The sequence below is a fragment of the Eucalyptus grandis genome, chromosome 7, assembly GCF_016545825.1.
Source record: "Eucalyptus grandis isolate ANBG69807.140 chromosome 7, ASM1654582v1, whole genome shotgun sequence".
NCBI classification, from domain to species: Eukaryota; Viridiplantae; Streptophyta; class Magnoliopsida; order Myrtales; family Myrtaceae; genus Eucalyptus; species Eucalyptus grandis.
The window spans coordinates 48,046,453-48,307,118 of record NC_052618.1 but is presented as its reverse complement, the minus strand read 5'-3'; the positions used below and the strand labels follow the sequence as shown (position 1 = coordinate 48,307,118).

The 260,666-nt window shown below is 41.4% G+C and overlaps 29 protein-coding genes, 1 long non-coding RNA gene and 1 pseudogene across 42 annotated transcripts; 16 read left to right on the top strand and 15 right to left on the bottom strand.

Annotated features, from left to right (window-relative positions):
• The first annotated feature begins 10,558 nt into the window (after nt 1-10,558).
• On the top strand, nt 10,559-11,694 carry LOC104431276 (casparian strip membrane protein 3-like). The gene is made up of 3 exons (XM_010043935.3): nt 10,559-10,881; nt 10,977-11,100; nt 11,234-11,694. Exons 1-3 carry the CDS (start codon nt 10,661-10,663, stop codon nt 11,447-11,449), a joined length of 561 nt encoding a protein of 186 aa, XP_010042237.2. The 5' UTR covers nt 10,559-10,660; the 3' UTR covers nt 11,450-11,694.
• Nucleotides 11,695-11,881: 187 nt separating this feature from the next.
• Nucleotides 11,882-13,064, bottom strand: LOC104431277 (photosynthetic NDH subunit of lumenal location 2, chloroplastic). Its single transcript, XM_010043937.3, has 2 exons — nt 12,503-13,064; nt 11,882-12,238 (listed from the first exon to the last, which is right to left on the bottom strand). Exons 1-2 carry the CDS (start codon nt 13,001-13,003, stop codon nt 12,140-12,142), a joined length of 600 nt encoding a protein of 199 aa, XP_010042239.1. The 5' UTR covers nt 13,004-13,064; the 3' UTR covers nt 11,882-12,139.
• Nucleotides 13,065-19,856: 6,792 nt separating this feature from the next.
• Nucleotides 19,857-22,727, top strand: LOC104453935 (2-hydroxy-palmitic acid dioxygenase mpo1). 2 transcript variants are annotated; one of them, XM_010068595.3, is made up of 4 exons: nt 19,857-20,484; nt 22,110-22,172; nt 22,251-22,322; nt 22,426-22,727. In XM_010068595.3, the coding sequence occupies exons 1-4, from the start codon at nt 20,128-20,130 to the stop codon at nt 22,540-22,542; spliced, it is 609 nt and encodes a 202-aa protein (XP_010066897.1). In that variant the 5' UTR covers nt 19,857-20,127; the 3' UTR covers nt 22,543-22,727. The 2 variants fall into 2 exon arrangements, with proteins under 2 accessions (XP_010066897.1, XP_039172199.1); XM_039316265.1 differs by lacking the exons at nt 22,110-22,172; nt 22,251-22,322; nt 22,426-22,727 and adding an exon at nt 20,623-21,217.
• A 1,384-nt stretch (nt 22,728-24,111) lies between these two features.
• On the bottom strand, nt 24,112-25,675 carry LOC104453934 (NAC domain-containing protein 1). Its single transcript, XM_010068593.3, has 3 exons — nt 25,263-25,675; nt 24,849-25,129; nt 24,112-24,757 (listed from the first exon to the last, which is right to left on the bottom strand). The coding sequence occupies exons 1-3, from the start codon at nt 25,435-25,437 to the stop codon at nt 24,365-24,367; spliced, it is 849 nt and encodes a 282-aa protein (XP_010066895.2). The 5' UTR covers nt 25,438-25,675; the 3' UTR covers nt 24,112-24,364.
• A 7,067-nt stretch (nt 25,676-32,742) lies between these two features.
• Nucleotides 32,743-46,313, top strand: LOC104453932 (protein SHORT ROOT IN SALT MEDIUM 1). Of its 2 annotated transcripts, none has more exons than XM_010068590.3 (21): nt 32,743-33,128; nt 33,756-33,959; nt 35,642-35,932; nt 36,136-36,236; nt 36,479-37,189; nt 37,295-37,340; nt 38,291-38,383; nt 38,472-38,527; nt 38,754-38,871; nt 40,733-40,944; nt 41,042-41,105; nt 41,593-41,766; nt 43,005-43,032; nt 43,118-44,262; nt 44,367-44,441; nt 44,592-44,666; nt 44,775-45,110; nt 45,281-45,523; nt 45,614-45,655; nt 45,732-45,794; nt 45,890-46,313. In XM_010068590.3, exons 1-21 carry the CDS (start codon nt 33,057-33,059, stop codon nt 45,977-45,979), a joined length of 4,239 nt encoding a protein of 1,412 aa, XP_010066892.2. In that variant the 5' UTR covers nt 32,743-33,056; the 3' UTR covers nt 45,980-46,313. The 2 variants fall into 2 exon arrangements, with proteins under 2 accessions (XP_010066892.2, XP_010066890.2); XM_010068588.3 differs by having other exon boundaries at nt 43,002-43,032.
• A 2,355-nt stretch (nt 46,314-48,668) lies between these two features.
• On the top strand, nt 48,669-49,810 carry LOC104453931. The gene is made up of 2 exons (XR_001979838.2): nt 48,669-48,816; nt 48,904-49,810. It is a non-coding gene; the product is annotated as an uncharacterized LOC104453931 (long non-coding RNA).
• A 3,965-nt stretch (nt 49,811-53,775) lies between these two features.
• On the bottom strand, nt 53,776-55,714 carry LOC104453930. The gene has a single exon (XM_010068587.3). It carries the CDS (start codon nt 55,403-55,405, stop codon nt 53,927-53,929), a length of 1,479 nt encoding a protein of 492 aa, XP_010066889.1. The 5' UTR covers nt 55,406-55,714; the 3' UTR covers nt 53,776-53,926.
• A 10,471-nt stretch (nt 55,715-66,185) lies between these two features.
• Nucleotides 66,186-69,001, top strand: LOC104453929 (peptidyl-prolyl cis-trans isomerase NIMA-interacting 4). 2 transcript variants are annotated; one of them, XM_010068585.3, is made up of 5 exons: nt 66,186-66,274; nt 66,820-66,970; nt 67,395-67,504; nt 67,995-68,137; nt 68,677-69,001. In XM_010068585.3, exons 2-5 carry the CDS (start codon nt 66,838-66,840, stop codon nt 68,717-68,719), a joined length of 429 nt encoding a protein of 142 aa, XP_010066887.1. In that variant the 5' UTR covers nt 66,186-66,274; nt 66,820-66,837; the 3' UTR covers nt 68,720-69,001. The 2 variants fall into 2 exon arrangements, with proteins under 2 accessions (XP_010066887.1, XP_010066888.1); XM_010068586.2 differs by having other exon boundaries at nt 66,243-66,274; nt 66,826-66,970.
• A 1,853-nt stretch (nt 69,002-70,854) lies between these two features.
• On the top strand, nt 70,855-71,854 carry LOC104453928. The gene is made up of 2 exons (XM_010068584.3): nt 70,855-71,519; nt 71,649-71,854. Exon 1 carries the CDS (start codon nt 70,985-70,987, stop codon nt 71,483-71,485), a length of 501 nt encoding a protein of 166 aa, XP_010066886.1. The 5' UTR covers nt 70,855-70,984; the 3' UTR covers nt 71,486-71,519; nt 71,649-71,854.
• A 1,538-nt stretch (nt 71,855-73,392) lies between these two features.
• Nucleotides 73,393-77,908, top strand: LOC104453927 (fructose-bisphosphate aldolase-lysine N-methyltransferase, chloroplastic). Its single transcript, XM_010068583.3, has 6 exons — nt 73,393-73,925; nt 74,073-74,101; nt 74,983-75,194; nt 76,014-76,136; nt 76,411-76,815; nt 77,162-77,908. The coding sequence occupies exons 1-6, from the start codon at nt 73,426-73,428 to the stop codon at nt 77,372-77,374; spliced, it is 1,482 nt and encodes a 493-aa protein (XP_010066885.2). The 5' UTR covers nt 73,393-73,425; the 3' UTR covers nt 77,375-77,908.
• A 640-nt stretch (nt 77,909-78,548) lies between these two features.
• LOC104453926 (ribulose-1,5 bisphosphate carboxylase/oxygenase large subunit N-methyltransferase, chloroplastic) lies at nt 78,549-81,530 on the top strand. Its single transcript, XM_010068582.3, has 6 exons — nt 78,549-79,121; nt 79,244-79,272; nt 79,384-79,592; nt 79,706-79,831; nt 80,118-80,522; nt 81,041-81,530. Exons 1-6 carry the CDS (start codon nt 78,619-78,621, stop codon nt 81,272-81,274), a joined length of 1,506 nt encoding a protein of 501 aa, XP_010066884.2. The 5' UTR covers nt 78,549-78,618; the 3' UTR covers nt 81,275-81,530.
• A 382-nt stretch (nt 81,531-81,912) lies between these two features.
• Nucleotides 81,913-88,113, bottom strand: LOC104453925 (rhamnogalacturonan I rhamnosyltransferase 1). Its single transcript, XM_010068581.3, is given in 10 exon segments — nt 81,913-82,627; nt 82,747-82,904; nt 83,226-83,430; nt 84,872-85,007; nt 85,010-85,160; nt 85,836-85,998; nt 86,084-86,172; nt 86,239-86,306; nt 87,145-87,675; nt 87,821-88,113. Coding segments are annotated over 9 exon segments (1,557 nt in total). The 5' UTR covers nt 87,449-87,675; nt 87,821-88,113; the 3' UTR covers nt 81,913-82,344.
• Nucleotides 88,114-93,288: 5,175 nt separating this feature from the next.
• LOC104453924 (transmembrane emp24 domain-containing protein p24delta9) lies at nt 93,289-97,219 on the top strand. Its single transcript, XM_010068579.3, has 4 exons — nt 93,289-93,659; nt 93,777-93,986; nt 96,596-96,672; nt 96,780-97,219. Exons 1-4 carry the CDS (start codon nt 93,453-93,455, stop codon nt 96,922-96,924), a joined length of 639 nt encoding a protein of 212 aa, XP_010066881.1. The 5' UTR covers nt 93,289-93,452; the 3' UTR covers nt 96,925-97,219.
• Nucleotides 97,220-100,969: 3,750 nt separating this feature from the next.
• Nucleotides 100,970-105,176, top strand: LOC104453923 (protein argonaute 7). The gene is made up of 3 exons (XM_010068578.3): nt 100,970-101,660; nt 102,097-103,306; nt 103,438-105,176. The coding sequence occupies exons 1-3, from the start codon at nt 101,279-101,281 to the stop codon at nt 104,894-104,896; spliced, it is 3,051 nt and encodes a 1,016-aa protein (XP_010066880.1). The 5' UTR covers nt 100,970-101,278; the 3' UTR covers nt 104,897-105,176.
• Nucleotides 105,177-111,349: 6,173 nt separating this feature from the next.
• LOC104453920 (protein UXT homolog) lies at nt 111,350-117,721 on the bottom strand. 2 transcript variants are annotated; one of them, XM_010068573.3, is made up of 9 exons: nt 117,430-117,721; nt 117,069-117,135; nt 114,166-114,310; nt 113,473-113,502; nt 113,157-113,258; nt 112,609-112,716; nt 112,448-112,502; nt 111,875-111,964; nt 111,350-111,737 (listed from the first exon to the last, which is right to left on the bottom strand). In XM_010068573.3, exons 3-8 carry the CDS (start codon nt 114,255-114,257, stop codon nt 111,896-111,898), a joined length of 456 nt encoding a protein of 151 aa, XP_010066875.2. In that variant the 5' UTR covers nt 114,258-114,310; nt 117,069-117,135; nt 117,430-117,721; the 3' UTR covers nt 111,350-111,737; nt 111,875-111,895. The 2 variants fall into 2 exon arrangements, with proteins under 2 accessions (XP_010066875.2, XP_039173973.1); XM_039318039.1 differs by lacking the exons at nt 117,069-117,135; nt 117,430-117,721 and having other exon boundaries at nt 113,473-113,836; nt 114,166-114,308.
• Nucleotides 117,722-120,489: 2,768 nt separating this feature from the next.
• On the top strand, nt 120,490-121,557 carry LOC104453921. The gene has a single exon (XM_010068576.3). It carries the CDS (start codon nt 120,490-120,492, stop codon nt 121,555-121,557), a length of 1,068 nt encoding a protein of 355 aa, XP_010066878.2.
• A 3,723-nt stretch (nt 121,558-125,280) lies between these two features.
• On the bottom strand, nt 125,281-127,594 carry LOC104455745 (annotated as a pseudogene).
• Nucleotides 127,595-128,095: 501 nt separating this feature from the next.
• On the top strand, nt 128,096-129,528 carry LOC104453922. Its single transcript, XM_010068577.3, has one exon. It carries the CDS (start codon nt 128,164-128,166, stop codon nt 129,265-129,267), a length of 1,104 nt encoding a protein of 367 aa, XP_010066879.1. The 5' UTR covers nt 128,096-128,163; the 3' UTR covers nt 129,268-129,528.
• A 6,246-nt stretch (nt 129,529-135,774) lies between these two features.
• LOC104453919 (cytokinin hydroxylase) lies at nt 135,775-138,560 on the top strand. The gene is made up of 5 exons (XM_010068571.2): nt 135,775-136,060; nt 136,223-136,449; nt 136,579-136,820; nt 136,978-137,359; nt 138,141-138,560. Exons 1-5 carry the CDS (start codon nt 135,775-135,777, stop codon nt 138,558-138,560), a joined length of 1,557 nt encoding a protein of 518 aa, XP_010066873.1.
• Nucleotides 138,561-147,619: 9,059 nt separating this feature from the next.
• LOC104453918 lies at nt 147,620-148,987 on the top strand. The gene has a single exon (XM_010068570.3). It carries the CDS (start codon nt 147,676-147,678, stop codon nt 148,735-148,737), a length of 1,062 nt encoding a protein of 353 aa, XP_010066872.2. The 5' UTR covers nt 147,620-147,675; the 3' UTR covers nt 148,738-148,987.
• A 2,696-nt stretch (nt 148,988-151,683) lies between these two features.
• On the top strand, nt 151,684-153,638 carry LOC120296185. The gene is made up of 2 exons (XM_039317871.1): nt 151,684-151,752; nt 152,568-153,638. Exons 1-2 carry the CDS (start codon nt 151,684-151,686, stop codon nt 153,636-153,638), a joined length of 1,140 nt encoding a protein of 379 aa, XP_039173805.1.
• Nucleotides 153,639-155,268: 1,630 nt separating this feature from the next.
• Nucleotides 155,269-161,223, bottom strand: LOC104453917 (probable protein S-acyltransferase 22). 2 transcript variants are annotated; one of them, XM_010068569.3, is made up of 9 exons: nt 160,447-161,221; nt 160,232-160,345; nt 158,828-159,226; nt 158,521-158,589; nt 158,347-158,418; nt 157,711-157,839; nt 157,473-157,553; nt 156,758-156,943; nt 155,269-156,445 (listed from the first exon to the last, which is right to left on the bottom strand). In XM_010068569.3, exons 1-9 carry the CDS (start codon nt 160,486-160,488, stop codon nt 155,663-155,665), a joined length of 1,875 nt encoding a protein of 624 aa, XP_010066871.1. In that variant the 5' UTR covers nt 160,489-161,221; the 3' UTR covers nt 155,269-155,662. The 2 variants fall into 2 exon arrangements, with proteins under 2 accessions (XP_010066871.1, XP_039174195.1); XM_039318261.1 differs by lacking the exon at nt 160,232-160,345 and having other exon boundaries at nt 160,447-161,223.
• Nucleotides 161,224-167,113: 5,890 nt separating this feature from the next.
• On the bottom strand, nt 167,114-170,702 carry LOC104453915 (probable WRKY transcription factor 3). The gene is made up of 4 exons (XM_010068568.3): nt 169,936-170,702; nt 168,938-169,614; nt 168,681-168,839; nt 167,114-167,805 (listed from the first exon to the last, which is right to left on the bottom strand). Exons 1-4 carry the CDS (start codon nt 170,245-170,247, stop codon nt 167,532-167,534), a joined length of 1,422 nt encoding a protein of 473 aa, XP_010066870.2. The 5' UTR covers nt 170,248-170,702; the 3' UTR covers nt 167,114-167,531.
• A 2,548-nt stretch (nt 170,703-173,250) lies between these two features.
• On the bottom strand, nt 173,251-180,824 carry LOC104455744 (mitotic checkpoint protein BUB3.3). Its single transcript, XM_039317870.1, has 14 exons — nt 180,667-180,824; nt 180,425-180,555; nt 179,608-179,690; nt 178,676-178,927; nt 178,487-178,559; nt 177,949-178,029; nt 177,795-177,876; nt 177,278-177,378; nt 176,839-176,932; nt 175,480-175,728; nt 174,331-174,453; nt 174,183-174,239; nt 174,025-174,099; nt 173,251-173,666 (listed from the first exon to the last, which is right to left on the bottom strand). Exons 1-14 carry the CDS (start codon nt 180,769-180,771, stop codon nt 173,565-173,567), a joined length of 1,608 nt encoding a protein of 535 aa, XP_039173804.1. The 5' UTR covers nt 180,772-180,824; the 3' UTR covers nt 173,251-173,564.
• Nucleotides 180,825-181,732: 908 nt separating this feature from the next.
• Nucleotides 181,733-184,041, bottom strand: LOC104455743 (alpha-1,3-arabinosyltransferase XAT3). The gene is made up of 2 exons (XM_018877294.2): nt 183,936-184,041; nt 181,733-182,973 (listed from the first exon to the last, which is right to left on the bottom strand). Exons 1-2 carry the CDS (start codon nt 184,039-184,041, stop codon nt 181,733-181,735), a joined length of 1,347 nt encoding a protein of 448 aa, XP_018732839.2.
• A 14,363-nt stretch (nt 184,042-198,404) lies between these two features.
• On the top strand, nt 198,405-206,147 carry LOC104453914. Its single transcript, XM_010068567.3, has 5 exons — nt 198,405-198,821; nt 198,977-199,091; nt 201,049-201,284; nt 201,660-202,458; nt 202,993-206,147. Exons 3-5 carry the CDS (start codon nt 201,051-201,053, stop codon nt 205,077-205,079), a joined length of 3,120 nt encoding a protein of 1,039 aa, XP_010066869.2. The 5' UTR covers nt 198,405-198,821; nt 198,977-199,091; nt 201,049-201,050; the 3' UTR covers nt 205,080-206,147.
• A 1,767-nt stretch (nt 206,148-207,914) lies between these two features.
• On the bottom strand, nt 207,915-212,528 carry LOC104453913 (clp protease adapter protein ClpF, chloroplastic). 3 transcript variants are annotated; one of them, XM_010068564.3, is made up of 10 exons: nt 212,372-212,528; nt 211,350-211,749; nt 210,796-210,855; nt 210,494-210,588; nt 210,217-210,389; nt 209,779-209,891; nt 208,741-208,786; nt 208,573-208,613; nt 208,290-208,497; nt 207,915-208,196 (listed from the first exon to the last, which is right to left on the bottom strand). In XM_010068564.3, the coding sequence occupies exons 2-9, from the start codon at nt 211,677-211,679 to the stop codon at nt 208,342-208,344; spliced, it is 1,014 nt and encodes a 337-aa protein (XP_010066866.2). In that variant the 5' UTR covers nt 211,680-211,749; nt 212,372-212,528; the 3' UTR covers nt 207,915-208,196; nt 208,290-208,341. The 3 variants fall into 3 exon arrangements, with proteins under 3 accessions (XP_010066866.2, XP_010066865.2, XP_010066867.2); XM_010068563.3 differs by having other exon boundaries at nt 211,350-211,742; nt 212,372-212,527; XM_010068565.3 differs by lacking the exon at nt 207,915-208,196 and having other exon boundaries at nt 208,355-208,497; nt 208,712-208,786; nt 211,350-211,742.
• A 980-nt stretch (nt 212,529-213,508) lies between these two features.
• On the bottom strand, nt 213,509-222,355 carry LOC104453912 (protein GDAP2 homolog). Of its 5 annotated transcripts, none has more exons than XM_010068562.3 (15): nt 222,171-222,312; nt 221,497-221,970; nt 220,867-220,944; nt 220,549-220,604; nt 220,282-220,401; nt 220,101-220,171; nt 219,276-219,369; nt 218,936-219,139; nt 217,746-217,997; nt 217,174-217,282; nt 215,492-215,559; nt 214,571-214,640; nt 214,418-214,492; nt 214,231-214,313; nt 213,509-213,966 (listed from the first exon to the last, which is right to left on the bottom strand). In XM_010068562.3, exons 2-15 carry the CDS (start codon nt 221,767-221,769, stop codon nt 213,891-213,893), a joined length of 1,629 nt encoding a protein of 542 aa, XP_010066864.2. In that variant the 5' UTR covers nt 221,770-221,970; nt 222,171-222,312; the 3' UTR covers nt 213,509-213,890. The 5 variants fall into 5 exon arrangements, 3 of the variants coding, with proteins under 3 accessions (XP_010066864.2, XP_010066863.2, XP_010066862.2); XM_010068561.3 differs by having other exon boundaries at nt 213,515-213,966; nt 214,231-214,322; nt 222,310-222,355; XM_010068560.3 differs by having other exon boundaries at nt 213,515-213,966; nt 214,231-214,322.
• Nucleotides 222,356-226,586: 4,231 nt separating this feature from the next.
• Nucleotides 226,587-228,828, bottom strand: LOC104453911 (hypothetical protein). The gene is made up of 4 exons (XM_010068557.3): nt 228,498-228,828; nt 227,678-227,767; nt 227,491-227,587; nt 226,587-226,993 (listed from the first exon to the last, which is right to left on the bottom strand). Exons 1-4 carry the CDS (start codon nt 228,745-228,747, stop codon nt 226,855-226,857), a joined length of 576 nt encoding a protein of 191 aa, XP_010066859.2. The 5' UTR covers nt 228,748-228,828; the 3' UTR covers nt 226,587-226,854.
• A 473-nt stretch (nt 228,829-229,301) lies between these two features.
• LOC104453910 (26S proteasome non-ATPase regulatory subunit 10) lies at nt 229,302-232,761 on the bottom strand. Of its 2 annotated transcripts, none has more exons than XM_010068556.3 (5): nt 232,387-232,758; nt 231,358-231,490; nt 230,381-230,505; nt 230,125-230,271; nt 229,302-229,694 (listed from the first exon to the last, which is right to left on the bottom strand). In XM_010068556.3, the coding sequence occupies exons 1-5, from the start codon at nt 232,588-232,590 to the stop codon at nt 229,560-229,562; spliced, it is 744 nt and encodes a 247-aa protein (XP_010066858.1). In that variant the 5' UTR covers nt 232,591-232,758; the 3' UTR covers nt 229,302-229,559. The 2 variants fall into 2 exon arrangements, 1 of the variants encoding a protein (XP_010066858.1); XR_005552609.1 differs by having other exon boundaries at nt 229,556-229,694; nt 229,771-230,271; nt 232,387-232,761.
• A 981-nt stretch (nt 232,762-233,742) lies between these two features.
• Nucleotides 233,743-236,716, bottom strand: LOC104455742 (heparanase-like protein 1). Its single transcript, XM_010070480.3, has 9 exons — nt 236,507-236,716; nt 236,286-236,322; nt 235,684-235,873; nt 235,413-235,567; nt 235,089-235,322; nt 234,804-234,993; nt 234,589-234,714; nt 234,369-234,468; nt 233,743-234,247 (listed from the first exon to the last, which is right to left on the bottom strand). The coding sequence occupies exons 1-9, from the start codon at nt 236,714-236,716 to the stop codon at nt 233,924-233,926; spliced, it is 1,566 nt and encodes a 521-aa protein (XP_010068782.2). The 3' UTR covers nt 233,743-233,923.
• Between the last annotated feature and the right edge of the window lie 23,950 nt (nt 236,717-260,666).

Here is a 260,666-nt window from a genome sequence, read left to right as displayed (position 1 = left end):
ACGGCTCGAGCGTAGACGCCTTGCTTATCTTATGGGCCCTTAGAATATACGGCGAGGCTCGGGTATCCATTAAACCTAGACCCTCGATCTCTATAGATGGCCTCGATGCAGACAGTGAGTAAGCAGGATTTGAATAAATGATCTCCAATTTTTTAACTGGGCTAAATTCTATTGAGTGTGAGAAAAAAACCTGTGTGTACTTGAGTTTTACGACGAACGAACTTCGACATTTTTCTTTTTTCAATTTTAGACACACAAAAAACTTTTGCGACATTCATTCAAATCTGGACACGTAAGTCCCCGATGTTGTTTTGGGATATCCAATTGGGACATTATCCCATACTACCCCTCATTTGCCTATAAATGGCTTGTGAGAAGAAGTCCTCCCGAGATATCTAATTCAGGAGGAAGTAATTTAAGGACCTACTAAGATCCAAAAGAGGTAGATGTTAATGTTATGTCAAAATTTCGGACGAAAAAGGGTAAAACTTAATTCAGAAGGAACAGGCACGATCAGAGCAGGATCTTTGCGGGCCCCCACATGCACATGCAGGGAGACACAAAAAGATTTCGTGACCAACTAACCAACTTGCCGTTAAGACCGGTCCGAATCTTCCCATCGTCCAAAAACAAAAATAAAAATTTTAAAAAAAGGGGAAAAATCACCGAAGTTATTTGTCTGCATAACTTTTGAAGCCAACTGGGCCGGGCCGGCCGGCTAAATCTTGTCAGCGACCGAACTAGGATTTTATTTTATCTCCTTTTTTCTATTTTTTGGATTTATTAATGTTCTTTTTCGCCGTGGGCCGCTGCGTTTAGTCGCCTGTCCAAATTCTGGGATTTAATGCTCTACAGCTACGAGTCAAAATAAGACGCTAACTCACGTCGACATCATCCTCGTCCTCCTCGTTTCTCTTAGATTGACTGATAAAAGTTCCGTGATTTCGCGCTTCTATGCGTTGTTGATCTACGATTAGTTCGACTAATCATCATCTTTTCGGCCTCTGTCACGACCTGGCTTGATGTCGAACGTCTCTTTTTGTTAGGACAGCAGGCTGTACTCACGATTGAATCCAAGGTGGGGAAGGAAATGGCTCCATCACTGAGATACAGGATCGAGATTTTCTCTCTTTTAATTTCTGGAAATGATCAGAACTCCATGCATCGAGCTTTTCGCATTAATAAGGTAATTACTCCGAGCCGTCGAAAGTAAAATTTAAATTGAAAAAAACCCACTTGATTGAGTCCGCTCTTTTTCTTCTTCTTTTTTTTCTATTGAGTCACACCCCCAATAGGTTTCGATAGTTTTCTATCTCGAGAATATCTTTTCATAAAGAATCTCGATCGTCTTTAGCTGGCTAGAGTAATTCTTTATTTGCGCGCTGGCTCCGTATACCCTAATTGGAAAAAGAGGAACGAAAGAAAAATCAAAGTAGGTTTGCGACGAGGGCAGGGTGATTTTCCATAAATGACTGTTGTTTGGATTTATACGGAACATGAAAATGAGATAGCCTCAAATATCGTCAAGAATTTTTTATTTTATAAAAAAATAAAGGGTTAATACCTTAAAAAACTCCAAACTGTTACACTTGTGACAAATTTACCCAAAATTATTTTTTTGACCATGAAAAACCCCAAACTGGTACACCTGTGACAAATTTACCCCGACTAACTATAAAAAAACCCTAAACTGGTACATTTATGACAAATTTACCCCAAATTAACTTATTTGATCACAAAAAACCCCAAATTGGTAAATTTGTGACTAATATACCCTCCGAAAAATTAGATTAATACCACAAAAAAATCACAAAAATTATAAACTATGACAAACAGTGTAAAATCTCAAATTGATATACCCCACAATTGTCACGTGTTATTTAACTTTATAATTTAACAATAAAATTTAACTAAAACTAATAGAGGGTAAATTTGTCACAAGTGTACCAGTTTAGGATAAATTTGTCAAAGGTATACAAGTTTTGGGTTTTTGGTGGTCAAAAAAATAGTTTTGGGTAAATTTGTCACAAATATACCAGTTTGGAATTTTTCAAGGTATTAACCCAAAAAGAAAAAGGTTAAGTGTCCCCATACTTGACTATTGCAGCGTTGACACAACACATCCGACAGCATGTGGTGCGGCATCATTGGGTTGCGGTTCGTGGGTTAAAGCGGTCATCATGTGCTTAATCACATCTCCAAGCCATGCATCAAATCTTCCAATAAAGTAAAAAGACAATAAAGTCCCTCCCTCTCTCTCTCTCTCTCTCTAGATGGGACAAAAAGGAAAAGGGGGATTAAAGAAGGGAGCTGAGAGGAACGTAACGAAGGGCAGTTTAGCTTCCAGAAAAAGTAATAAGGTCGTGATTAAGAGCTGGCACTACAACTAACGGCCGCCTCCTAAATTCCACGTAAAGCTATAATCGCAATGAGTAGACCTTTATCTTTGTCATTAGTTTTGTCGGTCGGAGCTGTGCTCATCTTGCAATAACCAAGCTGGGGTCGAGGGGGTTAAAAGCACATGCGGCTTGCCACGCCAGGACGAGTTTGGAGTTTTAATCTCCCACGATCTGTGTACCCGTCAGTCTTTCATCTCATATTTAGTTGGAGAGATAAACAAAGTCTGGAAAAATTCAAGCTCCGGACCTTTGGCTTTATAATTATGTGAGAATTTGTAGAACTAAAGTAAAAATATCAGATTAAATGTGAGGTGATGTGTTAAAATACTTATATAATAAAATTATACTTCCATTTGATAGTTTAAATTTTTAGAATGATCGACTATGATTTTTGAAAATCTAACAAGTTATGATGAGCATTATGTGATCGTGTGGTCGTTTTGTTAACTAATTGAGATTTTTGGTGAAAACGGGTTTGTTTAACAAAATTTGACTTTTCAAACTCATTCTCACATTGGATTGTTTTTTTTTTTTTGCAATATTGTGAGAGAGAGAGAGGAGGGTACTCATGAAAGAAGTTATTTTCGAACGGTAACTGAATGAATTCTTACCTTAGCAATTTTACTTACATGAGTTAATATCTTCACAAAGTATATCAAATCTAGAAGAATAACCTTGTGAATTGTTCGAAGGCAAATCACAATATAATCACGAACAAACCTTATCCCACGTCAGAGGTACAAATTCTACACCCTTCTTGTGATCTCGAGCCCCCACTAATATGATCTAATTGCTATGCTCAATTCAAATGGCTGGCGCCGACAAGACATTTGATCCAACGGTTGACAACACACATAATCGAATGATCAACATTCGAACATTAGAGCACCGTAAAATTGCCGCGCTGCCGCAACCTCGTGGAAACGGCATTGTCTTTTCGGGCCTAGCTGGATCCAGGCGGGTCGGGTGTTATATCTACCAACGAATGTTCCCTCGAGACGAAAAGTGGAAGATGAAAAGATCAGCCCGCAATTAGGGGGAGGATTGCCTAGAAAAGATGGAACTCACTCGTCTGAGTGGATTCACGCTGCCTTTGCTTTTAACTATGCCTTTGGTAGCTCGAAGCTATCCGCCATTCAACGGCGCACTTTGAACGTGGAAAGTACCAAAAGGAAATCCAAAATCTGAGAAAAAATCATGACACGTACTCATTTGAAGCTCGAGCCTATCTTGCTTATTTAATTTTTCATGAATAATTTATTTTCGCCGGAACACACCAATTTCGTAAATGTTTGCTGAGAATTGCCTCGATAACATGATTTCCATTTGTGGCTACGGAAATTATTTTGGCACACATACCATGAGAAAAAGGACATTGACATGTCACAACAAGAGACGTTGAATATATTACAATTTTAGATTTTTCGATAGTGTTTTTTTGACAAAATCACTTCACGAATAACCTGAAGAGGAAAATACGCCGTGGAATCAAAAATAAAAATAAAAATTCCCCTTCTCTTCGTAATCACAAAAATTTCTCAAATTTCCAGAATTGTCTTCCCACGAGTAAAAGGAGCACAATCAGATGGCGCAACCGTCCGATTGAACCCACGACGACGACCCCGGCCGGCCTCCTCTCTTTTCACAGCTTTTCACGAACGTGTGGAGGCAACTGGAAACACGACGGCGACTAAAGGGCCAAAAACCGAAGAAGAAGATAACGTGGGATTTTATTTATTTTTAAATGCTAAATGATGAAAGTAATCTAATCGATCGAGATTTTTCATGCTTTAGAAAGGGGAAAATTCAATTTCACCCTATCTACGATATCGGGTCCACGAATCGGGTTGAGAAGAACTTACGAAAAAGCTCCGGTATGGAGAAAATGATGCGCATGAGGGGGATGTATCGTGCTCGGTTGCGTAACTGTCACGTATTTCGATTTTTCGATTCTCATTTGAAACCGTTTAGGGACTTTAGGATGTGACACGATAAGTGTGGTATGATGGACTCTCGATTTGATTACTTAGCTCCGGTGAATTTTGACTTTCGACTCAATCTCTTTTTTCATTGAGTCATTTATCTTCGACGACGCGATCGCTAACGACATTTGTTTGTGCCAGAAAAGCTTTTCAAATCCTAAGACTCCAACCGTATACTTCTTACCAAATCTAACGTCGCCTTCGAAGAATCTATGTATCCCCCACGTATCGTCTCCGAGCTAGGCACGCCCCACGATTCTAATCTTAGCTTGAAACGAGTCGATTGGATTAGTTGTGATGACTTGTCGAGTAGACTCGATGACCATTCCAGCAAGGATTGGATTCATGGATCCTTTGGGCTATTAATTAATCAAAATTTTCAGCTCAGATCAGCAAAATTGCACACGCGATTCAGGAACTTTCATCATTTCTTCATTTATGATCCTTGAACTTGTGATTTATTTAAGGGATAAATACGTTGAAATCTCGAAACTTGTTACAAAAGTGTAATTTAAGTTTTAAAACTTTTAAAATGTGCAATTAAGTCAATTTAACAAGTTTTATGACTTGATTTGTGACTTAATTACACTTTTTCAAAATTTTAGGAATTTGATTATACTCTTTGAAAATATCGTGACTTAGTTGCATTTTTATAATAAGTTGTATAACTTCTAGTACACTTATCCTTTTGTTTAATTAAATCTCTTGACTTGTATATTTTTTTTTTTTTTATTCGAATCAATCCACCGCCAACCGGCGTATAGAAGCCTGCGCACATAATTTATTCGATACACAAATTGTCGGAGCGTACCTATTCCGTCGAAAAGCTTGAGCGACAGAGCAAGCAGAGAGCCGAAATTCGATGGGGTCGTCTCGAGATTTCGTCGGTACCCTTAAAAACTCAACCCGCATCGACCATACTTCTCCGACAGTACTGGGGATCGTTTCGCGTCGAGGGCGACCCATCGAACGGGTGGTCTTCCTGTTGCTACTTCTCGCAAGGGCAGCCATACGACATGCGGACCGCAACTTGGGGATACGTCCCTAGCGCATGTGCCCATATGACAGTTTTGTCCACGGGGTGGCGGTCGCCATTGAAGAGTTTTGCGCGCATTTATAGCGACAATCGACCATCCACCACGGCCGTGACGGTGGAAAAACGGAAAAATCGATAATGGACGGACCGTTGGGACTTTAGAGATTGGAATTTGAACGAGGCGACGAGAGCCCTTGGAGTGTCATCCCATGTGCACTCGATCCAGGCCCGGGAGCTCATGGACCGACTAGTGGATGGGCCAGTTCTCGATTAGGTGGTCCCCCCGTATTAAATTTCCACCGATTTTTCTTTTCTAAATAAAAAAAGAAAAGAAAAGAATAATTCGATGTTGGGAGCTCTTCAAGCACGTGACTAATTTAAGCATCAATAATTACAAGAGCATACAAATCCCGTACCGCCTGTATTGGTTTTGGCATCTATGTTTCGATGGAGAAAGAGGAACGTAGGGTTTTATTATTATTATTATTATTATTATTTCAACGACCTTTGTGAGGGGTTGTTGTTATCATTCATTAGGTTAGCGATGGATCATGAATATGGCACGTGTTATTTGATTTGGAGGATTGCTATAGTAAATAAAGTTAGGTGATCGAGGCAAACCCCACTTTTCATAAGCCCCTTCGTTGATCGATTTCTATTCGGCAATTCTGTTTTCAGATTTTCCACAGTCGAGAATCCTGCTCGCCTCTCTCGCTCTTTCTCCACGAACAGCCATAACCTGCCGTCTTCTAGGCGCATTATGGCGCCGTCGCCTACCCTTCTCATCTGCCCTAACCCTTCCTAGTTACAAATACAAGCAAATGAAACCGCAATTTCAACTTTTCCACCTCACCAAAATATACATTTTGAATCGATGTTTTCTTGGCCTCATGGATGGATCTTTGACATTCTCATTTGAAATCCAGCTTGCCATTCAATACAAATTCATCAAACATATGTCCATCCATTTGTGGGGTTCTAGCTATAAAAAAATAACGAAAGAAATGATTGTCATGTTAACGGAATACGAAACTTTGCCATAAAGCAACTCCACTTCTTTGAGTTGACCCAATAATTATCCCCTAATCACTCTTTAGCTGGGTCTTGCCATCTTTTTGCATATTTTGATTAGTAATAAGTAAACAAGGGCGGGAAGAGGACGAGCATGCCGACGATTCATTTTGAGTTTTTTCCACCAGAATTTCACACCTATAATGGATTATTCAATTTGAGCCAATGCTACTATTAATTTCAAGCAAGTCCGTTGCTGTCGTGCCCCCATAATGCTAATTAGTGAGACCCAAGGTTATATTGCGTCCCGATACGATGCCAAACCTATTTAGTAGACGAATCAAGGTTTCTTGGGATCGAGGAGCGATCGGAGAATTCGTGCTTATGATAAGAGAGATTTCAAGCTGTTCGAGAGTAAATTGTACCTTACTAGATCAATTACCTCAGTGATCATATACTTAATCACACGAATCAAAAAGATAAAAAGATAAAAAAAAGAAAAATTGAGTCCACGAAAGAGGCTTGGGTTTGACTGGCGATGGCGAAGCGACCGTGGGCGGAGGGACAACCTCACATGCAAAAGGAGCCAACATGTTCGATTTTCCCTTTTTTTTTCCAGGATCATGTTCTGTTCGACCGATCCTTCTGCGTTTCTTCAGCACGAAAACAGCAGTCGCAAATGGACCCTCCATCACATGAAAATCACGTGGCGTGGTCGCAGGAGGACGTCTAGCCCAGTCTTCTCTGGGTACGAATCTCCCCTCATCATCATTAAAGCGCGAGAACCGAGAGCAGAGAGAGAGAGGCGGAGCAAGGGCTTCGCTGTTCAAGGACTTAGTGCATTTTTAGGATGTGAATGAGACCGGTTGTGGTGATGTTTCGGGGACGAAGTGACAGAACCTGGTTTCCCCACCTAACTGCATGTGAGCTTTAGTTAAGAACTTCGATGAATGCTCTTTGATTTTGTCTCGAAAGGGGACTGGTTTGTCTGCAATTCTTTCTCCTTTTTCCCCCCAACTTTTTGCCATCTTCTAGCAGGAGGAAATCTAAGTTCTTCACGACAGGTGAGTTATATTCAATAATCTTTACTTTGCAAGCTAAAATATGTGATGTATGATGGTGTGAGAATGGGATAAAAACCGCCCACGAGCTCTATAATTTCAGATTGGTCTCTTGAACGGAAAAAGACGAAGTGAGTTTGACTGCTCAATCCTTTGATTTTAGGCGGTTTGCAAGACTAAACGACTCGCATATCCCATTCCCAACCCATAATTTTTTGTGTGGATTTTAGGTTACCCTAGATTGATGGTTGTTTTGGATTTGACCAACGTGCCATGCATATATGATTAATATTAAGATTTGTACTTTCATGGTTTTACTTTTGAAGATGTTGCAAGAGGCCAACGTTGCTTGTCTCTTGGGAAAATGTTACTGGTTTGATTCTCTCTTTGGATATTCGAGTTGTTTAAATTGATTAATTACATTGGATCTATGTGAATCGCCCCGATCATGTGGATTAGATATGGCTTAACTATTAAGATAGCTAGTGTGACTTCAAATTTACTCTTAACGAGAAACGTGATTTAAACAAAGAAATTTCCGCATCTCAAACCAATACTTAATTCCTCACCCAACCCTTGGAAAAGTTAACCAGTTTGCCACTTTCCTCTAAAACTGGTGACTGTTTTTCTCCCGGGTCGTCTTCATCACCGTCTTATCTTCGGCAAATTGGTGGAAAATTGGCGGAAAATGACCGGGCGCTTGAACGTCTTAGTGGGTTGAATTGCCATGTACTGATGGTCCATCTGGGCCCAAGTGCAATCACCAATGCTTGCCCCCGTGTACTGGGCCAAGAATTCACAAAGCGCAGAGAGAATTCACAGAAGATGTGGTTCAGGAAGAGAGAGAGAGAGAGGAGGCGGTCCTACTGCGCCTTAAAGTGTTTTCTTTTCTCTTTTTTTCCCCTGTTTTCCACTGGGCTTCCATAAATTTTGAGTAGGCTTGACTTCGCAATCGAAAGGTGGGGGGCAGAAGTTGGCCCATAAGACTGTTAAGGACATTGATGGGGGGAAGCCCTTGTCTGGAAACATAGGGCATGTGCATGGGTCGCTTGCCCTCCTGTCCTGCACCAACGTGGGGAGGACCAGTTCACGACAGTGACCAAGAGTCCTTTCTGTCTGAGGTAGGGCCTGTGGCTGTGGCATCTTTTCTAACTTTTGTTGTGGTGGGGAAGATATGCACGTCTGATCTACGATGCCTCAGCTTGTAATACTGCAATCGAGCTCTTGAACTTGTAGGATTGGCCTCTTGTTTCGGGCATATCGAAGGCTGCGTAACATTAAAGCCGACCAAAAGGCCGATGCAAGAATCGATGACTTGTCGATTAGTTTGTTTTAGCTGGATTGTGAGTACAACATACCCTAACCCTGCTAAACAGATCCTCAACGAGTCTTTGTTCGATAGTGGCACCAATTATTTCCATATTGAACTTGCGAGGGTTACCAATCAACAAGTCACTTCAATTCGTTGGAACATGAGATGCACAAACTCAAATGGAGAATATACAACAAGTTGGAGGACTTAATTGTATGAATTTCAAGTTCAAGGTCCCCAGTGGAAAAAGTTTAAGTTGGGAATGTATTTGTTCTATTTTCCAACAAGGAGGTAACAATAAGGGCTTATTCAATAAACATTCAATTTCCGAAAATAATTTCTGCTTAGAATTAAAAAAAAAATTATTGTGCTTCTTGATGAGTTTTTAAGCATTCAAAAATATTTGGCAATTACACAAAATTTATATTCAAAAATAGAAATTTGTTTGATACGACTTTCAAAAATTTTTGCGATTTAGAATTTTGTTTAATTTTTTAATGATTTTATTATAATTTACTTCTTCTTCTTGGGCTAGTTGTTGGCGACCTCATCGACCCTCGATAGCCTCACCCAACTAAGGCAAGGTTAAGCCTTGCCTAGCCACAACAAGGCTCGTGCAAGGTCACTTGCTTTTGCTAGGCTAGTCACTGGCCATCGTTGAGGTCAGCGACCAACTAGAGAAAGAAGAATGAAAGGAAAAGAAGAAGAAGAAGAAGAAGAAAATTGCTTGATTCTTGAGTTATTCCTTGGAACTAAGAAGTAATTTTTTATTATATTTTTAATTCCGTTCCAAATCTATTTCCTAATAAAAACATAGCGATGTTATCAAATAAATTTCTATTTTATTTTTTTTTTTGTTATGGAGAACAAAAGAACAAAAATAATCATTGTTTGATCGAGCTATCAAATCGGGCCTAAGTAGGCCTAATAAAGAAAAGTAGGTAACTTGGTTGTAGCCTTAGCGCTTTTATTTGCGAATCCCTCGCAAGGGATTTGTGAGAGAGCCCATATGGTTTGAGCCGGGCCGGTGCAAACACGAGCAGTCTATCAAGCCCATTGGACTTTTGAACAGAGCCCTCTTCACATGCTCAAAGACCCCCCAGTGCCACTTGTAGCTCATCACCCTTTCCCTCTTTTTGGGAGGCTTATGGAGATAGCCTTGATCCATTAGTTCTACACTTTGTACCAAATCGCAGAGACAAAAATTGATACGACTCTCGGACCCCGAATTCCCTCTCGGGTCAAAACAATCTTGGAGGTTCGGAAGAATTCAAAGACAAAAGTCAAATCTGGTTTTTCCTCTCCCCTCTCTTTCTCTGGTCAAAGGATGGAGTCGCTGACAGAGCTCGGTTAACTTTTCGCGAGCAAAGCTTGGGATCGTACCGAACTACGTGCAGGAACAAAACCACCAGCATCCGTAAGTTGAATTCAAGAATCAACAAAGCGAAAGAGTTAGGCCAAACTGACTTCAAGGAAAGGGCCATGTCCGCGACATCCGGTGTCTACTGGTCACGGTACCGTCCTCGTCGGAGAGTCGGATACAGTCCCACCATCGTGTTGGTTCAAAACCCAGAACGATCCTGATGGCGACGAGCCCTATCCAACAGTGACGTTTGGGTCAAGGACAGGAGCAAAACCCCAAGCAGGTTGACATGGGCAGTACCTAATTCCCACTTAGCTTCGCTTTGATAGGCGCATGCCCATGACGGACGATTTAGCTTCGCTAATCACCTCCCCTATAAATACGCACTCTTCCTCTAACCCGTTTCAGGCAATCTCAGCTGTATCAAACTGAAGCATTCACTGGAAAATCCTAGAAAAGAGAGTCACTTTTACCGGGGTTTTTGCAACAGGACAACATGAAGGCAGCGCAGCTTGAAGCCGCTGAAGCTGTGGACGCGAACCCGCCGGCTCAAGGGCTGAAGAAATGGATGTCGATGGTCGACTTCGCTCTTCGTATCGTCGCGGCCATCGGGACGCTGGGTAGCGCCATAGCCATGGCGACGACTAACCAAACGCTGCCTTTCTTCACTCAGTTCTTACAGTTCAGGGCCCAGTACAACGATCTGCCGTCTTTCATGTGAGCTGATTCGATTGAAGCTTTCTGTATTCGTTCTTTTTGTTTGTTTTGCCGGGTCGAGCGAATAGATGATGTTTGATGCGTGTGTGGAGCAGGTTCTTTGTCATAGCGAACGGCATGGTCTGCGGCTATCTCGTTCTTTCGATCCCATTGTCCATCTTCCACATCAAGCGGCCCGAGTTGACAATCACAAGGATCATCTTGATCATCTTCGACACGGTAAAGAGCGAAACTCTCCATATAAATTACTAGAAAACGTACTATTATCATGCAAAGAAGTGAGACTTCTTTTACACGCATCGTCATAAAAATTTCACTAATCTGACGAAGCGCATCTTTGAACTTTTTGAAGGCGATGATGGCTCTTCTCACTGCCGGAGGATCTGCTGCTGCCGCCATCGTCTACTTAGCCCACAACGGCAACAGCAGTGCAAACTGGTTCGCCATCTGCCAACAGTTCGGCTCGTTCTGCGAGCGAATCACAGGATCTTTGATCGGCTCTTTCGCAGCAATGCTCGCCATGATATTGCTGATCATTCTCTCTGCCGTGGTCATTTCTCGACACTAATGCGTTCACTGCTGGCCAGGGCATCACAGTACTCTGTGTCTCCGGGCGTTTGGGTCTGTCGGTTAAAATTTTCTTCCTTTGAATCAGTTCGTATGTGTAAAATGCGCACAAGCATGTGCATAGTGCAACTTTACTTCTGTTAGTGTACTCTAGGATTCCATTGATTGAGCGCCTAAGGATTTCAAATGTAAAACCGAAGTGTTCTTTGTCTTGTTAATGAAAATAAATGTGACATGACCAGTTCAGTCTCCAGTCAAAACAGAACATAACCTAAATACACCTGCAGTTCATGAACAATGTACTTCGAGAAGGACGACGTGGTTAACGGAATACGTCGGTCAAAAAAACGATGTTCCAAAGTCATCGGATTAACACGAGAACATTCGGTTTCTGAGAAATTAAAAGTCAAGATCAACACTTGCAAAGGGACAGTTTAAGGAATCAGGCTCTGTATAAATATCAGCTTCATTCACACATCACGATTATGTACTTTGAGATTGTTCTGATCTTCATGCTAATGTAGAGCAGCCATGAGTTCAAAAGCAAGAAAGACTTTCCTTACTTGGAAAAGAATGTAGCCAAAAAATCACACAAGATTCAGCAAACACCTTCAACACGAAGCCGAGCCACGCCTTGGAACTGCGCCGCGAATTAGGTCATGATCGCTGAGCACGCCTCCTGCTCCCGCTCCTATGCTAACATCTCCACAAGGTCGTCGATGGATTTCAACGTCTTCTCGTAGAAAAGGTAGGACTCGTACACCTTGGGAGTGCGGACGTAGTAATCGAACTGAAAAGAAAATGGTCACGGCTCAAACACATTGTAATCGGACCTAAACACGCACGCGGCATCAATTCAATCAAACTCCCTACGTGAAATCGCACATAAATAATTACTATAGGCTACTCCAATTTCTAATTCAAGATTTTCATGTGTCTTTTGATAATTCGAAAACCAATTAGAGATGTAATTACCATGAGCTACATTTTATACTAATCACTAGCTTATCCGAACTCTATAACACGAGAGCTTGAGAGCGAGGCCCGCACGTACCTCGGCCATGTTATCCACCAGCTCGTTCGCCTTGCTCACGTAAGCCCTCCGGCGACCCTCCGGCAGCGTCGAGGCCACGTTCTTCAGGTCCTGGGATAGGTAGGCCGACTTCAGGCGGATGTAGAAGATGACGTACCTCCACGACATCGTGTCGAGCATGTGTCGGAGGTCGTGCAGCCCCTCCGCCGTCTGCCGGATCCTCGCCGCCGCGTCCTCCGGCGAGAGCCCCGGCTGGAAGAACCGCTCGATCAGGAACGACCGCGTGCCCCAGCTCTCCGCCCGCGCGGCCCCCGCCGCGGTGAGGAGCCCGAGCGCGAGGGTGGAGGCGACGGCACCGCGGCGGGAGGCGACGGGCTCTCCGCCGGAGAGGGACGAGCGGACGACGGGAAGAGAGGGCCGGAGGCAGAGGCGGAGGCGGTGGGGACGGTCGTGGGTGAGGCGGGGCTTGGTGGTGGCTTGCGAGTGGAGCGGCGGAGATGTAGATTGAGTGAAGGCGTTCATGGTATGCTGCTGCTGCTTCTTCTTTCCGGATAAAATCGTTTGAAGCCTTCCGTTTCCGCAGCTTCGAAGGTGATGAAGGAGCTCGGTCAGTGCTGACAAGCTTCCAATGAGGTTTCGCCACTTGTCATCGCTGCCGCACGTGACGTTTCTCCCACGTGCGGTCCCCAGTATGATATGAAGCTGCCACTATTTTTAAAATTTAAAATAATACCCAAATTTCAAAAGAAAAAATTATAAGAATAGCAGATGTCGATTTATTTATTAACATTCGAATCCTGTAAAAGGGTCAAGGATTTCGGATTTAAAAGAACTCAAAAGCATAAATCGCAAAATGAAAAAGTCAAAAAAAAAAAGAAGACAACCTAAATAGGCATGCTGCAATTAGTGTTGACTATGTAATTGCTATATATAAGATTTTCGAGACACATTAGTATATTTACTTTTGCCATTTTTACAATCCTAACACCTCCTTTTTTTTGTTTAGCAATCTATTACAACATGACGTCATAAAACGTCATGACGTGTTATAGTGGCTTTTATACTTTATCACAAAGAGTTTGTGCTCTTATACATTGTTTGTACTTCATCATATTAGGCTAATCTTTGAGAAGAAATTGAGATGAGATGGTTGATGAACACAATGTTTTTTTTTTTTTTTTGAGCAAGATGAACACAGTGTTTAGCAAATGGGTTTTTGTACTTCATCATATTAGGCTGATCGCATTCTCACACGCTCGGTAAAAATCGCACTTTTCATTCTCGTTTTTCCTCACTCTTTGCGACTTCTGCTCTGCTCACTCTCTTCCACGAAGTGCCTCTCTGCTTCTGAACCATTACGCCGATGCTGCCACCTCTGCTCCGCTATCGCCTCCTCGAGCTTGTCGTCACGTATTCCCCTCACTCTTTGCGACCTCCGCTTTGCTCTCTCTCTCTCTCTCTTTCTCTCTGAGCTTTTTGCTGTTGAACCGTGACTTCGAGCCTCGCCGTCGCGTATTTCCCTCACTCTTCGCGACCTTCGCTTTGCTCTCTCCTTTGGAGCTCTTTGCTCGTGAACCACAATGTCGTCGCCTCCGCTGGTTGCCTTCCCAAGCCCCGCGTTGTGTTTTTCCCTCACTCTCACGACCTCAGCTCTGCTCTCTTTGGGAAAGGTGATTTAATATATTTGTTATGTTCAACGGGCTTAAGCAATTTTTCCCAAGATGATTTGCCTGTTGTGGTTGTTGAAATCGTGCATTGCACTTATAATTCTTTGCTCTGGCAGATTTTTGGCATGGTAGAGAAGGAGATGGAATAACGGATGGAACTTTTTAACAAGTAGGTCCTCTTATCTATAATTCAATTGCTAATTTCACCCAAGCAATAATCTTTTCTTTGTCCATATGGAGCAGATTATGGATCATTGATATGGACCAGATTATTAGTACATCTAGTGTCCTTTCTTATAGTTTATTTTATATATGTAGACATGTTTTTCATCTTGGGCTTGAAGAGCATGCCTTCAGTTCCTGTATCAATACGTTGTCATTGGTACTTTCCTAAGGAAGATGAGTCAATGATGAATGTGCTTTTGTAGCTTATGGACCATCAATAAAATGCTGTTTCTAACTTGCAGTTCCGTGTCCCTCTTGCTTGGATCATATTACTCATAATTCTAGTGGTGAGATCAAGAGTAGCATGGGATACGATTTTGCCACAAGCATCCTTGTCGGTGTCAGTGGCATCGAAAATGTTTGGCAGAGGAACTTCAAAGATTTAAAACCCTAGTGGAATAAATTTTCATAAAACTTGTGATCTAAGTGCCAATTTATAGATAGGTATTTTGATTCTTCTCCCGAACATAACCAGGATATCTTTATACGTACTAGTATAACAGCCCCGAGGGCAATCATTTGCTTTTAGTATGGTTTGAAGGAAGCTTTATGGTGCATATGTAGGCTTTATTTACTGATAAACTCTTGGGGTTTGTAGTCAAAACGCGAGGAAGTATTAATGTAAGTATTTGAAGTAGGGTTTGAAGAGAGTTCTCTGATGCATGATTGATGCTCACTGATGACCTTTCTAGTTAGAATTTTGTGATCGTACAAGTTGTGAGAATCAACTAAAGACAAATGATTGCTTGGGGGCTATTATGCTAGTACTTATAAAGATCTTCCAAATATATTTAGGAGAAAAATTCAAAATATATATCTATAAATTGGCTTTTAGATCATGGGTTTTATGAAAATTCATTCCACTAGACTTTTAAATTTTTAAAAAGTTCCTCCACTGAACATTTTCAATGCCATTGACATAAAAGAAGTTTGAGTCAAAATCGTGTCCCATGCGACTCGTGATCTCACCACCAGAATCATAAGCAATATGATATGAGCAAGAGTGACATTGAATCGTATGTTAAAAATAACCTATTATTGATGGTCATAAATTACAAAAGTACAAAAGCACATTTATCCTTGATTCATCTTCCCCATTAAGGAAAATACTAGTGACAACGCATTGGCACAAGAACTGAAGACATACTCTTTAAGCTTGAGATGAAAAATGTGTGTGCATATATAAAATAAACAGCAAAAAAACACTTGAAGTGTTAAACTTGATACAAGGAAAGAGTTAAGTGTCAAAAATTACGAATATGACACTTAGGGTGTGCATGGAAACGTTTCTAAGAAACGTTTCGGAACACTTGTACGGATTTTGTTCCCGGAACAAAAAAAGAACAGAAAAGCGTTTGGTTACGTTTTTCTTTTTTTTTTTGTTTCCGAACGAAATAAGAACAAAAAAAAAACAACAATTTGTTGTTTCTTGCTCCAAAAACAAAACGAAGGAAACGTTTCTTCTCTCTCTCTTCTTCTTTCTTCTTTTCTTCTTCTTTTTTTCTTCTTTTTTCTTTCGCCGGTCACCGGCCTCGGCCATGGCCGGTGACCGGCCATCGAGGCTCGGCCTCACCCGGATCCGGCGAGGCGGCGTAGCCGCCCCTCGGCGAGGCTCGGCCTCGCCGGGGATCAGGGCGAGCCGAGCTCGCCCGGCCAAGGCGAGGCCGAGCGTCGCCCAACCATGGCGAGGCTCGGCCTCGCCGAGGGCGGCGAGCCTCGCCATGGGCTGGGCGAGGCTGCCGAAAAAAGAAAAATAAAAAGAAAGGAAAAATGAAAAATAAAATAAAAATGTTTAAAAAATTAAATGAAAAAAAAAGAATAAAATTTACCAAACGTGTTTTGTTCATTTTTATTCCCGGACCAAACGTTACCAAACGCGTTCTTTTGTTAAAAATTGTTCCCGAACGAAACATTTTTTTTTTTTTTGTTCCCTGAACAAAAAAAAGAAACAAATTACTATTCGCACCCTTAAAAACTATTTCTTTTAAAAATGTGATATCTAAGTGCCAAGTTCGGCGAAGGTGGCTGAAAATCTTAAATAGCAATTTTTAATAATATAACTCGCTTACATGGCACGCTAGAGAGTTAAGTCAGAACAAAGAACCAAAACCACGTTGTTTTGTCTTTTTTTTTTTTTGTGAATTTTAATATAAATATGAATTAAATTCAATATAAAACTAATTTTTAAAAAAATATTTTAAAAAAGAAGATGAAGATGAAGATTGCTAGTGGCATGGGTTGAGCCCTCGCCTTCTGCCTCCTCCTTCTTTTCCTTTTTTAAAAATAAAGATGAAGATGAAAATTGCTGGTGGTAAGGGCTGAGCCCTACCTCCTCCTTCTCCTCCTTTAAAAAAAAAATGAAAAAAATATTTTTATTTAATTAATATTTTTATTAATTATTTAGTCATGTTAGCAAAACGACGTCATTTTGTTACCCGTTTTGCCGAAAAATCATTACGTCAGTATTTTAGCAGGATTTTCTTGTTGTTGACGCTTAATTAATCCATTTTACTCTAATTTTGACACTTAAATGTTACTTTCCTAACTTTTAGCGCTTAAATGTCCTATTGTGCCAAATCACTTGGCACGAACTTAGCACGGTTCAGGTGTTTAAAATAAACTATAAGAAAGGACACTGGATATACCAATAATCTGGCTCCATATCAATGATCCATAAATTACACCATATAAATAAAGAAAAGATTATTGCTTTGGCGAAATTAGCAATTAGGGTTATAGATAAGAGGACCAACTCGTTAAAAAGTTCCACCCGTTATTCTATCTCGTTCTCTACCGTGCCAAAAATCTACTAGAGCAAGGACTCATAAGTGCAATGCATGATTTCAACGACCAAGCAAATCGTCTCAGGAAAAATTGCTTAGGTCCATTGAACATAACAAAGACATCAAATCACCTTCCCCGAAGAGAGTAGAGCGGAGGTCACCAAGTGAGGGAAAAACGCGATGGTCGGGTTCAAGGAGGAGATGGTAGGGCAACTAGTAGAGATGGTGGCATCATGGTTCACAAGTAGAGAGCTCTACAAGAGAGAGAGCAAAGAGAAGATCGCGAAGAGTGAGGGCTTGGGGAGGTGACAATGGAGGCAACCGGTGTCATGGTTCACGAGCAGAGAGCTTCGAAAGAGAGAGAGCAAAGCGGAGGTTGCAAAGAGTGAGGAAAAATAGCGATGGCGGGATTTCCAGAGGCCAGAGCGGTGGCATCGGTGTTGGCATTGTGGTTTACAAGTAGAGAGGTGCTTCACGGAAGAGAGAGAGAGCAGAGTGGAGGTCACAAAGAATTAGGAAAAACGAGAGTAAAAGGTGTGATTTTTACCGAGCCTGAGAGAGCCATTTTTTTCCTCTGTAACAAAATAGAGAGATTTCTAACAAGTGCAGTAAAGGGTTTTTGACAAAGAGACGTAGGAGAGCAGATTATTTTGAATATTTTCCATGGGAGGTCAGACGTCACGTGTTCATCGCTATACGGTTTTCCATATGGCCTACATAAAGTATTCCACTCACCTAATACTTTCCCATTTGAACATGAAACGATCTAGTTACTTAGCTTGTGCTTTTGCAATTTTTAATGATCCAATGCTAACATCATAAAATAGCTGAAAATTGTTGAATGACAACAACGTTTATCTCTTAGTAGATAAATATTGTAATAGTAGGAGTCATGCGATTGATAAGAGAAGAAAAGACCTAATGTTACATTATGAGCTACGGAAACATATGGACCTAAGCATGTCCTCAAAAGACTTTATTTAGGTGGCTTCTGAACCTTGGGATCATTGAGAAGTAAAGTACATAGAGGTATTGGTTAAATTTGGGCAAGAAAAAGATACAAAATCAAATGAGGGATAGATAACGTGTGAGCAAAGAACACATTCAAATAAGCCCACTAGAATGGTGGAGAGGCACTGGAGGCTCATGTAAGGAAGAAACTCTAGCAAATGAATAAAAGAAAAAAAAAAGAAATATGATAACAATAAACTAATATTTGTATTGACTTTAATTTATTCACCGAGCTAAAATAAGTTACGTTTTAGGATATGAAAAAATTAACTCATTACTATTTTTTTTGTCAGTTTTCTTTTGAATTTCACTTACTTTTAAATTTTCCTTTATTTGACAAATGCTATATTCAATTATACCCATTTAGGGTGATCGGTTTTTAGTTCGGTTTGGTTCTAATATGGAACTAGAAACAAGATCAATTCCCAGAATTAGGAACCAGGGATCGGACCGATGTCCGATTCGATCTAATGGAACCAATTAGTTGATTTTCCCACCATATGTTATGAAGAAATAAAGAGAAAAGTTAAGTCTTTTTTTATTTTTTGAATAAATTTTTTTGTCAATCAGGTTCAAGTCAATTTAAGTAGTTTATGGTTTAGACATCTCCAATAAAATGATTCTTGCACTTTAGCTCAATTATATAATGTAGTCCTGAACTTCATTTCAATATGTAATGTAGTTCCTAGATTTTAAATTTATTCAATGTGATCCCTAAAATTTTAGTTTTAATTATATTTGGTAGATAAATTTATTAAGAGAAATTTAAACTCACATATATTTAATTTTTGGGAAAATTTCAAATAAGGATCCGAAGTAAATCTATTTTCTCAAATAAAGACTTAAAGTAAACTTTGTGTCATATAAGGACCCGAAGTGGACCCATTGTTTTAAATAAGAATCCAAAGTGAATTTTGTGTCAAATAAGGACCTGAAGTGATCAAGTTAATCTCTATTGAGGACCTTAGCTTCCTGATAAACATTTTCCGACAATTAAAATAGGGGCAATTTTGTTAGAAATCTGTAATTGGAAAAAAAAAAAAAAGAAAATTTCTATATTAATTAAGTTTAGGTTATCTATTTAGATGTTTACGTTTTTTTCTTTCTTCTCCTCGCTGCTCCTCACCTTGCTCGACCAATAGAGAATTTGGGTCTCCGCAAAAAAAAAAAAAAAACATTTGGTTTTCTTCTTATTTTTGAATTCGTGCCTCAAACGATGGAGAATTTGAGTCTTCGACTTTGCGGAGGATGGGTACAAGGAATGGGGAGACCGTAGAAAACCTAGGTTTTTTTTTTCCCTATGTTTTTTTTTTGGACAAAATTGTCCAAACTCCAGTCGTCAGAAATGTCACTAGCCGACAAATATTTGGTTGACCAGTAAATTTAGGTTCTTATTTGGAATTGAGGTCCTTATTTGAGACAATTGATCCACTTTAGGTCTTTATTTGACACAAAGTTTATTTCGAATCATTATTTGAGAAAATTGGTTAACTTCAGGTCCTTATTTGAGACGATGAGTCCACTTTTTAAGTCTTTATTTGATACTAAGTTTATTTCGGGTCTTTATTTGAAAAATTGATCAACTTCTGGTTCTTATTTGGAATTTTCTCTTAATTTTTTTATCAAAAGAGTTGTAATGAAATTGAGGAAATATCTTTGGGAGGATGACAAGAAATTATTGATTGTGAAATGAATAATTTGACCTTGACTCGTCAACCGATCACAGCTTCCAGAAGGAAAGAATCAAACCAACCGTATTCCAAATCCCAGCGACGGCCGTCCTCCGCCATCATCCCAGGCTTCCCATCGGCTCTCGCCTCCCCCGACCCGCAGCCGCCGCCGCATCCGCCCTCGAAATCCTCCTCGCCGGGCTCGGACCCGCGAAAAACCTGACCGACCCGCCAACCGTTTCCGGGGGAGGGGGGGAAAAGATCGAGGGCTTTTGCCGGATTCGACGGAGATGGCGAAGCCGGGATTGCTCGACCTGGAGAAGCACTTCGCCTTCTACGGCGCGTACCACAGCAACCCGGTCAACGTGGCCATCCACATGGTGTTCGTGTGGCCCATCCTCTTCACCGCCCTGCTCCTCCTCTGCTACGCCCCGCCCCTCTTCGGCCTCCCCCCGATCGAGCTGTCCCTGTTCGGGCACGGCCTGGCGTTGTTCCTGAACGTCGGGTGCCTGCTGGCCCTCGTCTACGCCGCGTTCTACGTGTTCCTCGACCCGAGGGCCGGCTCCCTGGCCGCTCTGCTCTGCCTGATGTGTTGGGTCGCCGCCAGTTTCGTCGCGGGCAGGCTCGGGTTCTCTCTCGCTTGGAAGGTGATTTTCTTGAAAGCTCCCCCCCCCGCCGACTTTGTTATCTGCTTGCTCGTTTTGGTGGGTTCATTTCAGTGGAATAGCCTGCTTTCTTTTTTATTCAGTTTTGCTTATGAGTTTCCAATTGAGTCCTTTCTTCAGCTGTGCCCTCATCCCCGAAATGTTGGGAATGCAAGAGCTGTTAGGCTACACATAGGCAGATGGTCAGAAAAACGGCTATACATAGGTAGTGTTGTTTCATTGAGCCGTATTGGATCGTTTTTCTGGTGTTGTATACGTCATTCTTGCACTTTCGTGTTTGGTGTGCTAGCATTCGACGATGGGGGCGCGATATTGGTTGTTGCTCGGTCGGTCGTAGTGGTGAGGTTCTAAGTAGAATGTTTAGCTTGGGAGCTTTTGGCTCTCTATCCTTTGAGCTCCGGCTGTGAATTATCTTCAGAACTACAAAAGGAGACTGGCGCGGTTGCTCCCCTATTATTGGCCGGGTAGTGCTGTCTGTGAGGATTGGTGATCTTCAAATTCAGAACTGAGGATAGCATGTGGACTCACACTGTCCATATTCATCTTGAAGGCGCATCATTGTTTCATGTTCACTGAAATAGCGATCACAGTACTCTTCACGACTTCTATTTTATTATGTTGGCTCTCATTTTTCACTTATATGGTTTCTCCAGAGACTTATGTTTCTTTTTTATTATCATCAGAGTTTCAAAGATGCAGTGCAAATTTGGATCAATTAGCATTGTCATATATGTATGTGGTGCCAGCTGAGAGAATAGTTTTTACTGGCAAGTTCCATTTGCCGTGGAAAGAGTTGAGGCTGGTCAAGATTATTAGGCCTAAGTTACTATGAGGGGCCTATGCAGTGTCGAATGTCGATGCTGTTTTGCTGTTTTATTGATAACATTATTAGCTACTCATGTAGGGTTCAGGTAAAAAAATGAAACCAAAGCACACACATACATGCACAGAGTACTTTATTCTGACAAATGGAACTGATGTTTATTAGGTTTCTATATCCTCCTCTTGCAAAGATTGCGAGCAATTTCTTCTCACTACTCTTTTCTTTTCCTTTTTCTGCTTAACGGTTTGCTACATTCAACATAATGAAAGGGGTGATGGCACATGATTATCCTGTGATGGAAAAGGATGTGGCTTTCTTTCAGTGCTGTGGAAGTTTTAAGATTCGTGGGATTAATAATTTACTAGTTGTATATGTGCATGAATTTCCATGATAGTTCCTGAAAATCATATTCTTCGAGCCATCTCGTTTGTTGGGATAAGGAGGTTGCTGGCATTCATAGGATTTTGCAATCTTGGTGTTGGTTTATATCTTAAACAGATTTAGTAGCATTTGCTAATTCCAGCAAAGAACAAAAAGTTGTCATTCATTAATTTTTGTTCTCTCGTTCCCTTCATGGCACTCCATGAATGCTGTTTTCTTCTGAGAGATTAAACTTTAGAGTTATTGGGGAAACTGCAGAGTGCTCTGGTGCCATCATTTTGTCCAGGCGATGTTCCAAATAAACCCGTTTTCCCTGGGCACCAATCGACTAGTTTTCTTCTTGGTGAATGATAAAATTGAATGAGGATTACTCACTTCGACCATTTAACATCTTCTTGAACAGGTTGTTCTTGTGGCTCAGATAGTGTGTTGGACTGGGCAGTTCATTGGCCATGGTGTCTTTGAGGTAGGCGAATACTTCCCTTGAAAAAGCTTTAGGAATTGGCAACCATATCTGCAGCTGATCATGAATTAATTTGTACAGAAAAGAGCCCCAGCTCTTCTGGACAACCTCGTTCAAGCCTTCTTGATGGCTCCCTTCTTTGTGTTGCTGGAGGTGATTTCTCTAAAGCATTTGCCTAGTGTCCTTCCATGCACAATCTCTTCCATTTAAACATGTTCCTGATATTCTCCAGTTCTTTTTTTTTACAATTTTTCAGGCCCTTCAGACGTTCTTTGGATACGAGCCTTACCCTGGATTTCGTGCGACGGTGGAAGCAAAAATCGATGCGCAAGTTAGTGAATGGAAAGACAAGCAAGAGAAACTCATTACTTAAGTCTGTTCAAAGATTTCTGTGCGCCTACCAGGCGTCATTTACACCTCCAAATTCTGTGAATGTGGGCTTTGACTTGCTGAAGTCGGGCCTCTGTGCATAGTCCTTATACCTAACATTCGCACTGATGCCAAGATATATACGCGCGCGCGCACAAATGCAATGAAAAGTCTTGTTTGTTTCATTCATGTCAATTCCTTCATTTTCGCTTAGTTCAATTGAGTTGGCTTCCAAGTGCAAAAGCATGGAGGACTCCAGGCAAGTTTCAGCATGGAGTAGTTGGCATTTTCCCTGTGATGGGGTCACAGGATGTGGTGGGTGAGCCACGTCTAGGGGCCCTCTCTGGTTTGATCTACAAATTAATTGGATCAAGTCGTAGTTACTAAATAGTGATGGTTGATGAGGACTTCCATTGTAGGGTCGGTTATCGTGGTGGTCTGACCTATCTTTTGGCTCCTTTTGAGTTCGGATTATTCTCCCTCGCTTTTTCTTTGAAAACGCACAAGCTCGATTGGAACGCATGATTTTAGATGCACACCTCAGCACTTGAGAGAAAGCACTTGCTTAGATGACACGAATATGACTCATCCAGCGCTTGCTTGATTAGGACTTCCATTGTAAGGTCGGTTCGATTTATCGTCGTCATTTGACTGATCTTTTGGCTCCTTTCGAGTTCAGATTATTCTCCCTCGCTTTTTCTTTGAAAACCCACGAGCTCAATTGGAACACATGGTTCTAGATGCATACCTCAGCACCCGAGAGAGAGCGCTTGCTTAGATGACAGGAATATGACACGAATAGGACTAATCCGGTGCTTGCTTAGATGACACGAATAGGACTAATCCAGTGCTCAAAGAGAACTTCACAAAACGCTAAAAGAGTGTCGAAACGAAACCGAGCTGAACAGACAATCGTCTACGCTACTGCGTACACGTGAACTTGGCAAATACAGTGCTCTGGTTTGGTTAACGTATGTGTGAAAGGACACAAACCCGCGATCGACGAAGAAAGCCGAGATCCTAGTCCCAGTGTTTAAGCAAACGAAATGGAAGGAAACTTACTTGTAATGGAAGTTAAGAGCACTAGAGTCCCGCCAAAGGAGGACAAGTATCTTTCGCACTCGAAGAGGTTTCCCTCCGGCGCACGCTTGGGATCTCTCTCGTTTCTCGAACGGTATATTCCTCAGAATCTCGAAAAGTATCTCCTCTGTGCGGTCGAATGCAATTCAATCCGTCTTAATACGTGACGAAATCACGAGATGAAAACACGCGCACGGCACACGATTGCTGCCCGATTCCTGCCAGTTGGCAGGGCGATAGAAGAGAATTGATTCGAGACGCTAGGTCAAAAAAGATAACTTAAGCCTTAAGAGTTATATATCATGGTCCGGTCTTATCCGCAGATGACGATAATTATTGCCATAGATTAAGGAAGATGAACAGCCATTTTTGGCATCGACCGATTACATCACGACAAAAGAAAACTGACCCCCCCTGAGCTTTGCCATCATCGTCCATAATTTTCTATGGAAAGAGACTACTACTGTTTTCGTCGTCACAGCAGCCTGGGAAAGAGACTCGCAAGAAAGGACTGAAATTACGTAAAAATTTTCACAGATTCATTCTATAATTTTATATATATATATAATTATATATATATATATAAAACCCTTGCAAACAAATTACAGAATTTTTTCGGTTCTTGAGTTGCTGGTGTCCTGCCAATCCTCAATTCTTCACATAATCAAATTTCAAGTCTCCTTTCTATTTAAAAGCCATGAATTTTTTTTCTCTTTTTTTCCATTTTTTGGGGTCCCCCCCAGGAATCACTGGAGGTCAAAGATGGGGTTGATGATCATGTTCTGGTTCAAGGCACTGTTCTGAACTGCCACGTGGTGGGGAAAATGTCCCCCGTGTGGTTTCTGATCAGCAGAGTCATTTGCAGAGTTGTTGCTGCTTATGGTGTTTTGATAATCAAAGATTGCGCTGTAGGGATTGTCAGATAGGATGTGCGAGAATGGGGCCAAGTAGTCCATTTCCAGCAGATGGGTCAGGGAGAATGTCCTCGGGAATTTCAGCATTGTCGGGTCGGTTGCATCGAGATTGGCATAGGCCTTGTCGGTCGCCTGGACATTATGGTTGGATTCTTCGATCCTGGGCTCCAATGTCTTGCCGGTTGCCCTCTTCTTGTAGATCCTGCACAGCACCCAATCATCCAGCTGAAATAGATGCAGCCAAGGCTAGGCAGAGTCAGATGACATCGTTTCACATAAGCAGCCCCGGAATCAAAACTTTCAATAACTGACTTACTCTCATCGACCCGCTCCGTTTCTTGGCTTGTCCTTTCACTTCGGTCATCCGGTACTCGTGCATGATCCAGTCGGTCTTGATCCCCTTGGGCGGGCGGCCCTCGTAGAACACGAGGGCCTTCTTGACCCCGACGTACTTGGACGCGCTGTAGATCGCCTTGTCCGTGCCTGTGGCCTTCCAGTACCCGGACACGGTCGCCCGGTTGGGGCGCACCCCGTTCGGGTACTTCCGGTCCCGCGGCGTGAAGAAGTACCACTCGTTCTCCCAGAACTCCGCTTTGTCTACAAACGCAAGAAAGCAAACCCAATTTCATTAATCACCACACCACATAACACGATCAAATTAAATTACACACAAACTGCCATGGAGTTCAATCTCTTCTTTCGTGATGGGGATTCTAGAGTTAGGACCAACCAGGTAATTGCCAGGGATCGAATTTGTAGATATCCACTTCCGGGATGATGTTCACCGGGCACGGCCTAGACGTGGCCTGGTTCCTTAGGTAATGCATGATGAGTTCCTCATCAGTGGGGTGGAATCTAAACCCGGGAGGAAGGCCAGAGCCAGAAGAAACAGACAGGCCCTTCATTTCAGCGGGGAGCAACAGCTGAACACGAAGAGCTCAAAGACAAATTGAGGAGTACAACGGTCGGTGATTGGCGAGAGTAGAGTTCCCACCACACTCGATAAACTATTCTTTAGCTGAGGATGGTGATGATGACGATGATGAGAGAGAGAGAGAGAGAGAGAGAGAGGGACTCGAGAGGCCAACCTCCAGAGCAAAGGAAGGCTGGGAAGAGAAACTAGGTTTTTGAAATATTGGAATGGAGAGGCCTCTGCCTTTTATTCTTGCTGGATTTTGTCGTCTTGCGGGAGGGGGAGGGAGGGACTGCATGGATTTGATTGGCGAATGCTTTGACTTGAATTCCCCCTTGAAAATCATGTACGAAGGGGGGGTGCTTTCTATCTTATCCACAACCTGCTGAAGTAAGAGATTTTGTCATCTCCCTATCCCTTTGGTTTTTCCCTTCCACATTAATATATAGTTCGTGCTGTACTGTAAGAACCTCGCCATAGATAAAAGGGAAATATCGCAGTCCCCCAAGTTGTACACGTCTTGTTATATTCGGGCATTTAAAAAATTTATAACCAGGTCTTCCAAGCGCAGAAGGAACGCCTCAATGGATATCCCTCTCCCTCGCTACGGTCCAAACCCGTCCGGTGTGTTTTACTTGACCGAGGCCGGAAGGAAAGACGGAGAGTTTGACCTGCCAGAGGATAAATCTCTCGAGCTTATCCGCTCAGAGCTCGAGCGGTTTCCTTTCTTTCCATCCCTAGGTGGATATTCGATTATGCGCTTGTCTATCTGTTAGTTTTGGTAAAACGTATTTTTCAACCGGGAACTGCAGCTGGCGTGAATGACGGGATTCCATAAAATATCGAGGAGTCTTCTCGATATATAAAAGGCTCGAAATCGCACGTGGGTCCGAATAAATTAAGTGAAGGATCTGTCGCCGGCTGTTCACACTTAGAATAGTTGAAAGCTGGATTCGTGTGGGTTCGAGGTTCAAGAGGTCTTCGAAACCTTGTGGAGTGAAATCGCGTTTATGTTTTTCTTGTTTGGATCGTGCTGGAACCGGGAGTGTTCGGTGATTAGCATGATGGTTCATGGCCCTCCATGACAATATTGAGGAATCTATATAAAATATCAAGGAGTCGATAGAAAAAGCCAAATAGAACGTGGGTCCAAATGACGCCTTCGAAATCTCGTGGTGCAAAATCGCATTTAATTTTTTCTTGTTTGGATCATGCTGAAACCGGGGATGTTTGGTAATTAGCATGATGGTTCATGGCCCTCTAGGATAATATTGAGGAATCGACATAAAAATCGAGGAGTCTATGTGAAAAGCTAAATATCGCATGTGGGTCCAAATAGATTGAGTGAGGGATCCGTCGCCGATTGTTCGCGCTTGAATAGTCGGAAACTTGATTTGTGTGGGCTTGAGGTTCAAGACGTCTTTGAAACCTCGTGGTGTATTTTTTTTCCTTATTCGGATTGTGCTGGAATCTGGGATGTTCGGTGATCAACGTGATGGTTTATGGCCCTCCAAGACACACTCGGATCGGTCGTGTGTCTTACTTGAATTCGCACAGGCTGATTCGCTGAGGATGATAGCGAAGCCACGTACCGATAGTGAATTTGAGTTCCATGAATAAAGCGTTGACGAATGATGTTAGGACACGAACTTACATGTGCAACCGGCACTTTTGACCGCTGCTCTTCGTGGAAATAGAATATGTTATCTAGATAAGGAGGGTTGGAAGGCCAAAAGTATCTGTGCGCTTTTATCATAACCGAGCGTGATGATCTTTTTAAAGTACGAGCTGATGGGAAATCAGGTGCTTCAATTGGCGGGGGATCGTTGTTGAGGTAAAGGAGCTTGTTCTGAGCACAAAAGAGAGCTTTGATTGGGAGGAAACTTCATGGGATTTGGAGGTTTTGAGGTGACATTATGGTCATAATTTCAAGTTCTCGTCAGATCTTGAGCGGGTGACTACTGGCCATTTCCTCAAGAACGTGGGAAGTGGCACCGGTGTTTGCGTGTCCAAACCCTTGTCCTGCTCAACTGGACTATTCTCAATCCAACCAAAAAAGAAAGCTCAGACCAATAATTCATGTCCTAAAAAGGGCATGATCAAGCCTTGCCAATGCCATCTTCGGCCCCCATAAGATAACCCTGACCACTTTTAGCATGTTTCATCATGTGCTTAGTGGGACTGAAGTCATAAGCATTTGAATTTGTATCGATCACATTGGTTTTTCTAAAAATAGGATAGCCACCACGGCTTTTCAAAGTTAAGCTGAGAATCGTATGACATGTTTCATTGGACGCTTGATAGTACTAAAGTGGTAAGCCTTTGAATTTATATCACACTAGTACTTTTAGATACAGGGCAAACGCGAGGGTTTTTTGAAATCGAGTTAAGGATCATGTGGCATGTGTTCACTAAGCGTTTAATCGGACTAAAGTAACAAGCATTTAAATTTGTATTGATAGCATCGATTTTTTTAGAAACAAGGCAGTCATAAGGATTTTTTGAAGTCGAGTAGAGCATCAAATTGGATACTTTGCAATTCAATCAAAAAAGATAAGTCGATCAAGAATGGATACACACGTCCAGTCTACACCGGATGGATCGACCAGTCATATTTGATTTTCAGGATATCATTAAATTTTCTGCGCTCGTGCCGCAAAATGACAGCCCAAAAGTGATAATTAAAAAAAAAATTCCTCGATGCATTGTCAAGCAAACCCCCGCCAAAGTCGTGGAAGAAGCCAATGGTCATCGCATCTCCGGCCGGGGCGGGGGCGAAGTCAAGCCGTGTCAAGAAAGGAGAGAACGGCGGAACTGAAACGCCTCTTTTCGGCGGGCGCCAAGCGTCGCTTTCGGTCCCCCCCTCTCCCTCCACGCGCGCGACACGTTTCCGCGACGGCATTGACCGGATAAGCACGAGGCGCAGGACGATCGTCGTCTTCCCCTTTCGGAACTCGGTGGCCCTCGTCTTGCCACCTCACCGCGCGGGTCCCGCCCGGTGGAGATCGGCCCGTCCGAATACTATATACCTCGTTTTCTTTTTTCTGGTCACGTGTGGGTTTTGAAGGTCCTCTGCATCGAGACGAGGGTTTCGATTTTTTTAAACTGCGCTGCGGTTAGCGATACTCTAGCTAAGCTCGGATTTGATTAGCCTATTAGATCTAAGCCAAACCTCGTTTACCAAACCCGCCATCTCGCTCGGGATTAGAAGACTTCCTGCAACCTATCTATTGGATGATGCTCATGCTGAGGTCAGGTACTGCTAGTTTTAAAAGCTATGATATTTCAAATCATGGACAAGATATGAGCTGTTATTTAAAAGTAAGAAAAACGCCGAATTCATCACCCTTTTAAAAGCTCGACCCACGTGATCTGACTAGATTCCATCAAATTGTAAGGAAACCCTCCTTGTATTTGTACTAGTCGCCTGTGGACGAACTGGACTTATATTTGATTCGACGACAGTGATTAATTGTCGTGATAAAAACGTTAAGGTGAGGCATGACTTTAGAAAACTTCTAGGATAGGGAAGAGGGGAAGGGATGGGTTGAGCAACATTTCAAATACCAAACATCGTTGACTAGTTCAGACCAAACTTGACGAGCACATCATTTGTTTGAGAAGGGAAAGTTGAGATGGCCCACGTCCCAAATTGGATTAATAAGGCCTGATGGTAAAACAAGATCCGATCGTCGATTATCACCACCTTATATACCTATTCGGAGCACAATTTTGAGATCTGGCTCGTGCAAATCGGGCCAAAAAGAGATACGATGATTTCTGGACGAACGACCGAACTCTTTGAGCGCTCGGTTTCTGGTCTGAAAGCAATTCACGCGGTCTTCACCATCCGTACGTCCGATGCGAACGAAACTTCATTGACATCGTCGACCCAGGGACAGTTTCGCGACGCCGGAACCGCACCGATGACTTCGAATTTGCTTAACTACGTGTCAATCCGCAACTCGAAGTGGGAGAACGACGCGGAGAGAATATGCTCTCGAGGAGCGAGAAGCCAAAAGCGCCAACTCCGATTGGACCGCCCCCACCAACTCCCCTTTGGCTATGCCCTACCTTTACAGATCCCTTCGAAAGCTTCCAAACGAGGGATCCCCACCTCGGGTATCATCCCCGACTCTCGAGGGTGAAACATGGGGTCAAACCGGGGATTTGCTTAGAGAACTGGTTCCAAGTTCTCGAAATTGATCCGGAAATCGGATCGCTCTATTTTGAAATTGATTTCTAAATCAGTTTTATTAAATTAAAAAAAATCAAAATCCCAATTTCTTTTTATCTTAGATTCTAACCTTTGTCATTTGTTATTTCTCAGTAGTCACCATCAATTTTTTCTTTTTTTATAAATTTTTATCCATAAATGGGGAATAAAGTTTTATAATTTATGTTTTATGTTATGTGTTTGAATTTTTTATTGTTTATAATTGTACGCGACTTCATCTTATGTTATTGTCTTTGGCATATAGAGATTTATGTCATTCGTCTTTTACTTTGAATTATTTTGTTATCTATAGTCTCATTTGATTTTGCTATATATAAAAAAAAAACCAAAAAAGAAGAAAACAAGTTATTGAGTAGACCCTAGAATTGATTAGAAAAATAGAGTAGGTTTTAGAATCGATTCCAAGTAATATGGTAGGTTTTAGGGTCTAAAAACTAGGATTCTATCATAACAATGAAAGTTTCAGATTTCAATTATGGGATCGACCCACTCTATAATTGATTACCCTTACCTAGTGAAACCAGGCGGGCCTCAACACAACCTAGGGTTGTTTTATACCTCTTTTTCTCGAATTGATCGAAATTGAAATGGTATTTGGTCCTGATGGGGACCTGATGTAGGAAACCACTGTGCAAGATCGTGTCGACCGCAGGGTTCTTTGCTGCGAGCACCCGGATCGATTGTCTTTGCAATGGCCCGATTGCTGCGTTTTCTATCGGGCGGCTTGTGGTTGGGCCGCGATGGAGTTGGATTTACCTAATCCCTCTGAAAATCCCACGGGGAAAGATTTCCGATTGCCCCCGCCGGCAATGTTCGAGTTTATCCATTGGCAAGTCAAACTGAAGTTGCACGCTCGGGTGGGTTCTTTTGGTTCCTTGCGCACGTCGTATCCTAACATCGCTTCGGCAGATTTGTTGGAGGTGGTACTGTCGGTCCAAAAGGCATTTAGCTCGTTCCGTGTCGGGGGCAATTGGCTGTGGGAATCGACGACTATAGGTGTTGGGATATTCGATGACACGACGATGAATTCGACGGCGGCGACAAAGGAGGCACCCCGGCAAGAGGGCACAGCAGCGCTGGTGTTTTCTTCGTGTTGGTGACGAGGGTATTGAACATTAGATTAAAGTTTGGATTATAGGTCAGGTCATGCGTGCTGCTAACGGTTCTTTTTATTCTTTTTTATGGACGTGGGGGAGAGGGGGCTTTCTGTCTTGTTTTGGGATAAACATTGTTTTGATCTCTCCTGTGCATTGTTTAATGGAGTGATTGAATTGGCGTTTGATCCTATGGAAAACGAAGCTTCGAGGGTTGTGCAGGTGTTACTCGATAGCGCCTCGCGTGAGGTGTGATGTTGGAAGGTTGGTGGAATAGTTTTCATTGAGATCTACGTTCCCGTGCTCGAAAGTACCAAGATCCCACGGTATAACTGATGTGGTTGTTATCACGGGAGATGTCGAGCCATCTATTTAATCGATCTCCGCCCTCTTCGAACCTTACACATGGCATGACAAAAGTAAATTCCATAGAAAAATGCATGCATATAATAAACTCATGATTGGCGAGTCCTTGACGTATTTTGACGTACGAATGACCTCCGAGCATTTCGAGTGGTTTTATTATTAGTGCAAGCGAAATTTGATTAAGAATAACTTCAGACTGATCAAACAAACCACGTGTTTGAATGGATAATTTGATATCTTTTTCATTCGTGTATGGTGGATAATTAATTAATTAACATTTGTTCTTTAAAATAGAAATGATATGAAGAGCATTGGTGATGTATCATATGTGGTCCTGGATTTTGGTTGCTATGTGAAATATTATGAAGAGCCTTGGTGATGTATCATATGTGGTCCTGGGTTTTGGTTGTGATGTCACGAGTCCAACTCCCGAAGGTTAGGATCCTATGGGGTTCGGCTCCAAGAGTTGGGGTCCGAGGTTTAGGTTCTATTTGTTTATGTTCTTTTTTTTGTTTTTCGGAAGACAAGTTTTATTCTTTTGTTTCGAGGACAAAAAAAGAATGTAAACACATTTGTTATACTTTTATTCCGATAACAAATTTGGAACAGAAACAAGAAAAAATTATTTATTGTTTCCTAAACACTTTTGAAGAAACAAAAGAACAAAAACACAAAACTTATTTATTTTTTTTTCTCCTTTTTCTTTTTCTTTTTTCTTTGGCCTGCGACCTTGCCGGAGCGTTGCCGGCCTTCAACGAGGCCGACCTTGTGCCACTTGGGTTAGCCGAGCCTCGCCGGGATGTCGCCCGGTGGTTTGCCGGCCACAGCGGTGGTTGGCGACCAGCCAAAGAGAAAAAGAAAAGGAAAAAAGAAAAAAATGAAAAATAAAATAAAAATATTAAAAAATTAAAAGAAACAAAAAAATTATACAAATTTACCAAATATGTTTTGTTTCTTTTTCTATTTTAGAAATATAAATTTTGTACAATTACCAAATGCGTTATTCTATTAAAAAATTATTCCCTGGAACGAAATGATTTTTATTATTTTTTATTTCAGTTCGCTTGAAATAATTTTTGAACAGAAACGTTATCAAACACACCCTTACAGTTCAACCACCAAAATCTAGGGTCTTTATCGATGATGATGGTCATGGCGATGGAAGTAAAATTGTACGCAGATAAACAAATTGCAGTTTCCAAAAGCATAAATCATTTTTCAGGATATAAGCATAATTATATGGTTATCATGAAAACCATCCCTAAACGCTCGTTCACAATATCAATCAGAACAAAAATAATCGAAAACGAGCAGACCTCAGCTGAAACAGCACGCTTCATCAGTATTCAGTTCTAATCCGATATGTGAACCGCTGGAGATGGGCCGGATGGCCCATAATTGAGCCCGGCCCTATTTAGGCCCTCCCAGCCCATACGCTCGAGTTCGAGCTGCAGTCCCGGGCCCATGAAGCTACCTGTCCCGGCCCATACTCACTCCTCGAGCCCGATAAATCCTTGGCCCGGATTTTTCGTTTTCTTTTTCCTTTTCCTTTTCCTTTTTCTTTCTTCTTTTTCACGTCGACTGCACAAAGGAAAAAAAAAAAAGAGGAAAAGAAAAGGAAAAAAAGGCGAAACAGTTTCGTAATCTTCGTCTTCCTCCTGCTGCACCACCTGCGTTTCCTAGGGTTTTGGCCATTACCGGCTGAGCAAATTGTTCCTCTGCAAGTCCGCGCCGGCGCGCCTCCGGATTTCCGGCGAATTCGCTCCCGCGGGGCGCCTCTGTCGGCGCGAATTCCGGCAATACGAAGGATGGTTATCTTGTTCCAGTGACTTGCGGCGCTGCTAGAATCGTTCGTCGGCTTATCTTTCTCGTTCGGCGCGGAGTGGGATTAGCAATTTGTTGCCGGGAGAGAGCATGTATTCCTCTAGAGGGAGCAGTGCGTACGGGCAACAGTCGTATTCTGGCCAATCCGGATATGGTCAGAAGGTGAGTTCCGCGGGTCCTCTCGTTTCAAATTCTGCATTTTTCTTTGTTTATATTGGTACCGTCTCTCCGTATCGTATCGTCTCGGCGTTCTCTTTAATTTATAACTTCGTTATGTTGCTTCTGGGATGTTCTTTTCCGTCGGTCGTTAATGGCATGTTGGGTAATGATGTTTCGGCCCTTGACTAATGGATTGGGCAATTATGCACGAGCCGAACTACAGGATTTAAAGGAAATACAAGTTTAGTTTCTGGGAATTTCGATCACAGAATTCCGTCGGGATAATCTGTACAGCGCAGGTTTGAATGGCAAAGAATGGCGCTTGTCAGATTCTGATGTTTTCTGAAGAGGAGCGCCCGATTCAGAGGCTCAAAAATCGGTTTTTTACTAGATTCTGTAACTGGGAATGGGACCTTTGTGATGATTTTACTGTTGTTGTCACTTTCAATATGGAATTTTGATTGGTCCGAAAGTCATAGAATCACCTTGTTGTTTTGTTCACGATATTTTCCTATGCTTGAGTTTCCTTGAATTAGAACTGCTTGTCGAAGGATATGTTAATCCAAGGGACTTTAAACTTGTGTAACATGAAGTTCTGTTGGGTCTAGTCTTATCATCTATAGTTTTCAGATGGGACCTGCATATTCGGGAGGCTCTGCTGGTGGACCTGATGGGGGCTCTCAATTTTCTTTGGCCTCTCAGCATTCATCAATCCATGGTGCCTTGCAGGAAGCTGATGTTGGTGGATATAGGGCTCATCCTTCAGCTGCAGCTCATTACGGAGGACAGTATAGTTCTGTGTATGGCTCAGCTGGTTTGAGTGGATCTCAGCAGGTCAGTGTGAATTGCATGCGTATCTATTGTTGCTGATCTTCTCAACGATCTTAAGCTTCAGTTGTGCTTCCTTTTTGTTAGAATTTATTTAATGTTCATGCTCCACTGGACACCAGGGTGCAATTCCTCCCGTTGCATTTCCTTGATTGCTGTATGAATTCATTGGGCCAAATCCTGAATATCTCTTTTTTTGACGTTGGACATTCAATTTAATTGTCTGGCGTGTGTGATGAGAATCTCTGACTGCTAAATTATTTTTTTCAAATATCAAATTAACCTGTGCATTGACGTGTCTGATAAAATGCTCTTGGGTAAAAGGTTTGAACTATTTAATTATTTCATTTCTTTTGTTGTTGTGGATGTATTTTGTCCTTTCCTTAATCTTAGTGTCAATTTTCCTTTCCTTTTATGATCTTCCTAAATATTGATGTCTTGTTGAACTCTGTGAATTGTGTGAAAGTAGGATATTCTACATTTGGGGTCCAAGAATTTAATAAAATGTTTCTGGTGGAAAAAAATGTGAATGAAAGATCCTACTGAATTGAATTGGGTTTTCATGAATCTTAGAAATGGCGAGAAATTTTTGATCTCTCTCAATACCTTTCACAGTTTGGAAATTTTTCTTGATTTTGAAAGGTAGTCTTGTATTTGAAACTGAACTTATAATGTTTTAACCTACCTATTTGAACAGTCTTAAATAACATGTCATTTTTCATAATTGTTCTTAATTTGTTTAAAGAAGGAGATAATCATTTGTTGATACATTTATTAGAAGATTGATATAATTCTATTGTTCTATATTATGAATTTTCTGATAGATTGTTTTTCAAAGATTTCTCATTTCATTTTTTGTATTCCTTTTTTCCATTTTAAGATTAAAGTTGACTCTGTCTTCTTCTTAGATTTAATTTCCTTTGCTTTTTTTGTTATTCATCATGGAAATTTCTCAATTTTGTTGAGTTGGTATTGTGTTTTCTTGTGTCAATGATACCAGAGAAGAAACATTTTTATTTTTATTTTTTTGGTAAAAAGAGAAGAAACATTTTTTATGCTTAACAGAATGAAGAAACTTATGATGTCTTAGCTAAATCTTGTTTACACAATGAAGAAAATCTCCATTTATTTTCATGATTGCTTCTGGCCCTGTTAGAAAAAGAGATAATCATTTATTGATGCATTTATTAGAAGAGCAATATGAATCTATTGTCCTATACTATGCCTTCTGTGAAGGAATTTGTCACTGTAAAGCAAAACAATTTCAAAGGGGAAGCATCCCATTTACAAAAATCATGAACAGACGACTGTTTCTATCAGTTCCTGCATACCATAAGCGTAAAAGTTACTTTTTTTTTTTTTTTCTGGTGGAATACTTAAAATACTGTAAATGAATTTTCTTTGTTTCTTGTTTCCTTCTTTTTAGGATTCTTAAAGAAAGCATCACCGTAGAAGAGTATTATGAGGGGACATAGTAAGATTGAATCAATTTTATATTGTAGATGTATCTCTAGAGAATTTAATCCTTTTCACCATTTTTTTCGTGAAGTTTTCTTTTGTCTTTAAATGTTGAGGCAGTTGGTCCTTTGAATGTTCAGCTTAATTAGCATTGAAGGTGTTGAATCCACCATGCTTTATGATACTGATAGTGCTTGATTTATAATTTACTTATAATCTTCTTGTTATAGCTTCCGGCACTCAGTAATAAAGGGGCTGGGCAGTCTGTTTTAGAAGGTCGCAGCAACTACACCTCATCTATATCAGCTTCTCCTAAATTTACATCCAGTGAATATGTCTCCTCATCCAACCATGGTTATGGTCGAAAAAATGAGGGATTATTTGCAGAAAAAGTTCCTGATTATCCTTCTTTAGAAAGGCGACAGTATGCTGAAAGACAAGGTGCCTATATCAGGAGAGATGTGCAGACAGAGCCAACCGGAAGATTCACTGATTCTGCTGGTTTTGGTCATCAACGTCAGGTGTCTTATTATCGTTTCCAATTCTTACTGGATCAAATGATTTTCTGGTTGTGTTGAAATTCAATTTAGTCTCTTGTTGGATTATTATTGTAGGGACTTTTTTGTTGTTATTGCTTCCTTTTTAGATGATGAAATTTAAACTCGTCTCTTGCTAGACAAACGATCTTTGGAGGTTTAGTCTTTGCTTCTTTTTGTCTTGACAGTCTGAGATGTATGATCGCATGGATCAGACATCTTTACTTCGACAAGAACACTTGCTGAAAACTCAATCACGTCATTCCACTGCACTCGATGGAAGCTCCAGGTAATTCTGCGTTAGGCATCTTGCATCCACTTAGAGGAAATTTCCTTCTTGGTACTTGCTGTTCAATATGCTATTTGTTTTCTTTTCATTTCTTGGGTCTACTACCCAAGTTCACCTTACTTGCCCATCGACTGAGGCAGTGGTCCATGGTCTGCTTCAAAGATTGTTAAGTATGTTGGAATAAACTTAATAAAATGGTGGAATATTTCTTACGCCACTAAGTAGCAACACATTTCTGGCAGACAAAATGAATATCTTGCAGCAAGAGTTCCTGCAAACCGACATCTGGACCAAGATCTCGTGTCTTATGGACGTAGAATGGATGCCGATCCTCAAAGCTTGTCGATGCTTGGTGCTCCCTCTTATGGTGGACCAAAAGCAACGTCAATATTAGGGGCAGGCCCAAGAAGAAATGCGGACGATCACATTTATGGGCAAAGTTCTTTGAATCCTGGTTATGGAGTGAGCTTGCCTCCTGGGAGGGACTATACTACTGGAAAAGGGCTTCACGGTAGCGAGTCCGATTACTCGAGTAGCATACTATCACGTGGTAGTCATCCTCGGATTGAAGAACACAACGATGACAGGGCTAGTTATCTTCAAGAATTTGAATTAAGAGAGGAAGAGCGTCACAGGGAGCGGCTGAGAGAGAGAGAGAGAGAAAGAGAAAGGGAGAAGGAACACCAACGCGAACGAGAACGCGAACGGGAGAGGGTACGTGAATGGGAGCGCGAACGAGAACGAGAACGCGAACGCGAACGTGAAAGAGCTCGAGAAAGGGAACGCTTGTTGGAGAAACGAGACAAGGAAAAAGAACGAGAGCGAAAACGTTTAGTAGAGACTGGACGAGAACGGACTCCTCCGAGGGCCTCGAAGGACCGACGAGGTTCTTCTTTGACAAAGGAAGGCAGATCTTTGCGACGAGATTCTCCACATCATGAAGCTTCAAATAGGTGGACCTTGATGATTTACTTTGCATCCTGCTCTAGTGTGAATATGTACCTACTCGGTTTCCTGTGCCTTCATCACTAACTTGCTCCTGTTCTGTCATTCTGAAGGCGTCCTTCACCTGTTAAACAAATAAGGAGAGAATATGTCTGCAAGGTAAAGAAAAGGGATGCAAGGATTGTTCTATTCATCATTCATTAAAGAGATTATCTTCCTCCAGAGATCTGCGACTGCTGAGGGGAAGATTGCTTCTGCTCTGGGATTCCTTATGTTACTCCTGGCCAAGTGTCTTCTCACTTTGCTTTATCTATTACTCTGACATTCTAAACTTGGAATACATCGATTGTTGAAGAATCTGAAGGCACCTCTCTTCTAAAATGCTCCATCTCTCTGCTTTCTAGTGCTACTTTGCTGTTCATCATCACTATACCTCTGTCCTCAAGTTTCTTTTTCTTCAAATCTCTTCATCGTTCACTCTGCTCAATGCTTTCCAGTCCTATCTTGCGCCTCTCCAGTCCCATAAGTCCTCTACGTGCTTTTTCGGGATGATGCCTCTCTTATGAGAATCGATCTAAAAATTGGAGCTGGCCCGTTAAGTTGAGTCTTGTTAGCCAGTAAGGAAAAACTTTGCCTTAGCTAAAAAAATAGATTGTTGACTGGAGAATTTTCTCTGCGGAGCTGCATCATTTATCACCAGCATCAATTGTATATCGAATCACTGTGGTTTGACAGCCAAGATTTCCTCATAAGATGTTCTTACATGTTAAACACATGTTCTACAATTTGGTACCATTCTTTATCGTCCCCTCTTGATCATCCCCATAAGAAAAGATACGTGCATATGCGCATGCGCGTGCATATGTATTAGTATACTTCTGTGGATATAACGCAATGGTTCTTTTGCTACTCCCGATAGAATTATAAATTTTTGCTTAAAGAGATAGCAGCAGAGACTAGTAAGCCTCGATTAAAGGTGTCTTCCTTATTGGTTTCTTGTGAAGAATGGTCTCAGAGACTAATAAGCCTTGGATAAATGTGTCTTCCTTGTTGGCTTCTGGTGCAATTTGTTGTATTTCATAATTAAGCTCTTGAATATTCTTTTGCAGGTCTACTCATCCAGTTTAGTAGCTGTAGAAAGGGATTATATGTCTCTGGATAAACGCTATCCAAGACTTCTTGTGTCTCCAGAATTTTCCAAGGTTTGCAGTTTTATTATGTCATTCTTTCGATGAGAAATTTTTTTTAAGTGATTAAATGTGCTCTTACTTCAACCCTATCGTGTTTCAGGTGGTGGTGAGTTGGCCTAAGGATTGCCTTAAGCTCTCGTTACATACCCCTGTCAGGTACCTTGTATCATCTATTCTATTCACGCTACCTTATTTTGCTTCTGGTACTTTGTACTGGAAATTGTGGAAGTAATAATCTTCCATTAGGATTGCTATGAACTATGTAAAAACATTCCTTTAGTTATGTAAAGATTTTCTCATGGCCCAAAGATGGTTGGTTGTCTCTTTATAGCGGGTGTGAATAATATTTTGATGAAATTTAGTATCTTGTTGACTGGGACAGTTTTGAGCACGACTTTTTTGAAGATGAGAGTGCAGCTGAACCAAAAGAGTCATCCACCAAACTCCTCTCCAATGACTCAGAACAACCAGTACGTCGAGATACCGTCTGGAACGCTAAGGTATGTTGTTCCTAGAGCTTTGGACTTGTAGCCAACCTGATTTTCCACTTTTTTTTTAATTTAAAATGATGATGACTGTAGCATTTGCCATACTGCAGTTAATTGAGTACATATTTATGCTGTCTCAAAAATCACTATGTTGATATACACTCCAAGCCAAGTACCAAAGTTTACTGCAGACAGGATGGGTACAAGTAAAGTGCCTAATGGCTTACTGTTAATATTAAGATTAACTTGGCTCATGAATACTGTTACATGCTTCCTTTTATATCTGTGTCGGTGAAGCCTTAAGTGTGTCAGATTTGTGTTCAAGTGCTCAGTTTGCATTTTGACTCGTAGGGATAGAATAGAAATGAGGTCTGCAGATCAGTTTGCTAGTGAAAAAGGATGAAAAGATAAAATCTATTGATCCTAATCAGCAGTAGCTCTCAGATGTTGGTTCTTGAATCAGGTCATTATCTTGTCAAGTTCAATCTTCATGTTGCTGTGATTGATATCTATTTAACTGAAATATGCTATTTAGCTGGCCATCCTTAGGACTTGATTAATGTTTGGTACTTGGAACTGCCAATGTTATGATAATTTCTTGCACATTCCTGTTTAGTAACCTCTTGTCAGGATGAATTGATGATATAGTGGACGACCTGAAGTTTTCTTGACTTTCTAGTTCATGCAAGCAAAGCAAATTTTATTGTCTGCATAAGCACAATAGTGTTATGTATAAGGACAGCCTGGTGCATCATGCTCTGGCTATGTTTGGGGTCCACCACTAATGTACACTGCCTTACCCAGAGTCACAGGGTGACAACTTTACCATTGGGCCAAGGCTCCCCTTCACAATATTATTATGTAGAAGAAATATATCTTTTTGTGATATTTATCCTCGAGTTTTTTTGTTCACCATTGTAAGTCATTTATTTGATATCTTACAGCATATAGGATCAAAACTCATGAGTTGATCTAGAGTTTCAACTCGTCAATACCCTTTTCCTACATGTTTACATATTATATTTATATTTACTTTTAAATATATATTGTAGCTGGACTTCTCTCCAGCGTATTTTAGTGTTTCCCTAAGCCACTATAAACAAGTTTGACTTGTACTGGGGAGCCACAGCAATAGTCTCTTGGATATACTCAATTTTGACATTTTACATTCATGAATATTTCTTGTGGCAGCATATGTCTTAAGTCATTGTCTTCACGAGGCACCGCTTTACATTTCCTTCCATGATTCCAACCTCAATGAAATGCCAATGAATTTACTCTTAGAGCATTTCTTTTTTTGTCCATTTTACTCTTGGAGGTTAGGTGGCGTTTTTTGCATTTTTTTCCTTGCCTTTCTTCCTTCTCCTATTTCTTTGTCTCTGAACGATTCTTTTGATCCCCCTTCTCTTCTTACGTTTTTCACCCTCTGGTCTTCAAGTTTCACTTTTGCTTCATTTGCATCCCCCTTGAATCTGCAATTGTAGGCCTCTGTCCTCAATCTACTTAAAAGGAACTCTTGTACCTTGGTCTTCATTCCTTTGACCCTAGAAGTCCTGGTAAGATGGAATTTGACCATTTGTAGCCCTCTTCATATTCAAATGGGGAGACATACCAATTTACCTTCTGTCGGATTTGATTCCATTTGAAATTGACAGGGTTTCTCATTTGCTGGGACTCATTTTTTAAATTTGAGGATCGTTTCTTTTGTATTCACAAAACTTGCTATATATCTTAGGACACAGACACAGGTCAAGTCTGTGATTCTGTTTATTTATATATTTGTGCAATTTGAGAAACTCCTTGTGGATTGAACATACTGGCCCAATTAGTGCTGCATGTTTGCCCTAAAATGCGCTGTTTGATGCTGGTGTAGGTGATTCTGATGAGTGGACTGAGCAGGAGCGCCCTGGAGAATCTATCGTCTGATAAGAGCTATGGTGATCATGTTCCCCATATTTGTAACATTTTAAGGTTTGCTGTTCTTAGGAAGGATCATTCTTTCATGGCAATTGGCGGACCGTGGAATTGTAATGATGGCAGTGATCCATCTGTTGATGATTCTTCCTTAATACAGGCAGCCCTTAGGTTCGTCTTCTCTTTCTTTTGCCTTTTTTTTTTTTTACCTTTTTGGTTTTTAAGATTACCGTGTTTGCTAAATCATTAAAATGCTGTAAATGTTCAGATATGCTAAAGATATCACTCAGCTTGACTTAAAGAATTGTCAGCATTGGAATCGTTTCCTCGAGGTAACTAGCTTTCTTTTCTTTTTTTTTTTTTTTTTGGGGGCGGGGGGGGGGGTGCTATTTTGCATCCCCCAAAAAAAAAAAAAAAAAAACCGGAGGTGGGATTTGAATATTCCAAGGTCACACGTGCTTGTAATGATGGTTAACATTGGTCATATCTCATTCTAGTTCACTGTGGGCATTCTGTCAGCCCATAGAGCATGCTTTTGTCTAATCACGTCTCTAATACTAAAGATATATGACTCTGTTTATTGCCTTGTCTGCGTGATCAAGCTTTTTTGAACTTCACTTACCTTGTCAAGCAGTGTATGTGTCCAAAGCATTTGTTTGCGCTGGTTTGTAGTGTTTGTATGTGGCTTGGTGGTTAAATGACTCTGTTCATTGATATCCTTCATCACATGCATATATGTAGGCATGCATGCATGCGGTGTATTTGTGTGCCCATGTGCTCAAAATTTGTTTCATTTCTTCTTGCATTTTGACATTACAGATACATTATGATCGAATTGGGAAGGATGGCCTCTTTAGCCATAAAGAGATCACTGTACTCTTTGTCCCTGACTTGTCGGACTGTCTTCCATTACTGGAGACATGGAGGCAGCAGTGGCTTGCTCATAAGAATGCTGTTGCTGACAGAGAACGGAGAAGAAATTTAAAAGATGAGGTTTGTATTTTTATTGATGCTGTGGTTTATTAGCAATGGCTCACATAAGACAATCACAACATGAACAGAAGTTGCTTTGCAATTGAATGTGCTGGTCTTTATGCATTGTCAATGCAAAAAATCTGGTGTTGTTGGGTGCTTACTGCATCTTGATGCCTTCTTTTAAAAGTTCTTCCACCTTAATACTCATCCACTAACCCTTGACTCTGTCATCTATTCACTTTACTGCTACTCTTATGATTTTATCTTTATAATACTTTAATATGAAGAATTTTATGTACGATTTAGGTATTATGAAAAAGTGACTGGCGTCCTTTCCTTACCAAACCTTCTGTTTTGCGCAGTTTAACTTTGACCTAGATTCTTAGTAACAGCTTACGGGTGAATGTTCCTTGATGTGGCCCAGGATATGATACTTTCTCAGTCTTTCATATCAAACTGAAGTGATCACCATGCAATGTAATGCTTTCATTGGTGGGCGAAATTAAAAGGACTATGCTATTGTATGAGTGTTCTGTCACTTCATGTTTGGACAGTGGTTTGCTGGAGATTGGTATGGTCTTAAATTTCTTGGACTCCAAGTGAGATCACATACCATGTGACTGGCAAGTCTCAAGAATGATACCTTGTTTTGGGGTATTGGAAATAAAGGTTGAACCTGACTGAGCCTAAATGGTCTTTATTATGGGGCCAAACAAGTTGCACTTTTGATCAAAACCTTAGGTTTGGATTTCATCTGCTTTGTTGATGAACTGATCTGATGTTCTGATTTTAGTATATTGAACTCGATATTAAACATCATTAAGTTCTGTCCCTGTAAAGTTTGATAGGGAAAGGAAAGAAAAATTTACAGCTTTAATTTTCTTCCTGAAGTATGAAAGTACTGTGGTCGCATTTCCATTCTAATTTAGATGTGCTGTTTGGGTCACAGTCACAGTTAATTGCATATTTGAGGAACTTAGTCCTGGTGGCGGAAGTTGTCAGTGTTGACGGGTTTTGCTCTTAGTTTGGTTTTGTCCAGTGGGCTCCATGCATTCTGTATTTGATGCCTGTTCATCTGTCCAATTGATGGTAGTTGACTTGGCATCAGTACAAAGAGGCAGTAATGATAATTGTATAATATTGCTCGTGTAGCTTGATATGTCAGTTTTTAGCGTCTTTTATTCTCCAATTATCAATGAAGTGGAACATGAGGAGTCTTTTATTGGTATTCTAAAATCACAATTTTATTGCAGAAGTCTGGAGATAGGATGGAGGGAACTGAAGGTGAGTGAAATTTGCGAGAATTCCCAATGTTTTCACCTGTTTCGCTAACATGCATGCTGTTGTTTTTCTTTTGTTTTCTTAATAGACAAGGGTTTAAATTCCTTAAAAGATTCAAAAATGGTTGGCAAATCTGAGAAAAACGACGACTCTGGAACTTCTGGAGAGAATGGGGATGGTGATCAGAAAGATAAAAATGCCGTTTTTGTCCAAGGAGGTGAAACTGAAGAAAGAAGTGGCAAAAATGAGAAGAAGGATGTGGATGAAATGGCTGAGTTTGACAAGGATGAAAAAGTAAAGGAATCAGGAGAAACAACTGGTGCTCAGGCAGCTGGCACTGTCAAGACTGGGAAGAAGAAGATTATACGGAAGATTGTAAAACAGAAGGTTGCAGACAAGAAGGCTATAATGGAGAAAATCGATGGTAAACAGAGTGACAAGCTTGATAAGGATGCTGGAGATGGTAGCACAATATCAGAGACAGCAAGTAAGCAGAATGAACCATCTACTGTTGTCAAAACTTTTATCAGGAAAAAGGTGGTAAAGAAAGTTCCTGCGGTTAAAGAAGGCGTGCAGTCTGTGGTGAAAACTGAAATGGAGACAGATTGCACCGAAGGGGAAACTAAAGAGAAAACCGATCCTGATAGTGCCATGGTCGGGCAAGATAGTGGTGCAAAGACAACCATAAAGAGGAAAATAATTAAAAAAGTACCTAAGAAGAAGGTTGTGGATGGGGAAGTCAATGTTGGGGTGGCTGATTCTAAGGAAGATGGTGGTGAACAAATTGTTGTCAAGGAAGGGCAAATGGATGAGCCTGTTGCTGACACCAAAAGTCAGGTGAGCGAAGTGAACAAACCGAAGAAGAAAGTAATTAGCAAGAAAAAGTCACAAGCATCAGTTCCTGAGATGCAGAATACTTCAAAGACCTCAGCAGCAGCAGAAAGTGTGGTCAATGAGGAGGAAAAAAAGGATGAAAAGGGAGTTGAAGAGAAAATTGGCTCCAGCACTATAGCTGAGGGCAAAGCTGAGAAGCAGAAAGGTCCCGAGCATGATGTTCATATGGATAAGAGTTTGAGAGAGGTGGAATCAAAGAATGATAAGGAGAGAAAAGATGCAAATCAGAAAGATGAATCTATGAGAAAATCAGATGAAGATACAAGGGCAAAGAGAAAGGTTGAAGAACCTCCCCGCCCAGGCCTGATTCTACAAACAAAAGGTCCCAAGGGTTCTAAAGTAGGTTTGACCCTAAGAGTTTCTTATTGTCATGACTGCTGTGTATTTGTATCAATGTCAAACATCAGCTTACTTCTGGTATTGTTGTGCTGTTAATGTTGCAGTTGCGTTCATTATCACTTTCGCTTGATTCACTCTTAGACTATTCTGACAAGGATGCCGAAGAATCAAACTTTGAGGTGAGATCCTTGGCTTCAACATGTGACTTCTATCTGATCTGCCTTTGTGTACGAGTTTGGACTGACGATGGTGTTGTATTATTATTTGTACTAGTTCCTTTTGATGCATGAGATACAACAACAATGCCAATTCTTTGTTTGTTGTTGTAGCTTTCAGTATTTGCAGAATCACTTTATGAGATGCTCCAGTATCAGATGGGATGTCGTCTCTTTAGCTTTTTGCAGGTATCTTTGGATGGGTCTTTTGTCTTTTCCACCTCATCTGAATAAAATGCTTGAGTTGACTGAATAGCTAAATGTTCTACTCCTTTCATGTGCTGATTTGAAATGAAGAAACTGCGTACAAAATTTATTAAAAAAAGAAATGAGCGCAAGAGGAGGCGAGAAGAAAATCAAGAGACAGAAAATTACAAAAAAGCACCAAAACAATCGAAGACTTTTGAACTGCCTCCAAAAAGCAAATCAGCTATCCTTGAGACAGCTGGCGTTTCTACTAAACCAGAAGATGAAAAGACTAAGGATAACAATGATTCCAATGACAATGTTGATGATGAGAAAATGAATGAAGGAGCAAATAACAATGAGGATCTTGAGGAAGATCCTGAAGAAGATCCAGAAGAGTTTGATGAAATGGAGGAAACGACATCCCAACTTGAGACTTCTAAAGAGGCAAGCAAAGCAATTCTCATTATGCTTGTTTGTTGCTTGATCTGAAATTAGATGATTGTTCCATGCAGCGGATTGTTCTGTGCGAACCAGTGCTTTGCATCTTGTTACTTCAATCTTCTTAGATATTTTTGATACGATTGTCTAATTGCTTTCTAGTTTGATTCTTGAAGGCAACTGAACAATTGGAGAATACTGATGTCAATACTGGGCCTGAAAAGGTAGGCGGGGACAAAGAGAGTGGAGCAGAGGAACCGGTGAAGGATGAGGAATCTGCAAAGGACAAATCTAGTGTGACAACTCCTGGGTCTAAGCCAGATCATGATACTAGCGCACCTGTAAAAGGAGAGGAAGTGGGAACAGGGATGAAACAAGCAGGTGTTGAGGATAGTGTGGTCAATAAGGAATTACTGCAGGCATGTTCTGCTGCCTCATATTTTTTGTCTGCTTTTTGCTTAGCTCTTCAAGTGATACTTATTCTCTGATGGTTATATTATTCTGAACAGGCTTTCAGGTTCTTTGACAGAAACCGAGTTGGATACATAAGGGTGAGTAGAAAATCTAATTTCCTGTGTTACTCTATAATTAGTCAGGGAGAGTAAAGGGTTGTCTTCCCCTTTCTAGGTTGAAGATATGAGGTTGATCATTCACAGCTTGGGAAAGTTCCTATGTCATAGAGATGTCAAGGTAAGAAATTGCATGCAATTCTTTTAGATGTAGGGATTTTTCCACCTCTTTCTCGATTTCCCTGGCACCATGTGAATCAGGTTTGACTGAATCAGGAACTGGTGGCGTGCGCGTTATGGGAGAGCAATACTGGTAGAGACAACCGCATTCTCTACGAAAAGCTTGTCAGAATGTCTGATGTTTGAGACCAAGGAAACTCCTCTTTCCATAGATTGGGAACTGTTTCAGCATTTCTTCAGGGGCGATATCATCTCGAGCTCTCGGGAGCATATGCGCCTCTTCATTTGTTAATTGCCTTTGCGGTTCTAATTTTATTTGTGGTCGAATAAAGTCGTATGGCCAATTTTTTTTTTTTTGTGTGATTTTTCATCTCTTGATTGATGGCGGGTTCAACTTATATAGTTGCGGATGTCACGAGGAATAGGTCGATTCATCCAAAATAGCCGTCTAGTGGCAAAGGTTGTAACCCTTCTTTTCCAGCCAGTCCCTATAACACGAGTTCGTCCCGGCTTTGACCTACTGTCGTCTGCACCGGACTGAAGATCTCACATGAAAAATTCGGTTTCAAAATGGTCAAAATCTCTAGTAACCGGATGGTTTGGCCGGCCGATGTGCTTTCGTGCCGAAGATGGCTTTCTTATTTCTAAAATGCAATGAGGTATTGGCTAAGTAGGACGGTCTTGTCTCAGTAAACCGTTCATTACTTAAATTTAGTTTAGGATAATTACACAAATGGTCTTTAAACATTAGCATAATATATAATATCATTCCCGACTTTTTAAATTGTTGTTCTCTTCGGCAAAAAAAAAAAAAAAAAAAAATTGTTGTTCTCTGAACTGTAGCTCAATTTATAATGTGATTTTTGAAGTTTTAATTTGTTCAATATAATGTCTAAACTTTTGGTAAAAATATATGAAAATATTTAATTTTATTGTCTCATTAATTTAAGTTCATCAAATTTGTTTTCACACAAGATATTCAATTCAAATTAGATTATGATAATTGTTTTAATTTGTTTAATTTGTAATTGAAATCTCATTCAAAGAAAAAGATATCAAATACCTAAATTTTCCCATGATTGAGAGTTTTTTTTATTGTCTTTTGCCAAATAAGAGGTGAAGCACAATTAACTTGAAGAGCCCAAAGTGACATTTATCTTAAACCTTTTTTTGTGACGTGAAAAACCATGAACTTTGCAAATCATGACACATTTATCCCAAACTTTTTTCGTGATACAAAAATCTTGAACTTTTGTTACGTGACACATTTACCTTAAATTTATAGGGTATTTTGGTTTTTTCATTTTTAATTTTTTTTTTCTTCTCTACTCCCTCCGTTGGCGTTCGGTGAGGGCCGCGCATCGGGCGAGGGTGTCCCTTTCGTCTTGTCCGTCACCGACGAGGGCCGCCCTCGCTTGCATCGAGTAAGGGTCCCTACCCTCGCCAGATTAGGTGAGGGCCATCATTGCCCGATGCTAGCGATGGCCGCCCGACGCTGGGGAGGGTCGCCCTTGCCTATGTTGAGCAAGGGTGTCCCTGCCCTCGCCCATCGCCAGTGAGGGCCGCCCTCGCCCGTCGCTGGTGAGGGCCGCCCTCACTTGTGTCGGGTGAGGGTATTCCTACCCTCACTAGATTTGGCGAGGCCGCGGCCCTCACCTGTGTCTAGCGAGGACGACCCTCGCCAAATCTAGCAAGGGGTGCCCTCGCCCGATGTCGGCGAGAGAGGCCCTCGCCTGATGCTGACTTTCCTCCGCCGACTCCGCCATGGCCAGCGGAGGGAAGAAGAAGAAAAAAAGAAAAAGGAAAAAATAGAATAAAACGACAAAAATGCTCTTAATGGAATAAATGTGTCACAGTTTGAAAATTTTGGGGTTTTTTACGTCATAAAAAATGTTTGAAATAAATGTATCACTTTGGGCAAAGTTCTGGGTTTTTTGTGGCTTTTTCCCTAACTTGAATTTGCGACAGCTATGCGAAGCCTTGATTAAAGATTGAATTTGTTATCTCATGTTTCCCATCTCTCAAGAAATAAAGTAGGCTAATTCTTAGCAAAATTGTGCTATGTGGCAATTCCACCAAGATCTTTTTATTGGGGGAAGTATTTGCTTGAATCGCATTTTTTGAGGAACATATCGAGAGAGAATTGGAATAAGAACCCAACCCCCAAATATGGTTTATAATTCATTTTTGATACATCTAATCTTGAGCTCTGTATATGGATTGAGATCTACTTGCAAGTCGGGTTGAGGTGGGTCAAGCTCTTTCTTGAGTGCCACTGTAAAATCGAGTTGAGTTGAGTTCGGTTATTCAACCAATGCCCATTTAGCCCACATTTTCTCTTGATAACACAATACTTTATCTATTTACATTTGGATTAATGTCACAAAAAATCCCAAACTCACTAAATATCCCAAATTGGCGCATTGTGATAAATTTATTCTCAATTAGTTTTCGTTAGATTTGATTAATACCACATGAAAACATAAACTAGTGTACTTGTGATAAACGGAAGATAAAATATATTCGTCAACTACCACATATAATTTAATTCAGCAGTTTAGAGGGTGAATTTGTCATATGTGTTCTAATTTGATGTCTTTGGTGATAAAAAAATTAGCGTATTATAAATTAATCATAAGTATACTAATTTGAAGTTTTTTTGTCATATTATCAAAACTTTACATTTTATTGGAATCGCTGGATTATTGGGCCGAGCAAGAAAACGCAACGAACGGAGGGGAAGAAACAAAGATGGGCCTCAGGCCCAAGTTGCTAACGAATTATTATAATTATAATTATCTTTTTTTTGGCCAAAACGAATTATTATAATTAGCAAAGAGCTTTTATCTTCCATTAATTTACTAAATGATAAACCCCCAAACTCTTAATTAATTCCACTTCAGTCCCTGTTCCTGCTCCAGCGTGCTTTCGTGCGGCGGAGCTTCACGTTCCGTGGCCGGCGACGAGCCATTGACGGCGGCTGGCCGAGAATCTTCCCCTCCGAGCTCGAGTCGCCATCTCTGGTCAGTGTTCCCTGATTGGCGCAATGGCACATTATCTATTCTTAAGTTTTTTTTTTTTTTTTTTTTTTGGTCGTGTTTTGGTTGGAGTCGAAGCGAAGCGTGGCCGGACAGGAGGCGAATTAGGCGACTTGGTTCGTGTTCTTCCTTCGTTGTATAATGTCGGAATCCTCCTTTTTGGGTATGGAATTGAAGTTTCGATGGGTATTCGTCTCGAAACCGGACTGATTCGTGCGGAGGAAGGTGTAATGTGTCCGGGATGGATGTTTTAGTGTAGAGGAAGAGAAGAAGCTGGGCGAATTGGAATGTGTTGGTCAAGTTTGTGTTTGGTATTAAGCATTCTGATGCTGTTGATGAGTGGCCTTTGACTCTGATCCATCCTGACAGTGAGAGTCATGGCACCTGCTTTTAGTGCTTGAATTGGGATCCCCGAATTGATGTCGGGCATTGTTCGCTGGCATCTTGCATCTGATTTTGGGAAGTGTTGTGGAAATTGGATTTGACTCTCGCGAGTGTTATGCGCCGGGCTACAGTTTATGGGTATTTAACTGGCATCATCTCCAATCTGAGTCCATGACATTGATTAGCTACTTAGACCCCGTTCGTTCCTTTCGCAACCTTGTTAATCCGAGGACAATTCGATCATCGTCTCTGGCTCCTTGGCGTGCTGTTCAGGAAGCTGCAGTTTACTGGAGCTGGCCTATGAGAGATACGATACTTTGTATGTTGAGGAAGCCTGTGAAGATGCGTGGACTATCTTTTCATTGACGTTCTTTGACTTACTTCTTTGTCGGGGCACTTGTTGTGCTGCTGTGGGTATTAGCAACACCTTAGGTTTTAGATGTCATGGTGATTGATGCTTAGGGTTGTATAATTGCATTTACAGGGCTGAAATTTTATTTTAATCCAAACTTAATTGCTTATGATCTTTCTTATCACTGAGAGTACCAGACTATTGATCATGATTTAGTGGAAACTGCGGTCTACAATTTTTCAAGCAAATGAGCACACGTGGAGCTGATATGCACGGGTCCTGATTCTACAAAATGAGAAAAGATTTCTAATCAAATGTCATCATACCAGCAGAGAGATTATTACTATTTACTGATTCATTTTATGTCTAATAACTGACTATTACTGGTTTTGTAGATGGCTTTGAAGGATTTTATGTTATTTCTTTAAATTTGCTGCTTTAGGAGGCATTTCATGTTGATGAGTTCAGTGGTTTATAGTTTCCTGGATATGGATTCCTTATTCTTGATTCAAATGGCCCACTTGGGTTTGTTTTTACTTTGCTTGAGCTTGTAGATGGAAAGACTCCAGCATATTGACCTGCATTTGTCATGGGCTTTTTGTTTTCTAGTTGTCTATCTCTGCAACTTTAGTCAAGATCAGGTGTAGAGAAAGATTATGGCACAGAATTGTAAGAGCATTGACGTCATCTCAGGTTATCAAGAGGACTTGGTGGCGGCGTATCTGTCTTATCGAGTAATGTTGATCACCTTGTTCAGCTCGTTTTCTTGGGAGCATACCTTTTTAAAGTTTGAAGTGACCAATCAATTTCATTGTTGGCAGTTACTGCTTTTCCTTCTGACAAGAAAGGGAAATAGAGTCTGCCTCTAGTGAGTACAAGGTTTCACAGCGTCATCTTTTGACTATTATATAGTTTGAGACATCGTCATATCTTTTCTCTTTCTGAGTTCTGTATCCAGAAAGCTCAGTTGTTCTCTTTGGTCCACTTAGGTTTGTTTGTGATGGGCATGTAAGGGCAAGAACTTTACTTAATACTATGTTTTGGAGGCCAGAGAGGAAGAAAACGGGAAGGAAGACACCTGTATTTTCTCATCTCCCTCTTTTTCCTTCTCACAAAAATTTTAAAATCTTCAAAATTTTGCACTCATATATTCGTTCTCCTTACTTTTCCAAACAAGAAAGGATCAGCCCCCTTTTCTTTTGATATTCCAGGGAGAATTGTAGCTTATCTTTTGTGCACCCATGGACATGTAGGGCGTGCATAGTTGTGTTCTTTTTTCCTGTTTATGAACAAAAATTCTGTTTTTTTGTTCCAGGAACAAGAAAAGAACAGAAACGCGTTTATTTGCGTTTTTGTTCAAAATCTGTTTTTTTCTCCTGGAACAAAATTGGAACAGAAATAAGAAACAAAAAAAAAGTTGTTTTTTTGTTCTAAAACACTTTTGAAAAACAAATTTTCTCTCTCCTTTTTTTTCTTCTCTTTTTTTTTCTTCTTTTTTCTTTGGCCGGTCGCCAACCTTGGCCATGGCCGACGACGCCGTCGAGAGCCGGCGACCTTGCTAGAGCGTTGCCGGCTCCTGGCGAGCTCCTGGCGAGGCTTGACCTTGCCTTGGCGCTCGCCTAGATTCGGTGAGGCCGAGCCTTGCCCGCACCGGTGACGCTCAGCCTCGCCGTGGCTAGGCGAGGCTGCCGGCCCCCATCGGCCGATCGTTGGCCTCGGCATGGCCGGCGACCGGCCAAAAGAAGAAAAAAAGAAAAAAGAAAATAAAAATATTAAAAATTAAAAGAAACAAAAAAGAATATAAATTTATCAAACGTGTTTCTATTCATTTTTTATTTCTGAAACAAGTTTACCAAATGCGTTTTTCTGGTAAAAAATTATTTCCTAGAACAGAAATAGTTTTTTTTATTTCTGTTCCCCGGAACAATTTTTGAATAGAAACACAAACAAACGCACCCGTAACTTTCCACTGTTCATTTTCTGAAAAGACATCCACCTTTCTTAGTGGACTTTTCCTGTAGATATGGCTGCAAAAAGATCTTCAGGGAGTTCTACGGTAGAATTTTTCTAATGCCAACTCTTTTGAAGGATGTCAACCTTCTTTAGATGAAAATTCCTTTCATTGTTTGAAGAAGTATGTGAAATTTTTCAAGAGGAAAATATTTGTACTTACACACTTAAATTAACATACCATCTCATGAACTAGTGCCTCACGCGACTTTGTGTCATTCTTTGGCTTTTGGCATTTGTCTATTCTGGAATTTAATTTGGTCCATGCTGAATTCTTGTTCTCATCCCTCACGGAATAAGAGTGGGTTCTGTCGAGATTCTTCCAGTACGTCTATTCTCTTTGTTTGTTTATGTTGTATGCATTGATCTGAATTATTTCTATAATTTAAATGCATCACATCCTCCCATTTATTTGCCACCCCAACATTGAAATGGACATGTTCCGTAATAAGTCTTGCTAGGTTTCAGCTCCCTCATGTGGAAAGCTAGGAAATTAGTCATGTATAAGTCAACTCGGTAATAAGCATAAGGGAGGTCGCCCTTTTCAATGAAGATTGTTAGGAAAAACATCTGATCTGTGCTCCTCACTCATAATTTGATTACTAGGATAAATTCTTATGACCAGATAGGTGGCATTTCTTATTGGTGAAGTGCTCCTTGCGTGCAGTGACAAGAGCAATGTTTTGCCCTTCGAGTGCTAATGGTGTATTCGTCATATATATTCTGATTTACTCGGGATAGAGTCATCTCATACCATATACTATGCTGCATGCACAATTTCGTCTCGCAATTTTACACGACTTGGTATATGTAAAGTACTTTCATCCAATACATGCAGAAATTAAATCATAAGAAGACATATCTAACGAAGCTGGAATCCGTGTGGACCATCACTCTTTTTTCCATCTGATGCAGAAAAAGTTAGAAAGTGACAAGTGAGCACGTGAAACATTAAACTCTGTTTGCATTGATGAATTAGTTAATTGCATTCAGTTCTGATAGCTTCAGCCTTTACTATGCACCTTCAAATGTTTTTTGTTTACAAACCGAATAGCTTTTAGTTTGTTAAATATGTTTTCTTACTAAAAGTTTGGCAATGGCACTCATTAAAAAATGTAGATATCTTTTTCTGCGAACTTTAAGGGCACTGTTTCTTACTTTATAAGCAGAAGATTTATGACAAGTTTCTCATCGGAATGGGTAAAATTTGTGGCTTATTTGGTGGAATTTTTCCTCCTTGTACAATGCATCTGGTGTCTCGAGATGTCTTTCTATAACATAGTTCTAATCATCATTTGTTTCCTTGTAACTTGAGTTTCCGCCTACCAGCTTTTTCTAGGTTCTTTTCTCACATTATAAATCAAGTTATTTAGTCCAAACTCACTCATTTACTCATGCCATAGGAATTTGGCCTTGTGTATGACACTGTTTGGTTGTAAGAGAATTTTGCAGGGAATTCTGATGGTGGTTGGTAAGTTCTCAACTATTTTTCAGAAAGGTGTCCTAGTTCACAAGGTCCCTGCACTGTGCGGTCTAGGGAGGGGTTCATGTACCCAGCCCTGCTCCTGGTTTCCTGGAGATAGGAAGTTCTGAAGGTATAGTAAAATATAATTGAAAATATGTATTCTCCAAAGACATGCGTCATTTCAGGCTTTTAATCATATCAAATGTCGATACTCATAGTACACACTTCATCTAATGCGTCTTTGTTGCTGATATCAATCTTTGCATTAGAGTTTTCCACCATCGTTAGAATCTTTTAGTATAGAAGTTACTGGATTATCCAACCAATGAGTTTGTATTCGGAAAATTTTTGTGTCTGCCTTTATTGCTTTCACATGTGATGTGTCGGCTCTCTGAATCTCTCTATGGCTTCAGAGGATGTTTGGGAAGCAGTCTGAAGCAGAAGCTATCAAGAGCCAATGAGAAGATAATGATGATCCTAGTAATCCCTTCAGCCTTGTAGATGACACTGTAAGCTAGATTAAAGGTAAACGCTTACATTCCCCAGGCATGTGCTATGACTGGCATAAACTACAGCCTAATTTACTGGTCTAAGAGACTTGCTGAGTTTTTTACCTTGGTTAGACAGAATCCTACCTGGAGATTCAGCATCCTCTGTTTTGTCTGAAACGTCGTGTAAAATCCTGCATACACTGCTCTCTTTAGGATTATCTTGCGGTGGAAAAGTAAAAACATATCAAAAGAAAGGCTTGTTTTTCTTTTCGCGTTACTGTAATGCCCCACCGGTCGGCCCTTATGTTATTCTATTATAATGAGTAAGAAACAACTTCGTTTGCTAAAAATGTTGCTGAAATATGTAATCACAGACCAATATGTACATCTAGTTTACAAGCAAAACCCGGCCCATCTTCTGAATGTCCTAATGTCACTGCCTCCAGACAAAGCCATTCCGATTCCTGTCCTTCCTCCTATGCCAAAGCCTCCATAATACAGTCTCCACTCATTGATGCTGTTCTCCATCTGGACTAGACATGGGGAACCCACCCCTTTATTGTCCCATCCTTCGTCCTCGGAAGGCTGCAGCACCGGGCCTTCCTGAAGCCTTTTCCAGTTCTTCAAGCCATCTTCAGAGACTGCCATTCCAATACTCCGCTTCCCATCTGCTGCAACACCCTCGTAGGCCATCAAGTAGTTTCCTGCTTTCCTGTTTCTTACCACGCAAGCATTCTTGACTCCGCACTCATCGAAGGAACCGCTTGATCCACCTCCCAGGATTTTTCCATACTTGACCCATCTGATTCCATCTCTGGACCTTGCCAGTCCAATGGAAAACTGACAATTATCTTTGTCGAAGGAGTAATAATACATCCGGAGATCATCGTTTTCGTGGACTATAACATGTGGTCCTGCGATAAACAAAGAATCCCATTCCTTCTCAGATCCCACATCAAGCAAAGCTCCGCTGTGGTGATCTCCTTCAATTCTGGCCCAGTGCCTGCCATCTTGACTGCAGGCCAAGCCGGGCAGAGATTTATGAATTTTGCCCACTGCACTCTTTCCGTTGTCATCCCCATCACCGCTATATCTTTCTGGGTTTCCAAAGGAAATGGTAGGCACTCCAGACAAATCAATTTCGTCTGAACTATATCCTGTATAGTAAAGCCAGTAAACGGCACTGTACATCGGACTGGACATTATCACCATCTCAGATGGCCTGATGCTTTCAGTGTCGAAAGCCCACCAACTGTTACGGCAGCTCATCACCATTCCTGCATCTGCACAAGATCTAACTGTGTCACCTCCCCGTGCCCAATGGATCCCGTTGCTCGAAACGGCAAGCCCGATGGACTCGGAGCTGTTGCTGCCGCCATGTCTCCCATGATACCACATGTACCATCTCTCCTCATTGTCGCCAATATACCTTTTCACCACCGGCGAACCAACATCCAGGCAATCCCAGGAATTGCTAGGACCCAAGTCAAAGACCAGACCTTGAGAAGAAGTTGATGTAGCCGGTGGATTGGCCGGCGGAGTGTCCAGGTTTGGCGCCGTCGACTTCTGATGGAGCTCGGTGGTGGGATTCTTGTTGGTTGCATTGTTTTTGTCAATGCGCGGTTTCATGGAACAGCTGATGGGAGGGACTGGACTGGATTTAGACCCGGAACAAGGATATAATCTCTTGAGGCCGTGAAATCTATTAGGGAAAGTTTTGCTGCAAGTATAAAGGGGGAGCATTTCCTTCCTGGAGGAAGAGAAAACCGGTTGAATCAAGTTTGTGGGGCTAGCCCTCCTACCGGTGGACGAAGACATGAGGACGTTGAAGGTTTTGATCCTCGAACCAGCCGATGCTGCTACTGCGTCCATGGCTAGGACTCAGTCGAGGAAAAGCAGCTGAGGGATCAAATATCACTGGCAGAAACCAATGCCAATAAAATTATTGCGTATTTATAGTGGGATGAGGGGAGAGGAGGCCTAATACCAGGGAATTTTTTTTTTTCTTTCCCACCTCTTGCTTCTTTTGTCAGTATTTATAAATGAAAATGGCTTCTGATTGCTGTGGTGTGTGTATGCAGCTTCCTCGTTATTCACTTGCAGCCCCACAAGGACAGGTGAAGTGACCCTTAACCCCTCCTTAACCTGTAAGTCCACCCTGCCAATACAAAAAATACTGTGATACTTTTTCCTAGGACCTCTTGAATCCAAATTTCAGCACTGGTTCTGCCTTAAGAGTGTTGGTTCCTCCCTCCCTCCCCTTCTCTCTCTCTCTCTCTCTGTGTGGATTTTACACTTATTTAATTCATAAATTAGGCTGACTGGTTAATAGATTTATGTGCACCATGAAGAGCATTAGATGAAGAGAGGACTTTTGATTATTTTTCACCCGGTCCTGCTATCATTGTGGGTATTGCCATTCTTATCTACTATTCTTCTCGATGACTTGAGCGGTCCGTTTAAGAACGGATATTGGGGGTTCGCTTCTACCTGTCAACCGCCAGGGACAAGCCCTTGAGGGCTCTCTGGTCTTGGTTTACTACTCCAATTCTTTTTTCCTTTTTCTTTTTATGTGTCAATTCCCCATTTGCAATCCATGGTTGACCTCTCTCTTTCCGTATTTTTTTCTTAATGAAGAGTATTACGTTCGGTTCACGTCTGGATGATGCCCCATGATAGAAGGGCTTATATTTTTGTTCTTTCGGGCGGTGGAAATTTTCCTCCGCCCGTATCTCTGATTATTGGTTGAAAGTTATGGAAACCACCATTTAATGTCCACGTTTGTAGCCCACCGGTCAAAAAACGGATGAAAGAAAATTTCCTCCAGTAAGGGATGGAGGAATTAGAAACGACCTTGACAGATATGCAATGGTGCTTGTGTATACATTAAATGTTGGATAAAAAGAACCTTCGATCTGGAGTTGATTCTTGAGCTATGTATGCGGAATTTAAAAAAAAAAAAAAAAAAGGGAATGAAAACAATTGCCCAGAAAAATGTCAAAGCGATGATATACGCGTTTCTGAAGTTTTGTTTTCTCAAACTTCGCAATTTCCGAAGGATTGGATGTGGTTTTCTACATTCGATTTTACTAATCAGGAACACAATGAGCCGTGTTAATATGGTAATTACTCTGCAGGGTTTGCAATGTTGGCAAAAGTGTTGCATCTCCAGAATTCACAGTGGATATTTTTGCACAACATGCTAATGATCCTCTTTGTTGGGGGAGAATTACCAAAAAAGTCATAAACCTATTGCAATTGTGCCAATTCAGTCTTAAACTTTTTTTTTTGGTCAATTTAGTCCTAAACCTTTTACAATTGTGCCAATTCAGTCCATCCGGCCAAAATTGGCCGGCCCGACACGACGTGGACGCCCGGTCGTCCGGTGAGCGCCGACGTGGAATTTTTTAATTTTTTTTTTTTCGATTTTTTTAATTTTTTTGGAATTTTTAATTTTTTTCGAATTTTTGAATTTTTTTTTTTTCCATCATCTTCTTCGCCTCCCGGCCGGCCGGAGGCGAGGCGGCGAGGGCCGGCAGACCGGGCGAGGGCGAGGCCCCGCCCGATCTGGCAGGTCGGCCTCGGCGCCAACCTCGGCCGCCCTTTGGCGAGGCAAGGCCCCCGCCCGGAGATCTCGGATCTGGCCGGAGGGGAGGAGTTCTGGGCAAGGGAGTTCCAGATCTGCGAAGAGGGGCCGGAGAGAGGAAGAGAAATCAGAGAAGGGGGCTAGATCCGAGCAGGAAGGAGGCGCCGTCGACGTTGCCCGAACCCCCCGACGCCGTCGCCGCACCGGATCTATGCCGCGTCGCGTCGCCCGCCGACATGGCTCCAGCGTAGCCCCGACGCCGTCCCGAGACAAATCCTCGCTGCATCATTGCCGTCGCAAAGCCCGACGCCATCCGGCCGATCGGCAACGCCGCCGTGCCGTACCCTCGCTACAAACGGGTGACAAAGCCGCCGCCGACGCGTCGTCGCCGTTGTCTTCCCCTGAAACCCTATCGGCCGCCACGTCTCGGTCACGATTGGCCGAGCGTACTCCGCGCTTACTGCAACCGCGCCGCGTGACCTGTCGCCGTCCGCTCGGTCACTTCAAACGAGAGAGAGAGAGAGGGATAGTCACCCGAAGATTCGCCGGTTGAGGAGGTCACCTTGCTGCTCGCTCGGAACCGTTCTCTCTCTCCGCCTCAATCCGTGCCTTGCGATTGCGCCTCCGGAGTGCGAGCGAGCTCGCGGCTTCCGATTGGCGCCGCATTGTGGACGGCGGGCGAGGCCCTACCGGATTTGGCGAGGGCCGAGCTCGCCGGCCCTCGCCTCCGGCCGGCGCCGGCTGGCCAGGAGGCGAAGAAGATGATGAAAAAAAAAGAAAAGAATTAAAAAATTCGAAAAAAATTAAAAAATTCCACGTCAGCGTTCACCGGACGACCCATGTCAGCGCCAGCCGGCCAATTTTGGCCGGATGGACTTAATTAGCACAATTGTAAAAGGTATAAGACTAAATTGGCCCAAAAAAAAAGTTTAGGACTGTATTGGCACAATTACAATAGGTTTAGAACTTTTTTGATAATTCTCCCTCTTTGTTGGGTATAAGGAGAGTGCACGAAAAATTGATCTTTAATGCAGAAGCACAGAAGCAAGTACTTTTTGCCCCCCTGGTCCTGTATATACAGGTCCCAGTCTTCAATGATTCGACCCAAAAAGAGAGGAAAAACCCAAGTTTTGAATGAGAAAAAACGAATAGATTCCCAACTTTTTTGGGCCGCTAGCCTGATATTTGAGACTATATGCTCTCGACCTTCTTGAAGTACCAAACGAAGTTGGATACATGCGGAACTTTGTACGATCTTCAGAAGTAAAAAACATACTTTCCGCTGACGTGGGACGCGAGTTAAATAGAGCTGCTAATGACGATTAAGTTTAAGCAGCGCTCTCATCATGACTCGACTTCATTTCTATTTTCTTCTTTTCATAGAGGGACACCGCCGTTATCACATTATTCAAATTTGTGTATATTGATTTCACTCGTCACGATTGCATAAGATCGCAAATCAATTTCACTTATCACGATCGCACATCAATTTCACTTATCATGATTGTGCAAGGCCACGTACGCATTTATGTGCTCACATTGGACGGTTGCATAGGATTGGACATTTTGATGCATCTTCACATGCGATCACATTTCACACACATCACCATCGTTTGTGTTCTTATCTTGGGTTAATTTCTTTCTTTTTCCTTTCTCAATTAATACGTACCAATGCCCATCGTTGGAGCGAATGGTCATATTAACGCTATCAAGGAAGCTAGCTTGCACACTCTTTAAGAAAATTGTCCAAAAAGTCTTATTTTATTGTTTGGCGGCTAATTTAGTTTTAAACCTTTTGATAATCTATCAATTTATCATTATGGACAATTTTAATGGGAAATCCTTGACCTAAACATTGGTAATCTAACGTGGCATGTTCGAGACATAGGATGGCTAGCATTGATATGCATAATTTTTGTAATTTTTTTAATTTTCTGAATTTTAAAAATATTTTTTATTGATTTTTATTTTCTTTTGTTTCTTTTCCTCTTCATTTTTTTTTTTTACCTTTTTTTACTGCAGGCATAGCGACCTTCAACAACCACCCGGGCCTACACAAAAAAAGAAATACAAAAAATACATAAGTCAATAAAAATAAAATAAAATATAGAGAATTTGTAGAAAATTTATAAATATTGTTTATATTAGCGTTGATCACGCCACATAGGACAACCGATGTCCATGTTAGTAATTTTTGACCAATTTTGTTAAGAATGATTAAATTGGTAAATTGTCCAAAAATTTAAGATTGAATCGGTACAATTAGCTCAGAACCGAGCTACCTGCCGTATGATTTTCGAGACAATTATTGCTACATTATTTCTCTTCTAAACTGGACCGTCTCGATCCACGGGGGGGAAGAGCCAGAACATTCGCTCTGCAAACCTTGACTTTACGTTGAGGGGCCGCCTCCTCCTCCTCCTCGTCCGTGCCGCGGGCACCTAACCTTCAAGGCGATTTGAAAGGGAAGCGAGCAGCCAACCGATTTGGAAGTCTAAGTAAAACGCTCGTGCGGCAAAAATATATCGAGAGCGGGGCCGGCCGGTTCTGACCTCGGCCCCAATAATTGTGCCCCCCTGGACTTGCCTACCTCCCATGCATCGAAGCACGTGATTCAAATTCGATTCCCTCCTCCGTTATTTTCCCCCGTTCCGCCGGCCTCTTCTTGTGGACCGTCGACGTGTACGCGAGATGATCTCTCCGCCTCGATGGCGTTTTCCGACCAGAAAAATTGTCCTTGATAAGGCCACCGCTTGTGTTCGGATCTGTGCGGCAACGTGCCCGTTGATTCACGTTTTCTTTCTTCCCTGGGACGCGATATTAGGATAAGAATTTCGGATACGCCTATTCTCGGGGCAACGTGGTGAACGTTCTTTCACGGGTAGCCCGGTCGAATTGTCGATGCGCTGTTAGCTTGACCGAGCAGGAATCGACGGCTCGTCCATTGTCGATGGAGGTTTTCCGGATGGAAGATGGTTTAAGATTTGCTCGAGAATGGATTTTTCTTTCTGGTGTATAAGCGATAATCATTTTCTTCCGGCAAGCTATTGTTTCGCATCACTCGACAAAGAGTCTTTTTAGTGTTCTTTATATTTGATATGGTTATCGATGTTATAATAATCATGTCGCCTCCCCCCCATTTATCATTTTAAAAAGTTTTGGATCGAACTATATGCCTCTTATGACCGCGACGTTAACATGTTTCAATCGCGAACATCGCCTGGGGGTGCCCCGATGAATCTCGTCTTGTTACAGTGATCTGTTCATGTACTTTTATCTTCTTCCGAGAAAGAAAAAGGTTTCTCCCAACAAGGTCAATGTGTCATCAACCATGATACGACGCTAGCAAAATCCAGAGGCCATGTTAGATCGAGTCTTCTAGAATGTTTTGCGAAGCCGGGACCATAAAGGGCTCGAAAGTTGAAAGTTAGACAAGCATATGTTATATAATATACGCACTTTTCGGCTAAATATAAACACAAATTATTGGCAATAGTGCGATAAGGTCCCACTGACACGATTTCTCCACAGGGAGAAACGGGAAAATGATTTGGAATTTGATTTTCTTCCATTTTAATATCTTTGTGGCCGAAGATTGTGAGCACGTCCAATGGGCGAATCCCATGTCGACCCCCAAAAAAGGTTCTCTCCCTCTTTTTTTTATGTAGTTTGATTTATATGCTAGAAATGAAATCCGAGCCATGCACGACAACATACGACCCCATGAAAGTTCAATAGGAAAGATATTTTGGCTTTCAAACGAAGCTTGTGGTCAAATCTATATACATAAAAGGAAAAACACCTCTATGTCAAAATTAATGGGAACGACTATATTGACGGATCATAAAAAAAGATTGTGAATAAATTAATCAGATTGAAAAGTTTAGAATTGAATTAATATCTTTACGATAAATTTAAAACTTTTTTTTGGTGATTATCTCAATAAAGTGCGTAAACTAATTTGTAATTCACTATAAAAAGAGTATGTTTCCACAGAGAATAGATACTAATTTAGTGACAAATACTAATTTAGTAACTCTTGTCGGAGTTGTGTTGGACAAAATAAGGTACCAATATAGCACCGCATTATATATGATTGAGAAATGGTAAGCGACCTATTTTTTCCCCTTAATTTTGCTTGTTAAGTGATTGAAAAATCAATAGCAGATGTCTAAACATCGCCTTGAAATTCAATAATGTAAGGAGTTGAAAGTAGAAATTCTTCAAAAGGACACTAAAGGGTTTTTTTTTTTTTTTTTTTTTTTCATTTTTGTTGAAATATTTGAAGTGTTATGAATATTCCAATTTACTGCTTCTAGCCAGAAAGTCTTTGGAACTTTACTGCTTCTGGCTAGAAAGTCTTTGGAACTATTTCTTTTGCCAATAAGTTTTTCACCATGTCGAGAATGATTTTATTTTTCCTCTCAGATACACCATTCTGTTGTGGTGTATATGCAGCAGTAAGCTCTAAAGAGAGGAGAGATGACGTTGAAACTTCATTTTTCGTACAGAACAATAAAGTCTTTTACAAAAGACAAATATATAACGTCAAAACACCATTAAAATAGGACCCATAACTACCCATGTTCTGCATAAAGCACTTACTTCACTAATACCTAAAAACTGGGACAACTAACACACGTGACTCCACTAACTTTAATAACTGAAAAACCAAATCAGCAAAACGTGCAAAAGAAAATAACTGTTATTTCAACACCTAGCGTGCATGTTTACAGCTTAGGGACACTTGTTAGCGAAATTCAATTTTAAATCCCAATTTATCAAGGAAATAAGAAGAACATGCCGGGCGACGACGATACACCACGTTAGGTTAGTCGGGTATTCCACATTACGGAGTCAAGATCTTCATGCATTTAGCTTGATGAGCAATTCTGCATGCAAGAAATGATGGTACCAAAGCCATGTAGCTTTCTAGACCTAGCCCTAGAGAGAGAGAGAGAGAGAGAGAGGTCCATTCTGTACATTCTATCAATAATAAAATGCAGACGGGGCCTTGAGGAAGCTGCGGTTCAGACCAGCCTGGATTTAGATAGAAAATTACCGGTACGAATCGAATCTATAGAAAGAAACGTTCATTATCATATCATGGCACGATGGGAAATTGCTAAACCAAGTGGGCAAGTGGGGACAGATGGAACCGCGCCATCCCTCACTATTCAATTCTCTTCCCCTTCCTCGGTCAGGAATTATAATAGCAGAAGGGAAAACGAAAATCGCCATCACTCGTCTGGTTTTTTCATTATCTTTTTTCCAAATTATGTTTGGAACATCGGATGGTCCGCGCGCGCGCGCAAGAGAGAGAGAGAGAGTTGTCGCGTTCGTGGAAGAGGAACGTGAACACCTAAAAAAAACCCTTCTCTCTTCCGCTCTTCTCGTCCATCTCTCAGTCAACATCAGTCCTTCAAAAGGAGAGCTTCGAGCTCCGAGGGGATCTCGAGGAATGGGAAGTCAGCGACCGTATGGCAACAGAGCTGAAGTTTAGTTACTTACCCGAGAAAGAGAGAGAAAGATGACAGATGGGAGAGAGAGAGAGAGAGAGAGAGAGAGAAAGGGATGACCTTGACTTGTTCCACAACGTTTGAATGGGATCTAATCAATAAGCTATCCCTATCTGTCTCTCTGCGTCGGGGTCCATGGACGGAAAAGGAAGCAGACAACCATGAGTCCTTCGATCGGTGCTCATGTTCATGGTCTTTTGGTCCTCGCACGAGGAAGTGCGCCTTTGAGGTTGCCTGTACCGCTGGAAAAACTAGTCTGCACAACTACATCATACGCGGATGCTTCTAATGTAATGTCCTCGTACTGGTCGAGCACCACGATTTCTTGTTCTTCAAACATGTTCGTTCGAGAATTTGGTATGCCGGATGCTCCATTAACTGATGTGATGATACGTCGACATGATATATGATATCGTGTTATCTTTTATCATGATATAAGTTTCACTTGAAATTTTACGGCTCGTGTATCTTTGCTTTTCGTAATCATCTCCAGCAAAACGGAAGAGAACAAGAATCAAAGTGGTTAGCGCTTTCATTTCCTTAAAAAGAGAATCTACCTTTCTTCAAACGTTTCCCAAGAAGTCAGCTACCTAACACATGCTCGAAACGAGAGAGAAAAGGGATTAAAAAAATCACGATGTCCAGCTAGCCTAGGCAAAATGAGATTAATCGTATCCGAAAGCAATCGATCGGAAAGAGATAATTATTAATTGCAGGATGGTAAGATACGCGAACTTTAGCCATATAGGCTCGTTGAAAACAATCCTCTGACAGAGACAGAATTAGGGAGCATAGTCCTGACGTTACTGCCAGTATACTTATCCTAACCATCCCATTTTGACTGGATCCTAAACAGCGAATACTTTTACAGCCCCCCTCGATTTCCATGCATCGAGAATAAATCTTTCCTTATATATGCATCCCCCATTGGGTAAAACCGCGTATAAACTTCAACCGCGTTTGCTGAAGTCGTGCCTTGAGATGCTGTAAATTATATGTTTAATCGCACATGGTTCGGTCCACGGCACTCGTGGAATCCTCCACGTGCAGGCGCGATTCATCTGCATCGATGTGGTCCAGAAAAACAAACCGCTCTGGAAGTGGCCAGGGTTTCGAAGCTACACCGGGCAGACCCCTAAACAGAAGAAGCAGGACATATGAAACACGCTATCAACTTGCGCAGAAGCCATGCAGCAGGGGAGCAGCACTGTCCCACGCCCCCATGCACATTGCACGTGCTCGTTCCAGCGGCTCGAACCCCTCTTTGATGGGATCTCTCGACCTGCTTTTCTTTCCATTCCAGTTCCGGCCAGCTCACGCGACGGGAGGATATCTCCCTTTCCAATCGAATCTTTCCTTCAACTGACACCATTATTGAATTCTCCACTTCTGCATGTGAGAGAAACCCCTTTTCTTCCTTAGCTAACTTCCAGAACGATCTCTCTTTGACCCAGGATCATTGCGTATCGGCTGCCATCCGCAATTCAATGCTTGTATCCATCGTTTCGACCGGCTTCTGGTGATCCGAACCTTCCGTTGCTGATGGATGCGAGCTTTTTGATACGTCGAGTTTTGTCGGAACGAAAACCCAATGAAGCTAAAGCGCACAGGGTGGATCACTTGGAAGTTGAGCGTACTTGGGATCTGCCGAACCGTGCCTAACGAATCTTAGTAGCTGTGTGTAATTTAAAACTATGAGGAAAAAATTTGTTGTTAGTACGTATATTTCGTAATGGCATTATTTAAAGAAGCCAATTATCATCTTCTTCAAAACTATATTTATACTTGTCCACGTTTCAAAAGTAAGTATTGATGTAGAAATAAATTGTTGTGGTGCAGGTTTTTCGGAACTAATGAACTCTTTATTTGGGAAAATTATCCAAAAAGTCATAACCATTCAGTCATAAACTTTTTAATTGTGCTAGTTGAATTTTAAACATTTTTACATAACTCCAATTGAGTTTATTCAATCAACTTTAGCCGAAATCATTAATGTGAATACCGACGTCCTATGTGGCACTGGCTGTTACTTGACATGTAGACAATTTTAGTAATATTTTAATATTTTTTTTATTTTATTTTTTTTTCCTTTCTTTTCTTCTTCTTCTTCTTCTTCTTCTTTTTTCTTTTTTTTTTAACGACTCTAGCTTGCAACCTTGCTAGCCACCCATCCTTGGCCACAAGCAAGGGCGTTAGGGCCATCGCTAGACCAAGCACGTGTGTTGCAGCCCTTACCTAGATTTGGGCAAGGGCGTGGAGGCCCTCGCTTGCATCCAACAGTGGTTAGCCAAGTGAGAGTTGGAAAAAAAGAACAAAAGAAATAAAATAATAAATAAATAAATAATTTAAAATATTATTGAAAATCATTTATGTTAGCACCAGCCATCTCGACCATACCACATAAGACGATTGACATTTATGTCAACGATTTTTAGCTAAAATTGGTTGAATTGATTTAATTGGTAAAACGTGAAAAATATTTTTTGACTCAATTGACATGATTAAAAGGTTTAGGATTAAAATGATAAAAGTGTAATAGATTTATGATCTTTTTTGAATAAATTTCCTCTTTTTAGTTTCTTGGGTGGGAAAGGTTATTCTAGTTTGATGCTGAAACATACTTTTCGAGCGTAGGCAATAAAAATGATCTGGGCTCGGCCTTAGGGACTTGTCTCGGTCCCGGCCTACGATGTACTCGCTAGAAGGTACCTATGTTTCCCTCCAGTGCTTGTGGTTTGGTAATACACTTTAGGTCCCCAAACCATATGATCTATTTTTAGTATGTTGTTCAATTCGACAAAGCGAAAATGACATTGCACTGGATTGAATTGTTTCGTGTGAGCTATGTCGACGTTGAGTCACATCTTGAATCGATTTTCTGTCATATTATGTCATAGCGACCTATTTGGTATGGCTCGAAAGCAAAATGATCTAGGGCTTGGTTGTAATCAATGTTTCTTGATTAATTGATAATGCGAGGGCGCACGTGTACGAATCCTTGAGTTACGAGTATCTATTGCCTTCACGATTCCTTAGTGTATGTTGACTCAAGCCAGGTTCGTGCCAGAAAAAGAATGTAGCGAATTTGATTTTTTTCTTTTAAGAAGCCGAAGAAAGGGCGAAACCTAAGAGCTACTAAGAGGGAGAATTGGGTTATGGGTTATGGGTTATGGGTTTTTTTCTCGAAGTACTTGGCCGATATTTGATGGATAGCGATCAAGTCTAATCATCGATCCGACATTCGTACCATTCGCTCAAATCTACGGAAAAAACGTTTATTGGTTCCTCTGAATCGATGGCACGAGCTATCTATCATGACACGAGCTATCTATCATTCCTTGGAGAACATAAGAGCTTGACCTATTGAGATTTTGGCAATTCCAGCTCCCAATTGGGCTATCGATATCTTCATCAAATTTTCGACCGCAAATCCAAAATCCCTAATTTGAAGGCAAAACCGGGCCATGATTTTAGGGCCTCAACCGTGTATTTGGGCCGGTCCGGGCCGGGACGGTACGTGGGCTTCGACAGTCCCGCCGGTTCAGTCGACAGGACCGGAACAAAAGCGCGAGGCGATTGCGATGCCGCGTGTCTCCGCGCGTCGACTGCCTCCTCTTCTCCCTCGTCGATCGATCGGTAAGGTTTCGCCTCTGCCCTCTCTTTAAGTTCTTCATCGTCTCGCGTGATTCGCCGGCCGTGTCTTCGTTCCTCGGATGGCGCGAAACGACTTCTTCGGTCGGTCGATCCCGGAGCTGATTGATTCGATGATGCGCTCTGTCTGGTGCCGTCGTTCGTTTTGGGATTCGGTTGATTGGTTGAATTGATAGGTGCCGTCTGGTCGCTCTCGTCACGTGGAGACTGTTATTTGGCTACTTGCTCGGTTGATTTCGATCGTGGTGATTTCCTCCGTGGATTTCTGGGTGAAAGTCTAGCTTCAGGCTGCGCTTTTGAGTTTTTTTTTTTTTTAATTAAATTTTTTCTGAGCTTAGTGTTCAGTGATCGAAGTTACTAGAAGAACAATGCTTCTCGAGTGTTGTGATGTGATTTTTGTTGGGGTTTGGAGATTTTTCTTTTTGTTTTCGTCTTGGTGCTCTTTTGCCAGCGGCTAGTTTTATGTTTCCATCAAGATTATGTTGAGAATTCCTGTTTAGGCATTGAGAATTTGCTCATCCGTGTTATAGAATCAGGGGTTTGCGCTAATGGGGAAGGACGCGAAGGCGGGAGGAAAGGGGAAGGGGAAGCAAGCAGGGGGTGGGAGCGATGAGGCTGGTTCCAAGGGGAAAGGTAAGGCCAGCAAGTCAGATGGGCTAGGCACTTGCACTTATGTCAAAGGTTGGTTCCTCTCTTTTTCTTTTTCTTTTCCCCTTAAAGAGTCAGGTTCTTCAAGTCTTTCTCTGTTTATATTGAGTATGTGGTAAGTAGTTGTTGAGGTATAGGGTATTTTTGCATTTGACATGTGAATGCTCCTCTTTTGGACAACTTTGCATAAATATACAGGACCGAGGTTTTTTTTCTCTTTCCCTTTGGTACTCATTCAGTCACAACTTGCGACTACTTTTGGGTGTAGCTAGCCCACGGAATCCTCATAACTTTCAGGAGTTAGCATATTAACCATGCTTGAGTATGCACTTGTTTTCAGTACTGTGAAATCTACTCTCAGTTATTTGCAAAATTTAGCTAGTGGAAGCTGACGGTGTTTCACTTTCACCTCGTAGTAACTTCAAGCTTCTTAATTTGGTTCTCCAATATTGTTCAGCTAGGCATATACTGTGTGAAAAGCAAGGCAAAATCAATGAAGCATACAAGAAACTGCAAGATGGCTGGCTAGGCAATGGTGACAAGGTCCCTCCAGCTGAATTTGCAAAGGTAATCATGCTCTGTGCATGTCCCAACAAGACTTTAGGGCAACATCTTTTACCTCTTTTGATCCCTCAGGGATTTTTATAAATTTCTTCCTATTCTTTTGTTTGAGACTGAAGGAAATGTATGTCTGGATCATGTATGCAACTTTGCAACTAGCCCTCCTCTCTATATTTGTTCCAATTCCTAGGAAACCTAGGCATGGTCATTTCTGCAGAGCAGAGTGAGAGAGAAAATGTTTTCCTTCCATATGAGGACCTAAAAAATTAAATTTTTGCGGGTGCGATCATCCTTATAGAAAATGATGACATCCAAGGAAATTTAAGCTGTATTTAACTCCTGTTGAGTGCTTAATTGCTCTAACACATACATGCATTAAGGTTTAACATACAGCAAAATGTGCCTGAACTCTTAGAGCAACTCGAGTGGCTGCTGGTTGGCTATTCTGCCTCTTCATGGTTTTGTGACGTATGTTTCTGTTCGTTTTAATTGACAGTTAGCTGCAGAGTACTCGGAGTGCCCATCTGGTAAGAAGGGCGGTGATTTAGGATGGTTTCCTCGAGGAAAGATGGCTGGTCCATTTCAAGAAGTTGCATTCAGTACCCCTATTGGAGCTACAAGTGCAGCATTTAAATCAACGTATGTATCTACATATTCTACCTCACTTCTCAATGAGTTGTTCGTTTTTTCCTTTCACTTCTATAATGCAAATACTTAATATGAAACTATATGAGGGGCGGATTGACTGCTATTACTAACGTATCCATCTGATATGCTTTCATCACGAAGTTTGCATGAAGTTGAGGTAATTAATCGCCGAAGACAGCCCTTTTTGAAATTCTATGTGGTGCTCCAATATGGCAAACAGGAAATGGGGTGAACTGTATAATGATGAGCATAATATCTCTCTTGAAGTGGGCAGATGAGATGAATATGTTAATAAAATGAGAAAATGATTGTTGTCCTGTTTGTGAGATATATTGCCACTTTGCCGTACAACGATGGTTTTGTATGTCTAAATTCCATTGGAAGGCCGTTTCATTTATATTTGATGCTTACTCCATACTTTCACTGATGGTACAAGACCAATCTTGCTCCAAGATTTCTTGCTTTTGGAAGTTTTAGGTGATGAATGAATATGATTTTCTTCTGACTTCGTACTTTTGGGAAATGTTCAGGCATGGCTACCACATTATCCTGTGTGAAGGGAGAAAGAATTGATGAATGCTGCTTCTATGGGGACCTTTTTTTTGCCTGTGTCTATTTGAACGATGGATATTTTTGTGTATGGCCACTGTGTTTCGTTGGGTGCAAGGTGCTTGTTCCATGGGTGTTCAATGAATGTATGACAAACTTCTCCTTAAAATGCGTTAGTGCTTTTTGATTACTTTTCATTGGAGACATCTTGATGGGTCAAGATCTGAAATCTAGTAATTGTCCGTGTGACAAACAAAAGGAACTTTTGGATATGGAATAAAAGATGGCGGACAAAATTTACCGACACGAACAGGTCTTGTGCCACCTCAGTTAAATGCTAACGTGCATTCTCATCATGATCGAACTTTGAGTTCGGGGGGCGTGCTTGGGATGCCACTTAGTAGGAGGAATCTTCGTGAATCTTTAACAGCTGCAGCTGGAGATGATGCATCTAATCGATGCCAAGGACTTCTGGGAAAGGGAGCATGACATGAGTATGGTCCAGATGGCTGCTTGGAGCGAGATGATCTTATCACTTGACGAATTGGCTTATGTTCTTGTCAAGCGGACGAAGGACATGCATGTGATGAATATACGAGATAAGCTGCTATTGCTCTTCCCATATTTCGCAGGAACTTTTGTATCTACAAGCATTCCTTTTTTGTGTAGTCTATATCTATTACGGTAAAATCAGAGAGATGGGTCATAGAGCTGCGACATTGATTTATTTTGCGGTAACGAGGTAGAGGCAGATTTCTAAGCTAAAGCAACGACTTCAATTTTCACACGTATGTTGAGGTGTCAACTCCGAGGGGCATTGTAAGATGTCCCGCTTAGAGTTTGTTTGGGGCATTTTCGCACGGCTGTGAAAATGGATATTGCGACTTTTCGGAAGCTCTTTGCTCAATTTTACGTTACTATCTTTTTAATACATGTATCCAAAGGTGCAAGTTGTAGCATCATTGCAGCACGATTAATTAGCTATTTGATATATATATAGAGAGAGACTTGGTTCGGCCATGGTTTATTATCTCAAGATACACCCCAATACAAATAATAGCATTTCAAATCAAATTTAGTGCGAAGGATTTTGAATGTTGCACAGATAAAAATACTAGCTTGAAATCAGCACGACTGGGCATGCCTATGAAAAAAATGAAATAATTAGTTTTTTAGTTTCAGAAAAGAGGTATACATCTTGCGACAAGTTGATTTCAACCTTGATTTAGGGTCCATTTGGTTCAGTTTTTGGGGAATGAATTTGCAAAAATATAAATACCTTTGGGAGAATGAGATTTTCCGAAATGCAAATAACGCTTAGTAAAATTTGCATTAAGAAACAACTTTGGCCAGAATAATTTGTATTTGTAAATAACTTTTATTAAATTAAAAAAATAATTTGAAGTCCGCCACCGAATCGTCGGGTCTAGTGGCCGGACTACTGATCTGGCAATGGCGGATGGTGATTTGGCTCCCAGTTGGTTGCCTGGGTTGCGGGATCCAGGCGTCACTTGAGGTCCAACGACGGTCACCGGGGTCGGGCAACCCTCAGGCGGCGGTCAGCGGCGCCTCGCCAATGCACATGATCCGTTGGCCAGCGATCATCGGCCTCCGATCAGCTTCTTCATGCGGTGGTGTGCAGTGGCTTTGGAGAAGATGAACAATACTAGGGACTTGACCACCGACCGCGGTGGCGTGGATGATAGGGCCTTGGACCTCCCCGGTGGAGGCCAAGGTTCGAATGCGGGGATGAGAAACGCTTAGCTTTTGGCTTATATGGTTTAAGCGTGACGTCGGGGTGGTGGTTTCCCGCAAGCGTCACCAGGAGGTTTACTGGCCTTGACTGTCGGTGCAGTTCTAACTCTTCTCGAAAAAAAAAAAAAAAAAAAAAAAAAATACTAGGGACTTGCATTCCCAAGATGCAACTTCTCAAAGTACCTCCGGATTTGCATTAGATTAGCCCCTAAAGGTCTTTAGAGTCATTTGGAGATGCAATTGCATCTTGTTAAAATCATTCAAAAAAACGAATCAAATGCGTTTACATTTGGCCAAGAAATTTTAGAATCCCAAAGTGCCTTCCAATTCAAATGCCCAACCAAACAGAGCGTTAACTTGGTACTTGGAGTTTTTGAGGGATTTTATTTTTTTCTCATTTCCAAGGTTGTTGGAGATGGACGAGAATCCAACGTCAAAAGGAGGTTCTAAGCGGCAGGGTTTGAGCGGCCATGGAAAAGTCTCCTGTCCCTCCTTTTTGCACCGCCACCTACCCAAACCCTAGCAACCACCGCCATGTCCTCTCCCCATCCGCAGCCCTCCGAATCTCCCTCCGCAACCGACCCGGAAGTCCTCGGGAGCGACATTCCTGGCGAAGCTTCGGATCATCCGGAGCGAAGTGGAGAAGAAGGCGCGGAGGAAGGAGATGAGGGAGGAGAAGAAAAAGAAGGGGAAGGGGAGTGCGCGTTCTGCTTGTTCATGAAAGGCGGCGGGTGCAGGGGCGAGTTCGTCGCGTGGGAGACGTGCATCCGGGACGCGGAGAGGAAGGAGGAGGACGTCATGGACAAGTGCTTCGACGCGACGGTGGCGCTGAGGAGGTGCATGGAGGCTCACTCCGATTACTACGAGCCCATCCTGCGCGCCGAGAAGGAGGCGGAGGAAGAGGTGGCGAGGGAATTGGAGGAGGAGGAGGAGAAGGAATCGGGGGCGAATTCTGTCGCCGGATCGGATGGTTCGGCGGGGGGTATCGGGCGTTCTGAGGATTCGAGGGAGCGAGATGGGTCGGGAGAGAGATGACGGCGCAGGCACGACTCCTCAATCAAGTCTAGTGGTAGAAAAAAGAGAAATCTTGGCCTTGTTTGTACTGCAATTTCTTTTCTTTTTTTTTCCAATGCTTAGCCATGATTGTGGAACTGGAGGTCATTTTTGATGTTGAGGTTATTCTTCCTATTTGTTTTAGGAGAATTTGATGGGGAGATTGGGAAGAGATGAAAATCAAATACAATTGTTCATGTCTTATGGGCTACTGGAATGAGATCTTCCATGCATAAATGAAGATTTGAGTTGCCAAGACTCATCGTATTTCTCGACATATTATCTATGACTGCATTGTATTACTTTGGATTCGTATTTTGCTAAGGCCATTTGGGTGCTGTTCTTGTTTTCCATGCGTCGAACAGTGACGATGTCTCGGTAGTTGATGATGCCTACAGGTTGTTGTTACAGCAGAGAATTAGGCTGTGGTTTGATGGATCGTCAATCTCATTGCCTGGATGAAGGTCTGGATAGGAACTCAATAAAGCATTCGACAATGTCATTGATTTTTCTACTGAATATGCAGATTTGCTTATGATGAACTATCACGCTCGAGCTATAACTCGTCACGACATTGCCAAAACTTCATTTAGTTGTCACCCTGCACGGAATGCTTGGTGATTTTTTAGTTATTTTTTGACGTATGCTCTCACAATCACAATCTGGTAATCACAACATTCTGCACAAGGGGCTATGTTCAACGTAATGAAAGGTGGTCTATATTTTCATCAGATTGTAGCTTTGCCTGCCCTGCTGTTGTTTGCTTTGCTGGTCTTATGCCAGATTCTTAATACTCAAATCTTCTTTCAGTTGGCCACACCTTCTGTGTCAAAAGGATGGCTGACTTGGGGAAGATAAAGATTCCTAACTGGGCTGGAATCCAAAATGATTTCTTGCTGAAAGATAGGCAGCAGAAATTGGTGGCTGCCCTCGGTCAACTTCAGGCCATGAGTGCTTCTGGCAGTAGTAGCAAGTTGGTTTCAAGCATAGTCCTTCGCTTCCAACCATTATCGCTGCAGCTCATTTCACTTTGATGGGGCTTGTGATTTCTGCATCGGGATGTCTGCATTTTCACCTCATCAAACTAATCATCGCAGGAGCTATCACCTAATTAAAATCGAAAAGGGAAGTCAGTATATCAGCATTTAGCAGTCGAGTGCAACATACAATGTCCACAGCGAGCTGGTTCAACTCACTAGGCATAAGTACAGCAAGAGCTGGATTTCAGATTCATAGGCAATGGCAGCATCGGTCCCGTGTGCTCTCTTTCTAAACTCGTGCACTTGGACCCCTCTGATTACCTCCCGTGTATCATTTCCTTCTGCAGATTTACCAATTGTTCAATGGTGTCTTTGGTGCATGATCATGACAGTAAGGACCTGAGCCTCTTGGGTGCTTGTTCCTTCTCAATCTTGCGGATCGTTGCCAGGCATCGGCACGAATCCAAACCTGATAAAAGGAGACATTTCCTATTCTCATCGCATATTACACTTCACAACACAAAATTCATTTTAGAACATTTTATGTAATGATCGAATAAAATGCGAAACATAATTTCAATCCCCCAAAAGAATTAGAACTACATTTCAGTTTAAATCAGAAATAACGTTTTAATTGAATAAAAACTATTAGTGACCTTTGCTTTTAATTTATTTTATTTTTTTGAAATTTTGGTGGGGAAGAAGTAGGAGTAAACGAGTGAAGCAGGAAAATTCAATGGCAACAATTCACATAAAGTGAAAATAGAAAGGACTAAAAATGAGAAACTTCAAATTTCTCTATCCGAAGAAGAGAAGAAAGAAAACAGAGAAGAAGCTCCCCCCTTATCTTCTTCCTTTTGCCAACGTCTTCTCCTTCCCCTGCCGAAGCTCCATCATCGAGCTGCCAAGAAACCCGCCTAGAGAGAGAGAGAGAGAGAGAAGATGGACAGATACAAGCTCTTCTCTCTCTCCTCATCCTCCCCTTCTCTCTCCACTTTCCTCCCCTCGCCCCACCGCCCTCCCCCATCTCCCTCGCTCCCCTGCAAACGGTCCTCCGTCTCGGCCTCCCTCCTCCGCTCCCAGCAACCGCCGCCGGCGCGGGCCCCGGCGCCGCCCCCCGCCGTGGAGGCCTTCTGGGAGTGGCTCCGCCGCGAGGGCGTCGTCTCCGCCAAGACCCCGGCGAAGCCCGCGGTCGTCCCGGAGGGCCTGGGCCTCGTCGCCCAGAGAGACATTGCCCGGAACGAGGTCGTCCTGGAGGTGCCCAAGAGGCTGTGGATAAACCCGGAGGCGGTGGCCGGGTCGGAGATCGGGCGGGTGTGCGAGGGGCTGAAGCCGTGGATGTCCGTGGCTCTGTTCTTGATCAGGGAGAAGCTGAGGGACGACTCGCCGTGGCGGGTCTACCTCGATGTCCTCCCGGAGTCCACCGATTCTACTGTGTTTTGGTGGGTTTGGCTTCATTTTTTCCGCCGTGCTTGTTTCGTATATTAGTTCTTTGTTCTCCGTGTATATATGTTGATGGTGACATGGAGCCTGTTTGAGTTTGAGATTTTGGAGGGTGATTGGTTTTAGTTTTGCTGGTTCCAGCGCAGGTCAGAAGAGGAGCTGGCTGAGCTGCAAGGTTTGTGCAATGTGTTTTCCGTTTTGCCTTCTTCCCACCGCTTCTTTATGAGACGTTTCTTTGGAATTTAGTTGCCTTATACTTTGAACAGTGAGTGGATGTGTGTTTTTCCCTTTACTGTGTAAGAATTACGTAATGAAAGACTAAGGCTAGTGCATATGAGAATGCATGTCATGTGAGCTGCAGCAAGGAGTTACTAGAGATGGTCGAGGTGATAAATATGTCCTGCCAAATATAACTTGGTTTGCCATAAGTTGCGCGTTGGATTCTTCCTATTTGACAGCTTTGAAAAAAAAATCCTCTCATACTCCCACGCCACTTCGTGTGTTTATGAAAGGAAATTCTACACCACAAAAGACCAAAAGCTGCAACCAAAAGCCTGAGTCACTGCAAACTATCCCTAAGTTCCTAACCAGAGCTTCCTATCATTTATTTGATCATACCAAACAGAAAGGTTGTCAGTGTTTGATTTTGGTGTCAGTGTCCTTAGTTGTTTAACGCAGCGAACCAAGCTTGACTTTAAAACTACTTTGCTATTAGATGTTCACGACAGTTTGGCAACCAAAAGCTGGGGCAATGAGCCACCCCAGCCACTGGATAAGATTGTACTCATTCATGTTTGGGGATGACTTAGACCCTTTGACAGCGTCGTTATAACTTCTCATGAACGTGTTTATCAACACTGAAATCATCGTGGATGGAGTTCCAACTTTTCTCCCTGCATTTATACATTATGACATCTAGATTTTTTCGGTGTCCCAGCTTCGATAGTAGGTGGACATTTCTAAGTTATGACTGAAGGATGATATGTTTTTCATGCTTTGTAATTACTAGGCATGATCCTAAGCCAATTTTATGTGAAGTGTATCTCATTATTGTAGGATCCCAGCTATTGAGAACAACATTAGGTGTGAAAGAGTATGTGGAGAGTGAATTCCGGAAATTGGAACAAGAGATTATATTACCTAACAGGCAGCTCTTCCCTTCTCATATAACATTCGATGACTTCCTCTGGGCATTTGGCATTCTTAGATCAAGGGCATTTTCAAGACTTCGTGGCCAAAACCTTGTGTTGATCCCCCTTGCAGACCTGGTAAGTATTGTTAACTTCTTCACATTAATTAAATTCTATCAGCTGGGTTTGTTCCTTATCTTAACTCAGGTGGCTGGAGAATATCACTCTGGTCACCAGGCATGACATGGAACTTGTGTCGTATTAACTTATAATTTTTTGTGTAGCATGAAAAGGAAGGAAATTGCTTGGAGTCTTATTGACCGAGGCTCATAAGCATTTATTAGGAAAAATAAAGCATGAATTTATATGAGCAAATAACACAACAAAGAAATACTTTGATACGCCTTTTGTCTGGTTGGCCTGTGTTCATGCAGGATGACATCAATACACCTTAAAAATCCAACTACGCTGTGTTTTCTTCTGGAGAACACTTAACATTGCTAACTATTCTAGTTAGCATTAAACAAGTACATCTAGCAGTGCGTTCATTGTAAGAACTTGTGAGAACAGAAAAATTAAGTGGTACTTGTTATCCATGTCTATGAGTAATAGCCTGCTAAATGGGATAGGTCACACATGCTTTGATTGATTTCCTATGCAAATGGTGGCTCCACAAATGATGTGGTAAATCATTGGCCACTGTTGAAGAAACTATGGTGGGAAACGGCTATAAGGACATGGGGTTAACTAATCCTCTAGCAAGCTTCTTGGACGTTCAGTTTTGATTATTATCTACTATTAGATGTTTTATTACCCATGTAAGGATTTGTTCTGCTACAAACAGCTAATTTTAGCGTCCAATAAACATGTCAGTTCGCTTCATCCTATTTCTCCTCTTAAATGAGAATTCGCCTCTTGTTGGTGATTTTAACTTCTATTAACCTGAAACCCTCTCAGATTAATCACAGTCCCAGTATTACCACAGAAGATTATGCATATGAAATCAAAGGTGGTGGTCTTTTCTCAAGAGAGCTGTTATTTTCTTTGAGGAGCCCTGTTTCTGTCAAAGCTGGTGAACAGGTAAATTTTGTGATCTTGGTCTTTCTGGTGTTCTTGGACTTGAAAGATACTTAATTTTAACAAACAAATACTTTGCAATGGTGAATCTTTGATCTACATTTCCCTTTTTGTATAAAGAGGATCTAGCATTTTGTTGTAGCACCTAACTATTGCGAAGTAAAATTCTTGTGAATCCAGATGTAATTGTATTGGCATTGAATCAGGCATAACATGAGCCATAAATTGTTCAAATGCTTAATTTACTCTTTTCTGATGCTAAGAAATTTGTGAACAGGTTCTGATTCAGTATGATTTGAATAAGAGCAATGCTGAATTGGCTCTGGATTATGGGTTCATAGAATCAAAGTCAGAGCGTAACTCATATAGGTTAACACTGGAAATATCTGAGTCGGATCAATTTTTTGGAGACAAGCTGGATATAGCCGAGTCAGATGGTCTGGGTGAGACTGCATATTTCGATATAGTTTTGGGTCAACCTCTTCCACCAACAATGCTTCCGTATTTGCGGCTAGTAGCTCTAGGAGGAACAGATGCTTTCCTTTTGGAATCCCTTTTCAGGAACAAAATATGGGGCCACCTGCAATTGCCTGTAAGTCGGGCCAATGAGGAGCTAATATGTCGTGTTGTTCGAGATGCTTGCAGATCTGCACTTTCTGGTTATCGTACCACAATTGAAGAGGTAAAATTCCGTTATATCTTGTACATCGTTTAAATCCAACTTTTTATCTGGCGAACCAAAGTAAGAATTAGAGTACTTTTTGGCATCTGTGGTTTCATCATATAGAAACAGAAGTCAGATTCTATGCCTAGGTTTTTAATTGAGATTATGTAGCAAATGGATGTCATATACGTTTTAAACAGAACGAATTGATAGAATTATCTGATAGGTGACATCTCCATCCTCATCTTTTCTTGCCTTCATTTGGCCCTGGGTTTTCCCTAGCATTGAAAGTTTCAGCACTCCAAATATTTTAATATTGCAAATACTTGTGAAAAAGGTTCAATAGTAAGATGTCATCTTGCAGGATGAGAAGCTTGCAGAAAAAGGGAATCTCACCCGTAGGCTGGAGATTGCAGTCGGTGTTAGAGCTGGGGAGAAGAGGGTGCTGCAGCAAATTGACAATGCATTCAAGGATAGAGAAATGGAATTAGATGAGTTGGAATACTACCAAGAAAGGAGGCTTAGAGATCTTGGTCTTGTTGGCGAGCAAGGTGACATTATCTTTTGGGAGAAGTAAAACTTTATGTGCACTCCCATGGGATCCTCGTCTAATATGACAGAAAGCAAGAGAGCAATGTTGTTCGCTGCGTGTGGCTTTCCCTACTCTCCAAACCAAATTTGGATACTGACAGAGAAAGCACAACCAGAAACGTGATATTCCTTGCTTCATTTACTTGCAACAGCTATGTTAAGAAGACTTTACTCTGCATGGCTTTTGCTCCGTAATCCTTCTGCCATATTGTCTACCCCGACCAACTTCCACCTGCCTGGGCTCTGTTAATTGTGCAAGGTCAACTTGAATGAGGCTCTATGTATTCTTAGTTAACATGCAGATGATTATAGAAACTTTGCAGCCATGTTTAATGTTTGTTGCTGTATTTATATCGCTTCAATGACCATTTGATATAGCTGTTTGTAGGTGCAGTCCTGGTGCTATATTACCCGTCTGTATTTTACTGGACTCTGGGTTTGATAAAGATCTGCTTGATATATTCGTTCTATTTGTATAAGCCAACACGAAGATATAACATAAAAGGGTCTTCTTTCTTTCTGATGTTAATCCAGAAGAACCGACATTTTGCGTGCCCGGTGTAAATACGTGATTTCATATTATCTTCTTCCTCTGCCAATTAGAACGCTTCGTGGACTGACTTTGTAAAGCGGAGGTGCATAAAAAACCTGCTGCTTTACTTAGAGATATAGAGGTCAGTTCTGGAGTTGCCCTGTGGGAAAGGACATTGATTCACTACACCTTTATTTTGGTGAGGAACATCAACCACCTCTTAGTCTATAAGATTTTGTGAGCATTTAATGAACTAATGGAGTTGAAGCTTGAAAGGCTGTTTCACCAATTGACATTTCGCTGCTCAAGCTTTTATATGTTTCCGACCAAATTTAAAAAAAACAAAAACACAAAACCAAACTCTAGCATGTTTACTTGAATTTGATCAGACCTGATGAAAACGAACTCAGATAACCATTCATTTCAAGTGACTCATGGGCGAATATTTATTAGGTAATCGATCACTTGAATATCCTAAACGTCGTATTGATTTAGCTTAGTCAAGAATGCCTATCTTCCTGTTGATGCCCTGTTCATTGATCTAGTGCCTCTCTCTCTCTCCCCTCCCCCCACCCTTTCTATCCACTTTTTGCGCCTTACCTCATCTGGAAAGATAACTGAAAACAAACACCTTATCCACTGACTGCGCAGCTCACGCCACATTATCCAAGAAAACAGACACATTCCACAACACAAAAATGTCCACTCTCTTCTTTTCCGTCTCTCCACCCTCTCCTTCATTCCCTCCTCAATCCCATTTCAAATCCTTCAAACACTTGTCTCCCCTCAAGACCACCCTCAAAAGACCACTCTTTTCCACAACTACTCGTTCCTCGCTCCATGTTGACCCCCTCGAGTCCGACCCGCCATTGCCACCTTCCGTCCGGACCTTCTGGAAGTGGCTCGCCGAGGAGGGCGTGGTCTCTTCAACATGCCCAGTTCGCCCGGCTTACGTTCCCGAAGGCCTCGGCCTTGTGGCTCGGCGAGACATTGCTCAAGATGAAGTTGTCGTGAAGGTCCCCAGGAGGTTGTGGATCAACCCGGACACCGTTGCTGCTTCAGAGATTGGCTATCTCTGCACCGATTTGAAGCCCTGGGTGGCTGTCTCTCTCTTCTTGGTAAGGGAGAAGATGAGGGGCAACTCGCCATGGCGGTTCTATATGGATATATTGCCGGAGCGAACCGACTCAACATTGTACTGGTGGGTTTCATGTTTGCTTTGCGAATCCTATAAAAAATTTAAGGCTTGTTATTAATTCTATTGGATGGTCTAAGATTGTGGGGTGGTTAGTTGTGTGCTTCTGTTTTCTGGTTCCAGTGCAGGTCAGAAGAAGAGCTTGCAGAGATAAAAGGTCCGCGTGGTTTCTCCATCGCAGACGTCCCTTTCTCTATGTGCCTTTGTTTAATTGCCTTGTCTCTGGATATCAATGAATGAACTTTTTTTTTTTTGCGGAATCATCCAGGAACCTTACTATTGCGGATGACCAGGGAGATGAAAGAGCATGTAGAGAGTCAATACGATAAAGTAAAAGAAGAAATCATATCACAGCACGAGCAGCTGTTTCCATCTTCTATTACGCTGGATGGGTTTCTTTGGGCATTTAGCATGCTGAGATCGCGGGCATTCTCACACCTTAGGGGCCAACTTGTTATGCTTCCACTTGTGGATTTAGTAAGTCAATCGATCTTTCTATTGTAAATTGATAATGAACTTGTCTGCATTTCTTTCGGGCTTAATCAGTCTGCCAGAAAATTTATGAATTCCATATTATTTACGTGCATCAGATTAACCACAGCGCTAGCATAACAAGAGAAGATAATGCAGAGGAGATTAATGGACCAGCAGGTCTTTTTTCTTGGGACCTCCTTTTCTGTTTGAAGTCAACAATGCCTGTCAAAGAGGGTGAGCAGGTATACCTCTAAAGCCTATTGAACTTATTTAGCAATTGATGATCCACTTGACATATTACAAATATGATATCGCTCTCAACACAGCACATATCTTTTCCCGTCAGTCACAGAGAAATGAATCTTGACCTAATTGAATTGTAGTAATTAACATGTTGATTACCCATCGAGAAATCCTCAGAGATCGAGAAAGTTTCATTTGATTACCCAGAAATGGTATTACACAAGCCTCTTCCAGTAGGGCGGTGATTTGTGACCATTCATTGTGACTAACAGAATCCTGGGACAGGTTTTCATCCAGTATGGATTAAAGAAGAGCAATGCTGACTTGGCTCTTTATTATGGGTTTGTGGAACCAAATGTCAATCGTGACTCGTATACATTTACATTCAACATATCTGAGTCGGACCCCTTCCATCGGGAGAAGCTTGATATTGCAGCAGCCAATGATTTGGGTGAAACAGCATACTTCGATACTTTTATGGACCGTCCTCTTCCGCCAGCAATTCTTCCATATCTGCGGCTTGTGGCACTTCAAGAAACAGATGCAGTCCTCCTGGAACCTGTCTACAGGAAATCTATCTGGAAAACTCTCGAATCATCAGTTAGTCATGTGAACGAGGAGCTGGTATGCAAGATGGTCATAGATGCCTGTGAATCAGCTCTTTCAGGCTACTACACCACAGTTGAACAGGTACATGTAACATTCTGATTTCCACTTGGGTAATTTTGTTAGGATGGTTTCTCCTGGGGAATTGGTTCGGTTGGACTTCGCTGAACCATACAGGGTTAAAATGGCCTAGTTGAGAATTCTTTAGCATGTCGTCTCTATCCGGAAATCAATCATGATAGTAAACATTTTTGGTAGCTGAGAGTATGATAATCTCGTGTTTGTTAGCCTCGACGCCAAATGTGGCAAAATGTTTAGATTGTCAGAATTAGCCAAGTCATTTAATGGTTCTAGTGATTGCAGAGCGTTGATATTTCCTGATCTAAGTCCAATGAAACTAAATATGGGGAAGTCTAAGAAAATGATGCGCTAAAACCTCTGTCAATGATCACATTTGTACAGAACTATGCATCTTTTTGTCTCTGCTGCATAAAGTTTGGCGACTCTTAGATCAGGTTATTTTGTTTTCTCCTGAAAGCTGTAGAAGCAAATCCCACCTAATTGCTCTATGCTTTCCCCCATTCAAATGCAATGACTTGCAGGACAAGAAGCTAATTCAGGAAGGAAACCTTGGTTACAAACTTGAGATAGCCGTGAGGGTTAGACTAGGTGAGAAGCGGGTGTTGCAGCAAATTGGAGGTATTTTCAAGGAAAAGGAAGCTCAATTGGATAAGCTCGAGTACTACCATGAGAGGAGATTGAAGGAGCTTGGTCTGGTTGGCGAGGAAGGCGAAACTTATTGCCAGCCTAAGAAAGATTCTTTACCCACCTTATAGACCCAGTACGCAAGTTTAATCTTGCCGTTGCCTTGAGGTTGTTTTTAAAATTAAGGAACAAACTGTAGAAACTTTTTCCTACTTCCGGCAAGGGATGGTAAGCAAAATAATCAGTGTATTCATCTGTCGTATCAAGGCTTAAACATTACAGACTCGGCTTAGATGGATTGACAATTTGTGTACCGTACTCTGGCGAGCGAGTTCCAATTTGGATGAAGTTCTGAGGGAACAAAAGAAACTACAGGGATTTGCATAAGTTCTGCCAATTTTCACTGAGTAGGCAAAGAACCAAACGTCCTCAGTTCTGTTTGTATCATGGTTCATGGCACTGCTTTGCCAGAAGAAACGATCACTAGTTCGGTACGTAAATCGACTAAGTTTCTTTGAAGAACACATTAAGTTGCATCACACTGTGTCCCTACAAATTTGTAATCGCAGGGTGCGCTCTCTTACTTCCATGTAACGGTCAAAAAGTGAAGCTCGAAGAAATGCTGCTTCGCCGAACATTCCGACCTCCATATAAATTTAGGTTTGGCTACAGTTGACTTCGTTTACTATCTTGCTCAAAACATCACTAATGACGTTAGGGAAATAAAATTGAAATGAACTTGCAGATGTCTCTCGAGTCATCATCTCAATGGATCCTTAACCAACCAAAATTATAGATATGAACCAAATAAGCTTTCATTCTGTGTTATCACAAAAAGGGCAAAATGTACACTCTCACTTTCAGGGACTTCTCAACAGATTACAATCGTTAACTATGGACAAGAAAAAATGATGAATTTGCCTTTGTAGTTGCCCTAGAAGGAAACAAGAATTCTTTGCTGGCTGCTGCTTGTTAGGCTCTCGGGCATTTGCTTATCATGGTCAAACCAAAAACCATTCACGATGATGAAAGCAGAGCAGCTCGCGCAACAAACTCAGAGTGTCTTCATATCTAATTGTAAGGAAAACTAATGCAGCTATGCCGCGCACTGCAACTTTTGTAGAGATCAACTTGAATCCCAAGCCCGTGAACATACTGTACGGAACATGTTCAGATGAAAATAGTTGATCATCGCCGGCAATCAACTAGAGACTTCACTGGAGTTCCTCTTGCCCGGGCCTAGCAAATCATCACAGTCACGTTGCTCGCAAAGGCACTCCAGAGGATTTGCATAGAAGTAATCCTCCTCCTTGGGCTTATCGACAATAACTCTACGATGACTTGGCTGTCCCATCTTCTTCTCATGTGCCAGACGTACAGCAAGTTCAAAATCATTCTGTGAAAGTGTCTCATTCTGATACAAATCCAGTAACACCACAAGCTTTTTACGATCTAAGAGAACAGTTCTCTTAAATCCAAGATATCTGCAGAAAAATGTCAGTTTGAACACAGCCTTTTGAAAGAAAATGGGATAGGCCTAATTTATTTGTCTTGTTCTTCCAAGGGAAATAATGGAAGAACATCAATCAAGTCGACAGCTTACCTGCGGTGACCTTCCACAAGTTTTGCCATATTTCCATCATATGTGGGGATGAAAGTATTGCTGGCTATTGATACCATAAAATCTAGAGCCGCCATTTGTGACGAGTGATTATGGAACTGCTGCAACTCCTTTGGATCCAGCAGCATCTCCTTTTTAACCTGACATAAAAGTAAAATCTGTGAAAAAAGATAGAAGAACTAAGTGTCAGATTACATGGAGATGGACTCATCGCAGTGCCAATTGCAAAGCCTCAATGGATGTTCTAATACACGCTCCAAGCATTAGCAACTGTTAAAGCATCCTTTTATATACACTGTCTACCGTTATTGGATCATTTTTACATACGCCCTCAAGGTGAAGATGGAACTTTTTAACAGTCTCCTTACAATTTTCACCTTCAGAGAGTTCAACACTGCTAGCATCAGAAGATGTTGGTCACTGAATTAGAAATATAACAGCACGTTAATATGTTAACTCACAATCCGTGGAAATGCAGCCCTTAATGCGGCTAATCTCCGTTCGCTGCCATAGATTTCTCCAGATGCGATGTAAATCTGCGTGTCTTTGTCAAAACCTAGTGCCTGTAAAACTAATGATGCCTCTTCCGGAGTCAGAGGACACAGACCTTGTGATCTCCTTTCCTGAGATACAATCTCTTTCTCCCTCCACCAGGGGAATGCATACCTGAATGAAAAGCACAATTCATGTGGCCACACATTTTACATATGAGAAACAAGAAAAACAGATAAATTGATGAAATAAAAGGATGAAATACATCTAATGCCACATTCCTCGAATTCAATCAAGCTTACTTTTGCCCAGGTGCGACACCTAGAGCTTCAGAGCTAAAGCATAAGCCACGGAATATTATAGAGTTCCATCTCAGGGCAAAGTCACATGAACTTAAAGACTTAAAAAACATATCCCTTCCTAGAGTGAAATATCAGATAAGTACGTATAGAGAAATATACAAAAACGTCATTGACTTTCCCTTAAATACAATATGCATCTCTAGTTAATCTACATTTTACACCTTTGTTCAAGAACCTATAATTTGCACCTTGAGGTTTCAAAGGTTCGTGATTTCTCCTTGAGGCATAAGTAGCACAACATCAGGTGATGAAGGCTTCGTTCGTTTCGCGGAAAATAATTTCCGGAAAACATTTTCCGGATTTTCCGGCGTTCGTTTCACGGAAAATGAATTCTTTGGGGAAAATGTTTTCCATGAAAGGAAAAAAGTCTTCCAAATTAGAGGAAAATGTTTTCCATTTTTTAAAAGGGAAAAATATTTTCTTCACTTGATCTCTCTTATCTTACACCTCTACAAATCTTCACTTCCTCCTCCCCTTTCTTCTTCTTCTTTTCTTTCTTTATTCGAATTATTTTTTAATTTTCTTTTTCTTTTTTAATTCAAATTATTTTTCTTTTTTTCTTTTTCTTTTCTTTCCTTTTTTTTTTTTTCTTTTCTTTTCTTTGTTTCCCATCCTCTTCTTTCTTAGCTAGTCGTTAGCCATTGCTAAGCAAACCTCGAGCTCGTCGATGTCAAGCTCACGCTCTGCACTCTTGCTTATCATTTTCTTTATTTACTCTACCCAGCCTGCAGTTGTACATTGCTCAAGTAAAGGGCTCTATATGCTTTGCTTTTTTTTTTTTTTTGTTTATTAGAACACAAAAACGCGGGGAGAGAACAGGCCACTCAACTGAAAAATTCTCATTAGCGCTATACATGCTTTGCTTCTTTTCTCTTTTGCTTCTTTTTAAAATCTATATGAACATTTTTTAGAGTAAATGAACGTTTGGTGACAATGAGGAAATAAAGAAATAAAACAAGTTTGCTCGGATTTAAAGATGGGTTCATATTTGATAGATTTATAGGACGGTAAGTGATGCATACCTAAGCGGTAAAGTCTTAGAAAATTTGTTCCTTACCGAACATCGGAAAATATTTTCCGAAACATTTTCAGGTTTTAGCCGAATATCAGAAAATATTGTCATTTTCCTGAAAAATGACTTATAGGAAAATATTTTCCGGAAATGGCCTATTTTCTGCGAAACGAACGGACCCTAAGTTAAATGAAAATTATTCCAATGGCAAACAATAAAGCAAGCACATGTCAAGACAAACCTCATTCGCTTGAGCTCTTCAGCTTCTTCTGCTGTACAACCTTGGGTGCATCCAGAGAAAGCCAACATATCCATCTCGTATCTCAGATGCAAAGCCATGAAAGGCCCCTTATCTCGAAGAAGGTGGACTAATTTGTTCCCAGAGCCTCGATCTGAGGAGTAAATTTTAAAGCCTGAAAGTTGACTCGACATCTGAGCCTCTGAAGATCTAGTGAAATTCCATTGTTTGCCAAACGAGCATCTGTCTTATTGAAATGTACCACCTTATGCTTGCTAAATAGTGGCAAAATCTGCATGGCATAGGCAAAGATATTACCCAGGGAACATATATGTAAATGGTATAAAACTACATTAAAGCACTACAACTGCCAAGTTCTCTGTATGCAGAACGGATGCCATGCAGGGCAAATATCTCAGATTTAAATTGTGATCAATGGCTAAATCACAACCAGACAAAAAGGCCAGATATATGGCCAAGTGAATCTCCATCAGCATAAAGCTAAGTGGAAAAAAGTCCAATATAAGCATGCTATCATTACATTACAATCTAAAGCAACCAAATTTAAAGAAGGAGAAAAGGATGCAGGCCATCAGGAAACAGAGATGCAAATGCAAAACCAATTGAAGGCCATGCCCTGCCCAGATGAAGACTTACACAAATGGCCAACTGATTCACGCACTTAGGTAGCACCTTGCCCTACCTGAGGCCTTTTCTAATGGGTCAAAAGACGATGCATATGCACAAGCACAGGCAAAGGAGATAGAATTGAGACATGTACAGAAAAACATGGTTGGATTCGACTGAAAGTGGATCCAAGTTTCAACTATGACAGCATATACCAATTACCAATCATCAGATTACTGAATGCATGTCCAATTTCATTTATCGGCTAGACCCACGAGACCTCTACTAGAGACATACTTCAATCTTTTTATCTGTAACAAGCAGATAAATATTGCCAAACCTGTTCCAAATAATACTTTTCGTTTGACCAGCTAACAGGGGGCATCTGCAAGGGTTGGTAACCATACTTCTGTTGATATCGCTTTGGCAGCCTTCTTACAATCCGAACTTCATCTCTTAGGGAATCAATGAAATGTCTCACGTCAAAGATATCCTCAAAATTACTGCAGCAATATCACAAAATTACACACCTTGAACCAGCTGCATAAAAGCACACTGAACAAAAGCTATTCCAAAGACAGAATATACCTAGGGTCAGCCCAAAAAGATGTTTTATCGAGCTCCGGCACTACCAGAGTGAGATTCAAAAGGCGAGCAATAGTCACCATGTCACAGATCTGAAATTGCATGTTAAATCAGTGACTTCATGCTACTGAAGAAAAACAAGTCATAGATGTGCTTACCGCAGCTCGCATTTGATTTAGACCCCCATTGCAAGACACTTTCAGAAAACCATTGCTTGTATAGTTCCCTAGAAGTTGAAAGTGTCAACTACTTGCATTCAATAAGAAGAAGAAAGATAAATGGGAGGAAACAGGCAAATTAAAAGACCTATCACCACTGACGTTGGAAAATGATAACATTGACATAATCACAAAAGAACTACTAGCATTGCTTATTTTTCAAGAAAAGAACTATAAATGCTCAGAATTTTAGCCAGAACCATTTAAAACACAATTTTTTATATTACTGATTTTCTGTAATAGAAAGAACTCACAAAACAGATAGTGATACTAAATAGCCAAGTTGACTTGTAAGAAGCCAGAAATCTGACTTCACTTCACCGGTTCTACCAAAAACTGTAGAAAAGTCACATTAAAATCTCTCTCATAAGTTCCTTCATTGAGACTCAAGAAAAATTATTTGTCCCTCTGGGAGAAGTATCACTGCCCTATGTGATCTACCCGTCCCCCTCTCAAGCAACATTTTACCCTTCCGAACATAAAAGAGTTTATTACACTAATTGCTTGATTATTTGCATTAATGGACTTTGTAAAGCTGTGTTCTAGAGCTCTCTTTAGCACCCGTTACTTTTCCCTTCAGCTGAAGCATATGCTCTAGTAGTTCCATGACAGAACTAATCAAGACATGGAAAGAGCTTTCAAAATCACTAGTAGGATTATGAAATAATTCAACATAACCAGCACCCAAAACTAAAGAACTTAATCCATCATGCACAATACACGACAAGATGTATGAATCACAACTCCTACCGAGAAAAAAAGGACTTGGAGTACGCGAGAACCCCAGAACCACTCGAGCTACATTCCGCACAATCCAACAGTCATAGCATCTAGAAAAGAACTCACTTGCGGGAAGCAAAGGCGGCGGCGGCGGCGGCAGGGACGGTGGTGGCGGCGGCGGCGGCGGCAACTGAGCCGTCTGTTCAATGACAAGCGGCAGAGGATTAGAATGCGACAGCCGATTCGATATCCTCTCGAAGAAATGCGGCCGCCACAGCTCCCCGACCGTGATCAGCTGGACCAAACAGGTCCACAGCAAGATGCTGGAGCACACCCATATGAACCAAACCTGCAACCTCGTCCTCGGGATCACCGGGGCCGGTAGCTTGTCGCACCTCACCTGAATCCCGCCCTCCGATCTAACCTCCATTCCTCTCCCGCACACCTCATCGCCAACTCATCGATCACCGGGGAAAAAAAAAAAAAAAAACTGCTCTCGAAACGCAGTTTTTCAAATCGCGAACGGACCCAGCAACGCGCCGCGCATTGCCCGATCGAAAGGACCTCGAAACCTCGACACGCGACGCCCTAGCCAGCACACGGCACCGCGACAGCTCTCCTCCCCCGTCGCCAATCGGAATCAGAACGAGCTCTCGCCTGAAAGGACAAAAGGCGAGGACTTTAAGGTAATTCCAACGGAGATCGACCGAGAGAAGAGAGAGAGAGACGGGGACAGGGACAGCAAAAGTAACGGAAATCACGAGCGAAGGACGGGAACCGAAAGTGGTTACTGGTTACCCACCGAAGACACGAACAACCGCCGAACACATGCTCGAGCTTCTCATGATCTTCTCTCCATCACGAGACCCAGAAACGATCCGAACATTCCTCGGTCCTCGAACGCAATGCCCAATGCTCGATCGACCTCCGATGCTGCTCGTGAGCCGACTGACCCAAGAATAAAAATCAGAGCTTTTTCACCTGGGTTGGGTTGGGAATGGCAAGTTTCAATCTTTTCTCCGTAGAGGAAGAGATGGGGGCGAGCTCATTGATGCCGTGATTTACCCGCTCTGACAGGTCGGTCCTCCTTCCTATATTGATAACAATTTGCCATTTTCCTCAAACCTATAAATAAATTGATCTTTTTTTCTTGATTTCAGGCATGATTAATAGACTGCTTAATTTAATACTTGATTTAATTGAGTGGGGCAGCATGTGCATTGTTTACATTAACAGGGAATTCTCTCTGCCCCTCTTTGTTTAATCTTTTTGGGGTCAGTGAGAATATTATGGGGAGTAAATTACAGCTTCAGTTTGAATGGAAAGTGTTTAATCGGCATGTAGACAATGATTAAGAATGGAGTTTTTGAAATGCAAGAAGAAATGGGTTCGCTCATTCAGACAGTAATCAGGGTGTCAATGTAGTTGAAGTTAGTGGAGCTATTTAGGGAAAACACCGACAGTCAAAATAATGAATAGAGATCTTGAAACTCTACCCCAAAGTAAAGAGGGAGGAGCCATATTAGAACAAATGTGGTTAGAAATGGAGAAGAAGATTGTGAGTAAATTGGATTATTTATGGTGGGTTCTTTAATTACTTAGGAGGGAAATGAGAAAGCAAAGTTTACATGTTCATGCATGAATGTTTGTGGAGCCTTATTCAATGAACTTATGTAATATATGCGCATCTTTTGATACCAATCAAAATAACAATTGCAAGGGTAACTGGCATAATTACTTCCTTCCGAATACTATCACAAGGCCTTCACATATGTTATAGAATACTCAATTTAAGCCATTACCACTCATTCCACTGGTACATGCATGAGCCCATCACACCGGGTTGTCCTCTAAACAGAATAGCAAATATCCAAAACACAAGCTTGCTAAATATTTGATCATATTATGGTTTGAATCTATGACCTCATGAAATATGACTCATTTGTCACTAGACTGTTATGCTCGATATGGCTTGGATATATCACAAAAGAATTGGAGACGATGAAATTATAAACTGATGAATGAAGGATAAGAAATTATTAAATACATAATCGGTGGAATTAATATAATTGGATGGGATTTCCAATTCATGAACTAAAAGTCATATACTTGAATCATTTCAAATCGTGTGCAAACTATTCTAGGCCAATGTTACTTGCATAGGCTAAAAGTCTCTAGATTTTAATCAGTTCATAAGCTTGTAAGGTATTTTAATAGATTTTCAAGTAATTAGGTCTCCACATCAGTACTTTGACATTTGTGGAAAAAACTATAAAATACAATCTTGATAATCTTTTCCAATCCATATTTTTATTATTTATGCAGTGCCCTGGCATGTGATGGAAGAATGTATTCCAATCCCCTAATCTATGAATTAATTACAGTATCATCCAAACTCTCCTGCATTAACTGCTCTGCTCTGCATTTTTTAATGTGGTCTGCTTCTTTGACCGAGCTCATATATTGAATTCATCTCGCAGCTTGGTCCGACTAAATTAATCAGAAAATCTCGAGATGCTCGAAATATTAACAAATTCTGAGAAAATAATCAAAGCAATCAATGTCGTGTCTATAATATAATAATTAATAAAGAGTAATTTACAAGATATTACATGTTCTCCTGTCACGCCTCTACGCCCTTGAGTCCTCAGCTATAGAGTCGCTGTCGGATAAGGAATTATCAGGGTAACTCGTTCAAAATATCCTTTTAATAGTAAAGAAAAATGCTAAAAAGAGAAAACCTTCTACTTACTGGTTAAGAAAAAAAATCACCCATGCGACAAAAAGGGAAAAAGATTTGAAGGATCCATACACTAAATATGGACGATAAAAGTTCTTCTTCTGTGTAAAGTCGGAGATTCGTATGTTGACCATGACCAGATCTCAAACTCTCCAAACCCTTTACATGGATCGCATATCTAATGGGAAAAAAATGTAATAGTTCTTGAATGAATTGAATACGAGATAATAGAGAAAGGTTTCAGATTTATCTGGACATCACTGCAATAAAAACAGCCATCACTGCATGATTTCCATGGTCTGGTGACTACCATTGTGGTGATTGCTTACACTAAGGGTCTCCACCACAACAGTAAAGGTCCGCCGGCGCTTAATTGATTGTTTTATTTAATTTTTTCTCCAATCCCAATTTTGGGTATTTTAAATTTCTGAGTTGCTTATGTGATAAAAATATGTTTGTATTTGACTTTCATGTAAAGTCGATCTCTATGGATGATCGGCTATAAAAATACTTTCACGATCTCTTATTTAATTCCATCCCACTTTACCTTAGTCCTCGTCCCGACAATTAAATACAGCCTTAGGGTTATAATATCGAATGGCTGGTTAGCAAAAGAAGGCTTTTGATCAAGCCCAGGATTTTGACTCTTTGAGCATCACTTTTGGTGGTCCTCTTTCTCTCCGTCAACCTTTTCCATAACCAAAACGCAAGTCTGAGAAAATCCAAAGCTTTCCTTTGAAGTGAAGCAAGCCAGCCTCATGCTTGCCACTTGCGAGCATTTTGCATTATATAGCACGAGACTCGAGTGGTGGTAGTGGTACCCAAAAGACAAGCATGTGATCAATAAGTAGTAGCATAAAGATAAAGAGACTTTTTTTTTTTATCTTCCATTGAACTTTAGTCCATGCACGCATGTAATGTCCTCATTCTATTTTTGTTCAAGACACATACCCTTCACATTATACGCGCGAAAACTCAAACCAATTAAGGTTAAGTAGGTAGAATTTTTCTATTGCGGCCTGAATAAATCAAGCTTTTTGAACCAGACAAATCTTAATTGATTCGATGATGATATGCATTGTCATTTTTGGTCTATGATGAATTGAGTCCACGCAAGGAGTTCCAGCATCAAAAAGTCCAGGCTGACTTAAAAATACTTAAAAAAGAGTTTCGTTAATACGTGATCTCAAGACATTTTTAATTATACTTAATAAATAATACTATATTTTCTATATATCGATAGACACATGACACGAGAAAAACAGTGCATTCAAAATCACACTGCATTTTCTTCATTGAAATGGGCTGTCAGCCGTGTTTGATTCTGAGTTGTTTTTGGAAAGTTGGTCATAAGCTATAGACTCTTTTTTAGTACTCGGCATTAATTTTAGTGACTATAGACGCATCGCTGAGATTTGCACTTTCAAAATGAAGGTCGAGTGAGCCTACAAGAAGGCCTAGCCAAGCAGGCTGAATCCAGAAAGAAAGAACTCTTAACTCGAATCCCCTCATTTGCATTTCAAAGCAAAGCGGCTCGCCGCCGAGCTTGAGAACCTTCGTTCAATCTCGCCCGGGATGAAGAAAAAGAATTGACGTTACCATGCAAGAGCAGGTTTGGACTCGATGGGCCTAGCTCGATGGGCTAGGCTAAAAAGGAAACAGCTCGCTCAAACCCGCCCTTTTGCATTTTGGTCCCTAGTACGCGACCAAGCCCATCGTCACACGAACGCATCGCTCGGTCCGGACGGCAACGCACGCAATCTTTTAGGCAATGGGGCTTCCGACCGCGTCGCTCGCTCTGTCGCTCGTGTTTCCGATCCCCTCTCCTCTCGTGTCTCGCTTTTTACGCAAGACAATCGTGTCCGCGCCGCCTCACTCGACCGAGAAGGACCTTGCGCACTCACCCGAAAGAGTAGCTCTCCAAGATCACCCTTCCCTTGCGCACGAGTTTGGGAGAAAGGAATACTGCGCTGATCAAAGAATTCAAAGATCCAAAGGATAAATTACAAATGACTCTAGTGAGCCTATTTCCAGTGTCACTGCTGTTCTTAGTACATGAATGCTACAACTATATACATAACCCTCTAGATGCTTCAAAATATGCTGCATTACATCTAATAAGGTTCATCATCGTCCTAACACACTTTGGCTTATGCTAATACATGAACCAGCCGCCAACTACAACTTGATCTTTTCACATTCATGTCTAGTGTTACGGGCCGACAGTTTTTAGGCCGAGAAATTAGCCCGCGTGGTGCTTGATAAGCAAGAACACCACACCCCATATTACTCGAGCATATAGTCTCTCAGGTGAGACACATACGGATTAATTTAATACAACAAATGGTTTTAACAAATGGTGCTTGATGAGCAAGAACACCACACCCCATATTACTCGAGCATATAGTCCCTCAGGTGAGACACATACGGATTAATTTAATACAACAAATGGTTTTAACATGCGATGACCTTATCAAAAGAACGGCTTTAGTTCTCAACTAGTTTACGCATGGGAAGTCAAAATACCACAGAGAATATCTTAAGTAATATAGTATTTGTTCCACTAAAGGATTCCTAATGCAAACGTCATGACACCATTCTCACAAGCATTCTATATCATCATTTCTACATCGATCACTTTAAATCCCATCACTAAGCTCCACTTTTTCGTGTAGGGATGTTCGAGAGAATTCGGACCATCACACTAACCTGTACATTGCACTTGTACGTGCATGCGCATCCCGAGTGCACCCCATGCACATAGCCCTTGGTCAGGGCGTACCAAGCTCATAGTAGCTGTGGGTGTGTTTAGTAACATTTTTATTATTGGAACAATTTATTTTCAAAAATAGTTTTCTTCTATTTCTATTATTCAAAATAGTTTTTGAGTAACACAACACATTTAGTAATTATACAAAATTTTATTCGCGAAATAGAAAAAGAACATAAATGCGTTTAGTATGGCCCACAATATTTTTTTTTTATAATGTAAAATTTCTTTTAATTTTTAATAATTCTTTTGAGATTTTTCTTTTTCTTTTTTTTTTTTCCTCTCTTTTTCTTTCTCTTCTAGTCGGTCGCCGAGTGGCAAGGGGCGGCGGGCGGCTGGCGACAAGCGGTGGAGGGCAACGGTAGAGGATGGGGGCGAGCGACGAGAAAGAAGAAGAAAAAGAAAAAGAAAAAAAGAACTTATTTTTATAAATTATTTCAAAAAACAAGAAATTACTTTTTTTCATTTCTTATTTTTGTTTCAATTCTATTATCTTCTCACTTTTTTTTTATTTCGGAGAGTAGGAAAATTAATTGATATTACTAAACGCATATCTATACTTTTAAAAATAGAGAAATAGGAAAATGACCGGTCTGTGTTACCGTGCTGATTTATGGCTCCGTTCTTTTCCGGCAGCGAGGAAGAATCCCGCTTACGTGCTAGAACAAATCAGCGCTCGCCACGTCACGCAAACTAGACAGGCCGTGCCTCCCATCTGCCACGTCACCTTTCCGGGCTTAAAAGCGCATCAGTGTATTTTTATCCCCCTTTAGCGGACGACCGGTTTCAGTTTCAAAGCGAGGTCCAAAGCTTTAACCAAAACCTTTGACTTCGATCCGGGCCAACCTCCGAGGAGCCGAGAACCGATCGATCCCATCGTCCGCAACGATCCTCTTCCTCGTCTTCCCCACCACCACCGCCGCAATGATCGGATCGCGTGCGCTCCTGCTTCCGATCTTGTTGCTGTCCCTCGCGGCCACGTGCCGATCGATCCGGTTCGAGCTGCAATCGGGCCACACCAAGTGCATCACCGAGGACATCAAGAGCAATTCCATGACCGTCGGCAAGTACAGCGTCGTCAACCCTAACGAAGGCCATCCCATGCCCGAGTCCCACAAGCTCACCGCCAGGGTAACGCCCCCAACGCATGCTCGATCGCGTTCCGAATCCGGTTATTGGGTTTTGGGTTCGCGGCGTCTTGATGAATTTTTTTTTTTTTTTTTTTTTTTTTGGGGTGCTTTGGTGCAGGTGACGTCGACTTACGGGAACAATTACCACTACGCGGACCATGTGGAGTCGGGCCAGTTCGCGTTCACGGCCGCGGAGGCTGGGGATTACATGGCCTGCTTCTGGACCCCGGATCACCAGCCGCCGACCACGGTGACCGTCGAGTTTGATTGGAGGACCGGTGTGGCGTCTAAGGATTGGGGCAGTGTCGCCAAGAAAGGCCAAGTTGATGTGAGCTTACTTCACAGATCTTTTACCGTGTGATTTCGATGAGATGCTTTTATTGGCCAATGTTAAGTTTGGGTTTTGGGGGCCCTTTAATGGTTACTTGATATTTCACGGCGAAATTTGATGGAATGGGGAAAGTAATGGCTTGGTCAAGGTAATGTCTTGTTTCGGGGGAAGGGGGAGTGGGGGGTGGGCTGTCTAATGCGTTATGGAGTTGGGAATCTATGAAGTTAATCGCAAGTTGGTAGATGTAGTTGAGTGCCGTAATGCTAATTCCTCTGTTTAAAGTAGCACCGGGGGAACGGGGCACACTGTGCACCTTGTCAAATGAGACACCCATATCTTCAACATAGGTCAATGGCTGTTCATTACGAGCACCAAAGATTTATGTGGTTTTAGGTGTTGTTATCTTACAAAAGTTTCTTGGGTTTATACGTTTCTCTGAGAAAGTTTCTTTCTTTGGGAAGAGATAATGGCTATACTCAATTGCATGTCAGCTTGCTTGTCCTGATTGATTTACATATGCTCCTGAGCTAGGAAGAAGCAGTTGAGTGTCACCTATGGGATAATGCAACCCGTTTGTCATTTGGGATGAAGTAGTGTTTTTCTGCTTATAAGGATTCATGTAGCCTGGAGATTAGATTTCTGGCCAATCAAATTTTCTATGATTTTAGATTTTTCAAATGTCTTGTCATCAAACCACTGGCTCTACGTTGCACTAGACGCCTAATTAGAAGATCAAGAAGTTGTAGCTTCAAGTGAGATCTTGGACGTGGTGGAGTTTGAACTGGCCTTTTGAAGTGAAATGTGGCAAGAACAATAGTTTATATGTGTCACTCAAAGTTTTCGACTAGAAATAGGGAACAATTGTGGGGGATTGGAAATTCAAAATTGCTTTGGACTTTCCGTATTTTATGATTTAAACTACTCTACAGGATAAAATCAGATTCTAAGTTGACGGAAGAAGAGATAAGATTTGAACACAGAGTAAGCCAACTCTTTCTGAAGGTTGCTGGACCGTCCTAGTTGATAGCATAAGGATCATGAAGTAATCTGAAATGAATGCATTGAAAGAGAAGCCAGCTGATTCTTCCTGCCTGAACTCGAACTTTGCATGCTTCCCTCTTTCAAGAAGCAATGATAACGCATGGCATGGGTTTAGCATGAAAATAGTAGATGGATGTGTTGTAAATACCTTAGTTACTGTTGTTGAAGTGCTGAATAGGGATAGGAGTTTGAATGGCTATCAATGTTAGTAAAGTCATAAGGGAAAAGCAAGAGTCTTACGTCTATTGGAAGAACATATTTCCTATTATCTGGAAACAGAATCTACATTGAAACACCTCCTATCAACCTGCACCACATAAGAAAGTTCTATTGACATTGTGTTAGTACCATTTTTTCTACCATGCCTTAAGCAGAAAATTGCCAATTCTTTTTTTGTCTTTACCAGTCACCAAGAATACTTAACAATTTCAAAGAAACCATCATGTTAGGGTTATCGTAATTCACTTACGATATTGCACTTCTAGCTTAAACACTGTTTTAATTTGTTTATGTGGAAAAGAGCCAATAACCATAACCATTGCCTTGTTCCAGCAGATGAGAAAAGTACTGGCATTAAGATTGATTAAAAAAAAAAAGAACACCAACATCTGTGTGTATGGGAGGATTACTATTGAAAGAACGGCCAAAAAGTTCTTAAGCATAACTCATATCCTTCCTTCTGCATCATGTTTTGTTTTGCCTGTCTTTCTGCAGTAATTTAATCCCCTGGAAGTCTCAATGTAGTGTGGGAATTCTTCCTGAATGGAGACCATTTCGTTGCCCTAAAATTTTCTGTGGTCCTATCTCTTTTATTCTTTCCTTATCGACTTCAAAAATTACATAGGCCGGTACGCTGAAAGTTATATTCTGGATGATACCATCTGAGTAGTAATTTAAGAAGGTATAGAAAGCTAAATAATTGGGCATTGATGAACGGGTTTGTTGTGGTATATAAATTTTTTCACTCAAATGGATCAAATAGCGAGAGGAGAGGGTTTAATTATGATTCAGACCCAGGCAACTGTTTACCTCCCATTTTGGGGAACGTACAGGGCGAAAGTCATTGAATGGGCATAGCTATCTTTGGGTGCAAAGAGGATTGCTTAACCTTAGCAATAGTGCTGAAATGCAGTGAGGCACAGATGCACGCCCCATAGAAAACTGTCTACCCTATGTGTGATAATTTGGTCAATACAGTGAGGTTCCCTGCTTATGCTTTATATCTTCATAAAGGTGCCTTACAATTTTTGCCCACTGAAATTCAAGGGTGCGTTTTCAAGGCAGAAGGTATTTTAAAAGGATATTGTCTCCTAGTTTGCAATGGACTATTTATTGGAATTCAAGAAATCTTCTTTTTTTGCTTAAAGAATGGACAATAATACATTATCAGAAGGAGTTAGCAAGGTTGAGGAAAATAATTTTTTATCTGATATGAATAGTTATTGTCTATTCTTGTTCATACACTATCTATTTTTGGCAATCATTGTCCATTTCTTCATCTTAAGTTATCTGTTGACATACTCATCCAAGTTACACCCATCCTTTCTTTATCTTTTGAATATCAGCTGATGGAACTGGAGCTGAAGAAGTTGCAGGACACGATCAACTCCATTCATGAGGAGATGTTCTATCTTCGCGACAGGTGGGATACCTTTGTTTGCACTTCCAATTTTAAAGTAGCATCTAAGATTTCTTTTGGAGTCCCTTCTTGAAGATGTCAACTTTATGTTTCTTTACTTAATTCTTCAGGGAAGAAGAAATGCAGGAACTCAACCGAGCGACCAACTCCAAAATGGCGTGGCTGAGCTGCCTTTCACTTTTTGTTTGCTTGTCTGTGGCTGGCTTGCAACTATGGCACCTCAAGACATTTTTCGAGAAAAAGAAGCTCATCTAGATATCAGGATGACATTTAGCATTTTTTTTTTTTTTTTTTAATCTTTGTATCATACGTGGAGTTAGACAGTATGTTGAAAAGGACCAAACAGGAGATTACACTGCAAAATCCATTTGGAATTCCTAGATAACTTCAACTGGCATCATACCACAAGGGGACTTCATTGCGCCATCCTGTATAATTGCATTCCCAGGTTGGTATTGATGAAAATATTGCCTCTTGTCCTTCAGTTTGCTGGTATGAACTTTGCTGAACAAGAATGCCGCCTCCAGTTTCACGGCACCTATTTCTTTTTTCCTGGTCAGACTTCAGTTTTGCTACTACTATCATTAGAGTGTCCCCTAGCAGAAGCCAAGGGCTACTGTATCTAGCAACGGAGCTGTGGCGATGAGTGACATACTTCCTGTGCATTGAATAAATTGAGCGCTACTCGGTTGGATACAGTCAAAATCCAATTATCTTGTAGACTACTATAACGTTAATGTTTGCTTACTCAGTGCACTTCAGTTCGGATGTTGAGAGAGAGAAGTTGCAAATGCATGATAATAACCGTGTCTACAAAAAATAGTGCTTATCCCGGTGTAAGTGTGAGCTATGCGGCAAGAATTCCAGCCCGTGGTGAGGCTGAAGCCGTCCCTGTTCTCTTTTTGATACTAGGTATCAATTGACGCAACTATCAGATGCACTCGTTCACTGTGTTATCTCCTAGTTGCAACTATCAGATGCACTCGTTCACTGTGTTATCTCCTGGTTGCATCTGTTAGAACGCAGACCAAAGTATTGTGAGATTCCCAATTCTCCTCCAGCTCGACCCTCTTACTCGACTCTACTTTTTATCACTCTGACAAGCTTAGTTCAACAAAAGCTCAGAGCTCAACATTGCTGCTGAGGTTTCCTCTCTACACAAGGGAGCAATATCTCAAGAATGTTTGGTTTAGAACCTGTACATGGGGAAGTGCCGCGTTTTCCTCGCCTTCTGCGAGAGGGAGCGGGATAAAGGCAGGTGTTATTGCCGTTGGCCATATGTAACTCAGGAAGATCATTCAAGTGAGAAGGTTAGGATTTTGTCCCAAATAGAATGAGTGAATGGCTTCTGATCAGAGGTCTCCGCAAGTTTAAAATGTTTGCGAATCCCCAATCCGGATTAAGCCAAAAATGTTGCTACATCTCAGGAAATGAAACTATTGGCATTTTTTTTCTTTTTGCTCTTAACTCAATGTAGTGTTAGCTGAGATTCTAGACTGTCTTTATAGATATAAGACTGACTGTAATGAGATGACTTGTCACTGTCGCATTGCAAAGAAGGATAGACCATTTGAGAAAAGGCACCCAAACCTCGGTCAGAAGCACTAGGTGAAGTGACTCCTGACACCCTAAACCTTAAACAAATCATTCAAATGTCAAGTGCAGCAAAATCCATGTCCTAATCTTGAGATTTGGTCATAAATACTATTTTATCCGCGAATCATTATCAATGTCCCCCTCTTCAATTCTTATTAAAATGTCTTTGAATTTAATAATGGCGGGGGAATTAAAAACAACCCAGAAAAAATCACTGTCTTACTCCATTGGGTGTGATCTGATGGCATCCAGAATCTATTTGAAGCCGCCTCAGCATGCACTTATTTTCCTTTCCTCCAACATATAGACAAACCAAGATTTGCGTTCCCTTCATTCCAGATTTTCATTATGGTTTTCCTCCGTCTTTCTTGAATTGTCTGAATATTATATATAAGCAAACGCAACAAGATTACGGTGGCCTAGGCTATCTTGTTAGATATAGGGTTCTGAATGAATTCATCATCCACTTGTCCCTCAAGTGAGAGATAAGTGGGGAATTCACGTCATGAGTAGAGTATCATATCAATTTTGCTTCATCGTTTGCTACTGAGCAAGAGCCACTGTAAAGGACATTAGAAAGTCAATTTTTGAAGCAGTAAACAAATGAGCAGAAGGTTTGGTAAAAATCATCGGTTTAACTAAAGAAACAAAAGCTCTAGTCAATCCGTGGAGAAGGAGAGAGATGACTTCTTCCATCATAATTGTAAACTGTTACATAGAAAACCCTTGAAAAGAGTTGTCCTGCCTAGACTTTTTAAATTTATCATTTAATCGGATGCGCTGTTATTTCGCTAATACAAACAAAAAGGAGCGTCCAAAAAGTGCCCACGAGACTTTTTGACTATGCAATTATCGTGAAACCGAAAGCTACTAAATATCACTAAGTTACTCATCATTTGTTTAATAGATAAAACCAATCACAGAACTAGGAATTAAAAATAAAGGTGTGATTTTTCTTGCATATCTCTTTATAGGATTTTTCAGGATAATTCCACCTGGATCGCCGTGACGCCTTCCCTAGGGGCATGGTATAAGGAAATGAAGGATGTTTACTTTTACTACATGAAATTTTCAGTTAGTAAGTACATGTGGCAGGTATCTTTTGCTAAGTAGGCAGAAAACACTATCCCTCTTTATTCCCCAACTAGGACACATCAAATCATCCTTTGGGGGGAAAACAGTCTCATATCTCCGCGCAAAGCTCTGTTTTTTAGCCTTTCCATTCAGCATGATAATGAGTGCAATTGGAGAAAAAGAGCAAGGCTAGCAAAGGTATAGACCCCATCATCGAGATTCAAAGATATGGGCTATCTCTTAAACCCCTCCCTCCTCATTTTTACCCAGTTGCATCGGAGGCTAAACAATAATTTTATTTTTATTTTTTTTTACAAGCTGCTCTTAATGATGGCTATGGAAACTGGAGGGGGGTAAAATAATAGCCTAGCTCGAGCCACGTGTCAAGCTGCTGTCGAGTCTTGGGAACTGTTTAGGGGTCTGCTCAATCCGATGTATCGGTCCATCCGCTGGAAAATGTTCTCTATATGGAAAAAAGGGACAGGCGGACCTCAATCTGATGGGGTAACTGATGTGGTCCAGAATCCTAACTAGGAGTTGAATAGTGTGTTTTCTCCGTCGGCTCCACTCCTAATCATGGTGTCCCCATCACCGCATTCCAACACCATGTTTCATATCCGATGGAAAATTCTCTTTTAAGAAGGACCCCATGTTCGCAGCCACTTCCACTAATCATGTTGTAGAAAGATGAGGCAAAAGGGAGGCTAAAAGTAATACTGGATAGACCAATGTTCGAGAGGGAGAGAAGGATGGTTTTTCATTGGAATTTTACCCGAGTGAGAAAAGGAGTGGGTCAAAGAGGTGGCCTAGCGAGCTAGAAAGTTTAGCATAAAATAATCGCAAGGAATTAATAGGAGAGTCAATGAGGAAACTCTTGAGTCATCCTCAGCTTAGGGAGGACCCATCACCCCTATAGTTTTTAGGTAGCAGCTTCATAGAAAATATGAAAATAGAAGAAGATTCTTAGTTCCTGATGCCCGCTGTTGTCTTCTTTCGTTCAAACTACAGGCATGAAGAAGGGCTTAAGACTTTCGAACGACTGGCTGGCTCTTCTTCATTGAGATGGAAACTGGATTAGGACGAGAACCGAGAATTGACTTTTGTCGTTTAGCGGCGTTCAATGATCTTTCCCCGTCCCACCAAAGCACCAGCGGGGGTCTCTCCTCTCCAGATGGATCCACTGAAGAGTCCCTGGTTCCGTGAAATCAAGAATAGGGTCATACGAGATTAGGACAAAGATGGGACCTTTATCTTCCTTTCTCTCGCACGAAACACTCGACTGGAAATATGGAGATGAGAGCGAGTGAATGTGGTGTGGACTGCAGGCTGAGCACATGGAGGTCCAATCCCTATCAGACAAATATAATTCCCACAGGTGCTGATGGCATGCTTTAAGCCTTTTCTGTACTTTTCCCCTACCCCCACCTCATTGACTTCAATAAAGTTTCTTCCTTTCTCTTATTTTTTGGACCCCCGAGGAACCAAAAACGAAAGGGCTACGTTGGCCTCACATGTTTGACATGTAGTCAGTGGCTCGATAGAGTGAAATCAGTATCTCCATTCCATACGCATCTATTATATTTGCCGACGGAATCAGGAGCTGCAATGTGAAAATCATGCAAGAAATTGTAGCTTGCCGTGAAATGCGGCCTTGTCGTGGTCCACGCGGTCTATCACTCGTATAAATTAAGTCCACGAAGTAACATTTTCACAGTATGTACTCACTTTTTAAGGTGGAGACGCCCGGTTAGGACCATCGGTCTGCTGTCGAGCTCTTGCCACAGGGTCATTCGCACCTTTCCCTTTGAAAGGAAACAAAGAAGGTCAGAGACCTCAGAAAACCGAAAGCCCATCTCTCTCTCTCTCTCTCTCTCTTACTGTATACCGCATCTGCTGCTTCTGCTCACTCTCACCACCCTGTCTCGCTGCGAATCGAGCCATGGATGAGACTGAGGAGTCGAAGGCCAACGAGAAATGCAGCACCAAGACGAGAACTTTCCGGAGCCCCATCAAGAACCATCATCACCAGCTTCGACCTCAGCTGTTGCAGCGCTCCAACAACAATCAGTTCGGCCTCGGAGGACTGTGTAGCCACCAGACCCAGTGCTACCAGGCTTACTATCCCGCTCTGCTTCCCCTGCCTCCTCCTCCTCCAACGCTTCCCCGCCTCGCTTCACCTCCGTCGCTCTCTCACGGCCGGACTCGCAGCCAGTGCTTGGGTTCGAAGGCCCTGGCGAAGAAGTCGTCGCACAAGCTCAATAGCGCTCCTCCTCTCGCCACGTCCTCCGAGACCCAGGTCCCAAATGCCACAGTCACTCCAGGTAATGCCAAAAGAAAGAGGAGAAATCGGTGACCCGCTTGTTTCATTTGCTTTTCTTGCTTTCTCGTTTCGCTCTTCTTGCATGTGTGCTCTGCTTTCAATCTTTGCTCTGCCCGCATGTTAATGCAAGTCGGTTCTTTTTTACTCACCCTTTACAAGTCCTGTTCGTGCTTCTTTGTGTTCCAACATCCATCAGTCAAAAAGGCTCTTGTGGGTACTGTTGGCTCTATCAGCAAGGCGTGTGCTTGCGGTGAAAAAAGAAGAAGGTCGAGTGTCCGAAAATTGAGCAGCTCGTCGTAGGGGTCATTAACATTATCGTGGTCAATGATTGTTTATTTCCCAATGATAGAGGCTTAGAATCTTGTTCTTGGTTATGCAAGTGGAGAAGATGAGACTTATATAACTCACTACGCTGTCTTTTCGAATGCTTGAAACAGCTCCACAGAGGGTTCAGAGGCAAACCAATGCGAAGGATGAAAATGGAAGAAGGGTACCCCCAGAAGTAGTGGCCATCGCCAGGAGACCAGATTCTGGCGGCGTGGAGGGCCCGGTTATTTCGCTTCTTGCCAACCATTTTCTAGTCCAGGTCGACCCGGCCCAGAGAATTTACCATTACAATGTTGAAATCTTGCCGAGCGCACCCAGGGAAGTTGCCCGGGCAATCAAGCGACAGCTAGTGAAGGAAAACTCGGCCATGTTTTCCGGGGCCCTTCCCGCGTTTGATGGCCGGAAGAATCTCTTCAGCCCGGTGGAATTCCAGAACGATAGGCTCGACTTCTACATCCACCTGCCGATTCCCGCGAGCAAGTCGATGCTGCCGTGCAGTAATTCGGAGGGCAAGCATCACAAGCACAGGTTGTTTCGGATAAACATGAAGCTCGTGTCGAAGCTCGACGGGAAGGGATTGAGCAGCTACTTGAGCAAGGAGGAGGATGACTGGGTTCCGCTTCCTCAGGATTACCTCCATGCACTGGACGTGGTGCTGCGGGAGAGCCCCGCAGAGAAGTGCATACCCATGGGCCGTTCGATGTACTCGAGCTCCACGGGCGGGAGCAAAGAAATCGGGGGAGGAGCTGTCGGAGTCAGGGGGTTCTTCCAGAGCCTGCGGCCGACGCAGCAAGGTCTCTCGCTCAACGTGGATTTCTCCGTGACGGCATTCCATGAAAGCATTGGAGTGATCCCCTATTTGGAGAGGCGGCTCGAGTTCCTTAGAGACCTTTCTCAGAGGAAGACCAGGAGCCTGAGCGTCGAAGAAAGGAAGGAAGTCGAGAAGGCTTTGAAGAACATCCGAATCTTCGTTTGCCATAGAGAAACCGTCCAGAGATACCGGGTCTACGGCTTGACCGAGGCGCCGACCGAAAATCTCTGGTTCGTGGACCGGGATGGCAAAAATCTGAAGCTGGTGAGTTACTTCAAGAATCAATATAACTATGAAATCGAGTTCAGGTACTTGCCGTGCCTGCAGACGAGTAGAAGCAAGCCATGTTATCTTCCGATGGAGCTATGCGTGATTTGCGAGGGCCAGAAGTTTCTTGGGAAACTTTCCGACGATCAGACGGCAAGAATACTCAAGATGGGTTGCCAAAGGCCAAAAGAGCGCAAAGCAATCATCGACGGAGTGATGCGAGGACCTGTCGGCCCAACCAGGTAAATTTTTAGATTTGTGGAGTGAACTAGTATCAATCTATGTAACCTGAAGGTTCTATTCAACTGATTTTTAATCTTCATTGACTTATGACTACATTGCTGAATCATCGAGTTGTCTGCTTAACTGACAGCGGCAACCAGGAAAGAGAGTTCAATCTCCAGATTTCAAGGGAGATGACACGAGTAAATGGTCGAATTTTGCAACCTCCGAAGCTAAAACTTGGTGAGCATGGCCATATAAGGAATCTAGTTCCGTCTCGCCCAGACCGGCAGTGGAATCTCATGGATAGCCATGTTTTTGAAGGAATTCGGATAGAAAAATGGGCCCTCATAAGCTTCGGTGGAACCCCGGATCAGAAGTCGAGCATTTCGAAGTTCATCTCGCAGCTCTCCCAGAGATGCGAACAGCTAGGCATATATCTCAGCAAGAATCCAGTTATTACCCCTCAATTCGAACCAAATTACGTCCTCAACAATGTTGTTCTTTTGGAGTCTAAGCTCAAGGAGATCCACAAAGCCGCAGATAACAACCTCCGACTACTCCTATGCATAATGGAGAAGAAACACAAAGGATATGCAGATCTAAAGAGAATTGCCGAGACAACCATCGGAGTAGTAAGCCAGTGTTGCTTGTACACCAACCTTGGAAAGTTGAATTCCCAGTTTCTCGCGAACTTGGCACTCAAGATAAATGCCAAAGTAGGAGGATGCACTGTCGCGCTTTACAATTCATTACCTTCCCAAATACCCCGGATTCTCCATCAAAATGAGCCGGTGATATTCATGGGCGCGGACGTGACTCATCCTCACCCGCTCGATGACTTCAGCCCGTCTGTTGCTGCTGTCGTAGGCAGCATGAACTGGCCAGCTGCCAACAAGTATGCATCCAGGATGAGGTCTCAAACCCATAGACAAGAAATAATTCAGGATCTTGGCGACATGGTGGGAGAACTACTAGATGATTTCCAACTCGAAGTCAAGGAGCTGCCCAGGAGAATAATCTTCTTTAGAGACGGTGTGAGCGAGACTCAGTTCCACAAAGTCCTTAAAGAGGAGTTGCTCGCCATCAAGAAAGGCTGTGCGCGATTCCCTGGCTATAGGCCAACCGTTACGTTCGTAGTCGTTCAGAAGCGGCACCACACAAGGCTGTTTCCGGAGGATGCCGATTTTTGCTCCACCAAAAGCCAGGTCTTTGACGAGAACATCCCACCCGGGACCGTGGTGGACACGGTAATAACACATCCGAAGGAGTTCGATTTCTACTTGTGTAGCCACTCAGGGGTAAAAGGGACTAGCCGGCCGGCTCACTACCACGTACTGGTGGACGAGAACGAGTTCACGTCCGACGAGCTCCAGAAGCTGGTCTACAACCTGTGCTACACGTTCGTGAGGTGCACCAAGCCGGTGTCATTGGTGCCCCCGGCTTACTACGCCCATTTGGCTGCTTACAGAGGCAGGCTATACCTCGAGCGGTCAGAGATGTCGGCCCACACGAGAAACGGGTATCAACTGTCCCGAGACGCCCCTCCGAAAACCACGCCTCTACCGAAACTCAGCGAAAATGTGAAGAAACTTATGTTCTACTGCTGATCACCGATTTCCTCCCTTCTAGGAAAGTTATTTCCGGGGCTCCCGAGTAATTAGAGTCAGTTGTCTGGATTAGCAGAGAGATGTCCAGATATAGCACCAGCTTATCACCCTAGATCATAGCTTCTTTATTTATTTCAACTGCGCTAATCAAATCATATTAAGGTTAATGTCACGGTAGCTTAGATCAATGCAAACTTGTACAAAGTCCTTGATCCGAGAAATTCTAGTTGCTGCCCATGTTCACATATTGCCTTTAAATGCTAGCTAACCTCTTCCTTCATGTATCTTGCTTCATGACAATGCTTTCCCTTTTCTTTCGCCTATTCGTTTCTTCTGCTGACTCGGTTCCCCCTAATCACCCAGTCACTGAGCATTCTAATGAATGCGGCTGAAAAGTGTAAGTAGTTAAGGGCCATTGACGGGCCATCAATGACCAGAACCGAGGGTGGCCTAGGAGCTAAATCTCCAGCTGGGAGCTGATTTCTTTTTCTTTAGTTTCACTACAACCATTCCTCGTCACGAAGAACAAGAAAAACTTTTGGGTTTGTTCAAACTTCGCATTTAATCGACTTTTTACTCTGGGCTAGTTGCTCTCTTTGAACTTTGTATATTTCACCTCATTTATTGCTCTCAGTTGACGACGGCGACAAGTCGGTTATGATGAGGCTGTAATACCGTGGAAAAGCTTTTGGAAAGAAACGATGGCGGTCCCAAGAAATTCTCTGCGGGCGTAAACATGGTACGAAGCTACGAGCCAGGAACAGAGGGGGACTATAAAGATTGAAAAGAAAGCAGAGAGAGAGAGAGAGAGAGAGAGGAAAGATTCACAAGGAAAAGTGTGTGAGCTGTACTAAAAAAGAATATGATAGATAAAGAAAAATACGTGCGAATTCTTCCATCGAATCCGATGAAATTCATCAAAATTTGATTCAGAATTCTCTTGGCTTGGCCGCACGTAATAATATCGCAAGAAAGAAAAGAAAAAAACAGAGAAGAAGGGGGCATACGTAGCCGAGTGTATGAGACCAAATTTCCATGCATGCAGTGTCAGAGGGAATGCAGAGGAGTGAAAAAAGAAAAGACACAGGCGCTACTGCAGATGTAGAGAGAGAAAGAGAGACAGACAGGCAGAGAGAGAGAGACACCAGAAGGCTGAGAGGAGGAGGACATTGAAGAGAGAAACCAGCTTTTGGGGGACCCGCCGACGCCAGTCGACAGTACGAGTGGCAGCCAAGTTACGTCGCTGGGGCGCCCCCCACTTAGTTCAGTGTGCCAACTAATTTTCGTACGCAGTTCAGAGACAGAGAGAGAGAGACACACACACACACACACACACACACACAAACACAGAGTAAAAACCAAGAGAAAGATGGGATTTTTGGCAGCAAAAGGCTCTGACTTCCCGACTTCTCCTTTTGTCTCTTCAGCTCTCTCCCTCTCTCTCTCTCCAGTCCCCAGTCCATGTACTGTCATATTCAAGAAATGACGTCATTTCAAGAGATGAACAGGTAACTACCCGAAAATTTAATAAATCATATAAATTTTACGAGTTTTACATATTCACAAATTCTTACAAGCATCCCTAACTGCCATCATGTAATTTGTAGCGTGTCTTATGGGGGCAGATCCTAAATCCTGGGGAGACTCTTTTAATTTGGGATGACAACACGGTGAATATTTGGAATTTTTTTTTAATCGTTCAATGTCATTGATTTTTCCTTTTTTTACGCAATCGAGTCATCCAACTATATGCTTTCTGCTCACCTTGATCTTTTTGTGAAAGCGCTTAACAAAGTGATGGCATTGTCGTTAAACGTCATGTCGACGCCCTACAAGGTGGCTGTAGGGCTCATGTAATGGCACTACCGGAGCCGAGTGCATAAATGTAATCACACAAGGAGGAGGTGTAGGTGGGGGCAAGGGTTGCAGCACTTGGGGCTAATGTGATGGCACTAGTGGAGCCCAACATCGAGAGGGGGAGGGGGGGACCCTGGTTGCTAATGAGGGCCGGGGCGAGAATGTTTGTCGTAGGTCTAGAATTAGGTCTCGGCCTTACCTCATATTTGTGGAAAGGGTCGACGGTCGATCGCCGCCGCGTGAAGGGCGGTGCCTAGCACTAGATGGCACCTGTGTGTCGACCCTCGAGCCTTCCACCCTCTCCCTCTCCCTCTCCCTCTCTCGTTCTATGCGTTTGTTGATGGTTAGAGATGGTGGCTGCACCCTTGGCCGCCCAGAGGGATGTTGGACCCCTCGTCGATGGATACCACCCTATCATTACATCTTTGAATTTTCATTTATTTTATTTTATTTTGTTATTAGATGACAACAATTAATTGGGAGAACTCTTGAAGTAACGTTGACGTAGATGTCACGTCAACAATTCTAGGAGGTTTGCTTCGCCCCTTGCCAACAAGGGCCATTAGCCCTCGTGGCTAATGAGGGCGAGGGCAAGGGCGACAACCTTTACCTTAGATCCCAGGATACGGTCTCGCCCTTACCTGATATTTGTGGGAAGCTTAACGGTCGTCACCACCACGTGAAGAATTAAGGCATGGCACCTCGTATGTGATGGCACGTGTGTGCCGATCCTTGAGCCTTCTGCACTCTCCCTCTCTCATTGCACGTGTCTGCCGATGGTTAGAGATGGCAGCGGCACGCTTAGCCGCCAAAGAGGGTTTGTTAGACCCTTGTTGATGGCTACTCTCCCACCACCACTTTTTTATTTCTTGATTTGTTATTATTTAACAATAATTAATCGACAAATCCTTGAAGTGATGCTAATGTAAATGTCACGTCAACAATTCAACATGGTTTGTTAATAAAACGACCAAGCAAAATATTCAATATTCACACCAAAAAAAATTTAGATTCGTATATAAAATTATTCATTACAAGCTTGTCTCGACTCAAATGAAATTCACGGGTCGACCTGGCACAAACTCATGGATTCATCAACACGGTTGTATCGTGATCTCCTTTTGCTCCATTTTGTACCCATAGTCAAGAGTATAATCATAGAAATGGCCTACACCCGCATACCACAGCCACTTGCCGACAGGGGTCATTAACCCTTGGTGCTAATGGGGGCAAAGGGCGATCAAGAATCTTGTCTCGCCCTTACCTCATATTTGTGGGAACGGTCAACGGTTGTCACCACCACATAGAAGGGTTAAGGGATGGCGCCTTGCACCAAATGGCATGTGTGTGTCGACCGTCGACCTCTCCACCTTCTCCCTCTCATTGTATGTTTGTCGATAGTTAGAGATAGCACACTTAGCCACTAAAGAGGGGTTGTTGGACCCTCGACGATGGCTACCCCCTATCACCACATCTTTGAGGTTTTATTTTTCATTTTGTTATTATATAGCAACAATTAATGAGAGAACTCTTGAAGTGACGTTGATGCAGATGAGAGGAACCCTTGAAGTGATGTTGACATAGAATTCACGTCAGCAATTCTAAGAGGTTTGCCTCGTCACTTGCTTATGAGGGCCATTAACCCTCGTTGCTAATGAGAGCGAGGGCGAGCGCGACGACCTTTGCCTTAGATCTAGGATATGGTCTCGGCCTTACCTCATAGTTGTGGTCATCACCACCACTTGAAGGGTTAAGGGATGGTGCCTTGGACGTGATGGCATGTGTGAGTCGACTCTCGAGCCTTCCACCCTCTCCCTCCCTCGTTATATGTGTTTGTTGATAGTTAGAGATGGCGGCAGCACACTTAGCCGTCAAGAGGGCTTTTAGACCCTTGTTGATGGCTAATCCCCACCGGTACATCTTCGAATTTTTATTTCGTTATTGTATAACAACAATTAATTGAGAGAACTCCTGGAGTGATGTCGATATAGGTGTAATGTAAACAATTCTCCAAGATTTGTTAATAAAAATATCGCACAAAAAATATTCAGTATTCATATTACATGATCGAATAAATTGATTGACAAAAATACATATACAAAAAAAAAATTAGGTTCATATTTAAAAATCAATTCATCGTGAGGCTGCCTCAACTCGAATAAATTGCACCAGCCGATCCGACACGAATTCCATGCATTCATGATCCCTTTTACTCCATGTTGTATCCAGGGTCGGAGAATAATCATAGAAACGGACTGCACCTGCGTACTCACATCAGTGTACCACAACCTAAGTGCCTGGTGCTATCGCACATGGACAGCGGAGCCGACGCTCCAGGATGGCTTTTTCCTCGCGCCCTCACGTGCTGTGACGCAAACATCTGCTTCATACATGCGTTCCCAACAATCAAAGACATCAAAAGTCAGGACAGGGATGATAAGATTGTTGGGATGTTGAGGCTGGGATTGGAGGTGGGATTAGAAGGTTTTTCTCCTCTCCTCAATTTTCCATCACTAATCCAGACTTCAAATCGAACTGAAAGATCACCTCACCAAGTTGAATGGGAATCTGCCTGTCAGAAGTTGACCCCACGAATATTATTATCTCAGTCCGACGTTGGTTTTCCACATGAGCAAAATTTGCTTTTTCACCGTGTGGGGGACTGGCATCAGAGAAGAGAAGAAGCTCCGCAAGGGGCGTGGTGAAGTGGACAAGAAGGAAAGGACGGGGAAAACAAAAATAAAACGCGAGACAAGACAAGGAGAGGTCCCCGTTTGTAAGCCTTCCATTTGAAAAGAGAATCGAATGTCCAAATACGATCTCTCCAATTTCATTTATTTTATGAAGGATAAATAATTTTTAAAAAATCTAAAAATAATATAAACAACGATATTTTCTCTGTTCAAGAAAACATTTAGGCTTAAATTATGGGTACTAACTAGTTATTTTAAATGATATAAGTCATTAATTTTAAAAAATAAAATATTCAAACTCAATTATTTTTCGAAAAATAAATTGAGCCTTACTTTTCCGATTCCTTGGGTCAAACATCTGTCGGGTTCTGTCTTTGTAATCACAAGGTCGATTGAAAAATTGGATAGGTGATGTGATGCATTGTGGCCTTATCGCAATTCAATGTGACCCGACACTCATTGCACTCTTGTTAAAAAGTTTTTGTGTGGTCTGCTTATGCATGATCGTGATTTAGTGCTTCGAGCCGGCACAAGATGCGGACTGGAGATTAGATGGGTTTTTTTGTTTGTATCCGCTGGTCTTGTTTCTTCTTCGCTCCTGATCCTATCTTCGGATCGCGGTCAGCAGATGACGACAAGGAAGTAATCATCTGTTCAGCTCGCGCTATCGGCTTCCTACTCGGATTCTAATTCCATCCCACTTGCCCTTAATCAACAAGCTGAACGTGTCTTACCTCGGATTTCGTGACTGCCCATGTCATAAAAGCAATTACACCTGTCGCAAGTGACGGATCGCATTCGATGTCACATGCGCAATATTGTCTATAGACATAATCATGGATGGAGGCGATCTTGGCAACGGCAAAGTTTGAACATAGAGATCATAAGCATAATTGTGTAGAAGAATGTAGAGGTGGGCAGAGACAGGTACTCAGGGCGCATGCAACAGAAATCGAATGGAAGCATATACTTCGAGTAGCAATGGCGAAGATGGCGACGGAGGCCAAGGTGGAGGTGGTAAGGTTCTTGATGGACTTCAGTGGCTTTTGTGGAGAGATGGTGAAAGAGGAGTTCCTTCTATTAATTCATGCTCATGACTCAAAAACATGATATCTTATTTCGCCTTGTTGATCATGGCTTGGCGTGAATTTTTTGTGGCGAACTCAATTTGTCACCCAATCTGATAAAAATTCGCAAGAATGAAGTTCGTAGGTGAAGCAGAGGGCCTCGGACAAAGGCGGGAACCCTAGCCCAGCACTGACCTTGCCAATCCTAAGAAAATTTTGTGCATAGAAATTCTTCTTTGTCATATTTCCTCATGTCAGTGAGATACCAAGTGCATTGGCAACAACTCTCGCATGTACTCCAAACAGGCTTTATTCGTAAATTTCTGCTCCTCCCTGTCTCTCTCTGTCTGTCTGTATGTCTGTTTGCGTGTGCGTCTCTCTCTCTCTCTCTCTCTCTCTCTCTCTCCCCAGCAAGGAAAAACCAGCAAGGAAAAACAAGTGGAGATTCCTTGTGTGTGGTGATGGAACCCCGAAAGTGACGACCCCTCATATCAACAGCATTACAATGCCATTCCATCCCCATCCCTCCCCACCCCACGACACAAACCATCCAGGAGAACGACACCCCTTTTCCTTGGAGCATCCGCCCGTCTCATCAATCCCCATCCAACCCCTCTTGTTTTTTTTCATCCCAGCCATTCATGGATTTCCACTGTTTTCGCCAGTATTTGTCTGTACAAAGCAACATCTAATAACACGCAACGTGCAATGTGTGTGGGGGTGTACTGCACCAGTGTCCCATCCTGGCTTTATCGGATTCGCTCACATAAATATCCCAAGGCCCAGCTCCTGCACAAAGCCCAGAACCTTTCTGGCCCGCACGAAAGCCCAACCAGTGAGTATGAAAATGTCTTGCTACAAGTTTACACTAATTAAAGCTACAAACGTAGTATTTATCAGATCACCATAGCTACTCAATGTATTCAAAGACGTGACCAGGAACAATAAAAGAATGCCAAAACTTTAAATTGATGCCTCATAGAATTGTGAGGCAGATTCCAAGTTCACTCGGACGCTCTTTATAGTGGTGAAGGTAGTCGGGCTGTAAAAAGGCCAGAGAACGAATATGCTGATGGCCCCAACAATCCTACACACTGGAATTTAGAGGGTAGAAGCACAAGGTATTGCTGCTCTAAAATCTTGATTTACATGTTGCGTGGAAATTCATCTCTAGTAAATTATCTGTGGCACCATTTCTTAACCACGCACGTTCTCTGTACCTAGCTGTAAAGGAAAACTGAAGTTAAGACCATTTGACAGGAAAACCAAGCCCAGAAACATAGTATCTTCCACATAAACTGCTGCCTATTTTTTCTTCCTCTCATTAGATCGAAGATATTCATAGAGAATAAGAGTGTTACCTAGACAATTTTTATTTGGCATCAAAATATGGGCTCCTGTAGGGTCGCTTCGGCAGGAAGTTGAAGCAACTCCCTGATTCCCTCGCATACCTGCACAATAACCATCTAGCTATTTCACTCCCACCAAACGAAATGACAATCATGAGGATTCCAAAAGATTTATGTACCAATCACTCTAGTGAGTGTCAATCTTGACATTATGTATGGACAAGTCTAAACTTTTAATATCGAGAAACAAACAAATCGAGTCATCATTGCAATGCATTAGTTTGGAGATGGGTGTTCCCCAAGCAGGGGAGTATAGTGTAAGGATGATAAGCCCTGCATAGCCTAAGACAGTAAGATAAGTGCCATTTTCATCTTCTTCGGCAAAAAGAAAAGGAAATGAAGTTTGCAGAGACGAGGAACCCCTAGCATTGTCTAGCCAAGACAAAAGGGTACTCCTAGCATTGTGTATTGTCCACATTTATGTACTCTAAGGGTACGGAATTTCAACTGGAAATGATGTACAAGCATATTCAATCTGTTAAACAAATATGCAAAAGCATAAGCATATTTTCTTGTAATACATACCATCTTTATCTGTGCCTTAATTGATGCAATATGATGAGTGTACTCTTCTATTTGCCTGCAAGATGAGACAGAATGAACTGTGTAAGAAAAAGGAGATAAGAAAGAGAAGTCCCTATCTCCAGAGTGGCAAACTTTGAAATCAAAGTAGTTTAAGTGCAAACCTGGCTAACTTCTCTTCCCTTAGGGATATGTAATTCAGAGCTTCAGACCATGTAAACTCCACATGAAATCCTAGTCCAACATCTACAAAAATGTGTTGCGTATCTGGCCTGCAAATGTGTGGCATTACTGATTTAAACCTCAAAAGCCACCACAAGCCAGAAAAATGAAACCAGCATCAGAAGAACAGACTCTACATCGCCTATTTTCACATAACAAGTACTCAGTTTCATGCCTTTTTCACCCACTCCAAATACAATTACATGAGAACTAAAGCTAAACAAGTTTAGTGTCCTGGTACTAATTTTAACATAATTGAAGCCTCAGCACAGCTTGCACAAGCACCCTCTATTCACATAACTGACCATCATTAACATAAACAGAAAAGAACAAGCATATCGAGTATGAATATGTCGCTGCTTGTCAAACAGTAACTTCACTAAATAGCAAGACAAGATGGACTAGCCCAAGACTTGTCTCCTACCAGCATTATGAGGTAGAATATTCAAAGGTTCCAGGGAATAATCAGAGAAAGAGAGAGAGGACTTACACCTCCGCCTGCATGTACACCTCAGAACCAAGGTTGACCAATGTCCTAAGACTAGTTACACTATTCTTCTGAAGATTCTCAATGTTCTTTCGTAAATCTGAGCTAAAAGTAATACAATGTCAAGAAAATCAAAGGACTATCAAAGCATAAAGTTGCAAATTCAAACTGGTGAATGCTCCTGAAACACTACTAAAAGAAAGGAGATAATCAAAATTGTAAGTAAATCAAGTGTGTATGGCAATGGATTATTCCAGATAATAAGTAAACAAATCCTTCCGTATAAGGATGAGGAATCTATTAGCTTAAAAAAGGATACAAAGTCTTCTGTTGTTCAAAAACCTTATCCCTGTATAAAAACAAGGGCCAAGTCAGCCACGCATCAGCTAAATAATTGCACCGATCCATTGTTCAACTTACTAGTGCATGGCACGCTTCAGCTTGATAATATACCACCATTTTGTGTTAGAAGAGACCCTCTAGACAATTTACTTATAAACCATAACCCAGATAAATCTAATAAAATTAAGCCAAAATCAACCTTCTTAGGAATCTAAAGAGGAGCTATGCAGGGATTCGATTCCAACTTCCAGATGATATATGACAACTTGACATATATGTCACAGCCATCCATGCTTATGTCACAGCCCAGAGACATAAGCTTCAGAAGCAGAGGGAATAAGCTGCAGATTGAAAAAAGGGCAAAACAAAAGGAGTTCTCAAAAAATAGAATCTTCTATTCATGAAATGAGTGAACAGACTTATATGATATGCAATGCCTAAATGTGGGGGGAGTGCTTGTTGTTTGGCCAGAATAATCAGCTTCCACCGCTTGAGAAAATATTGCCATCTATCTATTGAGTCTTTGGCATCTCACATCACTTTCCCCTCACAGTAATCATCCCTAACTTCTGGCCTCCATACTCACAGATAAACGTTCAAGATATTAAAGATACTGTTTTTCCCCCGCACTAATCAAAGAAGAAACTGTTAAGTAGAATAGAGTAGATACCGCTCGGATATGGCACGAACAAGATCTGGTTTCAGACGTCGATCAACAAACTCCTCAAATTTATGAACTTTATCTAGGCAGTAGTTGTCCATTTGAGTACTACGCAGATGCAAATGAAACGCAAGGAGAGGACGGGGAGAAGTTCCTGCAAGGAAGAGTGAGGAAATATCAATATGGCAAAACAAGAAAATGCAGATATTTCCCTCAAATATAAAAAAGATGGTACGAAGTTTTTTAATGACACTTGCTCAGATCATAATTGGTTCTATTCCCCACATAAAATTGAAGATAAAGTATGTTTTCTTTCAGATCAACATTTGAAATCTAAGTAGATAAAAAAAAATCCCACAAATTTTCATTCCTGGCCTTTTAGGTGCTATGCCTTCTCTAAAACAACAAGAAGTACTCGGTGAAAATCTAAGACCCGACCGTCATTACTCTTCCTTTGAAATTCACTCACAAATTTCATCCTCAGAAAACATGCACATCAAAACCAAACCTAAGAAGGCTATTTACTCTTCCTTTGAAATTCACTCACAAATTTCATCCTCAGAAAACATGCACAACAAAACCTAAGAAGGCTATTGATTCACCCAGGTTTAGTCCTAGGACAATCCACCGTGATATTCAGGAACCTCGTGTGCCACATAAAGTTGCTCCGAACGAATAAACCGCATTCAAATATTAGAACCCCAGTTCGCCACTTTCCTCTCTCGAGCTCCCCAACCAAACGAAATCGGCAGACGTTTCAAAGAGGCATCGGCTGACCGCGCATCTGCACATCAACCGCCACAACACTCTCATCCGAGCCAAAAGCTTCCATAGCTCCGATGTCGTATTCGAAATCCGAAAACATACTTTGATCATGGAAAAACAAGGAACTCAGGTGGCGTTCTACAGTGCACGAGGGAAGCGCGCACTCGGGCCAAGAGGAGGTAAACAGAAAACCTACGATTCAAACTAACCCCAATCCCTTCCTCCAACAAGAGGCGCTCGCGAAAACAGAACACAGTCGGCCCCAAATGCATTCCAAAAACATGTCGACTCCTATCCTACCTAGCGCGACTCCAACATTCGTCCTTCGACATCGATCGAGATGGAGAGAGAGAGATTACCGCGAAGGAGCGAATCAGTGCGCAAATCTAGGGGTGTAAACGGGGCGGGTCGGGTCGGGTCTTGATGTTACCCGACCCGGGTCTTGATGTTACCCGACCCGACCCGACCCGACCCGACCCGACCCGACCCGAAACACATTAAACTCGCATAGGAAATTCGGGTCGGGTTTCCGGGTCGTCATTTTTTTCTTCTTTTTTTCAGGTGAGAGTCGAATGGGGGCATTCATCTTCATTGTTGTTCGTGACTTCTCGCAACTGTTATACGTTATTACGAAACATTCCAAGCCTCGGCTTTGCTCTTTATTTTTTAGCATTGGATGATTTTTGTCTCTTTTTTCTTTTGGCTGGCCTCAAATGAATGTATCTTCTACAAATGAGCACAAGCATATGCATGTGGGGAAAAGAAAGAAGTTAAAATGGGGTCGGAGAGAAGTAAATGTTTAAGAAATACATTCATACAATTGGAAAAGAAGATGCTAGAGAATCGGAAATAAGAGAAGCTGCACTTCTTGCCAATGCCCACGAATTCATAAGGTATGGTGAGCTCGGTAAATATGCTGAAAAGGGTTTTACTTTCTAGAGTAAAACATGCAATCTTCTCCTTTCTTCAGAATCTGCTAGGATGATTAAAAACCTGATAGGCAACAAGCTATTATTCAACTAGGAAGATTTTATGACTTTGTATCATTGACAGCAGCAGATGTTCATTTTGGCTAATATAGCAACAAATAGAGGTTCCTCCTTGTGGCAGTGCCTACTACTCTCTGATCAAATTACAGAGTAGCAGTTCCCACTATCGCTAAAAGTAGAACACAAACAGAATGATATCTTGGATCACATCTTGTTCTTCTAAAAGATGAGCTTCATAGTAGGACTATGCCAGTTTTTGTTTCTCATGTAGTATACCCAAGGAAAATGATGTAATTATTTTGCACACATGGAGAATCGAGCTGTCTAATTTTGTAGTAACTTCTTGTGCAGCAAGAATCTCATGCTATTGCCAGAACTTCTTTGGACAAAAATGAAATCATGCATCGTGCAAGATTGGCCATTATCTGTCCTATAATTGATCTGACACACACCAAAGATACACAAAAATTAACAAAACCCTTATAGGTTAAACTTTATCAAGCAAAGCTGCTTCCACACAAGCATGGGCCAGGAGACCAAACTTGATAATAAACCCTTGCAACTGCTCACTAAGTTTCCCTTCCCCGAGCAACCCACAGGCCTTAGCAACAGTAGTTAGTTAAGGTGTAGTCAGTCAACTCCAATCCCTCCTCCATCATACTAATAAATAAATCTAGCACTTCAAAAGCTTTGCCATTTTCACAAAGTCCTGCCAAAAGGGCATTGTGTGAAACACAATTCTTCTCTGGCATTATATGAAAAATCTCCATAGCCAGATCAATCAACCCAAACTCTGCATATGCTCTGATCATCTCTGTCCAAGTGATAACATCCCTTGTGGCCATCTTCTCAAACAAGGCCTCCACATCAACTCTAAAACCAATTCTAATGGCATGAGCATGAATTTCTTTTCCTCTAATTAAACTACCAGTGTCAGTACAGGCAGTCAAAAGCACAGAAATGGTCATATGATCGACTCTAAAACCATCCCGAAACTACAGTATTCCAGGAAGCACAATCTTCCCTCTCCCCGTCACCCTGAACCTTTTCGCCGAAGCCTATCCACAGAATTCCCCATTCACACTCCAACCAACCATTCATTTTAACAAGATAAGCTCGAACAAGAAAGACCCATTAATCAATTTTAAAGAACTGTACCTCCTGTTCGTGATGTTGTTCAGAAAGCAAATACTGCTCAGCTAGCTGCTTCAACTTAACTTTTAACCTGAACCCAAAGAATTTCATAGACAACTAAATGCATCAGACAAGCAATTTCCTTAATACAAGAATCTAAAAATTCAAGCGCACAGAAACACAATAGCCGAATCAAATCGCCCCGCAACGAAGAGCAACAGACAATCATCAACAATCGCCCGAGCGGAAAGCGGTGACTTTGCGAAACGCAAAATTCCCGATCTCCACGGCCAATGTTGAGCGCCATCGAGCAGAAATTCGGGACGGCATTTGATGAGCAGCAAGAGGGGGGAAGGCGCGTGGATCTGGAGGGGGGGCTCCTCACCTGCCGGGACTTGGAAACGAGGCGAGAAGCGAGTGCCATGATCGCCGAGCGAACCCAGTCCCCGAGCTGTCGACGATGGTCGGCCACACGCGGCGGCAAGGGTTCCGGCGTTGGCGAGGCGGAGGCGAGGGGTGGCGACGGCGACGGCGAGGCGGAGGCGCGTCGATCGGAGGGCGGCAGTGAACTCCACGAGAAGGCGCACTCGTCGGAGAAGAAGGCGGAGACGACGAGGTATGTGCTTCAGTGCTTGCGTTCGACTGTTTGTGTTTGGGGCTAAAGTGTTTGTGCTTTTGGCGTGTTTGGGCTTTAGAATTAACTCGTTCGAACCCTGACCCAACCCGAAACACATTTTTTTGCTTGTTTTACATTTGTTACCCGAACACGAAACATGTATTATACATGTTTCATGTTCGGGTCGTGTTCGGGTCGTTTCGGGTCGGGTCGGGTCGGGTTTTTTTGACACCCCTACGCAGAGCAGCTGCGAGGTGCTTCATGGGTTTGCTTCTGCTGAATGCTGAGAGAGAAAGAGCGCGAACAGAGAGAGGGAGAGAAAGACTTCAATGCCCTAGCCGTCCAGAGATCACTTCCGATAGGCTTCAGCCCTTTCGGCCCCTTAGAGGATAATGGGCCAGCTAGGCCGAGTTTGTATTTCAACGGGCTTCGTCCAATTCGCTTGGGCTCAAAACCTGCCTGCAACAGTCCATTGATTCCAACGTAATCATATGTGCTTATTACTATGAATGCAAATGCTCCTACTATCTGTACGAGAATATATATATATACATACATATTAGGATCCAAGGTCGATCCTTAATTTTTTTATGTGATAAATAATTAAATAGTTTGCCAAAAATTTGAGTATTAATAAAAATGAATTATAAAATATTTTCCACCATTTGGTAGAAAACATTACCAAAATGTACAACTTTTTAATTTTTTTCCAACAACCGGCAACCAACCACAAGCAAAGGATGAGCTCCCCCAAGACTAGTGAGGTGGAGCCTCACTAGCCAAGGCAACCAATGAAAAAGAAAAGAAAGACTAAAAGTAATTAAAAATTCGATTTTTAAGAAAATATATTTTATAAAAATGAACTTTTCATTAATAAAGGGCCTGAGCTTGAGCGTCGAGAACCAGCACACAGCCTTCGTGGAGCCAGGTATAAGTGCTAGGGACTAGAGCTTGAGCATTGACGACCCCAACACTGCCTTTATGACCTAGGCTTTTGGGTGTCGAGGCATTGGGCACAAGCATTAGGGCCTTGAGCTCGACCTTGATGGACCCGAGCATGGGAGACCCGGTCTTTAATGTCAAGGACCTAAAACCAATGTTGAATTCCCATGTATAAGTACAAAGTCTCAGGTCCATGTACTAATATTTAATCATGTTTAAAAAAAATCCGCTTTTTTCAAAAAAGAAATTATTTTTCTTAATTTAAGTTTGAGTTTTCCATTGACTGAAAAAATATTTTTCATTGATTCGTTTTTTTAAACGAACCAAACGACGTTAAATTAAGAAAACATTTTCAACAAAATAAACGGAACTTAAAGTTACATTCGCTAGCCAGGATAAAAAGTCATGATATAGTTAATATTATCATATCATGTATTTAATTGCCGTCCAAGATAAGATAAGGTTCAATATAAGAGAGACATAATGTGAATAAAAAATTCTCATATGGACGTGATATAAATATGAAGAAAACATGTCTCGCGTTAATTTCTCTTCTTTGTCCCTTCAATTCACTCATGAACATCGACCACAACTCCTTCCACCCATAGCAGTCCACCTAGCTCCGTCTTCATTGCCACTGATGAGGCTCATCACTATTATAGGTTCCAGTCAATCTCAACCTCAGGCGAACTCCATGGCCACATCTAGAGTTCCTCCATGGCTGATCTTGACTCGACAAAGCTTGATCGGACCTCCACCATGTAGGAGCTTGACTTGACCTCAGCCACATGAGCAGCCACACCTTCATCTGCAACAGCTTCATCCAAACTCGACGTTGGCCATGAGGGTAAGAGTGGCAGCTACACTAGCGTTGTTGAAGATTGCGGGCCAAAAATGAAATGGAGGGACTAGTGGTTGCTAAACATCTTGCACAAAAATGATGCCCAGGCAGCTTGGACTTCTGCAATAGCTTGGAGATCTAGACAGTCGACATTCAATCCAGCATGACCGAAGAGGAGGTGGACGTGGAGGTGGAGAAAGAGAACGGTAACGAGAGTGAGGTAGGATTTGCCAATGACAATACGTAACATGCAATCAAAGAATTGTCGTTCAATTCATTTTGGATATCGCTATAACTTTCAAACATTATATAAGACATTAGAAATTTTATTTTTATTCAATGCGATCTTATCATATCCAATAAAAAGGTCTAGACAATCACAAACAATCTACCTACATCTTTGAAAAAGGTGTAGTTAAGTTTTGAACATTTTGATTCCACTACAATCAAATAAGTCTAGTCACTTATTTAATCAATTTCATACCAATATTATAACCATAAATTTATTTGTTTGTTTTAAAACACAATCTATTCCTTGAAAATGCATCCATCCTTTTTCGAAAAGAGAATATTGATTTTCAAACCGAGCTTTAATAATTTCATAACAGAGGTATCGGTACTAATATTATAACCACCAATATATTTGTCTGCTTTAAACAACAACCTATTGAAACTTCGTCGAAAATTCACCCATCCTTCCTCTAGAAGAGCCTATTTATTTTCAAACCTACCAATGTTGAACATACCTTACGATGACTTTTTCAAGTCAAATTAAGTCATCATAGGAAGAGTTCAAACCCTTTATAAGCATTATTGTGTTGCCAGTCCAATCCATCCACCGAAAATTAAAAAACAATTTTTCCTGAACTCTCCACCGTTCATGGACTTGGCCCATGCTTACCTCGTAAGAAAAATAGTTAAAAAGAGAAATGCTTTATTTATTTATTTATTTATTTTACTTGCTTAATTATTTCTATAAATAGCGATCTACATTCTCTATCCGTCTGAATCGTCATCCACGGCGACGCCAGCTGCAGCTCTCGGCCATGGCGACGGCGACACCACCACCTTCACCGCCTCCTCCGCCGCCGCCGGCTGACTTCTGGACCGTGTTATCGGAATCGCAGCGCATACTCAAAGCCCACTCCCGCCACTTCCTCGCCCTCTCCGTGCTCTTCCTCCTCCCCCTCTCCTTCTGCGTCGCCGCCTACCCCACTCTCCACCGCCTCCTCCTCAGCTCCTTCTCCTCCTCCTCCTCCTCCGACCTGTATCACGCCCAGGCCCTCCTCCGCCGCTCCCCCCTCCTCAATCAACCGGCCGAACACCACCAAAGCAGCGTCGACGCGAGCAGCGTCCTCGTCAGCGTGGGGTACAGCTGCTTCCTCACGCTCCTGTCCATCTGCGCCACGTGCTCCATCACCTACAGCGTCGTGCAGGGGTTCTACGGCCGGCCGGTCAAGCTCCCGGCGGCGATCAAGTCCATCGGGACGTCCTTCTTCCCGCTCTTGGCCACGCTCATCTGCACCCAAGCCATCACCTCCTCGATCGTGATCGGTTCCGGAATCTTAGGGTTCTTGATCCTCAAAGGGGCCGAACTCGCTATCGGACACGAAATCAGCTATTCCTCGCCTTACTTTCTCGGATTAGCTGCGGCGATCGCGGTGGCCCTGGTGCTGATGCTGGCGTATCTGCAAGTGCAGTGGGGTCTGGTGAACGTGGTCGTGGTGGCCGAATTGAGCTACGGGTTCGCTCCGCTGCGGCGGAGCGCTTATCTGGTGAAGGGGATGAGAGGCGTGGCGCTGTCGCTGACGCTGTTCTTCGGAGTTCTGTCGGGGTTTGTGGTGTGTATTGGTACTCTGTCGACTTCGGAATCGGTAATCGATGGGAACGAATGGAGGCGCTGGTACTTCGTGGCCCAGATCGTGTCGACGTCGAGCTGCCTCACGGTGCTGATGCAGCTCAGCCTGGCCGCGACCGTGGTGCTGTACATGTACTGCAAGGCTCTGCACGGAGAGCTGGCCATTGAGATCGCCGAGGAGTTCGCGAGGGAGTACGTTAGTCTGCCCTTCGATGACGAGAAGGTCTTATGTCGCGCACGCTTGATCGATCCGTGATGGTGCGACGGTGCTCTCGGTCATTGACTCAGGTAGTTGTGAGATTGCTTTGCTTTGCAACTCTAATTGATAGCAATGAAGTGTAGCTCGACATCGCCCATGTGTGTGGCCTCTACGTGTTGAATTTTGTTTGTACGATCAAAGGCATGTATACTGTACAAGCAACTATACAGTTTACATCAGTTAGAATCTGATCGAATTCGGTGTAATCACTTAATGACGCGTAATAAAGGTATTGCAATTTGATAGATGGAGATGTGCCTTTTCTTTCTTGCAGTGAGATAAGTCACCCGTGTACCGAGTGAAAACATCGCCGCATTGTATCGTGTCACCACTTTCTAAGTAGGGTGGGGAGCGATGCTATTTGGACTCATTTTTGCTGCTGTTCAGATGTTGTGGAATTGATTCTCAGCACATGTTCAAGTTGTTTGGACGTACAAAACTGCAGCGTTCTTTGGCTTTCTTCGGAACAAAGCATCATTCATCTTTTTTGGTACTCACCGAAAATCTAAGACCCGACCGTCATTACTCTTCCTTTGAAATTCACTCACAAATTTCATCCTCGGAAAACATGCACATCAAAACCTAAGAAGGCTATTGATTCACCCAGGTTTAGTCCTGGGACAATCCACCGCGATATTCAGGAACCTCGTGTGCCTCATAAAGTTGCTCCGAACGAATAAACCGTGTTCGAATATTAGAACCCCAGTTCACCACTTTCCTCTCTCGAGCTCCCCAACCAAACGAAATCGGCAGACGTTTCAAAGAGGCATCAGCCAACCTCGCATCCACACATCGACCGCCACAACACTCTCATTCGAGCCAAAAGCTTCCACAGCTCCAATGTCATAATCGAAATCCGAAACATACTTTGATCACGGAAAAAGGAGGAATGCAGGCGTTCTATAGTGCTCGAGGGAAGCGTGCAGCACGCCAAATCATCGTTGATCACACTCTTGGGCCGAGAGGAGGTAAACAGAAAACCTACAATTCAAACTAATCCCAATCCCTTCCTCCAACAAGAGGCGCTCGCGAAAACAGAAAACAGTCAGCCCCAATAGCGTCCCGAAAACATGTCGGCTCCTATCCTACCTAGCGCGAGTCTAACCCTCGTCCTTCGACATCGATCGATCGATCGATCGGGAGAGAGATTACCGAAGGAGCGAATCGGTGCGCAGAGCAGCTGCGAGGTGCTTCGTTGGTTTGTTTCTGCCGAATGCTGAGAGGAGAAAGAGCGCGAAAAGAGAGAGGGGGAGAGAGACTTCAATGCCCTTGCTGTCCAAAGATCACTTCCCGTTTCTTGAATGGGGTTTTAGCCCCTTGGAACAGAATTGCAGGGCATGACAGTGTAGACCCTCTCATAATTATCTCGGAAATACGCATTTACTACTCCCAATTTTCAGCCACTTAGAGGATAATGGGCCAGGTAGGCCGAGTTTGTATTTCAACGGGCTTCGTCCAATTCATTTAGGCTCAAAACCTACCTGCACCAGTCCATTGATTCCAACGTAATCATGTGTGCCTATATTACGTGCCTATATATAATTTTGGGGTTTGAGGTTGATCCCTAATATTTTTATGTAATGAACAATTAAATGGATAATCGAAATTTAAGTGTCAACAAAAATGAATTAGAAAATATCTTTCGCCATTTGGAATGAAAAAACCTAGGGAAGATTACCAAAATGTTCGAACTTTCTAATTTTTTTTCCTTTTCTTTTTCCCTCTTGCTCAGCTGGCTACAGTGACTAGCCACAAGCGAAGGACGAGCTCCCCCAAGACCAGTGAGGCTCCACCTCACCAGCCAAGGCGACCAACCGAAGAAGAATGAAAAGAGAAGGAAAGAAAAGGAAAGGCTAAAAATAATTATAAATTCGATTTTAAAAAAAATATAATTTATAAAAAAATGAACATTTTATTAACAAAGGGCCCGAGCTTGAGTGCCAGAATTTGCACATGGCCTTTTGGAGCCGGGTGTTAGTGCAAGGGACTAGAGCTTTAAGGACCCCAACATTGCCTTTATGACTCGGGCTCAAGTGTCAAAGCATTGGGCACGAGCATGAGGGCCTTGGGCCCGACCTCGATAGACCCCGGTGTGGGCATCAAAGGGTGATACTTTAGCCTAAGCACCAGGAACTAACGTTAGGTTCCCGTGTCCAAGCGCGAAGATTTGAGTTCAAGTGCTGATATTTAATCATATTTTGATAAATATCTTCATTTTTTTTTTCAAAAATAAAATCATTTTCCTGAATTTTAGCATAAATATTCCTTTCATTGGGAAAACATTTTTCCATTGACTAATTTTTCTAAGTAAACCAAACGCTAGAAAATGAAGAAAATATTATTTTCCACAAAACAAATAGAGCCTAAAATTACATTCACTGGCCAAGATAAAAAGTCAAGACATAATTAATACTATCATATCATATGCTTGATTTCTGTTCAAGACAAAATAAGGTAAATATAGGAGGGATAAAATAGTCTCATGTGGACGTGATATAAATGCGAATAAAACATGTCTCGCGTTCATTTCTCTTCTTTGTCCCTTCAACTCACTCATGAATGTCAACCACAGCTCCTTCCACCCATAGTCGTCCACCTAGCTCCATCGTCATTGCCACCGATGAGGCTCATCACTGTTACAAGCTCGAGTCAATCTCAACCTAGGACGAACACCATGGCCACATCTAGAGCTCCTCCATGGCTGAGCTTGACTCAACAAAGCTCGATCGGACCTTGATCACATAGGAGCTTGACTTGACCTCAGCCACATGAGTAGCCACACCTTCATCTGCAACAGCTTCATCCGAACTTGACATCGGCCACGAGGGTAAGGGTGGCAGCTACGCTAGCGTTGTTGAAGATTGCGGGTCGAAAATGAAAATGGAGGAGGGACTAGTGGTTGCTAGACATCTTGCACAACAATGATACCCAGGCAGCTTGGACATCCGTAAGAGCTTGGAGATCTAGACGGTTAGCATTCAATCCAACATGATCGAAGAGAAGGTGGAGGTGGAGGTGGAGAAAGAGAACGGTAACAAGAGCGAGGTAGGATTTGCCAATGACAATATGTAACATGCACTCAGAAGGTTGTCATTCAATTCATTTTGGGTAACGTTGTATTTTCCAAACATTATATAAGACATTAGAAATTTCATTTTTATTCGGTCCAACCTTATTGTATCCGATAAAAAGGTCTAGGCAATCACAAACAACCTACCTACGTCTTTGAAAATGTGCAATTGAGTTTTCAACATTTTGAATCCACCGCGATCAAATAAGTCCAACCACTTATTTAATCAATTTCATACCAATATTGTAACCATAAATATATCTGTCTCCTTTAAAACACAGCCTTTTAAAAATTCCTTGAAAATGCATTTATCCTTCTTCTAGAAGAGAATATTGATTTTCAAACCTAGCTCAATCAATTTCATAGCAGAGGCACCCATACCAATATTATAACCATAAATATATGAGAAAATCTCAAATAAAGACCTCAAATGCCTTCATTTTCTCAAAAGATGACATGGAATGAAGTCTGTCTCAAATAAGGATCCAAAGTGGTCATTTAGTCTCAAAGAAGGACCTCACTAGACGGCCGGTGAATAGATGCATCTCCGCTGCATATTCCGGTAGCTTAATCAGGGGTATTTTTGTCTCTCTCTTTTTTCAGTTGTCTTGTTCTTTATTATTATTATTTTTTTTTGCCTTGCTTGGCTTCTACCCCACCGTGCAAGCGAAAATTTCTGGAGTCATAGAAAAAGAAGGTCCAGAGATGAAGCTCTCTAGATGAGCCAACAACTCCTTGGCTTGGCATGATCCAAAATCAGGGTTTGCATCCTGATGGTGCCACACCAAAGCGCTCTCCTTGTACTCTATGCTCGAGCCATCAGTTGCCTCTGTGTATGATTTCATTATAGGTTCCACGATATTCTTCCAATCAAGATCAGCAGACAATGAACTGGTTTCCCACTCAGCTGCACTGTTCCACCTGCAGGAGAAAAGGAGCCAAAACCCTAATGATGGGGAAACTATATTTATAACAAGAAATACATGAGATTCTGTTTTCCGCATACCTTATAAAATACCCATGCTCAGCGGCTATTCCACGCATCTTGCACGAAGAAAGCCACTCACTTAATGATTTTCTCCAAGAAAGCCACTCACTTAATGATTTTCTCCCCCTCCCACTGATAATAAATACAGTGTTCATTGGATCATTACAGAGAGTGTTCAAAACAGAAAGGACTTCGGGCTTTGACATTTTACTGATAGAAGTTTCAGGAACAACAGTGCCATCATCATCCAGAAATATAGCTCTTCTCTTTGTCTTTCTATAAGAAGAGACTGCGTGATCAATTGATAACCTCCTAAAGCTGGGAGAAAGAGAGAGAACTCTGAATCGCAATCCCAAACCAAATGCCCAGCACCGCTTCTTGTAATGATCTCAGCATGCTCTCTCCAGATCATGTGTGAAGCTGCGTGCCCAATATGCCACATTTTGAGTACTAACATATTTGTAATGTTTCTCGTGTCTTAATTGCTTCTTAGAACTGCTCCTGTTTATTGCTAAACTTAAAGCATCAGCCATAGCATCAACGTCCCAAGGGTTGACCTTAATTGCTCCACTAAGAGAAGGCGAGCAACCAATGAACTCGGAAACGACAAGCATGCACGTGCGGGGAGCATTCTTCATTATGCCCAGTGCTTCATCCATGCTTGGAGTTCCCTGCCTGCAAACAATATACTTGTAAGGAACTAAATTCATCCCATCTCTCACGGCATTCACGATGCAGCATTTTGCTACTGCATAATAGGCATTCTTCTCATAACGTGGAATGCGACGGTCGACTAAAACCACAGGCTCATAACCGGCAGCACCATAAGCTTCATTAATCCTTTTGGCAGTTAAATATGTCTCCTTTTTTGCTTCTTCGACATCTTTGCCTGAACCTCTGGCTGGATTCACAATTTGAACCAAGACTATTTTGCCACGTAATTGCAAATGCTGCTGCAAGAGCTGCTCCAAAGCTAGTAGTTTTAGACTGATGCCTTTAAAGATATCCATGTCATCAACACCAAGAATCACTTTCATCCCCTCGAACTGTTCTTGAATTTCCTTGACTTTGGTGGATGTAGCAGGAAGATTAAGGACAGATTCAAGCCGGCCCATGTGAACGCCTACAGGCAAAATTTTGATATACACTGTCCGACCAAAATACTCCAGTCCAATATACCCTCGCTTAGATTCATAATCCAGGCCCAGCATTCTACCATAGCATGAAAGGAAATGGCGCGCGTAATCAAACATATGGAAACCTATAAGGTCACAGTTCAACAACCCCTCAAAATCTCATCCCGGACAGGCAAGTTTCTGTATATTTCTGATGAAGGAAAAGGACTGTGGAGGAAGAATCCGAGTTTGACTCAATGAAATCCCTTTCTTAGAAATGTGGGTAGGATCATAAGGTGATAATCATGAACCCAAACATAGTCATCGTCAGGACTTATGATTTCCATAACCTTGTCTGCAAAAATTTTGTTTGCAGATACATATGCTTGCCAAAATGAACGGTCAAAACGCTCCCCGTGGTCTGGACGCATGGGAAGCATGTAATGGAAAAGGGGCCATAATTGTTGTTTGTAGAATCCAAGATAGAAAAGTTGGAACACAATTGAACTCCCCGATCGACGACTTCTCCGGCTACACCTTTTGCCCTCGAGGACCTCCTTGTAGGGCCTTGATTTGGATGGCCCCCCTCCCCCATGGCCAGCAAGGGCTCGATGGCCCTCACCCGCTGCCAGCAATGGGCGTCTAGCCCTCGCTCACTGCCGGTGATGGGCGTTGAGCCCTCGCCGGCCCTTACCAACAGCTAGCGATCGCCAGCCTTTCCCCAAGTTCAGTGTTCTTGATCTGGCCAAGAAGAAGTGAACAGGGGACGAAAAAGACGATGAATAGGGAAATCAAAAATGGAAAAAAAAAAAGGACTAAAATACCCTAATTAGGCCATTGAAATATACATCGGAGATGCATTTATTCATCGGTCGGCAAGTGAGATCATTCTTTGAGACTAAATGACCACTTTTGGTCTTTCTTTGAGACAAATTTCACTTCAGGTCCTCTTTTGAGAAAATGATAGTACTTTAGATTCTTATTTAAGATTTTTTCTAAATATATCTGTATGCTTTAAAACACGACCTATTAAAAATTCGTCGAAAATTCATCCATCCTTCTTTTAGAGGAGCCTATTTATTTTCAAAACTAGCAATATTGAACATGCCTTTTTGAGTCTTCCAAATCAAATTACGTCATCATAGGAAGAGTTCAAACCCTTTATAAGCATTATTGTGTGTTACATTGCCAGTCCAATCCATCCACTGAAAATAAAAAACAATTTTTCCTGAACTCTCCACCGTTCGTATACATGGCCCATGCTTACCTTGTAAGAAAAAGAGTTAAAAAAGAGAAATGTTTTATTTATTTATTTAGTTATTTTACTTGCTTAATTATTTATATAAATAGCGTTCTCCATCCATCTACCTTATCCGTATCCGTCTGAGACTCTGAATCATCCACGACGACGCCAGCTGCAGCTCTCGGCCATGGCAACGGCGACACCACCACCACTTTCGCCGCCGCCACCGTCGCAACCGCCGCCGCGGGCGGCTGACTTCCGGACCGTGTTATCCGAATCGCGGCGCATGCTCAAAGCCCACTCCCGCCACTTCCTCGTCCTCTACGTGCTCTTCCTCCTCCCCCTCTCCCTCTGCGTCGCCGCCTACCCCATTCTCCACCGCCTCCTCCTCAGCTCCTTCTCCTCCTTCTCGGACCCGTATCACGTCCAGGCCCTCCTCCGGCGCTCCCCCCTCCTCAATCAACCGGCCGAACACCACCAAAGCAGCGTCGACCCGAGGAGCGTGCTCGTCAGCGTGGGGTACAGCTGCTTCCTCACGCTCCTGTTCATCTGCGCCACGTGCTCCATCACCTACAGCGTCGTCCAGGTGTTCTACGGCCGGCCGGTCAAGCTCCCGTCGGCGATCAAGTCCATCGGGACGTCCTTCTTCCCGCTCTTGGCCACGCTCATCTGCACCCAAGCCATCACCTCCTCGATCGTGATCGGTTCCGGAATCTTAGGGTTCTTGATCCTCAAAGGGGCCGAACTCGCTATCGGACACGAAATCAGCTATTCCTCGCCTTACTTTCTCGGATTAGCTGCGGCGATCGCGGTGGCCCTGGTGCTGGTGCTGGCGTATCTGCAAGTGCAGTGGGGTCTGGCGAACGTGGTCGTGGTGGTCGAATCGAGCTACGGGTTCGCTCCGCTGCGGCGGAGCGCTTATCTGGTGAAGGGGATGAGAGGCGTGGCGCTGTCGCTGACGCTGTACTTCGGACTTCTGTGGGGGCTTTTGTTGTGTATTGGTACTCTGTGGACTTCGGAATCGGTAATCGATGGGAACGAATGGAGGCGCCGGTCTTTCGTGGCCCAGATCGGGTGGACGTCGAGCTGCCTCACGACGTTGATGCAGCTCAGCCTGCTCACGATGCTGATGCAGCTCAGCCTGGCCGCGACCGTGGTGCTGTACATGTACTGCAAGGCTCTGCACGGAGAGCTGGCCATGAAGATCGCCGAGGAGTTCGCGAGGGAGTACGTTAGTCTGCCCTTCGATGAAGAGAAGGTCCCTCACGTGGTTTATGTCGCGCATGCTTGATCAATTCGCGATGGTGCGATGGCGCGCTCGGTCATTGACTCGGGTAGTTGTGAGATTGCTTTCCTTTGCAACTCTGTTTCATAGCAGTGTAATGTAGCTCGACATCGCCCATGTGTGTGGCCTCTAGGTGTTGAATTTTGTTTGTAAAATCAGAGGCATGTATGTTGTACGAGCAACTATACAGTTTACGTCAGTTAGAATCTGATCGGATTCGGTGTAATCACTTAATGACGCGTAATAAAGGTATTGCAATTTGATAGATGGAGATGTGCCTTGTCTTTATTGCGGTGAGATAAGTCACGCCTGTGTACCGAGTGAAAACATCGTTGTCGCGTTGTATTATGTCGCCACTTTCTAAGTAGGGTGGGGAGGGATGCTATTTGGACTCATTTTTGCTGCTGTTCAGATGTTGTGGAATTAATTCTCAGCACATGTTCAAGTTGTTTGGACATACAAAACTGCAGTGTTCTTTGGCTTTCTTCGGAACAAAGCATCATTCATCTTTTTTGGTCGGTAAGGCATCATTCATTGGAGGGCTGAAAATGCAGTATGGTGTTTAATAGGTCATGAGTAACTTACAGGTTGCAGATATAGATCAAAAGGGTCATTGAGGATTGTCGTTGGAGAATTATGAGTACGCTTTTGTTTGGTTACATATGCTGGGGAAGCAGAACGTCTTTACAGGAGTATTTTCAAGAAGAACAAACTAGGATCCCTTCAGAATGGATAAGACGGGTGAGTTTCTAACAACTGATATGTTATGTGTGCAGCCTTCCATGATTGTTTCCGTACTCTCTCTTTCTCTCGAGCACACGCGCCAAACGATGTTCGGTTTCTCGCCTCTACGACTCTATCAATATTCTTAGGCATGGATAGGTGTTGATTTGCTCGAATGCTCATTCTGTTGTCCTAATCCACTATTTCGTCTCATTCTCATTATATAACCGGAGGCATTTAGTTTGAGACTGAAGCTTAATACTTAGGAATTACTCTTCTCTTTGCCCTACACTAGCTAGTCATCTGACTGAATTACCGTGCGAATCTGCATGCTAGCTACCAGCCTTCCGCCGTACGGTTGTTATCTCACGAGGCATATCCAGCTTAACCGGTTCGCTGGAGGCGGAAGCCTCTCCGTTGGTAAACACACATTGAAGCTGCTAAATCTGCTTTAAATTTCTGCCGTTGATCGAACACATCCTGGTCCAACATCTACAAAAATGTGTTGCGTATCTGGCCCGCAAATGAGTGGCATTACTGAATTAAACCTCAAAAGCCACCACAAACCAGAAAAATGGAACCAGCATCAGAGGAACAGACTCTACATCGCCTATTTTCACATAACAAGTTATACAATTACATGAGAACTAAAGCTAAACAAGTTTAGTGTCCTGGTACTAACTTTAACATAATTGAAGCCTCAGCACAGCTTGCACAAGCACCCTCTATTCACATAACTGACCATCATTAACATAAACAGAAAAGAACAAGCATATCGAGTATGAATATGTCGCTGCTTGTCAAGCAGTAACTTCACTAAATAGCGAGACAAGATGGCATAGCCCAAGACTTGTCTCCTACCAGCATTACGAGGTAGAATATTCGAAGGTTCCAGGGAATAATTAGAGAGAGAGAGGACTTACACCTCCGCCTGCATGTATACCTCAGAACCAAGGTTGACCAATGTCCTAAGACTAGTTACACTATTCTTCTGAAGATTCTCAGTGTTCGTTCGTAAATCTGAGCTAAAAGTAATACAATGTCAAGAAAATCAAAGGACTATCAAAGCATAAAGTTGCAAATTTAAACTGGTGAATGCTCCTGAAACATAAAGGAAAGGAGATAATCAAAATTGTAAGTAAATCAAGTATGTATGACAATGGATTATTCCAGATGATAAGTAAACAAATCATTCCATATAAGGATGAGGAATCCATTAGCTTATAGTGCCACCCAGGTTTGAAACCCACTCTTTAGAAGTTTATATGCACGCATGTGTCACGGTCCGTGAATCCTCCCATACCCGTGACACTTGTGAGTGGCGCTTGGGATTATCTGGTGAAGAATGTGACACATGCATGTGTCATCACCTCATTGGTCGAAGGTTCGGGGGGTCCAACAAAAAAAATCTTCTTCTTCTTTTTTATATTTAGATCTATCTAGTTCTAAATATCCTTGAAACATCTTGAACTACCACATAAAATTTCTAGAAATTTTCAAAATTGTTTAGTTGGCGAAATGATGTCATTTTTGGTACTGTTATTGGCTAGACTACTGCTTCAGTCCAGTTTCAAAAAATTATATAGTATCATATAAGCTGAATTAGACTTTGATTCCTTCACGGAAAATGTTCCTTTGGGTCTTGTCTATCTTATGTTGAAATTTCATAATTTTTGAAAAACCATTTACCTAGACAACGTTTCAATTTCCAAAGGCATATGGAACGCCATTATAGGGCAAGTTTGGGGAATTGGAATGTAGTTCTTCTTGCAACTTGTCCGATATTGTGTAAAATTGAGTTATATTAGTCTAGTGGTTTATAAGCGAATGAATATTTGTTGGTTCTACACTTGAGTTGCCTTGACAGCAATAAGGTTAATGGCATTTTAAATTGAATTATGGAATTGCTCCATTATGGTGTGAATATGTGACTTGGGAATGCAGTCGGAATTCGGGATGACAATACCCTGAGTTGTAATAGGGATGCTTGGAGGAATAATTGGGTTCCTTTGGATACCTGGTTTCCTCGGATGTCCTCTTGATGCCGAATGGGTCCGAGATACCCTAGAGATAATGGGGTTCCTGGGAAGATGGTGGCAGCATGCATTCATATTGAATATAGTCTCAGTACTTTTAAATTCCGTTTGGGTTATTGATTACATGTTTGGAAAAGCTACTTCTCTTATTGATTTGCTGTGTTGCCTTTGAAAAAGGTTCTTAGGCAAGTAGATTTGAAAATTATTCCCTATGCTTTACATAGAGGCTTTCCTTGGCAATAGAGCGATTGGTTTATGTAATATAGACCAGTGGACTTTCTGCTTGTTGGGTTAAGACTCACTGGTTGTTGATTATCCTTTTCAGATCGGTAGTAAACATGCCAATCCTTCCAGCCTCTACCTCCATCAGTTTTGGGATATTGGTGGACCTCCTTTGGGATTTTTTTGAGTTCGTGGATCCGGATTTCTCGGACGTCACTGTCATCTGATGCATAGCGACACTATCCATTGATATAGGAGCTTCAACAAGCCTAGTACTTATGTTTTCCTAGCAGTCTACACACGCGTAGGAGGATAGGTGGTAGGATCGATCCCCCATCTAGGTGGTGATGGAGACGACAATGGTGGTAGTACGATCGACTAAGCAGGGGCAAGAAGGTGAAGCAGCATTTTTGGAATCCGGGCAATGACTTTTGGGCATACCAATATTGGAGGATAGGTGGCTAGACATGTATAGGCGGTCTCAGGGTTGGGATGGTACCATGGGTGTACATTTATGAAGTTCAAGATGACCAGTTTTTGAAATCCCTAGTATACTAACCATGTCACCTAATGTAGATAGATAAAGAAATGAAATATATTAGCCTGGTTTATATCTCCATGTGCATTTTTTAAGTGTCTTATGTTTTGAGTTATTATTGGTCTAAAAACTATCCACATGCTTAAAAAGAGGAAAGAATTAGATAACTATGACAGCTGTGACGTGCTGGGGATGTCACAACCACCAAAGCTGCAAACTGGTAGAGGGAATTAAAAAAAGAAAAAGAAAAAAGGGGACAAAAGAAAAGGAAAGAGGAAAGAATCGCAAAAATTATTCACATTAGCGCTTGCACTTTCCACTCAAATTTAGTCCAAATAACTACATTGGTAAATCATCGAAATGTTTATAGCTAAATTGATTAAATTAAAATGTTTATAACTGAATTAGTACCATATAGTGGATTTAAGACTTTTATTTTTAGTTGCTATGATGCATGTTTCTCTTGCCTATTTCAAAATTCAGTCTAAATTTTTTTAGATATACTTGTAAGTTAAAATGTAAATTATAAGTACACAAAAAGGAAATAAAGGCAAAATCACAATAGCCTTATAATTGATGACCTTGTAAATTACGACTTAGCATTAAGTTAAAACTGTTTATTTGTAGAGAAAATCAAATAAAATGCTGTATGAATACTCATGATAACACATTTCAAGTGTTGCATTATTGGTGAGACTGATGAAAATAAACCTTGCCCCTACGTATCCACTCATTTAACCATCAATCAATTAGGAAAGATTTGTTTCAAGACCTTACTTAGAAATGGTAGTGCCCGTCAGATTGTCTCTCGATCGCATGCATCAAAGTACAAAAAATTATTCGAGTCTTAGATCAGTAAGTAATGTAATATCATATTCGGTCGAGTTTATAAATACTTCAATTTTTTGAGCTAATAAATAAAAAATGCACGAATGAACAAGAAATCTGATAGATTCAGAAAATTCAGGGCAATGGAGCATATCAGCCACTGATTGACATGGTGTCTTCTTTGAAGTGTTCATAATGAAGGAAACCCCAGAATAGATATGCATTTTGATTGACCAACTGCCAAATTTCGAATTGACTTCCGTTGACGCATCAATGTACAAAAAAGTAATGTATTATTGTCCTAGTTAGGGGTGAGCAGCAGTCTAGGGTCGACCCTAGACCGACCCTAGACTGGCCCAACCCTGCTGGTCCTGGTCCGGTTCCTAAGGGGACTGGGTCGGTCCTTGGTCCTGAAATTCCAGAACCAACACTGTGCGGGTTGGTCCTCAGTCCTAAGAGTTTTGGGTCGGTCAAACCCTGGACCAACCTTGTATATTATATTATATTATATTATATTATATTATATTATTTATAATTATTTTATATATTCAAACCTAAGTAAAATGTATGTTATATTATATTATATTGAGATGTTCTATCAATAGCACTAATAGTAATTTCAATTTAAAACTTTTGTTGAGTATTAATTAAGTGTCGTTTGTTTTGTTTTAAGGTGTTTAGAAGTTCAAGTGAATTAACAAGATGTGAAGTTATATATTCATGGTTTATATTAAGTATTTTGAACTTTTTATGGTTTAATTATATTTTACTAATGAATTTCAGCTGCACTTTGCTTTTCAATTTGTGTCAAATGATAGAAGTTTTTGAAGAGTAGAGTAGTACTGCAGTTGCTACGGTAATTTGCTAGTCAAGTGGTGTGAAGCTCATTTTTTGGTTAAATGGACTCTACATGATCAAATGCAGGAAAACGCTTTTGCATATGGTGTTATGAATATTAGAGATAGATGATTACAAGAACATTCCATATTGTCCCATATTTCGATGAGCGGTTAGCAGGTACGAAATTTCTATTATTGTGTCATCTTAAATTTGCTAAATATGTATTGGTATTTATAGTTTAGTTGTACAATGTTGCATTATCGATAGATGTGTAATTTTTATTTGTAGGTTTGCTTTTTTAGGGAATATAAAAAATAAGACAAAAAAAATTATCGATCGGTCCCGGGTTGACCCTGGAACCGGACCGAACCCATTGGGTCGGTCCGGTCCTTGGTCCCAGGCTCACTAGGGTCGGTCCTCGGTCCTAAAAATTGAGGACCGACACTGTACGGGTTGGTCCTAGGGTTAGGGAGTGGCCCGGACCAACCCGGACCATGCTCACCCCTAGTCCTAGTTTTAAAAGTTTTAAAACTTATTATAAAAGTGCAATCAAATCCTAAAAATTTCAAAAAATTCAATCAACAGAATGACTTAATTAGACAAATTTGACAGGTTTTTTTACTTGATGATACTTTGTCAAAGTTTTAAGACTCAACTGCACTCGTGACAAATTTTATGACGTAATTGTACTTTGTGACAAGTTTTAGAATTCAATATCACTTTCATGACAAATTTTAGGACTTCCAATATATATATGTATTATGTGAGATAAATTCAAAGAAATGAAGTGAGCATATTAGGCAACGGTGGATGTCATGTCTACATTGAGTTTGAGATACTCATAATTAATGTCGCCCCAGAAGAGATGTGCATTTCGATTGACCAACTTGGCACTTGCTTCTCCTTTTATAGTCATTTAATTAATATTTGATTAACAAATTTCGATGAGCCTTCAATTCATGCATTAAAGTACAAAAGAATATCCAAGTCTTAGATTATTAAGCATCAGATTCGGTTAAATCTTTATGTACTTCAAATGTTTGGGCTCATAAGGAAGCAATGCATAAATTAGCAAGAAATCTGATATATTTCCTAATGCATAAATGATCAAGAAATCTGATAGATTTCCTAATGCATAAATGATCAAGAAATCTGATATATTTCCTAATGCATAAATGATCAAGAAATCTGATAGATTTCTTAATGCATAAATTCAATAAATAGCCTCCTGCATAGAGCTCTTTCTCCATTGCAACCTCTCTCTCTCTCTCTCTCTCTCTGATATTTAACAAGTGTTGCCTGATCGCCACCACCACCACCACCACCATGGCCATGGAGGTCCTAACAGCCATATCGATTTTGGTCGTACTCTTGAGTCTGCTAATTAAGGGTGCTTACAAGACCTTCTCGTGGTACTGGTGGAGGCCGAGACGCATCAAGAAAATAATGGAGAGGCAAGGAGTGAGTGGCCCAAGACCTCGCTTCCTGGTTGGCAGCATCTCGGACATGGCCTCCCTTGTCGCCAAGTCCACCTCCGACGACATGGACTCCATCAGCCATGACCTCGTTCCCCGCCTCTTGCCCCATTACGTCCTCTGGTCACAGCAATACGGTATATATGTATACCATCAGATAATCCTAACGCATACTCACAAATTCTCCTTACGATTTTCCCAGCGGGGAACCAGAGGGGTGGACCAGAGTCCCTTATGAACATGAATTGACGTTAATCAGTACTGAACCGACAATTTTTCCATGCCATTTTTCTGCGCAGGAAAACGTTTCATGTACTGGCATGGGAGTGAGCCGCGGATGTGCCTCACTGAGACTGAGCTGATCAAGGAATTCCTATCCAAATACAGCACTTTATCCGGGAAGTCGTGGCTGCAACAGCAAGGGGTGAAGCATTTCATCGGGAAGGGACTCCTGATGGCGAACGGTGACGATTGGTACCACCAACGCCACATCGTCGCCCCCGCCTTCCTGGGAGACAAGCTCAAGGTACTCATCAATGTACTGCAAAACTGATCTGATCTGCAAGCACATGCTTGGCAACGTGAAGAACTTTTATTTTGCTTTGATTCATTTGGGGACTAATAAATTAATCGTGATGCGGGTGTTTTTTATTAGAGCTGTGCGGGGTATATGGTGGAGTGCACTGACCAGATGCTCCAATCGCTAAGGAAGGCAGTGGACTCGGGCCAGACCGAGTTTGAGATCAGCGAGTACATGGTCAGGCTCACGGCGGACATCATCTCCAGGACTGAGTTCGACAGTAGCTACGAGAAGGGCAAGCAAATCTTCCACCTCCTCACCCTCCTCCAACCCCTCTGCGCCCAAGCCAGCCGCCACCTGTGCCTTCCCGGTAGCCGGTATTTGGGTCGCATAAATTTTTAAAACTTAAGTTACTTTTTCGCGAACTTCTCCCACAATAATGAAACGTTGAAAATCAGGTTGCAACCATACCTAACGCCTAGTAAAGGGAAGTAATTGGGAGTTAACAAGTGGCAATTATCGTTTGTTTATTAGGTTCTTTCCAAGCAAGTACAATAGGGAGATAAAGTCACTGAAGATGGAGGTGGAGAGGCTGCTGATGGAGATAATCCAGAGCCGGAGGGACTGCGTAGAGATCGGGCAGAGCAGCTCGCACGGGAACGACCTGCTCGGGATGCTGCTTGATGAGATGCAGAAGAAGAGATCAGGGAGAGGATTCAGCTTGAATCTCCAGCTGATCATGGACGAGTGCAAGACCTTCTTCTTCGCCGGGCACGACACCACAGCGCTGCTGCTGACGTGGACGGTGATGCTTCTCGCCAGCAACCCATCCTGGCAAGAAAGAGTGAGGGAGGAGGTCGCCCAGGTCTGCAATGGTGCCGATCCCTCAGTCGAACACCTCTCCAAGCTCACCCTGGTAAGCTTGAAATTCTGTTCCTCTTATTGGGTCTCCTTTTCTAATTGCTGACAATTTGCAAGGTCGTAACTGAGGACTTATTTCATATTATGTCATCACGTTAATGTCGGTAAATAACCAATCACGTTTCAGGTCAATGGTAAAATTGCTTAAATCGTGTGAACCATTGTAATAATTTGATTCTTTAAACAAAAATTTAGAAAAATGAGGGCAAAACGGTCAAATTGATTTTGATTTTTTTATTTTTAATAAAATGAGCCGTATTATCGGCCATGCAAATATTCATGATCCTTTCTAGCTAGAAAGTGCAGCACTCATTAGAGGATATAATTATTTGCGTTTGCGTGTGTGTGTGTTTTTTTTTCTCCTTTGTCTAATGGGGTTTGTGCTTTTGATATTGACGAGGGAAAAAAATAAAATTTTGCCGCCAATACAAGGGACTTTTTGGTGATGGACATAAAAATTGTACTTAATGTTCATAAATGGTATATGCTATGGCAGGTGGCATATTTGCTCTGAAGGAAATACAACTCACCTTCGGGAATCGTGGCAAGAGAGTCACACGATTTCATGAACAATGTGTGGTTATAGTACGCGGCCATTTTAAGTCCCTGCCATATTCTTGTCATTTTAGCCCATTTTATCAATTAACAAAATAACATCATAATCAATAATTTCATTGCCATTCCCACCCGAATAATTAATTTCTCCTCTCTATTGCTCTATCATTTCCTAGGTTACTAATCACTAAGCTTTTCTTCTTTTTCTATCTTGCCCACAGTTAAATATGGTGATTAATGAATCACTGAGGCTCTATCCACTAGCCACAGTGCTTCCCCGCACGGCGTTTGAGGACATCAAGTTAGGAGACCTCCACATTCCCAAGGGACTCTCGATTTGGATTCCGGTCCTCGCGATTCACCACAGCGAGGAGTTGTGGGGCAAAGATGCAAACGAGTTCAACCCGGAGCGATTCGCATCGAAGGCTTTTGTGCCGGGCCGGTTCTTACCCTTCGCGATGGGCCCGCGGAACTGCGTCGGTCAATCCTTCGCTCTCATGGAGGCCAAGATCATACTGGCCATGTTGATATCCCGGTTCAGCTTCACGATCTCGGACAGCTACCGCCACGCCCCCGTCATCGTGCTCACCATAAAACCCAAGTACGGGGTTCAAATATGCTTGAAGCCCTTAAACTTGTAGAAAAGAGATACAAGATGAGAATTATGGTTGGAATAATGAAGACACCAGAAAGTAAGAATTCTTCGTCAATGGACTGATATACATTATTTGTTCATAGGGTGATTCTTAGGCAATGAACAAGATAGAGCATTGTCGAATGCCAAAGTCTTCTGTTGTTCAAAAGCCTTATACCTGTATAAAAACAAGGGCCGAGTCAGCCACGCATCAGCTAAATAATTGCACTGATCCATTGTTCAGCTAACTAGTGCATGGCACGCTTCAGCTAGATAATATACCACCATTTTGTGTTAGAAGAGCCCCTCTAGACAATTTACTCATAAACCATAACCCAGATAAATCTAATAAAATTAAGCCAAAATCAACCCTCTCAGGAATCTAAAGAGGAGCTATGCAGGGATTCAATTCCAACTTCCAGATGATATATGACAACTTGACATATACGTCACAGCCATCAATGCTTATGTCACAGCCCAGAGACATGAGCTTCAGAAGCAGAGGGAATTCTAAACGATCCTGGCTTCGATAGTCAAATGCAGCCATAAGTTAATAAGCTGCAGATTGAAAAAAGGGCAAAACAAAAGGAGTCCTAAAAGAAATAGAATCTTCTATTCATGAAGACTTATATGATATGCAATGCCTAAATCTAAGGGAGTGCTTGTTGTCCAAAGATCACTTCCCGTTTCTTGAATGGGTTTTAGCCCCTTGGAACTGAATTGCAGGGCAGGGCGTGTAAACCCTTCCATAATTATCTCGGAAATACGCATTTGCTACTCCCAATTTTCAGACACTAGAGGATAATGGGCCAGCTAGGCCAAGTTTGTATTTCAACGGGCTTCGTCTAATTCACTTAGGCTCAAAACCTGCCAGTACCAGTCCATTGATTCCAATGTAATCATATGTGCTTATTACTATGAATGCAAATGCTCCTACTATCTATATGATATATATATATATATATATATATGAGGATCCAAGGTCGATCCCTAAGATAAATAACTAAATAGGTCGCCAAAATTTGAGTATTAATAAAAATGAATTATAAAATATTTTCCGCCATTTGGTAGAAAAAATTATCAAAATGTACAAACTTTTTAATTTTTTTCCAACAATCGGCGACTAACCACAAGCAAAGGATGAGCTCCCCCAAGACTAGTGAGGCTCCACCTCACTAGCCAAGGCAACCAATGAAAAAGAAAAAGAAAGACTAAAAGTAATTAAAAATTCGATTTTTTAGAAAATATATTTTATAAAAACGAACTTTTCATTAACAAAGGGCCTGAGCTTGAGCATCGAGAACCAGAACATGGCCTTCATGGAGCTAAGTGTAAGTGCTAGGGACTAGAGCTTGAGCATTGAGGACCCCAACACTACCTTTATGACCTAGGCTTGGGTGTCGAGGCATTGCGCACAAGCACTAGGGCCTTGGGCCCAACCTTGATGGACCCGAGTGTGGGAATCTACGGCCCAAGCTTTGGCCTAAGTGCTGGAGACCTAGCCTTTAATGTCAAGGACCTAGAACCAACGTTGGACTCCCATGTATAAAAGCAAAGTCTCAAGTCCAAGTATTGATATTTAATCATATTTTGAAAAAAAATTCTGATTTTTCAAAAATGAAATCATTTTTCTGAATTTAAATATGAGTTTTCTATTGGCAGAAAAATATTTTTCATTGATTCATTTTTCTAAGCAAACCAAATGATGTAAAATGAAGAAAACGTTTTCCACAAAACAAACGGAGTCTAAAGTTACATTCGCTAGCCAAGATAAAAAGTCAAGACGTAATTAATATATCAGATCATGTGTTTAATTGTTGTTTAAGATAAGATAAGACTAGATATAAGAGGGATATAACCTGGATAAAATAGTCCCATATGGACATGATATGGACGTGATATAAATGTGAATAAAACATGTCTCAGTGCCTAGACTTAGAATCAGGGAAGATGGAATCAGTTTTCTGCAGGTATGCCTTCCCACAATGGGCGAATCTCCCCCGTTCAAGACCTTCAGGGATAACCTTTTAGCATAAAACCACTATGCCCTTTAGTTTAGAGCCTAGAGACACTCAGATAGAATCAAAATGATAACATTTTTAACTATCTGAGCTGCATTTTTTAGAGAATCCTACTAGGCTGGAGAAGAAGGGAGATTTAGAAAGCCATGGAGAGTTTTCACAAAACACTCACTTTACTTCATGGGACCCTGCCCAACATATTACATCATCCTTTCCTTTTATAGGCAATAAGAGGTCACAAACAAATAAGGACCAAGCTCACGGGTCCTGAAACAAACAAAGGCGCTGGAAACTTCCAAGTAGGGAATTATTCGTACGGTATGAACAGTGACAGTAAACAGTAATTTCTCTAGCTTACTGCTACAATAAAAGTGAACAGTAATTTGCTACAGTGATTTTGTATGGACAGTGGTCTTGTACAGTTAGCGATCTCGTCCGTCGCGAGCATTGTAGTCATAGTCTGAGTCGTCCGAACTATGACTTGCCACAAGCTGTTTTTCATATTTCTGCTCAAGTCCTTCAAGGTCATCTGGTGAGAGAATTTGGTTCAGCTAATATGATGAGGATGCTTCCGCTTGATTCTGGGAGAAACTTGTAGTGTCGGCAGAAATGCTTGGCTGAGGTCAATTGAATGGCTGAGCATAGTAGGATGTGTCCATGCTTAGAGATAAGGACAAAGGTCCTTGATCATAGAGGTCTTGGGAAAGAGGACCTCCCCATTTAGCATAGGAGTCCTGAGAGGACTGTGCATTGTCATTTGTGTCTGTCATTTCATGCTCCTGTGATGATGCAGCTTGTCTGAATTCCTCAAGTACTTCCTTGGCTTCTGGTGCTAGGCTATAATGATCCCATGGAGTGGGTACATTATAATTCCATGCATATTTAGAAATAGTCTTATTTTCTTGGCACAAAATCTTTTAGAGTTCTCGGTACTAGTGTTCACAGCAACCAACAGGTCCTGGATAGGACTTGTGAATTCGAGCTTCTGCACTATGTGGTATAGGTTTATAAGATGTGGTGCCTATAATTTGGGGAGCATTGATGATGTTGCCATTATTTGTGACAAAAGCCCATGGTCTTTGGAAAAATAAAATAGTATGGACCTCAGGGTTTGGTTGTGTGGTTCTTAATTCTTTTAGCAAGAGATGTTTCTAGTAAGTGGGAGATAAAACCGGTTAAAGAAATCTAAGAGATTTTTGTTACTCTCATTTTCAATGTTTCCTCTACCGAGTCCAAATATTCTGGTGAGATTGACAAATAATCTTCTGGTCAGAATTTCAATAGCTATTAAGTACTTACTGGTTAAGTACCATAATAACCATTGAAGTTTGTCAGGAAAATCTTCTTCCTTCCAAATTAGAGGATGTATGAACGGATAGTCTGCATTTAATCCAAAATGATAAATAATCGAACTTCCATTGAGTCTGAACAGATCTGTGTGGCATTGTCACATGAGATTATCCAGATTTTTAGTGAGGCCGTCATTCTGGATTTGTTCAACGATCTCCTGGGCGTATCACTAACTTGGCTAATATTTTATCCTCTCAATCTTGTACTTTTCATTGTTATGAAGAGTATGAAAAGCATGTCGCATGATGTACATGTTGATTTCTGCTGGTGTTTTTGGTCTTGACAAAAAGTTAGCAAGCACATTCTTCTTTCCGACAATATGTTTGGTTTCAAAAGAGTATTTTGAAAATCATTCAGCTCATCGAAATAGTTGAGAATTTGGAACCTGCATCTATTTAAACTTGGTCATCTAAGGAAAATATACCATATCCAATTCTACCAGGAAGTGATGGCCAATAAGATGGAACTCGAACTTTTTTATTCCATTTTTCACCGCCAAGATTTCTTTGAAGATGGAATGATAATGCATCTTAGCTTGGGAAAACTTACCACTTTTGTAAGCACACAGATGTCTCTTACCATCAATTTATTCGAACAGGATGGCAGCCCAATATTCATTATTGGCGTCGACCTGGAGAATTCTCTTCCCTGTTGATGGAATTTGTAACGGATGAAGAGTCTGCATAATCTCCTTGAGTTTAGTAACTGCTTTAATCTGAGATTTTCCCTAAGGTGGGGGGTTCTTCAGCATTGATTGCAATGGAATCAACAATTTTGCAAGATTTGGAACAAAGTCTCTGAGATAATTAATTATCCCAAGAAATTGCTGAACTTGCTTTGTCGTAAAATTCTCTTCAGGAAATTTAAGCAATTCATGAGGAATGTGTGGCCCTAGATAGTATGTTTGTTTGTTAAGGTGCATACTAAGAAATTCAATTTATGTCTGGACGATATTCATCTTTCTTTGAAAAAGCATGATCCCATGCTTCTTCACAATTTCAGCAAACTGCTCAAGAAGTTAGCAGTGCGACTGCTCATCAGGACTGTAGAGCAAGATATAATCGATGTATACTGCTGCACTTGACAGGATTTGTTGGAAAATTCGACGCATGGCCTTTTGGAATAGGGATGGTACAACATTTAGGCCAAAAGGAACTTTCCATTGGAAATGTTGGTTCGATATACAGAACCTTTTCTTGGGTCTATCTTCAGGATGAATGCCCAATTGCGAAAATCCGGCTTTGAGATCGAATTTGGAGTAAATTTGGGCCTTGGATAGTCCAGCAAAAAAGGAGTTTCTAGAGGGTAAAGGGAATTTGTCATCTTGGAGAAAAAGGTTAAGAGGCTGATAATTAATTACCAGTCTCATTATTCCTCTGTTTTGCTCGGCACGCTTATTGACATAAAAGGCTTCACAAGCCTATTGAGAATTGAAGATTTCAATAAGCCTTGCTGTGATAGTTCTGAGCATTCCCTTTGAGCTAGAACCAGATGTTCTGAGTTCATTCCCATGTGACTCGCCTTGGTTGGATTAATATCTTCATTCTTTTTTAAATGAAGACAAACAAAGAACTCGGGGTTTTTCCATAAAAGATGGGAACACTTCTGAGCGAATTCAGAGTGAGATTTCGAACAGGATTCCAACAACTTTTGCATGATTGGATCTAACAGACTCATTTGAATGAAAAAAAGTCTTTGGATATTGACAAATTCAGAAAATTAGTCCTTATATTTAAGACATTTTCCAAGAATGATGCGGAGTTGAGAAATTTGAATCATAATATCCCAACCAATGATCAAATCTTTGTTGGGAAAACTAGAACTAAAGATTTTTATGGTTATGGAACACTATGGAAAGAACTGAATGATTACTAGGGTAGTTCTTACATTCGTAAAAAAAAAAAAAAAAAAAAGTATCTCCTGAGATAGAATTGAAATATCGAACACAAGAAGTCCAATATTCTTCAGAAAGAACTTTGGCATCCAAGATTGAAGAACTTGCTCCAGTGTTTATGAGAGCAATAACAGTGATAGGCTTGGCAAACTTTGAAGTCAAAATTTTCATAGGGAAATGGGGAAAATGAATTTAATTTGAGAATATGTCGGTGGTTTATTTTGAAAGAATGAGAGATATGTGAAAAATATCTTCAGGGTCTAAATCCAAATTAGTTTCACTTTGGGAGTTTGATAACAAGGGATGACACAAAGAATTTGTTCAAATGGTTCTTCATCAGCAGAGAATAAAGATTTGATATCATTATTTTCAAGAGAAATATCAGTTTCATTCTTTATATGATGTATCAGATGATTCTGACATTTTTTTTGTTTGGGGACAATTTTAGGCAAAATGTCTTTTTTGATTGCAAATGAAACATCAGTTTGATTTCTTGTGACCTGAGCGATCTTTCCTTTTGTATAGGTATCGTCATTTCTTCTTTCTTCGGAAGTGCTTAGAGCCATGCATGGATTTCTTTATCCAGAGCTTCTTGAAATGCTTCTTTTTTCTAGAAGATTTTCCACAAGATCCATCACAATCTTTCTTGGAGCATTTGATCTTTAGCTTCTGGCAAGAACAGGCTGTGTCAAGTTCTCTATTATCGTTGACATAAGTCTGGATCATTTGACGTTTGATGCGTAATTCTTCAAGACACAAATGGATTTCTTGTTGGAATTCTCCCAATGGAATATCCTGAATCCTCATTTGTTTGGTGAGAAAAGTTTTTTATACCTGTTGGGATAATTCTCTGGGAATGGAGGTCAGAAAGACGTGCTTCAAATTTGCATCAGCTCCAATTTGATAGAAAAGCTTAAGCATTTCTCAATAATGCTTATCAAGATGTCTATTCTGGATAGAGCAGCATCTTCTTTCGAAAAATTCTCTCCTTTTAAGCTCCACTAGGTCAGCAGATTTTCCCACAAAGAAATGATATAGGAGGGTAATGGCATGACCAAAATCAAGTGAGAGTAAAAAGTGAAGTTGATCTTGTTCTAACATAGATTGCCACCAATGTTTGAGGCTTCCTGTAAATCTTATGACAAAATCAAAAAGAACATCATACTTGTCATGATTGGTAAGAGCTTGGACATTTAGCCAAGTATAAAATTCCTCAAGTCTTTTTGGCCATTTGTGATAGGGAATATCATCAATGGTAAAAAACTGTTTTGATGCAATAGACACAGGTTGGGAGGAATTATTTGGCTGAACAACTTCTAGTTCAGAAGTGTTTGATTCCATATCTTGGTCCGGTGGATCAGTCATGAATATTGACGAAGTTACTAGCACAATAGGGAATGAATCAATGGTAGGAATTGAGTAAGACGATGAGAACGAAAGGAATACCAAATCTGATTCAGGATCAAAGATGTTTGGAAAGGCCGATTCTATTGGAAATAGAATCTAGTCTGTCGGGATGACAAGATCAGGCTGTGGATCAAGCTGTGGAGTAACAGAATGATTACCCAAATCTCGAAGAAAAGATTCTAATGGATTTGACAACATCAATTGATCTGGCATTTCCCTTATGACAAGTGAGGATTCTTCATACTTCTTCTCCTTTCCTTTTTCTTTCCTTATTCGACCCAGTTCTCTAAGATGATTTCGCATTTCTGCTACATCTGTCTTATCTTGCCTGACAGAAGCATTTGTGAGAGCAGCAAAGATAGACGTCTGAGACTGTGGAGGAGGGGGATGCTCTATTCGCAAAGTAGTCGAAAATTGATTAAGTCTTCATTCTTCAAGGATCTAGATCTGCCTTTTGAGCTTTTCTATTTCCGCCTTAGGACTTTCGAGATGATGATACCCTAAATGTTGTCCAAATTCCAAGGCATGAAACCTCTTTTGGAAGTCGGAAAGCATCTTTTTGGTGGTTTTATCATACCTTTGAAGATCTTGTTGCACATTCACAATCTTTGAATCAATTGCTTTGAACGCATTATTATGTGCTAGAAGAGTCTTCGATTACCAATTTAGGACAACTTCAACAACGGGAGTTCTTTTTTGTCTTCCATGTTCATCCACATTAGTAGGGGCAGGTATCTTAAGAACATGCCTATATTTGCCTTGTGGATTAATGAATTCTTCTAGAGTAGGGAATGAGAGTTTGGAACCTTCTCAGGCAAGAGGAGGAAAGTTTGTTTCCTAAAACATGGCTATGGAAGAACTTGGTGATGTCTCAGTTGAGGCCTCAAGTGAGTAGGAATGTTTCTTTGCCCACTTTAGGATTGGCTTATAAAATGGAAAAAGAGCTGGTTTTTTTTTAGGAGGAGATGGAGGAGGTGATGATGGTGGAGTTGGTGAGACTGAGGGATGAGCAGTATACTCTGGTGGTGGAGTTGGTGCATATGAAATCATAAACTGGAATTTGTCACACTCACCAAGAGTATCAATGGAGAGATCTCCATTCAACTCACTCATGAACGTCAACCACAACTCCTTCCACCCATAGCCGTCCACCTAGCTCCGTCTTCATTGCCACCGATGAGGCTCATCACTGTTACAAGCTCCGATCAATCTCAACCTTGGACGAACTCCATGGCCACATCTACAGCTCCTCCATGGCTGAGCTTGACTCGACAAAGCTTGATCGGACCTCGACCACATAAGAGCTTAACTTGACCTTAGCCACATGAGCAACCACACCTTCATCTGCAACAGCTTCATCCAAACTCAACGTCGGGTGGTAGCTACGCTAGCGTTGTTGAAGATTGCGAGCCAAAAATGAAAATGGAGGAGGGACTAGTGGCTGTTGAACATCTTGCACAACAAATGATGCCCAGGCAACTTGGACATCCGTAAGAGCTTGGAGATCTATACGGTCAGCATTCAATATAGCATGATCGAAGAGAAGGTGAAGGTGAAGGTGAAGGTGGAGGTGGAGGTGGCGGTGGAGGTGGAGAACGGTAACGAGAATGAGGTAGGATTTTCCAATGACAATACGTAACATGCAATCAAAGGGTTGTCATTCAATTCATTTTGGGTAACGCTGTTTCCAAACATTATATAAGACATTAGAAATTTCATTTTGATTCGATCTAACCTTGTCCTATCCGATAAAAAAGTCTAGGTAATCACAAACAACCTACCTACATCTTTAAAAATGTTTGATTGAGTTTTAAACATTTTGAATCCATCGCAATCAAATAAGTCTAGCCACTTATTTAATCAATTTCATACCAATATTATAACCATAACTATATTTGTCTGCTTTAAAACACAGCCCATTGAAAATTTCTTGAAAATGCATCCATCATTCTTCTAGAAGAAATTATTGATTTTCAAACCTAGCTCAATCAAATTCATAACAGAGGCATCCATACCAATATTATAACCACCAATATATTTGTTTGCTTTAAACAATAACCTATTGAAAATTCATCGAAAATTCATCCATCCTTCCTCTAAAAGAGTATTGATTTTCAAACCTACCAATGCTGAACATGCCTTACGATGACTCTTCCAAATCAAATTACATCATCATAGGAAAAGTTCAAACCCTTTATAATATTGTATGTTACATTGCCAGTCCAATCCATCCACCGAAAATAAAAAAACATTTTTTCCTGAACTCTCTACCGTTCGTGTACTTGGCCCATGCTTACCTTGTAAGAAAAAGAGTTAAAAATAGAAATGCTTTATTTATTTTATTTATTTTACTTACTTACTTAATTATTTCTATAAATAGCGATCTCCATCCATCTCTCTCTATCCGTCTGAATCATCATCCACGGCGACGCCAGCTGCAGCTCTCGGCCATGGCGACGGCGACGCCACCACCTTCACCGCCTCCTCCGCCGCCGCCGGCTGACTTCTGGACCGTGTTATCGGAATCGCAGCGCATACTCAAAGCCCACTCCCGCCACTTCCTCGCCCTCTCCGTGCTCTTCCTCCTCCCCCTCTCCTTCTGCGTCGCCGCCTACCCCACTCTCCACCGCCTCCTCCTCAGCTCCTTCTCCTCCTTCTCGGACCCGTATCATGCCCAGGCCCTCCTCCGGCGCTCCCCCCTCCTCAATCAACCGGCCGAATACCACCAAAGCAGCGTCGACGCGAGCAGCGTCCTCGTCAGCGTGGGGTACACCTGCTTCCTCACGCTCCTGTCCATCTGCGCCACGTGTTCCATCACCTACAGCGTCCTCCAGGGGTTCTACGGCCGGCCGGTCAAGCTCCCGTCGGCGATCAAGTCCATCGGGACGTCCTTCTTCCCGCTCTTGGCCACGCTCATCTGCACCCAAGCCATCACCTCCTCGATCGTGATCGGTTCCGGAATCTTAGGGTTCTTGATCCTCAAAGGGGCCGAACTCGCTATCGGACACGAAATCAGCTATTCCTCGCCTTACTTTCTCGGATTAGCTGCGGCGATCGCGGTGGCCCTGGTGCTGGTGCTGGCGTATCTGCAAGTGCAGTGGGGTCTGGCGAACGTGATCGTGGTGGCCGAATCGAGCTACGGGTTCGCTCCGCTGCGGCGGAGCGCTTATCTGGTGAAGGGGATGAGAGGCGTGGCGCTGTCGCTGACGCTGTTCTTCGGAGTTCTGTCGGGGTTTGTGGTGTGTATTGGTACTCTGTCGACTTCGGAATCGGTAATCGATGGGAACGAATGGAGGCGCTGGTACTTCGTGGCCCAGATCGTGTCGACGTCGAGCTGCCTCACGGTGCTGATGCAGCTCAGCCTGGCCGCGACCGTGGTGCTGTACATGTACTGCAAGGCTCTGCACGGAGAGCTGGCCATTGAGATCGCCGAGGAGTTCGCGAGGGAGTACGTTAGTCTGCCCTTCGATGACGAGAAGGTCTTATGTCGCGCACGCTTGATCGATTCGTGATGGTGCGACGGTGCTCTCGGTCATTGACTCAGGTAGTTCTGAGATTGCTTTGCTTTGCAACTCTAATTGATAGCAATGAAGTGTAGCTCGACATCACCCATGTGTGTGGCCTCTACGTGTTGAATTTTGTTTGTACGATCAAAGGCATGTATACTGTACAAGCAACTATACAGTTTACATCAGTTAGAATCTGATCGAATTCGGTGTAATCACTTAATGACGCGTAATAAAGGTATCGCAATTCAATAGATGGAGATGTGCCTTGTCTTTATTGCAGTGAGATAAGTCATGCCTGTGTACCGAGTGAAAACATTGTCGCGTATTGTGTCGCCACTTTCTAAGCACATGTTCAAGTTGTTTGGACATACAAAACTGCAGTGTTCTTTGGCTTTCTTCGGAACAAAGCATCATTCATCTTTTTTGGTACCCAGCGAAAATCTAAGACCCGACCGTAATTACTCTTCCTTTGAAATTCACTCACAAATTTCATCCTCAGAAAACATGCACATCAAAACCTAAGAAGGCTACTGATTCACCCAGATTTAGTCCTGAGACAATCCACCACGATATTCAGGAACCTCGCGTGTCTCATAAAGTTGCTCCGAACGAATTAACCGCATTCGAATATTAGAGCCCCAGTTCACCACTTTCTTCTAACGAAAGTGGCAGACGTTCAAAGAGGCATTGGCCGACCGCGCATCCGCACATCGACCGCCACAACACTCTCATTCTAGCCAAAAGCTTCCACAGCTCCAATGTCGTATTCGAAATCCGAAACATACCTTTGATCATGGAAAAACGAGGAATTCAGGCGTTCTACAGTGCACGAGGGAAGCGCGTAGCACGCCAAATCATCGTTGATCACACTCTCGGGCCGAGAGGAGGTAAACAGAAAACCTAAGATTCAAACTAATCGCAATCCCTTCCCCCGACAAGAGACGCGCGCGAAAACAGAAAACGGTCAACCCCAAACGCGTTCCGAAAACATGTTGACTCCTATCCTACCTAGCGCGAGTCCAACCTTCGTCCATCAACATCGATCGAGATGGAGAGAGAGAGATTACCGAAGGAGCGAATATCAGTGCGCAGAGCAGTTGCGATGTGCTTCGTTGGTTTGTTTCTGCCGAATGCCAAGAGGAGAAAGAGCGCGAAGAGAGAGAGACTTCAATGCCTTTGCTATACAAAGATTGCTCCCGGTTTCTTGAATGGGTTTTAGCCCCTCGGAACTGAATTGCGCGGCAGGACATGTAAACCCTTTCATAGTAATCTCGAAAATACGCATTTGCTACTCCCACTTTTCAGCCACTTAGGGGATAATGGGCTAGCTAGGCCGAGTTCATATTTCAAAGGGCTTCGTCCAATTCACTTGGGCTCAAAACCTACCTGCACCAGTCCATTGATTCCAATGTAATCATATGTGTCTATCACTAAGAATGCAAATGCTCCTATTATCTATACGAGAATACATGTATATATATATATATATTAGGATCCACGGTCGATCCCTAATTTTTTTATGTGATAAACAATTAAATAGGTCACCAAAATTTGAGTACCAATAAAAATGAATTAGAAAATATTTTCCGCCATTTGATAGAAAAATCTAGGAAAAATTACCAAAATGTACAAACTTTTTAATTTTTTTCCCAATGATCGGCAACCTGCCACAAGCGAAGGATGAGGTCGCCCAAGACCGGTGAGGCTCCACCTCACCAGCCAAGGCAACCAATGAAAAAGAAAACGAAAGACTAAAAGTAATTAAAAATTAGATTTTTTAGAAAATATATTTTATAAAAACAAACTTTTCATTAACAAATGGCCCAAGCTTGATCGTCGAGAAATTGTGCACAGCCTTCGTGGAGCCAAGTGTAAGGGCTAGGGACTAGAGCTTGAGCATTGAGGACTCCAACACTGCCTTTATGACCTAGGCTTTGGTGTTGAGGCATTAGGCACAAGCACTAGGGCCTTGGGCCTGACCTTGATGGACCCGACCGTGGGAATTTGAGGCCCAATCTCTAGCCTGAGTGCTGGAGACCTAGTCTTTAATGTCAAGGACCTAGAACAAGCGTTGGATTCCCATGTATAAGAACAAAGTCTCGAGTCCAAGTACTGATATTTAATTATATTTTGAAAAAAAAATCCTTTTTTTAAAAAAATGAAATCATTTGTCTAAATTTAAGTATGAGTTTTCCATTGACTAGAAAAATATTTTGCATTGATTCATTTTTCTAAGCGAATCAAACAACGTAAAATGAAGAAAATATTTTCCACAAAACAAACAGAGCCTAAAGTTATATTCGCTAGCCAAAATAAAAAGTCATGACGTAATTAATAATCATGACGTAATTAATATTATCATATCATGTGTTTAATTATTGTCCAAGATAAGATAAGGCTAGATATAAGAGGGATATAACTTGAATAAAATAATCCCAAATGGACGTGATATAAACGTGAATAAAACATGTCTCACATTCATTTCTCTTCTTTGTCCCTTCAACTCACACTCACGAACGTCAACCACAACTCCTTCCACTCATAGCCGTCCACCTAGCTCCATCGTCATTGTCGTCGATGAGGCTCATCACTGTTACAAGCTCGAGTTAATCTCACTCAACCTCAGATGAACTCCGTGGCCACATCTAGAGCTCCTCCATGGCTGAGCTTGACTCGACAAAGCACAATTGGACCTCGACCACATAGGAGCTTGACTTGACCTCAACCACACGAGCAGCCACACCTTCATCTACAACAGCCTCATCCGAACTCAACGTCGGCTGCGAGGGTAAGGGTGGCAGCGACGCTAGCGTTGTTGCACATTGCGGGCTAGAAATGAAAATGGAGGAGGGACTAACGGTTGTTGAACATCTTGCACAACAATGATGCCCAAGCAACTTGGACATCCGTAAGAGCTTGGAGATCTAGACAGTTAGCATTCAATCCAGCATGATCGAAGAGAAGGTGAAGGTGGAGGTGGAGGTGGAGGTGGAGAAGGAGAACAGTAATGAGAGTGAGGTAGGATTTGCCAATGACAATACGTAACACACAATCAAAGGGTTGTCATTCGATTCATTTTGGGCAACACTGTATTTTCCAAACATTATATAAGACATTAGAAAGTTCATTTTTATTCAATCCAACTTTATCCTATCCGATGAAAAGGTCTAGGCAATCACAAACAACCTATCTACATCTTTGAAATTGTGCAATTGAGTTTTAAACATTTTGAACCCACCACAATCAATTAAGTCCGGCCACTTATTTAATCAATTTCATACCAATATTACAACCATAAATATATTTGTCTACTTTAAAACACAATCTATTGAAAATTCCTTGAAAATGCGGACATCCTTCTTCTAGAAGAGAACATTGATTTTCAAACCCAGCTCAATCCATTTCATAGCAGAGGCATCCATACCAATATTATAACCACCAATATATATGCCTGCTTTAACAACAACCTATTGAAATCCTTCCTCTAGCAGAGCCTATTGATTTTCAAACCTAGCAATGCTGAACATGCCTTTCGATGACTCTTCCAAATCAAATTACGTCATCATAGGAAGAGTTCAAAGCCTTTATAAGCATTATTATATGTTACATTGCAAGTCCAATCCTCCCACCAAAAAAAATTCTGAACTCTCCACCGTTCGTGTACTTGGCCCATGCTTTTTTTTTTTTTTTTTTTTTTTGAACAAATACTTGGCCCATGCTTACCTTGTAAGAAAAAGTGATAAAAAGAAAAATGCTTTATTTTATTTTACGTGCTTAATTATTTCCATAAGTAGCGATCTCCTTCCATCACCCTCTGCCCGTCTGAATTGCAGCTCTCGGCCATGGCGACGGCGACACCAACACCTTCACCGCCTCCTCCGCCGGCGGCGGCTTACTTCTGGACCGTGTTATCGGAATCGCGGCGCATACTCAAAGCCCACTCCCGCCACTTCCTCGCCCTCTCCGTTCTCTTCCTCCTCCCCCTCTCCTTCTGCGTCGCCGCCTACCCCATTCTCCACCGCCTCCTCCTCAGCTCCTTCTCCTCCTTCTCGGACCCGTACCACGCCCAGGCCCTCCTCCGGCGCTTCCCCCTCCTCAATCAACCGCTCGAACACCACCAGAGCAGCGTCGACGCGAGCAGCGTGCTCGTCAGCGTGGGGTACACCTGCTTCCTCACGCTCCTGTCCATCTGCGCCACGTGCTCCATCACCTACAGCGTCCTCCAGGGGTTCTACGGCCGGCCGGTCAAGCTCCCGGCGGCGATCAAGTCCATCGGGACGTCCTTCTTCCCGCTCTTGGCCACGCTCATCTGCACCCAAGCCATCACCTCCTCGATCGTGATCGGTTCCGGAATCTTAGGGTTCTTGATCCTCAAAGGGGCCGAACTCGCTATCGGTCACGAGATCAGGTATTCCTCGCCTTACTTTCTCGGATTAGCTGCGGCGATCGCGGTGGCCCTGGTGCTGGTGCTGGCGTATCTGCAAGTGCAGTGGGGTCTGGCGAACGTGATCGTGGTGGCCGAATCGAGCTACGGGTTCGCTCCGCTGCGGCGGAGCGCTTATCTGGTGAAGGGGATGAGAGGCGTGGCGCTGTTCCTGACGCTGCTCTTCGGAGTTCTGTCGGGGGTTGTGGTGTGTATTGGTACTATGTCGACTTCGGAATCGGTAATCGATGGGAAAGAATGGAGGCGCTGGTATTTCGTGGCCCAGATCGTGTCGACGTCGAGCTTCCTTACGATGCTGTTGCAGCTCAGCCTGGCGGCGACCGTGGTGCTGTACATGTACTGCAAGGCTCTGCACGGAGAGCTGGCCATGGAGATTGCTGAGGAGTTCGCGAGGGAGTACGTTAGTCTGCCCTTCGATGACGAGAAGGTCCCTCACGTGGTTTATGTCGCACATGCTTGATCGATTCGCGATGCTGCGACGGCTCGCTCAGTCATTGACTCGGGTAGATTGCTTTCCTTTGCAACTCTGTTTCGTAGCAGTGTAGTGTAGCTCGACATCGCCCGTGCGTGTGGCCTCTAGGTGTTGAATTTTGTTTGTACAATCAGAGGCATGTATATTGTACAAGCAACTATACAGTTTACGTCAGTTAGAATCTTATCGGATTCGGTGTAATCACTTAATGACACGCCATAAAGATATTGCAATTCGATCGATGGAGATGTGCCTTGTCTTTCTTTCACTGAGATAAGTCACGCCTGTGTACCGAGTGAAAACATTGTCGCGTAGTATTGTGTCGCCACTTTCTAAGTAGGGTGGGGAGGGATGCTATTTGGACTCACTTTTGCTGTTCAGATGTTGTGGAATTGATTCTCAGCACATGATGTTTAAGTTGTTTGGACATAAAAAAACTGCAGTGTTCTTTGGCTTTCTTCGGAACATAGCATCATTCATCTTTTTCGGTCGGTAAAGCATCATTCATTGGAGGGCTGAAAATGCAGTATGGTGCTTAATAGGTCATGAGTAACTTACAGGTTGCAGATATAGATCAAAAGGGTCATTGAGGATTGTCGTTGGAGAATTATGAGTACGCTTTTGTTTGGTTACATATGCTGGGGAAGCAGAACGTCTTGGCAGGAGTATTTTCAAGAAGAACAAACTAGGATCCCTTCAGAATTGGTAAGACGTACTCTTCAGAGTTTCTAAAAACCGATATGTTATGTGTGCAGCCTTCCATGATTGTTTCCGTACTCTCTCTTTCTCTCAAGCACGCGTGCCAAACGATGTTCGGTTTCTCGCCTCTTCGACTCTATCAATATTCTTGAGCATGGATAGGTGTTGATTTGCTCGAATGTTCATTTCTGTTGTCCTAATACACTATTTCGTATCATTCTCATAATATAACTGGAGGCGTCTAGTTTGAGACTGAAGCTTAATACCTAGGAATTACTGTGCTCTTTGCCCTTCCCTAGCTAGTCATCTGACTGAATTACCGTGCGAATCTGCATGCTAGCTACCAGCCTTCCGCCGTACGGTTGTTGTCTCACGAGGCATATCCAGCTTAACTGTTTCGCTAGAGGCAGAAGCTTCTCCGTTGGTACACAAACATTGAAGCTGCTAAATCTGCTTTAAATTTCTGCCATCAATCGAACAGATACCGTAAAACGATAAACCAGTTTAGATTGCAGTTGGTCCTGTAGCCATATACGCTATGACACTCAATTCTGTCATCCTTATATACTTGAGATGAAACGAAAAGAGGCATACAGATTATCTTGCTTCCACTTTGTTCGCCTGTTTGTTAGCTTAGCTTGCGCATGTAAAGTGTTATACAGCCGCTATTCGCAAACTAATGCCGTCCCTACTTTCTTTTCCCATTCAAATGAAGGTATTCATGGCCTACTTGTCAATATACATTGCGGATTCTGGCCAATTCATTACGTTGGTTGGGGGAAAACTCCATGTCTAATTTTTAGTGGAAAGCCCCACTTAGGAATCCTCATGTCTAAATCTTCAGTAGAAAGTCCCACTTCCCTTCCTGATTATGGCCTTCCGATTCAAGTTTTTGACATAAACAGTTAAGAACCGAATGTAGAAATCAACATCAGCACATTAAAACACCTTCGCAAGAGAGAAAATGGTACTCGACATCAACTCCTTGCCAGGTGAAGGATTACAGAAACTTCAATCTCTAACTTGCCTTTCTGTGGGTTTAGAAGAGTGAGAACCAAAATATGCCAAGTTAAGAAGAGAGGTTTTTTCAGCCAATCCCACTTGCCAAATAGTCAATTCAAAAACTCTTTTTTACAGCTTATCGAAACTCCTTCAATCTAAGGATATCAGAGGCAATGAACAGCATTAGAATGTAAAAGCCAAGATGGGTCTATTAGTCCTCGGAAGCCCAAATAACCCTTGTCCATGAATGAAAGAATTGTGAACTCCATCGCTTCTTCATCAAATCAGTCCGAAGCAAGACTTATTACAGGTCAAAGCTTTCTGTGATCGACCTGAGAAGATGACGACGACGACGCTTTTAATCTTGCAACCCTCTGATCCTGATCGAACCCCAATAGAAGATTACTCCAGTTTGCTGACCTCTGAACAAACCTAGAAGGAACCCTGTCGCTATCTTCCCCACCTGATGCTTCATACCCATCACTGGTTGATCTCGAGAGAGGTAATCCTCTCTGTGCAGCCAAACCAGCAGGTAGTCCAGTCGGCCGCCTACCCTCTTCAGGCCCCGAGGAGGAGACTCGGAAAGGGTGGATGTCAGGAGACTCCAGGCTGCTGTCAGGGGAGGACCCCACAATTTCATTGGAGCTAGACATGGCCCGGCTTGTTTGGAAAGCACTCCGAGCCTCGAGCTGAAGAGGAGCGAAGCTTGTCGATGTCTCGGGGATACCTTTTTCTGCGCTTTTCATTGAGAGATTTGTGATTGGCTCCATGGCCAAGTCAGCTGGGAGCCTCACCCGCTTACTTGGCCGCTTCCTATTATTATCAGGCCTCGGTATCATACGTCGGCTACTGCTTCCAAAGTTCCTTTCAGCTTCTAGGCCAAAGGGGGATTCTCGTCTCACAACAGGCTGGAGTATCTTAGATCTTTTTCTAGCCTCTGCAGCAGCTTTTGAGATCTCTTCTGCATTTAAGCGAGCAAGTGTCCACGGACTGATTTTCACTGCTCCAGGGTTCTTCTTCTTTGGTGGATCCTCTCCCACCGTCTTCTTGCCCAAAGAACTAACAGATCCAGTGTCTGGAGGGACAACATCAAACTGGAGGAGGGATAAAAATAGCTTATTCATGGCACATGACATAAACATAAGCTTTGTAACTTCAGCAAATAGAGTTCATAATGCTCATAAAAGAAAATTTTGTGGAGACATCATAAGTAGTGCTGGCTAATTGCCTCAGATCTGCCAAAAAATATGCCCAGGGAGGGAGGTCTAAAATTTTTAACAAGGAATTTAAATGAGGACGATCTTGACTTTCCAGAGATAGAGATGAATTAACACACCAGAGCTGCATGATCAAATATAAGAAAATCTGCTTTGAACAATTCATACTTCCACGAGTTTAATGAGTACCTGATCTTCAAGGAACAATCGCGGCGGTGTGCACCATGCACCTCGGTGGAAAGTTGTGAAAGAGCTCGCACTGCTCATTCCAGTAAGTGAGCTGGCAGGAGACATTTGTGCACTTTGATGGCCTACTCCTTGTTGCTCTTGCTCTTGCTCCCTCAGAGCTATGATGTAATCATATGTGCTAATTCCCTGAGATTCAATTCAAGGCTATGTTACTACATGAAATATTCAGGCAAATTACTATGTAAACCAAGTTCAATTATTTTCATCACAGAAGCAAATGGCACAAGACAACCGGAAGTACAATACACTTTGTTCATGAAAAGGGAAAAACTCAATAGAACGGTAACCACAGATAATCCACAAGAAAGGTGACAATATTCGAATCAATGGCCAGCCAACCACCCATGTCCTAAAGTGAAGGTTGGAAGTGAACTAATGATACAATATCGTAACCGAGTACTACCAGTTTATGAAAGATTTTCAAGAGCAAATACTCAATTCAAAACCAAAACAAGGGCCAGAAGTGATCATATCTCAGTCCGTGCAAGAAGAGGAAGGATACATTAGAATATAAAACTTAATAAAAAGAAAAAAGAAAAATCTATTAGGCATAAGAAGGAAAACAGGAAAAAAAAAAGAAGGGAAAGGGCTAAATCTAAACAATCAAGAGAGAGGTGCTCATGTACTACTTTAGAGCAGGTCGGTGGCGAGTTACCTTCTTTACAAGAAGTATATGGAAGAAGAAAAGCTGAGCTAGAGGTAACGTGGCAATCATCGCCAGGATGGTGCACACCACCTGCAACACGATTAATTCCAGTAGCTAAGTATTCATTCAATAGTTTGTATATAACAATTAACACTGATGTAATAAGTTGTGACATGCAGATAATCTTAGTACATATACAAGCAAGTCCAAATGAATCTACTAGATTGTGAAAGAGCAACAATCTTACCACTACGATCACAAAGGGCGCTAAAGAAAAACTGCTCCCCAATTTGGCTGCAATATCCACCATAAATCGTTTCTTCTCGAGAAAACAGCATACAAGCACGAGCATACCCGTAGACCATTGCAGAATAAGCTGCAGTCTCAAGGCCAAGATGCAAAATCAAGCTATTTACAAGTCAATAATTATTTAACATGAAGGAAACAAAACAAAAGACTCCCAGGAGGTCATTTTCAAGTCATGACACAGTATGGCCAAAACGTAAACCAAATTCAAGTAAAGTTCACTTGAGGTGAGAATTATTATTGCTTTATTTTGGACGAACAGTCTAGTAAATACCGAGTAAATGATGCAGACCTAAGACAAATGGCAAACCAAACAGGAACTCCTCAGACTCTATAGATGTAAAAGAGCTAATGTAGGGCCATCCAGCTTTTATGCATATTAGAGAACTTTCAGCTCGATTTACACTTCGTAAATTGAGAAATGCATCATGATGGCAATACATATCAAGAACGCAGGAGAGTGAAGCATCCGATATACTGGAGACAATGGGAGATGGAGGATAAGAAAGCCAGGATCTCAATGACATTTTAATAAACAGGATTTACATAGAAACAATGTTTATATATTCTTGCTTACCAAGAGAAGAGCAGATACCATAAGAGTGAAAAACTGCCTGTAGTTCTTTCTACCGATACAATTATTCAGCCACTATAAAGAAAAAGAAAAAACAACAAGTGAGATGATTTGATAAGCTCTAACTTGAAAAATATTGAGTGCATGAATGTCTCAATAATTGGGATCTCGCGATACCCTGCAGTGATGATCGAATCTATCAACACATTTGTCACAAACTCTACAATGTTTGCTGTACTTGAAAACCTGCAACAGAACATCATATGAATTACATAAGTTTATAATAACTGTCAGATGCATGTGTAAACTTATGATCTTACAAACCTTCGTATGCATCTATAAACTTATGATCTAGCAAATTGACAAGTTTATGATGCAAACTCCTTAAAGGAACAGCTGTTGCATGCAGATGCTACTTTCGGGAATGATTATTGACAATGTAAGGCCATTTTGTGTCACGAAGAACAATAGTGTTCAAACGAACCTCAACTTCACACAAGCTGCAATAGAACATGCCATCTTCACTTATGTGTTTCTCAGAAGATTCGTCACTCGAGCTACAGCACTGGCACATTAAAGCGCAGGGAAATAATGCTAATGCGCAACAAGTGGTATGCTTTGACGGTGCACTGTTCCTCTCAGCTTCAGCAGTGGACTCCTTTGCTGCCGCAATCTCTGCATCCTTGTCAAGAGATTTGCCTCCAGCTGCTGCATTATTGGCATCATGTATAGATGAAGTTGATTCACCTCCTAGTTTGGAATCCTTTTGTCGGACATACTTTCCATTATCTAAAACCTTGAGATACTTTTTAGACTTAAAAACCCCTGGGTCTGCAGGATCAGCTGCGGCACACCAAATGTACAGGCCGAAAACACATGTAATCTGAAAGGCCAGAGGAGTTATTGGATCAGGTCAGAAATAGCAGACAATGCATTATATATTAAATTAAAGGCCAAGAATCATTGAAATTCAGAGTTGCAAGACTTCTAATGAGAACATGGTGGGGCATCTGCTTTCGTCATCTACGAGAAGTTACAACACAATAATTTTCATCTAATGTGCAGAGAAGCCTAATTTATGGTGATTTGTGCTGTAAGCCAGTCTGCATCTTGCTCAGCGTATATGCATCCATCTGGATAGTAGAATTTTGCTGCAATGTCAAGCAACCTTGAATCCAAGGTTTTGCCAGTCATTTACTTACAAGAGGGCATGCCACAACCCAGCAACCTCTAACTTTCAGTTGCTGATACAGAAGAGCCGGCAGTTGCTCTATAACAGTGGCGCCACACAACCCAGTTAGCCTCCTCACAAGCACCCTTCTATTTATGGTCTTTAACTTTCTCCGGGCAAAAATTGGTGGCAGCACAAAGTAATCATCTGTCTTTATTTGCCAACCTCAAAATAACGATCCCAACCAAAAGCAGTTCTAAAACAATGGAAATCTCCAACCACTTAAAGAGAGTCAAAGACAGCTTTCCAAATCTTAACTCGAGAACTGACATATTCAAATTTACAGACCACCCACCGAATGGACAAGTTAACCATAACCTGTTCAGTCTGCATAACAAGCTATCGTCAAATGAATTGGAAGGTCAATCGCATAATAAAGTTCGCGGCTTTTTGACGAGTGTGACGCCAAGCGCCACGAATTGAAGGCACACTCCAAAGGATCTAAGAAAAAATGTATACGGGAATGGAAAGAACCAAGAAAGGAAGAGGCGCATATCATGAAAAGAAAGGACTAGTATATAACACCCAGTTTAAAAAAAAAAAAAAAAAAAAAAAAAACCGCAAAAATGGTACAGATCTGGATCCCTCTTTAGCTAAACTCATTAAGCAGGCACAAATTCTTTGCCGAAAAAGAAAGAAGTGAAGTACTTCACTCACAAGAGGAGTATAGATGCCCATCGCAATGTACTGAAACATCTTCTTCCCAACAAAGGGCGCGAAGAACACATAGAAGGCAAACCCCAATGCCATAAACACAGCAACTGCCACCACCTTCACAATGCAACCAAGAAAACAGCGAAAAATCTTCAAAAATATGAAATCTTTCGCAAAAGCCACGCCTCTGGAACACAGCTAATCCAAGAGGAAGGTACCTGCAGAGGGTGGTAAGGAAGCTGCCATCCATGCTTTCTCATCTCCCCCTTCAAATGTTTGCAACACCAGGAGGAGGAAAAGCTAACAAAATGCGGAGACGAAAATGTAGGTGACCAGAAAAGAAGAAAACATAAATCACTCGGATTTGTCTCCTCCTTGATTTTGAAAGAGATTCCTTCCACTTTCCCTCATTTTCCGGGAAAAGCAAAAGGAAGATGATAAATTAAAACAAAAGCAACGATTTTTAACAGCAGGGTACGGCAAAAACGGATGCTTGCATTGGCATTTCAATCGGGTCTCATCAGACACAGAACCAAAACAACTGCGGGAATGGTTCGGGAGCCAAAAAACTAAAACTTTAGAAGAAAACAGAGATCAGAAGGAGCAGCTGGAGCTGGGTGCTCTCCACCCACAAACCCAGATTACAGCTAAACGGAAGGTGGGCGAGACGAAAGATCGAAAAGGGTCCTCTGGTTTCTTCTTCGTTTCTGTAAAAGCTCTCTCTTTTTTTTTTTTTTTTTTTTTTACTCGGGCAGAGAGAGCCTGGGGTACTGTGAGTGAACTGCCAAGAAAGAGAAAGGGAGAGATGTCTGGCTTTGGGGCTTGCAGCAATCCATGCTCGTGAACGGGGCATTATTACAGGGGGGCATGCCCCCTTTCCTCTTTTTTTTTCACCTTTTCCTTTTTCCCGGTTCCTTGTCTGTAGCTGCGCCATGTGTTGGGGGAAGGGAGGGTGGGTGAATCATTGAACGAGGCGCAGGGGAGTTGCAACCAAACGCATCCCATCCCACCGGTTAGCTCGCCGCTTGCCGGCAGGCCACACCCAAAAAAGCCTCATTTAATGCCCTTTCCCGTACTCTCGATCACGGGCAGGGCGGTCCAATGGCGGAGCCGAACCCGGTCGACGCCCGTCCTCGGTCGGCCCTACCGGATTATATTTTTGTCTAATGTATTTTTCCACGGGACAGGATCGCGGGGAGATGTCACGAGTCCGATTCGTAAGTTTGAAAATTTGGGACGCATTGCAAGTACCGTGGGGAAAGTTTTCTTTTAAGCAACAATGATGTGGGCGCTAAATCGCCACCAGCGGAAAAGTCAGGCCAGGGGTTTCGTAGGCTCTATGAAGGAAGGCCCTTTTACATCTGCTCCGTGATTTGGATCCGAAGGGATTGCTTGCAAGAAAATATGCGATCCTTGTCCAACCACTTTTGTCTTCGGACGAGGGTTTTTCTCCGACTTGAATTTGCTACTTGGGGAAAAAGACACGGCTCCGTCGTCAGAGTCAAGCTGGTCAATTCTTGAATAATATTTAGGGTGGTTGATCCAAGCCTAAATGGCGAGTGAGATGAGATCAATTCTTGTATTATATTTTTAGGGTGGTTGATCCGTACCTAATTGGAGGATGAGATGAAAGCAAGGATGGGTGTTGGGTGATTTTGGACATCTTTTACAAGACTTTCCTTTATATTTTTAAACTAATTACCGACAATTTTCACGATTGATGCACGATAACTCTGACAATCCCTTCCTCTCGCACGTTAGTCCCGGGTTGAAACGACAGCAACTTGTATTTCCCGCATGAGTGTTGGGCAGCCAATACCTTTACTCAAGATGATCATCAAGATTGAACTCAAATCCAAACTTGTCAATATACTTACCTTCATCAATATTGGGTAATCTTAAATATATTTCACCTCAAAGACTAATTAATAAATTGGCCATTAGTTTCTTTCACAACCGATATTGGATTGTCGATTAAAACATCTTATGTAAATAAGCAAATTAAGGTTAGGCGAGATGAGTGTAACGATTTACATGATTGATCTCAAAGAGACAAACAACAATGTTTTTCAAATGTTTTGAGAAATTGGTTGATGGAGATCTCATCTCATATGTGTTGTAAGCATAAATTTTCATGATAAGAGGTACTCAATTTGATATAAAGTACCCAGAGTCATTGAAATATTATGGTGTTATGCGTGGAATAAATCGATCATGCGCTTTGATATTATTATGGAATGTCGTCATTTCAAATATTAAAAAAAAACTCGAGACTGTCGACACTGTATCCAATACACGCATCATGTTTGCTGAAATCCCGTCGCTCGCCCGTAGAAGAAAATGGGTCGCCGGAGAAGAAGGAAAGACGATTGAAATCGTCAAATACTATTATCCTTTCGTGCAAGAAAAAGGGCAAATGGAAAAGGGTATTATCATATCAATAGCTACAACATTGTTTTTTTAATTATCTTTTTTATCTATTTTCCCCCAAAGAAAAAGAGAAAAGAAAAATCGCAGAGGGGGAGAGCGACTTTACGTAAGAAAAGGACGATAGAGGGTTAATGGTGCGTCGTGGGTAGTGCAGGGACGAGATTGTGTTGGGGGGCTTTTTGAAAGGCCCGATAAGATGCGTTTGGCATTTTCTTGTCGGGATTAGATGGTAAAGTTTTGAACTTCAAATAGAAAACTGACAAAATTTTCTCTTAATTATTTTGAAAAAGGAAACTATTTTCTAAAGATAATTTTTTTACTTTTCAATATTTAGATGGCGAAAAACCAATCAGCATACAAAAGAGTTTTCCATAAACTAAAAAGAAAGAGAAATTTAGATAGAGAGAAATGACTTTCTCTTGTTAAGAAATAAATCACACTCCCCAATCATTAAATATTTTCTGTCATCAAAAACTTTTTAGTTAGACAAATGCACCCTATATACCCTAAGTCGTAGAATTTGAAATATATCAAGTTATGGTATTCCTGATTCTCATTTTAACAATTTGTTGCGTTCTCGCTCAAAATGAAAATTGTGAAAAATGTTTCCTCTCTCAATCATAGTCAGACAAAAAAGGAGGTAATGATTTTCCTTATTCAAACTTGAAATAATTATTTTCTAGTGCTATTTCTCTCTCCAAATGATGTATGGAAATCAAAATAGAAAATATGACTTGTTTACTGAAGCCAGATTGGCCCGAAGCTCTCTCTGACCTAACGTTTTAATTTTTCCTCTTTTATTTTATTTTTTTAATATTTGGGACCCTTTTTCTAATAGAAGATAAGTACGTGATCCTGAGTTTTGATTTTCACGAAATCTACGGTGGACCATCCATTATTTTATTTTATTTTATTTTATTTAGTTTGCACCTTTTTTAATATTATTTGAAAAGTGAGTGGACTTTTCAAAAAGCCAACTGTATTTTACTGACACGGTACTTCGGCGGCATTAACTTCTTTGGATCACCCTCTGTCGCCGCTTGGACAGGTCTGAGAGCACACCAAAATTCCCAAAACACCCTCTGTCCGGATATAAAAATTAGAATCAAAACACCCAAAAAGAAAAAAGAAATGTGGAGTGATTGACGAATCGTTTTATTTTCTATCCCCAAAAAGTTTAATATGTTAGCAAGCATGCCATCAACGATTTTAAAGTACACCGACTCTAGCACTCCGCCCATGTATAGTCGATTATCGCATGCGAAAACGGGGGTGTCAACAAACCCGCACCCATGAGATAATTCACGGGACTAGAAAACAGACATAATCACTTGAATTGAGATGCAAAAAAATCGAAAAGGGAATGCCATGATTCAAATCTTGATCCACCCTCTTATGCCTATAGTTTAAGTTAGTTGTTGCGTATCCATTCTTAGCGTACAAGTCAAAAAGAAAAATATAATATGGGTACAAGTTTAGGAAATTTTTGTATCACAAAAAAAAAAAATTCGAGTAAATGTGTAATAATATGATTTAGAATTTTTAGTGACTTCTACTTCCTTTTTTTCTAATAGTTTTTCTTAATACAAACTTTCATAATCGCTGTCAATATTCGTTGCAAAGAAGTAGAAAATGCGGGTGTTCTTAAACAAAAGAGGGTTGGGGCCTTTCGGCACAGAACTCTCCCTCAATCAACGCAGAATTAGATTAAACAGAATCACATCCCTAATTTAAATTCTTTTTTTTGCTTTTTTGGGTTTCCAAGATAACAGATAAGCTCGGTTTTCGTTATTGAAATGACCGATGTTGTCCGGTTCGAATGGCGTTTTCACATGGAAAAATCATTTTCTTGAGCTTTTAAAAAACAGGAAGAAATTTAAAAAAGAAAAAAAATGGGTCATGCTCGTGCCTGGCATCCCAGCACCTCATCGTCCCGGTTTCATCCTACGGAAACATCTCATCGTTCGGTCCGGCACGACGGCACGCAATCCAGAAAGACACCGCGACGCTGGCGTATCGCGAAAGCAACAGCAGAGCACGAGAAGAAGAGAGAGGAGAGAAAGGGACTGGGGGGGGGGAACAGAGAATCTGCAGATCTCAGGAAAGGAGCTGAAGAGTGAAGACCAAACAAACATCAGGAGAGAGAGAGGGTTACGTTTGACCTGGGCAAGGAACCCGACGTCGTTTTAATAATAAGTACAAAAATTAAAGTTGCAGGAGCGGTGTTCTACGCCAATGGCGACGGCCCGCGTCGTCCAAACCGGATACGACGCCGCGTCCTTTTGTCCGGAACGGAGCAACTTCTTCGAACCCGTGAGCGGCCACCACCACCCCCTTGGAGCGACTCGATTGGAGGGTACCCCTCGCGAGCTATCCGTCTCCGTCTCCGTCTCCCCCACCTCTGGCGACGGCGCTACGAGCCAGCGCGGACTTGCCTGGATTTTCGTTTTCATTCCAACCAGGAAAATTAAGAGAACAAAAATGGAAAGGAGACATTTCTTCTCTCTCTCTCCTTTTGTTGTTCTTTTTGCCATATTACCCCACAACTGAGGAGTCTAAATCCAACGTTTCGCCCGGCCTCAGTATAACCCATTCTTCAAATTCATGAGCCGGGCTCCATTTGGGTGGACAAACCGGTTTGGCATCCAGCTACTGGTGGAAAATTTTCCGTTAAATCCTCTTACAAACTCGTCCGGTCACAAACTGAAAATGGCAACAACTTCCCCGATCCAACCTTTAGCCCAATCGGGAAGAGATTGGCATAAAGAGTACTGCCATCCGGGAATAGCTCTCTATGTCAGCTAGAATTTGGAACGGTATCTGGAAAGGTGGAGTTCCTGAGCGGTATGTAATGATGTTGTGGAGGACAACAGTTAATGTCTCGCATTGTGGAGCTAACTTGTTTCAATTGCTCCATATCCCGTGCCTTTCTTACCTGTCGTGTGGATCCTTGGAGGAAAATTCGGTACACTTGTCCGCAACATTACCTCTAGCCCAAATTTTGGGGAGACAAAGCTCATATGGTATCATCTCATTTGCTTGGAACTTATGGAAGAGATGGTGAATCACTTTTCTTTATCCATGAAAAATATCATAAAGAATGGAATTGGATTACAAACTCTTTACCCTCAATGCAGCAATTCTCTTTAGGGTAGTTCAGCTGGTCATACAAGATTTCATGGAAATATTTAAATATATTTCAGAAGGAGAACAAAGTTGAGCCAAGTAAGGAACCGAATTCTATTAGGGTAAGGACAAACTCTTGGATTCCTCTACGAAACCAAGAGTTAAAGTTCAATGTATGGAAGGATAACAAAATGGCCATAGGTATTACTTCGCGATTGAAAAGGGGCTTAGTTTTCAAAGTGTGGACAAGACAAGGATTCTTCTAACTTATAAAGTTACTCAGTCTCTCAGTACTCACAAAGCGGTCTTTGAAAGTGATTGCAAGGTGTTAATTGACGCTATTCAAGAAAATAGCTTGTGCCTTTAGTGTATTCATCATTTCGTCTCAAATTCTCGTTTCCTATTTAGCAACAACCCAAAATGAAGCTCAAAGTGGACCAATAGAATTAGTAACGTCATTACTCACAAGCATGCAAAATAGGCTTTTCATTAGATAGAAACCACATCTTCTTTTCTTTTTAACGATCTCCCATCTAGAGTTCAAAAATATAGTGTTGGCAAAGTTTTCCTTAATTTATCATCTTCATGTAGGCTCTAGTACCTCCTTGTGATATTTAGACTGCCACGATGGAATGGAAGGTTTGTTTTAGCAAAACAAAAAGAGAAGTCTAATCTCTCAATTTTGTAGGGCCGTCGGGTGGGAATTAAAGGCGGAAGTGATGGCAATTCTCTCATCCACTGTGAAATCGAAAGCATGGAATATTTGAGTGGGGATGACTTTCATCATTCGACTTTGGGGCAAGCATGTGACTCCATTGATGATCAAACTCCTTCCATGTAACAATTGCTATGGTCCCACGCAGTCCCATTCTCTCTCTCTCTCTCTCCTACCTGTTCTTCATCAATCTATCTACCAAACCCGAACGGGTCCCCCGCAATAAAACCAATTTAGCTTTCTCGTCAGGCCCTTGCCGTCCCTAGACGAAACAGTGACTCGAAGATGATTAAAGCGGCTCACGACGGTCGATTACTCTCTTGAAACCGACGTGTCGATCTCTGTGCACTCGCTCTCTTACCTTCTATGGTTCTTGTACCTGAGTATTAACAGTTCCATTCCATACAGTCATACAAAGAGTTCAAGAGTTTGTGTATAGGGAGATGCAGAATATTAGTGGTGGGCCTGCAGTTCAAATCGTGACCTCAAATTGGATTTCCAACTTTGGAGTTGGGTTTCTCAGCCTCTTGGGCTTACCACTTCGGGAATAGCCACGTTCTAAATGCCATGAATGAACTCTTCCACCTGGATATGATGAGTTTCAGAACAAGTTGTTGAATGAGAAAACACCAGAAATTTCACTCAAGAGTCATCTGCAACACCAAACAAATTATGTGGACAGCACTTACGTTTCCATGTACAGAAAGAATGCGCAGCCAAGTGAAACAATCTCAAATCAAGTCATGTTAAAAAAGCCTAAGGGTTCTAACCACTTAACACTACAGCACAATAGTACCCCAGAGCTCTCGGACCCAGGCGATTCGCCCTCGAAGCGGCTTTTTCCGACTTTTCTCCCAATGTATTATTCAATATGTGCAAAAATCAGAGCAATTGGCATTGACCAAAATCTGCAGCCTCCCAGTATGAAAAGGAAAATCGAGCAAAGTAAATTTAACTTTTGGTCATAGCCTCCTTCAAAAACAGATCTCTGCGCTACTTGCACCACATTCCGGGGGTCACAGACGAGGAAACCTAGGTTAGCTGTTCTTCCTTTAGACGTAAACGGGACGTCAGCTGCTGTTGCGCACTGGTTCTGAACATGGCATGCTTCTCCAGTTCTGCATTCTGTTGCTGTCTTGACTGTGAGGCGTAGCTGTTGGCGACACTGTGGCTGCTCGGTTTAGCAGCCGGAACATCGTGATTGTGTTTGCCTTCGTATGTCGTTATGACAGCTTTAGGGTCGCTTGAAGCCCTCTCGACATGCTTCCGGACATTGCATCCTGTAGTTGTGCATTTGTAGTAGCTCCTGCGTGTTAAAGAGAGAAGATTAAAAAAGTCAGTGACCATAATTAAAGCGGCAATTCATTGCAAATGCGTAGCTTGAAGTTCTAATTTTACAGCATCAAATGTATAATATGCTTATTTTACATTGCAACGCTAAAATGATCTCGCAAATTCAATTGCATTATGAATTCCACTTCATACACCCGCCTCTCCCGAAAGAGAGGAAAAAACTGGATGAGGTGGCCCCAATCATTTTCAGTGTGAACAGCCTATGGAACATATGCTGATACTTCTTTACCGTCTAAAATTTGCAGACGAGGAAGATACTGAAGGAAGTGGAACAGAAGGGTCAGGCAGGATTCAGTAGCGACAAGTTGTATACCTAAATCATCACCTGTTTACTTAATCATTTTCACCAAAATCTCGTGCAAACGGTGAATTCAAAGTTGTCAAAATCCACACTTTTAAATAGAAAATAACAGATAAAAATGGTGACCAGGGATTTAGCATGCCGTCATAGCTCATTGTTATGTAACATCAATGACGATATTCAGGCTTCAAGAAATATGCTCATGCTGCCTTATTGTCCAGCAAGGTCGGAACTGTGAATGATCCACTATGCGGCATGGAAAATATTGTTCGATAAGCGAGGGACATGGCAAGTATGATCGACGAGGACAGCGTAACCATGGTCCATGGCTGGTGAACTTTGGTAGTCTGTTAGAGTATCGGAAATTGCTGTGCAATTTGAAAATCAGTTCATAACCACACGGAAATAGTATAACGACTAGCAACAACATCTGGACTGAGGAAAAAGGAGAACAGAGGGACTATCTCGGATGGAATTTGGATTCAGCTCGAATAGACGAATGATAATTAGAGAAGTCATCATCACACCTTGGATAAGGGTTGCCTTTGACAAGTTTCTGCCCATACTTGCGCCACCTATAGCCGTCATCCAAAAGATCGACTTCACTCGTCGTTTGCACGATTATCTTCGGTTCTGTGATGGTCCTATGCACAGATCCTGCATCCGGAGCCATTACCTCCATGCTTCTGCAGCACAAAAATGAAAATGTCTTCATCAGCATCCCACAAAAACCGCTCAATCATGAAATACTAATAATACTCGTTAGTATTGTCGGTGTTAGTACCGTCGCTTTGGTTCAGGTTCATCCTCATCTCCTTCATCGGCTCCAGTATCAGCATCGCCAACTTCCTCACTGTCACTGGTCCCGGAGAACTGTGCAGGTGTGACCTGGCTAGATTCCGGATCCTGAGGCATCAATCCAAGGGGAATCTGAGAACTTTCCTCAACGTCTGAACTCCCATTGGCAGCTCCAGAGTCCTTCGCGCGCTTATTGCCCTTGGGGGGCTGATGATTGTGCTGTCCCTTGTAGATTATCTCGGTTATCTGGCCATCCAGAGAGCGCTCAACCTTCTTCTTGACGGGACAGGTAGGGTGCGTGCACTTGTAATAGCTCCGAGGGAATTCGCTTCCCTTGACCTGTTTCTGACCATACTTCCTCCAATTGTAGCCATCATCGGCAGGCTTATCAATGGCAAATGAAGACACGGGAGGTCTCTGATCGGGGCGAGAGAAGTCGATGGGTTCTGACTCGATAATTTTCGGTCCTTCCAAGGACAGGTTCTGCTGGTTCATCATCGACGTGCTCACTGCAAAGGGCGGAAACTGCATCCTTCCTAAGGATAGTGCAGCGGTCGAGGAAGATGCCGATGCATACCCGGATTGGACGTGATGAGGCTGAGCTTGCAAACCTTGAGTGCCCATGCGGAGGAAGCCGTGTTGGTATGACATTCCTAGATGCCCCTGCAAAAGCCGCAAAATCAATCGGTTAAAAAGGTAGCTGATATGGCAACTTACATATCAAGATCAGTGTTCGAAGCAAGATCATCAATTAAAGGCTGAACAATACTAGCGCCTCTCTTGAGCATTAGAGGAGACTTTTCGCCAAATCCTGGATCTCTGATGGAGGAACATTGTCTTCCTTACTAGCCACGAATCTAAATTTGTACCGAACGTTACTCAGCAAGACGGATGAAATCCAACTAAGCTTAGCCACAGCTGTAAACATCCATGTGTTCTGGAAAAAGTAAAACGCACAAGACCTATTACGCTAAAAATGATTACCGGAACAGGATGGAAGGTCCCGGGGGAGTCGAGCAAAGCCCCCGGGCTCAGCCCCGGTGGTATGGCGAACAGCGGCTGCGTGACCGCCAATCCATCCGGACGGCTCTGCTTGAAACGCAATTCTCCTGGGGGCAGGACGGCGGTCCTCTCGGGCGCGCTGCTGGCCGAGGGGAAGGAGAAGCCGAGATACTGAGCCGTGGGAGAAGCCGCGGTGGCGCCCGAGAGGAGCTGAGAGAAGGACTTGCAGTCCTCGCCATCGGGGAAGAGGTGGGAGACCATGGTCATGGGGCCCGGGCTGAGTCCCAAGCCCATCCCGCCCAGCCAGCCCCCGCCACCACCGCCGCCGCCGCCGCTGGAGCTGGCGAAGAGCGAGTCAACGGAGGGGTGCGGGGGAGGGCTAGCGAGGGGCGCGCGGGAGCCGTTGGCCTGGCGTGAAATGGCGGCGGCGGCGGTTGGTCGTTGCCCGCCATCCTGACAAACGAAACGAAAATCTCTCCTTCCCTCTCTCTCTCTCTCTCTGGTCGTTTCCCTTTTGTTTTCTCGTACTTTCTGTGTCTGGAAAGGCAGGGAAAGACAATGTCTGCTCGGCCTGTTTTTCGCCTCTACTTTTCAAGATTTCGATGAGTTTAACCTTTTTGGGTATTTGTCGTGCGGAATCGAAAGGAAAATCAAGAAGAAGTCCACGCCGCATCGGGGGGAGAGACAGAGAGAGAGAGATTGTCTTTGCCTTGTTCGAGTTCCTTTACTTTCCAGAATCAAACTGCGAAATACTAAACAATTCTCGAGAAGACGGAAATATCCCGAGAGCGTGCGCCCAAAGCGGGACGTGATTGGCGAATGCCATGCAAGTTGGGGAACCCCCCCATCCCCATCGAATTTACGACCCTGTCCCCGACGACTTCGATGCACGAGTGGACTTTTGGGCACGTAGACTCTCGAGGGGGGAAAATATTTATGTATATATTAGCATCGAGAAGTTGCAGGGAAGCAGCCGCTTAGGGCTTGTTCCAAGATAAATTTAATAGCCTTTCTTTTCATTTATTGAACATGCCTACGCATAGTCTTAGGGCGTGATAAATGATGGCGTGGCATGCTTGGACTTTTGGAGCGGAGCTAAAGTCATCGCCCGTGCACGGAGTTTTAACTTAGTTCCGGCTGTGTAATCTGTAAAAGTTACTGCAAAAATCACACTCAGAACGTGTTGCCCATTCCCCCTTATTCTTTACGAGGAGATGTGCGGGGATTGATGTTGCTATAGAGAGAGAGAGATTAGAAATGATCACTTCCGATCCAAGCTCGTACCGATCCCTTCCGTGGGGATGTCTGCACCACTTGCGACTCGGAGGTCCGGTCATGCTCAGTTGCCGGCGCCCACAAAATCTCCTAGGCATGCAGTATGAGCGGTTCAGAAATTTACTCAAAAGTGTAAATAAAAATGCGTGACCGAATTGAATGAAGTGGACGCCTTTTACTATTGCACTGCCATTTGGCTTGTTAATCTCTGAACTACTAAAATATGTAGGCGTGCGCACAGAGCTTTGGATCCGATCCAATAGATTTTGTGTTCGAGAAAGTCTCACGGAACAATCTCTAAATTCAGGCCACACAACATCATCGCGACGGCCACAGACGGCATGACATCGTGCAGTGGCATGCGTTTGGACTCACGCAAACGGATGATTGGCATCTGCGCATTTCTTTTTTTACGGTACGCCCGACGGCTAAAAAGAAGGGGAAAAAAGAGGCCCGAAAGTGGAAACATTTTCCTAAAGGTGGAAGCGCCATGTCTAAGGTGAGGAATTTTCTTCCTCTCTGTTTCCTACTGACACGACAGATGATGGCGAGCATCTGCAATAAAATTAAAGAAGATCCTCATGCTCAGATATTCCAAGCTGCCCGGATATTAAGGTTTGGGGAATATGCAGAGCTTCTGGGGACCAGGAGCAGAAGATTGCATTTAGATATGGGGGTCATGTGGGGTTGGGGTTCCGTACAACCAGTTAACAACGACAAACTGGCAATCGAAGTGAGCTTTTATTTGCGCTCACGCCATGACTACTTTCGTGCCACCACGTAGGCCCGGATTCAAGATTTACTTTGATACAGAGAGAGACAGAGAGACAGAGAGAGGATCTCGGATCGGCCCCGTGATCGTTGTACCTTAGAGAATTAACTCGATGGGCAAAGATGATGGCCACTGAAACACCATTTCACCATGTCTTGCCTCCGTTCTGGGGCAAACTGCGCATCTGGTACGAGCACTATGGGAAAGTTGTTTTGGATATTTTTCCCACAGTGAAAGGGGAAGGATCCGAACTCGAGGGCAGGAGCCTCAATGATTGACGACACATTCCGACGCTCCACACCGTGTCACCTACGCCGAACCTCTTGCTAGGTATCAACATTCACAAATAGGACACCACGTACCAAGGATTTTGGCTTTTAGCCCGAGCCAGACCAATAGCTTCGGATTGTACAGCAGCGAATTTGATGCCAAGGATGCGCGTTTGATGCTGAGGAGAAGTGACACTGTGGCCACGCAATTCAAGACTACCAAATAATCGCCACCCGGTCTCGATCATTTAAGCAAGGGGGTCGAGATGACAATGGGGTTTACTGAAAAGAGAAACCAGAGCCCCATCGTATCCAAACAATTCAGATGTGCTGTGCCGATCTTTGTGCATAATCTACTACCTTAATAAAAGGAGATCCTACCAAAAGATCAACTTCAGAAGCTCAAGCCCCATTAAATGCAGCTGCTCCTATAAATTTTATAAAGGGGCAGACCCATCAAACGCTAATTAGACATCTCTCATAAAAAGACCACTGAGCTTTAATTGGCTTCAGTATCGTCCTCGGCATAGATTTTCCCTAGACCCTCATTCATGCCAGACTGGCAGTAGAACCAAGTCACGGTGCTAAACATAAAACAGCCTCATCAGAGTAAACACTCGGAGTTCACATCCACCGGTTGACATTTTCAGTTGTATATTAAATCTAATTTGCTAAACATGCTAAATATCTAGTTACAAACTATTCACACCAAATCAGCCAGTAAGCCAATGTCATAAACTAGCCGTATCCAAGCAATTTTCAATTTTCTTTAGCATCATGGGCTGAATAGTTTTCCTGCATTTAGCAGTCAAGGAAACAGCTAGGTTCACCAGCTGGTGCCCATCTGCAAATCAGCTTTCAAACGATGGATAAGGCATTTGCTCCAAAACACCAAACTTAAGTTACTGCATTATCTTTTGGTGAAAAGATACAGCCAAAAGATACAGCAAACAGAATTTAAAAAAGGCAGCAATGCAGTGCTTAACAACTAACTTTTGCTGCGACAAACTTCGAGGAATGTGGTGCAACAATGCCTCTATACAGCCTTTGCGAGCCATTTAATTAACATTCTCCACAACATAAGACAGGCAAATGATCCACACATAGTTCTTCAGAGAACACGAGTGTCACATAAACAAAATAATCAATGTCAAAATGCTTCTTATAAGTAGGGGTCACATCTCATTAACCCATCACCAGAGATCTCAACCCCTAGTTGTCCAACCAACATAAAAGCAAAGCTGAAACCTTCATCTAATCAGCTCTGAGCATATTATGAATATACTAGGGTACATTCACTTGGGACCAATGTCTTTGAGAGCGCAGATCTGCTCCTCTCCCATGGAGCACATAGCAGTGACAACCAGATCTTTTCCTTCAGCAAATCCATCCTTGATCTGTGGAGCTCATGGAGAAACACATTATAAACACCAATAAGTGATGAGTAAACAAAAAGGTAACATGACATAACAAGAAAAAGAAGAAATCATGAGGTTGCTGGAAATCTAGAGAACACAATGGTTGACGGTACCAAAGGCTGCTGGGAGATCTTTTTGAAGAATCTTTACTCAAAAAGAAGCATGTAAACTAACAGCATCGAGTCAGACACAGACTACTTTACAGAAGGCTGATTGCAATAGGTTGGAAGTAACAGTCCAGGAAATGGAAATGTTGACTTCATATGCGAACCAACCACCCATCAAGAAGAAGATTTAGAAAATCTCAAGATCTTATTTCACATTGAAGTAGACTGACCTGTCCAAGCAGAGCGTCATCGGTTGGAAGCCTCAGGTCATCCTTTGTACTCCCATTCTCAGTCAGCAGACTCAACTGAAATTAGCAGAGCCCCATGAGTGGCTCCATATAATATAAAAACAAAAAGGCAGACTAAACCAAATTAAATATGATCTTACAAATCCATCCTCAGAAATATCAATCAGCTGGTAATCAGTACGAGTGACATGGGGAACCTACAAAAGCAGTATAAAGATATCAGGCTAATTAGAAATAGAAAATATATTTAAGTATAAGGAAGATATACTAGAATTAAAAAATCCATACATCACAATTGTGAGATGATGGAACTATATCTTCAAGCTTCTTGCCATTGAAGATGTCAATTCCAACAAAATGACACTTAGCATGGCCATGCTTGCCAGTTTTGGAAGTAGAAACCTCAACAACCTGCAGTGAAAATGGAGATATCCGTACAAAGCCAATCATCAGACCAGAAAGTTCACAATTTCGCATCAGATGCGAACAAACTGTAGCAAAAACAGTGAAGCCAAAAGAGTTGGAAAAAAGGGTATTAGCCAAGGCCGTGGGTACATAGACCAATCAAAGTCAAACAACTCATAAGCACGGGACAACAATCTGCAAGCAACAAACATTGGTGTAAGGATGCTACTTAGCCAGATGACATAAACATTCTCGTGCACAGAAAACATATAGTTGAAGTTGCAGCTCATAAAATTAGAGTTGCACGGAAACTTCAAAGACAGGAAGAGGGGTATATGACTAGAAAAGTTCAGATTTTCGATACAGGTGGTAATTCGTACGGTATTACTTGTGTTGGCAACACATGCCAAGGCAAAATGATTAGATGCTGATTATTTCAAAGTGGAGGTCAACGTGTCAAATCATGTAGACAATCAATTTACAGCGCTCGCGCCTCCTGTTAGATTCGTCCCCAGTATTTCACTCGCTTCATGTTTTCAAGATCCTCCGTCTCAATACACCAGTCCATAATTATCTCGACAAGTACCGACGTTTTACCTTTGCTAGAGAAAAATCAATGCAAACACACAATCAAGCGGGAATTTTTCGAACCGGTAGAGCAACAAGGATCGTGATTATCAGGAAACGAGACCGAAATACGAGCTCGGCGGACCAAAACTCGCGGCGCGTCGGCAAGAGAAACCGCTAAAATCTGCGAAGATCACCGCCTCCCGATCGCCTAAACAGCCGATCTACCCCCAACCAATCGCCAATTCCTCCACAGAGCAATATAAAAAAGACAGCAATCGCGCACCAGGAGGCCCCCGAAAAAACAAATTTTTAGCGCACGATTAGCAGAAAATCGACCGAAACACAGCGAAATCGACGCGAATCGAAACACCGATCAGTCGATCGGCTCGACGCGACGGAGGAAGAGAAACGGCACGCCGTTTCTTCGAGGTCGGGGAAAGAGGGAGGGAGGGGGAGGGAGACCTTGCAGGGCCGGTTCTTGATGACGATGTAGCCGTTCTTGCGGATGGTGCCGGCCTGCTGCGGGTACGTCTTCGAGGCCCCGGCGTCGGCCTTCGACTCGAAGTGGTGCTCCTCGTCCGACATGGCGGCTCCGCCGAATTGGAATCGCAACGCAGAGAGAAGAGAGAGAGAGAGAGAGAGAGAGAGCAAATGTGGAAAATCAGAGGAGGAGGGGGGGGAGGAGGAAAAATGAAGAAGAAGAAGGAGCCCCTAGGGTTTGCTCGATTTGGATCGGGTCGGTTTTCCACCGTTGGATCCTTTTTTCGGCGAAATGGCAAAAAATATCTTCTCCCGTCCGTCCCCCTCTTCCACTATTTCGCCGGATGAAAAAGACAAAACAGGAGGTGCCAAAAATAGCGCACGTGGCTGCTGTTGAAAATCAAGCAAATCCTCCTCCTCCTTTCTTGCGACTAAAGCACCCGTGATCATCGTGATTGGTTGGACTTACCACAAATTCAACCTATCCAAATATGTAATCAAGGTTAAGATCCGCATGAAGATATGTCATGTCGACGGTCCAAATTTATCGAAACCACAAGAGGTCAGTAATATATAATCAATCTCGAAATTCGTGTGTGATTATGTCATATTAACGGTCCAAATTTGTCGGAGTCACGAGAGGGTCGAGATCGGTTATTTATAATCAATATCGAGATTCACGTGGAAATTTGTCGGAGCCACGAGAGGCCGGATACCAATGATGCTCCGTAAAATCAAGTTTCAGTTCAATGCTGTTGTGAGGGCCGAGAGGGTTTTTTTTTTTCCCCTTTTTGTCCTCTTTAAGGATCTTCACTTTATCAAATGTCGTACCAATTAATGGTTCATACGTCCATTCAGATGCAAGATCCGAAGACGAAATGATGTTGCTTGGTTTGTCGAATTCATAGCGCGCGATTGACACGTGAGTGGACGCGAATCTATTTGCTAACCATTGGATTGAGAAATCATACTTGCTGAGAGCTAGAGCACAAGATATCACGAACTAAATCTTGCACTGAACTACCCAGTTGAAGATCCATGTGTAGCTTGTTACACAGAATGCTAGAAGACCATTCCTTCATTTCAGATTGTTTCTCTGAAATTTGTCCAAGTCTCTGTGTAAACAAGGGACGGCGAAACACGAGGTACACGGCGATCATTTGCGCGCTATGTTGATCAATAATCCGGAAGAACAGTAATGATACAACGGGACAACACGTGTTGTCCCGTGAAGAGTACAACAAAAGCAATAGCAAAAGCCAAAGATTGCTGCTTGTCCAAGCAAACTGACGGCGAACGCTTCGTAGATAATTCCCATAACCTCCATGTCTGGCATCAAATAGACTGCATTTTGGTGCCTGAACTACCAGCAGAAGCTGATCCGGAGCGAAGCTCATTCATTTCGAATATATGAATTTCAGGAAGTTCCTCCCTGCTAGGAGAAGACAAGGACACGACAGATTACAAAACCTTGCCACAGACAAAAAGTCAAGACATGGAATGCTTTTAGCTGTTAGGTTGGCAAACACAATATCATCTAGGGAAACCATGAATAAGAGGAGGGAAAGTTCCGTTAGCTGATCCAGTCGCTTTTTGGCTCGATTCTTTTGCACAGTTAAGGTCCAATATGCATGTACAATTCTATCTAATATGATGCCTTTCACATATCCTTTTTGTCTTTCAACCAAAAAAAAACATATATATATATATATTTCCTTTTTTTCTTTAATCAAGCTCCATTATCTTCAACTGAACAGTGAGACAAAAGAATTCTACTTACAATTCATTAGCTTCTTGGTATGTGTAGCTTGACGCAACTGCCAAGAGATGAGCCCCATGGCTATAGGACAAAGACGCCACGCTATTTCCAAATCTGGTTAGCTGAAAGCAGAATATGCTGGAGTGAGATATGCTAAATAGCCCATTGCTACTAACAGAAAGAAAAAATGGGCAAGCACAAAAACAGCAGAAAATGGGAGGAAATTCATGTGGCAAGGTGCAGATACGCATTGGTCAAGACATGATGCAATTCTTTTAACTTGAATCTGGATACAGCAGGCCAACAATTCATAAGATGGACAAAAACAAGTCTTCAACCATCATAAAAATGCCATTTCCAAATTTCTGGTGAACATATACAGTACAATCTACCAAGGTGGAAAATCAGTTCCCTGATCATAGTAGATGTATTGACCTCTGTATCACCAGAGGCACATTCCAAAAGAATTACCAAATCATGTAATGACAAGAATTTCACTAATTCGCCTGGACAGAATACAGGATCACATGAATAGCACCTCAAGTAGTCTTCTCCTATTGCGAGCATCCCATATAGCCACATACCCTTCATCATCACCAGTCACAAAAGAACCCAAGCCCCTACATAAACATCCATACGACTATGAATTCACATAAATTGCTAAGATCAGCTACTAAAGGAATTTCACATACAGTGGATTGAATACAATGTCATTCACCGATACCAAGTGATTTCTTCCATTCTTTGCCTTCGGATGGCACCGGAATGTGTAGCTACAACGGCATATAACTCGACATGTCAGTATTTTAAGCCATACATATGCCGCAGTCTGGCAAGAGAAACATAAAGGGGAATAAAGGAACTTTGAGTCAGTGTAAGACAAAAGACAAGTGCAATTTTACACTGTATTGATGCTAGAAAATTCAAGTAGGCTTTCTTAACCAAAATCATATACAACATCCAGTAACGTTTCAGATTTCTCATAGTGAAATAATCTAATTATGATTAAATAATACTTTTTCTACCAAAAAAAGTCATCAATCACAAATATGGTGCATTTCCAAGAATTTGATGCACAATGGCTCTGGTATATAACGTGGATTGTCAGACTAGAACAATCAGTACAGATTTTAGTTTAATGAAACTTTATATAATTATCCTGTAATCCTAGAGTTTTAATGTTTGCATGACCAAGTATTGACGGCTGAAGAAGTGCAGCATTCTACTGACCTGCTGTCATTTGAATTGGATGACGGAGAAATCTCAACAGCTACACGTCCATCAACTGATCCAACGGCAAATCCTGCAAAGACACCACCGTGAAGGTGTGTTTAAAGCATCAAAGTTACTCCTTCCATGATCTCACATAGGGTATAACACTCGAGCCATATTCATACCTAGGGTAGTCCTTAGACATACCTTTGAAATAAACACACGAGCTTATGCATCTTATACGAGCATCAACTGGTGATTCTTTCAATTGAAGTGGTCTTTTTAAATTGCGCAAATCGTACACATATGCTGAATTTCCAATTGCAACCATTAGATTACACCCAGATAATGAGATGGACTCCACCTCTCCATTTGCATTAATTAAATTTGCAATAACTTTATCGATGCGCATGTCCCAACAAACTACTTTTTTGTCTAAGCCAGCTGTAATCACTTGACCTGCACCAAGACACAACAGCAAGTGCAAAAGAATATCATAAGTAGACAAGAAAATCTTGTGATTATGAGTGACCAGAAAAATTAGAATCTGACGTCACATTTGATCTCCTTTTTTGCTAGCTACTTGTCAGAATCCTGTGAAGACCTCCAAAAGTGCTGGGGATAAATCACTTGGCATAGAATCAGGAAGTAAGCTGTCTGTGAGTTCTCTTTTACATAGGTTGTCGAATACCAAACGCACAGTTGATGACCAGCACTAAGCTAAAGATGGAATAAGAACACTTCATAACAACTAGGAATCTGTGTCCCTTTAGATTTACAACTTTCGTGCAAGTTGAATTGAAACCTAATTAGAGCTTCTTACAGAAAATTGTATTCACATTCCACCCTAAGTGCCACTTACAGGAAAAGGAGATTTTAAAAACTGAGAGCCTGAAACATCTTATTCTTCACAAAGGAAGATTTTTAATCTTTCAACAAACTTGCTATTGACATAATTATTTAGATCCAGATGTCTCGTGTGTAAAACAAGCTTCAAGTTCCAGATTTAAACCTCTCTACAAGCCCACGCCATAAATTGATGCCAGGGAAATGACTTCATTGAAGAGATTTTTACCTTTAATGGAAGAAATATGTTCAGTATCTGATACATCAAGGGTGAGATAGTGTTGAGAACTTACAAGTTTGATCAGAGCATTCAATACAGGTTGCTATATCAGCATGACTTCCAATCGTGTCCTGAGCTCCAGAGTGCAAATCGTACCTATATACAGTTTCCAAAATGATTCGGGGAAAGGATCTTACTAAAGATGAAATCCAGCCAATGAGGCAGTCAAACGTAAGAAAAATTACTCCCCTTACATCTATAAGATGCTATACCACTTAGACAATAGACCCCAAGGAAGAACTACATAACCGAATGAAAGCAAACCAAGCTTTTTAGGGAGAGAACTCATTTCCCATGCATTAACCTTGTCATCACTCCTCCGAATGTTCAAGCAACAACTTAAACCACACATTGTTTAGGAATCTGATGTACTGACCGACAAGACATTTATGTCAGCAACCCCAACAAGCCTGACTCTACAATTAAGGGCTGCACGAAAACAGTAGGGAACAAAGAAGTAACCGCCAAGAACTTCAAAAGGGCAGATCGACCCAACCTCGTGCTCACACTTTAGAGCAAGACCATGTAAAGTCTAAATCTTAAAAAGATGCCACGCTCACAAGCCTAAGTTTAGAACATTTACTAAGTTTCAAACACCCGAATTAGCAAGAAAATCCAAGTTCCTGATGATGGTGAGCTGTTGACCTCCCTAATTCAGAAGCCCAATTCCACAGAATTATCTATCGACTCGCTCGAGCAGCGAAGAGGCACAAACGCACGAACCAGTAGCATCAACAGATGGGCAAAAGGAAAGAGAACGCAGTAATTGAAGACAGAAAGGCGAAAAAAAAGAACTCGGCTGCCAGTACGGTCTCGCGAATCGGATTCACCTCATCACGGAACCATCAGAGCCGACGCCGAAAGCAACGGACTCGTCCTGGAAGCAACAACCGAGGAGGGCGGCTTCGGAGGGAGCCTCTAATCTGAGCTCGGAACTATCCGCGTCGAACAACCTGAGGCACTGCGCAGAGCACAGCTCATCAAATCCCAAACGAATGAAGGAAAACAAAACTTAAAATACTGCGAAAAAAAAGAAAAAATCATTAATTTGGGAGAGAGGAACCGCGCTCACAGAGTCCCAGGAAGAGACGAGGAGGTTGTTGGACCGGGGAGCGAACCGGACTCCGGAGATGGCGTCCCCGGCGGGGCTCTCGAGCTTCCGGCGAGCTGCAATCATCGGAGCGCCGCCGTGCAGATCCGGAATCCGCCGCAGGGATTGCGGAGGCGGGCTTTCGGGTCGGGCGCCGCTCTAGCGCTCTTCTCCTTCTCGGGAGGCGATCGAAACCCGGAAACGGGACGGGGCGCGCCGCCGGTGACGGAAGCAGGATAGCTGGTCTGGTGAAGAAGATTTAGGTAGAGAGAGAGAAGGCATGAACATCGCCCTGGAGCTCTATCTCGCGACTTCCCGCTCTGCTTTGAAAAACGAGTTCCTGGGAAAGTGCTCGTGGGCCGGGCCGGACAGGACAAGCCTCGTGCCCTTCAAAGCCCAGCAACGAGAAAAACACGCCTGTCGAGAACGGTAATGGCCCGACTCATCGGCCCAAAATTTGGCTTGCATCTTTAATCAAAATGGATCTACACAAGAATTCTCCAGATTTTTTGGGACCGGCCGTTTCAGGATTGGTCCAGATTCTACTTGGAATATGAAGCCTATCCTTCCGAACTAGTTCCCAAATTTTTTGAACTCGAATCCCGTACCCGAAGCGTAAACATCGAAGTTTCAGGATTTGCTCGGGCGCCACATGTACGATTGGAATGAGCTATAGTCCACTAATCATAGCTCATTTTTAGACACGCCAAATATATAAAATGTTAACGAAGTAAAATTCCTAATCATGAACATGCCTAAAATGAAAGCTCAATCTAATGATTTTAGATTACACATTATCCAATACTTGCAAAATTTTGCAAAGATATAGTACAAGAAAAATACAAAGATTTATTATAGATTTCATTGCCAGAACTTATTTAGAGCGGGCTTCTCAATTTTCGAAAATTAAAACCCCCCTCGCATACTCTAAAATCCGGAACTAGAACAATTTCTTTCAATTTGGTTCCGTTTTACTCTCGAACCACACTCACCCCTCTTGATTTTACCTTCCTATAAAAATACGAGAAAAGAAGAATTCGATCGCTTGCTAACTCGACTCTCCAGTCTCCATGAACGCCTTGGCCTTGACGTAGGCCCTCTCCAGGGACGCCCTGAACCTCCCCAGGTCCAGCCTCACGTTCTGCGTCTTCAGATACAGGCGCATGTTCTTCCACTCCCCTCCCACCACCGCCCTCGGATCCCTCAGCACCACGCTGTCGGCGCCGTACTCCTCCGCCAGGCTGCTCTCGTTCGCCCCGATCCTGTACTCCACGTACTCCAGCCCCATCTCCCTCGCCGGCCTCCCGAAGTAGGCCTCCGACAGCCACGTCGTCCCCACCGGCACCACCTGCAGCAGCACCGACCCCGGCCTCAGGAACACCGCGTGCGTCATCGCCGCCCCGTGCACCCCTACCATGGCGTGGCTCCCCCGCACGAGCCTGCACGACTCCGCCAGCCGCGTCCCCCGGTTCGGCGCGAATCGCCGAACCTCGAACCCGATCCTCTCCGCCAGGGCCTCCAGCTCCCCCAGGTTCAGGAACGCGCGCCCGGCGCTCCTCGGCCGGCTCACCAGCACCAGCCGCGGCCTTCCCCCGGCCGCTGCACTCGGCAGAGGAGCCGCCGCGCCGCCGCCGCCGTAGACGCCGTCGAGGAAGGAGGCGAAGTCGCGCAGGCTCTTCGGATGCGGGAGCAGCTTGGGATCGATAGTCATCGGGCCATGCTTGATCAGCCCGACGGTGATGGACGGGAAGCAGAGAGTCTCCTTCTGCCTGTCTAGGTTGATGACCGGGCGGCGGCTGAAGTGGGAGAGCACGTCCGCGTACCTGCGGAGCCACCAGTCACGACAGTCGACGACGGCGAGGGTGACGTCGCGGTCGGGGAATATGGACTCGACGGTGATGAAGAGCGGGACGAGGCCGTCGCTGAACTCGTGGAAGAAATTGCCGGTGTAGCCGCCGGCGCTGAACACGAGGGCCGGGGCCGCCTGCGTGGCGCCGCAGGTGGCGTTGGGCGGGGGCGAGGAGGCTATGGTCACCTCTCTGACCCCCGAGAGCGCGCTCCGGTCCCTCTTCCGCGTGTAAGGGCGGATCTTTACCGGGGCGCGCGGCGGCGAGGTCCGTTCCAAGGAGGAGATCGTCGCCGTCGCGGGGTCCAGCAAAGCGGGGCCGTCGACGGTGCAAAGGTCGTAGGTGGCATGAGATCGGTCGCAGGAGACCGGCGATGCGTGGATTTCCGACGACGACGAGGCCGAGGCCCTCAGGTCGACAGCCCATGCGCAGCCCTTTAGCACTGCACGAAAAGAAGACAATGCTAAATTCCTCGTTCCCAATAGCATATGGAATCTGCATAACATATGGTCCAGGGAAAATTAAGGAGTGATGAAGTTAGATTACATTTGTTTCGCGAAGATATAAATTATTTAAAAATATTTTTTAATGATCATTGTATTACTTATAAAATTTAAATGAATAAAAAATATTTTTACTATCCACGAAAATTTAGACATTAATTATTGTGAATAATCATTAATTAATTATTTCAAGCAATATAAGTAATTATTTTTTGAGAAATGTTTTTCAAATTTATACATTTTTTATGAAACAAATAGAGATTTATTGTACGAATGTCAATTCAATTCCAAATCCTTTTAATTTAATCATTACAATCAAATTTGGGTAAACTATATATATATATATATACCGGCGTTTTTGTGGATAATTTTTGCAACCTTTAAAAAAAATGAATTTTTGAATTCTTTGTTTTCTTTTTTTGCCTGTTTTTTTTTCCCTTATTGCTTCACCAATTGGGCCTAAACATTAGCTAACAACCAACTATAGGCAAGGCTCGACCTCTCCGAGACCTAGCAACTAGCGAGGCTCAACTTCACTAGCCTTGGGCTAGGCTTGACCTCACTGAGCATCATTTGCGGTCGGTTGTCAATCATGGCCAAGACTCAAGCGATTAGCAAAGGAAGGAGGAAAAATATTATCAAAAAAATTAAAAAGAGATTTAAAAAATTGCAAAAATTGTTTGCATCAATGGTTTTCAGCCAAAATTAATTGAAAGTATCACACTAACAAGTTGTTAAAAAATTTATGATTAGATTGATCAAAATTTAAAATTGAATTGACTTTCATATAATAATTTCAGAATTTTTTTGGTAATTTTCTTTTACAATTTACCACCACCCACCATACCGATAGATTAACCAAGCCGAAAAACCAATGATCATAAAAATTCAGGAGAGATACCTTGAATCCCGATCAAGTTCGTCAAGGACATAAGGTTGACGTCGAGGGCCAGAATCATCACGAGCAGCCCTAGGCACGCCGCCGCGACCGCGCTTGCTATCCTCATCGCACCGTGCCGGTCCCCCCCGTCCCGCGTCCCTATCAATCGCAACGTACCGCGATGCACCGAGTAAATCACCCCACGGTCCGCATCGCAACACGGATCTTGGAGAGGGAAAAAAAAAAGCGATTCGTACTACGACGCTGGCTTCTCTTTCACGCGCACATTTAAGCAGGAGCAAAAGGACGGCAACAGAAGAAGAGGCAAGTCCCCTCATTAAATGACGCCCCAGCACTTTTACTGTTGCCTCAGATTTTCGAGAATCTGATCTATGTTTTTATCTGAGGAAAGCAGCACACTCAACGAGAGAGAAAGAGAGAGAGAGGCCAAAACGGCCATCGCTCGAGCGTCGTACGGCAGCGATATCGGGGATGTCCTAATAAACGAATCTGAAGATCTCCGAAGCCACTGACGACGACAATCGATCGATCGGGAGATTCAGTTCGGTCGGGATTCGCGAATCTCGCGATACATGGAATGAAATCTACCTCCATTCAATGCTCCTCCTTTTTATTCGAGCACTTTGTCGTGTTTCCGTCCATTTTCCTCTCTTTTTATTCCTTTCTTTCCTTGCTTTGCGCCTTGTTTTTACTCCTCCTTCCCACCAAATAATGTTCTCCACGAACGGATAGTCAACTTTCCCGAGGAAACTTTTTTAAAATGGACTTACTTTCGAGGAATATGAATTTTCTTATATTTTATCGCATTTATAAATAATATGAAAATCATTTTTCTGATGTTGGTTAAAAAAATCATGAGATACGAGTATAACTCCAGGTCCCAATGTTCCGGCTTCATGGGCCCAGTGACGAAGGTCATGGCTGCGGGCACCGAAGACCCTTCAAAAGATTATCCATTATATTTTAAAACTTCATTTATTTTACAGAAAATAAATGATTTAAAAATATTTTTCTTAGAATAATCGCTTGAAACAATTAGCTAATAAAAATATTCTCATTATCAATGGTAATATATGCTTGAATATTTTCTTAGGCAATGAAAATAAATTATGTTAGTGATATGAAGTAATTATTTTTTGGGAAATATTTCATGGACTATTAATTTTCTGCAAAATAAGCACACTCTAAGCCTTCGTTTTGTTTCGCAAAAAATGTAACATACCTAGAAAATGTTTTTTGAGAATTTATTTTTCAGAAAAATGACAATAGTTTATAGCACTTTGCTAAAATCCAAAAATTAATTGGAATTTTTTTTTTAGTCATTTGGTGAAGAAAATCTCATTTGACCAGAAAATTGTTGGCATTGACACTAGCTGTTTTACTTGGCATAAACATTTTGACATAAATAATTTCGTAGTTTAAAAATATGTTTTTATATTTTTTTTCTTTGATTCTTCATCCGTCGGTTGCTGGGCATTGGCAAACCATTGACAACAAGGCACGAGTAAGGGCCAACAGCCGAGATATGACAAGACTTGAGCTCTCTCCCGTGGGTGATTGCTAATCGTTGCCAAGGCTCTGAGACCAGCAAAAGAAGAAGTAATAAGAAAAGAAAAAATAAATATAAAAAAAATAATTAAAAAATCTGAAACCTTTATTTTCTTTTTTAAATTTGGTTGTGGGGCGTCGAGGATCCGAGCTCTATCTTGATGTTACTGCCTCCAGTGTCCTGAGTCCAGCCTTAATGGACCCTGGCCAAAGCGTTAAAGTTCAAAGCTTATTCAAAGCTTGCCCTTGATGGACCCAGGCTTGAGCATGAGGGATCTGACTCCATTGCCAAGGGCTCATGAATGGGCGTTGAGATTTCTATGCCAAAATATAGAGTTTTTAATCCAAGCACCAATACTTAATTAAGAATTTGAAAATTGATTTTTTATTTTTGAAAAAGATAATGATTTCCTAGAATTTTATTTTTTTAGAACAAAAATAATTTTATATTGACTCATTAAAATAATATCATCTCCCTAAATATTTCTCACGGAGCCTAAAAATCAGTCTATTTTGTGGCCGGTGGGGTTTGTTACAAACCATAAATGAAGTCGTACCCCTCGCGGACCGAAGACGTAAGCGACGACAAAACCTAGCGACGACTTCGCGGTCCTCGGACAGGAAGGATCCCGTCGTCGAACATCGAAAGACCTCCTCGTCCCGGCGCGTGTAGCACGGCCCAGCCCAAAACGCGACCCGTACGTCACGTGCCGAAACGTCGAGATCGCGGCGACCCAAAAAGCAAAAAGAAGACAGAGAAAAAGAAAGCGACAAGAGCATCTATCCGATCTATCTGCCCCATGAGACATTTTCCTTAAAAGGACGGTCATTATGAGAACGCAAAAGGAAGGCGACACGAGGTTTTTTTATCGTTGGGGTGGACTTTTTCCCGGAAAAAGGGGCGAGAAAATTAAAAAAGAAAAAAAGAAAAGGCTCCACACGAGACGAGACGAGACGAGACGAGACAGCCCCGGAATCTTTCGGGAGTCACGCGAGCCAGACGGAGGCACCGGGATTCTCATTGGTCAGCGCCTGGCCGGACTTATAGTCATGCGTACTGATATTTTACCTTCTGCCATTTTCACTTCGTATTTTAATTTTTTTTCTTTAATCCAGAATACGTGAAGATTTTACGGTATATGAATGCAGACCCATATATTGACATATGGTTTTTTTCATAACTTTTCCGAAATGCAAGTGTAATATCGAGTTTTGGCATGTGAAAAGAAGTAATATTTTCATAATACAATAATTTTCGAAATATCTTGTGATTTTGGGATTCGAGAGATCATTTAGAGATTTTAAAGTTGAGTCAAAGTCCTTAGCTAATGAACAATAGTGAGATCATTAATGTTTCCCCTCCTTTTCTCGTTGGTTTTTTCTGGAAAAGAGATGATAATCAAGGCAAACTCGGTGAGGACATTGCCGGGTGCTAAAAAAACACATGAGCGAAATGTTAATTAGTAAACATTCGACATTGATACATACTCTTATTAAGTTTGACATTTAGTCATCAAAGACATGACACTCAAATGAAATCCATCAAATCCACCTTTACAGCTCTACATTACGTGTATTTTGGTTATGTGATGGTGTAAACCTAAACTAGCCGTATTTCCTAAAAGTTTTATCCCATTAGGAAAATGGATTGACAAAATAAATAAATATATATATATATATATATATATATATATATATGTAGTATATTTCACAATACGCGTCCTTACTTGATATCATCAAGGTTGCAAGTCCAACTATTTTCATTTGGAATTGCTTAATTCTCTATTTGAAGGCATAGGCCCAAGTCGATCCGCATGGCTGCTACATTTTTTCTGGTTGGCCAATTTTTTTATTATAGTCTTTTGTTATTTATAATACGTCTAAATATTATCTCACATCACTTAACAATGGATCCTAAATGCTCTTTATATTCACATAGTCTCCATCCACCTATTAATTTAAAAATTTTATATTAGAATTTCTTACATATTACTCATTATCCCATTATCGTTTATTTTGCAATACAAACAATCTCTTGACCCTACGTGGCGGCGAGGGGCATTTTCGTCACTGGATGCACTTCAGCGTGAGCATGGGTTTTGGTTTTGTCAGGCAAATGGGTTTGAAAAAGCCCAAAGATTCGTGGGCGCAGAGATAGGGGGCGAGAGAATCTTGACTCAGTTCAAAGAGAATTCGCTTTTCTGATGTCTTGATTCTATACTCCGAACTTCCACAAGGAACATTCAATTTCTTATGCGAATGAAATGGGCTCGAACTTCTAGATAAAAAAAATAAATGGGTTTGAACTCCTATACTCAATTCAAGATTCGCCATATCTACAGTCTCGCGTTGATTTATTTTTTATTTTTTATTGTATTGATGCCGGATCCGCCCCAACCCGGTTCGTGGAACTCGGCACATTTGATGACACCGTAGCTACCTCGAGGTAAATGTAGCAAAAGATACCTCGAGGGTCTTCTTTATTAATAGTCACTTCCAAAGTGAGGTGAAATTTATAAATTTAGGGGGGGAGGCCATGTGAGAGGCACCCAAGGAGGGGAAGGAAGAAGGGCAATGCTTTTCGTGCGGTGACAGCTATTGGGGGAATAGCAATTATTGACATTGTTGCCCGGTGATGATAACAACTGTGAAGTGCATGCAATGTAATTCTTTGAATATTCAAATTAAAAAAATAAATAAAAAATAACGAAGACAGGAAAAAATAATTCCACCTACTGGTTTTTAATTCCGACCGTGAATTCTTTATTATTGATATCATTATTATTATTTATTTATTTTCGATAGAGTTTTTAAGAGGATTCTCTCCTGGGACCAATGAACTTTTTGCTCCTCCCAAAAGTTGTCCGTGTCTTCTTCTTGCCTCTGGAAAAATGTTTTTTTTTTCTTTTTTGTCCCTCGCACATAATATTCGCAGCACTATTCTCATATCTCTTTGAGGAAATAAATAAGTAGAAAAAATCCTCGTGCAGCATGTGGCCGGCAAATTGCCTCTTCTAGACCATTTTGTAATTCTGGGGAAATTTCAGAAAATATGGGCTGAACCCAATTTTCCATTGTGAACACAAGAAATTGGAGTTGGCCTATGCAAGTGATTGCCTTGTAATGATGGACTAGGTTTCCACTGTAGATAGGTCTTTAATTGATTGGTTATGTATAAAAAAAATCAGCCGCGTGCAAATTTAACCCAAAATATACGCCAGTGATATGGTAACCAATTATAGAAATGGACGTAAAAGAAAAAGCTCCTATGAAATTATATATCAATTATCGCGAGTGAATTCTATACCATCGTAGTCGGGTGTGTCTTATATATAAATAAGCTAGATTTTCGAATCGTCACATGCGCATCATCTATCCATAAAAAATTTAAATTTTTTAAGCTTAATCATAGGGATTCATTGGCTTCGAGATTGAATTTCTCTCCCACATCTGGATCATTGTTGCGCGAGTATGACGCACAGAAGCTGAAGCTTCCGACGCGAAAGAATGTCATAGAAATAAAACTCGAAGCTTCCCAGACATTGTTCAAGTCAAACCAACTTTTAGACCTTAGCCTCTTCGCCATTCATTCCGATCGGAATTATACGTATATACCCCAAAGAATCAGAAAATTCAACAGCAAAGATTGACGTGAAGAAGAAGACCCAAGACCCGATCCGATGTGAACTAAAGAAGAAGACTCAAGCAACGCCGATCACCGGCGAACCCAGATATCCCGAACCCAGGTCAACAATCCAAAGTCGGACCCTACCCCCGACCCGGGAAGAACAAGGAAAAAATAAAGCAAGAAAGAAAGAAAAAGGAGGCGACAAAATGAAATAAAATGGATTGGAAAAAGTGAGTCGACGAGGCTTTTCTTCAGGGGGAAGCTTTGGCAAACTTAGGGGGAACGCATTGCGGGTGAATCCTTGCAGCGAACGAGTCCCGGGTCTTAGATCTCCCCGTCGCATTCATGCGCCAACGCGAATTCCACGCCCCCCAATGGATTTTTTTAACCTTTTTCTGTCAATAAATAATCTCGGGTCAAATGGGGGATTCTCCTCTCGGGCGGGGACGATCGGATCTTAATCTTGAAAGGAAGGGGCCAGAAAACAAATCCCTTCCTTCCCCTCGGGTGCGCGCCGTGGGGCCCAGCACATCTAGTTTTAGCCAAATCTTTCCACTTAGTTTGGGGGGACTTTCGAAAGCTCCACATATTTTCCCATGATCGCGACCATGCAGAAAAGCCTCCCTCTCTCTCTCTCCAGGGGACCACCGTCAGGTCAGGTCTTCCCTCCCCACCCTCCCATGTTATACTTTTCCAATGTCCGGACCCGACGTGACGTCACCGGGTCGGTCTAGCTACCGGGGCGATTTCTCCCTTTTCCAGCCACCGTCTCCGACCGGAGCGGCAACCCCCGCCACACATTGATCTCTGGTCGGTCCAGCTATTGGGCCGATTTTTCCCCTTTTTCTCTTACCGCCTCTGATCAGAGCAGATGACCAACCCCCAATGATGTTTCCAGTCGATAGCTAGTTACAATTTACGTAACTATCGATTACTAAAATTTCGTGATAATGAAATTTTTTTTTCCCCATGAGAATCGAATGATTGTCGTTTTATTTGTTTGGTGGGCTATTAATATTAAAAGAGAGTCGTTTTGATACAATCTAAGCTTGTTGTTTTCGGTTGGCGGAGAATACATTTCTATACGTGAATTAATTTTCCATAATTGAAACATCGGAAAATAAGAAAACGTTTTTCTCGAGAAAACAATCCTCCCTCAAGCAGACTTCCGGACAATCTCGGTGGTCGTCCCCCCACCAAACGAAGCACCGACCGAGAGAAAAAATAAATAAAAATCTCCATTCAAGGATGGGGAAGAAAAATGCCAACACTAAAACCCGCATCTCCAATTCGATTGATCACGGTCCACTTACGGCCGAAAATACATATAAAAAAAATATATATATTTTTTCCACCTGCGATAACTTTTGGGTCCGAGAAAGGAACATTGGGTAGGAATCGAGATCGTGATGTCTACACGACCACTAACCCAAAAAAAAAAAAAAAAAAAAAATCTGCCTTTATAAGAGAGTTGATTAATGATAGATAAACCCTGCTCTGCCTTTGCTTGACTGGCAATCCATTCCAACCCCGTCGGCTGCCGATGAAGCGAGACGTCTCTCTCGATAATGACGCGGGCCCCACCTCGTATCATGTCCCTCTCCCTCCTCGGTCTTATGATCTCTTCAACAACCCCTATTATTATAATAATTATTAAAAACGAAAACCCTATTATGGTTAATTATTAAAAAAATCCCCCCAGTCCGATGGGGATGCGCCTGTAGGGGCAAATGGGTCACTTCGCGATCCGGATTCCGACTTGTCAATTCTCCGGGTTTTTAAAAATATTTTTTTGGGTTTGGTTTTGTTTTTACGTGCTAATAAGAGAATGGTGGTACACATCGGACGGATCGTGGCCGAATGATTTAATGGAAAAATGAAAAGGATTGGAGCTTTCCTAGAAGAAGGACTCAACTGAAAAGGAAAAATAAAGAAAAAGAGGACCTCGTGTTGGTACGACCGGCTACGCATAGAAAAGACTCCCCCACTTCTCCCTCCACAATAGACCTTTTTCTTTTTCTTTTTCTTTTTTTGGTAAATTTTTCGAGCCAATTCTACAGATCGAAACGATCGCAAATGACCTCGTGTTCGGTCCGCTCGTCTGGGTTTTGACGTGGGTCTTGTCCGATCCATGCTCGAGGTCCGTTGTGCCCCAGGCGAGCTTACTTATGAAAAGAAGAAGTAATTCATGCCGTATGCCTGATTATCTAAAGAAAATCTTACTATTCCATTAATTCAAATTTAGATATAACATTTAATATATTCATATAATTTAGAGATTAAGTTGAACACGTACCGAAAATTCGTGGATTATATTGAACAGATTAAAAGTGCAATAACCGCATTGCACGTTACGCTATAATTCATAGATCATATAAAATAGGTTAAAAGTTCATGAATCATATTATACATTAACTCAAATTTGAGAGTCATTTATGCCATTTTTTCCCCAAAAAAAAATCTAATTTTGCTGTAGTTTTAGGTTTGTCCCAAGTCCAAAAAATTGCCACCGGTTTCTTCAAAATTATGAACATCGGTAGGTTAAAGTGAGGGTGCTGGTGAAGTCGCGGGTCTAGAACATTTGACTAGTCTTGATGTTGATAATTATGAAGAAACTAGTTGCGATTCTTGGATATGGGGGCAATTTTCAAATTATAGTGAAAGCTCGAGATTTTTTTGATAAAAAAAAAAAAAAAAAAAAAAATTGATGTGGAATTGAGATCGAACTTGCTAAGGGCAATTTAGTGAATTGAGCCCGCTATGGTAAAATACATACCGGCAGCGTGAAAAGGAAAATCGCACCAATTAGTCTCGAGATAAAAATATTTGTCAGTTGCACATGATTAGAATGAAAAAAAGGAAAACCACAGCTACATATATTTCCTCCTCTGGAGGCATGTTAGGTGAGGACCCCCGCTCTGAGCCTCCCAGCTTGCTTTCAGTCTCGAAGGCCTTAACATGCCTCCCGACTCATAATTAGGTCTATCTTGTGTTTTATCACAGGAATGAATTTTTTGGTGGAAAATAAATGCCGCGACGACGGGCTTTTTTTTTAATATGTTTTTTTTTTTTTTTTTTTTAAGGGGGTGGGAATTTTAGTGGTGCCGTCCATAGCTCCGTACTACACTCCGATTAATGTCGCTGTTGAAGTATCGTTGTCAGTTGGAAAAATTCAACTGAAATCTCGATTTTATATATAATTGGATCGATCGGTGTCGAATGAATGAACCGCATTGACGTTAGCGTCGCCGTCGGGGTTGGATTTTGGGTTTTGTGGAACGATGTTTCATTTGCTTCCGGGGTTCGTCTGGTCAACCTCTGTCCCTCTCCCCTTCAGATGCCCGCGTAATCAAAGATTCTCTCGCTCCCGGCCAGCCAGATATTTTCCTTAATCTTGTCGAGTTGGAAAAATTCTAGATCTCGAGCCGAGAGTAGAGTTGACTTCGGATCCCCCCCTTCGAAAGTCAATGTTCGTGACAACGAGTGGATTACCCCCACCCGCCGAGAGGAAAAAAGATTTGCTAATTAACTCCTTATTGCTCTTGAACTCGAGTGTTCGTTGATGTAAGTGGACAGAACGGCTGGATGCTACCTGCTCATCCCCTTTGGTACGTTTCGATCCGCGCTGTGTACATTACTTTTTTTTTTTCTTCCCGAAATTCAAGAGTTTCTCGTTAGGATTTTGTAATTTTGACCGTTAATGTCATTTAAGAAAATCACCTAACCATTTCGGTTCGATTTGCCATCTCTTGGTGTTAAATTAATGCGGTGCCTATTTTCGGAAAAGTTTATATATGCCAAGACGTATGTTAAATTATTTTTTTCTTTTGGGGGGGAGGAGAGGGAGATTTAAGGCTTATTCGTAAAAAGAAACTCTTTCGACACAATTGTAAACAAACTTAGCATAAGATAGCAAAATATACAAATACTTTGCTATCTAAATGGTTAGGTTCATTTGCCAATAAAGTCCTAAATCTATTTTTGGATAGCAAAACTCTTTCGATTTGATTGTAAATTAATGCGGTGCCTATTTTCAGATAAGTTTTCGATTTGATTGTAAATTAATGCGGTGCCTATTTTCAGATAAGTTTATAGATGCAAGGAAGTTAGTTAAATGATTTTATCTTTTTTGGGGATTTGAGGTTTGTTAATAAAAAATAAAAATAAAATTATTTTGATACAACTGTAAATAAAGGTAGCATACGATAGCAAAATATACGGATATTTGTCGAATAAAGTCCTATAACCTATAATACGACGGTCAATTTAGTCATAAAACTTTTGACGATTCATTAATATGTTTCTTCTAGTCAGTTTTGATCGAAAATTACTACGTGACTTATTAATAATAAACAGCTCTTTCGATTCCATTGGAAATGAAAGTAGCACAAGACGGCAAAGTACACTACCGGTTAATTTAAGCGATTTGAGTTGGGCAATTTTATTCTTTTTGTGACGATGAAGTTTTAAATCCCTAATCCATGAAATGTAAGTACGTAATACCTTTTTTGGGGGGTCTGTAATTGTATATTACTTGGCAAATACATTGAATTATCTTCTATTTCTGTCCCTTGTATTAACGAGTACTTTGACTTTGCTACCATCGATGGCCATTAGATTTGAAGTAAATGAGCTCATGCTTTAATCACATATCCGGACACCAGTCAGAATAAAAAAAACGATTGAGATCTGATCATTAATAAATCTCTTATTTAATTTTTCCTCCGGCAAGGGAATATTGAATCCAATTCTTTAATTGACTTTCGATTTTCTGGGCAAAGGTCAGAGCAGATCATGTTCTTAGTCTACCCACATGGGGCAAGATCACTTCCAAAACGTACATATAGCCGGTGCGAACAGAGAACACGCCATAAATAAAACTACCGGCGACTTCTGGATTTTCTACCATTGAAACGAAAAATAAAATAATTATAAACGTCGAGGATGTCTGCTGAATGGTTACTACATATAAGGCTTGAATTCGACGGTAAAAGACAATTAAGACACGGTAAATTATGGAGACGAGGGAATCAATCGCATAGGAAATCGCGAAAACGCCATCTTCTCTCCCCCATGAAAAAAGGGGGAAAAAGTCTGTTTTCTACATTAAAATGTGGTTAGGTTTGCTTGGTTCGCATCTTGCTATTGAGATATATCTATAGCTTAATCGTGGTGGCCCGCGGCAGATGACAATCTTAATTGGAAATGTCCAATGAAAATTGATGTCTCACCTCCAAATGGCAAATATTCTCATGAGCTTATTTGGATCTCATAAAAACAAATTTGACAAATATCATGCTTGGATGATATGCGATCCTCGTTTCCATCTTCTAACACGACATGATGGAGACAGGCCATTAGTATAATTAACTCATCGAATGGTGTTTTACGGGCATCTCAATTTAGTTGTAACTACTCACTTTGCCCATGATCTAAACCTTTGAGATTGATGAACTCGCAATTGTAACTTCACTAGTTTGTCATTAGTAAGAAAGTTTCTTCATATAAGATAGTAAACACCCCGAGATATTGAGATGACAAAGTGTCAACTTTTGTTGGTTGTAAAAAATAGTTCGGCCTTTTACTCACGTGCTTCAGGGTTAAAAAGTTAGTTTTTATCTAATCGAAACAGAAGGAATTGTACGGAGGGATCAAAATTATGTAATTGTAATAGTAATCTCACCATTGTCGAAAGAAATATCTAGGGTAGCCGTCCTTGTCGGCGGGGGGAACTTGAGGAGGAGAGAGGCGAGCAACGATCAACGGCAACAAGTTAGGGAACTTGTCTGGTCCACATTTAGCCCCGAATGCGGTGGAAGAGCAGATGTTTCGCGATTCAAATTAGCGAGTTAAAATGATGACTGAAATGACAAAAAGCGAGGACAAGTAAGACAAAGAGATCCACAAAATATGGCTAAGCATCATGTGCCGCCCATACATTGACACATTTCAGGAGAGGCGAAGATGGTTTCATGATGAAATTGGGAATTGGATAATTGGATCGAAGGAAATGGGTTTAGGTCTTGATTTGACAATATACAGGATGGTCTCTATTGAGTCTGAAATTTAAAATTAGTTTCAGCATTTTTCTTATTTTATATATTTACGGAACTTTGGGTATTCCGATGTACATTATGGAACTATTGGTATGAACACCATTTCCACCATGTCCATAACTGTGACTTTTATTTTCTTAATTTTTTTTTTTGTGTGTCTAAATGTGAGTTGTGATAGTGGATTGTAGCGGCAAATAATGGTAAATAGAGATAAAAATTAATTGCAATAGTTTAATTGAAAATATAGGTTGAACCTAGGTAATTCCCGAAACTAACTTCGGAACATGTGATGAGGTAAGTTTTAGTTTCTAAGATGTATATGATTGGTTATAGATCCAAAAATTTGAGAACCGTTTCTAATTGGTAGGATCCATAGTTCCAGAGAGCCTGGACCAATTCTAAAATTGCTCATCCCTACATCTCAGGAGGCCAATTCGCATAAGAGATCAATTCACTTTCTAATTAACTTTAATCAAAGAGCAATATTCATTGAAACCACTTTGAATGTATCTAATCCTAGTGTTTCACATTTAATTAGTGCCTGTAGAATGAAAATTTTTATTTCCAAAGTGACATAGTGTTAAAGTATGCCGCATTACTTGACTATATAAATATAAATTATACACAATCTGTATTCACATGATCTCTCTTCATCAACCATTTGATCTCTCTTTTTTTTTTTTTGGGTCATAGACTTGCCAGTTTAAGTTTTTCTAATATGATACTAAAGTGAGGGATTATTTTATGGATTAAAGTTATCGATTTTATTTGTCGAGTTTAAACTTTCCGGTTGAACTTACAAAATCCTTCCCCTAATTCTTGCCAAAATGTAGACTGTGCACCCGAAATGCTTCTATCAACGATACAAATGGAGAACACGTCGTTGCACGGAATTCAAACATATCCTGGCCCTTTTCCGACTTATTAAAGAAGAGAACCTCGTGCCTTTTTTGAGACGATCGAACTCAACTCCTCCGACATGCTAGTGCTCGCTCAAACGGGAACATTCAGATTATCAAAATCCAAACCTACTTCAGAAAAAAACTCAGTAGCTTGGCAGAGAGAGATTGACGACTGCACTTCTCCGACGAAAGTAAAATACAGATCGTACCCATTAAAGGAACACGGCACGCAAACATGCGTGAAGAAAAAAGAAGAAGGATTAAAAAAATAAAGAGAAAAAGAGAATAAAGGAAAAAAGAAAAAGAAAAAAAGGGGGAAAAAGATCCAAACGCACGGTGGTGGACAAAGCGTCGAGACTCGAGACATTCCGAATGCGCGCGTCGTATGATATTTTTGATGGTCCGCTAAAAGCGGCCACGTGTCCGAGGATCTTTCGCGTCCATTTCTTTATTACTTTTTTTTTCCACTCCCCACTAAATCGCCTTTCCAAACGACGCAGCAAACAGCGATCTCGCGACTACTCACGCAAAGTAGGCTTCCGCCGTTGGGGAAACAGGAGTGCCGCCCCAATGGGAGCGCGACGCGTCAGCACCGATCCCCTCCCCCCGTAATTACGGCCATAACCGAGGTCATCTTTTTCCGGTATCAAACCCTCCCCCCCCCCAAAAAAATAAAAATAAAAATAAAATAAAATAATATTTTATATAGATATATAGGAAAGAGGAAAAAGAAACCTCATCCTGCTCACGCCGGGCGGGGCCCACCGGCTGTCCGGTCGTGTATTAAAACCGGATTTTAAACCCTGCTTAAAGTGGAAGTTTTAATGGGGATTGAGCCCTAATTAATTTTAGATTTATTATAGCGACTAACGACGAGCTTTTTTAAAGGGGGCAGCAACTCGCGAGGTTGTTGTGTCCGTTGTCGTATCGGCCAACCATCCGCATATCGTCTTCACCCGCCTTATCGATTATCATAGGATAAATCAAACTACCTATATACATTTCCGAAAAATTGCAAGAGACCGTATAATTATTTTCTTTTTTTATTAAATGAAATAGATCTTAGCTAGGAATTTTTTTTCATTCTTTTGATAGGATAGATTCCAAATGCCAAAATATCTCGAATGGCGAGCGCATGATGGTATCCAGACTTTTATTTATTTATTTATTTTTTGTGCTCCTGGTGCAAGTCGTATTCGTCTTGTATTACCACCATGGAAATTTAGCCTGGTGGCATGGGGCTTACTTCCAAGTGGTCTAAACCTTATGGTCGATGGTTTGTAACCTTTGAGTTACTTATCAATTACGGAAAGTCTTGGTTTGTGTGCGACGTAGATTTGATCTTTGTCATGGTGTGGAATAACCTTGGCTTTGTTCCCACTAGCATCGTGGTGCATGACGGTGATGGACTTGTTGAGAATGAGTTGTATTCATGATTCTTTGATGCTAATAGCTCATTTTCACTGTTGTTAATGAAGAGAAGTGATCTCGTGCCACCTCCTGCATCTATAAAAAACTTGAAAGGTATGCATATAAAAAATATATATATATTTAATTGTAATCTCAGTTCTTAATTTTTTTTTTTCCTCTCTTAAATTTAATACAAATTGTGAAATTGTATCAAATGCATCTATAGTCAACAAAAGCTCGACAGTCTTTTACTTAGCTATATATATATATATTTGGAAAAACATAGTGTAATCGTGCAATCGGGGGGTTTCAAATTCCACGGGCGGGTCATGTCAATAAGTATCCAAACGACACTGGCCGAAGGGCAATTTGTTTTTAAATCATTTCTTAAAAAAATAAATGCTAATATCCGATTTTGTAATTTTTTTTTTCTTTTTGGATTTGGAAACTCGCATGCTTCGGAACGTGTAACGCGAGGGGGAGGGAGAAGGAGCATTGAATAGAGAAGGGATTTTGACAAATTTCTTTTCATCGGGATTTTTTAAAGCTTTTTCAATGATTTTTTAAATGCCTGTACGAAAAGCAAGGAAGGTGGAGAGAATCTAGAAATGCATTACAATTTCCCTTTTTTTTTCCCGTTTCCTCGAAACAATTAAAAAAAAGGACCCAGAAAAAGAATATTTTCCCCTGGAAAAAGTGAATATATCTATATATTAATTACCCTGTTGAGTCTCCTAATAATAATAATAATTATAACGATAATGAATCACAAGGGCGCAAGCCATGACAGCAAATGAAAGGGGGAAAAGAGGTAATTAATGAGAGAGAGAAGTAAGAGAGAGAAGCTAGAGAGAGAAAGGGAGAGAGAGAAGCTAGAGAGAGAGAGAGAGAGAGAGGGGGTGTTCAGGGGGAGAGGAGGAGGAGGGAGGAGGAGGAGGAGGAGTGAAGAAAAAGCAGAGAATAAAAAGAGACCGGATGTTGACAAATTTCATGTCACTGTTCTTAGAAGGTCGTTTGTTTGTGTGAAGATTTCTTATCTGGGATCTCTCTCTCTCTCTCTCTGAAAAGACTCCCTTTCTCTCTCATCATTCCCCCCCTCCCTTCTCTCTCTAGAACGAAAAACTCCTTTCTTCGCCCGAGAAAGAGGAGAGAGAGAGAGAGTAGAGAGAGAGAGACGACAGTGGCCCAGCAGATCGAGAGCTCCCCCAAATCTCGTTTTCCCTTAAAATTCTTTTTTTCCTCTTTTTTATTTTTTTATATCTTCTTCCTCCTCAGTGTGAGTGATGAGGATCTAAGCTCGTCCAATGTTGTTGCGAACGTTGCCCACTTCGCTATTTCTCGTGTAATTACCAAATTCCTTGGCTTTTCTCGTTTTTCCCCTTTTTTTTTCCTTCCCCAATCTTCAGTTTTTAGCTTATTTATCCTCCCTTTGTCCTGTCTTATTAGTTGGGTCCTCTTCCTTTTTTTTTTTCCTTCCTTTTTTTTCTTTTCTTTTAGTGGGATTTTTGTTTCCCGTTCGCTTCGTCTGATGTGGAGGCTCCGTTGGAGTGATTGGATCCATGGATGATTTCTCGCGGTAGGAGGGAGCTGACGAAGACCATGTTGCGCTGAGGTAAAAATTCTTCCTCCCGTCATCGCAGAATTCGTTTTCTTGATTGTCTCCGCCCGATGCTGCTGATTGTGTTCTTGGTTATCTCGTTCTTGTCCCCTTTTCTTCGGTCGTAATTTGAGGTCCTTTGATTTGGTTCGTGGTACGGATTTGCCTTTGTCATTTGATTCCTGACTTGCCACTCTGTCGAATTGGACGGAGCTCAGAGTCGATTCGTCACTTTCTGCTGTTAATTTTGTGTAATTCTATCATTCGGGGCGGGCGTGCGTGGTGGGCGTAATTCCTCGCGCCTCGTAATCGGTTTCGAGTGGGAATTGGCTCGTGCCCGTGGGGTTATCTTTTGTTACCTCATTCGAGTTTTTTATGCTCGATAGACTAATTAAAGAGTACCTGGAGGGGCTGTTCCATGATAGACTTCACTTGAGCTCAGTGCCTCAGTGATCTCCCCGAAATGTGGCCCGACTCCTTAATGATACGGCTAATGTCATTTTGTAGATTTCATGGAAGAACTTGAGTTAATGATAAGAAGTGGCCGGATTCTTGCTTGGATTGGTAAAGAGATTTGTGGGGATGATCTAGTGGTAGTGGGACTGTGTTCACTTACTCTAAAGTGAGTGAAGTGCAGTTATGGTGAACTGAAGTGCTTCTGTAGATTGAGGAAATTTGTGGCATGCATTCGTAGTCTAGTCTTATGCACTGCATTTTAAGTTTGTTGCAAAATACATTCTCTGGATTCTTGGGTTAGCGGCATCCAGAAATGATAAAAGTATGCTTGCTGATTTAGCTTATAGAATCGTTCAGACAGTGCTTTACTAAAAAGTTGCATTTCTCTGTGTGGCCCATTTTCATATATTCCTGTGCACACCTGCACCAAGGGAAGTGAAAGGGGAAGACAATGGTGGGCAACATATTTGGGCCATTTTTAATATTTGTCTCGCCCAGTTATTTACTGATTGTTTTTTGGACCCTTAAATTTTTTTTTTTCGTTTGCTTGGCCATTCCCAAGGAATTTGGTGTTCTGTTCTTTGATTATTTTCTGACAAAAGCAAGTTCCACTGTTCAATTTAAATTTTTGGGAAAACATTTGGATACAAATTTACAAATGTGATGTTACAATTGCTTGTTGGATTTGGCACGGACTAGGGGAATGCCTTGTGGAATCTAATTTGCAATTTCAATCAACTTGTCCCCGATTAATAGCAACCAATGGCATCTGAAAGAGTAAGGTATATAGTCGATTGATTAATGTTTAGCCTGATCCCAGATCAAGATAATCGATACTCTTTTGTGTTGCAACTCTAATACTGGATGGATGGACACATTTCTCACCTGAGATATAGTTAAATAATGGAATGGGGATAGAGAGGTAATGTTGCTTGTTTCTGGGATAATCCTTGGGTTGCATTGGAATTTTGATGAGTGTGGTGCTCTAGACAGACAATATAAACTTCTTTGCATCTCATTTGGTAAATATGTAAATTCAGATACGGAAGAATCTAAGGAATGAAAGTTTTGAAAGATTCTCGGGAATTAAGAAATTTCCATTCCAAAACGGTAGCAATCAATATCTCTGTCCATCTAAGATTCTGAAGTCTGATTGAATCTAGTTATCGTTATACTAAGGGAGGCTAACTATGTAGAATCTGTACTTTTTGAATACTATACTGGATATGGAACAAGTGGAACTCTCTCTCTCTCTCTCTCTCTCTCTGTGTATTGTGTGCTTTGGTTGGTCTGGCGTGTAAATTTTCTACTTTAAGTTGATTATGGGGATTTACTATTGCAATTATGTAGCTTTAGTCAATTCCTCTTCTCCTTTTGGTATGTCAGATGATTATTTTTCCTTTTACTAGTCTGTCCTCGGATTTTATCTCAATTCTCCTTTTCTCTTGGGAACTCTACATCCTTAATTTGCTATTCTGCTTATTTATTTAAAGTGTTCTTTTTTATCTACTGCCAGTGATGGGAACAGAAATCCAACTGAAAAGCAATCTTCCTGGACATCACTCAATGAGGGATCTGAATGAGGATTCTAACAGTTGTAGCTGGTCGCTGTTTAATGGAGAAAGGACCTTGCAGAATGGCCATTATTACAATGGCTTTTTGCCGGGGACAGCTGCAGATAATTATACTGGATTTGGCAAAGATAAGGTGAAGCAAAAAATGCTTGAGCATGAGGCCATATTCAAGAATCAGGTATGGTCATTGATATACTTGGATTTTAACTTGGATTTTCAATTGATATGCCGCGTTTTCAATCTTCATTTGTAACATGAATGGACTACTTGATTTACAAACATGTGTTGGTTTATTTAATTTTCGTGCTTAGAGAGCCTCTCATTAGATAAGGCATGTAGAAGCGATTTTGACCTTTACCACTCATGCAGTTGGTTCAAGAATTTTGACTACTTAAATGAAACTTACGGTAAATTGTGGATTACTGGCCCTCACATTAGAGAAATCTTGGATTACAGCTCCAAACTGTGGTCATGCATTGCTTTGAATTTTTTAAGTATATCCCAATTTGGGAACACGTGGACTAAGAAATTGATTGTTTCTGTCGTCATCCAGGTGTATGAACTACATCGTCTGTACAAAATACAGAAGGACCTGATGGATGAAGTTAGAAGGAAAGAAGCGCTAAAAACTCGTATGCCTGTTGAAACATCGCTAGCATCAAGCCCTTTAGTGTCTCAAATTACATCTGAAGACACTTGGAGACGGCATATCCCAGGCTTCCCCTTTCCAAACCCCAATTACGCTAGGCCATCTATGGAAGGAATCCATTCTCCTATCAATTCTATGAAGGGGCATAGCACGCCACCCGCCACCTTTGCTTCTCCAAATGGAGGTATCTTCAAGACTTCTGAGGCGCCTGATCGCAGACCCTCAAAGGTTAGGAGAAAAATGATTGACCTTCAACTCCCAGCTGATGAGTACATTGACACTGATGATCGAGAACAAGTTGACTGTGGGAAAGAAATGTCAAATTTTCCTAATCAAGATTGTAAATTTGGCTTTCCCAATGCTGTAAATATTGTTCGTGGAGATAGTGGGAAGACCAATAGTGTGGGACATGCTTCGGAGTCTGGTTTACATGCGAAAAAATTGAACGTGGCTGACCTGAATCAACCTATTGAGGTTGATGAAACTAATGCCTCACCATATATTGATCTTGAGAGTCATGGTTTGCCTCATGGGGAGAGCCGTATTCAGGAACACTCTTTTAAGTCAAAATCAATCAATCTAGGCTTACCTTATGATGATGCTCAAAGCTCTCATCGCGGAAGCAATAATGGGACTCTATTCAATTTACATCAGGTCAGCGAGAGCAACAGAAGAGGGTTGTTTTCGCCCATGCTTGAAGCTGGTAAGGTTTTCTTTGGTCTAGCCATCGGGCTTATTGTTGCATATGCTTATGCTTCTCTTCTCATGATTTTCTCACTTTTTACTTTTTTATCTTTCAAATTTTCTCTTCTTGGATAAGAGCATCTGCATTGTATAATTTTCATACTGCTTTTTCTGTATGCTTGCCTGCTTTGTCAAATGTCAGATGGCCTTCTTTGGTTTTGGTGATTTTTGTTATACAGACTACAGTAACAGAGATGGTTGCTTACCTGGAATGGTTGCCTCCAAAATAAATTTAGCAGTGATTAATGAAATCTCCTGTTTTAGCAGATTTCCAAGTAGTGCTTTGATCATTGAAATGCTAGAGAATGTGCATATAGACTATCGTGATTAGACAGGCTACTTGTGCGTGGCTGTTGTGGGTAAGATGTCAAATATGCGCATGTGGATGGTAAGATTGTAGGTTCAAGTGCTTTTAGTTGAATGACATTCTCACTTTAAAATCTTTTACATAATTTTGCTGCAATTCTGGAGTCAATGATCTCTTTGTTCACAGGGGACATCAAGGGCAAGAAATCTACTTCTCATGGTCTCCATATCCATGGTTTGCGCAATGAAGTCCATGACGCTCCTTACAATCAAACTGATCAAAGCACAGTCAGTCAAAGCAGGGAGAGGACCATTTGTGGCTTAGAAACCTCTGTAAATGCTCAGTGTCCAGAATCAGTAATGTCATCTTTGGAAAAAGCAGGCAAATTAAGCCAGAAGTCACTTCCATTTCAAATGGTTTCATCCAGTACCAACAGTGCAAGTACTCATCCAGGAGATCGGAACCATGCAATCTATGGTGACAAGTGGCATGATAGGGATGTTAGACCCAGCAGAGGATTTGGGAAGGAATTGCTCAATCAGAATGGCTTTAGCAGTGGGTCCTCTCTGGATTCCAAGGAACTAACCAGCCGCTTCCTGGGTCTTAGCTATGATCACGTTAAGTCTTTTGGCGATAGGAAGCTACCCTCAAAGGACTTTGTCGATCGTGCTTCTGCTAAATATGATGGATGTTCAAATTCTGTTAATGCTAACACTGGAAGAGAGGTAGATCTGAACAGAGTACTTGGAAATGGTACATCTAGTAACTTGGTTCTGCCACATGGGGGTGGAATCACAGATGCAGAGAACAAAAGAGAGGACCATGCTGTGATGCTGCCTTGGTTGATGGCTAAAACGGCTAGCCAGAATGAGGTCACTGTGAGAAGCGATCTGAATTCTAGAGGATCAAATTTGCATCAACCTTCATCGTCTATTTACCTGACCTGCAATAATGAAGCTGGAAAAGGTCTGACTCAAATGTTATCTCAGAGTACAAGATCGGACTTGTGTTCCAATGAAGTTGATGCTAAGAGGAGTGATATTGGTGCATTTGCATCGTCAAGTAATAAAAAGATTCTTGGGTTTCCATTACTCGAAAAGCCACCTATTTCAAAGAATGATTCATTTTCTCTTAACTCACCGTCTGCATCTCTTCCTCGTATGTCTGAAGTTGAAGTTGTGGAAAAAGAGAAGAAAGTGAGATTACTCGACATTAATTTGCCCTGTGATTCTGTATCTGAGTTGGGTAAGCCAACTCCTACAGGAACCCCTGCCATGCAGAAAGGCATAGGTTCAACCGCGAGCTCTGTTAGGCATCAAATTGATTTGAATCTATGTGTGAGTGATGATGAAACTGTTGCGATGCCATCAGTTTCCACTACTTGTACCAATGGAAAGCGGATATCTGGGATAGATCTGGAGGCTCCTCTGGTTCCAGAAAGTGAGGACATGATTTTTGATGTAGAAGCTGCAGAAAAGGAAGGTGAAAGATCTATGCTTTCCTCACAGCAGGATAATGGACATCAACAGAATGAAATTGTGAAAGTAGCAGCAGAGACGATAGTTGCCATCTCATCAGCCAGCCATCAAAATTATCTGAACAAGATAACTAGCAGATCACCTGAGTCTCTGGAGGACCTCAACTGGTTTGCTGATATTGTTCTCTCTTGTGGAGATGGTATGGGGGGCAGGCTAGAAGCTGCTTCAAAAGCTATAAACAGACGGTATGACGAAGATTCCTCATCAGAAGAGATAGATTACTTCGAGTCCATGACACTGAAATTGACAGAAACAAAGTCGGACGAATACCTGCCTAAACCATTCATCCCCGAAACCCTCAACGTCGATGAATCTGCCGCAGCCACTTCGACACCAAGTCGTACCCGGCGGGGACAGGTGAGAAGAGGGAGGCAGCGGAGGGACTTCCAGAGGGATATCCTTCCGGGCCTAGCTTCTCTTTCTCGACATGAAGTAACTGAAGATCTTCAGACTTTTGGAGGGCTTATGAGAGCAACTGGCCACGTGTGGCAATCTGGATTGACGAGGAGGAACTCTAGAACTGGCTGTGCAAGGGGGAGGCGGCGGTCTACTGGTAGCCTCTCTGCTGTAACATCTGTGGGTCCCAATTGTGCTCCGTTGATACAGCAGCTGAACAACATAGAGGTGGGAGTTGGGTTGGAAGAGAGGAGCCTAACTGGATGGGGAAAGACTACAAGGCGACCTCGTCGGCAAAGATGTCCAGCTGGTAATCCTCCGTCACTTGCTTTAACATAATCCTGATAACAGGCTCGCTTTAATTACTCAAGATGGAATGCCGGAGTAAGTTCCATGGTTGGGAGATGGAGGGATGGTATGGTCATGAGGATTCTGTTTGTACATTCTTCCCCAAAATTTGGTTCCGTGGAGTCTATTGTTGGCTACCAAACTCTGTATTATTCGCGAATAATGCTGCGGTATTCTTGTTGGGATAACATTGGCATCTCATCGCTCGCATCTCCACTGTGTCGCCACGGTAGAAGACCATGTGCTTGGATTCAGTGGATGACTTTCTTGTAATGAAGGAGTGTACTGGCTCGTGGCGATTCGGTTCACTTGTTTCATCTTTTCCGATTGGGTTGTGATGCCTGGATGAACGGCGAGACTTTAATACAGGATGCTAAGACATGGAAGTTGGAGTTGAAAGCTGTAGAAACTTTTTCTGGTGGGATTTTTCTTTTGAGCTGTTTCAGTTCCGTTCTCTTTACTATTGTGTAGATCATAGAAAGGGACTGGACTAAAAAGAGTAAAGTAGAGCAAGAGACTGCTGTCTGAAACCGACCCTACCCGATATTTGAGGATGGGTTTGGCATTGTTAAGTTTGCCATGCCTGTGTTTTTCTCCTCTTGTTTTTCCATCTCTTCTTGTTTTTTCTTTTCTTTTTGAGTTTTCTTGGGAAGGAAGTGCCTGGTGGGTAGCTCATGATGATCACCCCTGCTGAAAGCGATTCTCGCAAAGGCGGTGCTGATTTTCGACCAATCATGAATGTAATGTACCTTAGTTCCTGCGACCTGCGGTCGATGTGCCAAACCTGTCCTTCTGTATATGAGAGCGTTGGAACGGGAGAGGCATTTCCAGCAGTAAGGACAGCATTGAGGGCCTGTTCGATACTAAAGGTCAAGCCATGGCCTTTCGACTATTGCATGTTGCGTTTTGGGATGTGATGTCCTGCTGATGTAAGAAACAGAATGAGGTGAACAGTATCTGTACCATGGGACGTATATTACAGGACGAGTGCTTAAGTTTGTGTCGAAGCATTTGCTGGACTGTCTTATAATTTTATCTTGCTGAAGACAGTTTTGCTTTGCTCGAGTTCTTTTCTGTCTGATTTTCGTGGTTGTTTCGAGTGTAATTTTGCTGTGCTCTCACCACGGTGCATATATGTTTGCCATTATTACAGGAAAGAGTTAGTCCATGTAAAAGAAATAAAACAATTGTCGAGACCTAAGCAAACGGCGAAGAGAGATTTTTAGTTTTCGTGGCTAAACTCTTAAGGTCGTGTTCACTTCTTGTTTCTTCAAGCGCCTGACAAATCTCCATTGGGCAGACCATTAATGTTCAAAGTAATTGTAACTTTCCTAATGGCCACCCTTCCAACATGGAAGGGGAGGTGAGGCTCAAATCCCCGCATCTTCTCGTGGATGGGATGGGGACGCGTAAATTTCGGGGAGTGGGTTTTCGACTCCCACGCCCGCAAGAGCGGGCGGGCAAAGAGAGAGTGTAGAGTAGAAATAGAGATGATCGAGAAAAAAAAAAAAAAAAAAAAGTAACTGTAACTTTTTTATTTTTATCTTTTAAATTTTTCAAAAGTCTTTGGCTGTTAAACATTAATGTGGGAATCTAATTACCATTTATTGTGAAACATCGGAAGTTTTTCATATATATATAATTATCGACATGTAAAATAATTAACTATCTCGTCGCCATACAAATCCATAATGATAATGATGGATTGTGCATATTAAAGTTTTTTTTTTTTTGTATAAAACATTTTTTTAGTAAATTATTATTTTTCTTTAAAGGGGGAAAGAAAGGTGACGCGCGGGAGGAAGGCGCGTGGGGGACACCAAGGGAGGCAACTGGATGGGGGAATCTGAGGATGTTGGGAGTCAGAAAAGAAGATGCGTTTCTGTCGGCGTCTGAAGATCGCATCTGGTCGTTCCTTCCTTCCTTCCTTCGCTTCCCTTCCCTCATTTGGAGGTCAACGGTCAAAAGTCCCAAACAGATTCTCTCTCCACCAATCCCAACCCCGATCTCTCTCTCTATATTTGATTGGTTGGGTGGGTTGGGGTGGGCCCCTCGAATTATCTGTCCCTCTTCCGGGCATCTAGTAGCCTTCTCTTTTTGGATTTTCTTTTGGCAGAAGAATAAAAATACAAAATGACCAAATTTAATAATAATTTCCAATGCGTTGCTTTCTCTCGTCATATATAAATTACATGAGTGGATACCATAAAAAGCCCAAAATTGACAGAAATATCTCAAATTTTTTTTGTTACTAAAAATCCCAAACTTACTCATTAATTATGAAACAGATGCCCTTTCGTCCATGTTTATATAATTGTTACATTTATACCTTGGATAAAATTGAAATAGAGGGTATATATATCACATATATAAATTTGAGTTTTTTTGTGACAAAAATTTGAGAGAATATCATAGTGGGCAACTTAAGGATTTTTGGTTAAAAATTGAGATATTTATATTGCAATGAGCATAGCCGATTACGTTATCAACTTCTGACGTTTAAGATGTTAAGGAGCGCTGTCAGTTGAGTTTGATATCTCTAATCTGAGTTTGACATCTCTAATCAAAGCCTCTAGCATTGCCTTATAGATCATTCTAGCATTGCCGCATCCCTAATCCGGAGCTTGATCTAACAGCTAAAGTCTGTTCCCCTTTCGACATTTTCTGTGAGTCCAAATGCTGATAATTGAGGTAGAAAAATGTATGGTAGTGCTTCCTAAATTGAAATGTACAAGACCCATTTTGCAATCTTGTAAAACGTAGGTTTTGTCATGAATTTGTTAAATTTACTTTCCATGATGCATACACAACCATTCGCGCTCTGGATGACAAACTTAATCTGGCAAAGCTAGTGATATTCGACATTCGAGTCTGGACGAAAGAAGTTACTTTAACATGATAGCACCGACGCTCAAGTAGTAACTACATACAAGCAAGCAACTAGCGAACCAATGTTGTCGACGCCATTCAGAGTTACTCACAGTGAAACAACCGCGAGCTAAGAGCAAAAAGCATCCTACTTCGCCCCAATGGTCGCAGTATGACACCCACAGCACTGGGAGCTCCGTATCAACACGGTCTATGTCCACTCGAGGTACATGAAGCTACCTGCCGAAGACAAAAAGTCCGTATGAGTGAGATCACCTGGTGACAGACACCAAGGAGTTCATTAATGACTTTTGACCTCTTGGTCTCAGTCACCTGAATACGAATGGATAGATACAGTGGCAAGCAGCAGCTCCTCATCACCCATTCAGGCATTGTCTCCATCCTTTTGATCTTCTGGATTGACGGGCAATTCATGACGGGGCTGACTGTACTTTTCACGCAGCTGCTTGATTGGGATGAAATCTCCAGCGCCATCCATCCCGTAAAACAAAATGGAAATATAGGGATGGTCAAACCTATCCTGCAGATAAATCAGAGTAGCCAACTCAAATCAATTGAAAGGCCATCAGGAGCTACCAAAGCACACACACTTTACCTTGTCTGGCTGGTCAGGAGCTACCAAATTCTCCTCAGGTACTGCAACATAGGGCAACGTTTTCATCAGTGGGCAGGCAACAAGGATGCATCAAGAGCAGAAACAACAGTATTGGGACAAAAATCAATTACTGCTTAACTGAATGTGGTTTATATAACTGAGCAGTACCGTATGTTACTAGTAAGTTCGGATCCTCGTATACATCAACCAAAACCTGAACAAGAAAAGTAACTGAAGTAAGGCACCAAAATGCTCCCGTTTTGAGCATCCAATATAACGATATCCACTAAATCTATCATATTACCAACTCTTGTTCAAGCAATTAAGATTAAGGACACAGTCGGAGAAGTAACTTTGCCGATGGCAGAGGTTACAATAGTACGAATGTGCACAAAACTGAAACTCACTGGCAATATAACCCTTCTTATAACTTAATATATGTTACATGCCTCTTTTTGGATATTCAACAAAGATAATTAGTGGCTGCAAAGCTAACAACAACAATGTTCATGCCCCACTTCAAATAAGGAGAATTATTTGAGCTTCAAATACTTGCTTCTTTGTTCTTTGTGCGGCATTATTTAATTTCATCACATAAGTGAGTTTGAAATGGTGTTAGATAGGTGATGCAAATTACTCAGAAAATTAGGCCAAGCTTCACAATATCCACGTGCTGCAAACCTGCTCATCAACATAGAGAAATATACACCAGACCACTCATATCTAGATACCTGTTGAAAATTAGTCCCATCAACACCTAATTAGATGGCAGATAATGTTTCACTTTTGGCCAGAAGATGACTGCAATTCATTTCTTTTTGGCAAACACATTTGTTTTCATACTTTAGAATGGAGCATGACTTAGCTAAAATAAAGTCTGAACAAATGCCTTAGCATGGAGCCAGCTATCTCGTTTCAAGTTCATGGGGGGAAAAATGCCTCATGTAATAGGCAAGAAAGTCGTTGGACTTGCCTCCCAAAAGACTTTTTGTTTGGAGGAATATGCACATAAAAGGAAAGTCTGTTGGTCAAGAGCTGATTTGAGCACACCAAGACTCTCTCAATCCAGGTTACACTCATGTAAAGACATTATATGGCTTCTCTCAATTGTATTTTGGGAACCATACCATAAGCTCATAATTACTATTGGAAAGAGTCATGAAATTCCATTGTGCAGTGATATTGCACCACCAATAGACTAATAACCTGGTAAAATGGCTGATTGGAACCTCTAGCCAACTTCTGAATCTGGGCAGCTTCCATCCATGAATTCGATTCACAACACACAGGATCCATTCCACAGACAACAGCTCGATATCCTGATACCGTAATATGAACTTTCAGAAACATAATCAGCATAAGGCAAAAAAAGGTTGAAGGAAATGTAAATTGAAGTAACTAGATTCTTAGCGCGACATACTTGACACACACAAAAATTGAGAACTAGCAATCTGCTTGACATTTGCTACTGTAAATGTGTCTACAGCGCATAGTTAATAGGAAACTCATGTGACACATTCCTCTAGCAAGTACTTTGCTTTGGTAGCAACCAGTTTTACATACCTGAATTGAAAATGTTCACACATGACTTTATTAAAGTGAAAGATAAATAACAATATAATGAAGGGTGTGCAGATCGTCTACCAAATACTTTATGCTTCACTTTCTGGCCCAAACGAAAAGCATATTGTGCATTCTCATAAGCCAGAGCTTTGGCTGACGCAGCCAATGAATCTGCCTCCAAAGTAGAAATTTCATCACGCAACTTAGAGGCTAATGCATAATCCTCTGTCTCAACTGCTTTCTGCAAATCTGCACTGCATCAGAGCAAATGATACAATTCTGAAGTACATAAAGCTAGGAGCGAGGAGAATCTAAAACACCCTAAGGAGACTATAAAAGAAAGATAGATCAAACTAACCGTAAACGGATGATGCTTATGGCCTTATCTTGAGCTTCACTCTTTGAAGAGGATCCCCTTTTAGCTTCTTGCTGCTTGATAACTTCCGCTTCAACCTTCCAAGAAGTATGCCTCGCTCATATCAGTACAAGGACGCACAGGCACAGGCTGAACTCAATGTACAGGGTTCATGATGAAAGAGTCTAAAAGGTCATAACGAAAAAAAATGTTGCACAACTAATATTCTTCTTCCCTATAATCAATCAATGGAATTAGATTTCCTCATTAAGATAACTGATACATAACCAGAGAAAAGATTCAACCTCGGTAAGCTTGTTTCTCAGTTGTTGTGCAATATCATACTGCTCCAAATTCAGCGCATACTGCCATATGACAACACAGATATTGAGAAATATTAAAATGCCAGAAAATGCAGTACTACTTTACTGACTGTACAGATCTAAATATCAGCCGTCTTTTTGAAGCTTTTCTTTTTCAGCAAACAATAGAGTTGCAGAATGATCAGTGATTTCTTCAACTAAGCATATTGGAAAAATCACGCTTCATACATCCCATATTCCCAAATCTTGAATCTCTGACCTCTGAAACCAAAATCTTCCGTGACATATCATCAGACCACTCGGCAACTTTTATCATAATGTGCTAAAATAAATCACATGATTTCTCACACTGTTTTCTAAATCCTTCAGAATGATCAATGTATTACTGGGGCCATTTTGCATCTAAAACAACTGCCTTTTTCATACTAAACAAGAAAGCAATGATATATAAGATACCACTAACTGTGATTTGAAACTGGTATGCAGTCTGATACTAAAGTATTGCCAATTCAAATTCTTAAGTGAACTTGAAACACCTGTACACGAGTTGTCAGGTCCATCTGAAAAAAGAACATGAGTATATCTTCATTGGCACTCTCACTCTGCTCTGCACTCGCATCCAACCCCTTTTCACCCCCCTTAAACAGCCATCCAGCTCTGACTACAACTTCTCTTCGTCTCGTTGCAATAACGTTGGCAGAAAAGGAAAAACTCTGCATGCACTGACACTGATGAGACTGTCCATCTGACCCTGAAGTGGCGAATGTTCTCTTTGTCAAGCTGAATTGCCTCCTGCATGATGAATCAGTTGCATAAACTCCACTCTTCGCCGATGCTGTCACAGGGCTCAGCGACAGTGCTAGCATTCTTTTGGCTACACAAGGCAAATGCGGCACCTAATCCGGTCCGTCACACAGAATTTTCTGTACCTGCAGTCTAAAAGAAACCACGTGAGATACCGTGCGAAAATCACCTCACCTCTCAGCTCATTCCAGTATCAACCTTACAGCCCAGCCGGGTTTGCGCAGAGAATTCTATCATTCTTCATTTGCAATTCACCTAATTTTCAAACTAAAAGCGAATCATCGCCATATCCTGGTCACACAGGCAGCTGAAACTGATACTGACGCAGCCACAAAGCCTCAATCCATCACAATTCGACTACTTTCCTCCATTAATCACCGACTCGAGCGCACTCAATTGCCGAGAACACCACCTGACACATGCCAAACCTACACAAATGCTACGACACCCATCCTCGGATTCTAACAAACAGAGGCGAAAGACTATAAAACTCCGGTTACATTCTGGGTGAATCAAGGAACCTTAAAAATCAACCCAAGAAATGAAAGAAACGGAATCAAGAACCTAAGGAAAGATCACCAGCGACGGTAACTTAACATTCTACACCAAACCCATTTCTTTTTCCTCCGGGAAACAAACGGAACCGTGATTAAACCGAACGGAATGGGAAGCAAAACCCAGAATTCGTACGGAACGCAAGGGGGCAAAAATCGCATCAATTCAAAGAAAAACTTTTGATAACAGGAGCACTCACCAGGAAGCCAGGAGCAGCTCTGGCGAGCTTGAGCTTCTTCGTCCGCACAAATAACCAAATAAAAATCGGTCCTTTTAATTTTCGAGAAAATAGGTTTTCCCTTTGGCCCAGTGCAAAACTGCAAATGGAAAAATACTTGACATTGCCACTTCACAGCTCTCCCGTGATCGAAAAGGAGTATTTTACTATACAAGAGTTTGGGGGAAATGACAGATTTTAGAAAACAAAAACTTTATACAAAATAAAAAATTTAAGAATTAATATTTCAAATTAGTACTCCCATAATGACAAATTTACTTTTAACCAATACATTCAATTTATTAATTTAATAATAAAATTTAACGAAAATTAATAAAAAAATAAATTTATCATTGATGCATTAATTTATGATAAATTACTATGAATGCATCATTTTGAGATTGTTTTATGGTATTAATTCAAAGTTTAACAACTAAAAAAAAAAATCCAAAGTTGAAAAGGAAAGCAGCAGAAGACAATTCACCTGCTCAATATGGCGTGGATATACTTTTAATTGATTTTTTAATCCACTGAAAATTAATTAAAATTTAAATTAAAGAACAATAGAGAAATTGCGACCATCTTTACCAATGCGATTATTTTCCAAAAAGAAAAAAATGGCTTTTCATATTCACTTTGATGCCGGTTTCTGTAAAAAAATGTGGTGACCATCGGTATCAATTATGCTTTTGATATTAAAAGCATCTGCGTGAATATATGACTTGAATTTGATCTAGTGAATACGTTGGGGTCTTTTGAGCGTTTTCTTTAATCTAATTTCTCGGGCAAAATTGACATAAGAAGTAACTCTCGTCTTTTCGAGTGTAAAAACTCCTTTTTAACGTTCTTGCCTCAGTCATCAATGTAAGCCAGTGAATTCATGGTATGAATTGTTTACATTGCATCTCTTGCCCTTTCTTTCTCGATTTTTATCATTTTGCTCATTGCGCCATGAGGACTTACCAAACTGAACCGTCTATTTCATGGTTTCACTCAAATCATCCCATGACTTGTCTGCCTTCTTTCTCATATCTGGGTAAATCGTCCGACGCGATAAGGGGGGAAATTGCCAAGTTCGCGGTCTTCATACTCGGGTGAAAATCGACATGAGAAAGAATATAAAAATGCTCCAGACATGAGAGACAATTTCATTTTTCTGGCAATAATGTTAATAAATACAATTAGAAGATCGATCTGTTCAGAAGCTCGAACCAAATTCCATGCTGTCCGAGATGTCCCGATGAGCAAGGAAGAAAAAGAAATGGGGAATTTCGTTTCTACTATTTCTACTGTACTGAGAAGTGCCCCAAAATATTTTTTAAGATACAAGAGATGCAAAGAATGAGAAAAATCACGACAGTGAAAAGAATGATGGTGTGTGACATAGAAATTAACCTGCTTTTCGCAATGCATGGTGGTGCGTAAAAGGCAAAAAGAAACTCGATTGCTTTTGCTGAGGCCGGCTTTTATCTCCTAAAGAATGGTGCAAAATTGGCTGTGCTTATGTTTGCTGCTGTACATGATTTTTCCCAGGATCCACAATAAGGCCCTTTCCTCCATTCACTTCTAAATCATGCCTGCAATAACGAGGCTATTTAAAGCATGAAAATTTCATTTCCACTTCAAAATGCATAGGCGCAATAGTGGCAGATGCAGATCGTGTTTTAGAGGAAAACATATCTTAGCCTAGCGCCAAATGTATGGCAACTTGATCGTTTCTAACCTCTCAAAATCAGATTTGCCCTCAATTGTCTCAACAAGGAATAATGATGAAATGAAATACCGTCCATCTGTAATAAATAGAAAATGCAATAGAAATGAAAAGGCAATGAACACTCAACTGGAACACAAAGTCTGGAATAGTCAACTGGTCACGAGGAACATATCTGAACAATTGGAGCAGCCGATCGACATAAACTGCTTTCTTCCACACCTAGAAAGTAAAATATTGAGAGCCTTGCATAAAATTGGGTTCCCACAGAGGGATCAGTACTAAGTGGGGCATCGACACTAAAGATTCAGACATACCACATTATCAACGAACCACTCCAGTGCCAAAATTGAAGCCCTCAAATGCATATTTGGGTGAAGAACATACAATGCCTGCATAGGGAAACATATAGCAATTGGCATTGCTTGACAGTAAACTTGGTCAAATAAAGTAACTCAAGAATTGCATACATGCAGGTTTCGCTGATGTTTACGACCAAGTATCTGCTGCAACCTCCTCATCCATCCCAAATCTGGTATACTGCTTATTCCAGAAAGAAGCATGAAGTAGAAATTAGCGTCGGATCGCCAAAGTGTTGTAACTTACACTAATTGAACAGACATGGTGTCATAACTATAGTAATCATGGCTAAAGCTGCGCAAAATTAATCATCCTGAAAGCAGCATATGTCTGTTCAAGTTATTGTCTGTTTGCAGAAGAATTTTATTCTCTCGTGCATAAATCCATTTAGAAGTTTTATATAGTCTCATCCAGAAGTTACTCCCTATTGAATGACAACAAAAAATTTAAGTCCATCTAACAGGACAGGGTTAAGGTAGGTTCTAGCACAGTGGTGAGAGACACCATGCAGGAAATATCCAAAATGTCTAAACCAACCAAAGAGGTGATTTCCAGACTCCCCAATACAATTATACAAACAATTAGCCTGCAACTATCAAATACTCTTTTGCTCCCTCCTCACATATCAGATGATGACTAAACATACAGTTTCTATGCTCTTGGTGATCCTGAATGAAACAAAAGAAGGTAATTTTTTTGCGAGGTCGAGGGGCTAATAACCTTGAACTGTTTCAAAAGTACAAAAATGAAGATATCAAGCCATTTTGCAGGGTAGGAGCAACATTAGCATTATCATGATCTGATGAGTCAAAGATTATCTCATCCCTCTCTTGCTAATGTTTACTTCATAGCAAGCTCTTGATCTCAACCAGCCAGCGATCATGGGGATGATTCCTAAGCTTATTTTAATTAGTGTAATAGCCGTAGGAATTCTTGGATGAAAAGCACGTCCCTGAAACATAAAGCAATTTGACCAGGCAAATTCTATCATTGTGAGGTAGTTATGCTACTGAGATCATAGGGATACTCACAGTTGCAATGATGCAGCCGAGTGGATGTAAATGATAGAATAAGGTTTCTGTATCAAGGGTTCAAACTCCTGAAATTTAATGAGCAAGAAACTTCTTCAGCTTTCAAAACTGAATTAACTTGAAACATCTACTAAGAATTATGAATAAGATGTGTAAAAGAAAAGTCAAAAAGCTATATTAATGAAACCCAAACGAAATCGTTCATACTACTGGCCAATTGGTTTACAAATAAATATCAGATAGTAGGAATAAGGCCCTTAACATAACCAAGATATGATTCTGGGGAGTCCTACTATGCCAAATACTTGAGCCTGCAGCATAGGAAATGTTGAAATTTGAGCACTGATTTGTTCCCTGAGCGGTTACTTCCCATCAATACTGACAATATATTTGTGTCACTAAAATTTTGGAAAAGCCACAAAAGAACCCCACATTATTGTGACTCATTTACCGCAAACTATTTTTGTGACACCAAAAACTCCAAACTATCCTTATATTGTGACACATTTACATTCATTACGTCCAAAGTCACCATTAAAAAACTGTCGTGAATATGATGTGGCACTTTTAGGGACAAGTGACTCTAATGTGGCGCCATGCGAGCGCCACTTCGCAAAAAGAAAAAACATAAAGATAAAAGAAAAAAATTGCACTATTCATCGTCTTCACGGGGGAGGAAGATTAGTACTTTCTTGTCCAGAAAACAAAGCTTCAAGAATGGAAACATCAGACCTATTGGCAATACTTTATATCTCATTACTTAGGCACACTGATGAATAACTCACATCTGGGAACACTATCAATAATATGCAAAATAAGGATAAACCCAGGGCCAGGTTGGGCGCATTGATTAGTGGGAAGCTCAAGAACACTAGATTAGTGGCAGGCCACCATAGCCGCTCCAGCTCGAAGCTTGCCTTATTTGACCTTGACCTTCAAAGCTCGCAGGTGGTCGCAAGCCGCCATGGCCAAGCTTCAAAGCTCGCAGCCGCCATGACCGCTCGAAGCTTGGCTTGAGGATCTTACCTCGACCTTTGAAGCTTGCAGGTGGTCTCAAGCCGCCAAGGCTAAAGCTTCGAAGCAACTTGAAGGTTGAGCTTCGAAGCTTGCAGCCGCCATGGCCACTTGAGCTCGAAGCTTGGCTTGAGGATCTGACGTCGATCTTCGAGGCTCACAGGTGGTCAGGTAAGTGCCAACCAGGTGCCGCTGGATGTCCAGGTAGCAGTAGGCAGCAAAGCAAGAACGCCAGAGGAGTTTGGCCAAGCAATTAAAGATGATGAACAATAATACTTCACGAAGTACTAGAGAAGATGAAGAACAGGGCAATTTTCTTTTTTTATTTATTTATCCCACATCAGAGCCACTTGCCCCTAAAAGTGCCACGTTGGATCCACTTTAGCTTTTTAACAGTGATTTTGGATGGAAGGGTGATGGAAGGTAAATGTGTCGTAGTGGGCATAATTTAGGATTTTTGGTGTCACAAAAAAAGTTTGAGATAAACGTGTCTTCCCTTAACATTTTGAGAAACTCCACAGTGAGCACATAGCTCAAACTAGGCAAAAACAGGATCAGGGCCATGGTCCCAAGAGAAGTAAACACTTAGTCAAGACTTAGAACATCACCAAATAATATGACTAAATCTAAGCATAATTCTAAAACTGAAGCAACTGGAGCTTTCATACCTTTACTACATAGAAAATAAATCGCTCCAAATCAAGACAACGCCGAAGAAAATGTGCTCCCACAACCACCATTACAGGGCGACCCTCACTATCTACACCACCACGGTATCTAATAAAGAAACATAAGACCAAGTTAGGCTGACTTTTGATGATAAAAGAATATGCACCAAAGTTTATTCATCAATAATTAATCCTAACATCGTCATGCAATCTTGCAGATTTAGACGTTTGCACAGAAATGATCTTTGAGAACAAAAAGCGGTCCTTTTAGTTATACACTAACGAGGGAACACTGGGAAGTGCCAATCAAAGCCAGCCAAACATAAGGTTCATGAGCCAGTGAAAGAGAATAAACCAAGAAATAATGAGCCATCTCCGGCTTCATAAGTAATGATATCAAGACACTTATACTATTGATCCGCTACCATCTAAGCTACATTATTACAATCGTCATTAAAAAGAATGTCAAAAGCTAGAAATTTGACATGATTCAGATATGAGTCTGACTACAATCTGAAGAGATTAGATGCAATGCAGGAGGAGGCAGAAAAGGAAAATGAAGAGATGCTTACACAATTTTCATGTCGGCAATGTCAGAGAGATTAAGAGAAATAGCTTTAGAGAGGTAACTTGAATGAAGCGTATACTCTTCGGAGGGAGTCAAAGAGGGTCCTGCAAGGTCACCAAACCCAAGAAATTTGGCCCAGTTCCATCCCCTTCGTACCTCAACATTTTTATCCCACTGCTCCTTCCTCCTCTGGTCTGGATCTTTACTTATTGACATGAAAGCAGGATCCAGGTATGAAGCCAAATGCGATGAATTCCTGGAGATGAACAATCTCGAGTCTTATCTCTCAACAGTTTATATCTTAAACAAGCAGCAGAGGACAAGGTTCACATGAAAAAGCAAGAGCACTAATGCCAGATGTTTCCAACAGCCATTTTACATTGCTTGATTAATCTTTTCCTTTACAGATATTGTCCTCTGAAATTCAAGGAAAAGTCTTATTTTTCAGAAAATGCGAAATATTATTCCCTCATCTTATGAAAAATTGCATTAGTATTTGGATGGTCCACCTTTTGCATTGATAATCAATTGAAAGCAATAATGCCTGGAGGAGAAATGAAAAAACTAAGAGTAAAGGAACAGCAACCATGGACGATAAACATAATGGGTATGTATACAAGCAGCAAAGGTATCAGCTTTCAATAAGCATCTCGTTGCCAAATCATTTTTCATTTCCAATGAGAAAAGCCAAGATAAATGGTAACTTCCAGATAATGGGGGAAGAAGAAATGCCTGTTTATATACCCATGATACTTCCGGTTATTTCAAAACTTTAACCTGTGCTAGATTAACACCTCAACATCAAGACAAGATGTGCCGAGGGAATGGGTAAAGTAAGACAACTCAGACTCCATGTCACTAATGCGTCACTTTCATATCACCATAAAATCATGGAATGTGATAAAAGCAGTGAAATGCGAATCAAGAAAATCAAAATAAAAGTGACCTAAAATGAATGGCACCTGTAAGTGACTACATTTAACAGATCCCCAGGTAAACTTTACTATGTTATTCTTTAACCCTATCACACAAAATGATCAATGCCCAAACTTAAAAAAAAAAAAAAAAAAAAATGACGTGATCAAATGCCCTTAAAAACATTTTAAATCACAATGGAGTTTTCTAATTCTGCTGCTAGAAAAAAACTAAAACATAAACCATTTTGTCTGGCAGTCAAATGGTATGCCCACTAACCTTCTCACCAAACCAACATTGCTGACAGGAACATCAACTGGGGCCTGAGGAGGATCTTTAGAAGCCTTTTTAGGCAAAGGTTTTATTCTTATTTTACGTTCATCTATAACTGTTTCACCATTCTCATCCCACAATTCTGCAGGAAGCTTTGATATGGCTACCTCCTCCTCATGCTTATCTCGAGGAAAGTAAAGAGGGAGCAATCTACATGAAAAAAGAAAAAAACTTAAGACAACATAAACCAAAATTACCACAAAAAAGACAGCCTAAATCCACACTACTAATATACCTATCCTCTTAATCCGACCTCTATCAATGAAAGAAGACAAGTACTATGTACCTTTTGTAGATCTCGGTGTCAAATCCAGTAGTTGTGCAAAAGACAATGGCTGTGAGTTCATCTTTTTGCTTGTCAAGAAAACGACGAATGGTTCCTGATAAAAAACAAGACAACTTTATTGCATGACTGCTTCTTATAGTACAATCTGCAGCACTGCTAATGCAAATAAATAGCTCCTCATTAAACTATTACGAAATTCTTGCATGGTTGATATACCAGAATAACGCATCCCTCCAAATTTTCTAAACCTTGTGAAGATAGAGAAATTTGAAAAAAAAGTCCCAATTATAATTAGATAAGAGTAAACGGAGATTTCTCTCTAAAAAAGCAGCTTCCCCATTTCAGTATGATGATTAATGACACTATCATTACTCTTCCAAGAGCTACCTTTCTTTATATTATTATTATTATTATTATTATTATTATTTTTTGGGGGAGGGGAGGGGTTTGATTTTGGGTTTGTGGGGAGCATGTGTGAGTGCAGAGACTATCCTAAATTGAGGGGAAAAAATATTGAACTGGACATCTTTTTCTAGAGATTTCCAGACAGAATCAACTCAATACCCCTTGATACCACATCCCCAGGAACTAGAAAAAGCATAAGGAATTCTGAAATTTAAAAACAGGGATATTAAGTTGAGGAAAGAAATTAAAGATATATATGTCTTTTAAGTTGCAAGGAATAGAATAAAATGCCACGATCAATCTTGAAACTTTCCTAGACAAGCATACTTCAGGGATGTGAAAATATGTCCTTAGTACCAAGGAGAAAAAAAAAAATTTAAAGCCTATCAAAAGGGTAAAGATGCAGGATAGATGGCTCACTTAGAGCAACATGTGCAGCAGGTTCCCGTGGATAGTTCTTTGCCTCTGTGTATAAACAATCCATAGCAATGCTGCATGGTTATGTCACTCATGTAAGATGAAGTCTAGTTGAGTATTTACCTAAAGAAAGGTATAACAAATCAGAAAACTCTATAATTCAGCCAGACTTATCTCCAACAACCTTTGAAGTCCGCTTTCAATGAGAAGTTCGAGGCAAGACCGGTAGCAATGACTCAAAGCATTCTCGGCGGCAGTATGATACTTTACAGCATATTTTGGACCAACAGTATGAATCACCCTCCTGAGAACCCAGAAGAAATTCTGCTTTTAGCTTCTCTGCGAGTTCGATACCCATATGGAGAATGTTTCAAGTTTCTACTCTAAATTCTTTACGATTTTTCACTAAGAGCTTGAAGACAATATTGTAAAAGGTCAGTAGAGTATTGACCTAGCAGGAAGGTTATACGCATTTGTAATCTTGGCCAGCCCTGTTCGACATCCACCCTGGATCACAAAAGAAATGCCAGATATGGGTCAGTCTAGCCCTGCAATTCTTTTTCTTTTCACAAAAGGAGATCTGCTGATTGTACTTCATGAAGAAAATAAGCAACCAAATGTAATGTTCTTCACATATTTATATGAAAAGCTAAATGCTTCCGCTGGTATGCTACTTCAATAGCTCCAGCAACATTTCTCCAGAAGAGGTCATTCTGACATCATATATAGTGTAATTTGAACATCAAAATGGGTGAAAAAAATTACTCACAAGCATAGCACATTCGTCTGCGAGATCAGGTCCAGCTGCAGCATGTAAACCAGGACTACTGTGTGCATCATCCAAATTCTGAAAACAGCCAAAGTAATTGTAATTTCAGACTTTTTATTTTATTTTATATAATTGTACATACACTACTGCTTCTGCAAAATCACACGGTGTATATAATGTCATAGGCTTATATTAATATAGGATCCAGATACCTACAGCGCAGTTCACAAATCTAATTTTCATCTCTCGCTGGCTTTAACTGGCTGCTAATGCTTCCCTTCTCCAGTTAATGAAGCAAGGAATAATTAGAGTATCCCTTGACTCATGCAAAATTTAAGCAATTTAAGCAGCAACAACTTCAAAATCATGTAAATAAAGCATTCTTCAAGGTAGTTAAATGGCGAAGGAATCATTCTTTATATTACTTTTCAGCAAAGGTGTAGGATCATCCAAAAGTAGACCTAAACATTGATCTCTATCCAACAACGCTTTTGAATTTCCTAGGGTGCAGGTGGCTTTATAGCTGAATCGCATCTAATACAACCTAGGCATGCCTAAAAGCGATTCGCAATCCATTTGTGGCCTAGTAAAGATTTTCGAAAGACTGGGAGCACACAGTACGTTGATCACCTCATTCGTAGAGTTCACGACCGCATCCACGTCGAGATTCCACGGGCTGCCCCTCCAGATGTATATCTTCTCGTTAACCTCGCGGTCCACCGGAAACCGAGAAGCCATCCCGTTGCCCACCGCATCCGCCCCGGAAACCGACGTCAGAGGATCGCCAAAGTACGGGTTACAGAACGAAGCGTCTCCATTCTCCTCATCGAGGGACGACCCGTTCTCCACGTCGATCCACCTGGGAATCTTGTCCAGGCTCACCACATTCTTCCCGTTCTCCATCGCAAACCCCTCCCCCTCCGCCGCCGCCGCCGCCGAACCGGCGCCTTCCGCGGAAAGAGAGAGAAAGGAAAAATCGAACGGCGTCGTCAATTTCCCACCCCCTCCATCTCCGAACTAACCGTCAATCCAACCGCGTTCACCCGCCCGCCAGAGGTGAGACCAGACAATTCCAGATGCCGACCAGTCAAAATCTCCGCATCCCTGCAGACAATCAAAAACGCGCGCGCGCACGCGCAGCACGCGATCAGGATCAGGCCATCGAGAGCAATCATCGAACAAAAAACAGCAAACTTCCGGCACTCGAGATCTCTAGAAATCAAGACGCGGACAATGCGAAACTCGACGACGACGACGACGCGAGCGAAATTGCGCGCGCCGACGACCGAACGACGTGCCGTTACCCGTCCGACGGCTGTCGCGCGCCGAGCGGCGCGGCGGAGACGACGCGAGATCGGAGAGCCGGAATGATGGAATGCGGACGATTGGCAAAAATCAATGAAGGCGCGAGCGAGGCAGGAATGCGCCTTCCTTAGTCCTTACCAGAGCGGATTGGCGACATCGAATGATTTTCGGGATTTCGCGAAAGCGACCGATCTCGCGATTACGGGATTTTCTTATTATTATTATTTTTTATTTTTATTTTGTCGATTTCTGTTTTATTTTAACTTATTTTATTTAGAAATCCCAGTGCATAGGACAGCTCTTACATTGCGTGCAATCAGGTTTTGTTTTGTGATTTGTTTTTCCACATAGCCAGCAACAAATTTGGAGTTGGGGGTTATTAAATGTGAAATATCATCTTACTCTATTTTTGGGATAAGAAGTTTTGTTTTATTGAGATTGTACTTTACATTTGTATCGACGGATATAATTGATTTTCAATGATTTGAAAGACCGCACAATTTTTCATGAATGATTAGGATTAGGTATAGGATAAAATGATGCTCAAAAAAAGAAATAAGATGCCGATTCCTGTGATGCCAAAAGAGCGGGCTCGCAATTATTTCATGAAAGCATGCAATTTGGCTAAGCGCTAGAAAAAAGGACTGGAATCAAATACTGGGATGGACCCTACAAGGCTTATGCATTTGCCGAAAAAATGCCTTTTCTATTACGATCTTCTATCGCCCAATGGGGAGGCCATGCAAGCGTCATCGAAAAGCGTGATCAGGACTGGGATCATTTACAGCGTAGGGGCCTATTCCCGGCAGGACAAGTGGGAGGTGTCGCTTCGAATCACGGGGAATATTCTTAGGGAACCTCCTCCCCACGTCCATCCGCAAAATAAACTGCAAAAACGATGTATGCCGAATTAGGATCGACCCCGATTTCGCCTTCGGCAAAAGCATATGCGAATCGAATCTCTGCTTGGTCTCGGTCATGAAGGCTGAGAAACAGAGGCATGGTCGGACACGGCTCCTTTCGCCTGGCTAATTGTAATGCTCCGCCGACGCGATGGATTACACATTCGATAACAGATTGTGATTTTCATTAGGAAAATGATTAGGGCCAAGTATGATTTCAAGGTAAAACAGTAATCAATCCGATTCAAAGTTTTAGAATATGCAAGATAAGTTTTCAGTTCCACAGATTAGAAAGTTATTTTAACAGGTAAATTCTAGGTGGAACTGATAACTTTTTTTTTTTTTTTTTATTCCATATCCTTGCATGATCTGACGCCATTAGTCTTTGTTTTCATTTTCAAAGATATCCATGACTATTTTGTGTGTCTAAACATGAGTTATCATCAATGGATTGTATTTAATGATAGTTATTAAATGCGATAATTAATTGCAACCGTTTAATCAAAAGTATAGGTAGAATCTGAATAAATCTTAAAACCGATCTTGAAAGCTGTGATAGGATAAACTCCAAATTTATGGTTACATAGGATAAGTTTTAGGCTACTTTTGATAACCATACAAACAATGTGTCTAATTCTGATTTTTTGTTTCCCGAGAATAGTTTGGAAACATAATCGCGTTTGGTAAAATTTTTGTTCTTGGAATTAAAATTTGGAATAAAATCGAGAATAATAATAATAATAAAAGTTAATTCTTGTTCCTAAGAATCAAAATCATATTTCTCTTCTTCTTTATCTACCGTCATTCCGCGGTTGTCGTCCACCACTAGTCGCCGGCCGCAACCGATCCTGAAGCTCGCCGGGCCGCTGTGGTGAGGTCCAATGAGCTCGCTAGAGGCAAACCCAGCCATCGCGGCGAGATTGGGCACTGAGGATGCTTGCCCAATCTCGCCGGTGGCAGCCAACTTTGCCTGGGTTGGGCGAGCCTCGCCAGCCACACCTGGGGCTAGGTGAGCCCTACCCACTGCCACAAAGGCGATGCTCCGGAGGTCGCTTCGTCTGGCCGGTTGCCGATTAGAAGAAGAACAGGAGAGACAAAGGAAAAAGAAAAGAAAAAGAAAGAAAAAAGAAAAAGAAAAAAATTAAAAATTAAAATAAATTGATTTGGAACAATCAATAAGTATTGTATCAAACACAATTCTATTCATAAGAAATTTTGAACAGATTACTAAGGGCGCGCGTATGACAAAAGTTCTATTTTTCGATTTCTGTTTCTCCTTCCCAGGAACGGGTTTGGAATGCAAATTTGTTTAATTAACGTAATTTGATTTCTCTATTTAAACGATTTCTATTCCGAGAAATAGAGAAATTGAAGAAATCAAAAGCTAAAATTTTAATTTCTCGCTTTAAATAAAAATCGAAGAGTGAAATCAAACCATATAAAAGAACATTGCGCTTTCTTGCTAACTTAATTCACTCATAACCACAACTTCACAAATTATTGCTAATTTTCTTATTCTTATTTTGCTTGTGTTTTTTTTTTTCATTTTTTTTTATAACTTCCTCTTTAGGATGAAAGGCAATCGAATGGGTCTCCAACTTTAAAAATTGACCAAAGTTCTTAAATGCTTACTTAAAACAATGGGGCTCTTTCCTCCTAGAAAGGGTGCGCGCATGGCCAGTTGAAGAAAAAGTTCTTACGTAATAGATGAATAAAAAATGTGCCTAGACATTTAACCTTGTTTCTTTACGTTCAAAATTCTTGCAAAAATCAAAAATAATTAGATTGTTACACAATTTTGAATTTTAATTAAGGCAAGAGATTCAAGAGAATCTCTCTCTTTGCTATGCAAGGGCCATTAAAGGTTCATTGAGCAACAATAAAGAAAATTAAGGATGAGCAAGCGGATTGATTCAATTCGAGAATAAAAATAAACCATGACCTTCCCCCGATTAGTTCCTAACCATAAACATTACTTCAAGGTAGAATTCTCATATATTCCTTTACACCATCAATTTTATTTTGTTGATAATCTTGTATAATACTAGTCTTTGATAAAATGATAGGGCTGTATAGGCGCCATTGATGGCACCCATATTCATGCTTCCGCAATACTTGTCTGAACCTACGCAAGATAAACTTGCAAATGATACATTGACCGAGGAGGGAAACCAAATAAATACGCTTAGGAAAACCATTGCCAATAAAATGGCAATGGATAATAATATGCCGAAAATTCCATGAAATTGTATTTTCAACTTTTTGTAATGTATTAGTATTATTTTGTATTTGAGGATTTCCTATATTGTTTTAGTATTATTTCGATTATTATTTTATATTAGAGGATTTTCTATGTTGATATCTAATCAATTTATATTCCTAGAAATATAAATTTTATTCTATTATCAAACGGCTTACATTTCAGAAGAAATTTTGAGTCATTATCAAACGGGTTTCTTTTACTCGAAACTTGTCCGGGAAATAGAAATTGAGAAATTGATTTACAAAATTTTGTCATCACGTGACCCTAAGGGGGTGCATGATAAAACCGTATTCTTATTTCAGAAACAATTTTTCATTCCAAACCTGTTTTACGGAATAGAAAGCTCCAGTTTGATAAACTTATTCCGTTTTTCTATTTTTGGAATAAATTATATTCCAGAAATAGGTTTAGAATAAAATTAGAAGCTAAAATTTTCCACTTCTCTATTTCTAACATAATGAAAAATAAAATTTTTCTAATCGCTCATCAACCGTTTTTATCCGTTATCAACCGTCGACCACCATCCATCGTTGCCGCCACCGCCGCCCTTGCCGCCACTGCCGGGATCACGGCCGCACCACCACCACAGCTGCCACTTCCGTGGTTGTCCGTCACCACCATCCGCCGATCCACCGTCGTCCGAAAGGAAGAATTTTGTGTCGTTATCAAACGAATTTCTATTTAAACCATCGGGATTCGCCCCAGTGGCCACTCTTCCAATATGGAAGGGGGAGGTGAGGTTCAAATCCCCACCTTCTGGGGATGGGATGGGAACGCGTAGAAGTTTCGGGAGTGGGTTTCACTCCCACGCCCTATAAAGAGGCGTGGCAAAGTCTGAGAAATGAGTGTAGAGTAAGAATAAGTAGGATTGACAAAAAAAAAAAAAAAAAATCAAACGAATTTCTATTTTTAAAGTATAAATTTTGTGTCGTTATCAAACCATTTATTTTCTTTAAACTCTTACTAAATATAAATAAATACTATTTCTGCTCCAAACTATTTCAGAGGAATAGTTATCATGCGTCTTTTAAAAACTGGCTAAAATATTAGAAATTGTTCTAAGAACAAAATAAAAAAAAATTTCTAATTAGAATTTGTTTCCTAATTCCAAAAATTTAAGGAATCTATTTTGTCGGATAAGTTCAAAGTTCTAGGTGCTTGAAACTGCTCACCCCTAAAAATGATATAGAACTTGATCGGTGTGCGGTACCAGATTGGCAAGCCAGAGAAACTTAGTGTTGATAGTGGTCTTATAGCATGTCCAGCTCGTCGTGCTGGAGGAAGTTGCATTGAATTCATGACTTGAAGCTCGGTGAGCAGCGTATAAATAAAAAGCTATGATGTGCTCATCACCATTATACTTGACTAGTTATTACTCGTCTGAATCAGACTCACATCACGCATTACAGGGAAGGAAGAGAAAAAAAAAAGATGGCGTTTGCGGTGAATCTGGGCGGCGCAAGCAAACAAGGATGACCTGAATGGTTAACGGGGTCGTCCCTCTCCAGTTGGACTCCTTCACTTGACGCCGGCCTTCTGCTTTAACATCGCAATGAAGTTTTCTCGTTCTTCCGGAGACATACCTTCCGCCGAACAATCTCCCACGCCCCACTCGGCTCCGCGGATGCAGTATTTGTCTTGTATCTCTTGCTTGTTCCTGAAACGTGGATACTGTCTATGAGAAAGAGAGAGCTTGCTTCTAATAGAGACAGCCCAGCGAACAAAAATTGGTTTTGCACTCATGAAATACAAAGAAAAGGAGGAGACACCAGAATGACTGGATGAGTGATTCTAGCTCTTTTCCCTCTCATCAGCTCATTCAATCCATAGTCTCTCTCTCTCTCTCCCCAATTATCTACACAACAGCCTCAGACAGATTTGATTTGTGAAGGCAACCACAGTGATGATTTACTACTTGAGCATATAATCATGTCGATACGTAACAAGATCGGCTTCCAAAATTGATCTGCGGCATACTTCCGTCACTTCACTTTATATACTAATTTTCTGAACTAGTCTCAGTTCACCACTACACCTAGCATTACTCATCGCCACATGACCCCGACAAATTTGCCAACCCCACCCTGCCTTTTTTCACCATTGCGTGATCGCAATTTATGGAATTCTGAAAGAGAATCGGGACCGAAAGCTTACTTCTCTTTATTGAGCTTTGACTGCTCAAGAAGCTTCTTGAGTAGAGGAGACTGCTTGAACCGTTCATCAAATTCTGCGTACTTCTTCTGGTTCTCTTCTGCCAAAGCACACCTCGACATCTTTTAATCGCGGCACTAGCCAGGTCAAGGGGACAAAACAGAGTATGCAATGAAGTGAAGATAATTACCATTGAATCGGTCGAGAAACTCGATCTGAGGCAATTCTGGGCCAGGGACAGACTCTATTCCAGGCAATCCAGAGAGAAATCCGGCTTCAGCTGCAGCGGCAGGAAAAATATAAATGTAAATTCAGGTTCAACATCCGCACATCACTAATCCTCTACGCCGATCGCACGCGCCTCACAATTTTACCACGCGTGAAACCCGGCATAATTCAAGAAGTGCAAAGAGCACACCGGATTCTGCAATCATATTAGAAGCCAGACAAGAATAAGACAAGAAGCTATACTACTTCAGTGCACGCATGCCCGACCAAAACACCAGTCGAGGTTGTTTTTCTTCAAGTGCACCATGCATACCCACATCTTGTACACACGATTCTGCTCGCACCGACATCTTCTCCCCACAGTCATTAAAACGAAGCACATACCTAGTCGCATTCAAAAAAGGCGAACAATCGACGAATGGGACCTCCTAACTCTAGATCGCAAGCCTTCTGTAGTGGATGCACATCTGCGAACACAACCTAACCTTTTTCAACAGTAGAAGCTCCAAGACACGCTTCCCCTTTTGCAATAACCATTCCCCCACCAAAAAAGACGAACACTGGGAATTCCATCCCATTGACCGGACATGCAGCATGCGGCAGGCGAAAAGGGTACGAATCAAATTCGAATACGCTCGGCAGAAACTACTCTTCGGAAGAAACCCAATGAAAACTGGAGCTAAATCAATGCTATTGCTCTAAATAGACGAAATGGGAGACGACCATGCCGCCTCGAGTCAAGAGCAAACGAACCCATAGAAGAAGAACGCTCGTGACTGTACCTGGATTCGACCACAGGAGGATGGCGAGCGAAGCAGCGAGAGGGGCGGTCCGGTGAAGAGGGCCGACGGGACGTGCTGACGACGACACGCAGGAAGAAGAAGAAGAAGGTGTTGAAGAAGAGGAGCGAGAAGCATCCGAGAAGGTTTTGGTGGACAGAATGGGAGCGCCGCCATCTGCGAGTTCATCTTTGCTTTTGGACGGGATTTTACAGTGCAGGGTCGCCAGAGGTGAGAGCAAAGATAAGCCCATGACTCGGGGGAGAGAGGGAGAGAGATAAGAGACGGAGAAACTTCGCTTTTCCGGGATTTCAGGAGTAGCTTCTCTCTCTCTCTCTCTCTGCCGACTCATGAGTCATGAGCAAAGCTGATTTCTATATTATTTTTCTTCATTCGACAGAAAAGTTGCAATAATATAAAAAGTTTTGGACGGATCAATCTGACGAATTATGTAAATTACGCGTCAAGACACGATTAACAAAATCACGAACTCCCATGTAGTAATTACAATTTGATTGATTTTACACATGGTATCATCAACAGAATGAAACCCTTTTAACACTTTATCAAAATTCATTCTTGCAAATTTTGGTGACTAATACCACCGTGCTCATACCCACCCCGTGATGGATGAATTGGTTAGGGCAAATGTTGGCCACATAACAACTAGGGTTCAATTCCCCTCCTTGTCATGTTGCGCGACTTAAGTGGGGTGCCGTGGAAGGTGAGTTCCCGCATTAGTGCCCTGAGTTTACGTCGCCGGCTGTACAGTGATTTTCGGGTAAAAAAAAAAAACCACCGTGCTCATAGCACAAAATTAATGAACTATTCATTCCGAGCAACAACAGTAGTTCATTGAAGAGAGAGTTGCGGGTCTTCTCTTCAACATAACAGGGTCGAAAATCATAAGCAGGAACAAACGGTGATTTTTATATCCAGAAAGTACACAATGCCAAGCGAATCGAAACATCAGGATACAACTCTCTCCGCGTCTACTTGCCTAAATTTTTCCGACTTTGGACAATTCGCTATAAAAAGTTAAGGGAAATCAAATTGCAAAAGGGATCATCCTTCGAGCATGGCTTTCGCGGCGTCCATGAGTGCTGGTCTCCAGTCATGTGATGCCCTGCCAAGCACGGTGTATCCTTCTTTATCTTCCACATCTACGTCTGCTCCATGCCTTATCAACAGCATAGCCACCTGACCATGAATAAATCGACATAAAACAAGTAAATGGTCTGATGAGGATCTCGAACTTAGAAGCAGGAAGCCTGACCTCACTCAGTTCAAGCTCCAGCAAGCCTTTGCCCCAGCAATGACAGCAGAATTACACGTATGGTTATTTACAAATTTGAATATGAATAGCCTAATCGGCAATTCTAACTGACAGACCAATTCAAAGGTTGCTAGGACAGGAGGAGGGTGACAAGCCTTGTCCCACCTCAGTTTCTCTCATTAAAGGAGGGATCTAGCTGACTCTAATTTTTCAATCCCAGTAACTGCCCAAAGGACTCAGGGCTATATATATGAATGTATAAAATAGTTTGCAGATATACATGTAAAATTGTACCTAGCCTTTAATTCAGTGCAAAACAAAGCAAATTGCATGACTACTTCACTGTTGTCAGACCTCTTTATTGTAGCAAATTACTGCAGCCATCAAAGGCGTTTGGCCTGCTTTATCAACAGGGTCAACCTCAGCTCCTTCCTCGATCAGAAATTCACACATTTCTGATTTCCCTGTGCCCGCAGCACGATGCAATGGAGTGCTCCCTACCTGAAAGCTACACATGTCAAGCAATTGATGAAGGCCAAAAATAAACAACACCAAATGTTTTCAGTTCAAACGAACATGTATATAGGAAGTCAATTGTGCAATTACTGACCTTATCCTTTGCATTGATATTTGCACCGTGTGAAATCAGAGTTTCAGCGACTTTCAACCATCCTTTACTGGCGGCATAATGGAGACCAGTACGTCCGCCATCATTCTTTAAGTTAACATCAGCTCCTGCAAAGAATCACCATCATGTGACAACTAAATTATGTCAAGACAAGTGAAAAGCGAAAAGGGGCATTTCTTTCTCCACCATGTATGGAAGGAACTGAACAAAGGTTGTTTATATAAAAGGACACAACAAGGAACTTGGCATGATAATGTGCCATCTATCCTTAGCTACCGAGGTTAGGCATGATTACACTCACAACAGTAAGCAGCCTTCTCTTTCCTCTAGGTAGACCAACCACTCACCGTATACAAAGGCTGTGTACAAAATTGATTCACAAGCCTGGTCACTGAAATGTGAGCATGAAGCAGTTACTAAGAATGAAGCGCACACACACGTCAAAAGATCCATAATGCTTGCGTGACTTATTGTTTTACATAGTCTAAGTGTAGCATATAAATTCTTTCACCATATCCACATAGATAGAATTAGTGTTTCGCTGAGTCTGGACAACACTAAAGCCTGAGTACTCCAATTGAGTTCAGCAAGGAAATGGTGTCTTAACAGTGAAACCTGATTAAAAGAATCCTCAAGTTCTCCATTTACCCTGTAACAATTGCCTGACACTACTCCACTTCACAAGCTGGAGATACTATAGGATACATACCAACCAAGGGCTTACACAACATCCAAAGAAATCGATCCTCAGTTGAAATTTCATTGATTTGGCTTCAGACTGCTTTCGATTTTCAAAGGCTCATCTGACTTCAGAGAACCAAAAAGTGTTTTAACAATAGAAGATTTATCCTAACAAATTAAGAGCGGAAATGAAAGCACACAAATCCATCAGCATGTCTGTGTACTCAAAACTGTTTTCAGACTCATCAGCACATCATGGAACTCGCAGACATACTTGCCTTTCCTCAACAAGATCTCCACAATCTGTTCATTCCCAATGCTCGATGCAGAATGAAGCGGGGCCCAACCTTCTTCATCTTTGCTGTTTATCACACTTGTTGACTGATCAGCATCTGACAGTATATCCACTATCTGATCCAGTCAAATGGAAAACAATTCAACACAAAGCAATCTAGTGAATGGATTAAACACACATCATGAACAAAGAAACAGCCAAATGTATTTCACAACAAGCCCCGCAAATGCGTGAATCTAATGATTTATGCTGTCATTTACGCGATCTTTTAGAATATCCATTGGGCAAAGAATGATTGCAATCGCACATAGGCTATCGCAAAACAAAAATTATGGGTGCCCTAAGCGCTCACGATGCCCTTGAGCATGCAAATCGAAACCATGACAGCTTTGTGCAATAAGCATGCTCTCCACACATAAAAATCTTCAAAAACTAGTGTGCTGCATATGTAGATTGCATCCGTCCGCACTCACTAAAATCCGATTTTGATAATTATACGATTACACTATGTAATCAATGGCGATTGAAAGTGCTTCTCAAACTTTAGACAGTGATAAACCATGTAATTACTGAGAACGCCCACTCGAAATTTTCAAGGTTGCTTCCCATGTCTCTTATCTTTGATAAATTTACTCTCGACAGGAATTGTCACAAAGGTTATCCACATCTCAGAATCAAGCCATTTATTCATATTCCCCGCTAGCACGTTATAGTTTTCGGCACAAAATCCGAGGCGAGACTATATACTGGTGCAAGATTATCCACACTGCGTTGAGGAATTACAGAGAATTACTTCTTCTAAAGCTCTGGTCCAAGAGGCTATCGCCTCACCAACTCAGGCTAATCGAACTGCACTCTCGCGCCCTACCGTGGCGATCGCTGGCGAACCTAAAACGACTCGACCAAAAAAAAAAAAAAAAAAAAAAAAAAAAAACGCGAGGACAAATGTCTCCGGCGAAGCACTTCATCTCGGCCTCTCTGGATTTCCGGAGGCGAAGAAGGAAGAAAGTACCTCGGCGTGACCGGCGGAAGCGGCGACGTGGAGGAGGGACCGACCGTCCTCGTTCCGGAGGGAGAGCACCTTGGAGAGCTGGTCCCGCGCGAGCGCTCTGAACGCCGCGGGATCGCCACCCTCGGCGGCTTTGAAGAGGTCTTCGTCCCTGATCGGCCGTTGCTCCGGCGTCGCGCTCGGAGCAGAATCGATCTCCATTTCCATGGCGGCGCGTACGGGATTTTCGGGGGGGGATGCGGCCGCCGGGAGGGGTTTTCTCCCGAAAGGCGAGGGGTTTTTTGCGTTTGACCGAAGGTCAGCCGTTCCAGCGGCTCTGATTGGCTCGTGCCCGTGCGCTCATACGCGAACAGATGGTAACGTCTATAGAGAATCGGTTCGCTAGGCCGTTCTGTTGTGATAATCGTCGTGTGGGAATTGGACCGCGAACTTAAGAATTCCTACGTGTCCGAAAAGCAAGCCCGACAAAGCGGGTAGACGATCTCGAAGAAAATCGGCAGTTTTACATGTTAATTATAGTACACTTCTCTAGAAATTAATTATTATATGATGAATGAGAAAGAATTCAAGAACAACCAAGAAAATGGAATCCTGAATAATGAGAATCACCCGATCTTGACAATACAAAAAAGCCGTCGAAGCCTGCTCTCAGTGACGCTTGATTACCTTTTTGAATTGACTTGGCAATGCTGTTATTGATATGCAGAGGATAAGGAATATGATCATCTCGAAGGGGTGACCTGAAAACACAGGCGCTAATACCGCAGCGCGAGGCAAAGGAACACCGCCTGTGTTGCCAGGCCACCTATTGGAGATGCATCCCTTTTCTGGTTCCGTGCGATTCTTGGGTGACGGGTCTGTTGCCTCAAAGCTTTATATAGGAAGAGTCAAAGGTCGAGTGCTAACGACAAAGTGTCACTAGAATGTGCTCATCCAAGCGACACCCCGAAATTGTACTATTGAGATGTGCTGTCCCAGCTTTGTCTTCTAGGGAGGCGTAAGACGCAAACCCACGTTCCCCGCAGAGAACGGGACCGGCGGACACCCTGCCCCAATCCCAATCAATCGGATTTCGCTGTCGATGAGCTCACTAGAACGAAATCCTGGCATCTTTCTTGAATGGGTAAGGGTGGGGATCCCTCCGAGTCATTTAAGGTCTGTGTCTCGGGAAGCTCGGTTGCTCGAAATGCCTTCCTGCGCCATTCAAGAACGCCAAACGGAAGCGAGGCTTGCTCTGTGCAAGAACCTCCTCTGTCCTATGTAATCCCGAGTCTGATTCTGCTGGATACGTGAACGGGACTCGCGAGCGAATGATGCGCAAGAAACAGTAACTCCTCAGACCATGAGACGTGCGGCGAAAGGATAATCCACATTTTGTATACCAACCAGAACAAAAAAGTTTTTGGGTACTGAGAAGATTTCTCAAACTTGAAAGGACGTCTGACTCTAACCGGCTAATCTAAATCCTAGGAAACGATGCCTAAAGAGCTCTTCTCATCACTAGAACCTGTCCATCCAGGAGACTTGGGAAGGATACTTCTTAAGCACATGCTGGTGCCCTGAAGTCCCTGAGGGTTGCGTACACTATCGAATCGGCCGCGACAGCAATTGGCAAGGATGGGTCGACGAGCTCTGGCTTCATCTCAGGTATGTCCGACAATTCGGTGAGCTCCAGCGGAGTCCCGTTCAGGAGCAGCACGTCGCTTTGGATGTTCCCGTCCTTTGGCGTCAGATGGTACTCTTCTCTAGGTTGCCTGCCGCCACAAGCCTGCTCGACTGCAGGATATATATTCAGGTCATTGACGACCGAAACGTTGAAGGAAGTCGAGTTCGACATGTTGATCAGGATGAGGCTCACGCCAGGCTGAACCAAAAGATATGTCTTGAGTGGTCAGAAAATTTAAGCAGAAATGGGCTCGAAGAATTATTGGTAGAAATGGGGTTGTCGCCAGCAACGCGTGCTTGACCTTCCGAAGTGAGTTTACCTTGTCCTTCGAGCAATGAGAATATGCACGTAAATGAGCAGAACCATCGTGCATCGTCGCAAGGACGTGTTTCCCCATCAGGCGATGCCACAGGAGCGCGCTGATTGAATAGAACGGGATCGATTATGCAGTTGAGAAGGAAAATGAGAATCGTGCCATAATCGGACAACAAAGGTATAATAGACAAAGTTAATTGCTCATGCCGAGGTGATCTACTGACCCATAATAATCCGGGTTTGGGACGAAACTCGTAGTGTTGAGGAGACCGTAGTTTCCACCAATCAAAGCTTGTCTGCAGAAGACCTTGTGGTTGAACTGGGATGTCATGCCCAATTGATCCAAGTACCTGTTTTTTCGCTCATGAACACAAAATTAAACTTCGTTCCGTAAATCTATCTCAATCTGCAATTCTCTTATTTCCGTAAGGTTCCTCACCAGAATCCATTGGCGAAGGTGTGTGAAACGTCCTTGCCGCCGCTGTTATAAGCCCCGCCTGCTTCCCCAACCCATGGGCCCGACCATGGTCCGAATCTCTCTGCGGTTCTCATGACATCCTTATGCGTCTGAGCGATCTCGTCCAGAAAGTACGGGTCCTGAATCTTGTCAATGAGAGTCGGATCAACACCTGCATGGAGGAAATGTGGTGATGAACTTTATCCTCGACTTGCAGGATACAAGTAATATCAAGCTGGAGGTTCCTGATGGCTTAGTATGTTGTACCTGCACCGAGATTGTATATATGGTGGGTTAAACCGTCGACTACGTTGGGTCCTGAGGCCTGGAGGAAGGTCTCAAACCACTTCTGGTCGTAAAATCCAGCCGGACCCAAGACCTTTGGCCTCGTGGCCGGGTCTGGGTACAATTCCTCAATCATCTTCTTGAGCACGATCATGTCTTTTCCGTACTGGTCGGCGTCGACTCTTCCAGAAACCCCAGATCCACAGAGCTCGTTGCCTGATCAAAGAAAATGCAGAACAGTTTAGTCAGGTTATATAAACAGATACTAATAAGAGTATATAAACTATGACTTGAGCTTCAAGTTACCGAGTTCGTATGAGTCCATCTTGTATCCTTTGGAGATGGTGTAACTCATGAGATCGCGGGCGTTCTGTGAATCCCAGTCACCGATGAAATGGTCGCTATCATTGGGCGACCTGTGCCTTCCGATGAGAGCATTCAAGCCGAAAGTCAATGCAGCTCTGCGAAGCAATATTGGATTAGTATTCAGAGATTTTCTTCTTTTTATCCTCTAGGATTTCGTTTGCGGCTTGAGAAGTTCGATGATGCCAATGAATATTGGCAAAGAAATTGTTACCCGGTCTCATTGAACAACTCATTAAGCTGATCCCACCGGTCCATCGTGAGGCAACCCCGGCTGAACCCAAACATGCCGCTGGGTCGCTTCTTGAAGTGGGGGCATTTGCGCACCGGTCTCGCGTCTCCGACCTTGTAAATGACCTGGTCTTGCAACGAGCCTCCGACTCTGATCCTCAGAGGATTGAAAGCTGTAATGCCACACGACAGAAAAGCCCTTATCAGAACAATACCAATCGATCGAGGAGCACGTTGTTCGATCCTAGACTAGCAAAACAGCACCTTCCTGTTTCTCTGGCGGCTCGACAAATCAGATAAATAAGCTCTTTCTCGCTTAAAAAAAAAAAAAAAAAAAAAAAAAAAAAAAACTACACTTGGTACTTCCTTTCTCCTATGGATTGTCAACCATCAATAATCAAATCTGCTCTATGGAAAGCTGGGTTCCGTGTAAGCTGAACTATATATATTGTAAAGCTCTCAACTTCAAGCAGAAGTTTAAATTCATCGATAAGTAACTCCTTCAGAAGCTGTCTGATTCAGCGAAAAGCTAACATAAGATTTCCAATGCCTAGAAAACTCAGTTGTGCTCTTGGTGTAACTTACCCTTTATAGCATTCGACAGGATCTTGTTCTTCAAATCCTGCAAAGGCAAAAAAATACGACAGAACCATGAAAAACATACCAATATTCCAGTGCAGCTTCATCCGGCAACGATAACAATCGACACGCATCATGAATTCCAAGCCAATGCGACAACGATAACAATCGACACGCATCATGAATTCCAAGCCAATGCGAGAGAGAGAGAGAGAGAGAGAGCATACCAAGTTGATGATCCCGGCCATCCCCCAAGGGCACTGACCGTAATCACACTTATCGACCGGCCACCAGTCCAATGTCGCGCACACAAAGTTATCATCGGTCCTTGCCACGTCGGTCACTCCGGCGACCGTGACCGTCACGTCTTTCGCCAGGCACAGCGAAAGCCACGAGAGCACCGCCGCAAAGCAACAGATCGCCTTGAACTCCGCCATGTCTCGAGAGATACAAAGTGGCCTCTGTGGCCTCCCCTCTCTCTCTCTCTCTCTCTCTCTGGTGCTGGACACCAACTTCTGCAATCACGTCGAGATTATTCTATTAGATTTAAAGGGGATTCACGTAAATCCCAGATTGGATTTTTTGGAGCTGAAATTTTGAGATTACACTACTCCGCATGGCTTTTTCCGTTGATTAAAAGATAAGTCTTTGCCACAAAAAAAGAAGAAAAGAAAGATAAGATCTTTTAATAATATGCAATTATCCATAACTCCTCTACTTACGTTGGTAGTATATCCGTTTACAAGTTTGAATGAGATAGAATCTCGTGCTCTAAGGTCATCAAAATCCAAGTGATTATATTCGTAAGAATCGAACCCAAAAGCTTGCGTTACTTGAGGCATAAGATCGATGTGCCGCTTGATCATTTGGATTATTATTATCGATACCTGTCTATCGTATTTAGATATATCATCAATAAGATCATATGTCTTCTTTTTGTTTTTGGAAGAAAAATATTTATATGAACATGCCTTGTCTATTTAATAGTATATTTCTTAAAACTTCTTAGAGAGAAAATGTCAATTTAATGTTACCATTACAAAGATATAATGCATATCTTATTATTTTACTATATCTATTATAGTTGGTTAATCATTAAGTGTGACGACCCCAGCACGTCACAGCTACTATATAATTAGTATCGCCAATATATTCTTTATTTTAATTTTTCTTAAGTATGTGGAAGCATAAGGGACCAAAGGAAATTCTAGGCTACACATAATTTTCTGCAAATAGGGCAACTTCATTTCTTATTTATCTATACATGTACATCAAACAACCGGTGGGGTGCTATGGGAAAGTACAAAATGTTAGTACTAAACTAACTATACTAGACTCTAGGTCAATCATCCCTCCCCACCTAGTCGTACAAATGTCATCTAACAATGGCCCTGATGTCCTCAAAATCTTCAAGCTCCAAAAATCTTGTTCCCTTCTACTTCCTTCCTATGTCGTCAAGCTGTCTCCGCCTCCTAACCTTTCAGAGGACAGTGGGAGTGGACCCACTATATGTCCATTAACACTAGCATATATCCCGATGAACTCAAGGGTAACCTGCCTCGTTGAGGGCCCTATGTCAACGACTATATTCAATTTGATTTGAATGAAGATAATATTCGAAAAATCGGGGTCCGTGAACTTGTCCTCCTCCTAAGTGAAGTTCACTAGCACCTCGTAGCGAATCATCGGGAGGTAGGTGGGATTGACATTCTAATGATCTGAAAAGATGAAGTCAACAACTAGTGAGTCACAACCCAACAAGTAGAAAGTCCATCAGTCTATACCACACAAATTGATCACTATGTGACAAAGAAAGTCTCAATAGAAAGTTTCTTAAATCACATACACAATAGCTTATTTGAGAACCTTTCAAAATACACGGTTGATCAATATAAGTAATAACTTTCCCTAACAAATGACCAATAGTTTGATTCAGAAATACCAAAGTGACAATCAACACAAGTTGATGTTGCCATCATCTTCGGGGGAACTCCGTTACCCTTGAGCATCTCGCACCCATCCGGTATCATGAGGCATCTGGGGAGCCGCATTACACCCCCCATGCATTTGGAGAAACCTAGTTACCTGTCCAAGCATCCTTACTACAACCTAAGGCATCGTCGTCCCAAGGATCGACGGCATTCTCAGTCACACATTCAAACCACGGCAATTCCATAATTCAATTAAAAGTACCTTAACACCACTACCATTCAGGGATTCAAGCATGCATCTAATAAAGGACCTTTTCTCATTACTTCTGCTCCTTGCATACCCTTTTGTCTTGAAGTAAGACATTTGAAGTTTGTCGGTCATTTTCATTTCTTAGACTAATACAAACTCATCCATATAGATATTAAGTGAACCATGGGTAAGATCCCATATTCTAGGCCCAAACTAACCTCATAAGGCGTCTTGCACGCCTCTAGAGTCGATGGCTATTGTCTAGGTAATCGATCTCCAAAAATTATGAAACTTTAGTATGAGGTGAAAAAGACCTAAAGGAACATCTTTAGTGAAGAAATCAAGATCCAATTCAGTTCATACAGTTCTAAATAATTTTTGCAAGCCGGGCTCAAAACTGTCAAAATCTCTAGGACGAAATTGAGTAGAAAAATAAATATTTTACTGAATAATTGAGACCGAAAAATTATGAAAATTTATTATGTGGTAGCTTGGTATGTTCTATACAAATTTTGTGAAGAACATATTTTATAATTCTGGACCGAGAAATCTGTAGAAAATGAAAAGCAGAAAGAGGTCGGTCCAGTGACCCAAAAACAGATTTTGAATCCTGAAGTTTTTTCTAATATATTTTTGTCATATGAAATCAAAAAATTCTGAAATTAAAGTATGTCATAGAAAAGTCAACAAGGAACACTTTCATGAAGATGCCCCATGAAATTTGCACCACATAAGTCTATACAAAATTAGCAAACTTCTGGGTCGGGCTAGATCCAAACCCGCCCTCAGCCCAGTCACAAATTTCCTTCAAAGTTTCTGCCATTCCAGCCTTCGCACGTGCCAAAAATCAACTATCCATGCCTCTACAACCTAGTACAAGTTTGACTATTTCAAACTTGACAACGTAGCTAAGTAACATAGTCAGAACTTCTGACTAAATGAGTAACATAATTGAAACTTTGATTAAACGAAAATCTCAACAATGTTCTTGGATTCCTGTGAAACTATTCTCGTCATACGACAAACGATCAATATAGGATAGAACGGAGGATATCCACTTGCCTTGGGTCCTCGTGATTTGTGACAGCAGCTTGGCGGAACAAAGACGAGGTTGACGGTGGTGACGCAAGTAGCTGCAACGGAGAGAGAGAGAGGGTCTTTGCTGCTTCCGCTTGCTGTCTTCTCTAATTCACGGCTACAACAGAAGTGGGGAAAGAAGCTGGAGGAGCTGAAGAGGGCGTGCAGATAGGGGACTACTGGTTCCCTCTTTATCTCTCCCTGCGTGCCCCCTTTTCTTCGTTTTTTCCTAATCAATGCTGCCCCTTCCACTGTCATTGTCTCTTTCTTCTGCGTCAATTTGTTGACTAAGCTACCCCAGTCCATGCTAGCTGGATCCTTATACCTTGACCAGCTCAAACATGGAGTACCATGAAGAAGATTCAATAGTCTTGGTAATTTTTTTTTTTTAAAGCGATTTCTTTAAAGGCCAATACTTTGGGATTTTTTGAGGTTGGGATGTTTGGATCAGCAAAGCTTATTGACGACAAGGTAGCGACTGCGACTCGGTGATGTCGCGGCGAGGATGCGAATGGTGTAGTCCAATGGAAAGCTTGTTATTTTGTCGAGCGAAAAATCAAGATGTCACATTAAGCTTCAACCATAAAATATAGGTTTAACTAAGACACTAGCAATTTCTCATTGATGAATTGATTTTAATGGTATCATATTTATTTCATCTGTGCAAAAATGAAATAATCATCGACCTAAGATCCTTATAACCGATTGGATGCAGTTCTTAGTTTTTGATTCATCTTCCTCAATCAAGAAACAAAATCCATGATGTGTTATATGCTTTCTAACTTTATTTGCAATTAAAACATACTTTTTTTTTTAATTATAGGTTCCGTTTGTTTTAAGGAAAACGAATTATTTGGAAAAGATTATTTTTAAATAATCAATTGGATCGCTTGAAATAATTAGTTAATGAAAGCCTTTTCTTTTCAATACCAACAATTTATATATAATTTTTTTTTTTTTGTGAATGATAAAAATATTTTTCATTAAATCATTTTGTAAGCAATACAGACGATAATTTTTGTTTATTTGCTGCGCAAGAAACGGAGGCTAAAAATTAGAATATTATACATAATTGATTTTGCCCTTCCCCCGTGTGGGTGGGTGTGTTTCGGTCAACTCGCCAATTTCTTGATTGTGAAAGTGTACGTGAGACGAATGATTGAAGACAACGGGACAAAGAGTCGGGAAAATGTCATATTCCGTATGAAACGGCCATGATTCGATATCAATAAAATGATTTGGGGAACAAACAAACAACGAAGAATCGTGTGATCTTCGCAAGTTCTTTATCAAGCGTTATGATTACGATTTTTCCGTTAAATTTGAGAGTCTATGCGCGCTCGTAGCCATCTTTCTCCGTGCAGCATACGGTTGGAATAGGCGTTCTGCTCAAATTATAATGTGACCATATATTCCCAAATTTAGTGTATGTGAGCTTGCGTAACATATGCGTTGGGGAAGCATAACTAAGGAGAAATATTCTGGAGATGTTGTGATCAGAGGATCCTCGCCCTTTGACGCATTGTATATATATATTATGAAACGGTTGATATTTAATCAACTCATAATTCAAAAATATTATAGCATTTAAGGGATTGAGTCTAGATCTTAGCGTCTTTAACGTGGATTTAGACTCAAATTCCCTCTTAACAATACTTTGTTATCTCTATTTGAGAAATACTTTCTTGATACATATGTTCTTTCTTTGCATTTCATTTTCAAATAAGGATTAATAATTCTCTCTTCATGGATTGGAGTACGGAAGGCCCACATAAAAAAGGAAAAAGAGTATATATAGTCCTTTCTTTTTCGTGAATATCGCCACGTGGCTTAATCTTAACTGCTCTCTTAGGAATAGGAGGCAATGATTTAGCGGTATATTTGTTAGAGATTACTCCACTACAAGAAAATATTTAGTGGTATGTGTGCGCCATGTCATCCGCTGACCTCATGTGCACATACCACTCAGATATCGACACGTGTCATTTGGGACCCGCTGAAAACGGAAGGGCTAGCTCAGCTTGGCTCAGCTCACCCAGAAGAAAAGACAGGTCACACTCGCGTGCAAAATTTTTCTCTCTCCTCAATTGAATTTTTTGTGATTTTTTTCTCTCTCTCTCACTTTCTCTCTCCTCAAAATGCTCTCTTTATCTTGTACGTGGATTACTATTTACAACATTCTATAGTAGTTGTGGTAAAATGCAAAAGAGTACAAATTGTTATGATATGAAAACTCATGTTCTGATAAGACTACAAAACTCGTCATGTGTTATTAGAAGTAATTCAATAAGCACTCCAACATAAAAGTTATTTATTGCATCGAATCTCTAATGTCGTATAAGATAGTAGATGATTTGTCACCATGCATCGTTCAAATTTCAACACACAATCAATATTTGACATCGTTTGTAGACACAAATAAGACAGTAGATGATTTGCCACCATGATTGTTCGGTACATGACATGGATTAATATTTGAAATCAATATTTGCGTCCGCCACAACTGAACTCAAGTGTTTTGTTTCATTTATGAAATTATTCTCTAAACGAGAGTTAAAAAGACTATCGCCTAAAATTGAAAATGAAAAGAAAATATAAAAATGACAAATTTGTTGATTCGTGGACTTTGTTGATAATGTAGAACATAGTAATAAATAGAGATGAGACGTACCCCCAAAAAGTCCCAGCAAACAGAATTAGATTCGGGTAAACAATCCCGTTTCAATGACCCACATCACCAAATAAAATGGGTAGCGAAGACGAACTCTCCTTCTGCCATCCTTTTATTCAGATCGGAGCAAAAAGAAAGCATGATTGAAAATAAGAGAATATTCATTGAAACTCTCAATGACACGCGCTAAAAAATTTCACAAATAGAATGGGGTCTTTCGCTGGAAAAAAAGAAGACTAAAACTTGTTGGAGGAAGGGCCCGTTTGGTTCGGTTTTTGGGGAATGCATTTGCAGAAATGCAAATACCTTTAGGTGAAGAGGGTTTTCTGAAATACAAATGTCGTTTGATAAAATTTGCATTGAGAAACAACTTTAGCCAAAATACTGTTTGGTAAAATTTGCATTTGTAATTAACTTTTATTAAATTAAAAAAAAAAATTATTTTTATTTTTTTTTTTTTTTTTGAAGTCCGGCCACCAGAGACCACCGAATCCGGCAGCCGAACCGCCTGAATAAAAAAAAAAAATAAAAATAAAATAATTTATTAAACATAAAATATATATAAATAGACCATAAAGGGGTTAGGATCGGAGTACTATATTAAGAGAACAAGGAAGTATAACAGATTAACAGATCTATAAGCAGGGAAGGATGTATCTTAAAAAGAAATGATGTATATAAGATCAAGAAAGTAAATGACTTAAATAAAATCGCGAGAATTAAAAATAATGTAAAGACCGAAAGCAATATATAAGATATAGAGTAAGAGTATGCATAAACAAAAACCAACCATGAAGGTGGTCTGATCTTGTATTAAATAAAGCTGAAAAAGCTGAAATTACATGTATTGAAAGATGCAGAAGTTTAAAGCATCAAGTCATCCACTAGGGCGGTAATCCGCACTCCAGGGAGTATTGATGTTTGTATTATAAGAAATGGTTAACCAACTATCATGTAAGTTGGTAATCCTGTATAAAACTATGTATGTGAAAACTAACTTACTTTGAAACCAGAGGATACAAGGTAAGAGAGCTTGGAGATGGAAGAGATGAGGATGGAGATGGAAGGGGTGATGGGTTACAAGTGAGAGAGGGAGAAGAAGAAGAGAGAAATCTGGAAAATTTCCGGTCCCTTTCTTCTATGTCGAGTGGATGTATTTATAGAGAGTGCTACAGTGAAAGTGCTACAATGCTGAACAGTGTAAAGTGAACAGTGTAAGTGAATAGTGAACAGTGAACAGTGTATGAACAGTGTATGTCTACTACGCTCCGGTGTGTAGCCTTTGCGCCGCTTGTAACAGTATCTGCATGTGATGTCTTTGAATTTTAATCTCTCCGATTGATCCCGTAGAGTCGTCTTCATTAGTGTTTCCACCGTGATGTGACCGGGAGGATCCGTCTTGATCAGTATTGAGATTTGGAAAATCCACATTGTGATTCTTCCGCTTCGAGAGCATCGTCCCGAGGATGTTGCGGTATTCCTCTCTGTTTTGGACTGCTGCAAGTGCTGCACTTGCCATGGATTTTTCCCGTAAAACGATGTATTTGATGGGGATGCGATTATTTGGGTTTTCTGGCTATTTAGCCATATTTTAACCGCAACTTCGGATCCTTGATCAAGAAATCCGAATCCATCCCACCATTTTGTTTTGTATTTTCGGACAAGTACTGGTACACCCAGTTTAGTGGATGTATTGTATTCAAATTCTCATGCTGTTACCCAAGAGATTCTGAATATTATAAAGAAATGCATAAGACATAGGAACCTTATATCATGAGGTGTTGGTATGAAGTGTTCACTGAAAATCTTGTATCATTGTTTGACTGTGGGGTGTAATATTATGTCCAAAGGACCAAAGAGATCCCACCAGGAGTCAAACCAGTTTGGTAAGCTTTGTCTTGGGAAGTTGTCTTTGAAGAATAATAACCAGGTGTGTTGGAAATTTGTATTATGTCTGAAAAAGACGTTCCACCAAGCTTGTTGGTAGTCCCAGTATGTATATGAGGAGGAGTATGGCAGGCTTTGGGTAAGTCTGGTTTGGAATTTTCTAGGTGTATGGGGTGAGGCTCCCGAGTGTGAGGGGTGTATGACTTTACTGATGGATATAGTGGAATAAATGATATTTTCTGTATTGTTTTTATCAGCAAAGTGAGTGAACTTTGCCGATTCTGTTTCCACTAAAATTTGCTCATAATAAGCAAGGGTTTTGTTTGTATTGTGAGGTTTGAAAAGCCAATTTTTTGGAAATATGTTTTATACAAATTTGATTGGATCTTTATCGAAGAATCCATCTTCTACAGTTTATATTTTTTGAAAAGATGTTTTGGGGAAAAATTTTGATCTTTGAGAAGGAGGGGTTGTCTGAGGCTTAATAATCACCTCATTCGAAATTCTTTTATATTCCGCTTGTTTTTGTGTAGCAAGCGAGGAAGGATTGTTACTTACCTCTATGGCACTGGATGGCTCTTTCTTTATATTTTGTAAAGACTGGGCAAGTAACAATATTGTTTCTTTTGGTCATATGTTGGCTAACTGATTAAAGGCTAGCATAGGTTCATATGAAATGGGTTTTGTTGTCAAATGTGTTTGCTGTAAGAATGTTTGGTTGTTTTCTGCCATTTGGAGCCATGTCTTGACAGATGTTAAGCCTTTTGGCTTTGGTGGTGTATTGGAGGGTTCGGCAATGGCTTTGCCTTTGCCTTTATCTTTGTCTTTTTTGGATCTTGGCATATTGGTATCCCTTGTAAAAATTCTTTTGTGAGAAAATCAGGTAATGAATTTGAAGAACCATTTATAAATTCAATGTCAAAATCAAATACTTTTGAAAGTATGGCTTGCCATCCGGCAAAAATCTGTTTTGATGCAATATTTAAAATGTCTTTTTGTAAAATGTCTTTGGCTGATTTGCAATCAATTCGTAAGAGAAATTTTTGGTTTAATAAATCTCCTTGGAATTTTGATATAGATAAAACTATAGCAAGTATTTCTTTTTTAATTGTCGAATAATTCTGTTGAGTGGAATTCCAATGTTTTGATATAAACTGAACAACTTGTTCTTTGTTGTTTTTTACCTGTTTAAGAATGCCACCATATCCTAATTCTGAAGCATCTGTTTCAACTATTTTGAAAGCATAAGGGTCAGCAAGGTGTAAGCATGGTATATCTTTTACATGCATTTTTATTTGTTTGACAATGTCTGTATGGACCGAAGTCCAGGGTGGAGGATCCTTACGAAGCCTTTGATGTAAAGGTTTGCAAAAGATATTTATATTGGGGACGAAATCTAAAATATAATTAAGACTACCCAAAAACCTTTGTAATTGAGTTTTGTCTTTAATTTCATCTGTGTCGGGCGGGCTTTGGTAGGTATTTTAATTTCAGAAAAATCTTGTTCATAAGGTAAATCAACGATATGTTTCTTTCTTTCCCAAAAGGCATTGGGTAGAGTAGAGCATATAGTTTTTTCTATGTGTTTTTGTAGGGAGGCTATTTTTTCTACGATGTTGGATTTTATAAGATTTTCTTCTATTCTTTTGAATTCTAAATCTTCTTTTAAGAATTCAAGCTGGTTCTTTTTGTCTTTTATGAGGCAATTTATTTCAGAAATATAATGTTCTTGTAAAATATTTAGGCTTCTTTTTTGTGGTTTTGTCACGAAGTTAAAAGTGATTTTTCTGTTTAAAGCATGAGTTTCAATGCCTTCATTAGTAACTATAAAAGGTTGGATTAATTGAATAAAAGGTGTTCCAAGAATTACCTGTTGCCTCATATTTTTTACTAAGAGAAAAGATGTTTTGTAAGGCATTTGTTCTTTTATTATTAAGGCTTCTGGTAATTTGTATTGGATATTAAGTTTGTCACCTGATGCCGATTTTAGGGATTCAGAAGTTTTATCAAAGTATATTGTTGGAACAATGCCTTCTTTGATACAATTGAGATAAGCTCATGTATCAAAGAGTGCTGTTGTTTCAATAATAAACTCATTGTTGATTTTTATCATAATATTTATTATCCATTTTCTAGATGTTATTTCTGTTAATAACATAAGGAAGGCTGGATCTGTAATATCAGATGTATTGGTGATTTCGTTTTGGTCTTCTAATTTTGTCTTTCCTTTTATGACGAGAGATTTTATATTAGAAATTTCTTTTTTCATATCTAACTGTGTTGCTTTCAATGCTTGAATTTCTAATTTTTGTTGTTTTATTTCATTTTGGAGGTCATTTATATTAACGGGTCTAGGCTGAGGTTTTTTGTTTCTATTCAAGATGTCTTTTAAATTGTAAGAAGTATTAGGCTTGGAGGTAATATTTAGGGAAGAATGAAGTCTATCTAAGTATTCTTTCTTGGCTTCTGGGTCAGTAATCTTATCGGCAGTGCTAAGGAGAAATTCTTCCTCTTTTGTTAACATGTTTATTTCGAACGGGTTTTTCGGGAGAGGCGTCTTCATAATCGAATCGAAGAGGAATCTATTTCATTAATCGAAGACCTTCTTCCTCAAGAAGTTCATCGGAAGAAGTATCACCATTTTCTATGAATATGTTATTTAACTGGTTAAGAGTATTGTCATCAAGAGAGAGTTCATTTAATTTTTTATTAATCCTACAGTATTTTGAAATATGACCTTTTTTACCACAAGAATAGCATTTGATATCTTTAAAATTTTTCCTATCATTATGAGGTCTATTTTGGTTATTCTGGTGTCTTTGTTTATTCCTACGAGGTTGAGATTTGTTGTGATGTTTCTTTGTTTCTTTCTCAGAATGACAAGTTCCCTTACATTTTGGTTTTGTTTTTTCATTATAAGAAGGGTCGTATTGAGCACATAAATCTCCTAGACTTCTATTGGTGAGAGATTGTTCTTCCTTAAGCTGTCTTTGTAATTTGATAGTATTACACATTTATGTTCCTTGACGGTAAACATAAGAGATTATTTCACCATAAGAAAGAAGATCATATGGTATTTGGCCATTATATTCTTCTCTAATTTTATCCCTAACTTGATCACCTATAATTTGGGGTAAACCTGCTAAGAATTTTTCTTTCCAAAAGAGTTTATTGCAATCGGTCGATGAGAACCCTTTGAAGGAAAAGTTCTTTGTATTCTCTAAACCTTCCTAAGGATTTGCAACGCATATTGAATAAGAGGTCTTGATTCCTATCTCTAATATGTGAAGGGTCTCTTACGAAGTGTTGTGAAATGGAATAGATAAGAGTATTTACCGCATCTTGGATGAGATGTCATTGATCATCATCCATGCGTTGGCCAAAATCATCTATTTTATAGGTAGTTAAAATTTGTATTCTTTGTTCATTAGTCAAATAATTATCCCACCAACCTTTTAGTTGTCCAGTAAATCCGGATACTAAAAGATTAGTAACAAAGATGATCGAAACATCTTGCTGGGTTTTGTAGGCATTGGCAAGCATGACCATGTTATTAAGAATATTCATGATATTGTTTTCGGCAACACCATCTATATTCCATTCATAAATGGCATCAGGAGAGTATTTATTCTGTATTTTCTGTGATGATTCTTCTTGGGCAATGTCAGGTGGAGTAGCTCTACTATAATAAAGCTTTTGAGGTTGTCTCCAATTGAGTCTGTTAATCTCAGCGACCGATTCATTATCAGAGTCACCAGATTGTTTGGTCAATGTATTGATAGTTGGTTGGTCAGGGGTGTCTTTAATGATAAGATTCTGGAATTTATGGGTGTCTATAATAGGAGTAGGTTCTAGCTTTGCTTTTCCTAGGAGTTTTTTCTTTTGTTCTATGGCTTTGGCAAACTCCGGGCTAAGGTTTTTTGGGAATTCAAAGGCTTTGAAAATGGGTTTTTTGAAAGTGTCAACTTGTGGTGTGACGAGTTGAGTAGGATTCTGAATGGTGGATTCTATCATATTCAACTGTTTTCCTATGGTCGCCAAATGTTGATTAGTGTAATTGTTTTGTTCAATGACTTTGTGAGTATAAAGAGAGTCTCCTTGATCTGGAAGCCTAAAAGGAGTAGCAGTAACCTCACTTTCTCCATGTTGTATTTTTATTCTTCTAAGGGGTGGATGATTGGGTTTTATGGTTTCACCATTATCAAGTTTCCACTTATAATGATGATCTAAAACAAGTATTTCTTTTGGTTCAAGGAATTGTTCTTCTAACCAATCAAAGAAGAATATATGGACTTCATATTCGTATATGTAGTCGTAATATTTTTGTTTGACGTCTTTTTTTTGTCGGCAAAGGTTTTGAAGAACCATTCTCGATTTGTTTGTTGTCTTCAGAATTAAATTCTTTATTAAGAAAAGTTTTGTTTGGTTCAAAATGTTTTCTAAAACATTAAGCTCAGCATCTATCATTTGAGAATAAGTAGGAGAATGATGAGGGGAATCTGTGCTTTCTAAGACTGGTTCGAGCTGGTTTTGTTGATAAACCGCGGCTGGAAATCCACTGATCTATTATCTAAACCACTAATTTCTGGTTCGGGAGGTGTCTCTTGATTAATTCTACTGGTGGAAGGAGGTAAAGGTGTTGTATCGTGTGTGGGAGTATCTCTATGTATACTAGGAGGAGGAGTGTTTCGTGCGTACTAGGAGGAATGGTGATTATAGGAGGAAGATTAGGATTAAGATCTATGGACCTCGTATAAGAATTATGAAAAGAAGGACTAGATCTTGAATCGAAAGATCTTCTAGGAAATCTAATGGTCACTCTTCCTTCGGATGTTGAATGACATTAGTCGGATCTGTATTTTGAACAACTTGTTGGGGAATTTGGTTTTCTAATTCCCATTGTTTTGTAAAGTAACTTGGTTCCAATTAATAGACCTAGGAATTGTCGTATTAGCTCTAAAATGTCGTTTGGAGGAGAAGTGTTTCTCCTCGAGGGCTATGTTTGAAAGCATTTTCTCCAAAGGCGGAGGACATGGCTTTATAATGAATTCTATAAACAAGGGCTAAATGAATAGAACCATCTGCCACTTTGTAATTATAGGTTTTGATTTGGAGTGTTAGGGCTCTAAGAATGTTCTTATCTTTGAGAGATACAGAAAAATTGGGGTAACAGTCAAAATGTATGGGTCATTTGCGAGACTTGTCTCTACAAATGCATCGAGAATGGATTCATCGTAGTTTAACAGACGTGAATCTCGTAAAACTAAGAGAATGGAAGTATTAAGGCCTTCTTTTGTAAGATGTTTGACTCATACTTGGACTAGTCCTATATGAATGTAATTGTATTTTTGTTTATGCTTTTGGATGGACTCTTTATTCAAAAGATGTATTTTTTCATAGGAATTAGAAAGAGGAACATCTCTTTCTTTGGTGGATATGACATAGTCTGATTTTTTGAAAAACTTCAACTTTGATTGCTTGTATATTTCCTTAAGTTGTATTTTAGGAATTTCCCAATTTTCTATAGATTTGTTGAAATCTTCTATCCGTACTTCTTCTCTATGTATAAGACTTGGATCTGAGTCCATTTGTGATAGAGAACTAGAGGAAGATGTAGATCTTCTATGTAGGCTCATACTTAAGATCGGAACTAACCCTTCTTCCGAACCGTTACAGAGCTAAACCAACGATCTAACAGCCACTCAGGGACTTACGGCCTGGACCACTCTGTAGAAACAAGAAGGATGCCAACGAATGGCTCTCGATCTAAGTGTATGTTCTTACAAAGACTATCTATATTTTCCTACTGGCTCTGATACCATAAAGGGGTTTAGATAATAGATATGTTTATATCTATAAAAATATTTAAACATAAAATAGATATGTTTATATAAATATATATAAAAATAGATATGTTTATATAAATATATATATATTTAAAAACAATCGGAGAAAAAAATAGATATGTTTATATCTATATAAAATATATATAAAAATATATATAAATGTATATTATATTTTTATAAATATATATTTATTAAACATAAAATATAAAAAATAGATATGTTTATATTTTATATAAAAAATATAAACATATTTATTTTTATATAAACATATTTATTCTTATATTTATTTTTATTTAGGCGGCGATCGGCTTTTCCATCGGAAAAGAGGAACAATATCGGAAGTTGCATTCCAAATATGTAACTTTTCAAAGGACCTCAAGAGCTGCATTGGGTTAAAGGCCTTTAGAGCCACTTGAAGATGCAATTACATCTCGCCAAAGTCGAGCAAAATAACGAACAAAACACCTTTGCATTTGACCAAGGGACTTTAGAGCCCAAATGAGCATTTCAAATGCTGAACCAAACGGGGTTGAAATCAAGGCTTTGAATAGTTGTGCGTGATGGATTTGGAAGCAGGTGATGGCATTGGGTCGAGGGCGGTGGTGGTGAGCAGTGAAGTGAGTCCATCATGTTTTTCTCCTTTTTTTTGCCCTTTTGTCCTTAGTTTTTCCATATTATTTATTTTATTTGGTTTTATCCCACCCTTTAAATGAATTTTTTTATTTTTATTTTGAGATATATGAACCTTGTATTCTCCCAAACATTGGATAGGATAAATATCCTATTTAGAGTTATATATAGTCCACCAAATGTAGACTTTAAGTGTGAGGACTTTGAGTGTGAATGGAATGCTAGAGATATTTTTCATATTATGATTGATTGTCATTGGTATTATGCCACTTTAACATAGTGATCAAGTAAAATTGTAAATAGACTCATGTTCTTTCATTTAATAATGTACAGTAATTACATTTTTTTTTTTGTTTCTTTTAATCACGAATCTCAACTACACCGACTCTCTGGGCTCAACAACATGTAATTGCTAGAGAGAATAAATAGGAATTAAATAAGACAAAATAAAGAAAAAAAAAGTATAGGAAAAAGAGATACAAAACGACCTAGTTTTGCTTAAGTTTTTCCACGTTAAATGCTAGTTATGTCACATAATATGGGGGCAATAATTGGATTGTCACGTCATCATTCTCTAGTGAAAATTAACCGGAATAATAACATTTGAATTTCACGAAAATAATTTAGGGCAACATTGGCAAAATTAAAAAGTTTAGAACTAAGTTGAAATATGTATAATAGGTTCAGGGCTTATTGGGTAATTTTCCTAGAAGTTGATCCAAATTGTTTTAGATATTGTGCTGCTAATTCTTGTCGATTTGAACAATTATACGTCCAATATGTCCTATTAATGAAGTTTACTTTGATTGATTCATCAATCAAAAAATGAAATAGTCGCTAATCAGAAATTATTTAATTAAGTTATTTCTTCCATCAACTCGCAACAGTGAACTAGATTAAGACGCATGCATACACGTGCAATAACACGTACGTACATACTTGTATCATGCCAAAATACATTTAAATATGGGAATCACTCGATTCGAAATTTTTCTGAAATGATAACAGGGAATTATGAATCTCGACAAGTTCCATTTTTACACTGTTAAAATATTTGTATCCAAGGATTCTTGAGAACTAATCCTCCATCCCTTGTGACTGTTGGATAAGAAAAAATATAAATCCCATTTATTGATCGTTAAACTTTAAACATTACATGTCACAACAGCGCTTTCAATCAATCACACTTTCTAGATATGTCCTTCCTTAGCATTTCATTTCGGATAGGGGTTGATAGTTCTCCCCGTTCTGTTTGAAGTACGAACGATCCACCCAATAAAGCGAAAAAGATAGTCCATTCGTTTTTTTCTTTTTTCTTTTTTCTTTTGCTAGTATCGCCAATTGGCTTAGTCCCAATCACTTTCTTAAAAATATGAGGTTATAATAGAGCGCATCTGTCAAAGGGTTCTCCATACGAATTTTATATGGAAGTTACAAAAAATGCATAGAGTTATAATTCGTTGAGAATCTATCTCTCAATTACCACTAAAATTGTCCATGTATTGTGAGAAGAAATTTGATAAACCCTTCAAATCAAAATTTATTACATCAAATCTTTAATGTCATGCAATAAAATAGACTATTTCTCACCATGCATCATTTAAGTTGCACACACGAATACGCATAGAAGCTTCCAAATTCATTAGCATACGATACGATGAGAAAAACTACTGTAGTTTTTATTTTTTTTTTGGGCGGATACGCTACATTGCAGTCTATCTTATACTTGCACTTACACTAAGGGCAAGTATATGAGAACGAATATATAGTCCTCCTCCATGCCCGCATGCCAGACAACGACCTAGGCACGAAATTGGGATGCCAATTGACGGCGGCTTGGCGGGTGCAGTAGGATTTGGATTTTCTTCTCCCAGCATTTATCATGGGCCTCGCACCGGGCCGTGGCGGCCCATAAGCCCACTATGCCCTCAAATACTTGGGCCTAGCCCAAGTGCAATAATCATCAGAACCCCCCATCAAAGTCCTGATGGATGAGAGCTGCACAAGTGATTGCAACAATTAGGTACATGTCTCTCTTCTCTCTGTCACTCGGATTCATGCATAGACCCCGTCGCACTTCAGGGCGGATATGGCGGCCGCCCGATGCACATATGCACAACTCGAGCGCGCCGTCGGATCGGGCGGGTTCCACGTCAAGCTCACCTCATCCATCGCTCTATTTGAGTCGGATTCACACGATCCGGTTGTATCCAGGATCTTTTCCTGATTCAGAGGAGCTGGAGGAGAACTCATCTGCCCGTAACTTTCACCTTTCTCTTTTATTTTTCACTATCCAGGTCGCTTTCGGGGCATCTCTGCGCACCATATGGCCTTTCCACTATAGAAATTGCAATGATGATGTGTTACTAAAACGGAAAATTTTTATGATTGAATTTCATCAAGATTCAGTGCATCTGCTTCAAGTTGAATGATGTCCCGTGGTCCCCCTCCAGCTCCTTTGCTTAATCTCATGGCTATCATAATAATGCAACGCTCCGTCGTCAATTTCACGTCCCGGTGCCATCCGATACGAATATATTTGCATCACTGTCGCTATCATCCTCGTTGTCATTTTAATAATAGGTCGTCATTTTCGCTGCCTATAGCTATTAGACGCGTGGATGTCGGCACATCCCCAATCCTTATTTTATTTCTAGTCCGATGTATGGGAAACAACCATATCAGCTTGCTAATTTTGAATAATATTACTCAAGAATCTGGAAGTTAACATGTCCTACTGAATGATTACATAGTCATGGGAAATAGATCTATTTTAGTAAGGTTTTTCAAGTGTACGATTTGAATCATCGATGTTGAAATTCAGATGGGTTTTTAAATCTATGTTCGTCTTATCTTTCCATTTGGATTCCTTGATTTTTTCCACAATAGATAGAAGTGGTAGGTGAAAAATCAAGTACGGCCGGCTTGTTTATATCTACTATTTTATGGCAAATTAAAATAGAGGGATTTTGCATTATTCTAGCTATATCTTCCTTATTTCATATTCCAATTTATTATAGAATATTGAAGAAAATTTTGAATGCAATATTGGCATCTTATTCCATCGTCAATCAGGAATCGGTCTTCACCCTTGCCATTGACCAGACCAATTCTACGATGTACAGCCTCATCGAAAGGAGCGGGCAAGTACAAGGGTCGAGGCGCATGCATACGGACGTTATCTTTCGTACATTCAATTCTGGATCGTAGAATTCTTCTATTTTACCATGTTGAGTGCCCAGATCTTTTCGAGCATCTAGATAAAATCTGTCGTGTCATTAGCAATGTCACCTGGTTCCTCCCAACTCGGTAATTACTCGAGCGGCAGGCTTCGAGAAAGTTGTGTTTGCTGGTACTCAAAGACGTGGCCATGCTCGATGATGTGCAGTCTGGTGCCAAGACTTGACTAACTTGACTAACCAAACCCCCCTCCCTCCCTTACCTATTGATGTGGAGAGGGCTTTGCCCCCAAAAAAATGCTCAACTTATTATCAACAAGTGATAGGTCTAGTTGATGAGAGCATTATTTGATCATTTATGAACATAATTATTGATAATTTGAAGGGAATCGATAATTTGTCAATCAAGTCATCGATAGTATAATATGAAGTTATGAACAAGAGTTGTTTAGTTTCTCGACAAAATCATCAATGTTCACGGTGAGCAATCAAACACAAAGATAACCGTTGGGTGGTCATGCCCATATCCGTTAATTTAGGATTTGTGTAATTTCTAAGTAGTAACCACCTAAAGGATTAAGAAGTTATTTGTTCTTTCAAATTTATTAATCTTTATGTGTAATGGACGTTTGTAACTGTCTAAAGATGGTTATAAATCGGTGGTTGCTTTCACCGCCTATAGCTATCGAACGCATGGATGACAGCACATCCCAAATCTTTATTTTATTTCTAGTACGAAGTTGGGGAAACAATCTTATCAACTTGTTTATTATCCCTTTAGAGTCCGGTAGGAAACATATCCTACTGAAAAGGACAATTACATATGCCTGGAAAAATATTTTAAGTAGAAAATACTACTTTAGCTTTTTTAAGGTATATGAATTTGAGTCGATCATATTGAAATTTGTATGGGTTTCAAAATGGGACAATTATCCAAAAAGTCATAATTTTTTAAATAGTGATCAATTTAATTCTAAAATTTTCAATTATACCAATTTATTTCTAAATATATTGTATTGAAAGCCAATATAGTCGTTCCAGCTGATTTTGACTGAAAATCATTAAAGGACTATATGGGCAAATCATTAAAAGGTTTATAACTAAATCAACAAATCACTAAAAGCTTTATGATTAAACTAACATAATTAAAAAGGTTTAAAATTGCATTAGTTATCAATGATAGATTTAAGAGTGAAATGCATAATTGAAAAGTTTATGGTTGAATTAACCGCCATATAATAAATTTAAGATTTTTTAGGCAATTTTTCCTTTCTAAAATCGATGATTGTGTTCGCACCAGTGCAATTAAAAAGATTTACTCCTACCCAATATTTGCTTCGCCCCGGATGTGTGCGTTTCATCTTTCCATTTGGATTCCTTGATTTTTCCCACAATTAGTGGAAGTGGCAAGTGAAAATCAAGTACGACCGGCATGTTTTATCTCTACTATTTACTGGCAAATTAAAATAGAGGGACTTGCCTTATTCTAGCTATATCTTCCCTTTTTTCATATTCCAATTTATCATAGAACATTGAAGAGAATTTGAATGCAATAATTGGCATTTTATTCCATCATAAGTCAGAGCGGAGGAAAGGAGGAATCGGTCTCGACCCTTGCCATTGACCAGACCAATTCTACCAAGTACAGCCTCGTCGAGAGGACCAGGCAAGTACAATGATCGAGGTTCATACATCCAAACGCTAGCATCCATACATTCAACTTCGGATCATAGAATTCTTCTCTTTAAAGATCAAGTGCCCGAATCTCTTAGGGCATCCGGGTGATCTCTGTCGTGTTATCAACAGAATCGTCCGGTTCCGCCCAATTCGGAAATCGCTCCAGCGGGAGGGCTCGAGAAAGTCGTGTTTGCCGGTACTCAAACGCTTGGCCACGCCCGTTGATGCCGACAAAAATTTCAGAATTTTATTAACGTTCGGCCCAAGCTTTCGTACCATCCACTCTCTCTCTTTCCCAAGCATGGCCTTGTACTAGAGAATCGGAGACAGACGAAAGAGAGAACGATCGGCTTACACCATACATCTGTTAAAACGACGGTTTTGCTAACGAATCGAACCACTCATTAGCATGTACTCATTTTCAATTTTTCGACCATGGCATCTGAACTTTGCGTCTTTCTTTTCTATGTGATTCCATTTCGCATCGTCGGTTCGCCTAGTGATGCTCTCCACTTTCTAATTTAGGGAGTTCCGATGCGAAATACGTTCGGTCCCGACGATGCTCTTATGCAGGCAATCAACAAATAACATGAATTTACCAAATAAAATCACTAATTGTATTTATGGAAATTATGTCATCCATGGGTTGACATCATGTCTTTCGAGATGGACGAGAAAACATGGTCCAACCAAACGATTCTGGATGCTCTAGAAAATCCACATTTTGGAATATTTCAAAAGCATGGTTCTTCTTTGTCAATTGCAACCTCGGAAAAAGACCCATTGGATATGAAGCGTGAGGCGATCTCAAAAAAATTGAATACGGAATTAGTTGTGAAACGTAGGATGGACAGATGCCCGAGTACAAATGACCTAAGCCATAGGAACAAAGGTTAGAACTTATTCAATGGGCCCCACTTGGACACACAATTATATGACCCCATTACTAATTCAACCGATCACCCCCCGCCGACCACCTTCTCTGGCGTCAGCGTCTTGAAAACCGTGATGGAGGTTATACCAAATGGCTCGCTAGCGTGGGATTTGACCGGTTCGACTGATGGAATTGATAAAGCACTAACGAAGAGTTCTTTCTATCGATTGCCTTGGCCTTTCGTAGGAAGTAGGAAGTATGTCTCTTACTTCTTTTCCCAAGATCTGATCTAGAACCCATATTCAATTAAATTCCAGATCACTTCATCTCATCATCATATGGTTGTTCTAGAGAGAATGAATTAAACCGTCCATACTCAAAAGAAATGGCTGCTCCCCTTAATGGGCTAAGGAGGACGCATGAAAACATTGTTTCTATAAAATCGCCATCCTCAATCTCACCTGGGGCAACTCTTCTCCAACCAATTGCAACGGCCTAAGCATATGAGGAATTGTTGTTTATCTACTTTGAATACTGGAGTATTCTTGTAGCTATATCTTATTTTTGGATTGAACCAGAAGAAATCCTGAATCTAACTCTAATATGTCAATAACCGATGGAGTCTGTTAGGACAAGCAGCCAACGAGGGGTAAACACGAACTATATTATACTCTCTTTCTTCTAGACCAAGACAAACCCCGCTGATAAGTAATGAACTAAGGGTCCACGATGCCATGATAAAGATTTTTGCGTTCATACAAGAGAGACTCGCTAATCATACGGTGATGATGCTTAGCAAGGTTTGATGAGCGCATGTCGGACCAAGTAGGATGGAGGAGATCGAATCTCAAGTCCTACAATCTCACTTTCTATTTAGAAAAATCAAAAGATCAGTTGAAGGGCCTATTTGATCTAGGTTTACGCAAGTTGGCACGATTTTTGTTCTCCCTTTGTCCTCGGGTTCTTAAACAGTTTTGACATGCCGAGCACGAGGCCATGAGCTGGACTTAAGGTCAAGCCGATTTCTTATCGAACCGACCAATTTGGTCCGATTTTCAAAATGCTACCCTAGCCTGGGCCATGTCGAGTAGTCTTGCTGATCTGGCGTCACGAGATGAAATCTTGTCGCATTAACAAAAAGAATCCATTTGCACAAATCAAGAAAGTCAAAAAAGGACTGTGAACTAGAAAGAAAAGCGAGAGGATCAAATCACATGGACATCAATATTAAGGAGTAGAAAAGTATACGTAACCCTAAGTTAATATATATATATATATATATCAAAAAGGAATGTTCCGGGCCTTCTCTCTCTAAATGTCGTGCTTGCATCGCATGCGCCGCAGGACTCCTCTTTTTCCAACAGTCGCAACCTTTGGGCGTCTGCATAAAGTAAGGGTGATCCTAGCAAGTCGACGCGGGGATTCACGGAGAGAAATTCGAAATCGACGCGATCCGACCAGCTCCTTTCTCCAAAACCTGGAGGATATCTTCACTCACTTTCTTTGTTTTAATGAAATGTACTTTGCAAACGCATCGAAATATGTGGGCCATGGCACGACGCTAATTGCCAAACTCGGTCCGCCAAGGTCTGATGAAATTCTGAACTCATGAGCTGCTCAAAGGTAGGAGTCGGCGACGTGAACTAGACTTGCGTATGAAGTAAAAGCTCGTGATTTAGTCGAGTATGCGTGCGCTCGTCGAGTCTTGATCTTGCTTTTATGATACTTTCCATCGGCATTGCCAGCCGGCTCCGAGTGATTTCTATGCACCTTTTGGCTTATCGAACAGGTTTGGTCCCTTCCTTGTTCTCGTATTTTCAGAGCTGCATTTGGCACGTATGTTTGCCATGTCCGACACTTCAGGATTCTTCCGCAGCTGACTCCGATTTATCTCGTGTTGCCAGATACCATCAATTAGTAAATTCCGAGTTTCTAAGGTGTTCGAATTACGATAGTTCAAGAACAAGAACGGAGAAACCCCAGTAAACCTGAACATCCATAGAATATCCGGCTAGTTCTTTTGACTCGGAGCGTTTTTCATATAAATTTCTATCCATGCCCGTCTTCATATGTTTTTGTCATGTTTCTATCTGGACCGTCGTGAATAATTACGTCGATTTGATAGGGACTTCCGAGAGGCGCCAGTACATGATTTTCGCACGCTTGTCTTTTATGGAGGATCCACTAGCATCAGCGCTACCCAAAAAATCTGAAATTCATGAAAGGCATATCCAACAAAGGAAAATTCCGAACTCATAAATCTTCCGAACATTTTCTTTCTATCTCATTGACAAAAACATGTAGTATTTCCAAGTAAAAACCCACTCTTTTGTCATCAAAATAAGAATCAATACTAAAAAAATTGAGTTCCGTTTATTTCATGTAAAATGAATAATTTAAAAATACATTTTTAAAAATAATTGCTTATATCGTTTCATCATCAGCACTAATTCATAATTCAATATTTTCGAATGACAAAAGCATTTTCTGTTCATTTGTTTATAAGTGATACTTCTCAATTTATATTTTTTAAATCATTTATTTTTTATGAAATAGACAAGGGCTATATGAAAAGTAAATTCTTTATACTAAACTTTGCCCTCAGATCTTCAATTCCAGATCCGTTCCCGCACTCAGTACATATTGTGCCGAACAAGATGCATTAAAAAAAGTGGTGGTGTGCTCCTAAGTAGAAGCCAAAAGAGGCGGGGGGCCAATCAAGATGATGGGACCTTTCCCTTCGTGTTTGTCGCGTCATTTCAAACGCGTAAGGAATCGAAAAACCTATCGGCCTCTCAACTCAACTTGGCCCATGCTATATCCAACTTGGATCTTATTAATGTGCTTATATGAGTAAATAAAAAAAATACCATGAAGTTAGGAAAGGAATAATAGACAAAAAAGAAGGTATATGTAATATAATATAGGTATATATAAATATATATAGGGAAGAAAAGGGGTTCTGTTTCCCTTTTAACTTTCCCATTTAACCTCCTCGACATATCATTTTAATATTATAGAGCAATTTAACGTTAAAGGGAATAAAGTAAATTGGCCAACATAAATGATTAGGAATTGTCAAAAAGCCAAAAATTTAGCCACCTCCACCGGGTTTAATCCCTTTCTTTTTTTGAATTTCGATTGAACATTGATTATCGATGCTATTGGATGTGTCGCAAAATATTCATTGAATGTTTACTTTCTAGAAAAGATTCCGCACAGCGGTAAAACAACAACAATGTTAGATATTTTATTTCTCCATCCGATAATTATGCATTTTTATATTATTTTACTATAGTGTTACACGAACAGTGAAAAAAAGAAAAAGAAAAAACCACTTCGCGCGTGCATAAAAGCTAATAATGTCTGTACTACTATTTAAGCCAGGAATTGGGTAGTTGGCCTCCCTTTGAGTTCCATGCAATCTGGGCTAATTGGACTTTTGCTTAGCTTTGGACCAGGTAAAACTTTTTCCCCACCAACTCCACCTATCCCACAAGCTCAATTCCACCCGTGCATTTAACCTTTTTTAACCTCAACTTACACCTTGAATATTTCACACAGTATATCTCTCTCCTTCACTTCACATCTCGATCGTGTTAGAACACACATAATAATCATGGCGCTATGGATATTCAAAGTATTAATATTTTCCAAAAAGTGATTGCACACGCGCATTCCACTTTCGTGAGAGTTGGTACATATATAAAAGGTGAAAACTATTAAATAAAGGAATGGTCCAATTATTATAATTATTGACAAAAGTATGTGGGGTTGTACGATATAAACATCAATTGAAATCACTTTCAACATTAAACGATGTCGTTTTAAAAAAGCGTACGGCTTCTGGGGAAATACTAATGTGTACTAACGTTGCAAAAATTTCACATAATTTAGCAAGCCGTCATCAACATATTCGTTTCTACCGTATTCCTACCGTAGATACTCCAATGCGTATAAAAGAAAACCAAGGATGATGTGGTCTCGGAAAACTTCGGCCCAGATCGGACGCCATAAATAAATCCCATCGTGCTCTAACTTAGACCGAACATTCGACACGTGTCTCGCTCGCACTGGACTGAACTCGAACGGATGGAGGGGACGAAATAATTAGAAAAGGTCAATCCCATGGAAGGGCTGAACACCTCCACGTCGATCGAGAAACGGATTAGGACAAATCTTCCCTAACATTAATAATAATTAAATAACTAAAAATTTAAAAAAAAAGCGCCGGTATTTTAATTGAAGAAAAAAACGCAAGATTTTATGCTGGGCCCACCCACGCTTGGCGTGCGGAACAATCATGCGGACGATTTATTCGCGCTAATGTATTTTAACATATTCCTTTTTTTTTTTAAGTGCGTA

Bases quoted from the DNA above. Each gene is read 5' to 3' on its own strand.
- LOC104431276 (XM_010043935.3), top strand. From the start codon at position 10,661: ATGAAGGCAGCGCAGCTTGAAGCCGCTGAAGCTGTGGACGCGAACCCG. The intron at 10,882-10,976 runs GTGAGCTGATTC...TGTGTGGAGCAG, and splicing joins AACGATCTGCCGTCTTTCAT to GTTCTTTGTCATAGCGAACG. The intron at 11,101-11,233 runs GTAAAGAGCGAA...AACTTTTTGAAG, and splicing joins TCTTGATCATCTTCGACACG to GCGATGATGGCTCTTCTCAC.
- LOC104431277 (XM_010043937.3), bottom strand. From the start codon at position 13,003: ATGAACGCCTTCACTCAATCTACATCTCCGCCGCTCCACTCGCAAGCC. The intron at 12,239-12,502 runs GTACGTGCGGGC...TTTTCTTTTCAG, and splicing joins TGGTGGATAACATGGCCGAG to TTCGATTACTACGTCCGCAC.
- LOC104453935 (XM_010068595.3), top strand. From the start codon at position 20,128: ATGGCGAAGCCGGGATTGCTCGACCTGGAGAAGCACTTCGCCTTCTAC. The intron at 20,485-22,109 runs GTGATTTTCTTG...CTTCTTGAACAG, and splicing joins GGTTCTCTCTCGCTTGGAAG to GTTGTTCTTGTGGCTCAGAT. The intron at 22,173-22,250 runs GTAGGCGAATAC...TAATTTGTACAG, and splicing joins TTGGCCATGGTGTCTTTGAG to AAAAGAGCCCCAGCTCTTCT.
- LOC104453934 (XM_010068593.3), bottom strand. From the start codon at position 25,437: ATGAAGGGCCTGTCTGTTTCTTCTGGCTCTGGCCTTCCTCCCGGGTTT. The intron at 25,130-25,262 runs GTTGGTCCTAAC...TTGCGTTTGTAG, and splicing joins CGATCCCTGGCAATTACCTG to ACAAAGCGGAGTTCTGGGAG. The intron at 24,758-24,848 runs GTAAGTCAGTTA...CATCTATTTCAG, and splicing joins AACGGAGCGGGTCGATGAGA to CTGGATGATTGGGTGCTGTG.
- LOC104453932 (XM_010068588.3), top strand. From the start codon at position 33,057: ATGTATTCCTCTAGAGGGAGCAGTGCGTACGGGCAACAGTCGTATTCT. The intron at 36,237-36,478 runs GTAATTCTGCGT...CATTTCTGGCAG, and splicing joins GCACTCGATGGAAGCTCCAG to ACAAAATGAATATCTTGCAG. The intron at 45,656-45,731 runs GTGAGTAGAAAA...TCCCCTTTCTAG, and splicing joins ACCGAGTTGGATACATAAGG to GTTGAAGATATGAGGTTGAT.
- LOC104453930 (XM_010068587.3), bottom strand. From the start codon at position 55,405: ATGGACGCAGTAGCAGCATCGGCTGGTTCGAGGATCAAAACCTTCAAC.
- LOC104453929 (XM_010068585.3), top strand. From the start codon at position 66,838: ATGGGGAAGGACGCGAAGGCGGGAGGAAAGGGGAAGGGGAAGCAAGCA. The intron at 66,971-67,394 runs GTTGGTTCCTCT...AATATTGTTCAG, and splicing joins CACTTGCACTTATGTCAAAG to CTAGGCATATACTGTGTGAA. The intron at 68,138-68,676 runs GTATGTATCTAC...GGAAATGTTCAG, and splicing joins AGTGCAGCATTTAAATCAAC to GCATGGCTACCACATTATCC.
- LOC104453928 (XM_010068584.3), top strand. From the start codon at position 70,985: ATGTCCTCTCCCCATCCGCAGCCCTCCGAATCTCCCTCCGCAACCGAC.
- LOC104453927 (XM_010068583.3), top strand. From the start codon at position 73,426: ATGGACAGATACAAGCTCTTCTCTCTCTCCTCATCCTCCCCTTCTCTC. The intron at 76,137-76,410 runs GTAAATTTTGTG...ATTTGTGAACAG, and splicing joins CTGTCAAAGCTGGTGAACAG to GTTCTGATTCAGTATGATTT. The intron at 76,816-77,161 runs GTAAAATTCCGT...GTCATCTTGCAG, and splicing joins ATCGTACCACAATTGAAGAG to GATGAGAAGCTTGCAGAAAA.
- LOC104453926 (XM_010068582.3), top strand. From the start codon at position 78,619: ATGTCCACTCTCTTCTTTTCCGTCTCTCCACCCTCTCCTTCATTCCCT. The intron at 79,273-79,383 runs GTCCGCGTGGTT...GGAATCATCCAG, and splicing joins AGAGCTTGCAGAGATAAAAG to GAACCTTACTATTGCGGATG. The intron at 79,832-80,117 runs GTATACCTCTAA...ATCCTGGGACAG, and splicing joins CTGTCAAAGAGGGTGAGCAG to GTTTTCATCCAGTATGGATT.
- LOC104453924 (XM_010068579.3), top strand. From the start codon at position 93,453: ATGATCGGATCGCGTGCGCTCCTGCTTCCGATCTTGTTGCTGTCCCTC. The intron at 93,660-93,776 runs GTAACGCCCCCA...GCTTTGGTGCAG, and splicing joins CCCACAAGCTCACCGCCAGG to GTGACGTCGACTTACGGGAA. The intron at 93,987-96,595 runs GTGAGCTTACTT...TTTGAATATCAG, and splicing joins CCAAGAAAGGCCAAGTTGAT to CTGATGGAACTGGAGCTGAA.
- LOC104453923 (XM_010068578.3), top strand. From the start codon at position 101,279: ATGGATGAGACTGAGGAGTCGAAGGCCAACGAGAAATGCAGCACCAAG. The intron at 101,661-102,096 runs GTAATGCCAAAA...TGCTTGAAACAG, and splicing joins AAATGCCACAGTCACTCCAG to CTCCACAGAGGGTTCAGAGG. The intron at 103,307-103,437 runs GTAAATTTTTAG...CTTAACTGACAG, and splicing joins GGACCTGTCGGCCCAACCAG to CGGCAACCAGGAAAGAGAGT.
- LOC104453920 (XM_010068573.3), bottom strand. From the start codon at position 114,257: ATGGACAACTACTGCCTAGATAAAGTTCATAAATTTGAGGAGTTTGTT. The intron at 113,503-114,165 runs GTATCTACTCTA...GTTTTTATACAG, and splicing joins GTTCGTGCCATATCCGAGCG to GGATAAGGTTTTTGAACAAC. The intron at 111,965-112,447 runs GTATGTATTACA...GTTATTGTGCAG, and splicing joins TTAAGGCACAGATAAAGATG to GTATGCGAGGGAATCAGGGA.
- LOC104453921 (XM_010068576.3), top strand. From the start codon at position 120,490: ATGGCGACGGCGACACCACCACCTTCACCGCCTCCTCCGCCGCCGCCG.
- LOC104453922 (XM_010068577.3), top strand. From the start codon at position 128,164: ATGGCAACGGCGACACCACCACCACTTTCGCCGCCGCCACCGTCGCAA.
- LOC104453919 (XM_010068571.2), top strand. From the start codon at position 135,775: ATGGCCATGGAGGTCCTAACAGCCATATCGATTTTGGTCGTACTCTTG. The intron at 136,450-136,578 runs GTACTCATCAAT...GTTTTTTATTAG, and splicing joins TCCTGGGAGACAAGCTCAAG to AGCTGTGCGGGGTATATGGT. The intron at 137,360-138,140 runs GTAAGCTTGAAA...TCTTGCCCACAG, and splicing joins ACCTCTCCAAGCTCACCCTG to TTAAATATGGTGATTAATGA.
- LOC104453918 (XM_010068570.3), top strand. From the start codon at position 147,676: ATGGCGACGGCGACGCCACCACCTTCACCGCCTCCTCCGCCGCCGCCG.
- LOC120296185 (XM_039317871.1), top strand. From the start codon at position 151,684: ATGATCGAAGAGAAGGTGAAGGTGGAGGTGGAGGTGGAGGTGGAGAAG. The intron at 151,753-152,567 runs GTAGGATTTGCC...TCTGAATTGCAG, and splicing joins AGAACAGTAATGAGAGTGAG to CTCTCGGCCATGGCGACGGC.
- LOC104453917 (XM_010068569.3), bottom strand. From the start codon at position 160,488: ATGAGAAAGCATGGATGGCAGCTTCCTTACCACCCTCTGCAG. The intron at 157,840-158,346 runs GTAAGCAAGAAT...TTGAGACTGCAG, and splicing joins TGGTATCTGCTCTTCTCTTG to CTTATTCTGCAATGGTCTAC. The intron at 156,944-157,472 runs GTAACTCGCCAC...ATTGAATCTCAG, and splicing joins ATATACTTCTTGTAAAGAAG to GGAATTAGCACATATGATTA.
- LOC104453915 (XM_010068568.3), bottom strand. From the start codon at position 170,247: ATGGGCTTGGGACTCAGCCCGGGCCCCATGACCATGGTCTCCCACCTC. The intron at 169,615-169,935 runs GTAATCATTTTT...CGGCTTTTGCAG, and splicing joins GGACCTTCCATCCTGTTCCG to GGGCATCTAGGAATGTCATA. The intron at 167,806-168,680 runs GTGTGATGATGA...TTTAACACGCAG, and splicing joins AAAGGCAACCCTTATCCAAG to GAGCTACTACAAATGCACAA.
- LOC104455744 (XM_039317870.1), bottom strand. From the start codon at position 180,771: ATGATTGCAGCTCGCCGGAAGCTCGAGAGCCCCGCCGGGGACGCCATC. The intron at 178,560-178,675 runs GTATGTCTAAGG...GTGTCTTTGCAG, and splicing joins CTCGTGTGTTTATTTCAAAG to GATTTGCCGTTGGATCAGTT. The intron at 175,729-176,838 runs ATTTGATGCCAG...AGCAAACCCTAG, and splicing joins CAGGCACCAAAATGCAGTCT to GGGCTCCTTCTTCTTCTTCA.
- LOC104455743 (XM_018877294.2), bottom strand. From the start codon at position 184,041: ATGAGGATAGCAAGCGCGGTCGCGGCGGCGTGCCTAGGGCTGCTCGTG. The intron at 182,974-183,935 runs GTATCTCTCCTG...CTTTTCGTGCAG, and splicing joins GAACTTGATCGGGATTCAAG to TGCTAAAGGGCTGCGCATGG.
- LOC104453914 (XM_010068567.3), top strand. From the start codon at position 201,051: ATGGGAACAGAAATCCAACTGAAAAGCAATCTTCCTGGACATCACTCA. The intron at 201,285-201,659 runs GTATGGTCATTG...GTCGTCATCCAG, and splicing joins AGGCCATATTCAAGAATCAG to GTGTATGAACTACATCGTCT. The intron at 202,459-202,992 runs GTAAGGTTTTCT...CTTTGTTCACAG, and splicing joins TTCGCCCATGCTTGAAGCTG to GGGACATCAAGGGCAAGAAA.
- LOC104453913 (XM_010068564.3), bottom strand. From the start codon at position 211,679: ATGCTAGCACTGTCGCTGAGCCCTGTGACAGCATCGGCGAAGAGTGGA. The intron at 210,390-210,493 runs GTTAGTTTGATC...GCTCTGATGCAG, and splicing joins ATAAGCATCATCCGTTTACG to TGCAGATTTGCAGAAAGCAG. The intron at 208,498-208,572 runs GTAAAGTGTGTG...ATTTATCTGCAG, and splicing joins CTCCTGACCAGCCAGACAAG to GATAGGTTTGACCATCCCTA.
- LOC104453912 (XM_010068561.3), bottom strand. From the start codon at position 221,769: ATGGAGAACGGGAAGAATGTGGTGAGCCTGGACAAGATTCCCAGGTGG. The intron at 219,140-219,275 runs GTACATAGTACT...TTTTTCATGTAG, and splicing joins GACACCGAGATCTACAAAAG to ATTGCTCCCTCTTTACTTTC. The intron at 214,493-214,570 runs GTATGCAATTCT...TTCCCTATGCAG, and splicing joins AACATCAGCGAAACCTGCAT to GCATTGTATGTTCTTCACCC.
- LOC104453911 (XM_010068557.3), bottom strand. From the start codon at position 228,747: ATGGGCTTATCTTTGCTCTCACCTCTGGCGACCCTGCACTGTAAAATC. The intron at 227,768-228,497 runs GTACAGTCACGA...CTGCCGCTGCAG, and splicing joins CCTCCTGTGGTCGAATCCAG to CTGAAGCCGGATTTCTCTCT. The intron at 226,994-227,490 runs GTAAGCTTTCGG...TCCACGTTTCAG, and splicing joins TCAAAGCTCAATAAAGAGAA to GAACAAGCAAGAGATACAAG.
- LOC104453910 (XM_010068556.3), bottom strand. From the start codon at position 232,590: ATGGAAATGGAGATCGATTCTGCTCCGAGCGCGACGCCGGAGCAACGG. The intron at 230,272-230,380 runs GTCAGTAATTGC...TGTAGCTTTCAG, and splicing joins ATATCAATGCAAAGGATAAG to GTAGGGAGCACTCCATTGCA. The intron at 229,695-230,124 runs GTCTGACAACAG...ATTCATGGTCAG, and splicing joins TAATTTGCTACAATAAAGAG to GTGGCTATGCTGTTGATAAG.
- LOC104455742 (XM_010070480.3), bottom strand. From the start codon at position 236,716: ATGGCGGAGTTCAAGGCGATCTGTTGCTTTGCGGCGGTGCTCTCGTGG. The intron at 235,568-235,683 runs GTAACAATTTCT...ATTGCTTCGCAG, and splicing joins GAGTTGTTCAATGAGACCGG to AGCTGCATTGACTTTCGGCT. The intron at 234,715-234,803 runs GTGAGGAACCTT...GCGAAAAAACAG, and splicing joins ACCTTCGCCAATGGATTCTG to GTACTTGGATCAATTGGGCA.